The sequence below is a fragment of the Mustela nivalis genome, assembly GCF_964662115.1.
Source record: "Mustela nivalis genome assembly, chromosome: 19".
Classification (NCBI taxonomy): Eukaryota; Metazoa; Chordata; class Mammalia; order Carnivora; family Mustelidae; genus Mustela; species Mustela nivalis.
Window position 1 is genome coordinate 10,687,214 of NC_139038.1, and position 279,052 is coordinate 10,966,265.

At 52.0% G+C, this 279,052-nt stretch overlaps 5 protein-coding genes and 8 long non-coding RNA genes across 25 annotated transcripts in view; 5 read left to right on the forward strand and 8 right to left on the reverse strand.

Annotated features, from left to right (window-relative positions):
• Nucleotides 1–5,554: 5,554 nt before the first annotated feature.
• On the forward strand, nucleotides 5,555–17,630 carry LOC309854006. The gene is made up of 3 exons (XR_014306047.1): nucleotides 5,555–5,662; nucleotides 16,809–16,958; nucleotides 17,057–17,630. It is a non-coding gene; the product is annotated as an uncharacterized lncRNA (long non-coding RNA).
• LOC309854009 lies at nucleotides 15,979–20,529 on the reverse strand. 2 transcript variants are annotated; one of them, XR_014306051.1, is made up of 3 exons: nucleotides 19,875–20,529; nucleotides 17,642–17,859; nucleotides 15,979–16,215 (listed from the first exon to the last, which is right to left on the reverse strand). It is a non-coding gene; the product is annotated as an uncharacterized lncRNA (long non-coding RNA). The 2 variants fall into 2 exon arrangements; XR_014306052.1 differs by lacking the exon at nucleotides 15,979–16,215 and adding an exon at nucleotides 16,992–17,081.
• Nucleotides 20,530–22,655: 2,126 nt separating this feature from the next.
• LOC309854004 lies at nucleotides 22,656–31,707 on the reverse strand. The gene is made up of 4 exons (XR_014306044.1): nucleotides 31,594–31,707; nucleotides 30,322–31,380; nucleotides 29,750–29,855; nucleotides 22,656–23,052 (listed from the first exon to the last, which is right to left on the reverse strand). It is a non-coding gene; the product is annotated as an uncharacterized lncRNA (long non-coding RNA).
• A 5,752-nt stretch (nucleotides 31,708–37,459) lies between these two features.
• On the forward strand, nucleotides 37,460–141,507 carry GTF2I (general transcription factor IIi; the record flags this gene model as incomplete). 7 transcript variants are annotated; one of them, XM_082712625.1, is made up of 35 exons in its annotated part: nucleotides 37,624–38,034; nucleotides 59,921–60,024; nucleotides 64,524–64,662; nucleotides 67,126–67,260; nucleotides 68,536–68,719; nucleotides 68,888–68,916; nucleotides 72,603–72,657; nucleotides 73,111–73,154; nucleotides 82,843–82,920; nucleotides 91,307–91,366; nucleotides 93,397–93,453; nucleotides 95,297–95,359; nucleotides 102,719–102,829; nucleotides 104,035–104,100; nucleotides 107,264–107,447; nucleotides 111,146–111,204; nucleotides 112,179–112,250; nucleotides 118,755–118,938; nucleotides 120,862–120,920; nucleotides 123,921–123,992; nucleotides 125,138–125,321; nucleotides 125,941–125,999; nucleotides 126,378–126,452; nucleotides 131,545–131,646; nucleotides 132,167–132,232; nucleotides 132,551–132,734; nucleotides 133,799–133,857; nucleotides 134,621–134,701; nucleotides 135,138–135,221; nucleotides 135,558–135,741; nucleotides 136,946–136,974; nucleotides 138,300–138,341; nucleotides 139,086–139,127; nucleotides 139,584–139,660; nucleotides 140,372–141,507. In XM_082712625.1, exons 2-34 carry the CDS (start codon nucleotides 59,926–59,928, stop codon nucleotides 139,640–139,642), a joined length of 3,000 nt encoding a protein of 999 aa, XP_082568751.1. In that variant the 5' UTR covers nucleotides 37,624–38,034; nucleotides 59,921–59,925. The 7 variants fall into 7 exon arrangements, with proteins under 7 accessions (XP_082568753.1, XP_082568751.1, XP_082568752.1 ...); XM_082712626.1 differs by having other exon boundaries at nucleotides 37,645–38,034; nucleotides 91,310–91,366; XM_082712627.1 differs by lacking the exon at nucleotides 91,307–91,366 and having other exon boundaries at nucleotides 37,460–38,034.
• On the reverse strand, nucleotides 134,710–148,567 carry LOC309854007. Of its 2 annotated transcripts, XR_014306048.1 has the most exons (3): nucleotides 148,344–148,567; nucleotides 141,995–146,534; nucleotides 134,710–134,943 (listed from the first exon to the last, which is right to left on the reverse strand). It is a non-coding gene; the product is annotated as an uncharacterized lncRNA (long non-coding RNA). The 2 variants fall into 2 exon arrangements; XR_014306049.1 differs by lacking the exon at nucleotides 134,710–134,943 and having other exon boundaries at nucleotides 141,351–146,534.
• Nucleotides 146,780–161,284, forward strand: NCF1 (neutrophil cytosolic factor 1). Of its 3 annotated transcripts, none has more exons than XM_082712643.1 (12): nucleotides 146,780–148,537; nucleotides 149,011–149,129; nucleotides 152,138–152,218; nucleotides 154,294–154,369; nucleotides 154,506–154,671; nucleotides 155,638–155,690; nucleotides 156,883–157,005; nucleotides 157,330–157,437; nucleotides 158,223–158,340; nucleotides 159,242–159,349; nucleotides 159,818–159,963; nucleotides 160,186–161,284. In XM_082712643.1, exons 2-12 carry the CDS (start codon nucleotides 149,058–149,060, stop codon nucleotides 160,305–160,307), a joined length of 1,173 nt encoding a protein of 390 aa, XP_082568769.1. In that variant the 5' UTR covers nucleotides 146,780–148,537; nucleotides 149,011–149,057; the 3' UTR covers nucleotides 160,308–161,284. The 3 variants fall into 3 exon arrangements, with proteins under 3 accessions (XP_082568769.1, XP_082568767.1, XP_082568768.1); XM_082712641.1 differs by having other exon boundaries at nucleotides 146,967–147,066; XM_082712642.1 differs by having other exon boundaries at nucleotides 146,996–147,276.
• LOC309854011 lies at nucleotides 154,509–155,636 on the reverse strand. The gene is made up of 2 exons (XR_014306054.1): nucleotides 155,426–155,636; nucleotides 154,509–155,242 (listed from the first exon to the last, which is right to left on the reverse strand). It is a non-coding gene; the product is annotated as an uncharacterized lncRNA (long non-coding RNA).
• Nucleotides 161,285–162,761: 1,477 nt separating the features above from the next.
• On the reverse strand, nucleotides 162,762–198,118 carry LOC309853996 (general transcription factor II-I repeat domain-containing protein 2). Its single transcript, XM_082712632.1, has 16 exons — nucleotides 197,957–198,118; nucleotides 195,574–195,677; nucleotides 187,663–187,801; nucleotides 184,291–184,410; nucleotides 182,845–183,028; nucleotides 182,643–182,671; nucleotides 181,131–181,185; nucleotides 180,790–180,833; nucleotides 179,104–179,181; nucleotides 174,809–174,865; nucleotides 172,180–172,242; nucleotides 168,910–168,987; nucleotides 167,720–167,803; nucleotides 166,675–166,858; nucleotides 166,451–166,479; nucleotides 162,762–164,579 (listed from the first exon to the last, which is right to left on the reverse strand). The coding sequence occupies exons 2-16, from the start codon at nucleotides 195,670–195,672 to the stop codon at nucleotides 162,970–162,972; spliced, it is 2,853 nt and encodes a 950-aa protein (XP_082568758.1). The 5' UTR covers nucleotides 195,673–195,677; nucleotides 197,957–198,118; the 3' UTR covers nucleotides 162,762–162,969.
• Nucleotides 189,420–193,701, forward strand: LOC309854008. The gene is made up of 2 exons (XR_014306050.1): nucleotides 189,420–189,580; nucleotides 192,828–193,701. It is a non-coding gene; the product is annotated as an uncharacterized lncRNA (long non-coding RNA).
• A 7,753-nt stretch (nucleotides 198,119–205,871) lies between the features above and the next one.
• On the reverse strand, nucleotides 205,872–207,779 carry LOC309854678. The gene is made up of 2 exons (XR_014306352.1): nucleotides 207,630–207,779; nucleotides 205,872–206,970 (listed from the first exon to the last, which is right to left on the reverse strand). It is a non-coding gene; the product is annotated as an uncharacterized lncRNA (long non-coding RNA).
• Nucleotides 207,780–207,939: 160 nt separating this feature from the next.
• Nucleotides 207,940–228,528, forward strand: RCC1L (RCC1 like). 2 transcript variants are annotated; one of them, XM_082714081.1, is made up of 12 exons: nucleotides 207,940–208,318; nucleotides 210,443–210,572; nucleotides 213,429–213,557; nucleotides 214,383–214,449; nucleotides 215,514–215,565; nucleotides 215,904–216,011; nucleotides 216,344–216,428; nucleotides 218,687–218,868; nucleotides 220,826–220,913; nucleotides 221,983–222,156; nucleotides 224,098–224,183; nucleotides 227,806–228,528. In XM_082714081.1, the coding sequence occupies exons 1-12, from the start codon at nucleotides 207,998–208,000 to the stop codon at nucleotides 227,881–227,883; spliced, it is 1,500 nt and encodes a 499-aa protein (XP_082570207.1). In that variant the 5' UTR covers nucleotides 207,940–207,997; the 3' UTR covers nucleotides 227,884–228,528. The 2 variants fall into 2 exon arrangements, with proteins under 2 accessions (XP_082570207.1, XP_082570208.1); XM_082714082.1 differs by lacking the exon at nucleotides 215,904–216,011 and having other exon boundaries at nucleotides 207,941–208,318.
• A 4,709-nt stretch (nucleotides 228,529–233,237) lies between these two features.
• CASTOR2 (cytosolic arginine sensor for mTORC1 subunit 2) overlaps nucleotides 233,238–279,052 on the reverse strand; it is a 47,952-nt gene continuing 2,137 nt past the window's right edge. The window contains exons 2-9 of the mRNA XM_082712645.1: nucleotides 249,538–249,608; nucleotides 243,412–243,605; nucleotides 242,977–243,109; nucleotides 242,367–242,490; nucleotides 241,577–241,687; nucleotides 241,226–241,308; nucleotides 238,709–238,803; nucleotides 233,238–238,558 (exon numbers count right to left, since the gene is read on the reverse strand). Coding sequence (XP_082568771.1) covers nucleotides 238,493–238,558; nucleotides 238,709–238,803; nucleotides 241,226–241,308; nucleotides 241,577–241,687; nucleotides 242,367–242,490; nucleotides 242,977–243,109; nucleotides 243,412–243,605; nucleotides 249,538–249,608 — 877 coding nt within the window. The 3' untranslated portion in view covers nucleotides 233,238–238,492. The remainder of the gene's footprint in view (nucleotides 238,559–238,708; nucleotides 238,804–241,225; nucleotides 241,309–241,576; nucleotides 241,688–242,366; nucleotides 242,491–242,976; nucleotides 243,110–243,411; nucleotides 243,606–249,537; nucleotides 249,609–279,052) is intronic.
• LOC309854012 lies at nucleotides 257,714–262,064 on the reverse strand. Of its 2 annotated transcripts, XR_014306056.1 has the most exons (3): nucleotides 259,995–262,064; nucleotides 258,853–258,983; nucleotides 257,714–257,950 (listed from the first exon to the last, which is right to left on the reverse strand). It is a non-coding gene; the product is annotated as an uncharacterized lncRNA (long non-coding RNA). The 2 variants fall into 2 exon arrangements; XR_014306055.1 differs by lacking the exon at nucleotides 258,853–258,983.

A 279,052-nucleotide genomic window follows, 5' to 3' on the forward strand; every position in this document is an offset into this window, starting at 1 on the left:
GGTTAAGCCGCTGCTCGGTCATGATCTCAGGGTCCTGGGATGGAGCCCCGCATCGGGCTCTCTGCTCAGCGGGGAGCCTGCTTCCTCCCCTCTCTCTCTGCCTGCCTCTCTGCCTACTTGTGATCTCTCTCTCTGTCAAATAAATAAATAAATAATCTTTAAAAAAGCGGGGGGGGGGGGCCTGACAGTGGGCAGCGCCCCCATTCACTCAGGGTGGGGAAGGCAGGGTGTGTCCTGGGAAGACAGGGCAGTGCCCAACCTAGAACCGTCTCTGAAGCAGAAACTCTGAGACCAGCTGGGGTTGGCAGGGCAAAGCGGGCGGGGGAGGACAGGACCGTGATCTAGGAGAGCCGCGTGTGCCGAGGCTGGGAGGCTGCCCGAGACCTTGGGCGTTCAAGGAACAGGGAGTGGCTGCCGGTGGGATGAGGGCTGTGCCGGCACAGGGAGCCCCGCTTGCTGGGTGAGTGAGGCAGAAATGTCGCCTGGGTCCTTCAGGCTGAGCTGGACACCCTGGGGACAGCCTGCGTCGCTTTTTCCCCCCCGGCATGTGGAAGTGTGGAAGGCCTTGTGGGCCTGCCAGGGGCGGCCTGGAGGGAGGGGGGAGTGCCCACCCAATTATAGAAGGACCCGGCCTCCTGCGGGGCGGGAAGGAGAAGCTGGGAGACCCCGGGGGGGGGGGGGGGCTCCTCTGCGTATTCCGGGAAGAGCTGGCCCGGCGTCCAGCCAGGTGGAGAATAACCAGGAGGTCAGCCAACAGGACTTGGAAGTCAATTGGACAGGAGCGCAGGGGCACGCAGGGGTCACGGTGACCACAGGGTCTAGCCAAGGGCCAGAAGCCGGCCTAGGATTCCAACGAGCCTGAGTCCTGATTCAGCTAATTACACGATCCAAACCGGCCGGGAGCTTCTGCCAACCCGTGGGGTCAGCCAGGTGCCCAGACCTGGGAGGGACCAGCCTTCCGGACTCGGTTTCCTCCTGGAAAGATGCAAGAAGCCAGAAGCCGCAGGCTTGGCACGCCGAGCCCACACTGTTCCTCTCCCTGCTGCGGCCACCACCTCCCTGTCCCATCCCGGTGGCCCCGGGGATCACCAGGGCCGGCCACCCCACCCGCAGAGCCCTGCCCCTTTCTCTCCAGATCAGGGCTGGGGCGCCCCCCCCTCCCCGCGCCCTGGAGGCAGAAACTCTGAAACCCAAGACAATCGGGCAGCTGCCACCTGGCCCTCAGCCCCCGCTCCTGGAGGCCGGGCGCCCCCGTCTAATCCCGCCTCCCCGGATTAGACGCCTCGGACGTTCTTCCTGCCCCCGCCCTGCCCGGGCACGGCGTGCAGACGCCCACCCGGCGGCCCTTCCCCTCCGTCCCCTCCCCTGCCTCGCCTCCACCCCCCCCGCCCGCCCGCCCGCCCCCTTCCTTGCTCCACCGCCGCCACCACCGAGCGGGAGCGGGGGCCGCCGGGGCGCACCCACCCCCCGGCCTCCCCGGGCGCCCCCGCTGCCCACCGCGGGCCGGCTGGCGCCTGTCGGTCGCCTAGAGACCAGCCTCCGCCCCCGCCCAGCCCCGCGGCCGCGGCCGGAAGTGGCTCCTGCCCGGCGGGCGGCTGCGCGGGAGGCGGGGCGCCCGGGGAGGGCCCGGGGACGCGCGCGCCGCGGCCTGCGGAGCCTCCGCCATCGGTCTGCCTGCGCTCGCGCCCCCGCGGGCGGCTCAGCGGGCGGTGCGGCGGGGCCCCGCACCCTGGGGCCCGTCCCCACGGCACGACAGCGGAAGGGGGGACCCCCACACCCCTCCAAGGCAGAGCCCTTGACCCAGGAGGTGGCCTGTGTCCGTTCCAGCCCCTTTGGGGAGCTTTACGCGCCGGACGGTGCGTCCGGACCGAGGGCACGTTTGGGGGCCGCCCCCCCCCCCCGCGTGCCCCGCTTTGCCCGCGGTGCCCGCCCAGCCCGATCCGACGGACGAGGCCGCCTCCCGGCTCCCGCAGGCAGCCCGCGTCCTGCCGCGGAGCCCAGATGCTGTTTATGCGGCCTCTCCAGTCTCCGCGCACTGTACTTTTTCAAGTGATTTGATTCAAAGCACTCATTCTTTAATTAAAGTTCATTTAGCTGCCATCTGTCTGGGTTCAAAACGGCTTCGTGTTTTGCAACTCTAAATGAGGATTGTTATTGGATTTGTAAACACATCCACCGAGGAAAAAAAAAATTAGAAAAAAAAAATCAACAAAAACATTTTCAAAAAGTAATAAATGAGGAATGTGCCGAAGGAGTGTTAGGAGCTGCATCTTAAACACTGTAATTGCCGGGGAATGTATTCTGGTGGGTACATAATCATTTTATATACAAATCTTTGTGCAAAAATCTGGTATCAGTGAAAAGATCAAGATTATAGAAAATGCCGGAATTATATCTGACTGAAAACAGTAATAAAGCAATCATCAGCGCAGGGACAAAGCTAGGGTGAGGCGGGAGGGGAGGGGAGGGAGGGGTGGCTCTCAGGCACCTGCTCCCCGCCGCCATCCTTACTCACTGCCCAGGTGCACCCCTTCCGCTGAAAAAAAAAAAAAAAAAAAAAAACCAGGGTGAGCCTGAGCTCTGGGGACAGGGTCTTCTTTTAAGGAGTCCATACTTCATAGGGCGCCTGGCTGGCTGGGTCCCTAGAGCGTCTGACTCTCAACCTTAGGGTTGTGAGTTTAAGTCCCATGCTGGGCATAGCGATTACATAAAAGTAGATTTCTGTGGGTTTTCAAGATTTATTTATTTTAGAGAGACAGAGAGAGCAGGCGTGGGAGGGTAGCAGGAGAGGGAGGAAGCATCTCGCCCTGAGATCAGGACTGGAACCGAAACCAAGAATCAGGCGCTTAACCCGCTGCACCACCCAGGCGTCCCCCCCGCCCACCACCAAAATAAATGTTAAAAAATGATTGAGGGTTCTTCCCTGAACCCCATGATGCAGAGTCTTCTCCTGCCACCTAGCCCAGCCAGAGAAGAGGAGAAAACATAGAGAGGAAAGTAGACAATTGTTTTTTGTTTTTTCTTTATGGTAATGCTTCATGCAGTGGCCCAGTGGAAGGGGAATGGTCTTTGGGGAAATAGTCATGATTTTTCAGTGGGGAAACTGAGGCCCAAGTTTGGTGGGGGAGCAGGGCTAGAGGCGGGTGCGTCTCCGGACGCACCGCTCTGGTCCGCAATGTCCTGGGTGATGTCTGAGGATACCGAGCGGGGATGTGGGAAGCAGCTGAGGTGGGGATTAAAACAGGACCCAATGACCCTAAGACTTTCTGCATGATTTGGCCTCTGCCCCATGCTCCTCAGAGGTCATCCTCAGGGCCGTCTGCATATGGGGTTGGGGGTCCTTCTTCCATTTCTTCAAAAGGGCTTCCCGTCCTTCCCAACTCACAGTGGTGCCTCTTTCCTGTTTTACAGCTCTCTCTCTCTCTCTCTCTTTTTAAGATTTTATTTATTTATTTGAGAGAGATCGCAAGTAGGCAGAGAGGCAGACGGGGGAGCTGGGCGGGGAGCACCATATGAGACTCGATCCCCAGACCCTGAGATCATGACCCAAGGCAAAGGCAGAGGCTTAACCCACTGAGCCATGCAGGCACCCCCTTGTTTTAACTTTCAATGAAACGTCTCCTCCTGCAAACTACCAAAGCCTAGGCCCCGATAGATCATGATTTTTTTTTTTTTTTTTTTTTAAAGATTTTATTTATTTATTTGACAGAGAGAAATCACAAGTAGATGGAGAGGCAGGCAGAGAGAGAGAGGGAAGCAGGCTCCCTGCTGAGCAGAGAGCCCGATGCGGGACTCGATCCCAGGACCCTGAGATCATGACCTGAGCCGAAGGCAGCGGCTTAACCCACTGAGCCACCCAGGCGCCCCTAGATCATGATTTTTAACGGAACAGAAGAATATAAAAACAAAGCCACTGTCACGCCAGGAGATAGTCTTATCATATCGGGGACAATAAATCCGTGGTAAAGCTCGCAGTGCTGACTCGAAAGTAAAGAATGACCTGACACACATTCTCGACTCCTCTCAAACGGAGGAAAGTCAAATGGAGGCATGGAACGGGCGATGCCAGCTCTCGCTGGCCCTCCTGCCTTCCCCCGGGACAGACAGACCACCTTACGATGACTTTTGCCCTAATTCCATGCTGAACCCCCTACGGAGCAAGCCCCTGTGTGAATCTGTATGAGTCCTTTGCTTAAAACTTCCCAGTTCTTCTGTGGCTCGAGGAGGAGATGCCACTCTGGGAAATGGCCCCAGGATCCTCTACTAGCTGCAGGCAAAATCCTTCCTTTCCCTATTCTTTGGCTCAGTTGTGTCTTTTGGGTTCGACACCCACCAAGAGGCAAACCTAGTTATGGGTCAACACCAGGATGGCTGTTATTAAAAAAAAAAAAAAAACAGAATAAAATAAAATAAAACAAAACAAAACAGGATAACATGGGCTGGCGAGCATGTGGGGGAAGCTTCATCCGTTGCTGGTGGAAATGTAAAATGATGGCGCAGCTCTTATGGGAAAGAGGCAGAATTGTCATATGACCCCATGTGATTCTGTCATCTAATAAAAAATGTGTATTTCACCTGCATGCCTGATACCAGCACCTAAAACCCTTGGAATCTTCTGATAAGCACAACTGTCTTTTGTTATTCATAATAATCTTCATAACAATCTTCAACCACACCCAACTTTATGTTACTGAAGAGGCCTTTGGAAAGCCCCTAACAAGGGCCCCATCCTGACTCCCAGAGAGGCGAGGGGGCTAGAGATTGAATTAATTACTGACGTCTGTGGTTTAATCATTCATGCCTCGGCCTGGTTTTGGAAAAACCCCACCTATCTGGTGACCGAAGTGTAGACCGGAAGTATAGTTGTAGTGGAGAAGAGCAGAGTGGACCCTTGTCACCCAGCAATTCGGGTCTAGGTGTGGACGCTACGGACCTGGAAGCAGGGACTCAAACAGCCGATCCCTGTACCCCCACGATCATTTGCAGTATCATGTACGGTAGCCAGACGGCAGAACCAACCCAAGTGTCCACCCGCGGACGATGGGTAAGATAAACGCGGTCTAGGGGTGCCTGAATGGCTCAGTGGGTTGGGCCACTGCCTTTGGCTCAGGTCGTGATCTCGGGGTCCTGGGATCGAGTCCCGCATCGGGCTCTCTGCTCAGCAGGGAGCCTGCTTCCCTCTCTCTCTCTCTGCCTGCCTCTCTGTCTACTTGTGATCTCTGTCTGTCAAATAAATAAATAAAATCTTTAATTTAAAAAAAAAAAAAAAGATAAACGCGGTCTAGCCACACAGTGGGATATGGTTCAGCCATTCACTCTGAATATGGTTCAGAGTGTCCCAAGGAAGGACACTCTGACACCTACGACAGCACGGGAGCTCTCCGAAAACAGGCTACATGCAAGCAGGCAGACACAAAAGGACCCACGGGGTATGGTTCTACATGACCATGACATGCTGAGAACAGGCAAATTCACGGAGACAGGAAGTAGACTGCAGGTTACCAGGGGCTGGGAAGAGGAGGAGGAAAAGTGGAGAATGACTGTTCACTGGGTACAGAGTTTCTGCTTGGGATGATGAAAAAGGTCTAGAAATACTGGTGATAGTTACACAACATCGGGAACGTACGGAATGCCACGGAGCTGTACGCTGAAATGGTAAACGGTATGTTATGTGTTTTTTAAAGATGTTATTTATCCATCTATTTATTTAGAGATTTTATTTATTTATTTGAGAGAGAGCAAGAGAAGGGAGAGGGTCAGAGGGAGAAGCAGACACCCCGCTGAGCAGGGAGCCCGATGCAGGACTCGATCCCGGGACTCTGGGGTCATGACTTGAGCTGAAGGCAGTTGCTTAATCAAATTCCTTCTTCCATTTTTCCCCACCACGCACACATGCTGGAAAAAAGCGGACTGCCACCCTGTGTCATCCTGAAGCCACCAGGTGATGTGAAGCCCCTGAGCACGCAGGTGGGCATCTGCGAGACCCAGGCTAGCCTGGATCCAACCCAACCCACTGGTCCAGAGGAAGCAAGTCCCCCAGAACACTGCACAACCCATAGCTCTGCCCCCTCCCCCACACACCACTCTGGGGGCTGCGAGAGGAAGCATGGCCTTGTGGAGGGCTTCCTGTTGAGGACAGCTGGGTCTATAAGAAGTGTCATGACAGCCGAGGCCACCGGTAGGCAGCTCCCGCAGATCCCAGAGCGGCCCCTGGCACCAGGGTGAGGAAGAAGGCAGAGGCGCCAGGGTGGCTCAGTGGTTAAGCATCTGCCTCTGGCTCGGGTCATGATCCTGGGGTCCTGGGATCGAGCCCTGCGTCAGGCTCTCTGCTGGGTGGAAAGCCTCCTCCTTCCTCTCCCACTCCCCCTGCTTGTGTTCCCTCTGGCTGTGTCTCTCTCTGCCAAATCAATTAACCCATCTTTAAAAAAAAAAAAAAAAAAAAGGAAAAAAAATATGCTTTGGACAAATAGGGCTGGTCCCTGCTTGGCAGGAAGCCTGCTTTTCCCTCTCCCTGTCCCCTGGTTCGTGTTCCCTCTCTCTTGGTTTCTGTCAAATGAATGAATAAAATTTTCAAAAAAAAAAGGGGGGGAAGGAGGAGAAGGCAGGTGCAGAGCCCAGTGGGGACGGAGTACCCCTCCCTTTGAAGTGAAGATTCTATCCACTTCTATTCCCAAGAGGGAAGTGGAGATTCTCTCTTCCGGATCATGGGGCTCTATTTTCCTGTCTCTATCCTCCACGAGCCACCTGCCAGCCAGCTGCTCACGGGCCCAGGAGTCCGGCTCCCCCCCCCCCCGAGATCTGGGTCTGGCCCACGGAGGGGGCGCTGGGGACAACCGTGATGGACCAGTGAGCGCTGGAGGCCACAGACTCCAGCCTGGGAGCCCAGAGAGGTCCAGCCCTGGCCCCGGGGGACCCACAGGAAGTTGGTAGCTGAGCCAGGACTGGCACGAGTGCCCCTTCCAGCTCTGCCCTCTCTCCCCGGGGCCCCGTGTCCGGCCCGCAGTGGGGGAGGAGCCGCTGGTGAGTCACACCCAGGCTCTTTCCATGGGGAATTTCTTATTTTCTCTCCTCCCTCTCTCTCTCCCTTCCCTTTCTGGAAAAATACGATTAGAACTTTGAAGGCTGAGCCGCTTCGGGTCGGGCAGCCAAGATTTAGCAAATAAAAATACAGGATGTTCCGTGAAGTGGAAATTGTCGATAAGCAACAGAGAGTTCTCAAGCCTCAACATGCTCCGCGTGTTATCTGGGTCGTAACCCAGAAATGGCAGCTTCTCTCCTCCGCCTCCTCCAGAACCTGGCCGGGCCTGGCCTGGCTGAGCGACTGTCCCTTTCCGTGGCACACGTTGGTGTGAGCCCAGAGGCTCATCGGCTCGGTCCCTGGTGGCCGGAGTTTCCGAGAGCGGGAGCCATCCAGACACCTGCTGCACCATGTCGGTGTCGCAAGGGGAAATGAGGAAGCTGCCCAGACAGCCAGAGAGAACAGGAAACCCCTGGCGGCCGCAAGAGAGGAAATTGTGCAGGGAGGCAGTTGGGAGTGGGTGGGCAGGCGGATCCCAGACAGCAGCCCTGCTGCCCCAACCCCCAGCCCCTGGGCAGCTCAGGGGCCCAGCACAGAGCGGCACTAGGAAGCAAAGAGCCACCGAGTAGGAAGACGTATGTCATGTTCCCCAGCCAGCTGCAGGACACGGTGATTTGTTCCAACCCGGGGCTCCCATGTGCCGCAGCCCTGCTCAGCGCCTGTAGGGTGGGATCTGGCCACAACCCCAGGTGCCCCAGAGCAGGGACTGGAGCAGACACCTGCTCTTCAAAGCAAGGGGGAGCCCGGGACCTGCGCTGCGGGGGCCGCAGCCGTGCCCCCACCCCACCCCGTCTCGCATCCCCCGGCCCCGGATGCCCGAGCCCTGCTTCCTCTGGCTGCTTCCCTTCTCAGCCAGGCTGCATCTGCCCTTCTGGGCCTCCCGGGTCCCGGTGGGGTCCCAATGACCTCCAGGATAGCTGGGCCTCCACACCAAGGCCTGTGGAACAAATCTGGAGCTGGTAGTGCTCGATCCCGCAGCAGAGCCCGATCGTCCCATCTCCTCAGCCTGTCCACTCCCGAACCCCCGCACGAGGCTCAGCACCCGCCCGGTCACTGAGGACCCGCTTGCCTTGAGCCGGAGCGATGACCGGTAATTCTGGAACGCTCTGCCTTTGTGCTCTTGGCCTTTCTTCCTCTCCTATATGGATATTAGCATATTTGATTCTTTCTCTCTTTTTATAAGGTTGTGGACCCTATTATAATGCGTCAGAAGATTAACAAATGTTTGCCATCACACATAAACGGGGCAAAAATAAAAGCTTCGTAACCTCTGCAGTGTTGACAGTCGGATACGCATCCTTCAACGTTATGCTGACACAAGTAACCACACACACACACACACACACACGCACACACACACCGTGACTTTCCTCCCTTTCTTCTTTTATATAAAAACGGATCGGGGCACCTGGAGGGCTCGGTTGGTTAAGCGTCTGCCTTCAGCTCAGGTCATGATCTCCGGGTCCTGGGATCAAGCCCCGCATCGGGATCCACACTCAGCGCGGCATCTGCTTGGGACTCTCTCCCTTTGCTCCTCCCCCGCTCACATGCCCCCTCTCTCTCTCTCTCAAATAAATTTAAAAAAATGTATACATGTGAGACGCCTGGGTGGTTCAGTTGGTTAAGCGGCTGCCTTCAGCTCAGGTCATGATCCCAGCGTCCTGGGATGGAGTCCCACATCGGGCTCCTTGCTCGGCAGGGAGCCTGCTTCTCCCTCTGCCTCTGCCTGCTGCTCTGCCTGCCTGTGCTTGCTCGCTCTCTCTCTCTCTCTCTGATGAATAAATAAAAATCTTAAAAAAAAAAAATGTATACATGTTACTAAAAACTGGTAACTTTCCTTCCTGGGGATTCCGCTTCTATCTCATTAGCCAGAAAGATGCTCCCGTGGTTGTGCCAGGGGCTGCAAGGGAAGCTGAGAAGTTGCGGTTTGGTTTTGACGCTGGGACCGCGGCCTGCGGATGAGGAGGAAGGGGAGGAGAGGTGCTGGGGAGCCACCTCCAGCAGCGCCTCCCACACACGCCGTACGTGGGACCCTGCAACCGTTCTGCTCCCCACTCGGTGGGCCATGAACCTTTCCAGATTCACACATACAGGTCGACCTTAGGGACGTACCCAGAATGGCACAATAGTCCCACAGAATGGCATCACCCTCCTTCCTAATTGTACCCAGTATTTTTCTAAAGCAAGGGCAGAAGCAATAAGGCCCCTTGCAGATACATCGACTCATGCTGGGGTTTCTGGTCCTCAAGCCCAGATTTTCGCAGAGTGGCTCACTGAGCGAAAAGAGCGGCATCTCTGTGACTCTCGATCGCCATGGAACCATGACCCTGAAAATTAATAGCTTAGAATAATAAACTCACGGGGGCCCGGGCTCCTGGCTGGCTCAGTTGGTAGGACATACTGCTCTGTTTTTTTTAAGATTTTATTTATTTATTTGACAGACAGAGATCACAAGTAGGCAGAGAGAGAGAGAGGAGGAAGCAGGCTCCCCGCTAAGCAAAGAGCCTGATGTGGGGCTCGATGCAGGACCCTGGGATCATGACCTGAGCCGAAGGCAGAGGCTTCACCCACTGAGCCACCCAGGCGCCCCAGGACATACTGCTCTTGATCTCAGGGTCACGAGTGCAAGCCTGACACTGGCATAGAGATTCTTTTTCTTTTTTTAAAAGATTGTATTTATTTGACGGAGAGAGACACAGTGAGAGAGGGAACACAAGCAGGGGAAGTGGGAGAGGGAGAAGCAGGCTTCCTGCCGAGCGGGGAGCTCGATGCGGGGCTCCATCCCAGGACCCCGGGATCATGACCTGAGCCGAAGGCAGACGCTGAACGACTGAGATTATTTTTCAAAAAATAAAATAAATAGGGCGTCTGGGTGGCTCAGTGGGTTAAGCTGCTGCCTTCGGCTCAGGTCATGATCTCAGGGTCCTGGGATCGAGTCCCGCATCGGGCTCTCTGCTCAGCGGGGAGCCTGCTTCCCTCTCTCTCTCTCTGCCTGCCTCTCTGCCTGCTTGTGATCTCTGTTTGTCAAATAAATAAATAAAATCTTTAAAAAAAATTAAAAAAAAAATAAAATAAATATATAAATCAATGAACTTACTGTCTAATATTGATTCTGAGGGTCAAGAATCAGGGAGCCGCTGGATGGATACTTCTGGATCGGAGCGCCCCAGGAGGCTGTCCTCAGGCTGTGGTTGGGCAGCCTTCATCGGCTGGGTGGGGCGGGAGAATCAGCTTCCAAGCTCACTCGTGCAGCCAGCGGCTACAGGCTTCACTTTCCCGGCACCGGGGCCTCACCAAGGAGCCACTGACAACATGGCAGCAAGCTTCCCCCCGCAAAAGCGTGATTTAAGAAACAAAATGAGGGGGGAGGCCCTGGGCGGCTCAATTTGTTAAGCATCTGACTCTTGATTTCAGCTCAAGTCATGATCTCGGGGTTCTGAGATGGAGACCCACATCGGCCTCCCCTGCTTTTCTCCCTCTCCTGCTACACTTCCGCCGTGCTCTCTCTCTCTCTCTCACATAAAACAAAGCTTAGAGAGAGAGAGAGTAAGCACCCAAGACAGAAGACAGTCTTTTTGTTTACATTTTTACTTTTTTATTTTGTATTGAAAGATTTTATTCATTTATTTATTTCTTTGGGAGACAGAGACAGAGAGAGAGAGTGCAAGCAGGGGTTAGGGGTAGAGGGAGTTGCTCTACCTGCTCAAGGTGGGGCTCTATCCTGGGACCCCTGGGATCACGATCTGAGCCGAAGGTAGACGCTTAGCCAACTGAGCCACCCGGGTGCCCCTGCCTTTTCCTTTTATTTTTTTAAAGATTTTATTTATTTATTTGACAGAGAGAGAGATCACAAGTAGGCAGAGAGAGAGGGGGAAGCAGGCTCCCCACCAACCAGAGAGCCCGACGCGGGGCTCAGTTCCAGGACCCCAAGATCATGACCTGAGCCGAAGGTAGACGCTTAGCCAACTGAGCCACCCGGGTGCCCCTGCCGTTTCCTTTTTAAAGATGTAATGGGCGGGGCGCCTGGGTGGCTCAGTGGGTTAAGCCTCTACCTTCGGCTCAGGTCATGATCCCAGGGTCCTGGGATCGAGTCCCGCATAGGGCTCTCTGCTCAGCAGGGAGCCTGCTTCTCCTCATCTCTCTCTCTGTCTGTCTCTCTGCCTATTTGTGATCTCTCTCTCTGTCAAATAAATAAATAAAATATTAAAAAAAAAAAAAGATGTAATGGGCTTATCTGATTGAAAGTGTAATACAAAAAAAAAAAAAAAGAAGAAGAAGAAGAAAAAAGAAAAAGGGTAATCCATACTAATTTTAGAAAAACTTGAAAACACAGAAGAATATACAAAAGAAATCTCAAGGCCTCCTAACCCCACCAGCAAAAGCTAACGGCGGCCTCCGTTTTTATACATTTCCTTCCATCCTTTCTTCTACGCACATTGTGTTAGGATGCTTTTCTCAGATAACAGAAACCACCCTGGCTCAAACAAGCTAAAATAGAAGGAAAGCTATTCGGGACCCCAGGGAACAGGAAACCTTGAGGCGGCCAGATGTTAGGGTTGGTGGAGAACAATGAGTTTCTGTAAAGGACCCAGATGACGTCTCCAGGGCCACCCAAACCCTGACTTCATCCTAGGGGTCCTTCTCTGGCAAGGGGAGCATCTCATTGACCCAAGGAGATGACTGGGGGGGGGGGGCTGAAAGTCTTCCTTGTAGTCTGATTGGGCCAACTTGCTTCGACCCCCGCTCCCGAACCAGACGCCATTGCTGGGAATGGAATGCCATAGGTTAATGGACCCGGACCCGCATAGACCTGGTTAAGAGGTGGGATTCATGCCATTGACTTAGAGCAATCACTCACAGAGCTGGGACAGTGTCCCCTGAGGAAAAGGAGGGTAGGCAGGTACCAACAGTGTCTCCTTTACAAATATACTCAGTTGAGCTTTGCGCAGTGGCAGTATCATAGCCAATGAGGTTTATCCGAGGCGCGATTATTGCTAATTGAAACAAATATACTCAGTTGACATGATATAATTTCTTATTCTTATTATTTCCAGAATGTCATATTATGAATATATTCTTCTTTTAAAGATTCTATTTTTTTTTTTTTAAGACTCTATTTTTAAGTAATCTCCATACCCAGCACGGGGCTCAAACTTACAACCTCAATATCAAGAGTCACATGCTCTACTCACTGAGCCAGCCAGGTGCCCCTGGCATATTCTTTACGGTTTAAATTTTTATAGATAAATGGCCACATGATCGTCTAACAAGTTACATACTATAATTTACTTTTTTTTTTTTTTAAGATTCCATTTATTTATTGGACACAGAAAGACAGCGAGAGAGGGAACACAAGCAGGGGGAGTGGGAGAGGGAGAATCAGGCTTCCCGCTCAGCAGGGAGCCCGATTCGGGGCTCGAGCCCAGGACCCTGGGATCATGACCCGAGCTGAAGGCAGACGTTGAATGATTGAGCCACCCAGGTGCCCCCATAATTTAGTTTTTACAACAGCTTATTGAGATACAATTCACCCATTTAAAACATACGATTCAATGGTTTTTAGTATATTCCCAGAGTTGTGCCACGATCAGTTTTTCAACATTGTCATCACCTCAGAAAGAAACCTGGGACCCACCAGCAGCCATAGCACAGTTCGGCCCCCAGAGTCCCAGACAACCACTAGTGAACTTCCTGTCTTTACCGATTTGCTCATTGTGCATGTTTTGCCTAAACGTTCTCATATAATACGTGGTCCTTTGTGACTGGCTTCTTTCAGTTAGCATAATGTTCTCAAGGTTCACGCCTGTTCTAGCATGTTCCAGTATTTTATTTATTTATTTATTTATTTATTTATTTATTTATTTATTGCATAATAGTCCATAGAATCCTATGGATAGACTACATTGAAAAAAAAAGAAATCTCTGGGCGCCTGGGTGGCTCAGTCAGTTAGGTGTCTGCAATGGGCTCAGGTCATGATCTCAGGGTCCTGGGATGGAGCCCCGTGTCAGGCTCCTTGCTCAGTGGAGAATCTGTTTGTCCTTCTCCCTCTGTCCCTCCTCCCTGCTCGTGCTCTGTCTCTCAAATCAATCAATCAATCAATCAATAAAACCTTTTTAAAAACATCTATTTATCAGATGGGCATTGGGGGTGTTTCCACTTTGGGGTTACTATAAATACTGTCTTAGTTCATTTAGGCTGCTATTTAGAAAAACAAAAACAAAAACATAAACGAGGTAGAACATAAACAACTGAAATCGATTTTTCACGGTCTGGAGGCTGAGAAGCCCCAAAATCAAGGCTCTGGCAGGTTCAGGATTGGTGAGAGCCTGCTTCCTCATTGAGGCCAGCTTCTTGCTGTTAGTCTCATGCAGCGGAGGCCGGGAGGGAGCTCTCTGGGATCTCTTGTAAAAGGGCATTTGTGGAAAAGATCATTTGTTTCCCACTGAATGGTCCCTCACCCTTGTTGAAAAATCAGCTGATCATAAAAGTGAGAGTTTGGATCTGGCCTCTCGGTTCTTAATTAATTAATTTTATTTTTTAAGATTTTATTTATTTATTGGACAGACAGAGATCACAAGTAGGCAGAGAGGCAGGCAGAGAGAGAAGAGGAAGCAGACTCCCTGCAGAGCCCAGAGCCTGATGTGGGACTCGATCCCAGGATGCCGTGATCATGACCTGAGCTGAAGGCAAAGGTCTTAACCCACTGAGCCACCCAGGTGCCCCTAATTAATTAATTTTAAATAGTAAGCACACCCAACGTGGAGTTTGAACTCACAACCCTGAGAGCAGGAGTCACATCCTCTGCTGACTGAGCTGGCCAGGGGCCCCACGGTGCTCAGTTCTCTTCCACTGATCTGTAGCTCTGCCCTCATGCCTGCACTGCACTCTACTGATTACTACATCATTATAGTAATTTTGCAGTCAGGAAGGAGTGAGTCCTCCCACTTTGCGCTCTTCTTTCAAGATTGTTTTAGCTATCCTGGATCCCTTATATTTCCATATGAATCCTAGGATTGGCTTTTCAATTTCTGAGGATTAAAAAAAAAAAAAACCACAACTAATTAGGATTTTGACAGAGAACACTTTGAATCTAGAAATCAGTTTGGGAGGACTGCCATCTTAACAATATGAAATCTCCCAATCCATGAACATGGGATGTCTTTATTGACATCTTCCTTAATTTCTTTAATGATGTTTTATAGTTTTCAGTGTACAAACCTTAACTTAAAAAAAATGTATTCTTAAATATTTTGTCTTTTCGTTGCTACTAGAAGTAAAATTGCTTTCTTCGTTTCATTTTTTGGAATGAAATTTATTTATTTATTTAAAGATTATTTGTTTGTTTGAGAGCAAGACAGCACAAGCAGGGGGAGGGGCAGAGGTAGAGAGAGAAGCAGACTCCCTGCTGAGCAGGGAGCCCCAAAGCAGGGCTCCGTCCCAGGTCTCTGAGATCACAACCTGAGCCCGAGGCGGATGCCCAACCTCCTGGACCACAGGGGCGCCCTGTTGAGATCTTTACTGTGACGATACTAGTGTGTCTCCCTTATGTATGCCTGCATTCACCAACCACGACTGAGCAATGCTTGACACCCTTTGTAAGGACAGGGGATTTCAGAGATGAATTGGACCATCCTTCTCTGCAGAAGCCAGTCTGGTGGGACAGACAGACCTATGTGAGGGCAATTACTTGAGGAGCAGAGCACTGGGAGGTCACACTTCAATTGTGCTCCCTCCTCAGCGCCCAGCCCAGCCCTAAGCTTACCCTGAAGAAGATGAACTCATTTAAAGCTCATTAGTAACATCCCTTAAAGGTGATACTTTTTTCTCCCTTTTGCGGCAGAGAAAACTCACGCAAGGTGACAGAGCCAGTCAGGAGCCGAGGCAGGATCTCAACCTGGAGCTGAAGCTCTGAGCTCTCCTGCTGTTCGCTCCCTCTTCAAAAGCGTCACAACAGAAGAAGCAAAGTGCTACGGTAACAAGAAATACGGTAATGATAAGTAGGACCCTGGAGGTGGCCATGGAGTCCTGCAGACCCGAGAGGGCAACAGTCCACTCTACCTGGAGGCGTAGAAGGACGTTTCCACGGAGCCTTGAGAAAAGAATTCACCAGAACCCACCAGTGGGGAGGTTGTTTGAAGTCTGTGGGAAGTTGGCATCCGACTGCTTGTTACAGAAGTGCTCTCCTTAAAAGAACAAGGAGAAGAACTACAGAGAACAATTTTCTTAATCACGATGTCCTCCCTCTCTGCTCGTTTCAATTACAACCAAAATAACATTTTTTATTGAAAACAGAAATATTGGGGCGCCTGGGTGGCTCAGTGGGTTAAGCCTCTTCCTTCGGCTCAGGTCATGATCCCGGGGTCCTGGGATCGAGCCCCACATCGGGCTCTCTGCTCAGCGGAAAGCCTGTTTCCCACCCCCCTGCCTACTTGTGATCTCTGTCAAATAAATAAATAAAATCTTCAGAAAAGAAAACAGAAATATTTTAAAAATTTAAGTTTAAATTCTTTTTTTTTTTGAAGATTTTATTTATTTACTTGACAAACAGGAAGATCACAAGTAGGCAGAGAGGCAGGCAGAGAGAGAAGAGGAAGCAGGCTCCCCGCTGAGCAGAGAGCCCGATGCGGGGCTCGATCCCAGGACCCTGGGATCATGACCTTAGCTGAAGGCAGAAGCTTAATCCACTGAGCCACCCAGGCACCCCCCCCCAAAAAACTGGTTTTTTTAAAAGATTTTATTTATTTATTTGACAGAGAGAGATCACAAGTAGGCAGAGGGGCAGGCAGAGAGAGAGAGGGGGAAGCAGGTTCTCTGCTGAGCAGAGCCTGATGTGGGGCTCGATCCCAGGATTCTGAGATCATGACCTGAGCGGAAGGCAGAGGCTTAACCCACTGAGCCACCCAGGCACCCCCCAAAATATTTTTAAGTTTAAATGTAAAAAACATCACACTTAACATATATTTTTTTAAAAATTTATTTAAGTGGGGTGCCTGGGTGGCTCAGTCAGTTAAAGCGTCTGCCTTCGGCTCAGGGCATGATCCCAGGGTCCCGAGTTCAAGCCCGGCATCCAGTGCCTTGCTCAGCAGGAAGCCTGCTTCTCCCTGTCCCACTCCCTTTGCTCGTGTTCCCTTTCTCACTGTCAAATAAATAAATAAAATATTTTTAAAAAGTTTATTGAAGAAATCTATACACCCAACTCCGGGCTCAAACTCCCGATCCTTCTCCCCCACCGCAGATCAAGAATCCCTAAAATACTTTTAAGAGAAGTATTATTTACTGATTTCTAATCACATGTGTCTATGATATTCTAACCACTTTGAAATGGACCCAGAACGGTGTAAAAATTGCAGTTTGCAGGCCAAAGGCCAGGGGTGTTTTGGTGTGAGAGCAAATCACACCGCGGCCGGCAGCAGAAGGTCCCCTAAGACAGCAAACATGGATTCCTGCCTCAGCTGGGAGTTTATAAAAATTTTCCATGAGGTGGCAGTAGCTCTTCAAGGAGTCATGGAAAACGATCTCAGCTGAAAATTCAAGTTTTTTGGTGTTGGTGGGTTTGTTTTTGGTTTTGGGGTTTTTTTTTTGGCCATTAAAGTGATATCTCTTTCATGCACGTGAACTTTGCCTCCCTTAGACTAAAAGCCATGATTTAATAATTCCCCGATTTACAGAGCAAAACTGGTTTCAGGTGTTGCTCTTTTCTGGATTTTTCTCCATCCTATTCTCTACCAGCTCAAGCGGGAGGCGACGGAGGCTTCCTTCTACCTCTCAAGGTCATTTCTGAGCCAGCAGTCTTAATGCATGATGCAAAAGGCAACTCCCACCACAGTGACCAGAAAGTCGTGTTCAAGGTCAGCCCTGCCAAGCAATGGGAAGCGAGAGGTAAGTGATTCTGGCGTCTGGCGGGTTTTCGTGCGTGAGTGTGTCTCTTATGTTCTCTGCTCTCGAGCTGACTGCCCTGTTCATTTCTATTTTCTCAGAAATCCGCACCGATCCCAATTTACGCTGTGAGTAGGAGACAAGAGTAAGAGAGGAGCCCAGTTAGCTCAAGTGCAGCAGAGAACAAAAACTAGAAAGGATGGGCCGTCACAGAAGAGAATTGTTTCTGTCCTGGAACAAAGGGGCAGATGGATAAGGCCAGGCGGAGCCCGGGCTCTGCCTCTTAGCAGCTGGACCCTCACCTGATCTCTGAGCCCGTGTTTTTCAACCTTAGAAAGAAGGACAATACCTATTCGCGGGATCCGAGAGTGCAAAGGTGACAATGTCCAAATTCGTGGGAGTTAGCCAAGTATTTCACCAGGCCATCCAAATATGTTTCCCTGCTGGCTTTTTTTTTTTTTCCCCCCGTTTGCCTGTTTCCCACCCCAGAAAGACGGCGGAATAAAAATCAAAGTCCTCATCCTCTTGTCAATCCCTTTTTGGCTGGCTGCCCTCCCGGGTGGCACAGCAGAATCACTCGGGAGCCCTCCCTCTAGCCCGCGCCAACGGCCCCAGTCCCTGTAGGTGGGGTGTGAAGCTGCCACTTCGTAAACCCTCTGAATGCCCTTGAAGGGCTTCTGCCTTACCCGGCACCGTCACGTGGTTTCCTTGCAAAGGCCGCTGCCGGCCAAGAAACCCAAGATTTCTCTTAAGTGGATCTGGGAAGCCGCTGCTTCAAGTTCAACCTCGCAGATTCCGTGGGATCTCACTGAGATCAGTGGACGTACTTGCCTTCTGGTCGTAGAGCAGCATTTCACGAGCGTCTTTACACACTAATTCAACAGGGAAAGTGGAGATCCGTGACCTGTAATTTGCAAGATCTTTAATTTACTCTAATTATAAGGACACTTCTGAAATTAATGTCCAGATAACCAAAGGCACTAGATGACTATGCAGTGCCTCCCCGCAGGGCCTTCCTCCTTCCCTCTTCTCTGTCCTTCCCAAAACAGTGCTTCAGTTCAGGTGGGTTTGGGTTTTAGGGGTTTTCTTGTTTTTTTTTATTTTTATTTTTATTTTTTTACTACTTTAAGTACTTTATTTGCTGTGACCTAGTTCTAAATCCCCTCATGAAAGTATCAGCAGATTTTGGTTAAATCAGTTTGTTTTGTTTTTTATATTTTGCAGATCTCTTGAGGATTTTTTTTTTCCTTCAAAAAAATTAAAAAAAAAAATATTTCGGGGGGCACTGGGGTAGCTTAGTCGGTTAAGTGCCTGACTCTCGGTTTCGACTCATGTGGTGTCTCAGGATCATGAGAGCAAGCCCCAGAGTCTGTTTCAGAATCTCTCTCTCCCTTTCCCGCTCCTTCTCACGCCTCCCCAAAATAACTAAATAAATCTTTTTTTTTTAAGATTTTATTTATTTATTTGACAGACAGAGATCACAAGCAGGCAGAGAGGCAGGCAGAGAGAGAGGGGAAAGCAGGCTCCCTGCTGAGCAGAGAGCCCGATGTGGGGCTCAATCCCAGGACCCTGAGATCATGACCTGAGCCGAAGGCAGAGGCTTAACCCTCTGCCTGCCTCTCTGCCTACCTGTGATCTCTATCAAATAAATAAATAAAATCTAAAAAAAAAAAAAAAAGAGTCTCTTAGGATTTGTTTCTCTCTCTCTCTTCTTTGCCTCTTGGTTAAATCAGTTTTGAGTCAAAGCCATTCATTAAATAGGAATCTTCAAATGCAACTATTCCAAAAATTTTCTCCGTGCTGCCTGATCAAGACTAATTTACTGTAATATTACCTTTTTCTGGAAGGTATCTGTATATATTTAAACTGAACTCAACATTTTTTTAAATATGTCCTAAATCTAAAAAAAAAAAAAAAAAAAAAATTATTCTGTATTAAAACCAAAACAATTTTCATGCCACTTCCCTTTCCAGGCTTTTTTGTAAAGTGTGGTCCTGATATGTCTTGGTAAAAAACAATAAATGTGCGCCAAACTTCCCCTCTTCGAAACAGATTCTCTCTTCCTACAGCCTTGGAAACCAGAGAGCAGCAGCCCACAGTAACAGCTTCTGGCCAAGAGCAAAACTCAGGCTGCTGGGGACCGGGTGTTCCTCTACTGGGGGCCACACATCTCCTGGGATGACTACACTGCATGCCTGGAACTCCTCTGTACACCGTCCTAACCACATTGATAGCCCATTCTGTTTTATAAAAAAGATTTTATTTATTCATGTGTCAGAGCAGAAGCAGGCGGAGCAGCACACAGAGAGGGAGAAGCAGGCTCCCCGCCGGACAAGGAGCCTGACTTGATCCTAGGACCCTTTTTTCTGGGTCCTGACCTGACCCAGAAGCAGGTGCTTAACCGACAGAGCCACCCAGGTGCCTGTGAATCTCCATATTTATTAAATAACTCCTCATTCCACCTCCCTCAGCTCCTGGCAACGGCCATTCTGCCTTCTGTCTGCAGGAACAGGACTGCTCTAAGGATTGCAAAAAAGTGGAATCATACAGCATTTGTCTTTTTGCGGAAGCAAAACATTTTCTTTTCTTTTCTTTTTTTTTAAGATTTTATTTATTTATTTGACAGAGAGAGATTACAAGTAGGCAGAGAGGCAGGCAGAGAGAGAGAGAGGGAAGCAGGCTCCCTGCTGAGCAGAGAGCCCGATGCGGGGCTCCATCCCAGGACCTTGAGATCATGACCTGAGCCGAAGGCAGCGGCTTCACCCACTGAGCCACCCAGGCGCCCTTCAAGTTTATTTCTTGACATCATCTCTACACCCTACGTGGGGCTCGAACTCCTGACCCCGGAGATCAAGCGTCACATGCTCCCATGACAGAGCCGGCCCCGTGCCCCTGGGAGCACGGTGTTTTCAACCACACCTTCGTCCCACCGGAGGCACAGCCAGTGAACGCAAGATCTTAAAGTTTGAACTTCACCATGACGTATGCAAAACACACTGACACACACACACACACACACACACACACGCACATGCTGTATAGAGCTGGGCTGCGTGGAACAAAGTCCATCTGTGGGGGCCAGTTCCGCGGAACTGCCGCCGCCCCACGTTTTTCACCTGGATGAGCAGAAGAGAAAAGTGTGCTTTTGGCAACTGACGAGGGTCAAGGTCTTTCGAGTTATACAAGACCAGGCCTGCCGGGAGGCTTCTCAGGACGGATCCTGGAACTGAAACCCGACAGGAAAACCAGTTGCAGAGGGAAGAAGGGGCCCCTCTGGGATCAAGCCCAGGCCAGGTGTGGGCAGAGGGGCCTTGTGGGGTCGGAGCTCAGGCCTGGGAATTTCACAAAAGGCTGGTCTGGTTCTGCAGGTTTGGCTTTGAGGATCTGATCCTGGGCCTCCCCGTGTTATCTGCGCTTCCCATGCCAACCTGGCCCAGGGTCAAGGTAGGCTAGGTCCTGGAGGAGCCGGGGAGCAGGTGCCCTGAGGACTTCGGCAGGAAGCCCGTCAGCAACCGCTCCCTACTGTCTCCGTGCGGAAAAACAGTGTTATTACTTGACGAAATGTTCTGGAAACGGCTCTACCCTTTCTTTTGAGACCATACGGGCTTACAAGGGACCGGCCTCCAGTGCCTCCAGGTGTGACCGTGGGCCACTTCTGGGGCCTGGCGGGCGGGCTCATGGGCCAGGGGCTCCTGGGGCCATCAGATCTCCTATAACTCACTGCTTGTCCACACAGCCCCTTGGGCTCATTGCAGCAGCCCAGACCGTCTCCCCCGCCAACCTGCAGGGGCGTCAGCCTTCCGGGGCCTCGTGGCACCCATCCCATGTTCACCGAGGGTCCGAGGGTCTGATGTGATATCCCGCACACCGGGTAAGACTTTCTCAGGGTGCCAGGGAGGCCATGGTGGCCCAGAGATATGGGTGCGGGGCTGAGCGATACCTGCCATGTCCCCCTTTTCCCCCATAAGCCCCCACCAGCCCAGGGCAGCGGGCTGTCGGCTGAGAGCCTCTCTCTCTCCGTCTCTCTCTCCCTCTTTCTTTCTCCCCTCCCTTTCCTCCTCTTCTTTCACAGTCTGTGGTTTCCTAAAAGTGAAACAAGCATCCACCCTAAGAACCCACAATCCCATTCTTTAAAAAATACTTTATTTATTTATTTGATAGAGAAATCACAAGGAGGCAGAGAAGCAGGCAGAGAGAGAGAGGGGGAAGCAGGCTCCCTGCTGAGCAGAGAGCCCAATGCGGGACTCGATCCCAGGACCCTGGGATCATGACCTGAGCTGAAGGCAGAGGCTTTAACGCACTGAGCCACCCAGGCACCCCTACACAATCCCATTTCTAACGATTTACCCCAGAGAAGTGAAAACACGTCCACACACAGACTGGTATTACGACCAGAGCCACTTTATCCATGATAACCCCACTGGGGAGACAATCCCGAAGTTCATCGAGGCTGGAGAAATCGTGCCGCGTCCATGCAATGGAATGCGACTCAGCAGTAGGAAGGAATGAGATACGAACTCACAATTCTGTGACTCCAACCCCAAAGCGTTAGAGGGGACCAGGGAAATAAGCCCTACTACATAGAAAGTAGGGACTGGACGAGTCTGGGACAGGCAAAGGAGTGACGGCAAACAGATCAAAGATCACAGGGGCCGGGCGGGGGTAGGGGGAGGCTTAACCAAAGCTAGGGGGCACAAGGGCACTTTGTCGGTGGTGGAAATGTTCTGGATCTTGGTTATGGGGGGGGGTTCCGTGGGTAAACACATTGGTCAAAAACGCATTGAACGAAACCCGGAAAAAGGAATCATTTTCTTCTGTGTAAATAAAGTACTTGAATAATGGGGTTTTTTTGTGTGTGTGTTTGTGTATTTTTTTTATTTTTTTTAAAGCAGCTTAGCCCAGCTTGCCCGAGTGGGTGGCTCCGTTTGGCCTGGAAAGGGAAGCTGGAATGACAGGCATCCTGACCAACGCCTCCAGCACCAACGACTTAGGTGGCACAGAAGACCCATTGTGAGCGGACCCGAGTCTCTCTCTCCAGCCTGTTCCGCGCCTGGTCCTCAGCCCGGCCAGCACAAACTGGTTCCCGTTTCCTCTGTGAGCCCTGTACCTTGACACCTCCCTGTCTTTGACCTGCTCCTCTCCGTGCTTTCAATACCCCCCACGTTTTTGGTGGGGAGTTTCCACGCATCCTCGAGAGCGCCACTCGGTGTCTCCTCCCCCGTGGCCTCGGGGCTAGCCTCACTGTATTATAACCTGTTACTCTCCAGGCCCCCCACACACAGTCTGTACCGCCTTGAGGTCAGGCATGGTGCCCGATTTCCCTCTGCACCCCCCAAGGCAGCTAGCACCTTCCCTGAATGTCCATTATGCAACACGCCCCGCCTACGTAAGTCTGCCCAATACATTCCAACAACCTAGTACCGCGGATGTGATTCCCCCCAACTTGCAAATGAGGAAATTGCGGCTCCAAGACTTCAGGTGATGATGCTGGAGACCTCAAAGGCAGGAGGCGGCACCAGTAGGACAGAGAGCGGAGCACAGTCCCTGCCTTCCGTGAGCTCATAGAGGGGAGCAGCTCACAGAGTGGGAAGCGTCCACCGAATGGAAACATGAGTGAATGAATGAAGGGGTTCGGGCGGCCATTCCCCCACTTTGCTGTCTGCAGCAGCACAAGCCCACAAGTAAAGCAGCAGCTCCTAGTTGTTGTTTTCAACGATTTTCTTTATTTGAGGGGGGGGGTAGAGGGAGAAGCAGGCTCCCCACTGAGCAGGGAGCCCCAAGTGGGGCTCGATCCCAGGACCCTGAGATCACGATCTAAGCTAAAGGCAGATGCTTAACCCACTGAGCCACCTGGACGGCCCAGATTCGCAGCTTTCTCGTTGGGCTTATAGCCACAGCTATGTTTTGTATTCTGCTATAAAAATCTTTTGATTTTATTAACAAAGTTTATGCCGTCGCGGCTTGCCTTTTGCCTTGTAACGGCTCTGGAAGATGTGCCTAGAACGAGGCCCGGAATGCAGTCAATGTTCCTCCAGTATTTGTTGGAAGTTCTGTCCGTGCACTTTTATGAAGCTTGATTTTGAGAAACTCAGCTTTCCTAGTCAGATTAAAAAAAAAAAAATCTTTAATTTCCTATGTCTGTCTGCAACATGTGAGGAAATTGCTTGCAGATAATTTCACTTGACTTGAAAACAAAGCATAACCTTTGATTCGGGGCCAAGTATGCCTCGTTTTCTCCTCCTTTCCAGTTTATTGGTAAGACAGATAGAACTGCGCTTACTCCGTGGTACCACCCCGAGCAGGGCAGTTGGGAAACCAGTACCTATGCTCTGCTTTATGCTTTTATAAGAATTAAACCTATCATCAAAGCATGATGCAACCAAATTATTGCTACTTATAACAACATGGGGGAAATCTCATAAACAGAATACGAAGGGAAGAGAAAGGACACAGAAGAGTGTATACCCATCATAATTCCGTGTACGTAAACTTCAAAAAGAGCGGGGGTGCCTGGCTGGACTGCGTGACTTGATCTCGGGGTTGTGAGTTCGAGCCCAAGGTCGGGTGCAGAGATTACTTAAAAATAAAATATTTTTTAAAAAGATTTTTTTTATTTATTTGACAGACAGAGAGACCACAAGGAGGCAGAGAGGCAGGCAGAGAGGACGAAGCAGGCTCCCTGCGGAGCAGAAAGGCTGATACGAGGCTTGATCCACGGACTCTGAGATCATGACCTGAACCAAAGGCAGAGGCTTAACCCACTGAGCCACCTCGGCGCCCCAAAAATAGAATCTTAAAAAAAAAAGTTCAGAAAGAGACACAAGGTATCTGTGGTCATGGAAATCAGGGCAGTGGTTATTATGGTGGGGGTTGTGGGGGGACTTCTGGGACACTGTCACTGTCCTATGTCTTGGTCTGAGTTCTGAGCACACGGGGTGCCCCCTGTTAAAAGTTCATAAAGCTATTGACTAGTCTGTGCTCTTGTCTGCTTGCCTGGGATATACGAATAAAGAAGTTAATGGGACAAAGCCAAATTTCAGCCCCTTTTCTAGCATAAAGGAGGGTCTTTTCATCATTTGCCCTTTAACTTCTGTAAGCCCGCAAAGACTTACAATGAGATAAAATGTGGTTTGGGAGGGAGATGGGGGGAGGATGGGCCAACCGGGTGAAAGGGAGTGGGAGGTACAAGATTCCAGTTATAAAATAACCAAGTCCGCGGGGACGAAAGGCACAGCATAGGCAATATAATCAATGGTATTGTAATCGTGTCGTACGGGGACAGATGGGAGCCACGCTTGTGGGGGGCCCAGCATGACACACAGAGTCCCAGAGTCCCCGTGCTGTGCTCTTTGAACTCTTAACACTGATGTAACAGTGTTTCATTTCAGTTAGTCAACATCTGGGACCTGTTTGTTCTTCTGCAGTAATCTATAAGATTACCTGTATCTATTTTTTTTTAAAGATTTTATTTATTTATTTGACAGAGAGAGATCACAAGTAAGCAGAGAGGCAGGCAGAGAGAGGGGAGGAAGCAGGCTCCCCGCTGAGCAGAGAGCCCGATGCGGGGCTTGATCCCAGCACCCTGGGATCATGACCCGAGCCGAAGGCAGAGGCTTTAACCCACTGAGCCACCCAGGCGCCCCTACCTGTATCTATTTTATGTTGTTATGACTTTTTCATTTCATTGAGCATTAGTTTCAGGAGTAGAACACTGTGATTCTAGGGGCGCCTGGGTGGCTCCGTGAGTTAAAGCCTCTGCCTTCGGCTCAGGTCATGATCCCAGCGTCCTGGGATCGAGCCCTGCATCGGGCTCTCTGCTCCGCAGGGAGCCTGCTTCCTCCTCTCTCTGCCTGCCTCTCTGCCTACTTGTGATCTCTGTCTGTCAAATAAATAAATAAAATCTTAAAAAAAAAAAAAAGAACACAGTGATTCTACAACTCTGCACCCTGGTCTAGGTTCAACGGCAAGTCCAGTTCCCGCCTGTCTTCCAACAACACGATTACGGCACTGTCACCATATTCTCTATGCTGTACCTTTCAACCCTGGGACCTATCCCTTCCACCCCTGGAAGCCCGGACCTCACACCCCTCAGTCCCTTTTGTCCATCTCTCCACGCCCTCTGCCCACCACCAGTTTGTTCTCTCTTTGTAACGGTCTGTTTCTGCCTTGATTTGTTTGTTCATCCATTTTCTTTTCTCAATTCCGCATATAAATCAAATCATAGGGTGTCTGTCTTTCTCTGACTTCTTTCACTTAGCTTAATGCCCTCTGGGCTCACAGATATGGTCACAAACAGCGAGATTTCATTCTTTCTTATGGCTGAGTGCTATTAATCGGAACTATTTTTATTGATGGACTTCTTAGGATTTTGCCCAATGTGACTGTTTCAATTTGTTCTTATAAATTTGTTTAGAAAGCAAATACCTTTTAAAAATGAGGGGCTCCTGGGGTGGCTCAGTGGGTTAAAGCCTCTGCCATCAGCTCGGGTCCTGGGATCAAACCCCATGTCGGGCTCTCTGCTCGCCAGGGAGCCTGCTTCCTCCTCTCTCTCTGCCTGCCTCTCTGCCTACTTGTGATCTCCGTCTGTCAAATAAATAAATAAAATCTTAAAAAAAAAATGAACACCTCCATGGTATGTGGAAACAAAAATGTTCCTACAGTTCATTTCTAAGTTAGCTGGTTACTGTTTTGTTTGCTCAGTAAATGATGTTTAGCTGTTAAATGTGAGTACGCGAACACACCCAAGAATGCCACTTTGGTAAATAAGGCCATCTTCAGGGTCATTGTCAGATCCCAGAAAATCCCAGATCCCAGGAAACCAGCCCATTCTGTACGCTAAAGGACTAGCCTCGTTCTGGTATCAGTAATGCTTATTGGTAAATGTCCTTCTCTTTTCTTTCTTTTTCCTTTCACTTTGAACTCTATTTTGTGATTGAAAATCAGGAGGGTTCTACCAAAATCCAAATTTTTGACTTCTCTTAATCCAGAAAATCTGGTGACAAGGGACCTGTGTTTCTGATTGGGAACAAATGGCTGACTCATATTTTATCAGGCCTTGTCATGTGACAGGCACTTACCCTGGGCCAGGACTTCGGGTCAAGTAACGAAAAGAGATGAGATCTCTGCTCTCAAGAAATTAGAATCATGGGGCGCCTGGCTGGCTCAGTGGGTTAACTGTCTGCCTTTGGCTCAGGTCATGATCCCAGGGTCCTGGGATTGAGCCCCCACATCGGGCTCCCTGTTCAGCCAGGAACCTGCTTCTCCCTCTCCCTCTGCCTGCTGCTCCCCCTTCTTGTGCTCTCTTTTAGATAAATATATAAAACTTTTTTAAAAATTCCAGAATCCTGGAACGCCTGGGTGGCTCAGTTGGTTAAGCAGCTTCCTTCGGCTCAGGTCATGATCCCAGGTTCCTGGGATCGGGCTCTGCATCGGGCTCTCTGCTCAGCGGGGAACCTGTTTCCTCCTCTCTCTGCCTCCCTCTCTGCCTACTTGTGCTCTCTCTCTGTCAAATAAATAAATAAAATCTTTTTAAAAAATGGGTGTATTTACGTTAATTTTACAAATCCATTTTGTTCTCATTACGCATACACACACAAAGGTAACCACCTGAAGTGGTCGATGTGTTAATGGATTTATTACAATAACCATTTCACCTTATCATGATAATTTGATGATTTCATAAAAACCATCAGGTTGTATGCCTTAACCTTACACAATGGTACATCCATTATATTTCAATAAAAATGGAAAGAAATAAAAAAATAAATTCCTATGATGAAAAAAAGAATCCATTCTGGTGTCACACAAAATGGTTGAGCGGGCAGCTCTGGGGGTCAGTCCCTCCTCCCCTGAAGCAAACACTGAGTTGAAAAGAATGACTGTAATCAACGATTTCAGAACTCTGGGGCCTGATCAAGCCCTTGTAACAACCAGAAGAGTGCTTGACGAGGGAGAGGCTGCTGTTTCATAACCAGCGTGCGCAAAGCAGCCGCTATTGCCCGGTCCTCGGTCCCCACCATGACTGTGGGTAGAGCAGCCTGTGTTTCTGGAGAGGCTGGATGGGTGCCAGGATGGGCGCCAGGATGGGCAGTGGGGAATATCGTCCTTCAAAACTTTGGCGTTGGGGACGCCTGGGTGGCTCAGTGGGTTAAGTGTCTGAGTCTTGATTTCAGCTGGGATCATGGCCTCGGGGTCATGAGACTGAGTGACAACAGTTTCTGTGCTGGGTGTGGAATCTGCTTAAGATTCTCTCTCCCTCTCCCTCTGCACCAGCGCCCCCCTGAGCTCACTCGTGCTCTCTCTCTAAAAAAAGGAAAGAAAGACAGAAGGAAGAGAGGGAGGAGAGAAGGAGAAAACTAGGTCAACATCCTTTATGAATACAGATGCAAAAATCTTCAACAAAATACTAGCAAACTGAATTCGGCAGCACATTAAGGTTAAGCACATTATGTGCTATAACCAAGTGGCGTTTCACTCTGAAATACGAAAATCAATCAATGTAATACATTTCATTAACAGGAGGAAGGAGAAACAGCTACAGGATCATCTCAATTGAGCAGAAAAATAATCTAACAAAATCTTTTTTTTTAAGATTTTGTTTATTTGACAGAGAAACAGACAGCGAGAGAGGGAACACAAGCAGGGGGAGTGGGAGAGGGAGAAGCAGACTCCCTGCTGAGCAGGGAGCCCGACGCGGGACTCGATCCCAGGATACTGGGATCTCGACCTGAGCAGAAGGCAGAGGCTTAATGACTGAGCCACCCAGGTGCCCCAATCTCACAAAATCTAACACTGCTTCATGGTAATGTCATAGTGAGCAGTGACAGACTGAAAGCATTTCCCCTAAGACTGGGAACAAAACAAGGATGTTGGGGCACCTGCCTGGCTCAGTCAGTGGATCGTGTGACTCTTGATCTTGGGCTTGTGAGCTTGAGCCCATGTTGGGTGTAGAGAATACTTAAAGATTTAAAAAAAAAAAAAAAAACCTTAAAAAATAAACAAAAGAAGGATGTCTGCTTTCCCCATTTAATTCCCCATGTATTTTCCACATAGAAGCCCTAGTCTGAGTATTTAGGCAAGGAAAAAAAAAAGGCATCAAAATTGAATAGAAAGAAATAAAATTATTCCCGTTCACAGACAGTATGATGTTATATGTAGGATGTCCTAAAGAACCAGGCAGAGGGAGAAGCAGGTTTCCTGCTGAGCAAGGAGCCCGATGGGGGAGTGGATCCCAGGACTCTGGGATCCTGACCTGGGCTGAAGGCAGATGCTTAACTGACTGAGCCACCCAGGTATTCCTAATCACTCATGTTTCTATAAACTAAGTGATGAACAAGTTGAAAAAGAAATGAAGAAAACAGGGGTGCCTGGGTAACTCAGTGGGTTGAGCATCTGCCCTGGGCTCAGGTTGTGATCTCAGGGTCCTGGGATCGAGTGGGGTGTCAGGCTCCCTGCTCTGCGGGGAGTCTGCTGGCCTCTCTCCCTCTGCCCCTCCCCCTGCTTGTGTGCACTCTCTTTCTCTAATATGAATAAATAAAATATTTTCAAAAAAGGAAATTAAGAAAACAACTCCATTTCCAAGAGCATGAAAAAGAATATAATACTTAGGAATACTTAGGAATAAATCAACTTAACTAAGGAGACCAAAGTTTTACATACTGAAAGCTTCAAAACACTGCTGAAAGAAACCAAAGACCTAAAGGAGTGGCAGGATAATTTACAATCACGGAGTACAACAGTCACTATTGTCACAATGACGACACTACCTGAAGTGAAAAACTACTATTCTGTGCAAGGCACTCTAACAGCTGTAGATTGGAAGTGAATACAGATTCAACAGAATCCCTATCAAAATCCAAATGGCGGGGCGCCTGGGTGGCTCAGTCGTTAAACGTCTGCCTTCAGCTCAGGTCATGATCCCAGGGACCTGGGATCGAGCCCTGCATCGGGCTCCCTGCTTCTTCCTCTTCCAGTCCCCCTGCTTGTGTTCACTCTCTCACTGTGTCTTCCTCTGACAAATAAATAAATAAAATCTTAAAAAAAAAAAAAAAGTTTGGTGGCGCCTCCAAAAGTTCAACATGAATTTACTGTATGACCCAGCAATTTCCCTTCTAGAACTATATCCCAAAGGAAAACGGGGGTGCCTGGCTGGCTCAGACAGGGGAGCCTGCTGCTCTCAGTCTCTGGGCTGCGTGAGTTCAAGCCCCACATGGGGCGTAGAGATGACTAAAAATCTTAAAAAAAAAAAAAAAAAAAAAAGCCAAGAAAAAGCAGTCAAAACAGAAACTCAAACAGATACTCAAAAAGACAGTTCGTGGGCGCCTGGGTGGCTCAGTGGGTTAAGCCGCTGCCTTCGGCTCAGGTCATGATCTCAGGGTCTTGGGATCGAGTCCCGCATCTGGCTCTCTGCTCAGCAGGGAGCCTGCTTCCTCCTCTCTCTCTGCCTACTGGTGATCTCTGTCTGTCAAAGAAATAAATAAAATCTTAAAAAAAAAAAAAAAAGACAGTTCGTGAATGTTCCTAGTAGGATTATCCACAACAGACAAAAGGTGGACATGCCTCCCGTGGGATGAATGGACATGCAAAATAAATACATATAGAAAGGAAAAGTGGCCATAAAAAGAAATTTCTGTTGCATATGCTTCAGCAAATAGCACTGAAAACTTGCTGGAGGAAAGCAGCCAGTTACAAAAGGGCAAATACTGTGCCATCCTCTTTTTAAGAGGTATCGAGAAAAGGCAGAAAGTACAATAGAAGTTATGGGGCCCCAGACGGAGAAGAAAATGGGGAGTTACCGCCTGATGGTAGAATTGGGGTTTGGGTCCTGCCGAAGTCCTGGAATCCACTCACTGTGACGGCTGCAGCACACTGTGGAGGTCCTTGATGTCACCGACGGTCCCCCTAGAAATTGTTCCAACAGGGAGTTTTATGTTATATATATTTTATTGACAACCGAACCAAAATGCATACCAAGGTGAGCCTTTCTCCCGAACTAGCTGGATGGTCAAGACCGTGGGAAAGGGGAACCTTTCCAACGTTGTGGGTCGATGACGCTGTCTGGGGCGCAGGACCGGGGCGAGGACCGGGGACGCGAACTTGCGGCGTGCTGAGCAAGAGCGGGGGCCTGCGCTAGGACACCAGAGCAGGGGGCTCCTGGGCACAGTTTCTAAGGACGGACGGGCGTGTCCCGAGCTGTCCCTGTCCTCCTGCAAACTGTCCTCCTGCAAACTGTATGGCCACGGAAAGCCCTAACCCGCCCTGGGACTGCTCTGCTTTGGCTGGCGGCGCCCCCCGAGGATGCAGCTGCATTGCGGGGGCGGGGTGGGGGGGACAACTCCCACCTCCCACCCCCACGCAGGTGCCCTACCAGCTCTCCTGCGGCCACGTGCTGCTGGCATTTCCAAGAACGCCCAGGACAGGCCTACTCCCGGGCTCGGAGGGGGCCCCTTGGCCCGCGATGGGAGCCTGCCGGGAGGGCAGAGTCCAGGTGCCCGCGGGCCAGGACTTCCGCCCCGCCTGGACGACCTTGCCCCCACCCCCACCTCCCCGGGGGGCTGCAGGGGAAGTGACGAGCCCGCAGGTCCTGCGGGAGGGAGGTCCCGTGACCCACCCAGCGGGCAGGCGGGCAGAGCCGGGAAATGGGACTGGGACCCGCACCCGGAGGGCGGGACTGCCTTGCAGGCTGGGTGCCATGGAGAGCCCGGACCGCTGAAGCTCAGGTGGAAATGCAGAAACCTTGCTTGGGGAGAACGTGTGAAGGTGCCTGTGTACATATGCACGCCCGTGTCTGCACGTCCACGTGCATTTATCTGTGTCTGTATACATCGTGCTGTGAGGGAGGCTCTTCTCACCACTGATTTTTTTTTAACAGGGAACACATAAGGCAGAAAATGGATACATTCCACTGTATCAACCATAAAACTTAAGCACAACAACGCATCATTAAAAAAAAAAAAAAAAAAAAGTCAGGGTCTAATGACAAGCTGAGAAACTATTGTAACCCACCTAAAGAGAGAAAGGCCAATTTCTTTCACTGTAGATAGCACTGGCACAGGAGAGTAAGATGGGGGGCGGGGGAAGCAAAGGACTTAACGCAGAAAATGCAAGCAGGAATGTCCTTTGCAGAAACATGCAGGAGAACGGCAAATAAAAAGATGAAAAGACACCCAACTTGGATCAAAATCAAGGTGCACAGCAGCACTGGGGGGAGGGGTGGGAAGGAATGCTCCTTTTCCCTGGAATTGGGCAGGTGTGGAGGAAGCGGACGTTTGCACACCGTCCCCGCCCAGTGGCCCAATCTCTCTGAAGCGCGAACTGGCAGTGTGTATTGACCTTTTAGGTCACAGGTCCTTCGATGGGATCATTTTGCTGTTAGGCATTAGAAGGCTAATCCTCGGGTTATTTTATTTTTAAGAATTCTATCCACCTAGGGGCGCCTGGGTGGCTCAGTGGTTAAGCCGCTGCCTTCGGCTCAGGTCATGATCTCAGGGTCCTGGGATGGAGCCCCGCATCAGGCTCTCTGCTCAGCAGGGAGCCTGCTTCCTCCTCTCTCTCTCTGCCTGCCTCTCTGCCTACTTACGATCTCTGTCTGTCAAATAAATAAATAAAATCTTTAAAAAAAAAAAAGAATTCCATCCACCTTTATTATTCATTGCAAATGCGACCTCCTCCGTGTAAAATTTCCTGTCTCCGTCTCTAACCTTCTCGTATGATCTCCTGGGGGCATCAACCTGACTATACCTTGTATTTGATTCACTTATCCGATCTGCCTGGATGAGCTCCAGGAGCCTACAGATAGGAAACAGTAAAGAAGTCAGGCTTGGATACAGTCCGATTTAGATCTGAGTCTGGATTTTGCCATCTGTGTATCCTTGGCTAAGTACCTTAACCTTTCTGAGCCTTTTTAGCAAATGGGGAGTTTTTTTTTTTTTTTTAATGTTTTTAAATTCTGTGGGTTGGTTTGTTTGTTTGTTTTTAAGATTTATATATTTGAAAGAGAATGAGAGAGAGAGAAAATGAGAGTGGGGAGGGTCAGAGGGAGAAGCAGGCTCCTGGCTGGGAGCTCAAGGCCGGACTGGATCTCAGGACAAAGGCTCCCACCCAGGAGCTCCACCCACGGAGCCACCCAGGCTTCCTAAATGGGGAGGTTTTAAGCACCTACCACAGTGGGGGTTTTGTCAGCACGCCTTGAGATAATTAAGAGCGGAGCACCGGGTAGGGCTTCAAAGAAAGGAAGTCTGGGTCTTAGCTAGACCGCGGGGACAGGCTCACAAGCTTTCCCGGATTTCATACATTCTCAGATTCTTTCCAGTTCTTTACGTGTCCCTCACTCAGGGCCAATCTGAATTCATTTGGGATGGGAACACACAGTTTAGAGGAGTAAATCATGTTCGTCTAAGACCCCAGGTACAACCCAGGGCCTGGCCAGGCTGCTCCCCTGGTGCAGGGGGAAGTAAGAGGATGACTGAACACCTTCCCACAGTTGGGAAGACAAAAAGTACTTGATACACCCGTGCCATGGTGGCAAATTTCATCTTTGAGCCGTTTCCTTATCACTGGCTTTTTTTCCCCCTCTCTGATCTGTTGTTCAAAAATTCACTTTATTCTTGGTTGAAAATTTCTCCAAGAGCATCTCTACTTTAATTATCATTATAAACATGAGGTCATGAAAGGGAGATTAAAAAAGGGTGGTTAGAGAGTCACCAGAGAACGAGAGAAGGCTTGTGAAAGGCACAGATTAAAAACTCAAGAATCTGGACCACTGACGTTAAACTGACACTGGAAACATACAGAGAAAAAGGAAGGGATGGGGAGATTTGTTTTCAGCATGTAAGCGAGACTTTCCTTCTCTTGGTGTTATGAAAGTCAGGCTTCCGTTATGCATTTTGTTTGGAAATAGCTTTCCTTGAGACAACTGTACGCTCAGGTTTCTGAGTCCTCTATAATATTTTTGACAGAGATATATATTCTGGAAGGACATGCTACTTATATTACTCATTTTTTAATTATTTCTATCATCTGATCAGTCAGGCCCACATTAATCCCGTGGTAAGAGTCAGTCTTGTAAGTGTAGTTTCTCAGATATTAGAATATAAAGCATTTTTTAAAAAGATTTTATTTATTGGGGCACCTGGGTGGCTCACTGGGTTAAAGCCTCTGCCTTCAGCTCAGGTCATGATCCCGGGGTCCTGGGATCGGAGCTCTGAATCCAGCTCTCTGCTCAGCAGGGAGCCCACTTGTGATCTCTGCCTGTCAAATAAATAAAATCTTAAAAAAAAAAAAAAGATTTTATTTATTTATTTGACAGACAGAGATCACAAGTAGGCAGAGAGGCAGGCAGAGAGAGAGGGGGAAGCAGGCTCCCCGCTGAACAGAGAGCCCGATGTGGGGCTCTATCCCAAGACCCCTCAATCATGACCTGAGCTGAAGGCAGAGGCTTAACCCACTGAGCCACCCAGGTGCCCCTAAATTGATAAAATCTTTTTTAAAAAATGAGCAATAGATTTCTTCAGTCAGAAAAGAAACATGCACATGTTGTTCACATTTAAAAATAATGTTTGGAAGACTAAATTATACCATGTAATATTTATAGAACACTTAACTTAGAATTTCTAAAGTATTTTCGTTTACATATCATCTGATTCCCCCAAATCCCAGAGGGAGGCAGAGAAAATATTATAGAGATTTTACTTGTTAAAAATTTAAGTTACATGATTACATCCATCTGAACATAATGCTAAACAGAAAACCATATTCCTCTAAATCCTGTTAACCAGCCCCCTCCAAGAAACCCTGTTTGTTTCAACGCGTTTTTCGTGAACATTAGGTGTACTGCATAGGGCAGATGCTAGCCTGAAAGGCACAGCAAGAGCTGGCAGGTCGGTTTATATCACATCTACATTATTAATTATTATGAATAAATTATAACTGGGATTTAGGCCCTCCCCCCCACTTTTGGAAGGTTCTGGAAAAGGTCACTGATCCAACCTTCTAAATGTTCAAATTATCCAAATGGAAAACTGTGCAAAAATAGTGTTTTATAATCGGTTAAAAAGGCATCCTTGTAATAACAAAGGATTTATCCGCTAGAGCGCAGATACCCATCCACAAGCCTACAATGTCACTGTGGCCCAACCCCCGTGATCTGGACTCACTTGGACAGATCCTAACAGTGAGCGCTGCCGTGAGAGCACAAACTGCTGCCTTACAAATGATACGTATTTTATGGCTCATTTTCTCGAAAGACAGAAAACCAAGACTGGACCCACAAGATACTGGGCTTCTATCAAGTGCCATTATGGGGGAAGAGAAAAAAAAAAAAAGCAAAGACCTCTGTTTAGTTTCCATCAAAAGCCTGGATGTGCTCCTGAAACTAATGTAAATTGTGTGTCAGGCATGGTTCAGTAGAGCGGGGGGCTTCTGATCTCACAACTGGAAGTTCAGTCCCCACATTGGGTGTAGAGAGTACTTAAAAATGAAGATCAAAAAAAAGGAAGACCGGATGTGTCGTGAAAATCAGTATGTCAAGGGCATCTCAACTTTTGCTCAGAATCATGGTTTGGGGCAATTTTAATATACATGACAGAGTCACAGACAGATTAAATTATTCAGTGCGGATTCAAAAGAGCATCTTTAAAAAAGAGCACTAAATGAACTCTCAACAACAGTAACCTTGACCAAGTGATGGGAGCAGGATTTTGTCGGCATGGGGACTCAGGGTTTCCTGACCAGGGTGGGTCCATGCTAAATGGTCCTATGATAGGGGAGAAGGCAGACTCCTGATAGCAAATATTAAAAATCTCAGGAGAACCTGATTAACTTTCAAGACTGTTGAAGACATTCTAATATTACCACCTCACTTGGTATTTAAAGCAATCTACAGGGGTGCCTGGGTGGCTCAGTGGGTTAAAGCCTCTGCCTTTGGCTCAGGTCATGATCTCAGGGTCCTGGGATCAAGCCCCATGTTGGGCTCCCTGCTGTGTGGGGAGTCTGCTTCCCCCCCTCTCTCTCTGCCTGCCTGCCCGCCTACCTGTGATCTCTGTCTGTCAAATAAATAAATAAAATCTTGACAAACAAAACATTATAAAGAGAAATATTTGGGGACGCCTGGATGGCACAGTTGGTTCAGCATCTGACTCTTGGTTTTGGCTCAAGTCACGATTTCAGGGTACTGGGATCAAGCCCCCATTGGGCTCTGTGCTCAGCTCGAATCTGCTTGATACTTCTTCTCCCTCTCCTTCTGCCCCTCCTGCTTGTGCTCTCTCTCTCTTTCTCTCAAACAAATAAATAAAAAGAAATATTTGAGATAATTCAAAATAAATTAACATGCAAGATTCTGCCACCTGTTGGCCTCCGTGCACTTGGGTCTTAAGTGAGCAGGATCCAAGATCTGCAAATCAGTCTTCCCATAGGCCTCTTGTTAGAACATGATTCTGATCACGGCTAGCTGTGCGCGATGTAACAAAGGATTCCACCCCTAAACACCAATCATTTGTCGCCTACCCCCCCCAAACAGCAATTTGATCCTACGCTGGAAAAACAACTCTGCCCTGCTGAGACCGTATCTGTACAGTCACAATGAACACAGCACCTATCAGTGAGGTGAGGCACCCCTCCCTTGGCCAAAAACAGTATGTAAGTTACCACCAGTAACTGACAAGGCGGTGAGCCAGGGCTTAAGAGACATAAAAGCGTATTTGTGACTCTAAGACACGAATGTGAGGGGTACAGTCCCCAACGGCAGTAGGCAGAAGAAATGAGTGGGAACCACACACCATTGCATACACCGGTCATTGTCTCGAAAGGGCCAATTCAAAGCCAGCTGAGGCTTGAGGAACTGCTTTAGGACTCCATGGTTTTAGGAATTGCTTCCACCCCAAAGAACTTGGGAGTGTTTCATGAAGCAGCAACAACGTGAAACTCATAGACGCCGGGGGGCAAACACGCTTTCAATGATGACAAGTGTAATCTGGACTACATGAACTTCTGCCTCTCGGGCTCACTTTCTGACACTCTCCGGATGCGACTCCATGACACCAGGACACCCAGTGCGTCCTTCCTCCGCTGTCCTGGACCTTCCGGGGCAAAACACCCTCACCGATGCCCAGAGCAGCTGAGTGTCCTCCCCGGCAAGGCCGGCTGCCCCTCTCGGCTCCACGGCGGACGTCCCCAAAGCTACCTGGGTTCCTTCGACATCCGTCGGTTGTACGTGCTCCTGGGAACACGCACTTTAAATTCAATATTCCAAGACGTTAATGAAATGCGACTGCATTTCCCAAGAAAACTGTTGTTGGGAAAACGCAGGGAACGCCTCGGAGGAGCCCGGACGATCGCAGGAGGCGGGGACGAACATGCCTGGGAAAAGGTTGTAGGGGAAACCGTGGACGTGTGGGGACCGTCTGCCATCAGACTGCTCCCGCAGGGATCGGTATAAAGTCTCTATCTAATTAAAAAAAAAAAAAAACCCAAAAAAACCAAAAACCCGGCCTGGAAACTCGAGAGGCGGCTGTCTGGGTGCGGTCCATGCGGGAAAGATGGGGCGCGCTGCTCGGTGAACGAGGACTCCGAGGGCAGCTCTTGGACCTACATCAAAAAAGACCGGCTGCCCGGAAAGTTTTCTTTCCAGCGACAAAGGCTGGAAAAAGCGCCGTGGTCGCCACCTACCGAGGAGGAGGGGGTGGGGGTGGGGGCGGGGGTGGAGATGGGGGCGGGGGGGCGGCCGGCGTGGGGGTTCCCCCCCCACCGCCCCCGTCCCCGCTGGGGACAGGAATCGCGACCTCGTTCGGTCTCGTGCTTTTGCAGAACCCCCTAACGACCTCCGGGCTCGAGTGTTGTAAAAACTTCTGAGTTCCACGGAGGGGGCGAGAGCCGGGTCTCGTCCTTCTCGACATTCTCGAAGGCTCCCCAAGTTGAAAGGATCATTGGGGGGTGGAGGGCGGGATGTTCGGTCGCCTGTCGGCGCGGTTGACCGAGCAAAACGAGCGGCTGCGGGGCAGGTTTTCCGCGCCCGCTCCGTGGCTTCCCCGCCACTTCGCTTCCCCGCGTCCAGCGGGGGCGCGGGAGGAGAGCCTGGGGCGGGGGCGGGTCAAGAAAGGCAGGCGCGTCCCCTCCCGTCGCCCCGTCCCAAGTTGGGGCAACGGTCTCCTCCGGCCGCTTTGGGGGGCAAAAGCTTTCAAAACTAACAGAGGAGTTCTTTGTGTCCCGGAGGGGGGTGCGGGGCGGAGGAGGTCCCTTGGCGGAGCACCGAGAGGGGCCGGCCGGCCTGGGGGCGCCCCGGCCCTCGCCGCGTTCCGGCCTCGCCATCGGCGGGGAATCTCGGGTGCAACAGTGAGTGCGAGCCCTGGACGGTGGCTCAGGCCGGCGGCAGCGCCGCGCTGAGCAAGCGGGGGCCGCCTGCCCCGGCCTAGAGAGGCGCCCCGCGCCCCGGCTCCCCTCCCCCACCCGGGCGGCCGCGCAGGCCCCAGGTGCAGCCATGTTCTCGCTCCCACCACCCGCGCCTCCATTGACAGTCCTTGCCGGAGAGGGCCGGGCGCCGCGCTCGCCGCGTCCCCGGGTTCGGGGCTCGCCCGCGCGAGGCTTCCTGGGAGTCGTAGTCCGCCGCCCCCGCCGCCGCGTTGGTGGGGACGGACCCGAAACTACAACTCCCGCTGGGCGGCGCTGCGGGTGCGCAGGCGCAGCGCGCCTTCGAGGAACAAAAAAAAAAAAAAAAAAAAAAGAGGAGGAGGAGGAGGAGGGTGAGAGAGAAGCTCGGAGAGCAGAGAAAAGGGGCCACCGATCGCCCCCCCGCTTCCCCGCACGCGCTCTCCGGCTGAGGCCGCCCGCCTGCCGCGGTTACCCCGGCCTCTCCCCCGGTCCCCTGTGCGCGGATCTCGGCGCTGAGCGAGGCCCTGCCGGGGCGGCCATGCGGCGGTGACAGGAGCTCGGCCGAGACGCCCGGGCCCCTCGCCCTCTCACCTCCTGCCCGCTCGCCCGCTCGCCTCAGCCGAAGCTGCCCCGCCGCGGCCGCAGCTCGCGCGCGGCCCACACTCGCTTCCCTTCGGCTCCCCCGGCCCCGGCGCTGCCTGGAGGCGGCTGCACTCGGGTGAGTCCCTGTCGCCTCGGCCCCCGGCCCCCGCCCCGGTGGCCATCACGAGCGGGGCCTTTATTCGAGACGCGCCCGCTCCGGGGCCTGCCCCCGACGGGGGTGGGGGGTCGGCGGCGGCCGCGGCGGGGGGGCCGGGACCCCCCCTCCCCCCGCTCCCCCCCGCACACCCCGGACCGCCGGCGTGGGGGGTGGGGCAGGAGCCGCCGCGGTCGCGGGGGACGGCGGTTGCACGCGCGCGCCTGGGTGCGCGGGGGGGAGGGGCGCGCGCGCCGGCGCCGCGCGGGGGGGGCTCACGCGTGAGGCCCGCGCGCGAGCGAGCCCGCGGGCTGCGCATGCCCGGCCGCTGATTGGCCGGCTCGGGCGGTGCGGGGGCGCGCGCGGTGCCAGGCCCGAGCCGTGGGGTCGCGCTCGGCCTGGTGTCTCCGGGGCTCGTGCGCCCGGGCGGCAGACGCGCGCGATTGGCCGGCGGGCGGCCGGGGCGGCGCCGCGGCGCTGCCTGGTTACTGCGGCCGGCGGGCAGGCGGGCCGGGCCGCGACGCCCCTCCCCGCGCCCGCTCCTCCCCGCGCCCGCTCCTCCCCGCCCCTGCCCGCGCCCAGGTGGAGCCCGGAGTGGGGCTTTGTCCCGGGCCCGGCCGGCGCGCCGTCCCCGCGGGGCCTGTGCTTCGGGGGGAAATGGACACAATGACCGGAAGGAAAGCCTCGGCCTTCGGGCCCTGGCCAGAAGCCGCGCGGACCGCGCCGGCCCCGCGGCGGGCTGCGGGTGGGACGAACCTGTCCCCTCCTTCGTGCAAGTGGCGCCCTTCAGGGAAGCGAGCTGTGTGTTCTTTGTCGTGCGGCTCGGGACGCTCCGCGGTCCCGTGCGGCCGCAGCCGTCGCCCGCCGCCGCGGATGCGGGGCTCCGAGCGGACGCCTCCCTGCGCCGCCTTCGGCCGCGCCGCAGACAATGGCTGGACCGGCCCGAGGGCGGAAGAGCCGCGTTGGGGCGCTCGGGAATCCGCAGGGGAAGTTGGTTTGCAAACGAGGGTGCCTCGGGGGACCCTGCGGAGGCCGAGCCTTCCCGCGAGGCTGAGGCCTAGGACGGGGAATGACATTTTATGTGCTACTACGTCTGCACATTTGTTTTGTCAGTTCTTTTCCTTTTTTTTTTTTTTTTTTAAAGATTTTATTTATTTGACATAGAGATCATAGGCAGGCAGAGAGAGAAAGGGGAGAAGCAGGCTCTGCGCTGGGCAGAGAGCCCGGAGCAGGGCTCGATCCCAGGACCCTGAGACCATGATCTGAGCCGAAGGCAGAGGCTCAACCCATTGAGCCACCAAGGCGCCCCCAAATCTTTTTTTTTTTTTTTTTTTTTTTTAGTATTTTGCTTATTTACTTGACACAGATCACAAGTGGGCAGAGAGGCAGGCAGAGGGAGAGGGGGGAAGCAGGCTCCCTGCTCAGCGGTGGAGAGGCTGATGTCAGACTTGATCCCAGGACCCTGAGATCACGACCTAAGCCACCCAGGCGCCCCCGTTTTGTCCATTCTTCAGCTCCAGAGTGGTACCGCCTGGCGCGGAATCCCCTTTTGCCTCCTTTGGACTTTGGTCGTCCGGAAGGACTTTTTCTGCAGACTTTGGGACTCTGTTCTTGCTCGCAGGCAGTTACTGAAAGCTGTCCCTTGCATTGTTGGGTCAGAATTGGTTTCTTCGTGAGGTGTCCCGGTCAGCTTGTGTGCCCCTTCTAGGAGGGTATCTTCCTTTGCCCTGTGAGTGTGTTTGGTTCTGCGCCCTTGCACTCGTGTCTGCCTAGGTGGTCAGTGGGTAGGAGGGTAGGGATTAAGCCTTTTCTACCTTTGTCTCTCCTCTCAGTGTACAGACGGTCACAGGGCCTTGCATAGGGGAGTAACAGCAACAGGTGCCCGGCATCCCTCCTGAGCGCTTAACATTTATTTTCTTATTTAATCTTCAAAACAACCCCGTGATTCCCTTGTGTCGATGAGGAACAAGTCTAGAGAAGCTGAGTAATTTACTCCTGATTATTCAGCAAGTCAGCCTTACCCCAGGATTTGATCCTAGCTGGTCTGACTCTCAACCCCTAAGCCTGTGAGCACCAGCAACCCCTGGAGGGCTTGTTAAAACACAAGTGCGGAGCCCCACCCGAGACATTGGGATTCTGCAGGTCTGGGGTGGCGCCCTGTCATTTGCATTTCTAACTAGTTCACAGGCAGTGCTGCCTGGTTCAATGCACTGGTGGCGCTTTGAGAGCTGTTCCCTACGGTGCAAAATTCAGTTATGAGTGTAGGAAATTTACTCTAAGAGATTTTTTTCTTTTCTTTTTTTTTTTTTTTAAAGATATTTATTTATTTGACAGAGATCACAAATAGGCTGGGGGGTGGGGGAGCACGCTCCCCACTGAGCAGAGAGCCTGATGCGGGGCTCGATCCCAGGACCCTGGGATCATGACCTGAGCTGAAGTTAGAGGCTTAACCCACTGAGCCACCCGGGCGCCCCTACTCTAGATTTTCATCTCAGGTTTTAAAAGGAGGCGTGGATTTAAAAGTACAGGACAAAATTAGAAACCTAAATTATCTTGGCTTTTTTTTCCTACTCTCAATCATTTTGTCATGTATTTACAGCACTGGCATTTATTACCTCCTCCCAGAGGTGGCTGAAGCATCCCTTCACACCCCTGAGTGTAATCGGGAAATCTGAAAGGCCTGATAGGGCCTGATCTTGATACTGAGATTTGGGAGGCCCAGATCTCCTGCAGCCCTGACTCTCCCCACCCACTCCTCCTCACAAGCCCCAGGCGCTTCCAGTGGTTTGGTTTATTTACTTATTTATTTTAATGTAGGTTGTATGCCCTACGGGGGCTTGAACCCTGGGCCCTGAGATCAGGAGTGGCGCTCTGCACACTGACTGAGCAGCCAGGCACCCCCATTTGGTTTACTTTTAAGAATGACTACAAAGATGGTCATTAAATTTGTAGGTTCTGAGGTTCTTTTTCTTAGGGCACAAGTCTTGAGAAAGTTTTGAGTTCATTGTAGTGGACTTCCTTCGGGAGAAAGTGACTCAAGTTAGGTAGGAGGAATGTTCTGTCATTTTTGACGACGCATAGATGGCTTGTGTGTTCCAACCCAAAGCCTGGAGGACAAGCACCCTTTCTCCAGGTTGTTATTAAAGGAGCCGTAGATAAGACACTGAGAAATTACTAAACACTTAACCTTTTCCCTTTATTAGTGTTGGCTGGCTTCTGCATTGCGTTCTACCTGACTCGGTTCTGCCGTGGTTTCTTCATTGAAAACATGCATTTTAAAATATTGCAGTTCTCTTGGTAACTGTTGTGGTATAATTCCCATGAAATTGTTTTGACCGATGGCTTAAACAGATGCTGATCAAGTGATTTTTATGTATGTCTAAGCGAAAAAAAATTTCTGAAGAGTTGCGAATACTCTGAGGACAGTATTTCTGCTAGAAATACTGTTTTAGAAATACATTAGAGGCAATTTACCTCAAGAGTAATTCCCAGAAGTTTTATCAGTAGCAATCTACTGATGATCATTGGATCATTTTTTTCAAAAGTTGTATACATTCATTGGGTGAAGCTTATTCATTGTTACTAACTGAAAGTTGGAAATGAAATCAGTTGGTTGGTTATAATTGTGAAGTTGAGATTTCTTGTAATCAAGGTGGTTTTTTTTAAGATTTTTTTTTAAAGATTTTATTTATTTATTTGACAGACAGAGATCACAAGTAGGCAGAGAGGCAGGCAGAGAGAGAGGAGGAAGCAGGCTCCCCGCTGAGCAGAGAGCCCTATGTGGGGCTTGATCCCAGGACCCTGAGATCATGACCTGAGCCGAAGGCCGCGGCTTAACCCACTGAGCCACCCAGGCGCCCCTTTTTTTAAAGATTTTATTATGACAGCGAGAGGGGGAACACAAGCAGGGGGAGCTGGAGAAGGAGAAGCAGGGACCCCGATGCGGGGCTGCATCCCAGGACCCTGGGATCATGACCTGAGCTGAAGGCAGAGGCTTTAACCCACGGAGCCACCCAGGCGCCCTTCAAGGCGGTCTAAGTGGCAACATCGCAGCCTGCACAATACTCGGTTGGCCAGAGTGTAGCCTGAGGTGACTTGTCTAGGGAATAAAATTGAGAATTAGTATTTAAAGGCTGTAAGTACAGTGGGAAAATGATGTGGATAAAATCATTGCAAGTACTGATGGTAGCGTCTTGACATTCATTTTCCTTTTTTTTTTTTTTTTGTCCTTTACCGTTCTCCTCTCTCTTATCTGTGCTTTGCTGGAACTCTCCACGGCAGTTTTCCTGTGTTTGTTTTCTTTCTTTCTCTTTGTTTCTGCAGTCCTTGTCTTTCTACCCTGGCTTGTTTGTGTTTTCTTTCTGGCACTTAACTCTTCTGCTCTTTTCACTTTGGCGGAGTGGGAACACAGAGAAAGTTCGAAAGAGCCAGGGATTTTTAGTTGATGGGAGAATTGACTCATTGTTCCTTGGTTGTAGCTTGACTGAAAACCGTAGAGGGCTTTTGGGGCGCCGGGTGGCTCAGTTCATTGAGGGTCTGACTCTTGGTTTCTGCTCAGGTAGTGATCTCAGGGCTCAGGGTTATGAGATCGAGCCCCGCGTGGGGCTCAGGATGGAGTCTGCGGAAGGTTTCTCTCTGCTTCTTCCTCTCTCTCTCAGGAGAGAGAGGTCTTGCTCTCTCTCTAATAAATAAAATCTTAAAAAAAAAATAACAAACCAAAAACCAAGAACTATAGAGGATTTTTAAAGAATTAGTTTATTTAAAATGTAACTTAAGAGGCAAAATGTGTTTATGATCGTGGGAGAAGACTGTGACCTAGACACGGGTTCTGATCCTGCCTGGTGCACCTCCTGGTCGTTAACCTTGAGCAATTCTCTACACTGTTTTGTGCCTCATTTTCCCTGTTTAAAAAAAACAGGGATGGTGATGAGAGAACCCTGTTTCTCTTACAGGTTGTTGTGAGGATTGAGTGAAAGACAGTGCTTGGGATGGTATGTGGCCGACAGAAAGTATTCAGTAAAATTAGCCATAAAAGCACTGTGTTGAATACTTCTGAGAAACTGAGTTTTCTAAGGAAATAAACATTGTCCCAGTAATCCTGACTACAGGGTTCATCTCCCCACACTGAAGAATATAAGCTCTGGAAAGGCAGGGACTTCTTGGGATTCTTTTCCTTGTAACTGTTGAATTGTTTTGTATTTGTAGAAGGGCTAAAGGAAATAACGTGTTTCTTTTTTCCCCTAAAAGTTCGTGTATGTGGTTATTTTATTTATAGTATAATTCTACAGAGTGTGAAGAGTTTGGTTTTATTTGGGGTATCTGCTTCAGACGAGCTGAGAACTTATAAATTTGTGTCATGGAGATGGAACATGTCTACCTTGTAAATAGTGAATTTATCATTGAAAAATAGCCTTCTGGACCTGTTTACTCAGTGCATAAATTCTCTGCGCCTACTTTGTCTTCAGCCCTCACCAGTTTTAGAGGTAGCGACCTCTTTCCCTACTGGTGATGTTGGCATATTTGAGTTAGAACGTAGTAAAGGAGTTGAAAGTAGTCGTCATTTTCCAGGGTAATTAAAGAAGGAAAGGAAGGCGTAGCTATCTTACTTGTGGCCCGGCAGCAAACACTTCAGTTACATTATGTCATCGGTCATGTGACAGAGAAGGATGACAGCGTGTGTTATACCCACTTTATTAAATAGAGACTGAGCCTCGTTCTGGAATGAGTTTGAAAACTGGCTGAACAGTTACTGGGAAACCCGTTCGCTTCACTTCTTCCTCCTGTTCCTTCTCTTCCTTTGTGCCACTTGAAGTATATTTAAGCTTTTCTTTTTTTTTTAAGCATTTTTTTGCTCAGTGACATTAATTACATTCAGAATGTTGTACAGTTCATCACCACTGTTTCTAAACTCTTTTTGTTTTTTCCCACCCCAAATAGACACTCTGTACCCATTAAGCAATAACTCACCATTTCTCTTCTCCCCCAGCCTCTGGTAACCTCTCATACACTTTTTGTCTCTATGAATTTGCCTATTTTATTCTTTATTACTTACTTACTTGATTTATTCATTTATTTTATTTTTTTAAGATCTTTTTATTTATTTGACAGACAGAGATCACAAGTAGGCAGAGAGGCAGGCAGAGAGGGGAAAGCAGGCTCCCCGCTGAGCAGAGAGCCCGATGTGGGGCTTCATTCATCCTAGGACCCTGGGATTATGACCTGAGCCGAATGCAGAGGCCCAACCCACTGAGCCACCCAGGCGCCCCTATTCATTTAGTTTTAAGTAGACTGTGTGTCTAACATGGGCTTGAACTCACAACCCTGAGTTAAGAGTAACAAGTTCCTTCTTTTTTCCCCCAAGATTTTATTTATTTATTTGACAGAGCGCACAAGTAGGCAGAGAGGCAGGCGGGGTGGGTGGGGGGGAAAGCAGGCTCCCAGCCGAGCAGAGAGCCCAATGCAGGACTCGATTCCAGGACCCTGAGATCATGATCTGAGCAGAAGGCAGAGGCTCAACCCACTGAGCCACACAGGTGCCCCCAAAGTAACAAGTTGTATTGACTGAGACAGCCAGGGGCCCCTTGCCTCTCTGTCTTAAAGTGGAATCATGCCATGTTGGTTATTTTGTGTCTGGTTTATTTCACTAAGCGCATTGTTTCCAGGCTCACTGTGTTGTGGCCTTTGTCTGAACTCCACTCAGCTCTCTATGGCTGAGGAGTGTTGGACCACCACGCAGTGTCCAGCGTTTTATTGGTGCTTTCATCCATTGGTGGACACTTAGATTGCTTCTGCTTTTGGGCTGCTGTGGACATTGGTTCACCAGTGTGTTCTGGAGCCTGTTCTCAGATCTTTTGTGTATTTACTCAGGAGTGGAATTGCTGGATCATTGTTTTTCTTTTTAATGCTTTTTTTTTGGAGCAGAAGAATTTGGATAGATCTGAACAAAAGTCCCCAAAGTATAGAAAACCCATGTAAATAGCACTTGTCCCCTTTGTAAAGAATAAATTTGTGTCTGCTATCTCCACCATGAACACTTCTTTCTTTCAAGTGGTTCCTCATAGTGATTAAAAAAAAAAAAAGTCACAAAATATACATACCACAGAACTGGACCATTTTTCATTTATAGTTTATATTTAGCGTATTGTTAACTATTATGATAACTACATAATACTTGCAATGAAGATACTACAGAGAAATCATATAAGTAATGATTTTAACCATTTTTTTTTTTTAAGTAGGTTCCATGCCCAACATGGGGCTCAAACTCATGACCATGAGATCAGGAGTTGTGTGCGCTACTGACTGAGGGGACCAGGTGCCCATTTTAACCATTTCTAAGTGCATAGTTCAGAGATCATGGCCTGAGCCAAAACCAAGAGTCTGCGCCACGCAGGTATCCCTGGGACTTTTTCATCTTCCTAACCTGAAACTGCCTGTTAAACACAGTCTAGGTCTCCCCTTACCCCAGCCCCTTGCACCCACTGTTATACTTTCGGCCTGTGATTTGATGATTTCAGGGACTGCACAAGTATAGAATTGGTCCTTCCCTGACAGGTTTGCTTTGCTTAGCATAATGTCTCCAAGGTTCATCTGTGTTACAGGATGTGTCAGAATGTCCTTCCTTTTTAATTTACTTTTTAAAGATCTTATTTATTTATTTGGTAGAGTGTGAACGAGAGAGTTGGGGAGAGGGGCAGAGGGAGAGGGAGCTGAGCAGGGAGCCCGATGCGGGGCTCGATCCCAGAACCCTGGAATTATGACCTGAGCCGAAGGCAGATGCTTAACTGACGGAGCCACCCAGGAGCCTCTGTACTGCCTTTTTATTTTTTACTTTTATTTTTATTTATTTATTTATTTAAGATTTTATTTATTTATTTGACAGACAGAGATCACAAGTAGGCAGAGAGGCAGGCAGAGAGAGAGAGAGAGAGAGGGAAGCAGGCTCCCCGCTGAGCAGACAGCCCGATGTGGGGCTTCATTCATCCTAGGACCCTGGGATTATGACCTGAGCCGAAGGCAGAGGCCCAACCCACTGAGCCACCCAAGTGCCCTGTCCTTCCTTTTTAAATCCTTAAAGTGGCTTTTGGATTCTTGAAGTTTTTTTATAGTGTGGCCAAAGAAATAATTTTTTGAAACTGCTGTATTGATTATATTATAGTGTAATTGTAGAAGCAGAGAGGAGTGAAGAGTTCAATCCAGTTTAGGTGTTTGGTTAAAGGGAGCCCTGGTTAGGCAGAGCGTGTGGAGATTGTTGATCCTGTGGGTCCTACCCCTTTGAGGATAGCTGTTGAGTTTGAATTCCATTTGCATATGTAGTCTGTAGCTTAGTATTTGTTACAGTAAGTTAAAATTTATTTTTCTGGGGCCTGCGTGGCTCAGTCGGTCAGGTGTCTGTCTCTAGATCTCCGCTCAAGTCTTGAACCTCAGGCTCCTGAGTGCACGCTCTGCTTTGGGCTCCACACTGGGTATGGAGCCTACTTTAAAAAATTATTATCATGCTGATTGCTTCTGCAAAGCTTTTAGCATACTTTTTTCTGGGGTATGTTGTGAAATAGTGGGGTAGTCCCTTGACTAGATACTCACTTTTTGAGTCTCCTTATTTCATAGTTTTTCCTTTATTTATAGCCTTATCTGTTGGAAGAACTTTTTTTTTAACAATGGTCTTTAAGAACTCACCTTTTAAAATAGTTTTTTTAAGATTTTTTTTAGAGATGTATTTATTTGAGAGAGAGCGAGCCTGAACATGAGCAAGCAGGGGGGAGGGGCAGGGGGACAGGGAGCCTGACTTAGGGCTCCATCCCAGCCCTGAGATCATGACCTGAGTCCAAGGCAGATGCTCAACCGACTAAGCCCCCCAAGTGCCCCGGAACAGTTTTCTTACACCTGCAGAATGAGTGGCTGAGCTGTTCACTGTTCATCGGCTATGTTTAAGCTTTGGGGAAAAAGGAGTCCCTTATGCTTTTGGAGCAGTCCTTACTCACCCAGCATGTTGAGGGCTGTCTGGGTGTGTTCTGCGAAGCCTCAGGACACAACCTATTTCTTTTTTTTATTTTTTTTATTTTATTTTCTTTTTATTTATTTATTTATTTATTTAAAAGATTTTATTTATTTATCAGAGAGAGAGGGGGAGAGAGCGAGCACAGGCAGACAGAATGGCAGGCAGAGGCAGAGGGAGAAGCAGGCTCCCCGCCGAGCAAGGAGCCCGATGTGGGACTCGATCCCAGGATGCTGGGATCATGACCTGAGCCGAAGGCAGCCGCTTAACCAACTGAGCCGCCCAGGCGTCCCAATTTTTAAATTTCTAATAAGGTCAAAAGGATACATTCTTAGTATATTGGTAGAGCCAGATCTGGACTGTCAATTTAAAAGGATAATCTGTGCATTTGCAAACATTTTCTCTTAAACTCTAGTGCCAAGAAAAGTTGATAAGGTGCTTTTTTGGTTGTTTTTCAAGGACATTGCTTTGGCTACTTGTGGGGTTCAGGACTGAACTTGGGATCATCAGCTGGACAGATTCTCTTTCCCTGGCTTCATTTTATTTTGTAATTCTTCCTTTCACCTGTCTTTAAAAAAAAAAAAAAAAAGAAAATGTAGCTATTTTTGTTAGGTATTTCAACATGTTTTTTAAAATGTGGTGGTGAAGGGTGTAAAGTTTTAGGCATTAATATAACCGTTACAGGTCATTTCAAATCTTAACCTTCCAAATGTATTTTGTTTCTTCTTGAGAGTGCTTTTACTGACATGATTACCAGCTTTATTGCAGCAGGTAGAAATGAAGAATTAAACATCTTAAAACATAAGCAGAGCCAGTCATCAAAACTTAAAAAACGTCGACTTAAAAATCCATCTTGAGCAGTGGTTCATCTTAGGGATTTCTAATTTTATTTCTACAAGAAAAGAGAGAGGGAGCAGAAGCAGGGGGAGTGGGAGAGGGAGAAGCAGGTTTCCCGGTGAGCAGGGAGCCCGATATGGGGCTCGATCCCATGACCCTCATGACTTGAGCCAAAGGCAGATGCTTATCGACTGAGTGACCCAGACAGTTCCTTGGGATCAAATTATCGATTACACTTTCTGACTTAGACATTTTAGCCAGCGAGCTATTATCTGATAGCCTCCATGTGGCTAAGTTCTAATATTGGGGGGAAAACATCCACCAGAAGTTTAGGATTCATTGTTGAATTAGCACATGTGTCAAGAATGCTTACTATGTGCCAGGCACTGTGTTAGTGCTGGAGTGGCAGGATTCCTCCTCCCACCCCAGTCTAGAGCAGAGACACATGGTCAGTAACAAATACTGTCCAAATTAAAAGGCCCAGGTTTGGGGTGCCTGAGTGGCTCAGTGGGTTAAGCCTCTGCCTTCAGCTCAAGTCATGATCTCAGGGTCCTGGGATCGAGCCCCACATCAGGCTCTCTGCTCTGCGGGGAGCCTGCTTCCTCCTCTCTCTCTGCCTGCCTCTCTGCCTACTTGTGATCTCTCTGTGTCGAATGAATAAATAAAATCTTTAAAAAAAAAAAAAGGCAGCAAGACTTCAACACCTGAGATATACTTCAACATACTGAGATAAGGCAAAAGTAGAAAAATTTGATTAGCTTATATGTACTTAGTGCTTTAAACATTATGTGGGACACTGAAACTGACAGCAAACAAATTTCCCATATATCCTTCAACCAAAAACCCCATTCAGGATTTGCCAGATGTCGCTTTTTTTTTTTCTTTCAAGATTTTATTTATTTATTTGAGAGGGAGAGAGCCTGAGAAGGGAGGCAGACGGAGAGAGGAGAGGGAGAAGCTGACGCCCCACTGAGCAGGGAGTCCGGTGCGGGGCTCCATCCCAGGACCCAGGCTCACAACCTGATCCAGGGCAGCCCTGCCAGATGTCTCTTCAGAACAAAAGGCTCTGTCTAATCCAGTTTTCACTCAGTTGTCTTGTTCCTCTAATACACCTCACGTTAGAACAGCTCCTTGGCCTTTGAAATTGGTGCCCTTGACCTTTTTGAAGATGTTGTTTTACAGAATGTCCCTCAGCTTGGGTTTGCCCGATGTATTTAGGCAGGAATATCACAGTGTTCTCAGTACAGTCTGTTGGGTGGGACGTGAGGTCTGTTTGTCCTTGACTAGGTTAACTTTGATCACTTGGTGTGTGCCATGCTTTACTTTGTTAATAAGTATTTTCTGTGGTAATACTTTGGAGATAATGAAACTCTCTTTTTAAATTTTTAGTTAATTAATTACTTTTATTAACATATAATGTATTTCTTGTTTTGGGGGTGCGGGTCTGTGAATCATCAGTCTTACACAATTCATAGCACTCACCATGGCACCTGCCCTCCCCAGTGTCCATCACCCGCCACCCCATCCCTCCCATCCCCAAAACTCTCTTTTTTAGAATTAAGGGTTTTTTTTCCTCTTGAGGCTGGTGATTTTTATTTTTTAGAATGCAGGTTAGTGCATGGACCTAAAAATCCCATTATCATTTTTGTCTAAATCTCAGAAAATGAAATGTTTTTCTGGAATTTAAATATTGTGAATAGTGGAAAATGGGAAACATTAACACTCTGATCAAATTTGGGTGCCTGGGTGGCTCAGGTCACGATCAGGGTCGGGATTGATTCCCACATCAGGCTCCTTGCTTGGGGGTGAGGAGGGCCTGCTTCTCTCTCTGCCGATGCTCCCCCACTTGTGCTCCCTTTCTCAAATAAATAAATAGAGTCTTTAAAAAAAATTTTTTTTACAGTAGATGGTACGGTTTAAAAGAACATGGAGTATTAAGATCAGTCAGATCTCTGTTATATTCTACTTAATAATCCTGTAATCCCAAGCAGTTTACCTTGTTTTTCCCAGGTAGAAGCTTCTCATGTTTAAAAAAAAAAAAAAGGTTCTGCTCTGTAAAATGTGTCAGGCAAATGCCTCACTTGGGTAATAAACAAATCAAGTTAATGTCTTTGCTATCCTTCAGAAGCCAAATTAATAGGTCAGTGAATCAACCTGAAACAGGTCTTCTGTAGCAGCTACCAAGCAGACGTTCTTGGAACGGACGGCAGCACGTTGACGGAGATGGAAGACACGAGCTCTGGGTTTGCGGTCCGAACTGACTGTAGTATCTGTACCTGAAATTTAGGGATGGAACGTTCCCTGGAAAACCGATTCTTCAGCTTTTACCACTTAGTGATTATAGGTACAACGTGGAGGTGTTCAGTGCCATCAGCTTCAGAGGTAGAAGGATTTCGGCGGCCTAGAAGATTGTGGGGATACAGTATCATATGATGACCCAGATTGATTTTAATGCAGCCGAAACTTGTTTAGGATAAAGTCAGCTGATTGAACCATTAGATCCTTCCCAGTTATCTTAGGCACCCTGTTACGGCAAAATGTGTGACATCTTAGATGAGGAATTTTAACTTTTCTGTTTGTGCTCATCATTTTGAGGAAATTTCTTTTCCTTTTTTTTTTTTTTTTTTTAAAGATTTTATTTGTTTATTTGACAGACAGAGATCACAAGTAGGCAGAGAGGCAGGCAGAGAGAGAGGAGGAAGCAGGCCTCCGGCTGAGCAGGGAGTCCGATGCGGGGCTCGATCCCAGGATTCTGAGACCAGGGCCTGAGCTGAAGGCAGAGGCTTTAACCCATTGAGCCACCCAGGCACCCCGAGGAAATTTCTTTTTTAGGATACAATTTATTTTGAAAAGTCTGAGGTGCCATTTTACATTTTCCTTAGAATTAAGTGATACTTGAAATTATTTTTACTTCTCACTGAAGATGTTTCTGTTGGTTTATGTACTTTAGACTAGGATGGTGCCTTCATTACTAATTTAATCAAAACTTGACTAGGGGGATGCCTGGGTGGCTCAGTGGTTAAGCCGCTGCCTTCGGCTCAGGTCATGTTCCCAGGTCCTGGGATCGAGCCCCGCATCGGGCTTCTTGCTCAGCGGGGAACCTGCTTCTCTCTCCGCCTCTGCCTGCCTCTCTGCCTGCGTGTGTGCTGTCTCTCTCTCTTCCTCTCTGACAGATAAATAAATTAAAAAAAAAAAAAAAACTTGACTAGGATTTCTTAATGAAATGAGTTGGTAAATTTGAGTTTTACCTCACGTCAATAATAACCCGAGACTAGGTCTCATAGGACGCAGAGCGACTGGGAACTGACTCCAGAAAAGCCAAGGACGAGATCTTCAGTAGCGGCCTAGATAAAGACTGTCCCTGATACAGGAAAACCACACTGCATTTTTAAATGTATTTTATATTTAATTTATTTGTTTTTAAAGATTTTATTTATTTGACAGACCCAGTGAGAGAGGAGCACAAGCAGGGGGAGCAGGCTTCAGGCTGAGCAGGGCTCCCCATGCGGGGCAGGATCCCGGTGTCCTGGGATCATCACCTGAGTAAAAGGCAGATGCTTAAGGACTGAGCCACCCAGGCTCCCCTTTTTAAAAAATTTTAAGTAGAGGGGCGCCTGGGTGGTTCAGTGGCGAAAGCCTCTCTGCCTTCGGCTCAGGTCATGATTCTAGCTAGGGTCCTGGGATCGAGCCCCTAATCGGGCTCTCTGCTCAGTGGGGAGCCTGCTTCCCTTCCTCTCTCTCTGCCTACCTCTCTGCCTACTTGTGATCTGTCTGTCAAATAAATAAAATCTTCAAAAAATAAAAATAAAAATTTTAAGTAGATTGTACCTGCAACATGGGGCTTGAACTCATGACCCTAAGATTAAGAGTTACATGTTCTGGGGTACCTGGGTGGCTCAGTGGGTTAAAGCCTCTGCCTTCGGCTCAGGTCATGATCCCAGGGTCCTGAGATCGAGCCCCACGTTGGGCTCTCTGCTCAGCAGGGGGCCTGCTCCCCCGCCCCCCTGCCTGCTTCTGCCTACTTGTGATCTGTCAAATAAATAAATAAAATCTTAAAAAAAAAAAAAAAAAAAAGAGTTACATGTTCTACCTAGTGAACCAGCCAGATGCCTCCTGCTTCATTTTTGGGGTAGAGGTCAGAAGCTGAAGAAGTTTGGATGAAAGATTGTCTTGGTAGAAATATTACTTTGTTTTTACCTCTGAAACCTGGTGAATAATTACATAATTGAATACAGAATTGAATACCATTACCTGTCCTAAGTGCTGTCTGTAGTTTTCCATGGGCGGTACCCTTGTGGTTGGTATTTTAGGTGCTGTTGAGTATTTTCTCAGTGTTCATCCATCCAGGTGTCTGGCTAGGATTTAGGGGTTATGGCTCTTGTACAAAACATTGAGTCAGGAAGGTTAATGATTTTTGCAGTCTCGAAGTTTATTTCACCGTATATAAGTAGCTCTGTGGGTAGATCTTAATTGTTCACTGTAAGTAACAATAACAGAGAGAACCTTAGCAGTTTATAGAAAATTGTGAAAATAAAGTAAAAAAAAAAAAGATTTTATTTATTTATTTGACAGAGAGATTACAAGTAGGCAGGGAGGCAGGCAGAGAGAGAGAGAGGAGGAAGCAGGCTCCCCGCTGAGCAGAGAGCCTGATGTGGGACTCGATCCCGACCTGAGCCAAAGGCAGAGGCTTTAACCCACTGAGCCACCCAGGCGCCCACCGAAAATCAAAGTTTTTGAGAATAGAATAGAATAGTGGGCCTGTTGCCTCTATCAGTTTAAATCCATTTTCTCCTGGTTGAGGACTGAGTCCTAGGTCTTGGATTTTGCTAAAATTTTATTAAGTTACACTTGTTTAAACTCAGCTCTGAGGGCTGTTATTTGCTGTGGAGAGGAAAGGTGACCCCTGGCGGCACCCGTCAGCAGAGTTCTGTGACACAAATTACGTGTTCACAGAAACACTTGGCCTGTAATTCCATATTTCTTCTTTGAACCAAATCCTTTGTTTTTTTTCATAGAATGTGACTGATGCTGATATGTGAAGTATTCCTCAGTGTCCCTGCAGTCTGTGCTGCTTGCACAGAAAGGAGACTGTCCTTTGGCTTCAGTTTGTTTGTAGTGGGTGGCCGTTACTCTAGTGCCTCGTCAAGATTGCCTAGTATTACAGTTTTAATCACTGTATAATTATTTATCTTGGGTTCCTCTATTTAACCTTTTCTTTGGTTATTATTGTGCATGGAAAAGGTAATTGGGAATTTGGAGGTACGGATTCCAGCTCCTGTTATAAAAGTTAACTGTCCATGCGGCCACAGCAAGACAGCTAATCTTTCCACGTTGGGCTTCTCATTTATAACATAATGGAGCAAGGAGGTTGCACTAGATTTTTTTCCCCCCTTGATCTAAGATCACATGTTGTAAGATTGAAATGGAAAGATGCTTGTTGAAATTAACAAAATAGAAATACAAAGAAGAAATAGGATAAAAATGTAATTAAAAAAAAAAAAAAACAGGATCAGCGTAATACAGTACCTTCCCCTTAAAAAAAAAAACAAAACAAAAAACCAAGAATCAGCGTAATATAGTACTTTCCCACTTACCCCTCTGATCCAAAGCTTAAATTTGAAACACAAGTACTGAAAATTTAGTAGCATTTCATTTCTTTATTTAAAAAAATTTTATTTTTATTTATTTATTTGACAGAGATCACAAGTAGGCAGAGATGCAGGCAGAGAGAGAGGGGGGAAGCAGGCTCCCCGCTGAGCAGAGAGCCCTGTGTGCTGGGGCTTTATCTCACGACCCTGAGATCATGACCTAAGCTGAAGGCAGAGGCTTAACCGACCTGGGCACCCAGGTGCCCCTGTATTTTATTATTTTTTAAAATATTTTATTTATTTGAGAGGGGGGAGAGAGAGAAAGATGGAGAGAATGAGTAGGGGGAGGGGCAGAGGGAGAAGCAGATGCTCTGCAGAGCAGGGAGCCCAACAAGGAACTCGATCCCAGGACTCTGGGATCATACCTGAGCTGAAGGCAGAGGCTTAACTGACTGAACCACCCAGGCACCCAGTTTAGTAATATTTTAGAGATCACCATAATAAAAAATACTAAAGACCTCAGTGGGTTTTTTGTTCTGTGTTTTGCTGTTGTTAGACTGATAATGGCATATGTGAAAATCTTCATGAAGTCTCCGACTCACTGTAAAATATTCTTTTTGTTATTTTGCTGTTCAGCATGAACAGCAAGGATCAGTAAATTTTTTTAAAAGATTTTATTTATTCATTTGATAGAGATCACAAGTAGGCAGAGAGGGAGGCAGAGAGAGAGGAAGGGAAGCAGGCTCCCTGCTGAGCAGAGAGCCCTATGCAGGGCTCGATCCCAAGACCTAAGCTGAAGGCAGAGGCTTAATTAACCCACTGAGCCACCCAGGTGCCCCACGGATCAGTAAATTAAAAGCAGTATGGTAAAATGAAAATTTATATGGAATTGGTTGTTGGCTTATTTTGAGGTAGAACAGATCAAAACAGTAAGGACCAGGTAACCCTAATCCTTGAAATGGATCTCCAACACGAAATCCAAGAAGATTGGCAAGACTGGCTGGAGTCCGGTTTCGGACACATCAGAAAGGATCATATCCATTAACCAGTGGCTGCCTGGGATGGGAGATGTAGGAAACAGTAGCAGTCCAGTGACGGTCATCTCCGAAAGTTCTAAGGGAGACTTGAAATCCAATCAGGGAAACAAAAGATGAGGTCAGAAGACATTGAGAACGCATGAATTAAGCAAACTGAAAAAAACAGGAAAGAAGGTCCGGCAGACTAAAGTTGCCGCTATTTTTTGCGTGCGAGGCTCGCTTAGGCGCCCTCTTGCTTCTCCCCTGGTACCAGTGTCCTGCTCTGCTTTCTTTTCAGTAGCCTCCACGCCCAACGTGGGGCTTGGACTCCTAGCCCTGGGATCAAGAGTCGCAGGCTGTACGGACTGACCAGCCAAGCGTCCCTGCTTTGCCTTCTCAGTAACTGCCTGCCTTCCTGTTCCACGTGGTCCTAGCTAGAATGCCAGGTGCAGGGAACCCCGGATCCTTTGGTTCCGCGTAGCCCCTGCAGTTACACCAGGTGCGTGACACAAGCCCCCAGAACTCTTGTGCACGTCGTAGTGGGAAGACAATGGTGGTCTGTTGCCTCTAGGGTCACAGTATGGGTGTGCGGTGAGCCTAAAGATGCGTGTGACTGTCCCTTCTGTCTTAGGAGAGAAACCTATTCGCTCCAGAAGTGAAGACTCTGTGGGATAGAGAAAACTTGATGTTGTCTTGTGTTTCCAGGTCTAGTTGTGGATCCTTTCAGCTGAATAATTAACTTAGACATTAAAAATTCCTTTTGTGGGGTGGTTGGAAATAGGAACTCGTAACCTTACAGTCTAAGATAGTTCTGGCAAATTCATAAATTAGTCTTCAGAATAAAGATAAGATGTGGTTCCCAGGGCGGGTGGAACTAATCAGAAGGTTCTAAAATGACAAAATAAAGCTGGTATAAATAACAAAAAGTTGATGAGATGGGAACTTGGAAGGGCTAATACCGAAAGGCTAATAGGAGAGAGAAAGTGGGAACTCAGATAGTAGAAGTGAAAATCACTTTTGTCCTGAAGGTACCTACTAATTAATTACACTGCTTTATGAGGTGAGAGGCTCAGCAATGGAAGCCCCGAGCTTGCGCAAAACTAGGGGTCAAATAGACATTTTTCCCCACAGTGAGATGACATCCCAAATTGGATGAGGGATGAGTAAGATAGTCTCCATCCCTGTTTGTGGTCCGGGTTCCCATCTGGGTGGCCCAAGCAGCCTTATCCCTTGAACTTGGATTATGGTGATCCCAGGGAGCTGGTGTTCCCAAACAGCGGAAAGAATGTGCCTTCGTCATAGGTCTCACATTTAAAATGATTTTTCTTTTCTTTCGTGTGTGTTTACTGTCTTATGGAGTGCATAATCATTCTGTTCTTTTTTCCTTTTTGTTCCAAAGAATATCCCAAATGAGGTTTAGAGATAGAAATTTGCCTATTAGCCTTCCTTGAGTACAGAGCTAACTGTCCCATTTTAGTTGCTTTCAGTGGTGATTTCCTTGTTCATTTCTGGTCTCTCTTTCTCTCTCTCTCTCTCTCTCTCTCACACACACACACACACACACACCCTGTTTAAAATAAACCAGAAAAAGAATACAGGGGTTCTGCGCAAGTGGGTTTTGTTTTGTTTTAAAGATTTTATTTATTTATTTGTCAGAGCGAGAGTGAGCACATGCAGACAGAGAGGCAGACAAGAGAGACAGAGAGAAACAGGCCCCCCGCTGAGCAGAGAGCCCAGTGTGGGGCTCAATCCCAGGACACTGAGATCATGACCTGAGCCGAAGGCAGCCGCCTAACCAGCGGAGCCACGCAGGCGTCCCCGGCCCAAGTGTTTTATGAGAACACTGGCTCCTGTGAAGTTCTTTTTTCTGGGCTCTGCGAATATACTTCTGTTTTGCTTCTGTGCTCTTACCTTTTTCTCCCTTACAGGGTTGTTGTGCGTCCCATGATGGCTGTGATGAATAGCTCCTCCTCCTCTTCCTCCTCCTCCTCCTTCTTCCTCTTCTTCTTTTTGGTCTAACTGCGGCTTAAAACGAGGGGGCTTAGTAAACGGTCAGAGATGAAGGGGGACTTGGAAGCAAGTGGTTGCTTTAGTGCTTCAGAGTCTGGGGACCCACAGCCTAGAGCCAGTGCCTGTCATGCCTCATGCTCCATAAGCTGTGTCAGCAGCGGCCTGGGGTGTGGCCTTGGTGTGCATCGTCAGTGCCACCGCGCGATGGCGGTTCCTTTCTGGGAAAGAGAAGAGGAGGGCCGTGGCTACCGGGGGGTGCGGGGTGCGGGGAGAGAGTTCGTTGAAGAGCCTGCCCAGGGACATGACCTCTTGGGACGGGCAAGGAACAGTTTGGAGAGTTTCTGTTGGAATGCGCATGCACACGCTCCTGAGGGCAGAAGCCCAGACAGAATGCGTCTCCTTCCCCAGCAAGCCCTGCTGGACTGACTCATCCCTCCGAGGTTCTTGAGGTTCTTCCCGTTGATAAGGGCTACGGTGCCTCCTGAGAAGTTCTGGTAATGAACCGGGACCTCTCCTGGCCTGCCGCACCCCTGCAGGGCTGTCTGTGGGGGGGTCTGTCTCCCCATTTCTTAATACGGAGCGGGAGTGACCTCGTGGCCGACTTCCGGCCATTTAAGGTGAGAAGCAGAAATCGCAGTAGGCGGGGAATTGTCCCAAAGTTGTGTTCTGACACTAAGAACAGCTGCGCCCTTTGACACGAAATTGAATTTGTAACATGAGAACACGTCCTTTTTTCACGACTCCTTTTGCCCTTCCTGGAGAACTGAGAGAAAGTGAGATGAGTAGGACATCTATGAGCTTTCAGAAACCGTGACTGCACGTTCTAAGTGAATGTTATGATTATGGCAAAATAACATGCTTTTGTAGTTCATTTTGACTGAGCCACATTTTAATACAAATTTACTGAAACGCTTTTCCAGGATAAAGAATAGGACCTAGGCTGTTAGGGAAAGTAATTTCTATGTTTTAAGCGTTCTCTTGCTGAATGCTATTGTTCCTGAGTCTGTCTCTATTCAGGATAGAGATCTTGTTTTGGAAAACAAAATTGCTTTTGTGTGTTCGCAGATTCAGGGATAAGTTACATTGTTACCGATGTTCCTTTTTTTTTTTTTTTTTTAGATACTGTTTATTTGACAGAGAGATAGAGTCAGAGAGGGAACATAGGCAGGGGGAGTGGGAGAGGGGGAAGCAGAATTCCTGCTGAGCAGGGAGCCTGATGCGGGGCTCCATCCCAAGACCTGGGGACCCCAGCCAAAGGTAGACACTTAATGACTGAGCCACCCAGGTGCCCCTTGTTACTGTGTTTCATTGTAAAGTGTTATTTCCTAAGTATGTACAATTTGTTACTTATTGATGCCCAAATATAGCTTAGTAGTCACCAAAACAAATGGTGGGAGCTAGGTCACTTTTACTTATTCTTTTTTGAAAGTAAGGTCCGTGCCCAACGTGGGGCTTGAACTCACTACCCCAAGATCCAGAATCGCATGTCCTACCGATTGAAGCAGCCAGGAGCCCCTAGAAAATAGTTTTTTTAGTATTAGCAGTGTTTTGTTTTTGAGAGAGAGCCCAGGAACTGGGGTGAGGCGGGGGTGGGGGGAGCACAGAGGGAGAGGAGAGAGAAATCTTAAGTAGAAATGAAGCCCTCCAAGGGCTTGATCAGATCACTACCCTTAGATCATGATCTGAGCCGAAATCAAGAGTCAGCTAAACCAGTCGGCACCCCGGTATTAGTAACTTTAAAATAATGCTTTTGATTTTGACTTCTTAAGAGTCTTTATGTGATATATTTTTGCTTTTTTTCAATTTTCAATTTCTATAAGATAAGCATAACGAAATTACCATTTTAACCATTTTAAAATGTACAGTTCCCTGGCATTAAGTGCATTCATATTGTTCTGCAGCTCTCAGCATCCTTTAGTTCCAGAACATCATCATCCAAATAAAATTCTGTGCACATTAACAGTAAATCTCCACTACTCACTCCTCCTCGTCCCTGGCGGCAACCATTCTACTCTCTGGCTCTGTGAGTTTGCCTGTTATGTAGGTATCTCATGGGAGTGGAGTCACAATACTAGTTTTGTTGTGTCTGGCACATTTCACTTAGAATACTCTTTTTGAGGTTTGTTTATATCATAGCATGTTTCGGAACTTTTTTCTTCTTTTATTTTTTACGATTTTGTTTACTTTTTTGACAGAGATCAGAAGTAGGCAGAGAGGCAGGCAGAGAGAGAGGGGGAAGCAGGCTCCCTGCTGAGCAGAGAGCCCCATGTGGGGCTTGATCCCAGGACCCTGAGATCACGACCCAAGCTGAAGGCAGAGGCTTAACCCACTGAGCCACCCAAGCGCCCCAGAACTTTTTTCTTCTTTAAGGAGGAATTCTATGCCATCGGATGTACATGTCCCATTTTGTGCATTGTTCAGCTGACGGTGGACACCTGGGTTGTTTCCACCTCTTAGCTGTTGTGAATAATGCTTTTGTGAACATATTGTAGATATATCTGAGTTTCTGCTTTCGGTTTGGGGTATATACCCAGAAGTGGTATCTCTGTGTCGTCGTAATTCTGTTTAATTTTTTTTAGGAACAGCCAAGTTGATTTCCACCCTGGATGCACGATTTTACATGCCCGAGTGTGGTGCACCATGGCTCCAGTTTCTCCATATCCTTGCCAGCACTTACTGTGTAGTGTTATGTGTTGCATTTTTATGGTGTCGGAGGGTTAGCTGAGGCTCTTTTCTGACACCCAGGTAGCGGAAAATCTTTTCTAAAGAGGATAATAATGCTGTATTGTAAAGCATTCTTAGATGTTATTTGTCCTTCTTGGTAAGAACAGAGAAATTCTCTTCCCCTAGCCTCTGTCTGCCTTACCCACTGCGCATGTGCCTGGGAGGAAGGGAACTTGGTGGCTGTGTCCCATGATGCACTGTGATAAGTGATCACTGGATGCTGCAGTGCTTCACTTCTCATTCTCACATGGAAGATTTTTTTTTTTTTTTCCCTGAGAGCACAGGAGCTGGGGGAGAGGGAGAAGCGGGCTCCCCACTGAGCAGAGAGCCCCACATGGGGCTCGATCCCAGGACCCTGGGGTTTTGACCTGAGCCAAAGGCCGATGCTTTAACCAACTGAGCCACCCAGTTGTCCCTCACTTGGGAGACATTTTAACTGGTTGTGGGTGGCATCTGAATTTATTTGGGGGATTATGCTGACCTAATTTTATGGAAATTAGTTGGAAATTTAGGGGATAGATTTTATATCTCAGAGGATGGGAGTTTTTGACAAATTGAATACTCAGCTTCTGAGCCTTTTTTCCTCTTATGCAAGAAAACTGTGAATTAGGCATCTGTGGAGGACAGTCGCAGCTCTGAACATCTGTGTAGAAGGACGTTGTAAATTTCTGCCACTCACTGTCGTATTTCTTTCCTAGGGATCATGGCCCAAGTAGCAATGTCTACCCTGCCCGTTGAAGACGAGGAGTCCTCAGAGAGCAGGATGGTGGTGACATTCCTTATGTCTGCTCTGGAGTCCATGGTGAGATGGCTTTATAGTTAGAAAATGTTTGTAGTTGGGTAGGGGTTGGGCTTGTGGGTGAGATTGAGTTTTTTTGGAAACATACATGTTTTCTGGTTTTATAAGAAGAGTTTTTTGCTTGAATAGTAGTTCTGGATTTAAGCCTTTCAAATCATTTTACTACCATGTTTCCAAACAATCTGAACTTAACCTAAATGTTTAATTTTTTACATTTAATTTCAGTTGGTTATCTATCAATATCTTAGGCAATTTCTTGTTTCGCAAGCAGTAGCTTTGAATTTATGTGGAACGCTGAAGACGTCCGGATGAGCTGGTATATGAAGCTGGTGTGTGCTGGTGTTCAGTTGTCTGTGAAGAGCACTGGCGGAATTCTGAGCCCTAAGAGCACACTTACTCTTTACATTCCGTATTGTGCTTGTGCTCACAGTTGTCCTTACCCCACTAACTCTTACTAAATATGTAGTGTTGCTCTTCATTTTTAAGAAACCTGTATTGTAAACATAGTTATAGTGAACTGTTAAGTATCCTTTTGCTGTATTTTTGTATACTCTGGTGGTAGTAATAATAGTTTACTTAATCATGTTTTTATAGATCTATAGCTGGAAACCTGAAACCTGAAATCAGCTCATAGACTTATAAGTGTCAGACTTAGGTATTTTCTGACACATTGAAATTAGACATGTCCCAGCTAGGAGAGGGCTATGTATTTCCGGTCCTAAGTGTGACTCGTATTAGATAGCACTGAACCTCACAGGTGTCCGTATGACAGAGTTGGCAGGTTGCTTACCTTTCCCCCTTCAGTTGTTTTTTCCTTTGTACTACTTGAGAATTTTGAAAAATTCTTTACTTAAAGAAAGTTAGTGGCTATATATTGTTAACCTGTTTTTTTTAAAGATTTTATTTATTTATTTGAAAGAGAGCACACGCAGGGGGAGGGTCAGAAGGAGAAAGACACTCTTAAGCAGACTCCCTGCTGAACAGGGGGCTCGATCCCAGGACCCCAGGATCATGATCTGAACTGAAGGTAGACATTTAACCGACTGAGCCATCCAGCCTCCTCTGAATAATAGTTTAAAGGTTAAATCCTACAGTTTTTGGGTTTTTTTTAAGATTTTTATTTTATTTGTCAGAGAGAGAGCTTGTGCCCATGTGCACAAACATGGGGAGTGTCAGGCAGAGGGAGAAGCTGGCTGCCACTGAGCGAGCTGATTTGGGACTCCATGCCACGACCCTCGGATCATGACCTGAGTTGAAGGCAGACGCCAAACCACCTGAGCCACCCAGGAGTCCCTACTCTGTTTTTTTTTTTTTTTAAATTGTTTTTGTTGTTGTTGTTTTTAAGATTTTACTCATTAATTTCAGACAGAGAGAGAGCACAAGCAGGGGGTAGGGTCACAGGGAGAGGGAGAAACAGACTCTCCACTGAGCAGGGAACTTGACACAGGGCTCAATCCCAGGAGCCTGGGATCATGACCTAAGCCGAATGCTTAACTGACTGAGCCCCCAGGTGGTCCCCTACTGTTTATTAAAATGGTTTTCCTTAATACTATTCTATACATAGAATAACTCGGTCAGATGGAACCATTCTCATCCTTAGACTGTCTTTTAAATTTTCTTACCTTTGGCAAAGTCACTTCTTTATTCTTAGATTTTATGTCTTCACCAGCATAAAGAGTATCTCTCCTCATGTTCCTCGTTGTAAATTATGAAGTGTAATTATAAGTGTATAGGTCAGTTTTATCTTTTCCCTTGGTCCATAGATTTCTTTGATCAAATCTTTGGGCAGTACATGAATCTGGCCCTGCTGTTTCATTAATGCTGCCTTTGGTGACAGGGGTGTCCAGCTGAGTGTGGATAGTGATGCGTAGGCATGTCCCCTCACACCCTCACACCCTGGCCTACAACAGAGAGGAAATAACACTTCCTTCCAGGTGAGCAGCCACAGTGTATCTCATATAAATGTTGTGTTACGGAATGATAGGGCAGCATTAGTCCTGCAGGCACAATTGTTGGCTCCACCTGTAGGTCAGAAGTTTTGTATTAGGGTTTTGCTATATTTAAAAAGATTTTCAATCATATCAGTGGGCGTAAACTTACTTATTCAAGATAGCATTTTAGAGCAATATTATGCAGCTAATTTCTATTTAAGGTGGTTATTGTGTAAATAAAAACCGATTAGAGGAAAGCTGTAGTTTGCAACAGAGGATACTGAGCACATGGGGTATTTGCCCCCCTCCCAAAAGTCAACAACAAAAAGCAAAAGAAAACCGCCCAAACTTCCAAGCCTTTATAATGTGTTAAGTTAAAATTCTAGATGAGTAGAAAAAGTAATAGCACAAACTTAGAAAAAAGAAGGAAAAATACATAATTATATATTTAATTCCATAAATAGCTTTTCAGTGGCAAAAGTAAGTGAGGTGCTTTTATGTATCAATAGGGAAACATATCACTAAGATAGTAGAAAAATAAGTAAACAGTATGTTACTTTACAGAAATAGTATTATACTAAGGTACAATACTCTTTATTTTTAATATCAACCAGTCAGTGGATTATTACTATTACTATTTTTAAGGATTTTATTATTATTATTATTAAACATTTATTTATTTGAGAGACAGACAGTGAGAGAGAGTGTGAATGAGGAGAAGGTCAGAGGGAGAAGCGGACTCCCCGTGGAGCTGGGAGCCCGATGTGGGATTCGATCCTGGGACTCCGGGATCATGACCTGAGCTGAAGGCAGTCGCTTAACCAACTGAGACACCCAGGCGCCCAAGGATTTTATTATTTTAAGTAATCTCGACACCCAAAGTGGGCTCAAACTCAGCAACCCCAAGATCAAGGGTCGCCATGCTCTACCAGCTGAGCCAGCCAGGTGTCCCGGAGTGGATTATTGATTAAACTAATATGCCCTTTTAGAATGTTCCTGGAAAAGTTACACGGTATCATTTGTTAAGAATATTTTGATTTCGCTCCACTAGAAGGTCGGATGGGAGTGTGAACTGATAGACTCTTTTTTTTTTTTTAAAGGTTTTATTTATTTATTTGACAGAGATCACAAGTAGGCAGAGAGGCAGGCAGAGAGAGAGGGGGAAGCAGGCTCCCTGCTGAGCACAGAGCCCGACTCGGGGCTCGATCCCAAGACTCTGGGATCATGATCCGAGCCAAAGGTAGAGGCTTAACCCACTGAACCACCCAGGTGCCCCATAGACTCTTCTTAAAGCAATTTGCAATAGGTTCTGAGAATGTTGGAGGTATTTACTTTCAGAGTCAAAAGTTTTTTGGCTCGTTTCCTATCTCTGACACTGCCCACAAATATTTTGTCACCAGATTATTTCGGTGTTATTTTAAGGAGTGATCATTAGAATCACCAACACTGCCAGTAACATTAGTACCAAATAAAAGAAAATGAAATGTTATATAAGAGTTAAGATTTTTAAGAACTTTTTTTTTTTTTTAAAGATTTTATTTATTTATTTGAGGGAGAGTGAGAGAGAATGAGAGGGGAGGTCAGAGGGGGAAGCAGACTCCCCATGGAGTGGGAGCCTGATGTAGGTCTGGATCCTGGGACTCCGGGACCGTGATCTGAGCCGAAGGCAGTTGCTTAACCAACTGAGCCTCCCAGGCGCCCAAGATTTTTAAGAACTTTTTAATTTCATAAGAATATACTTAGTAGAAGCCGTACTTACTTAAAAAACAAAACAAATCACCCCAGCGTGATTCCCGTGGTGCGTTCAGACAGAGACTCTGGAGGTGAGATGATGTAGCGGATGCTGTGAGGTGGCTTCAGACTTCCCTTTAGCCCTGATGGCCCTGATCCTTCCTACTGCTGTGAGTGTTCGAGGCTCCTGGCCCAAGGTCTCCCCTTTCTTTGGGAGGGCCCTCCCTGCTCCAGAGCTCTCCAGACGCACCCACACCAGCCATCAGCTCTCTGTCTGCCGAATCCTGCACCCCTCACGTCTCTTGGGTGTTGCTGTAGAGCGTGCTCTCCGAGTAAGCCTTGGATGGAAGTCTGAGGCTGTTTCATGGGGATTTGACCTGTAACGGATTAGAAGGGATTTCTGCCCTTTTTTCTTACAAATTCTGTTTTTCCCTGTTTAACATTGGGATTGAAAACTATATAAAAAGAGCGGTACCTTTAAAAAATGGTGACTCTTTTTCTATGATAATCTAAGGCCAGAAACTAGGAACTTCATCTAATTCCAGATACTGTAAGACCATTGAAATGATAAGATTTTTTTTTCTTTTTTTTGACAGAGATCACAAGTAGGCAGAGAGGCAGGCAGAGAGAGAGAGGGGGAAGCAGGCTCCCTGCTGAGCAGAGAGCCCGATGCAGGGTTCGATCCCAGGACCCTGAGATCATGACCTGAGCCAAAGGCAGCAGCTTTAACCCACTGAGCCACCCAGGCGCCCCCGAAGTGATAAGATTCTTTTTTCATCCATTGTACATAGTACTTCAAGACATCTGTACATAGTGCCACACTTGCTTTTTGTGTTTCAGTGTAAAGAACTGGCCAAGTCCAAGGCGGAAGTGGCCTGCATCGCGGTGTATGAGACGGACGTGTTTGTGGTTGGAACCGAGAGAGGACGCGCTTTTGTTAACACTAGAAAGGATTTTCAGAAAGATTTTGTAAAATATTGTAAGTATTTTATTGTATCTTTGTCTTTTGTAAATACTGGACCTAAATAGTTAGGGATAACAAATGTCTTATTTTCTAAAACAGAATGGGATTTATACTAAAGGGATTTTCTAAAATGTCTAGAGACACATTGCAGAACACTCAAGATGTCCCTGACATTGTAATATATAATGGTCAAAGCTGAAGAGTTTAAGAAAAACGGTAAATGTTTATCCTGTGTTCCTTGTTTGGTGTTACTTTGGATTAGTGGCACACCTGGGAGAGGAGGTAGAGGAATCTTGAATTGATTAAAGGTTCTTTTTTTTTTTTTTAAGATTTTATTTATTTATTTGACAGAGAGAGCGAGAGAGGGAAACAAGCGGGGGGAGAGGGAGAGGAAGAAGCGGGCTTGCTGCGGAGCAGGAGCCTGAAGTGGGGCCCGATCCCAGGACCCTGGGATCATGCCGAGCCGAAGGCAGCGGCTTAACCCACTGAGCCACCCAGGCGCCCCTGTAGGGATATTTGTGTGTGTGTGTGTGTGTGTGTGTGTGTGTGTGTGTCTTTAAGTGCCAAATTTAAATTTCCATTATCAACTTAGATCCATTTAAATTTCCATTATCAAGTTAGATCCAACTCATGATAAATTGAGCAGATCGTGGGTAAATAAAATATTTTTCTTAATTCATTAATTTAAATTCTCAATCATATTTTTAGCCCTTTTTATAAAAGCATATCTTCTCTACACTGCAGGCCCCCCCTCCGTGCCCCACTATAATCTTTAAAGCTTTATGATAGTATAATCTATTTAAATATTTTCATTATTTCTGATCATTTTGAGAATTTTTAAGGCTTTGATCATGTTTGTGTATTTAAGTTTATAGTAATAATGTTGTTTTGATTATGTGTATATCAGCTGCCATCTGTCCCATGAATACTATAATCCCACTGGCAGCTGTGTTTATATTCCCGTTCCCTATACTGTCTTGCCTGTGTGGTTCTCCAGTGGTTAGCACTAAGCATTAGGGGAATTGTCCTCAGTTGCAAATTGTAGTCCCTGCTTATTAGTATTCGTACTTTCTTTTTTTACCAGTAATTTAATGCCCTAGAGAATAAATCTTTGGATGTAGTTCTCAAACATAATATTTGTTTATATAATAAAGTATTTTGCAGATGAGGATCAATAGTGGTCTTCTGAAACCTGATCAGTAGGTATATGAGTCAGTTTTACAATTTTTTTTTCTTTTAAGATTTTGTTTATTTGAGAGGGAGAGCGAGAGCGAGAGAGAGAGAATGAGAAGAGAGGGGAGAAGCGGACTCCCCGCTGAGCAGGGAGCCTGATGTGGGACTCAATCCTGGGACTCCGGGATCGTGACCCGAGCCAAAGGCAGTCACTTAACCAACTGAGCCACCCAGGCGCCCCAGTTTTACAGTTTCTTGGGAAGAATTTTCTTTCCCACAGTTTGGAGCAATGAGATGATAATCACTCATAATTTGAAATGTTTGTGTTATGACAATAAGAGAAACAAGGGAAATTTATTTCAGTGATTATAGTTTAACCCAATATATTTTTTTAATTTTTTAATTTTTAAAGATTTTATTTATTTATTTGACAGATGGAGATCACATGTAGGCAGAGAGAGAGGGGTAGGAAGTTCCCTGCAGAGCAGAGAGCCCGATGCGGGGCTCTATCCCAGGGACCCTGAGATCATGACCTGAGCCGAAGGCAGAGGCTTAACCCACTGAGCCACCCAGGCTCCTCTAACCCAGTATATTTAAAACAGCATGTGGTCAACATAAAAATGACCGGTGGGGTATTTTGAATGCTCTTTTGGACTAAGTTTTCAAAATCAGTATGTATGGCAGATGTACCGCACGTCATCATTTGGACTGGGACATCAGGTGCTCAGCAGCGACAGGTGTCTAGTGGCTGTGTGTTGGACATTTTGAACCGGGAATGTTTTCTGTGACATTGCTAATCTCATATTTAAGTTTGTAGGTGACAAATTACTGTAATGGTACCTTTTCTTAAAAAAGAAAACAAAACTACAAGTAGCTAATTTTTACTTTATAGGTTTTTTTGTTCAAGCTGCAGTTATTTCAGAGGCGATGACCGTTTATGGTTTTTATTCAAGTCATTTATTGTAGATTTTTATTTTTAAATGCCCCCTGCTCCCATCCCCCTTTTTAAAAGATTTTATTTATTAGAGAGAGAGTCCACGTGTGGGTGTGGTGAGGTGGGGGAGGGGCAGAGGAGAGGGCAAGGTTGAAGACAGGAAGCCTGACGCCCAGCTCAGTCCCTGGACCCTACCTGAGATCATGACCTGAGCTGAAAGCCGCCGCTTCCTCAGCTGAGCCACTCAGGTGCCCCTCTGTCTTTTTATAACAAATGATAAATGTCATAATATTAGAAGTAAATTATTCTTATGGAAAGGCAAATATTAAGATAATGGATCTGGGCATCTTATATCATTACTTACTTTGCAGGTGTTGAAGAAGAGGAAAAGGCTGCAGAGATGCACAAGATGAAATCTACGGGCCCGGCGAATCGCATGAGTGTGGACGCTGTGGAGATTGAGACGCTCAGAAAAACGGTTGAGGACTATTTCTGCTTTTGCTATGGTAAGGTCATACACTTGAGTTTTTTTTAAGATTTTATTTATTTATTTGACTCAGAGAGATCACAAGTAGGCAGAGAGGGAGGGGGAAGCAGGCTCCCCGCCAAGTAGAGAACCCAATGTGGGGCTGGATCCCAGGACCCTGAGATCATGACCTGAGCCCAAGGCAGAGGCTTAACCCACTGAGCCACCCAGGCGCCCCTACACTTGCATTTTCTAAAAGAGACATTATATAATTGAGTTTACTAAAGGGTAAATTGTGTAAATGGTTTCAAGGTCTCATTTTTGACAAACTGAATGGATCGATTTCCAAATACGGGGTTAACATCAGGAGTGACCATACTTTCCTTTTCTTGTTCGAAGAAACAAACCCAGAAACAAACAAATGTACCTAGTAGAGCTGTGGGGCGGGGTTTTTTTCCCCCCTTTTCTATTTACAAGCCGTTTTAGGTTTGTAAGAAGAGAGAAGTAGATTTCCCAAGTACTCCCTGGCTCACTACCTGCATAGATCCCTCCCACTATCAACTACCCCTTTCCCTGGAGAATCTGCATTAATACATAATATTCACCCAAAGAGAACTGTTTATTTTTGCCCTGTGTGCTGATCCCACCAGTTTCCTGAAAAAATCATCTTTTGTTAGTCTAAACACCTGGCAAACAAAGCGCTTTAAAAAAACCCCAAAACTGTGGGAAGGAGAAGTTCCTGGTTACACTGTGAGATTGTAGGTAAAATTAGTCTCATGGGGGCGGGGCACAGAGAATAGGGTTTCTAGCCGGTGTGGGCTCCTGCCTCTGATACACTCAGACGGGGTGGTAGAACACATTCAGTTACGCATGCTCGTTGTATTTATCTAGTAACGCTTCAGTGAGAATATTGGCCAAAAATTGCGGGATACTTATGGTAACAGTAGGACCTGTTAGGTTTCCATGTTCTAAGGCTGAACGGTATATGAGAAGATTGTATTATACCACAGTGAGGCCATCGTAAAAAAAGATGATGGTGGAAGATGGCAGGCATTGTTTCTTTTGTTTTGTGTAGATTTTATACAATATTTTATATACTTTGCATTTTGGCGTTTTGGATCTGTTTCAGGCTTAGAACTTCTAAAATGGGAATAGGGCCCTCTGGTATTTTGAATTTGTTTGGAAATCGGATATTACAAACAGCATGAATGCTATTTGTTAAGCCATCATAAACTAATGATGATTTTGTTTTTTTAATCTCCACATTTAATGATGTTTATCCTCTTCCTACCTCAACTCTGTCCCTCGCCCCCAGGGAAAGCTTTAGGCAAATCGACAGTGGTACCTGTTCCGTATGAGAAGATGCTACGTGATCAGTCTGCTGTGGTCGTGCAGGGCCTTCCAGAAGGAGTTGCCTTTAAACACCCTGAGAACTATGATCTTGCCACCCTGAAATGGATTTTAGAGAACAAAGCAGGGATTTCATTTATCATTAAGAGGTGAAGTACTTTATCCCTTTTCTTTCAACAGTTTGGTATATAAAATTGAACATTCAGTTTATTATATTTTAAAAATTCTTGTTTACTTTAGAAGTCAATTAAATTTATGCTTTACGGTAGTTTTGTTTTGTATATTCATGTGTAGTTTTTCATTTTGTTTTAATGCAGACCTTTCCTAGAGCCAAAGAAGCACCTAGGTAAGTGATTACTTTGTTTCCAGATAATTCCTAAGCCTGTTGGACCAAATTAAACATATTTTACTGATTTCTTTTATTTTGAGAATGTGATGTAAGACATCTTAGGAGTAGGGTGTTATATATAAACCAGTGAGAAGTCACTGAACTGAAAAAGTAGAGACTTGTTTTTTGGTCTTAGTTCTGGTACTTTCCTTACGAGGTAGTCAAGGTTTACCCTGGCGACGGGGTCGATCATACACTGGCTCTGCCCTCCTTTCCCAGAATTAAGAGGGTGACTTCACTGAGCAGGTGCAGAATTTTTGGGCACAAGATTGGGTGGGGAGGGGGGATGCACAGCTTTGCCTCAAGCATTCAAGCTTTGGAGTGCTGGTAGTTCAATGGAAGAGACAAAAACTCATCAAGTCCCCACAGCGGGAGCATAGCCTGCACACTGTACAAATGGTTGGTTGGAGGAAGCATTTGTTTGTGACCCAGGAAGGCTTCTACGTTGAAGAGGGCATTAAGTTGGGCTCTTGAAGACTGAGCTGGGTTTCAACAGGACTTCCTATTGGGAAGTTCGAGCCATTGCATTTGAAGGGAAAAGTGATTTTTAGAAGATTGGTGCCCTTTGGAGGCAAAATAAATGACCATTATCATTAGCAGTCTCCTAACCAGTGTAAGGGAGAAAGGAAAACTAATACATACACACACCCATATTTTATTTTTTTGTTTAATAATCTTTGTTTTCTTCTCATCATGATGAAAAGATCAATATTTTAGGTGCTTTATTGAGGTGTACTTGGCATGACATAAAATTCGCCTGTATTAAGTATAGAATTCAGTGGGCTTTAGTAAATTTACAGTGACAGTTTACAAAGTTTTACAGTCCTTGCCACCTAAATTCAGAATATTTTCATCATCATCTCTGTTGTTTTCATGAATGTTACATAACTTAGATACATAGTGTGAATGCTTTTGAGACGGTCTTTCACTCTGCCTAATTCAGTTGAAGCTCATCTAGTGTTTTTTTTTTAAGATTTTATTTATTTATTTGACAGAGGGATCACAAGTAGGCAGAACAGCAGGAAGAGAGAGGGGAAAGCAGGCTCCCCACGAAGCAGAGAGCCTGATCTGGGGCTCGATCCCAGGACCCGAGACCATAACCCGAGCCAAAGGCAGAGGCTTCACCCACTGAGCCACCCAAATGCCCCAAGGCTCATCTAGATTGTTGGGTGTATATGTAGTTATTTCCTGGGGTGCCTGGGTGGCTCAGTCTTTAAGCATCTACCTTCAGCTCAGGTCATGATGCAGGGGTCTTAGGATCAAGCCCTGCATCAAGCTCCCTGTTCGGTGGGGAGCCTGCTTCTCCCTCTCCCACTCTCCCTGCTTGCATTCCCTCTCTTGTTGTGTTTCACTCTGTCAGATAAAATTTTAAAATCTTTTTTTTTTTTTTAAAGATTTTATTTATTTATCTGACAGACAGAGATCAGAGGTAAGCAGAGAGGCAGGCAGAGAGCATGGAGGAAGCAGGCCCCCTGCGGAGCAGAGAGCCCGATGTGGGGCTCGATCCCAGGACTCTGGGATCATGACCTGAGCCGAAGGCAGAGGCTTTAACCCACTGAGCCACCTAGGTGCCCCCAAATTTTAAAATCTTTAAAAAATATTAGTTATTTCATTTTTCTTGCTGAATGGTAAGTATTCCTACATTTGAATATACCTCTCATGTCCATTCATGGGTTGATAGGCCTTTAGTTTGTTTCCAGTGGGCGGTTACAAATAATACTACCATAGACCTACTTGGATAAGTTTTTGTCTGGACATAGGCTTTAATTTCGCTTTGGTATACATGTCTAGTAGTAGACTTGCTGAGTCATAGACTAATTTTACGTTTAGCTTTAGAAACACTGCCAAGCCACCCTCTAGGTGCCTGTACCATTTTATGTCCCTACTGGTATTGTCTGAGGGTTCCGGTTTCTCCACAGCCCCATCAGCACTTGCTACTGTCTTTTTGGTTTTAACCATCCCAATGGATGTGAAGTGGTGCGTCTCTGTGGTTTGGACAGTTGAGTATCTTTTCATGTTTTAGCGACTGTGTATATCCTTTGGAGTAAGGTCTGTTCAGGTCCTTTCCATGTGTTTTTATTGGGTTATTTGTAGTGTTGTTCCTGAGTTGTAAGAGTTCTTTTTATATTTTTGATGTAGATTTAATACATTTTCTCTAGTTTTACAATTTGTCTTTTGATCATGTTCTGTACGGAACAGAAATTTTTAATTTCTACAGAGTTTGGTCTATTCTTTTATCACTTGTGCTTCTGATCTTGTATCCAAGATTGTTGCCTAACACAAGGTCATGAGGGTGTATTGTGTTTTCTTCAGTAAGTTTTATAGCCCGAGTTGTTACATTTGGATCTGTGGTCAGTTTTGAGTTAATTTTTGTATATGGCAAATGGTAAGCTTGTAAATTGCATTCCAGCACAGTTTGTTTAAAAGACTCCTTTCTTGCTTTGGCATTTTTGTTGACAGTCAGTGGGCCCTGCTTGTTTGTTTCTGGACTTTCTACGCAGTGCATCACGAAGTATGTGAACTGGGACAGTTTACCTCTTTGCAATTTGGATACTTTTTATTTCTTAATCTTGTTTTTCTAGCCAGAATGTCCAATACAATACCGAATGTAAGTGGTGATAGCAGACCTCACCTTCTCAATATTAGGAGGAAGACATTTGAGCTCTTGTCATTATGTTAGCTATTGCTTTTTTGTAGATGTTCTCTATAAGATTGAGAAAGTAAAGGTTTATTGTCTTGTTTTATTAAAATTCCAAATTTTCTATTTATTTAAAATATTTTAGTTATTTATTTGACAGAGATCACAAGCAGGCAGAGAGGCAGGCAGAGAGAGGGGGGAAGCAGGCTCCCTGCTGAGCAGAGAGTCTGATGCAGCCTTGATCCCAGGACCCTGGGACCATGATCTGAGCAGAAGGCAGAGGCTTTAACCCACTGAGATACCCAGGGTGCCCCAATTTTAGAACATATTCATCACGCTCAAATAGAAGTCCTATTCTTTTTTTTTTTTTTTAAACACACTTTATTTATTTATTTTTTAAAGACTTTACTCATTTACTTGACAGACAGAGATCACAAGTAGGCAGAGAGGCAGACAGAGAAAGAGGAGGAAGCAGGCTCCCCGCTGAGCAGAGAGTCCAATGTGCGGCTTGATCCCAGGAATCTGGGATCATGACCTGAGCCGAAGGCAGAGGCTTTAACCCACTGAGCCACCCAGGCGCCCCTAGAAGTCCTGTTCTTGTCAGGCAGTCACTGTGCCAGTTCCGAGCCAGACATACCTCTGCTGGCGATCTTTGTCCGCGCTCCAGTGCCACTAGGGCGTTCCTGGATTGCTGGAATCATAGTGCATTGCTCTGTTTGTTTCACCGATAAAAATTTGAGCTTTTTCCTTAAGGGGAGAGGATGCTGGTGACTGAGGGGATGGAAGCTGCTTGTTGGCCGATCCGCACTCTCACTTCCCTTCCCTACGGGGAGAGAGTGAAGGCCGCTGTTGCGCCGATTCACACGGCACTCACTCCGGTGTGACCCAGAGCTGCAAGCGCTCCTGCCCTCGCTCATTCTCCGTTTAAGAACGTTGGAAATAGGAGTCCTGTTGAAAGTGTTGGCGAAACCTAAATCTTACTGGTTTGTTTTTTTTTTGTACATAGGTGGTCGTGTGATGGTGACAGACGCCGAAAGGTCCATGCTGTCTCCCGGTGGAAGGTAATGTGCAGTTGCGCGGTACGAGTGAACCTCCACACCCCAGCAGCGCCTTTAGTTTTTAGAATCTTGAGGTATTAGAATATTAAAAAGGCCCATATCATATATCTTGAAGGTTAATACTCGGCTGATTCATTTGGGGTCCTGCGAGAATGCGGTTTTTCATTACATAGTTCCTGGGGGCAGCTGTCGGGATGAGTTGCTAGCCTCACTGGGCTCCACTGGGAGGAGGGAGGAGTAAAGTGGAGTTTGCACGTCGTTACACTTGCTTCCAATAGAGACTGATCGGAATCTGAAGTACTAAATTTAGTGGACAAGTCAATTTAACGTAGAGTCAGGTTTGCGTTAAGCTGGGTCAGGTGAGTGATGTTGTGTGACGGCGCGTGGCCGGCGCGTGGACGGCGCGTGGACGGCCGCACCGGCGCGCACCTTCATCCCGCCTTCTCTTCCTTTCAGCTGTGGCCCCGTCAAAGTGAAAACTGAGCCCACAGAAGATTCTGGTATGTACTAGCGCCTTTAGACTCTACTATGAAGTTAAGAGAGCCTTTTCCTTAATTTAGAAGGTTGGATTTTGACTCATTATTTACTGTGATTTTTTTTTTCTTTCTACTGTCATGTTTTGACGAGAAGCAGACAGAATAAATTTATTCCAGCAGTGACTTTTCTTTTAAATTAAAAAAAAATTTTTCTCAAAGATTTTATTTACTTATTTATTTGACAGAGAGAGAGAGAGCGCGCAGGAGCAGGGAGCAGGGAGCCCGATGCGGGGCTTGACTCCACGATCCTGGGCTCAGGACCTTCGCTAAAGACAGAGGCTTAATCAACTGAGCCACCTGGGCGCCCAGACATTATTTCTTAATGTTACCAAATAATATACTAAAACCTGGATAGTTTTTTTACTGAATTTTAGCCAGAAGTTTTTAGCTAATTAATGACCTGTTGGTTAACAAAATTTCCTTGCTAGGTTTCTCCCCAGTTGTATAGGATTAATAGTGTAAAACGTCAGCTCTTTCTATACAAGCTGAGCAAATGTCACCTTACCCTCCCCACCCCCTTTGCCCGTTTCTGCTCTCCAGGGAGATTGCTTTGAACTCTACGGTGTTTCTGGTGTTGTTTCTTTTTTCTTTTCTTTTCTTTTTTTTTTTTTTTTTAAGATTTTATTTATTTATTTATTTATTTGACAGAGAGAAATCACAAGTAGGCAGAGAGGCAGGCAGACAGAGAGCAGGAAGCAGGCTTCCCGCTGAGCAGAGAGCCCGATGCGGGGCTCGATCCCAGGGCCCTGAGATCATGACCTGAGCCGAAGGCAGCGGCTTAACCCACTGAGCCACCCACGTGCCCCCAGTTTCTTATTTTTAAATGTCATGTTTGTTACTCTTATTTCATACAGAGTTTTTGGATAGCTTTTTTCAGGTACAGTCTTGTGTGCCGCCGAATTGACCTGCCCCAAGTATAAATTCAGTGATGTTGGAGACCTGCTGAGTTTTGCAGAGATAATGTATTGTTGGCACATGTCTGTCATCCCAAATGGAAACCTGGTGCCCAAGTAGAAAGCTTTTTCCCACCGTTAGTCTAATTTTGGGTTTCGTAGGTGACTTGGACATTGCCAGAGAGTGTGCAGTCCTACACTAGGGAGTTGCATATGTTGGGAGGCTCATCTTCGAGATCGTCATAGTGTACAGAAGTAATTCATACCTGAAGATTATTCTGTTGTGCAGATACACTACCTTTTCTTTGTCCAGTACATTTATCGTTTGGTGGACACTAGAGTTGTTTCCACTTTTTGGCTGTTCTGAATAACATGGCTGTGAACATTCACATCTTTTTTTTTCTTTAAGATTTTATTTCTCTGGCAGAGAGTGATCACAAGTACGCAGAGAGGCAAGCAGAGAGAGAGAGGGGCAAGCAGGCTCCCTGCTGAGCAGAGAGCCCGATGTGGGGCTTGATCCCAGGACCCTGAGATCATGACCTGAGCTGAAGGAAGAGGCTCAACCCACTGACCCACCCAGGCGTCCCTACAGCTTTGTTTTTTATGTGGAAATATGTCTGTCTTCATTTCTTTTGGGTAGATAGACACCCAGGAGTGAATTGCTGGTTCTTGGTAACTCTGTGCTCAACTTACAAGCAGTTGACAAATTGTTTTATACAGTAGCTGTAGGTTCTTAGCAGCCCTGTACGGGGGCTTCAGTTCTCCATATCTTGGCCAACACGTGGTATTGTCTTTTTTGTTGTTGTTGTTGTTACAACAACTCTATTGAGTATGCCATGGTATCTCATTGTGTGGGTTTTTTTTTTTTATGCTTTTAAATAGATGTTTTATTTTTAGAGCGGTTTTAGGTTCACAACAAAATTGAACAAAAAATATGGAGGGTGTTTTCATGTATCTTGTACCCTACACATGAAAACCCTCCCTCCCAAAATTGGCATCCCACATTAGGGTATTAAATATGATGAAACATTATCACCCAAAGCCATAGCTTACATTAGGGATCAGTCTTGTGCATCCTGTGGGTTTTGGTAAGTGTATAGTGACGTGCATCTATTATTGTAGCAGCACACAGGATAGTTCCTCTGCCTTCTCCCTTGTCCTCTGCCTCTCCTCTAACACCCGGTTGTCCCTTGCTGATCTTTTTACGGCCGCCTTCGTTTTGCCTTTTTTTAGAAAGTCCTAGAATTGTGATTTTAATTGCATTTTCTTAACGATGTTGAACATCATTTTTCATGTACTTACTAGCTACTCCTGTATTAGTTTGATGAAACGTCTTTTTAAATCTGTTGCTCATTCTTTAATTAATGTTGTTTTCTTTCTTTTTTTGTTATTTATTATTGAAGTGGAGTTGACATACAATGTTACGTTAGTTTCAGGTGTACAATGTAACGATTCAACAATTCTCTCTGTGGCTCGGTGCTCAACCATACTAAGAGTGGCCACCCCCTGTCACCGTGCAGCATTATTACAGCACGGACTATATTCCCTGTGCTGCACTTTTTATCACTATGACTTAGATTTTTTTATAACTGGAAGTTTGTACCTTTTCATCTTTTTTCCCTGTTTTGCCTGTCCCCCCACACACCTCCCCTCTGGCAACCACCCGTTCTCTGTATTTAAGAGTCTGTTTGTTCCTTTGTTTTGTCTGTTACATTCCACGTATAAGTGAAATCATACGGTCTTCGTCTTGTCTGACTGGTTACTTATTTCACTCAGCATGACGCCCTGTAGGTCTGTCTGTGTTGTTACAGATGCTAAGATTTCCTTCTTTGTTTCTCCCCTTCCCCCCCATTTTCTTTTTATTGAAATTTTTTAAATTATAAAAGTTATTTCCATATTCTGGATATAGGTGTTTTTTTTTTAAATCAGAAACCATCTTTTGCGAATGTAGTTTTCTACTCTGTGGCTCGTGTTTTCATTTTCTTAATGGTGTTCCTTTAAACCTAAAAGTATTTTCATTTTGTTGCAATTCAGTTTTACAAATTTTCCTTTTATCACCAGGGGCTTTGGTGTTACATCTGAGAAAACCCAGACTCTTCGCCTCACCTGAGGTTATGAGGAATTTTACCCTGCTGTGTTTTTTTTTTTTTTGAATTATACAGTTTTAACTCTTATGTCTAAACCTCAGGCCTGTTTGAGTTCATTGTTCCGTGGGTTGCCAGGGAACGGTCTGATTTCATCCTTCTGTGTGTGGATGCCCCACTGCCCCAGTGCCCTTTGGGTGTCCTTTATTGAAAAGTTGTCCAGTCCCCATCAGATCGCCTAAGCACCTCTTTCAAACAGCAGGTAACCAGGTATATTTCTGTTCCCTTAAACTTGAATCCCAGTCTTAGACCAGCAGCACACCGTACATAGCTCATGTTATTTCAAGGTTTGGTTTTGTTATCTGTTAACATACGGAACAATAAGGATATGATTATTTCACTGTCTCTCAGTACTTCCCCTTTCCCACTTCGACTGTCTAGTTAAACTGATTTTTACCGTTCAGGTTCTTTGAGAACTGATCATGATCTTGGATGTTGTACTTTAATGTTTCCTTTCTTGTCATGTCCATTTCTAGGGCGCAGGTGGTTTTGCTTATTTATAAAATATACAGCTCTTCCTGACTGGATTACAATTTCTTTGTTAAGATTTTTTTCTTTCTTTAGAAGATTTTATTTATTTGGCACAGAAAGAGAGAGAAAGCACAGACGAGGGGAGAAGCAGGCTTCTTACTGAGCAGGGAGCCCAGCGTGGGACTTGATCCTGTACACCGGGATCATGACCTGAGCCAAAGTAATAATCATTGTATTATTACTGGGAATATCAGTTATAATGAGCTTTGGTGATTGGCAGTGAGAAATGGGACATTTACTGCATTTTCTTATTGAAGGCATATATGCCCTGTAAAACCTGAGCAGAGGCTCTAGCTGGGGTACAGAAATTTTAATTGGGTCAAATGCAGTTTTATTTCACTAAAATAGTGACGTTCCTGTTTGACCTCTTGCAGGACGGAAGCCAACTGTAATTTCGTTATATCCGAGTTTGCGCTGTTGCAGAGCTGGTCATCATGTAGCTTTTACTCTGCTCTCACTTTGTTTATTTGTTTCATTAAAGGTTTTATTATTTGACAGAGAGAGACACAGCAGGAGACGGAATACAAGCAGGGGGAGTGGGAGAGGGAGAAGCAGGCTTTTCGCTGAGCAGGGAGCCTGAAGTGGGGCTCCATCCCAAGATCCTGAGATCATGACTTGAGCTGAAGGCAGATGCTTAACGACTGAACCACCCAGGCGCCCTGCTCTGCTCTCACTTTAGTTAAAACGTTAACTTGGGCTGCCTGACTCACTCTGTTGGCAGAGCATGGCACTGCTCTGCATCTCAGGGCAGTTAAGTTTGAGCCCCATGTTGGGTGTAGAGATTACCTAAATAATAAAATTTTTAAAAGAAATCACCTTATACAGTGAACTTCAGACTTAAGGTTCATCTAGGAACACAAGGATATTATTAGGAAATCTCTACGCTCACGTTCTCATGTTACTAAAAATTAGAAATACTATATCCTTTGAGTAGATGATAAGAAGACTGCAGAAGTCCTTAACCTGATTGCCCGGGCTACCGTACAGAACTGCAAGTGCCAGCCCTTCGTTGTGATGAATAGCGAACCACGGGAGCACCCTTTGTAGGACAAAGAGGCACATTTTCACCAGTTTCTTACCAGTTTCTAGGACAAACCAGCACAGATGAGGGGTAAGTAGTTAGGAAGTGGAGGTACCATTAACTTGTAGACGGTTGGATTGTGTGTGCAGAACACCAGAGAATCAGCTAGAGAACTGCGAACAAGATACCGAGAGTCTGACTTGACCTTGTGACATGTGAAAGAGTCCAGATACCGTAAGAGTTTAGATTAAAAGCATTATGGGGGAAAAAAGGTAGTAATCCTTTGAATAATTGCTAAGTACTACATTTGGCTAAGAAAGAATTAAAACTGAAGGGTGGCAGCGTCGGCCAAAGTGAGCCGGAGGACATGTGAGACACAAAGAATTGCTGTTCGCAAGACAGACGATGAAGGGTTGTTGTACTGGACTTAAATTAATGATCAGAGATTCAAGAAGCAAGAGAAAATGCTTAGTCTGTTTAAGAAAGGGAGATAAAAAATCCAACAAAGATGAAGTTGTGTCGGCAGACTGGCGACACTGCTCAGACCCAGTGAAGAGGAGCTAGAGGCAGCGGCTTCAGGGATTCTTCATGGGTGCCGAATTGTTGCTTTCTTACAGGTGATGCTTTGGTAATTCTTACCATTTTATTTTATTTATTTTTAAAAAAGATTTTATTTATTTACTTGACAGAGATCACAAGTAGGCAGAGCAGCAGGCAGAGAGAGAGGAGGAAGCACAGAGAGCCCGATGCGGGCTCGATCCCAGGACCCTGGGACCATGACCTGAGCTGAAGGCAGAGGCTTTAACCTTCTGAGCCACCTAGGCGCCCCTTTATTTGTTTATTTTTAAGCATTCTGTTTTTAAGGAATCTCTATACTCCACATGGGGCTTCAACTCATAACTCCCGAGATTCAGAGTCGGGAGTTCCAACCAACTGAGCCAGCCAGGCGCCCCTTTCTTAAATTTTGAGGTGCACGTGCTCTTTGACCCTTTGCTGCTTTAATAAAACGGCAGTGAACGGGCAGTTCCCGTCGGTGGAGTCCTGGTTGCTGTTCCCCTGGGAGTGCGAGGGCCGTGACTCTGCTGCTGTCTGTAAGGCAGTGCTCGTTCGCTGCAGAAATCCTACCATGGGAAACAATACGTTTTTTATTATTCTTTAAAGTTTTTATTTTAGTGTCACTTTTTTTTTTTAAGTTTTTTTTTTTTTAATTTATTTGACAGAGCAAGAATGGGAGAAGCAGTCTCCCCATTGAGCAGGGCGCGCAGTGCGGGGCTCTATCTCAGCACCCCAGGACCATGACCTGAGCCGAGAGGCACACACTTAACCAACCGAACCACCCAGGAGCCCCAAGAACTTTTTACTTTGTTGCAATAGGAGGTGGTCAAGGTTTATCTCGCTCTCTCTGTAGTCCGGCTCTAGTGTCTGCCGTCCCGAGAAGCCCCGGTTCCGTTTTGAATGGTGTTAGGACAACAGGGTCTCCGTGCTGGGCGTGCTTATTGCATTTGGGATGTTGCAGCTTCCGCAGCGACGATGTGTGGGAACCGGTGTGTGTGCCTGGGGTGTTTCCATGCACGTACACACACATGCATTCATTTACGTTTTACAGATCTTCGACATCCCAGGGGTTTCCCCTGCTCCTTTTCTTGTATAATTCCCTTCTGTTAGAGTGAGAATCCTGCCAGCCACACCTTCTTAGTATGACTTCATGTGACCCCCGTCCTGTTGTCTAACCCATGGCTCCTCACCACCTTCCTTACCTCACGGCCGCTCTGACCCTCCCTACTGGGCTGTCCCCACTCTGCTCGCCCCCTCATCCAGCTCCGTCTCCTAATGCCCCCCCTTGGTGCCCCCTGGTGCCCCCTGCCCCTCCTGAGAGTCCCCTCCTCGTCCTGCCAGCCTCCTCTGCTTCCCGGGGCCTCCCTGACGCAGCTGCCGACCTTGCTCGGTGGCAGCTATTGGCATTGGGGGTAGGTAGTTGGGGAAAGGGAAGCTGTATTTATTTATTTTTTTAAGGATTTAATTTATTTGAGAGCAAGAGAGGATAGGGACAAGCAGATTACGTGCTGAGCATGGAGCCCGACTGGGGGCCCAATCCCATGACCCCGAGATCCTGACCTGAGCCGACCAAGCCACCCGGGCGCCCCAGGGCGAGGCTGTATTAATTGTGCTTGTGTGAGAGAGGGGTGTTGAGGAGAGAGAACGGGAACTTCTGTGGATGTGACGTATAGGCCAAGTCCTGGTTTTTCGGAAGATGTGCAGGAAGGGTGGCATTGAATATCTTCATTGGGAGGAAATATTTGAATCGATTACACTGTTTTACAGAAGGTTTTTCCCTTTCTTTTTCATGCCACAGGAGATCTCAGTTTTCTGTTTAGCTTTTGGTTGATTGCAACTCAGTCACCATTTTATACATCGTTTTTTCTTTTATTCACATAGTCATTTCCTGAATAGTTTTTATCTAAATATGAGCATGCTGAATTGAGAAAAGTCCTGTTTTATTAAATTCTTTAACCATCTTTATGTATGGATGTAATAGCAGCGCTCTCACAGAGGTTTCTTTTTTCTTTTTCTTAAGGATTTTATTTATTGATGCGACAGAGAGAGGGAGGGAAACAGACAGCGAGAGACAGAACACAAGCAGGGGGAGTGGGAGAGGGAGAAGCAGGCTCCTGTGAGCAGGGAGCCTGATGCGGGGCTCAATCCCAGGACCCTGAGATGATGACCTGAGCCAAAGGCAGAGGCTTAATGACTGGGCCACCCATGCGCCCCAAGGTTTCTTTGTTCTCCCTGATGTTGTATTTCTTCATATTCTCAATTTATTCTGCAATTTCTTTTGATATTTCCATTTTACTTTTTTTTTTTCCTGGTATATATGTCTTGGGTATAACAGTCATGGTCTGGTCAGGAGAGAGAAGCCGTAGAGAAAACCCACCATAAAGATGAGCCAGTTTTCATCACTAGCTTGGCAACGAGGAGTATGATCAAGTATCAGCTGCGGAGCAACCCCGGGAATGGGCTGCCGCCCCTAGAACTTGGCTTCTGACTGCTGCTGAGGGGGCAGACTGTTGGGTGGTGCTGGTGTCTCAAGGGACGGGGACGTGTTAAAACTGGTTCTGGTGGTGGTGGGAAAATTGCCACTGGGTCTTGCTGTTTGCTATGGGAAGGGTCTGCTTTCTCCAGGTTGACGGAGGGTCTGTGACCCTGACCGGAATAGGATGCGGACAAGAAGCCAAAAGGACGTTGCCGGTTCACGGTCTCTGTTCTGGCCTTGTAGCTTCCCCCCTCTTGTGCTCCCTTGGGAGTTTTGCAAGGAGCCAGACTGGTTTGCAGTCCAGGCTCCAGCAGGGTCTGGGGGTGTGTCTGGAGCTGGGACAACAGCGTCGTGACCGCACTGGCTGCTCCCTCCGGCCGCTCCGGCCGCACCCGCCTCCACACACTTGGCTTACCGAGAGCAGAACAGCCGTTGGGCGGGCAGGATGCGGCTCTCTTTCGCACGCAGTCCGTCGTTTCTGGCCTCTCCCCAGAATGAGGGCTTCCAGGGTCCTGACAGGCCTCGTGCCTGTCTCTGGGAGACCTAGCAGTGTCCAGTCGTGTCCATTCGGGAGCTGTGTTACTTGTGTCTCAGATTCACTCTCAACCGATTTGAATATTCGTTTTCCAAGAGGCTGCATGGTAACGGAAGCCGAACAAAACTTGTAAAATAATCATGCACAGTAGAAGGAAGAACAGTTTATATCCCAAATACGTTGCATTTGCAGAAAGACATTCCTAACATGGGAGAAAATAGGCACATGTTCACATTTCTACAGTTTGTCACAAAAATTAATACCTTCTCGAATTCATTGCCCATTACGTTGCACTTCCTTTGCCTTCAGTCAGGATGGTAGCTGGTGAGGCCGTTCACCTCTTTGGGGCCGCGCGAACCTTCATTCCCGAAGCGTCTAAATCCCCGGTGGATTTGCCTTTTTTGTTTGCTTTCATTTTTCTCTTTACTGATGAGCACTATTGTGGTCAAGGGATGGCCCGCAGAATCTCAGGGTTCCAGACTGTTCTCTGCTGCCGTCATGGGCAGCACACCCGTCTCCTGCTGGCAATTGCTTGTTGCGTTAGGGATAAGTGTCCCTTGGCATGGAAAGCTAGCTCTTCCTGGCTGTTTCCAGTTGGTGATCCTCCCTCCGAGCTGCTCGCGTCACGTAGCGCCAGCTCAGGGTCAGACCGCTGGAGAGCCGCACACAGTGAGCCTTCATGCGTGTGCGGGTGGGCGGTGTGTGCTTTTGTTATAGCCACAGAGGCCCACGTCCAATTATCTGTCGTAACCATAGGCACAGCGTTAGGCAGAAAGGTACATTTTGTCCCCTTGTTCATAAAGGGATTTATTAGGAGGGAAGAAAAATCATTGTATCTTCTGAAAATGGTTTACAGTTATGCCATCTTGACTGCGGACTGTTGAGTCATTACAACGGAGGTTTACAAGTCCTGCCTTCCACCTTTCAGCAGGGGGCAGAGGGACAGGAAGAGAGACAATTGAAGCAGGTTCTCTGCCCAGGATGGAGCCTGATGCGGGGCTTCAAGTCTGATTCTGAGACCATGACCTGAGCCAAGACAGATGCATACCTGACTGAGTCAGGTGCCGCTACACGGGATTTTCAGTAGTTTGTCAACGTCTTTCTAATTCCTTTAGTAATTTTGGCACACAGTGTGGGACTTGCACTCAGGACATGAGATTAGGAGTCGTGTGCTCTGCCAACTGAGCCAGCCAGGTGACCCTGTAAAAGCATTTTAATGTTGTGTGAAAAGTGAAGTATGACTGATGTTCTTCAAATCCAGAGAGAAGAAATCCGAGAAAAAAATTAGCAGCAAATAATCTCAGAAAATTAGTAACAGAACTTTGTTTTGTTGGGATTTTAGATGATTTTTGCCCCTTTGCTATACCTACCAAACTTTTGTCTTTTCACAGTCTTTATGTATGTGTTGCTCTGCATTATTAGGGCAGGAGAGATTTTCCTGCATCGTCTACCTGCATGCCCTAAAGTGTAATTAGGTACGTTCACTTCCTTTTACAGGTATTTCCCTGGAGATGGCAGCTGTGACAGTAAAAGAAGAATCAGAGGACCCTGATTACTATCAATATAACATTCAAGGTAATGCTGTGTATACCGTTTTTCTTTTCAAAAGTTGTTCAAATTTACCAATTGCCTAAATTCATTTAATATTGCTTTATGGATTGTTTCTTGATTGGCATGCATGCTTATAATTTATCACTGGAATAAGCTAGATTTCCAAAATGTGGCAGTGAAATAAGTCATCTGTCTACAGGGGAGATGTAAAATAGCCATTAATGTTCTTGAAAGGCAAGCAAAAGTTGTGGCACAATTTAGAATTCAGTTCTAGTTTCTAGTGTTATTTGCAAGACACAAGAGGTCTTCTGAGCCTCGAATATTCTGTTTGTGCAATAAAAAATACCTGTGTGACCATTATCATTATCTTAATAATCTACAAAAGGTAAGAGTTTCATAAAGTTTTGGCTATAATTTCTCACCTCGTTCCACATCTTTCTGCTCGCTTGTTAAAGGTTGTGGCGTAATAATGCAGTTTGCTCTTACCCATCATTGACTTTTAGTTGAGAAGAATGTTTTCTGTATTTATAGTCCATTTTATTTTTAGAGGTGCATAAAATACTTGAAAATATTTAAAGTGTAAAAGCTGATGAGTGTCGTTGTCTGTATATACCCATAAATCTGTTTGTACTATAGTCAGGATAATGACATTTCCGTAACCCTCAAGTTCCTTTGTGTTTTGTTGCAATTCACTGCCCTCCCAAGCCAACCACTGATCTGTTTCCTGTCATTGGACTTGAGTTTCCATTTTTTAAGAAATTTCTGTAGGTGGAATCATTATAAAGTATGTACTGTTTTCTTGTGTGACTTCTTTCATTCCACATAATTGTTTTGAAATTCATCCACAGTGTTACATATATCCGTAACTAATGCCATTTTGTTGCTGAGGATTATTCCATTGCATGTCTGTCTGCCACAGTTTGTTTATCTCTTTGTATATTGATATTTTGGTTGTGTCTGCTTTGGGGGGCTCTTAAAAACAAAGTTGCTTTGAATTTTTGTGCAAATTGTTGTATGGAAATATGCCTTCATTTCTCTTGAGTAGATTCCTAGAAATGGCATAGCTGGGACATATGGTAGGTATTTAATTTTGTAAGAAACCACCAAAGTGTTTTGCACAGTGCTTGTACTATTTTACATTTCCACCGGCAATGTATGAGTACTTCCGAGTTGTTCCACATCCTTGCCCACACTTGTCCTGTCAGTCGTCTTCTTTTTAGCCATTTTAGTGAGTGTCTTAGAGACCTCGTTTACTTGTGATTTGTGATTTGCCTGCTACTTGTAGCTCATTTAAAAAGATAAACTCTTATGAATTCTGGAGCATTGTGAAAGTTTTATGAATGAATTTATTCTGATTTGCAGTCATGTGAATACCTATGTACATATATTAAACTTTAATAGTGAATTTCATTTTTTTTTGGTCAGTTTTGCACATTTTATTCTTGTGATGTTAGTAATCACATGGCTAACAGGTTGAGACAGTTCTGTGAAGTTTTAATTAAACAGTTAAAATTTTGGAAAAAATTTAGCCTTTATAAAAGTAGCCGTTGGTACCTTCCTAATACATGGACATAAATTTGATAAATACTGTTGAATGAAATAGTCTTTTTTTCAACACAGATTATTTTTACAATAAAAAGGTCTGCTTTTATCTTTGGTTACTGCCTGTTCAGAGTTGGGTTATTTTCAGCCACGAGTATAGAAGCTTTCCTGTCCCCTTTTGAGACTGTAGGCTGAGTGATTCAAGGTGAAGACTGGAAAATGAGGGTTGGAAATCGGATGTTTGTAGAGGGAGAGATGGCCTGAAATGTAGTACTTTAGGTGCAGTTGAAGGTAAGAGCTAGATAATACGTGTCTTCTGTGTTTTATAAAAATTGTGTACTTTTACGTTTAGGTCTTCGATCAGTTTAGGCCTAACTTGTGTGTGGTGTGGAGGATGTTTGGTTCCAACCTGAGTGTATGGCTATCCAGATTTTCCAGTAGCGTTTGTTGAAAGACTGTTCTTTTCCTTTGCATTAGCTTTATGGCTCTGTTCCATTGATCGCTGTGTCTCCTTTGACCAACTTCTACATGTGTCGAGTACTGTAGCATCCAGTAAGTCTTGAAATCAGAGTGTGGGAGTCCTACAGAATTGTTGTTCTTTCCCAAAATTATTTGGTCTATTTTAGCTCCTTTATCTTTTCATACGAGTTGTAAAAATCAACTTGGTGATTTGTTCGGAAAACTGCAGGGATACTGGTAGAGATTGTGGTCAGTCCATGCAGCTGATTCTGGCTAATTCCCTTCATACCCCTTCTTCTGGTTCATGACCATGCTTCTATAGCTTTTCCTAGATTTCTTTTTTCAGAGGTTTGTTTTTGGCAGAGAGATCCTGTAATGTACATTTTGTAAGATATACATCTAAATATTTAATGTTTTTTGTTGTTACTGAAAATAGAACTGTTTTGTACATTTCACTTCCAACTATGGCCAGTCCAGAGAGACTCCAGTTTTTAGGTACTGACCTTGTATCTTGTGACTCAGTTAAAATTCACTTACTAGTTCTAGCAACTTGTGGGTAAAGTCTTTGGGACTTTCTAAGTAGACAATGTCATTCCTTCCTTTTCCTTGTGTTAATTGCGCTCTCTGGGACCCTCTGGTGTTGTGTCGGACAGGAATAGTGAGAGTAGACGTCCAGATCTTTCAGTAGAATAGCCGTGGGGATTTCATAGATACCTTTCATCTGTTTGAAGAAGTTCTCGTTTGTCTGTGCTTGTAGTGATTGGATGTCAAATTTGTAGAAGGTCTTTGCTAGGGGCACCTGGGTGGCTAAGTTGGTTAAGTGTCTGCCTTCAGCTCAGGTCATGATCCCAGGGTCCTGGAATCTTGTCCTGCACTGTCCTCGCTTGGCAGGGAGCCTGCTTCTCCCTCTGCCTGCTCTGCCTGCTGTTCCCCCTGCTTGTGTGCGCTCTCTCTCTGATAAATAAATAAATAAATAAAATCTTTTTAAAGAAAAAGGTCTTCTTGGGTGCCTGGGTGGCTCAGTGCGTTAAACCTCTGTCTTCAGCTCAGGTCGTGATCTCAGGGTCTTGGGATCAAGCCCCGCATCGGGCTCTCTGCTCAGTGGGGAGCCTGCTCCCCCGCCACCGCCTGCCTCTCTGCCCACTTGTGATCTCTGTCTGTCAAATAAATAAATAAAATCTTTAAAAAGAAAAAAAAGGTCTTCTACATCTCTAGAGATGATTATATGGGTTTTTCTTGTTTACTCTTGTTAAAATGGTGATTGATGCTAATTTTCAAATGTTAAACCAGCCATGCGTTACTGGGATAGTAAACCCTATTTGGCTATAATGTATTCTTCCTATATATTATTGATTTTAAGCTATATGAGTCAGAAGGCTTCTTTCCTTGTAAATGTCTTTGTATCTGGTTTTGGTTAATACTGGCCTCAGTAGAATGGATTGGGAAGTGATGTAATGGAGCAGTGTTTTTGTAGATTTGCTACTATTCTGTTCTTTAGTGTTTGGCGAAATTTGCCAGTGAAGCCACCTAGACCTTTTGGTTTCCATAATGGAAACTTTTTAAACTCAGTCTATTTTTTGATTTTTAAATTTCTTATAATAGTTGTGGGCTGTTCAGGTTATGTATTTCTTCTTCCCTTTTTATTTTTTTTTAAAGATTTTATTTATTTATTTGACAGAGATCACAAGCAGGCAGAGAGGCAGGCAGAGAGAGAGGAGGAAGCAGGCTCCCTGCTGAGCAGAGAGCCCCATGTGGGGCTCGATCCCAGGACCCTGAGACTGTGACCTGAGCCAAAGGCAGAGGCTTTAACCCACTGAGCCACACAATCGCCCCTGCGTAGTCTTGATTGAGCTTAAGCCGTTTGTTTTTTTTTTTTTTTTAAGGGAATCTGACTACGTTGCCTTAAGCATTTTTGTTGTTGTTGTTTTAATTTCAATATTTCAGGGTCTATAGTGATGCCCCTCTCATTTTCAGTCTTTTTAAATTTGTGTCTGTTTTTCTTGGTTGCTCTGGCTCAGGGTTTCTCAAGCTTGTCAATACTGACTTTTTCTTTTTCTTTTTTTTTAAAGATTTTATTTATTTATTTGACAGACAGAGATCACAAATAGGCAGAGAGACAGGTAGAGAGAGGAGGAAGCAGGCTCCCCGCCGAGCAGAGAGCCCGACGCGGGGCTCTATCCCAGGACCCCGGGACCGTGACCTGAGCCGAGACCCCAACCCACTGAGCCACCCAGGCACCCCAATATTGACATTTTGATCAAGCAGTTCACTGCTGTGGGTATCTCTGTTATGCTGTGAGTTGCAGAAGGTGTAGTAGCTTTCCTGGCCTTTACCCACTAGATACCAGTAGTATCTCCCTAACTGTGACCATCAAAACTGCCCTAATTCTAGGGCAGTCTGTTTCTCCCTTTGTCTTTCTGTTATTTTTTCCCCTTTACTCGTTTGTTTTGTTTCTGAAGTTCCACATATGAGTGAAATCATAGGGTATTTGTCTCTCTCTGACTGACTGACTTTGCTTAGCACAATATTCTAGCTCTGCCCATGTCATTGCAAGTGGCGAGATTTCATTCTTTTTATGGCTGAGTAGTATTCCATTCTCTCTGGATTCCACATTTTCTTTGTCCATTCATCCATCTATAGACACTTGGGAGCTTCCGTAATTTGGCCAATGTAAGTGATGCTGCAGTAAACATAGGGGTGCATAGATCCCTTTGAATTAGTGCTTTTGTATGTTTTGGGGAGAGACCCAGTATTGTGATTCGTGGGTCATAGCACAAGTGTGTAGTTGGCTTTGTTTGTTTGTTTGTTTTTTGTTTTTAAGAAGTGTGTAGTTCTAATCTCCACATACTAGTGGACTCCTCGGTGTCTTTTCTGTTACTGATTCTCATTTTCTTTCTCTTGTGGTTGGAGAATACTATTTTCATAATTTCAGTTATTTTAACTCTGTTAAGGTTGGTTGATAGTCCTTTAAGTCTGCTGTCTCTGCTGCTACTTCTGTCTCCTTGTTCGAGCCATTCTAAACAGCACTGACATCTCCGGCTGACCCTGGGTCCGTGTTTCCTCGTGCTTTTGGAAGGGCTGTCATTAGGTGCCGATGTCTCTAGAAGCTCCTTCCCTCGGGCGCTTTTCTAGGCAGCCACTTCCAGTGGTGACCCTTCTCCTGACCTGTAGCGACCTACCGTAGTTTTGTCTGGTTTTGTGTTTCATGTAAGTGGAATCCTTTTGCATGTACTGTTTTAGGCTTCGGTTTTTCAAAAAATATTTTTATTTATTTGGGTTTTTTGTTTGTTTGTTTGTTTTAAGTAATCTTTACACCTAGTTTGGGGCTTGAACTCACAACCCCAGAATCAACTTATTCCATCGAATGTGCAGCTGGACACCCCTAGGCTTTCAGCAAAGGTTCTGAGACCTATTGTTAGGTGTGCTTGCAGATCATTTATTTGCATTGCTGTATGTATTTCTAAAATACTTTATTTTAAAGTGAAATATTGAAACCTAAAGACGTAACGTACATCTGCCCAGGTTTGGGGCATCTTCGTCTTTTGACCCCCCGCCCGCCCCCCTCCCGCCCCGGAATTGACCCTCTTCTTTGGGCTCTCCCAAATCTCTACTTTTCTGTTCTGTTCCTCCAAGTTAACCATTTTCTTGAAATTGAGGGTCATCCTTATCAGTAAAGGTTTGTTTGGGTTTCTCTGGGGGAGCTGCAAGGGCAAAGGGAGGAAGAGAGAGGATTGATACTAAGCAGGTTCCATGTGCGGTCTAGTCTGGACCCTGCGATCCTGACCGAGCTGAAACAAAGCCAGCAGGCTGCCCCTTAGCCAGAAGGATCTTACGCCTTTCCTACGTATCTGTTCCCACAGACGTGTCTCTCTGAGTATTTCCATGCACATGCGTTTTATAGTTAGTATTTTGCTAGTTTTTAAGCTTGACACAAATGGTATCACGGTATATATGTTAGTATGTACATACCAACTTGTATGTCCCTCATTTGGTTTGAGTTTTTGAGATGAACTCGTTTTATCACTTGTATATTTAATAGTATTGTTGTACAGTATACGTAATTCATTTGTTCATTCTTCTGCATTGGACATTTATGTTTTCTTCCAAAACTTTCAGCATTTTAAAATAGCCTCCTAAATATCTGTGCCCTTGCCAGTGCTTTCTCGGGTGGTGGTCCTCACATGGGGGCGTTAGGACTGTTTGATTTCATGACTGTGTAGCTAACACTTGCATTTTGAGTGTCCTTAGAATGAATAAAATGTATGTGTGTGTGTTAAAGCATACATAGCTAAAATTAAACATAGGTAGTTTGAGAGGATAGTGATCTGTGAAGGTCTCCTGGGCACATATAACTACTAGAAGTCAAGCTTAACAATATTAATTTGAGGCCAAAGAAGGAAAAAGTAATAGGTATAGAAAGTTAAACTACATGGGTTGTTATAGTGGTTGATACAGTGGTTGTTAATGTGTACTGTATAGTATATACACAGACACACAAACATACACCTTTGTATATACCTTACAGTATAGTCTCAAGATTAAAATGAAAATAAAGACTTGACACAGTTGTTAAAATTTGTAGATCTCAGTCATGGGAGATTTTTTTTTTAAGGTTTTTAAGCATTATTTAAAAGGTTTTAAGATTTACTTATTTGACAGAGAGTGCAAGCAGAAGCTGGGGAAGTGGCAGGCAGAGGGAGAAACAGGCTCCCTGGTGAGCCAGGGGCCCGGTGCAGGTCTCAATCCCAGGACCCTGGGATCATGACCTGAGCAGATAACTGCTGAGCCGCCCAGGCACCCCAGTCATGTGGGAGATTCTAACGAGTGACAGTCAGTTACTAAACCATCACGCTGATGAACACCTGCAGATTGTAAGTAGGAAATGCGCATTCTCCGGTTTAGAAATGGAAGCTAAGTGATGGCGCATGTAGACCTGAGCACCAAGCACATCAATTTACAGAGCAAGACTCTTTTACAAAAATGGACTTTATCCTTGTTCACAGATAATCTTAAGTTCTCTGAATGTAATATAATTAGTGTAATTAGAATTCAGAAGTAAACGGGCTATTTAAAACAGAAATCCTATACATTGAACATTGTACAAGAATGTACTTGATGTTAAGGAGGACCTTCTTTTTAAAAGATGAGACCAGAACCATGCTGAGAATACTGTGGAGCCAGACTTCAGAAAAAGCAGCTAAAGCCGAACTTAGAGGTCAAGTAACACCCTTGGCTGTCATTTAATTGTTTTCTGTGTTTTGTTTACCCAGGAGCAGAGGACTAGGAAGCAGTGAATTTGGCATTTAATTCAAGTCTCTTTCATACCGTGTCTTGCTCTTAATTGAAATTTCAAATGCAGTTTGTGCATTTTCTCTGAACTTTTCTTCTACAACATATTCTTTACTTATAAGGTGTAGTTTGGGTCTTTGTGGTATTTCTCATGAGTTGGTACTTTTCAAAAGTCTTAAAATACGGTCGTGGCTGGATTCAGAGTTAGTGAAGTGTCTTGTATTCATTTTAGTACAAGAACATTGGTTTGGTTTTTTTTTTTTTCTTCCCTGTAGTCATCACAGGACTTGAGGTCACAGCCTTGGGAACATTGTTTCTTTTAAGTAGCCATTAGATTTGTCTGTTTCAGATTGATCACTCTCATCACTAACAAGCTTGATATTGCATGTAATGTGTTGTCAAAATCTTTATAGCCTTCTATGAAGGTTTAGTTGACTCAAAATGCTTTATGTATTAGTAACTAGGAAGGAGAGTGTGAAGTTATTAAGGAGTCCTATGGATCTGCAGGAAAGAGGGAATTATGAATTAATAACTGTTAGTTTGTCTTGTTTTCTGTTTCAGTGGATATTCAGGCTTACTGATAGTTTAATTACATGAATTTAGAGATTCCGAGGAAGGTATAACAATTGATTCAGCAGTTTTCTTCAGCATGACAAAAAAAAATTTAAATATTTGTAAAGTATATGTGCTGCCGGAGCGAGCACTAAATATTTGCAAAGGAAGGAAGAAATACACCTCGTGTGATAGATCTGCAGTTACAATCTGTGTGAAGTGGAAAGTTATAGTTTTGCTGTTAGAAACCAGCCATCTACTGGGTAGAAAGACCCATGTCCACCGTTTTAGACATGTCATTCCCATTCAATTCATATATGTCTGGTCATTTTCAAAATTTCAAAATAGACTGTCTATAAATGAATTTATCTGAGTACACCTTTTCCATTCACTAAGACCATGCATCGACACCATTCATTTTGTCATACATTTTTTTTTCATTTTGCCTTTTTTTTTGGTTCATGAAAAGGCTGTATTACTCCATCTCTCTCACCCAAATCTGTTTACTGAAGTGACCCAAAATATATTTTGGGGATTACTTTTGAAGTATTATCTTTGTATTCCAAAGCAGGCCCTTCCGAAACTGATGATGTTGATGACAAACTTCCCCTTTCGAAGTCTTTGCAAGGTATAACCTTTTTGCTTCCGTTTTCGCACATAACTGTTCTGATGTGATGTTCTTTATATCGCACAGACTGTGTTTTAGTATTAATATCTGTATTGTTACTTTTCTAAATGGAAAAGGAAAAAGAAAATGTATTGGCCTTTTTTTTAAACATAAATGAACTTCACAAGCAACAATTTTTCAAAACCAATTTTCCCTTTTGTGAATCTAGTAATGAATCTCGAAATGGGTACATGACACACTTTCATATTTAAGGTAAAGTACACATTTATACCTTATATCAGAATAGCCAGAAATACGGTGTTTATTGTATAGCTAGTACTGTAAATTTGATAAGGTCATGTTGATATTTAGTTTTTAGAAAGATCTGTGAAATGACCACTTTGTAAATAAATCCCTGCATTTATTAATTGAATCCTTTTCTGGGAATTTTTGGATGGTGTGCCCTAACTTGAGGATGGTAGGCTGTTTGTGATGGCTTTTACTTTTACGTCTATTCTGGCTGTGGTCGAGTAGAATTTTTTTTTTTTTTTTTTTTTTTTTAAGTTTACTTTGACTGTAGATGCAATTGCTTATTTCAGATTTAAAAAGAGAACAGAAAGGACACAATCCTTGCTGACACGCACTCTGTGATATCAGGGTGGAAGAGTCTCGTAACTTGACCCCCCCTTTCCTGTGAAGCCCTGTTCTCTGCCTCATGATCTCCTTTGACCTCACATCTTTTGTTTTCTTTGACTTTACAGTCAAAAGTCAAGAGGCTCCATGAATTCAGATCTTAACGTTAAAGGTGTTGGGGGAGGGTGGTCACTGTGTGTTGAGAAAGCATAGTTTAAAAGTTACTTAAAGAATAAACCGTGGCTCTAGATTTATAGATTTACCTAGCATTTGAGCTCAGGTGAGTTTTTATAATATGGAGTAAGTGGAAGAGAACCCCAAGATTATTATGGCTTCATAAAGCTAGACATTCAGAAACCCAAAGTATTTGACTTTAGCGTGGCTTTTTAAGTTAAAAGGTACTAGGTATTGAATGGGAGTTTTTGAAACCATAACTGATGCTCTTTAAAAAATTAAAATAAAATATACTTAAAACCTATGTCCGAGGGGGTCACACCTTTAGTACATTTGGAGTTCACGTACCCAGGGGATGGCCAGGCAGATTGGATTTTGCTTCCCCTGTGTGACTTACTCTTACTCCTAGGACGTATATTCATTGATCCACGAAGGCAGTGATTTCCAGCTTTTTCCATGTTTGCAGCTCAGACATTAAGGACAGAGGATGAATATTCTGGGGCAGTTTGGGCAATTAATCCTAAGTGGCTCTCTGTTGTAGGTTCCTTCTTTCCTATTTATGAGTAAGCTTCTGCTCTGGTAGGGTGAGCCTGTTTACCTTGTGACTGCCTAACCTGATACATTGCTTTATGTTCCAGTTTTTAGAAGCAGGCAGATTATATTACCTGAATTAAAATGCTTTTGAGACTAAAGGTAGTATCTTAAATTTTAACTTACGAGTTTCCTTTTAGTACAACTTTGATTAAATAATGGGGATTGAGTTTCCATAGCTTCCGCCATTGTAAAAATGGAAAGCAGGAAACATTTCACAGCAAAACCTGAATTTGTTTATGTAGACTTTAATAGAGTCTGTGAGCAAAGATAGCATTCACTCTGATTGTGTTTCTGTGTGTGCGTCATTGACAGATGAGCATGGTACCTTGAACCATAATTGTTCTGTATCTCACATTCCAACATCTATCAGTAATTTTATTGTATAGTTATAGTAAATACTATTAAATCCCCAAACCTACTTAGGTTTACTTTATCTATTTACATTTTAAAATAATTCTTTGTACTTTCAAATAGAAGTGTTACATGTCTTTTCTGAATTAGATCACATTGTTGGAATTAACTGCGAAAGAATTAATCAGTTTGTATGTGTCGTATGGTTAAGTGTTAAATGATTTGCGCTGTTGCCTAGTTTCTCTTCTTTCAGTGTAAGTTTTTACTGGTTTAGTACATGTGGTTTATTTTCTCTTTAGGAAGCCACCGTTCTTCAGAAGGCAACGAAGGAACAGAAATGGAAGCACCCGCAGAAGGTTAGATACAAGGGTTTTTAATTTGCAGTATCTGTATTACGTTTGTTCTCTATGAAATATTACCCTTAAAACACCTTATTTGGAACCCAAAAGGTGATTGTTACAGTATGCCTTTTTAGCCAACAGGTTTATTTTTTTAGTCCTAAGGTGTTACATACACATTTTACTCTACTGAGTGATAAAACATGTGGGCACGGAAACGGAAGTGGTCGGTAAAACTTCACGGCGCAGAGTGCTGCCCTCTCATCCTGAGCGTCTTGTGCCATGTTAGGGGTCCCTTGAGAAAGGGATGGCTCCAGTATCGCAGACCGACAAGTATGATGGGCTCTGCTCATACTTCATCCTCAGACATTTTATTTAATGGTGCCGTTTTTTAGAAGAGAGTAGTATTTCCGTATAAGATAAATAAAGGAGGGGTTTTCTTTCTGCTTATTTTCACCCCCACGACTGCCCTGTGTGGAACTCACTGTCTGTTTCCCAGCCAGTCCTCCTCTGGTTGTGGCACTGAGGAAATACTGAATTGTGGTGCGGCTCTTGAAATTCTCTCAATCTTAAGTGAAACTGTTACCTTGCCGAATGGCTTCCTTTTTCTCAGCAGTTTCTGTAGCTCCAGCATGACTGGCATAAGGTACCTGACTCTCGTTTTAGAATTACGATTTCTCTCATAAACTGGTCATGTTGTGCCTTTTCCCCCCCGGAATAAAACAGGAATCTATACGATAAATTTTTATTTCTTTTATGTGCTTTTTATTTAACTTTTTTAAATAAATAATTTGATTTCTACCCTCTTTTGAGGAGAGAGAGGTCTTAAGGACCCTGGAATGTTGACTAAGCTTTCCAAATTCAGTTACGTTTCTTTTTGAGATCTTTTTACAGAAAATTCTATGATGAATTTTTTTTTTTGATGTCTTACTCTGTACAGGTAATTAGATGTTTCCTCCATAACATCTGTAACATCTCCGTTTTAGCTGGGCGGTCCGCGTGCCACAGGGGGCTACCTGTGTGCAGGCCACGCCCGGCCCAGGCAGTCCTCAGGCAGTCTGCGTTGCTCCGCAGTCCCCAGTGCTGTCACCAGATAACTAGGCTTTGACATACTTGATGTTTGAGATTTTTTTGGTCACAGTGCATTATGAACAGAGTTGAGTCGAACCTGGGTTCTGGTCTTTTTTCCCTTTACTAACAAGTGAACATGATCTTTGGCAGATCAACGACTCTCTCAACCTTTGCAAAATGAGAAGAGAGTCGATGGGAATACTCTCTAGCTGAGCTTTCCAGCACTAACGTTCTGATGTACATCGGTTTTGTGTAGTAACACAGATAGAAATAAAATCTCTAAGTCCCACATCAAGTTCGGGGATAGAATCCTGTGTGCCTCCGTCCCGGTCATTGTCTTGATATGAAGGTCCCCGAAGTGAAGTGTGGATTGTGGTTTTATTTAATGATGTAAACCACTCCTAGGGTTTCTGAAAAAAAAGAGGGGAAATAGTAAGCAAGAGAGAAAAGCCTTTGTGCCTGTCCTAGCATTTTTTAGTTCTAGCAGGAAAAGAATAGTGACAGCATTATAATCGCCTTCTTCTAAAATCCGAGGGTTTTGAGTTCATTAATGCTTCGTGCCAGTAATTTGGTATTATCCCGGGTGCCCAGCGTTTGTCCTTTTGTTTTCTCTCATCCCTGTTTGCCGTGAAAAGGGTCAGATATTGTAACCTGACAACTGTGAGCTGAATTCAGATGCCAGTAAAAATGTTCTTGTAGGCTGCTTTTGGAGTAACAAATCAGTGCAATGTTGGAACATACAGAAAGTGCTTTATAATGAATGTCATTTTAGAATTTTATTTTTTTCAAGATTCTACTCAGCATGTCCCTTCAGAAACAAGTGAGGACCCCGAAGTTGAGGTGACTATTGAAGGTTAGTTACCTAAAAGCCTTGATTCCACAAGTGTACTTCCGGTCCAAAAAGTCCTTGTCACACTCACGTCGCTAAGTCTGTATCTCGTTCATTCTCAGCGGGAACCTGGGGAAAGAACCGAAGCTTGTATGTGTCTGTGACCGACGCGGCGCAGGTCCGGGCCGCGCAGCCCGGCCGTGGGGGTTCGAGAAGGCTGCGCGGGCCGTGAGCACGAGCCGCGGCCGGCGGGTGGACGGAGCTGTCCCTCCCCGTCACCGGGAACCGAAAATAAGTGCGAGCGTAGGAGCAGTGGAGACGCACGCGAGACCAGATGTTAGAAGCTGTGGTTGGGTCGTGGCGGAGGACCAGCCCGCGCGGCCTCAGTGACGGGAAGGGCAGGAGGCGGGTTAGTTCGCGGTCCCTCGGCCCTAGGAAACGGCGGGAGGCTCGTGCGGACTCTGGCTTCCCAAACCGCTCCCGAAGCAGTCGTGACCAGTAGAGTGTGAAGTAGTATCTTCAGCTAAAGTGGCTTCGAACGCAGTGTCCTCTTCCAGGGTGCTGCGGGAATGCAGAGGAGCCAGGAGCCCGTAGAACGCCAGCGGGTACAGGGTCATCAGCAGGATCGCCCCCCACGGTTAGGGAGCGCTGAGTGCCCGCAGCTGCCTTTCATTTCGGTCACTGCCCCACGCCGCCCCGTACTTCTCTCCTGAGGTAAAACACAGGCACTGCAGTGACCGCGCTGCGTGAGGTTTCATTTACCGCCCTGTTGTAAGGCCCCTAAACTCAGCGCTGGAGGTCTGTTCATTGTCTGTTCATGTCAAAGTAATTTTATATATAATAAATACACACGTGTATATATGTGTATATGTAGTCGTGCAAAATTAGACGTTTTCAGCATCCAGCATTATGACAGGCATTTAAAATGCACAAACCATTTCCAGAGGTTCCCCCCATCCTGCCCCAGATAACCACACACCTGGGTACTTGAGTTTTGGGGGGAGGGTTGTGGTTTTGTTTTGTTTGGTTGTTTTTTGTTTTTTGTTTTTTTTCCTGCAGCCTCACATTTCTTAATTGTATCTCTCTCTCCTTTAATAACCTGTCTCCTTTGTCATTTAGTTATTTATCATGTTTGGCTATTTCATACTACTTGAAATGTTTGTCTTCATTGCTTCTGAAATAGAAGTTGATGATTCTCATGAAAATTTATTTCATACTTCATGTGTTCGTATCTCAGTATTACTTACATAGTTCTTGTATCGTTAATATAGTTTTACTAACCGAAAAGCAATTTTGAATTGTTTGTAGGCAGCATTAAGTTCTCAAATTTAATTGCTTTTTAGTTACAAACCTCAGGTATCAAAGAAGGAAGTCTGAAGAGCATGTAAATACTATACACACAGAACCTTGTCTTTTCTGTAGAGATAGGAAAAATAGATGATTATTTAAATAATTAGAATAGAACTTTTTTAAAAAGGTCTTTTATTTATTTATTTGGCAGCAATAGAGATCACAAATAGGCAGAGAGGCCAGCAGAGAGAAGGGGGGAAGCAGGTTTCCAGCCAAGCAGAGAGCCCGACGCAGGGCTTGATCCCAGGATCCGGAGATCATGACCTGAGCCAAAGGCAAAGGCTTAGCCCAGTGAGCCACCCAGGCGCCCAAATAGAACTTTTTTATGAGAGAGCAGGAGGGCAGGAGTCAGGGAGGGACCAGAGGGAGAGGGAGAGAGAGTCTTAAGCAGGCTCCCCGCGCAGCACGAGCCTGATGTGGGACTCAGTCTCACGACCTGAGGCAGATCCAAGAGGGGCGCTAAACCCACTCTGCCACCCAGGCGCCCCTAGAAGAAAACTTTTCAATAAGACTGGTAACCTGGTGGATTTATGAATGCTTAAAGCAGATGCAAGCCGTTAAAATTGCTTTGAAAATCAATACTTGCTTTTATAGCACAGCACCTTTAAAGATAATCATGAAAGAAGTGGATCATGAGCCTAAAGCGTGTCAGTCTTCTCGGTTTTGACACTGCGGAGGAGAGCCGTGAGTGCTGTGTCTTTGAATCTGAAGACCGCGCTGGCAGTTTACTCGGCTCAGCTGAATTCATCCACAAGCGGGAGAATGTCTTCTGCTCAGAAGAGCGGCGAAATGCCAGGCTCGGGGGAAGGGGGTCAGCTGTGAGCATCACAAGGAAGGTCCGATGAGAACCAACATGCACGTCTGTGGGACAAGTGTATGTTGTATATTTTCTCTGGAAAGATGATTGCAAAATGGTGGGAACTAGTTAAATATCGATAGTGAGAAAAATAAAATGTGGTATTTCCTCATAATAGAAAGAAGTACACAGGCATTGAAACGGGGGTGGTTTTTTGTTCACTTTGGTTTTAAGTAAGTGGCCTGAAAAAAAGAAATCTTGAGATTTCTAGATTGAAAAATCCCTGCCTTTCGTGAACAAAGCAGGTTTAAAAGGAGCAGTGTATCTAGATAATAATGTTAGATTTGTTTAGGAAAACGCTGTGCTTAATAGAAGATAGGGACGCCTGGGTGCTCCGTTGGATGAGTCCTCTGCCTGTGGCTCGGGTCACAGTCCCAGGGTCCTGGGTCCTGGGATCGAGTCCCATGTAGGGCTCCCCAGCGGGGAGCCTGCTTCTCTCTCCCTCTGCTGCTCCCCTTGCTTGTGCTCTCTCTCTTACACACACACAAATAAATAAAATCTTCAAAGAAAAAAGATAAATGAAGATAATCTTACTTGCTTGGGATGGCTTTTAATTTCTCCCTGTCTTTTTGGGTCTCCCAAATAGTTTATAGGAAAGAAGAAAAAAAAAACTTGTCATCAAATAAGTTTGTTAGTGTTTCGCATAGCACTTTTTCATCGCTCTCTGTGTTTGGAATCGTGGAGATGCAAAGAGGCTCATTTGGCATCGATGCAGACGCATCATCTAGGATCCTAGTCCGTAAGGCAGCTGGTGGCGTGCTTGGAGTTGTGCTGTCCCATTCGTGGGGATTCACTTGTCCTTGGAGTCAGTGGTACACATTCCCCCCCCTTGTGTGACTTAGGTTTGGGATATTGCCTCTGGAATAAGGGGACCACGCCTGCCTGAATTTGGTAAACACCGTGCCCGCATTTGGGGGTAAAATCAGATAGCCGCCTGGTGTCCGATGCATGCAGAAAGAACCTTCCTACAGAATTGTTGGCGCTGTCACAGGCTGGTAATCTGGCGATCTGCTCTGCTTCAGAAGAAGTTCCCTGATCATGACTTTTTTAGGGCCTCACCCCGGTTTTTCTTTACGTTGATAGTGAAGAGATTAATCATTTAGAACTCAATACGTCATCTTTTTAAGTAAAACTATGTTTGAAGTAGATGTTCTCTCCCATGTCCGTGGAAACATGTAAATACTTCAACACAGGCGTGCGGTTCCGCACACAGTTGGCAGGTGGACGGGCAGTGGAGGACGCCGTCATCCTCTGTTGGAATCCTTTTCCGTGACTTTCGTGCATAGGAGCCTCGTAAATGTCTGGCTGCCGATTGTCCTCGAGGACTGTGGTTTGCAGGTGCCCACTGTGGGTCCCCAGCTGTGTGTGTGCGCCTTGGGCCTGTGCGCGAACAAGATAGGCAGGTCTCCTGGAGGGTTTTGATCAAGGGGAGCACCATGTTCTGTCCTTCCCTTTGAGGAAACGGGGCTCTTTTCTGAAAGACCGAGAGCAGACCAGGAGCGGAGCGAGACCACCAGAGCAGAAGGCTGCTGCTGCGTCGGGCTCCCCGGGGTGCAAAGCTGGGGGTTCTAGAACCAGGTGGAGGCCGTGGCGATAAAAGTGGTGAAGTTTGGGTGTGTTCTGAAAGGAGAGTCAGTCAGTAGGCTTTGCTGTTTGTCATTGTTTAGTCATTTTGCTTGGCTTAGAAATGTTACTGGCCTGTTCACAGGCTCTGGATGATGGAGTACGTTCGTATTTGAGATTTTTGTGTTTTGAATATTAGAGCTGCTGAAGAGTCACGTAATGAACTTCCAACTGTTCGTGTAGAAATTAGAGTTTTAGAGGAATTGGGACCTGGATCCGTGGATGAAAATTTACTGTCCATTAATTTGACATGTGGAGGGTAATTCTGTGTACTTTTCAAAAGGGATAGTATCTCGCTTATGTTGATTTTTAAATGATCTGTGTCAGATTGTATGATGAAAATATTACTGTTGGATTGTGTTGCAAATAAAAGTACCAGAAAATTTGTTGCATATTTTGCTAATGTATTCAGCATTCAGGATGCCATAATACATTTTAGCTCTGAAGCCTGTGGTGTCCTGTGGGTATATTTGTAAGTATGTTGCAAAAAGGAGAACAGGCTTGTTAAAGTGCGGATTTGAAGTAGGGACAGTAGCTGCCTTTTTTCAAGGTGGGATAGGAGCTTTGGTTAGTCCTGGTAGCATGATACTTATTGTTCCCACATAACAGCTTCCCCACGTTAAAATATTTTGAAATTTATCTTAAAAGCGTTTACCCTTGATGATGTAAACATTTTTAGTTTGGGCTTGAATTTGAAGCTTCCTGAAATGTGTGTCTTTTAACACAAAAGTGGTTGCTTCTAGAAGTGTGGAAATGCCCTGATCATTAGGACGACTGGTCGGTCTGCCAGACCTGACTGTCAGAGGAGGCAAATGCTTAGAGCTTTGTTTGATAGTCTTGCAACAGAGCAGTAGTAATTTTGGCCCCTTGGGTCAAGGTTTTCGAGGTCAAGAATAACATTTTCTCTTACTTTCACGAAAGAAATTGGAGTTTTTTGCAGCAGAGAGTGGAAGAGACTGTGGAAGTTCATAGCTGTGGCTGGGGTTTCATTCCATGTGTCACAGGATTTAAAGCACCCAAAGGTCGATGAGTAAATATATGAAGTGGGTTAGTCTTTTACTTGAATGTGTGGTGTGCTCTCTTATTATCACCAATAATGAAATTCATCTCTTGGTTCACATGTACAGATTAGACTTGTCGCTGGAGAGAAACGGGAACCACTTTTTAATAATACCCAGTCTGCTCCATAGCTTGTCTTGTTTGCACACACTCTCCTAGGTTTGTTTTTGTCCTTTTCTTTCTGTTTATGATTAGTGAGGTTGCTTTTGTAAAATATGTTTATCCCACTAAATCCTTTACGTTGTGAAACAAGGCCGGACTGATCGAAGCCGACTTGACACCGGAGACAAGCCCTCGTGCCCTTTCCCTTGGGCTTGGGTTTTCGAGTGTATAGTTGAGGTCAGCCTAATAGAATTGCTGGGATTCTTCATTACTACCCTCCAGCTCTCTTGTCTTCTTAATTTTATGCTCTTTTGGTTTTCGTTTTATGTAATTTCAGTTAACAGCTTAAACGGTGACCTATAGAAATAGGCTACATTAGCCCACAGGGAAAGTACTTCTGTTTTCAACGTCATTGCTTAATGTTTGTAAAGAAGTTTTAACATTAAGCATTTTAAAAGGCTTTGACGCAGGGCCCAGGCTGGCTCGGCCACCACAGTGTGCTCCTCTTGATCTCAGGGTCGTGAGTTCCAGCCGGTTCCAGTTGGGGGTAGAGATTAGTTGAAATAGAACAAAATGGTTTGACAGTGTTCATAGGTGAAGCGAGTGTCTTTCATTTCATTATGCAAACTAGCATAAACATGCTTGTAGGCTTCTAAAAATCTGGAATTGGAGAAAGACATTTTGGGTTTTTTTTCCAGTACATTTTCAGAATGGAAGGGCAAGTGTATTAATGATAGTGCGTATGTTTTTGCAACTGTGCCAAATTTTTAGGTTGAATTTAATTACTTAATAATCTTTTATAGTGTTTGGACCATTTTTGTAACCATTTGGCCACTAATGCTTGTTGTAATTTAATAAGCCCAGAGGACATGGTTAACTTTTATTTTACTAGTAGTTTCTAGTTTTAAGATCTTTTATGATAGATTCCTTTTTTTCTGGGTTTGAGGAAGTCCACACGTGAAAGCCGGAGTGTTGTTAAGTCGGTCGTATGATCCCATCTCCCAGGATCCCCTAAATGTGGCGTCGTGGTCTTCCCAGCTCATAAGTGGATCCTGATGCGACTTAATCCGGTATTGGTTGCATCGGTGACTTTCTCTCACTAGAGAGTAGAATAACGAGCAGATGATTCAGGCCGCTCGGGCATCTGCTGGCATTAGGGGAAGCCTCGTGGGCAGCGTCTCGTTGTGAGCTCTGATGCCTCGAGAGAATGGCGGGCGCTTCAGGCTCTGGTCTGATTTTCCCGCGATTGACATACGAAGAGCTCAGAAGTCCTGTGTGGTTGTTCCAGGCTACGTCACGTGTTTGGGTGGATTTGAATATCTTGTTAGCTCTTGGAGAGTACCGTGCTAGTTCAGCCCTAGGAGCTGCACTGAGTCTGATCTCAGCTGCACTGTCGAGCGGGGTGACAAGGTCAAGCCACACAGCGTTCGTGGAGCCGGTTTCTTGAGCTGTTGAGAGGACAGTGAAGGTTGTCTCAAGGAGTAACCTGTAGTATTTGAATGGCATTTTTTGGTGATTCTTTAACACAGTGATTATTTTTTTTTCTATCCCCACATTGAGTTTCAAGTAGAGATTTCTTAAAGTGATATTTTTAGTAAATTATGGGTGATGTTTGAGCAGCAAAGTTACGATTGTGCCATGGGACATTATCAGGGTTCTAGAAAAAGATGCTCTTGATTGCTTTTCTTATCCAGATGTCCTTAATTCTGGCCTTAGATGAAGTTTCCTAGCAGGGTTGAGCTGCAGGACATATCTGTGAAGACGTAGCATGAACTCACACTAGAGTCGTCTGAAATCTGTGTTCTACTTCAGTATCTGCTTGCTCATTTCTCCTGGGTTTTGTGTTGACTCTAGCATTATCTGTGTCACAAACAACGTAGCCCTGTTCCATTAATTCTGTAAGTTCTGTGTTTGTTAAAAAAGTGGTCGACACCCAGTTACCCCCTCCCGTGTTTATGCATGCTTGGATTTGGTATGAGCTGACAAGTTCCTCTGTTCGAGCTGTATTTCCTTCCCCTTTTTGTATATATTTGTATGATTTTAGGTATCTGTCTCTCTTCAAACCTTTTTCTTGAAAGAAACTGTAGTCTTAGGATCCGAGAGGGGTTTGGGGAGAAGGGAAATTTAGGAGGCTGTAACTCAAATCAAACAAACTAAAGAAGAGGATGCCAGGCAGAGGAAAATGAGGGCCATTCAGCTGAGCACGTCCCCGAGAGCAGGAGAGCTGCAGGGGTCACCGGGAAGGAGTGGGCCAGAAATGACCGCACAGAAGTGCCGCCTGCGGCCGCCAGCGGGCAGAAAGGCTCCCCACCTTTGAACGTTGAGAATCGAACAGACAGTAGCCGGAGCTCACGCAGACTGTTCCTCCAGTGATGACAATTCTCTTTTTCAAGATGATGATTATTCTCCACCTACCAAGAGACCAAAGAGCAGCGAGCCCCCCCAGCCGCCCGTCGCGGAGCCTGCCAATGCCGGGAAGCGGAAGGTGCGGGAGTTCAACTTCGGTAGGTTCCGCCGCAGACACACACCCCTTTCCTTTCTTGCCTTCCAGACATTGTCTGTTTCCCCTAGGACTCAGAGCCGCTCACCTGTGAGTGTGTCTGGGGGCGGGGCAGGGCAGATGCTTTAAAATTTGTTACTGCTGTAGATTCATTCTAATGTGAGGAGGACCAGGGCAGGTTGAGGGGCGCCCACGGACGCTCTCGAAGCGGAGGGTGCGCTGTCCGAAGCACCAGCCAGCCCGTCTTCCGATGTTAAGTACAGTGAATAGACTCCGAATCAGTTTTGATGACTCTGTAATTAAGTCGTTTTTCTTAGCTTTAAAACCTTCCTAATTTAAGATCTATTTTACGCTTTGATTTTTCTTATTCTGTGTAACTGCCAGCAATTACTCTAACCCAAGCCCCAGTAGATGGTGTATCTTTTTGAACGGACTAAATAGAACGTCAGTGGGGCAGATTATGTGCAATCCATATTTTGAATAGGTAGAACATGTAACGGCTACACTTTCTAAATAGCTTTTTGGTATTTTAATTTGTCATAGTCATAAATACTGGTTATAAGTTGGATTTTTTAGTACGTTTACATGTATTTCTATTCCTCAGCACTCAACGATACGTAAATACTGATTTCCACAACTTAGGTTTTAGAGGGGTTCCTGAATGACCTTGGACGACACCCCATTTTATACTGTTCAGTTAGACTAGTCTTTTCTGACCTTCTTAGACATTCTCAGGCTAAAAAGAAGGTACTCAGTGTTCTGAAAATAAACTTTATTTTTCTCAAAATTTTTTACTTTTTGAGGTAATCCGTACCTCCGTGTGGGGCTTGAACTCACAACCCCAAGATCAAGAGTTGGACATTCTTCTGACTGAGCCACCAGTTGTACCTCGAAAATAAACTTTAAAAATGCCTCTTATAATCTCTCATTGGACCAATTCTGAGCAGCACAATTCTTAAGAAATGCTTAAGAAAGCAGTGAAATTACATAGGTGGATTTGGATTATTAAAAATTAAGATGTGCGACTTTTGCTCTTGGTTGGGGTCATGAGTTCAAGACTCATCTTGGGCGTAGAGATGACTTCACATAAGAACAATTAGGATGTATTATGTAGAAAATAAGCCACTAGACGTTGGGTCACTGTAATAGAATAGTGCCCCCAGACCGGGGTTTAGTGATCAGATGTAACCGGAACTCTCAATTTTTCAGAGAAGTGGAATGCTCGAATTACTGATCTACGGAAGCAAGTGGAAGAGTTGTTTGAGAGAAAATACGGTAGGTCTAAACTCAGACATTCTTGCAGTCGCTGGTTGATAAGCCTCTCGACAGTGGGGTTACTGTTCATGCAGTGTGAGAAAGTTCACTTCTCTCACTGAAGTTAGCGCTCCCTCAGAAGCCCGTGGAGAGCGCCTGTTCGGGTGTTAGAAACCTTGTCGCCTGGATGACTGTGAAGCTTCGGGAAAGTTTTCTTCTCGGATTACCAGTTAGCATTTCTTTTAACCCTTCACCGAGCTCCTCTGGGAGTTTATTTACAAGTGTTTTGCAGAGTCCCAGATCTTGGCCATCGAATTGAAGATGAGCTTTTTCATGAGTCATTTTGTCATCTGCTCGGTTGAGTCCATCATTCATCTTGTGTCCTTATTTTCTGGACTACTGATCGAAGTTAATTCTTGTCTCCTTTTATTATTCTGTCCTAAATCTGCCTTTAAATAGTGATCAAAAAACAAGCACCATGTTAGTACCAGTTGGTATGTATTACCTAAAGTAGGTAATGCCTAAAAATAGCAACCTTCTTTGAACTGTGTTTTTATTTGGAGGATTCTTTTTTTTTTTTTTTTAAGATTTATTTAGGGCACCTGGATGGCTCAGGGGGTTAAAGCCTCTGCCTTCAGCTTGGGTCATGGTCTCAGGGTCCTGGGATCAAGTCCCATGTAGGGCTCTCTGCTCAGCGGGAAGCCTGCTTCCTCCTCTCTCTCTGCCTGCCTCTCTGCTTCCTTGTGATCTTTCTCTGTGTGTCAAATAAATAAAATCTTTAAAAAAAAAAAAAAAAGATTTTATTTATCTATTTGACAGACCCAGCCAGAGAGGGAACACAAGCAGAGGGAGTGAGAGAGGGAGCCAGACGCAGGGCTCAGTCCCAGGACCCTGGGACCATGCCCTGAGCTGAAGGCAGACACCTAATGACTGAGCCACCCAGGCACCCCATTATTTGGAGGATTCTTAACTTTGCGGTGGACTAACAGTCTAGAAAATGGGCTGATTATACTGAATTTTCACTTGAAAGTCGTTTTTTTGTAGTGCTCTCCCACTCATGGAGTTTCTGTAGGTGAAGTTCTTAAGTGACAGCACCACTGGCATTATTTCCTTAGCTGGAAGCGGTAGTTCCTGTAGCATTTTCCGTGGATGACAGCCGACCCCTCTGTGAAGATTCGGAAGGAGAGTAAACTCAGTAACAGATTCAGTAACTTCTCCTTAAGGCTCTCCTAGTGGCCTTGCCTCGCCAGTAGCCCTGGCATTTTCCTGTGATCTTACTTGGTCCATTTTAAAGCAGAAAATTCCAGAACTTGTTCTGTGTTCGGCGCTGCTGCTCCGCGCTGGTACAGCTGCAGGCCGGGGGACAGAATGTGGGGCTTTGTCTTCATCCTCCCTGAGGCTGTGTTAGGGAGATTGGATAAGAGAGACGGTGTAGTTAGTGTCTGTATTAGGTGGCCCGTAAGTGCATGGTGCTTGTTGTTCATACTTTATTATATAGTTCCTGTAGTAGTGTTTAGAGTAAAAGTAATTTACTGTTAGAACAATTTTACAAATTTCAGTGCTTCTCAAAAAGGAAAACAAAAATCATGTTTTTGCTGTTGTTGTGATGGTTGTTTATCGCATTATTTTGCATATAAGAAAACTGTTTTCTGACTATTGTGAGTATAAGAACAATACTCACATTTCACAAATGGAAACAATTTTTTTTTTAAGATTTTATTTATTTATTGACAGGCAGAGAGGCAGGCAGAGAGAGAGAGGGGGGAAGCGGGCTCCCCACCGAGCAGAGGCTTAACTCACTGAGCCACCCAGGCGCCCCAATGGAAACAATTTTAATGGTGATAGCCTTAGGGGAAGATGTTTTCTTTGTTACGTGACTAGGATTTTCACGGGCAGGGTGTCTAACAGAGGATGTTAAGGTAGCCGGTATTAATGAGTACCGTGGTCCCCTGAAACGTCAGCACCCGCACTCCTGTTTAGCAAACAGACGTTAACATCAAGTACTAGTGAGAAGGGCGGCTGTTCTGATGGAGGGCGATCCTGTGGGAGAAGGAGGGAGCCAGGGGAGGCCTTCGGAGTCCGTCCTGCTTTGGGGCTAAAGGGGCCATGGCCGGGTCAGTAGCTCATCTACTGTCCTTGCGGCGCACTCGCTGGAAGGCTGCTTCCTCGGCGGGGCTGTGCTCGTGAAGGAGAAGTCTGGAAGGATGTGGTAGGTACCTGCCCTGCGGTGCTAGGACATCTGCGGTCATGGACTCCGCTCAGAAGGTTTAACTGCGGGATTTTGATGGTGTCTGCCAAGGTGCCTCTGTTGGGGACGAACTTAGCCGATGCTTTTTTTCTTGAAACCTTTAAAACTGCAGTGTCCCAGCCGTCCTGTCACTTCAGCTCTAAGAAGTCCACATTTCAGAAGGGGGAGCTGAAGGGGCCTGGCCGGCTCAGGCAGGACGGCCGGCGACTCTTGCTCTCGGAGTCGTGGGTTCAGGCCCCACGTCGGCTTTAAGGCGTACTTGAAAACAATGCGACATCGGGAGTTGGGTGACGGGAGAGAATCGTCTTGACATCAGTTCCACCATCACCCCTGAAAACACGGCCTAGAGTGCCCAGTGGTTCTCATGGTGCCCTGTTGTTTAGAGAATCTGACCCTTTGGAAGTTGTTTGATCAGATTGCTGAGGTCTTCTCATTATTTTGGAATCTGGAGACTCCCCAGGCTTTTGACCTTTTGCAGCTACTGCATTATTTTACCTTTGGACAAACTATAGCAGAGTCTTTACAGTTCAGGAAAATCTTCTGCTTCTGTTAATTTCATTTTAAAAAATCCCTTTTTATACCAGTGTTTATCATTGAAAAATACGACTTGTCTTCCTCTTTAGCTGATGTGAACCGGTATGTTTTTCTGGATCGTATATGTTCTTTAAATTTCAGCAGAACGTCCGGCTGCATCTGGCATTACCCCCAAATAACGCATTATTTGATTGCAGATTCGGTTGGAGCACCTGCATCGTTGGCGTTCTTTTTCTTTTAGTTCCCTTCTATTGCTTTTGTTCTGATTCAGTTAAAACAGAAGCAAAAGTAGAGTCATAAAAGTTACAGAGCAGTACGTATTGAATTACTCTGTTGTACAGACTGTGCTGCTAATCCCTGTCTCAATTAATGATTTTTTCCTTTCTCTTTTTATCCTTAAAGCTCAAGCTATAAAAGCCAAAGGTCCTGTGACGATCCCATACCCTCTTTTCCAGTCGCACGTTGAAGATCTTTATGTAGAAGGACTTCCGGAAGGAATTCCTTTTAGAAGGCCATCGACTTACGGAATTCCTCGCCTTGAGAGGATATTACTGGCCAAGGAAAGGATTCGTTTTGTGATAAAGAAGTAAGACTCTCTTTGGACTCTTGTCTTTGTTCTCATTTAGTGCATTTTTTTATACTGTTGTCAAATGTTCATTAACCTCCAGGGCTGTATTTTAATTAAATTTGAGTTATATATATATATATATTTTTTTTTTTTTTTAAAGATTTTATTTATTTATTTGACAGAGAGAGATCAACAAGTAGGCAGAGAGGCAGGCAGAGAGAGAGAGAGGAGGAAGCAGACTCCCTGCCGAGCAGAGAGCCCGATGCGGGACTCGATCCCAGGACCCTGAGATCATGACCTGAGCCGAAGGCAGCGGCTTAACCACTGAGCCACCCAGGCGCCCGAGTTATATATTATTTTATTTTCCACCTTTTAATGTGTCTCTGTGGACAGGATTTTCTTAGTCATGTCCAGACTTGGCTTCTGGAACATGAATATTTGCCCATGTGTGATTGACGTAGAACTGTCAGTTTTGTTCTCCAGTTCTCTGCTGAGTCTCCTGAAGAAAGGAATAGAGGATCAATGTATCAGTAAAGTATTTTTAAAAAGCAGTACAGTACCAGTCGGTACCCATAAACAGTGTCTTGTTTTTAGGTCTGCTTTTTTTCTTTTTTTAAAGATGTATTTACTTATTTGAGAGAGAGAGAGGATCTCAGGCAGACTCTGCACTGAGCGGGGAGCCCGACCTGGGGCTCAGGTCTCACGACCCTGAGGTCATGACCTGAGCCAAAACCAAGAGTCAGACCCTCAACAGCCTGAGCCCCCGCAGCACCCCAGATGGAGACTTTCTGACATGGAAAGGGTTGGGGAGCAGTTAGGATCTGTGGCCAGCCGAAAGGGACAGAAGCCCTCGAGAGTGGACTTCACGCAGTAGAATGCTTCCCTCTCGAGGAGGTCAGAGGTGGGACGCTTAAAACTGGTGTTGGGGGGTTCTGAGTGGCTCAGTGGGTTAAGCCTCTGCCTTCGGCTCAGGTCATGATCCCAGGGTGCTGGGATTGAGCCCCACGCCTGGCTCTGTGCTGAGCAGGGAGCCTGCCTCCCTCCAACCCCTTTCTGCCTGCCTCTCTGCCTACTTGTGTTCTCTCTCTCTCTCTCTCTCTGTCAAATAAATAAATAAAATTAAAAACAAACAAACAAACAAACAAACCGGTGTGTGGGGCTCTCCTTCTCTCCTCCAGATTCTTCCTTGTGCTCCTGGTTTCCTTAGACCAGCAGCGTGCTGGATGCCGTCAACACGGGCTCCGCAGCCAGGCGGGGTGTACAGGAGGGACCGCAGCTGCCTTTGTTTCTGTTGGGAGGTGGCCTTACCCTTCTCTGGTCAGAATTCTGTTGAGTGCTCGTTCCTCAGCCGGGTACAGGCTTGAGAAAGAGAAGCCAGTAGGGTCTACACCAAGCAGTTCTCAGGCCCCCCGGGAACGGCGATGGGTTTGCTTCTGCTGAAAAACAGGGCTTTTTTTTTTTTTTTTTTTTTTTTTTTTTAAGACTTTATTTATTTATTTGACAGAGCAAGACACAGTGATAGAGGGAGAAGCCTGCTCCCTGCTGACCAGAGAGCCTGATGTGGGGCTCCATCCCAGGACCCTGGGATCATGACCTGAGCCGAAGGCAGAGGCTTAACCAATTGAGCCACCCAGGCGCCCCACGGCTTTCATTTTAAGTCCTTGTGTTGGAAATGAATCTTTCTGAACTGTGTGTATATTACAACTGATTTTTAAACTTTTTTCCTGAGATCTCTTGAACTATAAACAGTAAAGGAAATGAATGTCATCGAATTAGGGACTCCTGGGTGGTGGAGTCGGTTACGTTTCTGACTCTCCGTTTCTGCTCAGTCCTGCCTTGGGCTCTGCACAGAGTCTGCTTAAGAGTCTCTTTCTCCCCCTCTCTGCCTCCTGCCCCTGCGCACGCTCACTTGCTTGCTGTCAAATAAAATAAACCTTAAATAAAAATATCAGGGACGCCTGGGTGGCTCAATTGGTTAAGCGGCTGCCTTCAGCTCAGGTCATGATCCCAGCGGCCTGGGATCGAGTCCCACATCGGGCTCCTTGCTCGGCAGGGAGCCTGCTTCTCCCTCTGCCTCTGCCTGCCGCTCTGCCTGCCTGTGCTCGCTCTCTCTCCTGACCAAAAAATAAATAAATCTATCTCTTAAAAAAAAAAAAAAAGTAGTTGAATAACAGTATTTATCATTTGCAGAAGTATTCAGCTTCCTTACTTTGGGAACACTGTGGAACTGCTAAAAAAAAAAAAAAAAAGGGGGAATTTAACAACCACTTCTGTCAAAGATTACAGCCAAGCATGCTTCTCTCTGTGTTGGTATTCAGTAAGGGAATGACAGCTTTTAAGATTTAACTAAGCATGAAAGAGACCCAGGAGGCATCTCAAGATAATGAGTGAGCTGTCCTCCCCAAAGAGGACCTTGTTGCAAATAAATTTTTAATTGTGAGATCTAATGGACTCTTGAAATTGAATTGTCAGCTAAATGGGCTTGTTCTACAACTGTCACTCGCCAAGGACTATCAGTAAGGATCCCCCTCCCCCTACACATTACTACATGAATAAGTTTAAGAAAACTCTCTTACACTGTCATTTTATTCAGTTGTACTTTTAATATTAGAGGTTTTAAATTCATTTTTTAAATAGCAAAGTAAAATATAGAATTTATAGTTTTGTTATATTTATATAGAACTTTTATATAGAGAATTATATTTATATAGAATTTATTATATATATTTTTTAACGTACATATCACTGCCAGTATTTGCTAACCTTAAAGTAGAGACTTTTTTTTTTTTTTTTTTTCAAAGATTATTTATTGGAGAGGGCAGGGTGACAGCAGAGGGAGAGGGAGAAGGGTGGCTCTATCCCAGACTCTATGCCAGGACCCTGGGCTCATGACCTGAGCCGAGGACAGACTCTTAACTGACTAGCGCACCCAGGCGCCCCTTGAGAGTGACTTGTAAGCCCTTCTCTAACGGTGAAGGTGCTTCATCTTGATGGATATATTTTGTTTTAGAAGGATGATTCTACAGAGTTGAACAAATGTTTTATTTATAGCTCACTAATACTATTTAAGCACTCTCTGTAACCATTGATTTGTTCCTGTGCTGGTTTCTGGCATTTCTGAGATGGCTCTTACCAGGGTCATTCTTGTTTCTGACCCAGTCTCCACCCCTGCCAGCACCTGACTTCAGGTCACTACACCCAGAAAGGAGTGATGGGCTGTACAAGTTAAATGGTGAAAATGCTGTGATCTAGAAATTAGGTCTTCTGGGCAGTTTTTAAATAAAAAAACATGTAATCTGTCTCACAAATGTGATATTATTGAAATATAGTTAGGATTTTTTAACCAATTTATAGATGTGTTGAAGTGAGGTAGTCTTGAGTATAAAGTAAAATGAAAGGATGTCATCATAGAGTTCTGTGGTCCCTTCATTGGTGTTCCGCTGTGATCGGGCATCTTTTGGTTAGTTGCAAAGGGAACTCTTTCCGTGAGGGATGCATGTTCCAAGATGCACCTTATGAAACTATTTGCAATTACCGTTTGGTTTGATTACTCTCTAGAAATCTCCGGAGATGAGAGTTTAATTGTGCGCAGCAGTTCAGATGGTCTGGTCTTTTTAAAGCCTGCCCTCACTACTGAGTGTCACATAAGTACTAGTAGTTGCTACTTTCGCTGAATCTTACCTGGTAAACACTTGGTACTTTTTCTCACCTTGCAGACATGAACTTCTGAATTCCACACGGGAGGACTTACAGCTCGATAAACCAGCCTCCGGAGGTAGGTCTCCAGTCTTGTTTCAGACTGTGTGTCATAGTGGAGTCCCTGACCGGCTCAGTTGGTAGAGCGCGCAGCCCTTGATCTCGGGGTCGCCAGTTCGAGCCCCTCGTTGGCCATAGAAGTTACTTTAAAAAAAAAACAACAAAACATCAAATCACAACATCATATACAAGAAATACACAGTATTGAAATAGTATTTTCTGTTCTCTAGAAGGATAAACTCAGGTTCTTCCTAATAATCCATTTTGAGTAAGTGCAGACATCACACCGCTGAGCCGTCTGAGAGAGCTAAGCTCATCCACTTCTGAGACACAGAGTCTGTTACTTGGCACGGTGAATCAGTGTCACCCACGTCTGCGTGAGTCCCCTGAATCCTCCCTCGTCCTTGTCCACAGGACATAAGAGGGCTAACTTAGAACACAGAGCCGTGGGGATCATCACTTGTCTGTGAGACGCGTTTTGGAGAAACACACTTGGGACTTGTTCTCTTACTTCTGTCGGCTCTGGAGGCCGGGGGGTGCAGGCGGCGCACGGGAAGCCTGTCGCTTAGGTCGGCGTGATGGAGAGCTGCCGGCGCCCTCCCGTCCCTCCGCGCACCGTCGTGGAGCTCACCCGCCGCTGCTGCTCAGGGGCCAGAGCTCTGCTCTCTCTGAGCTGTGGTCCTGCCACTCGAGCTGTGAAATCGCGCCTCGTTACTAATTTTCCATTTTGTCATCGTTTCATCCGCCGTTCTTTCTAGTCGGTGTCAGCACTGATTTTAAGAAACACCTTCTGAAATCTTAAAAAGAACAGGAGAGCCTGGCTGGCTCAGGCAGTGGAGGGGCGACTCCTGTTCACTCAGGGTCGTGAGTTCAGGTCCCACGTTGGGTGTAGAGATTGCTTAAATAAACTTGGAAAAAAATCGTACTACTTATTTGACCTGGTTTAGTGACGTGACCAGTTTGAGGACGTTTGTGTGTTTGTTCTTCTTACAGTGAAGGAAGAGTGGTATGCCAGAATCACTAAATTGCGAAAAATGGTAGATCAGCTCTTCTGCAAAAAATTTGGTGAGTCTGATTTTCCCCACGACTAAAGTATATTACAGAGTAAGTTTTCCAAATTTTGCTTTTAAGAAAGTAAATACAGTGAAATGATACACCTCATTTCCTTTTCCCCTTTATGACATAAAATGTATTTATTAGTTTCAGAAGAAGAGGTCAGTGATTCATTGGTCTTACATAATACCCAGGGCTCTTTCCATCACATGCCTGCCTTCCTGCTCGGCACAGTGACCCCATCCCCCACCCCATGTGCTCCAGCCGCCCTCAGTGTGTTTCCTGTGATTAAGACTCTTCTATGGTTTGTCTGACTCTGATTCCACCCTCCCTTCCCCTGTGATCCGATTTTGTTTCTTAAATCCCACATACGCGTGAGATGCTACAAAAATTGTGTCTGATTGATTGATTTCACTTAGCGTAATACCCTCTAGTTCATCCACGTCGTCGCAAATGGCAAGATTTCAGTTTTTTGATGGCTTGAGTAGTATCCCATTTTGTGTGTGTGTGTGTGTTTGTGTGTGTGTGTACACACCACATTTTCTTTATCCACTCCTCTGTCGATGGACACCTGGGTTCTTTCCACAGTTTGGCTGTTGTGATGTTGCTGCTATAAACATTGGGGTGCACGTGCCCCTTTGGATTCCTACATTTGTATTTTTGGGGTAAATCCCTAGTAGTGAAATTACTGGGTCGTAGGGTAGCTCTTAAGGAGCCTCCATACTGTTGTCTGCAGCGGCTGTACCTGTGTCCGCTCCCAGCAGTCCATACTGTTGTCTGCAGCGGCTGTACCTGTGTCCGCTCCCAGCAGTCCATACTGTTGTCTGCAGCAGCTGTACCTGTGTCCGCTCCCAGCAGCAGCGCGGGAGGCTCCCCTTTCCCCGCAGCCTTGCTAGCATCTGTCTTTCTGGACTGTTTCTTTGCAGCCATTCTGACTTTTCTTTCATCGGTGAATGTACATGTGTTAATCATGCAGAATTGTGGACCTGTGCCGAGGGGAGGGGGCCGTACGGCAGAAGCATGAACTCCTTTCCCGAGTGACTCTGACCCAGTGTTGCTGGTACAGCGCCAGGCCCCTTGCGGCCCAGGAGTCCCTTGTCTTTGGCCCCTTCTGTAGCACTTGGTGTGGCTTTCTGTAGCAGCAGGCCTGGGTCACAGCCTGTCCCTGAGGGCTGGTTATCCAAAAACGGGGTGTGCCCCCGTTCTTCTCTTGTCCCTGGCCTTGCTGGCTCACGTCCCCATACATGTCACTGTACTTGGGTTTGGTTTGTCGCCGTGGGATCTCTTGTCACCCTGGGCCACTCCACCCTGCTATGTCGTGCTTCTCAGCAGTCTGTGCAGTCCGGGCTGTGCTGCTGCTGCTGCTTGTTTTCACGGTTAAAACCATTTATACGGGCAGTTTCGAACCTGGCTGACTCTGGGTTTCTTCCCAGGTCACTGGTTGTCTTTTTCGTTCTTGATGGCACCTCCCTCTAGTCAGTCTGCGCTTGGAGTGCGGCCTGGCGGCTCCGTCCTGAGTCGGTTGCCGCCTTCCCTGCCGCGCTCGCTCGGCAGCTGTTCCCTCCCGTCTCTTGGCGCGAACTTAGTACCGTGATTCTCTATTTCCTGATGGCTTTTGCATTTAAGCTGCTAGCCCTGGACACTCATTTGACTTCAGAACTTTATTTTTTCCCTGCCTGTTTGGTACCTCTGCCAACTTCATGTGTCTGAATTAGGATCTTTTTTTAAGATTTTATTATTTGACAGACAGAGATCACAAGTAGACAGAGAGGCAGGCAGAGAGAGAGAGGGAAGCAGGCTCCCCGCTGAGCAGAGAGCCCAATGCGGGGCTCGATCCCAGGACACTGAGATCATGACCTGAGCCGAAGGCAGAGGCTTTAACCCCCTGAGCCACCCAGGTGTCCCTGAATGAGGATCTTTATCTCCCTCTGTAACCATGTTCCTGTCCCCGACCATCCGGGGACACCACCCTCTCCCCTGTTGTCCTGGCCAGAGCCCTGGGAGTCACCCTGGATATCTTGATTCTCACAAAGCCTCCTGCTGACCGGACTTCGAGCTCAGCCCAGAGCCCTACCCTTTTCTTCTTTGCTGCCGACTCTTACACGTCCGAGCTGGTGCTACAGAGCCGATAGGTTTTAATATCATTAGAACCGTAAGTCCCTTTTCTGTTTTCTACTCCACGGCCTCCATTTGTTCTTGGAACAAACCCCACAGTCCCTGCTCGTGGCCACCCTGTCTTCTAATGTCACCTCGTGGACTGTCCCCCAGCTCACTCCGGACTGGCTCTATGACTCTCTCCTTGTCCTTTAATTTTTTTTTTTTTTAAAGATTTTATTTATTTATTTGACAGAGATCACAAACAGGCAGAGAGGCAGGCAGAGAGAGAGGAGGAAGCAGGCCCCCCGCTGAGCAGAGAGCCGGATGCGGGGCTCGATCCCAGGACCTTGAGATCATGACCTGAGCCGAAGGCAGCGGCTCAACCCACTGAGCCACCGAGGCTCCCCTTTGTCCTTTAGTTTTTGGAGGTCGTGCCGTCCTGCTGGGACCTCGTGTTTTTGTGCCTCTCCTTGTTGTTTCTATCTCCGTTCCGGTGTGGCCACAGGGGCCCGGTCTTCCCTGGGCGGCCCGTCAGCCGCACGCCTCGGAGCACATCCTGTGTCAGCCCGTTTTCGCTCTTCGGAGCACAGATGGGGGTCTTCTGCCTCCCCCTACAGCGCCGGCCAAGATCTTGCCCGTCTTGCCACTGCTAGAATTGCGCTTCATGCTAGAGCAGGTGCTGCCCGGATACTTGGGGAACAGGCCTGTGTCACGGACGCGTGGGCATGTGGCCTCGGACCGTTATGTCGCGGAGAAGACCAGAGGCCGTCCTGAGCGCCCCAGCTGCCCCGCGCGGGGGAGGCTGCGTGGAGGGCACTGTGGCAGCCGGCGCGGACTGTCCCGAGGACCGCAGCGGTTCTTCCTGCTCTGCGGGAGAAGCCATTTGAGTTTTACCGCCCAAAAAGCCAAGTCTCCTGGCTGATGATTCTTACTTGGCCTGTGGTTTCCAAGAGGGGTGCATGGCACTGGGTGTTAGACGTAATAAACCAGCTCTGGGGTACCTCTCGGATGGCAGCTGCGAGCTTAGGTCATGGCTGGTGTGTTGTTTGCAGAATCCGTGCACTTGATGTTTGCTGTGCTCTGGACCTGGCAGTGGAAGGCAGTGGGGAGAAGTCTGGATTTTAAGTATTTTCTCCTCATCCCTGGCCTTGACTACCCAGTGTGAGTGCAGGGCCTTAGTGACAAGTTCCGTCCTCCTAGTTTGTCTGGTCAGAGATCAGCTAATGAGCGAGAAACCAAAGTGTCTTCCCTACTTGAAAGGGCATTGTACTTCCGAGGCGTTTAGTGAAACGAGTCTGTTGGAGGCCGCCGCCATAGTGCCATCAGAGCCCACCGGGATCTTCATGAACAGGTTTAAACTTTGCCCTTCCGTGCGGTTCCGGAAGTTGAACTTGGGAAAAGAGTCGGCCCAACCTGTCGGCACCTCTGATGCTTGCCATGCGAGCTGACGTTGGCCTTGTGGAAAGGAGAGGCTGTGGACAAGCCCATGTACTCATTCCCATAAGAGGGAGCCAATGGAAAATGTTCTGGCCTCGTGTCAGAGCTAAGAAAATAAATAAGTAAGAGCTTACCTGTCGCTACATTATAAACAGTAAAAGTCTGGTTCTTTGTTTCTGCTCTTGGCCTTGGGTGAGATTAGGATTGTAAGTACCGTAGAGAGGGTTGCTGCTTCCTCTAAGGTTCCTAAAAGGAAAGGGGGGAAAGCTTACATTTCTGTAAGTGTCAAACATCATAAGTCTAGAAGGTTCCTTCCACTGCTTCGTCAAAATAGTCCATTGTAGGCCTTCTGCACCTGCGGACACCTGGTTGCCAGGTGCTGAGAACATGGTAGAGCAGAAGGCAGTGGGGCGCCCCCAGACACCAGGGGAGAGGTACAGGGCAGAGCTGCGGTAAGTACGAAGTGTCCGAGGGTGGCGTGGGGTCTGTGGACAGGAGGGCACGGGGGAGCGAGGGGGCTTGTTTTCTCTAGAGGAAGCCTCCCCGGCGACCAGCTTGCGCAGCTGACCTTCCCTTGCCTCGCGACTTCTTTCTTCGTATCTCCACTCCAGCGCTTGATTCCTTTTTATTTCATAGGAATCCCATTCGAATCATGACTGTGTTCTTTCTGGCCGTATTTCCCCTGTAATTGTTACTCTGTTACGCATCCAGTTGTGTTGTGGGTTTCTCCCGGGTGTGAAAGGCTCTGCTGTATTTCTTGAGCGAGTGTTCCTTTCAACAGTCGTGGTCTTCACCACACTGTGTGCGGTTCCAGATAAACAGTCTTCACTAGGAGTGGAGAGGACCTGGGCGTCCCGGTGGCTCAGCCGTTCAGCATCTGCCTTCGGCTCGGGTCACAATCCCAGGGTCCTGAACTGAGCCTGTGCGTCGGGCTCTCTGCTCAGTGGGGGGCCTGCTTCCCCCTCTGCCTGCTGCTCCCCTGCTTGTGCGCTCTTTCTCTCTCTGACAAGTAAATAAATAAAGTCTTTTTTAGAAAGCAGACGAGCAAGAGAGGGATCTTGTACTTGGGCCCTTCGGATTCAGAGCTCATGACACAAGGAGGAAGCTAACTGGAAGGCCTTGACCTTCCTTCCTAGAGCTCTGTCCCGGAGCGGCTTCAGAGCACGGATTACAGATGCCAGATTTACATTTCAAAATTCTAATTCTCCACCTGCTCAAAACTGGAAAGGCAGTGCAATGCGTTCCCATGTACCCATTTTTTTTTTTTTTTTTTACGATTTTATTTATTTATTTGACAGAGAGAGATCACAAGTAGGCAGAGAGGCAGGCAGAGAGAGAGGGAGAAGCAGGCTCCCCGCTGAGCAGAGAGCCCGATGCGGGGCTCGATCCCAGGACCCTGAGATCATGACCTGAGCCGAAGGCAGAGGCTTAACACACTGAGCCACCCAGGCGTCCCATCCCATGTACCCATTTTTCAGAATCAGTGATCATGAGGATTGTCCACACTGTTCATCTTTTTTTTTTTTTTTTTTTTTTTAAAGATTTTATTTATTTATTTGACAGACAGAGCTCACAAGTAGGCAGAGAGGCAGGCAGAGAGAGAGGGGGAAGCAGGCTCCCTGCTGAGCAGAGAGCCCGATGCGGGGCTCGATCCCAGGACCCTGGGATCATGACCTGAGCTGAAGGCAGAGGCTTTAACCAACTGAGCCACCCAGGCACCCCACACACTGTTCATCTTTTCCTGTTTTTTTTCCCCTCGGGAGGAACACGAAGCACATCACAGGCACTGCATCGTTTATGCTGTGTTCGCGTGCCTCTGAATAGAGCTTTCATTTCTTACACGAGCACCGCGTCGTCATCACACTTGACACAATTAACCGTTCTTTGTACCCACTCTTGGACACTCCGTCTGCGAGTTTCCTCGTTCATCTGAAAAGTCCCTTTAAAATAGGTTTTGCTTTGAGGGGCGTCTGGGTGGCTCAGTGGATTGAGCCTCTGCCTTCAGCTCAGATCATGATCTTGGTCCTGGGATTCAGCCCCGCAGTGGGCTCTCTGCTCAGTGGGGAGCCTGCTTCTCTCCCCCTCCCCGGCCCACCACCTGCTTGTGATCTCTGCCTGTAAAATAAATTTTAAAAAAACAAATCCTAAAAAAAATATATATATAAAGGTTTTGCTTTGAATCTGGGTCTAAACAAAACTCAAGCAGGAGCTTTGGTTGATAGCTCCTTTTAACCTAAGCCAGTCTTGGCCTGCGGTTTTTATTTCCATTCCATGCATTCTTTGCAGAAGCTACTTTTAAAATACCGCATTCATAGGGGCGCCTGGGTGGCTCAGTGGTTTAATGTCTCTGCCTTCAGCTCAGGTCATGATCCCGGGGTCCTGGGATCGAGCCCCGCATCGGGCTCTCTGCTCGGCGGCTAGCCTGCTTCCTCCTCTCTCTCTGCCTGCCTCTCTGCCTACTTGTGATCTCTGTCTGTCAAATAAATAAATAAAATCTTTAAAAAAAAAAAAAAAAACACCACATTCATGTAGTTGGGATAAAGAACATTCATCTTACCGTTGCAGTATAAGTAAAAAGTAGTAACTGTGTAGGAGCCACTAACAGAATTCTCACACTCAGAGCACAGGTAGCAGCCAAAGTCAGTCTCCAGATGATTTGACAAAGTAGTATTTAATTTATTTATCTTTATTCTCTATGGTAGTTCTCTTATCCTGTTTATTTCTTCTCAAAGATACTGAAAAAGCTCTTACAGGATCGTAGAGCTGTTAAGATGGTCTTCGAATCTAGAAGCTTCCCTCCACCAGAAGTTACCTCTTGAACACGGGCCATTCATACTTGCCTTTGCTGTTTCCGTAGTTAGTGTGTATGTTTCCAGAATTTACTTTGCTTTTCAAAAAGTTGACCACTATTTTGCTTTTGATTCTACTAAACTGTGATTTCAGCAGGAGCTTAATCTCCTGAATTGTGTTTCCTTTGTGAAGCTGAAGCCTTGGGGAGCACGGAGGCCAAGGCTGTTCCTTACCAGAAGTTTGAGGCACATCCCAATGACCTCTACGTGGAAGGACTGCCCGAAAACATTCCTTTTAGAAGTCCCTCATGGTACGGCATCCCACGGCTGGAGAAGATCATACAAGTGGGCAATCGAATTAAATTTGTTATTAAAAGGTAAGATGATGATCTCCGGAAGCAAATGTAATGCTGTCCTTAAGAAAAGATTAATATCGGGACGCCTGGGTGGCTCAGTCGGTGAAGCACCTGCTTTCAGCTCAGGTCATGATCCCAGGGATCGAGCCTCGCATCAGGCTCCGTGCCTGGTGGGGGAGCCTGCTTCTCCCTCTCCCTCTGTCTCTCTGTGTGCTCTGTCTCTCTAGCTCTCACTCTCTCGCAATTAAATAAATCTTTAAAAAAAAAAAGAAGATTAATTTCATGCAGGTGGGGTCTTTTATTCCCCCTCCTGTTGGACTTACTGTCCATATTTAAAATAAAGTTGTATTATAGTTAGATTTGTTTATCAAGGGAATGTTTGTTTAGTATCAGGCACCAGATGGACAAAGCTGGGTCCAACAGGAACCCTGTCTTGGGAGGCTTGTTACAGAGATAAATGCAAAAAGGTGTTTATTTTTTTGCTTTGGGGGAGAAGGTGAGGGTGGCCAGTAGATGGGTGCATCGAGTAGTGGAAAAGAGCTTCGAGTACAGGCACTAGTAGAAGTAGAGGAGAGAGGGCGGGTCCCGGAACCGCAGCGTTCTCTGCGGGTGTGGGAAGCCAGGCAGAGGCGGGCTCGCGGAGGAAGCCTTTGGTCCTGTACTGTCAGTGGGGTAATGAAAAGGTTTTAAAGCCAGTTCTTTTTTTTTTTTTTTTTTTTTAATATTTTATTTATTTATTTATTAGAGAGAGAGACAGAAAGAGCATGAAGGGGGGAAGACGCAGAGGGAGGAGGAGAAGCCGACACCCGGCTGAGCAGGGAGCCCGACATGGGGCTCGATCCCAGGACCCTGAGATCATGACCTGAGCCGAAGGCAGTCACTTAACTGACGGAGCCACCCAGGCGCCCCTAAAGCCAGTTCTTTTTAAAAGAAGTTGGTGGGGGACGTCTGGGTGGCTCCGTCAGTTAAGCAGGTCATGATCCCAGGGTCACGGGATCGAGTTCCCCTTCAGGCTCCTTGCTCAGTGGGGAGCCTGCTTCTCTCTCTGCCTCTGCTGCCTCACTGCCTGCTTGTGTGCTCGCTCGTACTCGCTCTCTCTGACAAACAAGTAAGTAAGAGCAGTTGGTGAGACCCCTGACTGGCTCAGTTGGTGTGGTGTGCGACTCTTGATTTGGGGTTTGCGAGTTCAAGTCCCACATTGGGCTAAGAACTTACTTTAAAAATAAAAATAATAATAATTTGGATTTGCATTTTATTTGATGGAGAGAAAGATCACAAGTAGGCAGAGAGAGAGAAGCAGGCTCCCTGCTGAGCAGAGAGCCCAATGCGGGGCTCCATCCCAGGGCCCTGAGATCATGACCTGAGCAGAAGGCAGAGGCTTTAACTCACTGAGCCAGCCAGGTGCATTTTTAAATCCAGCCAGCCTGGATTTGCATTTTAAAAGGATTCTTCTGGCTTGAGTTTGAAGGGTGGTGGAATGGGTGATTTGTGGGGAGGGAGAGGGTGCCGAAGGCCTGTCTTGACTACAGAAGGCTGCTGTGGCGGTAGCATGCATAGCTCTGGCTTATTCGTTGGACCTTGTGCATGTGTATGGTCACTGGGTCTCCCCGTGTAAGGGAGAGGACTCTCCAGTTCGGCACAGCTAGATATTTTTGGCCGTATTATGGTGGAGCTCGTGCGGTTTCAGAAGCACTTGAACGGTTTTGGGGAGACAGCGACTGCTTTCGCACTGTTGAGCTTCACGTGCCTTTGAGGACATTCGGTCGGAACCTGAATCTGTGAAAATTGCTATTTTCAAAATAATCGAGTCCTCCAGCTGACTTCCCCCCCACTGGAAGTGAAGTGTGACTGAAGCGTAATGAAGTCACGGACAGCGCCCGGCTGTGTGGGGTGGCCTGTCGGGCGTTCCGCGCGCGGTTACTCACCCCGCCCGTGTTTTTGCAGACCAGAACTTCTGACCCACAGCACTACCGAAGTCACTCAGCCGAGAACCAACACACCAGGTAAGATAGCTATGGGTTCCTTTTTAAAGCTCAGATCGGTGTTCTTCAGTCTTATAAAGTGATAGAACTCCTCTTTCTCCCTTTCCCCCAGAAACCGTATGTGGACGCTTAGTACAGGCTCCCTCGGGTAGCAGCGCACACCCAGGTAGTTCTGGGAAAGCTCAGCCTTCAAGTTTAGGTCCGTGGTGTTCAGTAAGCATCACTACTATTCAGCATGTGTCATTTTTAATATTCCGGCAGCCCGATCTGTGTTCCGTGCTCTAGTCAACATCAGCAAACACAATAGCTACGACTGCGGTGTGAGTTTTTACACTCAGAGCACATCTCACGCCGGGGAAGCACATTCTGAGTCTTGGGTCGCAGCCTGTGGCTCATGTGGCGGAGCCTGCAGACGCGGACCTTAACCTGTGGTCACTCGGCCCCCGTCTTCTCAGTGACAAACAGTGCAGTTCCAGCAGCTGCACTGACCTCATAGCCCCGTGGAACTGGGAGGTCTCAGTCTCCGTTGTGTGAATGAATGGTTTTATTTTCTCCATCTGAACTATAAGTGTGCCTTTATTCCTTTGCCATCTTTTTGTTCAGCGGGCATAGTGTCAGAAAAAGTGACCGCAGCTCGTGTGTCTTCTATAGACTCACGGACTTCTGTTGCCAAGAGCTAGGGGGCGATTTGGGATTCACGCAGTTAATTGTTCACACACAACGGCAGACAAGAGGGACGCCTTCGTGGCTCAGTCGCTGCGTGTCTGCCTTCCGCTCAGGTCGTGATCCCAGGATCCTGGGAGCAGAGCCCTGCGTCGGGCTCCCTGCTCGGCGAGAGGCCTGCTTCTCCTTCTCCCTCTCCCACTCCCCCTGCTTGTGTTCCCTCTCTCGCTGTCTCTCTTTCTCTCTGTCAATTAAAAAAAAAAAAACGATACCCACGAGGTCTGTACTAGGCCCTGGGGGTCCCTGCAGGCAGCCAGCAAAGGCGAACCAGGATCCCGGAGAGACAGCAGAGTCATTTGTGTTTCTGGTGGCATGCGAAATGGTTGAGATGTACCGTGTGCAGGGGAAGCCGAATTCCCCTGTGCCAGGAACCCTGCTGGGGAGACGGTGTGATCAGTGAGCGGCAGAATCCGCCCAGCGGCCTCCTCGGCCTGCTTTTGATTTAGACAAAGGAAGTATTGGCGACACAGGGAAGGTCGGGGAGGAGCCAGGCTTTGCTGAGGGAAGTGATAGAAGGAGCAGTATTTTTGAAGGTATGACTGGGGTCACCTGGATTAGTGTGACCTTGACGAGAGGCTCTGTCCAAGTCTTTCTCAAGAGAAGCACCAAATTCAAGGTTGTGCTTACGGAATCGCTGGTTGATCATTCTGGTAGCGACGCAAACGTGACAGTATATTGAGGGAGCCCGGGGTCGGGTGTACTTACCTGTCGTCCTCTGGCCGAGATCCTTGGGATCTGTCGTCCGAGAAGAGTCTCGATGCTCTGAATCGTTAATGGTACTTGGCTCCCACCTTTCTCCGGAGACCGTGGCGGGAGGTAACGTTGTCGTTCTTCGTTCCCGCAGGACCGGTCATCTGGTCTGCCGGTAAGCCAGGCATCTGTTTCTCGCTGGGCTAGTTCGGGTCCGACTGCGTAACACAAGTTAGTTACCCCATTAGGAAGGTCTGCGTAAGCGTTGGCATGACATGAGATGTCATAAAACTTGTGTGCTTCAACGCATGGGGGCACTTTGCCCTCAGTTTTAGAACAGACACACACAGGTCCCGTGGGAGAGAGTCCTGGAGTTGTAACAACCAGGTGGTTGAGCTTTGAAGGGGCAGAACAGGAAGGGGCACCCGCTTCCTGGGAGGAGTAGTACAGAGACCTTCACCAGCAGAGGAGGTGTTGGGTGAGGCAGAAAATGGACGAGGGAACAGAAGCTCTTGACCTTGGAGAAGTGGAGTCTCGATGTTTCTTAATACCAGTTTTTGGTTTGTACCTGACTTCCTTCCTCTGGCTGAAAGGTTGAGCCACACCACACGAAACACTTGAGATGGTAGGTTTTCTTTTAAAAGTAAGAGCTTTTAAGGTACTTCCCCAAAGTAAAAGTGTATTATGAGATTTTCCCAAGCCACTGACCTTTAGCAGTATTTCCAGAACTTTCCCAGCATTTCTAGACTGCCTCTGTCCACAGACACAGATGACTTCCGCCCTGAACGTGATCCTCGTGCTCTGCGCTCCTTTCCCTCTTACTCTTTCTCTCGCTCGCTCGCTCCTCTCTCTGTCAACTCCCCCCCATCCGAAGCGCCACCAAACAAGCCTCGAGTGTCTTTTAAGTAAGTGATGTCCTCCATGTCTTCTGCGGTGGCTCATTTTCCCTTTATTTACGAGGGGTTTGTTGTCTTGTGCATAAGAGGAAGGAAAGAAGCCCGGCTGTAGACGTGGGCAGCGGCAGGTCAGATCTCTGAGTCCCTTTACCGTGCATCTCTCCGTGTATTTCTGTGATTTTCTGTGATTAGTGAAGTTTCCCTTTCTGTGGATTTCTAGCCACGCGCCAGCTTGATAACGCAATGAACAGCTGACAGAAAGTAGATACAGTCGGAGCTGTTCTGTGAACCTGACGCGGCCGCTGCTCCCTGCCCCAACACGGTCCTGTGGCGCTCCTCCAAGGAGGAACCTTCGAAAAACACTGTTTAGAGCCTTCTTACAAACTCGTTCTTTATTTACAGTGTGGACCGAAATTTGATTTCTGTCCTCCTGAAGCTCCGGTGTTGGCCAGGTGCAGGGGGTCTCCTCGACACCCAGAGGTTTGGGGGCACCTGGGTGGCTCAGTGGGTTAAAGACCCAGAGGTTTTGTTTCTAAACAAAATCAAGTTCAGAGCGTCGCTGGATTCAACACCGAAAGCTGACAGAGTGTTGTATGTTAGGTAGAGCGGAATGTTCTGAAAAGGACCGTCACCGGGAGGAGCCACACCCAGCCTCCTCCTGTGTCCACACCGAGAAGGAACGTTGTTAACCACATTTACTTGTGCTTTCTAGTCAAAGAAGACTGGAATGTCAGAATTACCAAGCTACGGAAGCAAGTGGAAGAGATTTTTAATTTGAAATTCGGTAAGTGAAACCCAGTGATCGTGTCTTAGTTTAGAAATCTGAACGGAAGGCGGTGTTCCGCGCGTCCCACAGCCGCGGGGCGGAAGGAAGGAAGCCCCAGAAACGGGGTTTTCGTTGCTCTCTGCTGCTGAGTCCGCGGCTGAACCCGAGCGCGGGACCGTGCTTCTCCCAGACGCCGTGTTCTGGTGCGTCCCAGCCGGAGAGCAAGGGAGGCGGCGGGGGAAGGCTCGGCTCGGCCGCGCGCGCTTCCAACCGGGCTGACACCGCAGGTGCAGCGGATACGTGTCCCGCTTGTCCCGGCGCCGCCTGTTGGCTGCGGTTTCCGGGAGCGCGGTCTTGAGGGGGCTTCTGAGGGGACCCGGTGGGCGTGTGTCTGTGGATGGCACGTGTCGCTCATGGAGAAGGAGGGCAGGAGTGGGAGTGATAGCAGTCCTGCCAGGGCCTTCCCGTCCGCCCTTACTGCGTCCTGTTCTGTGTCCCGGATCCCGAACCTTCCACCTCTGCCTCTGCTCTGTCCGCATGAGCTGCGCGCGGGGGCACCAGGTGCAGCCCGTATCTGTCACCGGCAAACAGGCTTTCGGGGCCGTGGCCCATAGTTCCCGATTGATTCTGCCCAGAGCACAGAGATCGTTCTGACTAATGATGGAACTTCCCTTGTGGTTCGCTGAAGTGCTAAATGTTCTTTTTCAAGATACTATTTTTTAGGCCCCTTCTTGCGTTTTGCACGCTATCCTATGCAAAATGCTTCCAATAATCGAGTGGGGGCCCCCCTTAAGAAAAGAAAACTACTGAGTGGAGATCGCTAGCCGGTGGGGGTCTGCGTAACACGCTTGAGAGCGCCCGGGTGATCGCTAGCCGGTGGGGGTCTGCGTAACACGCTTGAGAGCACCCGGGTGATCGCTAGCCGGTGGGGGTCTGCGTAACACGCTTGAGAGCGCCCGGGTGTTAGCTCGGCTAACGTCGTGATCACTTTGCAATCTGGACAAATACCAAATCGTGGTATTTGGCATGCCTGAAACGAGTGTAATGTTACATGTCAACTGTACCTTGATAAAAGGAAACATTTTTTAAAAGAATACAGACAAACAATAAAAGAATGCCCGTAACATTTTACCTTCTGTGTGTTACGTTCTCTTATCTTGCAGCTCAAGCTCTTGGACTCACAGAGGCCGTCAAAGTTCCATACCCTGTGTTTGAATCCAACCCCGAGTTCCTTTACGTAGAAGGCTTGCCAGAAGGAATCCCCTTCCGAAGCCCTACCTGGTTTGGGATCCCGCGACTTGAAAGGATTGTCCGTGGGAGTAATAAAATCAAGTTTGTTGTTAAAAAGTAAGTTCAGTTTGCCCATCTAGTCATTTCTGGCGTCAGAACAGTGAAGTTCTGTTTCCATCTGAAGTGTTTTCTGGCTGTGGGTGGCCTCGTGGCGATGGGAGAGCTCAGCTCTGAGCTGCCGCCTTGGCACAGGCCCTTGCCTTGGCTCGTCCTTGAACCCGCATAGATTCTCTTCTTCATACAAGGAGGGTGGCACCTGCTTCGCCGGGGTGGTGTTCGGCGGGGTCAAAGACACGGTGCTGACGCTTTGCCTTCCTCGTACATGAATGGAGGTTGAGGACGGGTTTGTAGCTGCCCCAGTGCTCCGGGGCAGCCTGGGTTTCCGTGCTTGTGTCTCTACGCACCTTTCTGCAGGGTTTCTGTACTTGCCCAGACTAAACTAGTGTCCGGTAATTTCCACTTCACGGAAGAAGTCATTTACTCTTCACGAAATCATGTAGCAGGTCATGGTGGGAGGGAAAAGTGAGGGTGGTTCTTGTCCATAGCGACAGAATGTGTTGTCCCTTGACAGCACGAGGGTCCTCAGAAGAGAAAATCGCTGGTCCTGGTAACGTTCACTAGCTGTGAAGACCAGTGGTATGCTGGGAGTTCTAATATTTCTTGGTTTTCTCTCTAGACCTGAACTAGTGATCTCCTACCTGCCTCCTGGAATGGCTAGTAAAATAAACACTAAAGGTAAGAGGTCACATGCTCTGTGTTTCACGTCTGTGCAGTGAAACACTCCTTACTGACGTTACCTGAATTCCGCCGAGTCGCGCGCCTAGTGTCTTTCCGGGGCTTTTGGTTTGTTTCTCTGCTTTTAAAGGTACTTTATATAGTGGGCGCCACCCCCCCCAAAAAAAAAACCATTCCATTGACAATTCCTGGTCGCCATCCTCTGTCATTCACGCTTCCACCGTGTCGTTGGGACTCTGGTGGAGGATCACCACTTGGATTCTTCAGTTTTCGTAGAAGCGATCCGAGCTGTGTGAATATTCTGCCGTGATAAAGCATCCCCTTCTGGGTGGTGTTTCCCTTCCAATATGCAAAAGTGATCGTGTGCTTATTTTGTAGCCTTGCAGTCGCCGAAAAGACCACGGAGCCCTGGGAGCAATTCAAAAGTTCCTGAAATTGAGGTCACTGTGGAAGGTAAGGCCACTCGGGGGCAGGTTTCTGGTGATTCTCCAGTTCACTAATTCTATCCATTAAAGTTTACTGTCTGCTTTTATGCAGATGAATTTTTACAAAACTGGGCTTACACATGGAGCGTAAAAAACAAAAGAACACAAATTATGAGGCTGGCTTCTGGGTTCCTCTTGTCCTTTGTTCATGGATACAAGAAGACTGAGCTCGCGGTTCAGGTGTTCATCCGTAGAGGGCAGGACGTACAGGAGATGGTGTTCCAGGCCGGCCTGGCCCCACTGTGCAGACACAGTGTATGTGTCACTCTCTCGGTCGGGCAGGGAGGATCTGAGACAGAATGATGCACAGGCTCGAGTGCTAAGAGGTTTGGGGTTTTCAAGTCTGGACTCCGTCATTTGGGCAAAGTACTTAAAATCTCTGCTTCAGTTAATACATCTGTAAAATGGTCATAAGAATGGTACTTAGCTCATATGCTGTTTTTTAAATTTTTAAATCTTTTTTTAAGATTTTATTTATTTGTTCTACACAGAGAGACACAGCAAGAAAGGGAACGGAAGCAGGGTTACTGGGAGCGGGAGAAGCAGGCTTCCTGCCAAGCAGGGAGAGCCCGATGCGGGGCTCCATCCCAGGACCCTGGGGTCATGACTGGAGCCAAAGGCAGACACTTAATGACCAAGCCACCCAGGCGCCGCTCATGTGCTGTTTTTAAAATTGAGATAAAATTCGCATATAAAATTTGCCATTTTATTTTTCTTAATTCACTCCTTAAAATACACAATTCAGCATATTCATACGGTGGTGCAGCCATCAGACCAAACTCCAGAACGTTCTCATCACCCGGAAGAGGACCCCATCCTTACCTAACAGCAGTTGTGCTGCGTCTCCCCATCCCTGCAGCCCCTGGGAGCCACCTACTTTTTCGTCTCTGGCTAAGCCTATTCTCGACGTCTCACGGAAGCGGAATGACAATGGGTGACCCTTGGGAATGGTTTCTGTCATTTGGCGGAATGTTTTCCAGGTTCACCTCTGTTGTACCTTGACCCAGTACTACAGTCCTTCCCCTCCGTCTGCTTTTGAAGATTTGTGCTTAAATACACGTGACAAGGATGAGAGAGATTGACCCTTCCTCTTCCCGTCAAAATGCAGTCAGCGCTGGGTCCTCTCATTCCAGTAACCGCCCTGCCGTTCCCCACAGCTGCACGACATTCCGTCAGCAGCACCCACGTGTTGGCCACCACTGTTTCTTTTCTGATTTTTATTGTTTTAAAGATAAGAGAGCGACTGCGCATGAGCAGGCGGAAGGGGGGCAGAGAAAGAGGGACAAGCAGACTCCCCGCTGGTGCTGGGACTTGACCTCAGACCCCCAAGATCGTGACCTGAGCCGAAGTCAGACGCTTAGTCGACTGAGCCACCCAGGCGCCCCTTCTGTTTCTGATTTTTTGTATGCTATCCTTCCTAATAGGTGTGCATTTCTTTTTCTTGGTAACTAGTATCACATCAGGTGGATACGCCACATTTTGTTTATCCATCCGTCAGGTGGACATTGGGAACGCTTCTGGCTTGGGGTATTAGGAATTACATTACTAGGAGCATTGGTATGGAAGTTCTTGTATGGACATAAGTTTTTTTGTTTTTTTTTAAAGATTTTATTTATTTTATTTGGCAGACAAATCATAAGTAGGCAGAGAGAGAGAGAGAAAGAGGCTTCCTGCTGAGCAGAGAGCCCGATGCGGGGCTCGATCCCAGGACCCTGGGATCATGACCTAAGCTGAAGGCAGAGGCTTTAACCCTCTGAGCCACCCAGGCGCCCCTGGACATAAGTTTTTAATGTCGATTTATATTTAGAAGGTCTGATTATTAAATACAAATACATGTATTAACTAAAATGATCTCGTGTAAAAGGTGGTAACTTTTCTTGCTTTGCAGTAGAATTAGCCAGGGAGACGAGATAGGAATGGGATGCTGTTTAGGTTGGTGATAAACCCGTTTATCCTACGTACCAGCGGAGAAACCCATTTTGGGGGTGTTTACCTGGGTGGCTCAGTTAGTTAAGCATCTGCCTTCAGCTCAGGTTATGATCTCGGGGTCCTGGGATCAAGTTGCGTATCAGGCTCCCTGCTCAGCGGCGATCCGCCCTCTCCCTCTGCCTGCTGCTTCCCCTGCTTGTGTGTGTGTCTGTCTCTCTGACAAATAAATAAGTAATACCTTTTTTAAAAAAAAAAACCCACCACCAAACCATTGTTTCTGAAATGAAAGAAATACCATTTAAGTGTTAGACCCTCAATTCGCACACTTTATATTTTTGGTTTCTAATTGAAAAGGAGTGGACTAAGGTCAGTGATGAGTTGGTGAAAACTGGTTTTGAGCTGCCTTCAGATTAACAGAGAATGGGTTTATGTTACGTTCCCCCTGCCGTAGATTTCCTGTGCCACGGTAGCTTTCTGTTCCTTCACCAGGTCTGTAAATGGACTCTGAATTTAAGTAGTAATTGTTAAAATACCATAAAGTCATTGCTAGTATTTTCCCTTGATGTATGTCGTAAAAGCTGTGTCCCGGTCCGGGAGTTTTTTGGCAGTTTAGCGGTGAGGGGAGAGGTATTTTGCCTGCACCGTACTAATACTGTTTTGTACATCAGGCTTGTTGGGAATTGTTTTACTTTAAAAGATAAATGTATCACATATAATTTATACACGGTCAAATGTACCCGTTGCAGTCCTGCGGTGTGATTTTTGAAAACGTTGGTGCTAGCGTTTGATTCGCTTTTTGGATCGTCACCAGCTCCCTGCCCCGCCCCCCGGGCACCTCAGCAGTCAGTTCTCCCGGCTGGGCCCAGGCGCAGCCTCGCCCCGTCTGCTTTCGGCCCACGGAATGCTTTGGCCTGTTCGGAATTCCGTGTGAATGCAGTCCTGTCAGCTCTGCTCTTTGCGACTGGCTGCTTTTTCACAGCATAAGGCTTTTCGGTTCTACACTCGTGGCATAGCGCCGTGCCCCCTTGTCACGGCGAGCACCCTCCATGGTGTGGCTTCCCCGTGTTTGTTACGTGGTCGTCAGCGGACTTCGGGTCTGTTTCCAGCCTTGGCTGAGAACGAGACTGCGGACGCTGGAGAGCAAAGCGCGGCCTGTGTCCTCTCGGGGAGCAGAGTCGTGGAGCTGGTCAGGGGCCTCGGGGCCGTCCGGCAGCTCTTGGGGGCGCTTTTGTCACTTCACACTTCCGCCAGGAGCTGCCGCGTGCCACTTGCCACCGGTCCTCCGGGTCCTCGGCACTGTCATCGTTTTAAATTTAGCTTTCCCGGTGGGGGGCGTGGTGCTTTTTCACTTCACTGTAAACCTGAATCCTGCCTTACTAATGTAGACTGAGATCTAGATACTTCAGGCAGTCCGTTCCACCTGCTGCTCCCAAGTGCCTTCCCGTGTCACCCCGTTGTCACTCCAGGCTCGCTTCACCAGTGCGGAGCCCAAGCAGAGGGGTGAGCCGGCTGGCCTTAGTAGCCCTTTGCAGGGCTGCGGGCACGGGCGGACTGATGGCCTCGTCGTGGTTGTCCCTCCTGGCGAGTCCAGGCTGCGAGAGACAGCTCGCCTTTGCGCACTTGGCTCTCGTATTTGTTGTAGAGAGAGCGCGCACTTGTGAGTGGGGAGGTGCGGAGGTGCGGAGGAGCCCAGTGAGGGCCCGATCTCAGAACGCTGGCATCGCGACCTGAGCTGAAGTCAAGAGTCTGGTGCTTAACCGACGGAGCCGCCCAGGCGCCCCCCGACGTGTTCTAGAGCATGACAGATGCAGTCGCCTTGAGTCCCCCGCTGCCATCCTCCCCTCCCACACGCCCGAGGATGCCGAGGCCGTGTCTACGCCGAGTTCACAAGATGGAAAGTGGCGGCCGCGCGCACGTCAGGGGCTTGTGTTGCTTGAGTCAGGTTCTGGCCCGCAGGCGCATCAGAGACTAGTGGTGAGGACCGAGGAGCCAGACCCCGCAGTGGGGACCCCAGCCCCACCGCGTGCTGTGTGCTTGGCTGCAGGCTGCGTAGCCCCCAGGGCTCAGGGTGCCCACACGTACGGCGGGCACGTGTGTCCTGTGAAAGCAGGGTGCGCTCGGGGCAGCGACCAAGCCGTAGCTGTTGGTCGTGTCGCTGCAGATGTTGTTCTCCACGGGGGACAGCATAGGAAGTAGGTAGCTCAGTAGCAAGGCGGTTCAGGTGAAAGCCCAGAGGGTGTTTTTTATTTTTTTAAAGATTTTATTTCATTTGAGAGAGCATGCTGTGCTGGGGGCAGGGGGCTGGGAGTCTCCGGCAGTCCCCGCTGGACTCAGGGCCCGGTGCACCGCTCCGTCCTAGGACCCTGAGATCGTGACCTGAGCCGAAGTCAAGACTCAGAGGCCCCCTGAAAGCCCAGAGTCTATACAGATATTCTGCAAAGTGGGAAATTTGGAGTTGAAAGACCTATCTTTAGGATGTTGGTTATTTTCTTAACAGATTTGAAGAAACTTAATTTCTTCTTATTTTCCCATTACTTTGGCTATTATGTTTTTAAAAATTCTTCAGATTAAAATAAACTTACTATTTAAGCATTAGGTGACCTCTACATAAAGAGGAGTCAGGGCTTGGGATTTATAAGAATAACTTAAACTAATAGTTCTTTTCATTCAGTGGAAGAGCAACCGGTTTCTCACGACATTGTTTCTGATTCGTACTGAGAATGCGGGGTGGGGGTGCAGAGTCGCTGCAGAATCCAAAGGAAGCCTTCTCATGGAGAGAGCACAACCATACCCGAAGCTGTCGTTGTTCAAGGGTTGAGAGGAAAACACACAAGCAAACGTAGCTATCCCCAAATTAGATGGCTCCAGAAGGGCTTGTCGGAGCATTAAGCGAATTGAAAATTTGTCAGATCTTCCAGAAAGCTGATTCTGTTTAAGGCGAAAGTGGCTGAATGCAGGGGCGGAAGTGGAAAAGTGGACGGAGGCTGTGGTGGGGGCCTCGGCGCCCACTGCACTGCAGAGTTTGTGTACGGTCTGAACCTAACACGGTTGTTCAGGGAGACACGAGCGATACTGACACGTGATGGGGTACGTGTATTGATTATGATTTTTTCTTTCTAATTCTTCTTTAGGCCCTAATAACAACAACCCTCAAACCTCCGCGGTTCGAACCCCTACCCAGACTAATGGTTCTAATGTTCCCTTCAAGCCTCGAGGGAGAGAGTTTTCCTTTGGTAAATAAGAATTTTATTTTTCTTAATTTCATCATTTTACATAAAAGGAACCAATACAAACGCTGTATTTTTCTAGGGGAACAGTTCTTTCTTTGGTTAGTTAGAGTATATGCGCTAGGAAAGGTACTATAATAGCTCCTCAGCCCCTCTGTGCCTCAGTTTCTGGATTGGTGAAATGGGGTTACTATTCCTTCCTGCCTCCTGGGGTTATTATGAGGAGTAGGAGTACTAAGTTAGTTCAAGGGTAGGACCGTACCTGGCACACTGAGCAGGCTGTCACTGTTTTTTGGGAGGTTTCTTGGTTTTCATTTGTTTTTTATTTTAGTTTATGTCATTTATTTGTTGCCAGTGTTTTAGTAATACAGTGAAACGGTTTAATGTAGAATTAGAGTAGTTGCCAAGACACGACTGTGCTAAAAACCTATGTCTTTTTTCTTAAAGATGCACAGTGAAATAAATTGTTGAGCAGAGATGTATTTTGCCAAGTAATGCTAGTAACTGTCTTGTTTTTCACTTGCAGAGGCCTGGAATGCCAAAATCACGGACCTAAAACAGAAAGTTGAAAATCTCTTTAATGAAAAATGCGGTAAGTTTATTTTTAAATGTTAGGACTAAAATATATGGTAGCCTTTTCCCAGTAGAATGTGTGCAGAATACAATGTGGAGCGTTACTGTCATGGAAGATACCTGTGTTCTGTGGGTGTGGATTCCGCCTTTTCTCCCACTTTTCTGAGCACTGCAACATTGAACACATTTTTCTAAAATTGAAAATAATACCATTTAAAATATATATATATATATATAATTTTAGTGCTTGCAAAATGTAATTTTAAAAGGACTTTTTTAAAAAGGCTGAGTTTGAGATGGGACTGTGAGAGAGAAAGGGAGCGTGTGTGTCTTACAGGCGAGGCTCTGGGCCTCAAGCAAGCCGTGAAGGTGCCCTTTGCGCTATTCGAGTCTTTCCCGGAGGACTTCTACGTGGAGGGCCTGCCTGAGGGGGTGCCCTTCCGGCGGCCGTCGACCTTCGGCATTCCGAGGCTGGAGAAGATACTCAGAAACAAGGCCAAGATTAAGTTCATCATCAAAAAGTAAGCGCAGTGAGCTGGAAGGAGCCTGGCCGTGAGGTAGTGGCGCCCAGACGCAGGCACATGGGGACTGGGCTTCCCCTTTGTGCCGAGACCTGGTTAGCTCTAAGAGTCAAAGGGGAAAGCTCTTGGAGCTGTGCTTCTGTGGGTCTTTTAAGTTTTTCGTGACTGGTTATAAGAGGGCAGGGGGTGCTGGAGCTTGTCAGAGGGATAACCCCTTGACCTTGCTGATAGACCCCTGTCTTACCGTTAATGGTGCTGCTGGGTCTAAGCAGTCGTTCGGTTTTGTGAAGCCCCGTGATTTCTCCAGCTTACAGAATATTTTCTCTTTCTGTCTTTAAGTTTATTTATTTGTTTTAGTAATCTCTACACCCAAGCTGGGACGTGAACTCACGACCACGAGATCAAGAGTCGGAAGTTCTTCCAACTGAGCCCAGCAGGCGCCCCCAGAATATTTTAAATTTCAGTTGGCTTTGGAGGTCTATAAGTTAGGCCAATACAGTTGGAATGGATGGGAATAATCAGAAATTAAAAATATGTGTTGATGCCCAAGAATTATAGGAAATTAACGGAAGTGAATTTTAGGCTATTAACGTTCGCTTCTGAGTCCCACAGCAGAATTGTCAAATGCTCAAAGCCAACACCGTCAACCAGGGTGGCCACCTCTTGTACTTCTGACCAGGTCTGGAGAGGTCTGGCAGTAGCTAAGCCCTCTGCTTCTGTGTCTTCCTAGAGAAAGACTCGTGCTCCAGTTTCCACCAGTTTGTTTTCTGTTTCCATGCTGTCCCCATGTTCCCTGTTTCCATTCTCAGGTCTAGCGCTCGATTCTTCCAGGATACGGCGGAAACCACGGGCAAGGGAAGCTCGTTGAAGCTGTGACCATGATCAGAGCGGGGTTTCCCCTGGGTGTTTCTTTAGACAAGGGACATGTTCTTTCTGTTCTTACGTTACTACGAATTGAATGTATATATACAGAAAATAAATGGTTTTGTAAAATCTTTGTTTAACTTTTAATGTTTTACTCTGGGATTATTAGCACATGTTTTTTTCTCCTTCCTGTTTTTCAGGCCTGAGATGTTTGAGACCGCAATTAAGGAGAGCACGTCCTCCTCGAAGAGCCCTCCGAGTGAGTGTCCTCGCTGCAGAGTGTGTGGTGGGAAATGATGTTGCAGCAATGATTTTTTTTTTTTTTAATCATTGAAAGAACAGCTACTGAGTTAAAACCAGGAAAGTTCATTAAAAGTTGTGTTTTGACTGCTTTACAATTTTGAGTTTGTTTATGAGAATGTTTACGTGTCTGCCACTGTACTGAGCACAGAGACAAAGAGAAAAAAAGAGTAGGAGGGGGCAGTCTTTCAGGAAACTTAATCCCTCAGAGTGACAAAATACACCATCAAAAGGAGCAGCACTGGGGCGCCTGGGGGGCTCAGGTCATGATCCCGGCGTCCTGGGATCGAGCCCCACGTTGGGCTCCCTGCTCAGCAGGAAGCTGGCTTCTCCCTCTCCCACCCCCCCTGCTTATGTTCCCTCTTTTGCTGTGTCTCTCTCTGCCAAATAAATAAAATCTTCAAAAATAAAAAAAAAGGATCAACTTCTCACAAAATTGGGTTAAATACTATCTTGTGTCATCGGATTTTTTTTTTTGATATTTCATTTATTTATTTGACAGAGAGAGATATCACAGGTAGGCAGAGAGGCAGGCAGAGAGAGAGGGGAGGAAGCAGGCTCCCTACTGAGCAGAGAGCCTGATGCGGGGCTTAGTCCCAGGATCCTGGGATCATGACCTGAGCCAAAGGCAGAGGCTTATCCCACTGAGTCATCCAGGCGCCCCAGTAGAGCTGGTTTAATTACAGTTTATGTGTGTTCTAATCCAAACTTTCTCTTTTAAGGAAAAATAAATTCATCCCCGAACGTTAATACTACTGCATCAGGTGTGGAAGATCTTAACATCATTCAGGTGACGATTCCAGGTATGGTTTCTCTGCCTTTCTCTTGTTGGTGGAGTTTTCCGAGTTTGGGTTTTCACTTAACTGACTCGGGTTCCTGGGGCTCGCTCCGTGCCGTGTTGTGCCCCTGCCCACCCTGCCGGGAGCGCTCACCAAACACATCCCCTGACGCGTTCTTTCCAGAAAGCTCTACGCAGTTACCAGACACAGCATGAGCCAGTACCTGGTATCTTGTTTAGGAAATCTGGACAGGAGGGCTGGCAAAGCTCCTTGTAACAGGAACAAAGGCATAGCATTTTCAGTTTGTTAGAGTCAAATCAGATACGTCATTTCAATCTTAATTAGTGTAAGATACTTAAATTGTCCCAAAACATGAAACGAGTTCACTCGGAGCACCAAAAAATGGACTTGGAATTAAAATTGCATTATTGAGCTACGGCCGTCTGCTTGCCTTTTCCAGATGATGACAACGAAAGGCTGTCAAAAGTGGAGAAAGCGAGACAGCTCAGAGAGCAAGTGAACGACCTCTTCAGTCGGAAGTTCGGTGAGTAGTTTGGCCTTTGCAGTGAGCTCGGACATTTCCTCCCAGCGAGCACTGGGCGGCAGATTGCACTGTCGTCTTCCTGTGTAAAAGGAAGAGAAGTTGAAATGCAAGTGTTCCTGCAAGGGGTTTTCTAAAGTTTCTTCCTAAGGAGACCTTAGCTGTGTTACTCTCAATGATGGTCGCCGTCCAAGTGAGTAGAGTGAGGTTCGGAGGTAGGGTTTGACGAATACCGTGACTGTCACCAGCTGCGGGACTGTCCTTAATGCTGCCCGCGCGTTCTCCTCACTCCAGAGGTGACAGGCTGATCTGTGCTTTTATGCTGTTTGTCTGTCCTAGGTGAAGCTATCGGTATGGGTTTCCCTGTGAAGGTTCCCTACAGGAAAATCACCATTAACCCCGGCTGCGTGGTGGTGGACGGCATGCCGCCCGGAGTGTCATTCAAAGCCCCCAGTTACCTGGAAATCAGCTCCATGAGAAGGATCTTAGATTCGGCCGAGTTCATTAAGTTCACAGTCATTAGGTAAGCGAGTCTTCCCTGCTTGATCGTAAGAACGAATCTGTGGATGGTGAGGCTAAGTCCTCCACAGAGTGTCGTCCTGGGCATTAATAGAACCAGGTTTTCCACGTAGTGAAGGAAACGCAGAACACCCTTGAGTTCTTCTACTGTGAGATTCTCTTTTCCCTAGGCTGACTCCTAGTTGTCCGGTTTTGAAGGCAAGGGGTTAGCGAACCTTTGCCCGTGGACCAGAGCCAGGCTGCTGCCTGTTTTTATAAAGCCTTTCGAAAACACGGCCGTGCAGTTGGCGGCACACTGCGTCTGCCGCTGCTTTCAGCTTCCAGGGCCGCAGCGGAGCGGCTGGGGCAGAGACAGGATGGTCCGTAAAGCCGGACGTGCTTACCGGCTCACCCAGGACAGAACTCGGTGGCTAGCCCGTGCCCTCGGAGCGTCAGCCCAGCCTCAGGTCAGATAGGGCTCGGATCCCAAGTCAGCCAGGTCATTCTGTCCCCTTGCCCGTACCGTAGAGCTGTGCTCGTCACCTTTGAGGATGGGCTCCTGATCACGGAACGGGAATGATGATTGTTCCCGTGCTCTCGCCAGCATCGCGAGGTTACGTTCGTGGATACCGTGCGTCCCAGGAGGTGTCCAGCAGGTGTCCTCTTTTCCATCCGCCCGAGCAAGAGTCCTTGTAGTGTTCACCCTTACAGCTCCCCACACAGTCCCTGTCGCTCCGTCTTCCCAGTCCGTCCACTGTTGTGTTCCGCTGCTTCTAGTACCGGTCACTTCGGACTGGCTCTCGGAACAGCTCCTGCGGTAACCTCCCGCGGCTTTCCGTCCTGCGCTTACCTTCTCCCAATGCCCTTTCCCTAAAAACCCCGTTTTTGTCCCACTTAACCCGTGCCCAGGGTCCGTGCTCTTCTCCAGGGGTCGGGGTAAAAGCGCGCTTCCAGTAGACCATGTCACTGAAATTCCTGAATTCTTTTTTCTTGGCTCCTGTCGTGTTCACCATTTTTAGCGTGGCCTTTTCTGATGACGGTCGGTAGTAGTTATTCGTATGTCTGTCTGTTCATAGATTAAAAAGTGTAAGATTGAAACGTAGTTGGATAACATTGCTCATTCTAACACGTAAGTGACGTGAGTTAAATATTAGTTCAATAAACCGAATATACGTGTAAATTCTTGTAGAGCAAAAATTAACTGTTGCATAATTTGTTTCTCTTTTTAGACCATTTCCAGGACTTGTGATTAATAACCGTGAGTAGATTTCATGAAATCTTTTCCTTTCTTCTTTTCTGGGGTGTGAGAGACGGTGTGCACGGGCTCTTTGCCCACAGAGTGTGGTGTTTTACCGTCACATGACATTCTGGTGTTTCCGCCCCAGTGCCAGCGCACCAGGCGCTTTTCTACACGTAAAATGGGGTTAGGTGCTTGGCCGTTACATCCCAGGTTGTTCGTCATAAGATGCTGACACGAGTCCCCCCTTGAGAGTCTCCAAGCAGCTAAATGACTCATGTGGCGTCAGACACCTTACACGGGGATCCGCCAGCACCTGCTTGTTTGTAAATAAAGTTTTATTAGAACATTCCTGGCTTCCTGGCTTCGGGCGGGGCTGGCTGGCCGCGAGAGACCGCCGGGACCTGCAGGGCCTGAGTCCCACGCTGACTAGCGCTTGGGGAGAAAGCGTGCTGAGCCCAACCTGGAGCCTGCTCGGCGCGCTCCGGAGGGACAGTGTGGACTCGGGGTGACTGCCGCATGACTGCCGCTCGCTGCTCTCGGTCTGAGCCAGTGTCTGGCGCAGGTTGGGCCCCATGTGCTGTTGCCCGACAGTGCACGCGGTTTTCCAGTTCCCTGATGTTCGTCACATTTAGCACCGTATTTTCAGCAAGTACTGTGTTAAAGTTTTTCAGAAGTGAGAATTCTCGTTCCCACAGAACCATCAGAGCGTCAGGCTCTTTTCCAGTTGGTATCACGACTCTGACACCCGTCTGCGCCGAGGACTCGGTTCTGGGTGTGCACTGGGAGAGCATGTTCTGGAGTTTTCGGGGCCCCTGGAGCAGCAGAGGGCCCCCCTGGGCAGTCCGGCTGTCACCGTAGGTGCCCCCGCCCCCGTTGGCTCTGTTTGGGGCCTTCGTGCTTCAGAGCCATAGGTTTCGTTATCTTCTGCTTCTGGGGTTTCACTTTGTCATAAAGCGTACTCATTTGGTTGTACCCCTAAACGGTGCACTCTCTTTTTAAAGGTTCTGTTTTTATTATCGTCTCTGTCCTGGCCAGTATGTTGGTCCCCGGCAGTGTCGGTAATGAAAGAGAACCTAGACCTTGCTTCGCAGATTTTCACTGCGCTTCGTGACAGTCCGCTTTCGCCACGCCAGAGAGCCGCGTGGTAGTGTGTGATAGAACTTCGGGAGTTAGTGACTGACGGGACCAGAGCTCTTCATCCGTGTTCCCTTCTTGTCATAAGGAAAATCTTGCCTTTGTGGCAAGGTCGAAGCATCCGCATAGAGAACGTCTATAAACGTGCTTTTCCGTTGTGACCGCATGTCGTCGTGTTAATGTTAAAATGAATCTGCTTTTGTTTTCAGAGTTGGTTGATCAGAATGAGTCAGAAGGCCCAGTGATACAAGGTAAATCAAGCAGGATAAAACAGAAATATTCCTACTTTCACGATGCAGTGGGTTGCATGAAATGAGGGGTCCTCACTTGCTCCCATGTGCTGACTTCGGGGAAAGTCATTACACACTCAGACTGCGTGCGTTTGAGTCCTGCGTCCAGAGGCCTGTATGTGCTGACTGAGAGCTGTGGGCCACACGTCTTCGGGCCCCATTCTCCCACTCAGGCAAAGGAGGTCCGCAGCCCTAGGAGGCCAGTGTTGTGGAGTGTAATGTTTTTTAGCCACGATGTGTCTTTCTGACTTTACCCCTTTACGCCATTCATGTCTGAGGCCTGGTTACCAGCCTAGTTGGGTGGGGTGGAAATTGTGACTTGAAACATTCCTTAGAAACCAGCCTGGAGGCCGGCCACTGTGATCCAGTTGAAAGCAATGAAAGGCTTTTATTTTATCAAAAGGGAACCCACAGGACGGTGGGGGAGATCTAACAAGGAGCGTCTCTCTTGTCAGAGCTGTGTTAATGACGGCTGTGATTTACCACTCGGGGTGCGCGAGGTAACTTAACTGTGTCCGTAAGGAGATCCGGGGAGTCTGGTGGGTCATCACGCTTAAGCACAAGACGCTGTGGCTGCTGTTGGATCTGGGACTTGTTTGTGTACATTGTCTGGAGAACTTTGTCCTTGCTTCCTCTAGGCCCTTCAAGTAAGTGAGAGCGACTTTAGAACAGTGTTAGATTAAATCTTCCTGTGTTTTTCTTCAGAATCCGCTGAGCCCAGCCAGTTGGAGGTTCCTGCGACAGAAGGTAAAAAGGGTTAGTCCAGCTGCCAGGCACTGAAGTCCCTTAACAGTGTCCTCAGGACGAAAGCTCGAGTGTGATTTCCACACCGTCTCCCTAAGTCCCTGTGGTTGCGTTTTCTTTTGTCTCTGTCGTTTACATCCGGAAACGGTCGTGCTAGCAGGGACTTGTGGTTCTTCCGCTCGGTTTTCCCCACGTGACTCTTAATGAATCCTGAACCAGTGCAATAACTGCTTTCTGACTCAGATTTTTAAACAGATAAGTAGTAAGGTTTTGAGATTTTTCAGTAACACAATTTAGAACTGATAGCTGGAGGACCGTTGTCTCTGAAAATGTTATCTTCAGTGTCTTACGGTTCCTATTGAATCATTTCAGTGCAGAGCTTGGTAGGAGTAGGTTTATAATTCTACAGATTCGCATTCATAGTGCAATTTACCAGTTCCCCTTTGTTTTTCTTGATAGAAATAAAGGAGACTGATGGAAACTCTCAGATCAAGCAAGAACCAGACCCTACGTGGTAGACCTCTTCCCCTCCTAGGGTAAATCAGCTTCTGTGTCCGGGATGCCATCTCGTGTTCGTCTGAACCCGCCTGTGCATTCAGAAGCTAGTGTGTTTTCCCTGCTTCAGCCATAAATGGTGTCCCCCACCTTCAGGTTATAGGAGGTCACGTGTAAGCCCTACTGGGTGCTTTGATTAGAGGATCAAGCAGAGAGATGTTCCTTAGATCAGTATTTGTGAGTCAAAAATGTAAAAGCTCTTTGTCCTAAAAGGAAAATGCTTTGTTTCTAATCTATAGGGTAAATCTCGTCCCCTCCATTGGAATACACTCCGAGTCTGTATCACTACACTGACAATAATAGCATTGCAGAGGCTGGCTGAGATGCACAGTCCACTGAGCATCTTGCATAATGAACGTGCAACCTTGAACTTGGCCAGGTTGTTAAAAAGAGAGGCAGCTCTACACCAGGAGTTTGCTCGCTTGGTTCTTTGATCCCGTCGAACCTCGCTAAGGCCGAGCTGTTGAATAGTGACGTTGGCTCTAGGGTCAGGGTCGTACTTCACACCAGGTGCTCCGATGTGCACCTGCTGGCGCACCTTTTTACACAGAGACCTTTTCTTGTCTGGGAATTTGCCGTTTACCGTCCGTTCATGGGCTTAGTGCCGATTGAGTTTTGCTGTTTGCCATTGTTGACGTCCTGGGTCCGGAATAACCTGGTTTCTCGCTTGTCTGTTTTGTCTCCTATTGTAGCCTAAAGTGTCAATGGGTGAGAAGAGCTTTTCGGACCTGTTACTGCCCCAAGCCGTGTAATATACTTGTATAACAGAAATACCTTCTATACAAACCTTTTTTTCTACTTTTAGATAGAAATGTCTACTTTTTCAGCAGTTCTGTGAATTGAATTAAAGAGCAGAGTGACTGTAGATTTGGAACGGCTGGTTTACTCCGGAATGTATTATAAGGATTTTACAGCAATGCTGGAAAGCGACAGGGAAAATGTCAGGGATGAATCTCATCAGATTTTTTACGTATCAGCAGAGCCTTCAGCTAACGGTGTTTATTTTCCAATCAAGCGAAGATCTCTCCTACTGGAACATCTCAGCTCCTGCAGTGAAGAAACACCTGTGATCATTCAGTCCTTTCAGTTTTTCTATTTGGAAAATCATTTAAGTGACCCTTTTGTTCACGGCTCTCCTTGACCACGGAGTGAACAGTTAGTATCTGTATATTTGACTAAACCTTTTCTTAAGCGATCTATCATGGTTCCTATGTTTTTTGTTTTTTGGGTTTTGTTTTTTTTTTTTTTAATCATAATTACAAAACCACCATCTGGATCCCTAACAAGCCGGTGAGAGGTTAGTGTGTCAGCGTGTGGCCTACAGACGCGGTACCGGGAGTCTCTTCCACGCGACGTCGCATCCAAGTGACCCGCGGGGCGGCCCAGCGGCGTCGGGTCAGGTGCGACGGTTGGGCCCAGCCCGGGGACAGACGCTCACGCCTCGCTGTCCCGGACCCCGTCGCGCTGTGCGTTTCTGGATCGCCGCCAGCTCGGATCCGCCTGCAGGGGTTTTCCTCGTCTCGGTGCGGGGAGCAGGGCCATGAGCCCGGGACGCGCCCCGGTGCCCCGCGCCCGGTGCCCGGCGCCCGCAGTGGGAGGTCTTCCGCGGTTGGACTTGCAGACAGAGAGTTGTACAATACCAGCGACGAGAAGCTAGAGTACGTGACGGCATAGAGTGTCCATTAGCTTTATCACAATATTCACGACGGAGAATTATATCACATGGTAGCAGAAATAGGCATTTTTATGTGTTGCTTATATTTTACCTCAAATTAAATTGTAGATATAGGGTAATAAATAAAATCCATCCATGCCTTTCACACACTAACTCATTTCTTGCGAAGGTGTTTTCGTGGTCGCGCGTGGGGACGGCGGGGGCTCGGGGTCGCAGAGTGTGCGGGGCGGGCCGCGGGCGCTGTCCGTGCGCTCCGAGGCCTGCGCGCGTCGGTCCGAGTGGGCCCGAGCACACCCCTGCGCCGGCTCCCTCCCCGGCGAGCTTGTGCCTCAGCTTCCCCCCTGCATGAGCACCTCACGCGCACACCCCGTGGAGACCACACGTGTTTTTCTGCCCCCCCCAGTGTGGCCTCTGCCTCTCCCCGACCCGCGTGCGCGCAGGGAAGGCGGGGCCCCCCACCCGCTAGCCGACGGGGTCCACAGCCGCTCCGCCAGGTCTCCTGCTTCCTTCAAGGCCTTCCTGAGCTGGGCACGGCCCGAGCTCGGCCTCCCTGCCCTTGTCCCCAGCTGCCCAGCCCCGCCGCTTCCAAAAGCTGCGTCCAGCGGCCGCGCTCGAAAGGAATTGAGCAGCTGCGCCTCACACTTACCGGACCCCGGGAGTGCGGACCCCGGGTGTGCAGACGCAGCAGGGAGCCGAGCTGCCCTGTCCGGCCTGAGCGCGCCCCGCGGGATGCTGCCGCGGGCACACGCGGTTCCCGGTCCCTTGTGTCGTCAGCCTCTGCTTCTCCGTGTGGGTGTCGCACCTGCCGAGCGCGTCGCCCGTGTTCCCTGGACGGACAGCCCAGAGTCCGCGCGACGGCCCCGTCGTCACTTCGGAAAGGTCCAGGGAACGCTCTCCTGGCCGGTCCCGCCTTCCCCTCAACAAGCCTTATTTCCAGAAATGCTGCCTCTCCCGCTGGGGGTCCGCCGGCCCGGCCCCTCCTGCAGGAGCCGCCGGTGAAACGCGTGGTTCTTACCGACTCCCCGCGGGTCTCCAGAACCTTCCCGCCTGGCAGCTCCAGGCCCCTGCGAGGGTTCTGCCTTTCCAGATGGCCTCCCTGCCCTGAGGGCCGCCCTGGCTTTGTTGAGGGAAGGGGATGGGGGGATCCCAGCCCCGGTGGCCCAAAGGCTGAAGCCCTCGGCTCCTCCCGGGGGTCCGCGAGCGGGCAGCGGGCGCATCAACAGGACCACAGACAGATGGCGGGACCCTCGCAGGCAGTGCGGGGGACCCCGCTTCCCCGCCGAGATCTTTGTCAGGTCACTGAGGACTGAGCAGGACGCAACGGTGCAAATAGGTCTGGTCAGTAATTCCCACAGGCTTCGTGTTTCTGAAACGGCCTCCTTATTCTGCAAGTTTCTGTTAAACGGATCTTATCAGGGACCGTGGTGATGAGGAACAACAGTTTGTTGACCACGTCCAGGCTCTGCTTCGGGGCAGCTGTTCACCTTGAGGAAATTTCCATCAGGAAAACAGTACAAGCAAGTGGACACCCGGGACTGGGACTCGGGACGCCCACGCAGAGTCCGGCCAAGTGCCGGCCTCCCCCCGGCCGCCACCTTGCCGTTCCTGGAGTCTTTGGCAGGGAGGACCTCGGGAAGGGCGGGTGCTGGGGCGGAGAGGGGGGGTCTGTCCTGAGAGACCTTGGCGTGGGCCTGCCCTGCCCACATGTGCCCTCCGAGCGCACGGCCGCCTGCCCTTCCTGGCGGGGAGCACATCCGACCGGAGCTCCCGCGGGATCCCGCCCTCCGGTGTGTGAGGCGAGGGGCGTTCGGTGCAGCTCGTCCCGGCCGGCGTCCCTTCGAGGCTCCACAGATGAGGAAGTCCAGGCTCGAGTGGTGGTCACACCCCCTGCCCGGTCTGCCGGAGACTGGCCGGGGCGGCGGTCTGAAGCCCTCAGTGTCACTCGCCGCTGCTCTCCGCGGCCGGCGGCTGGTACTCTCGGTTACCCTGAGCCTCCGTACGGCCTCCTTTCTGCCCCACTGTCCCCGCCACTGGGGACCGAAAAGATGTGTCAGGAAGAAAAATAGTGTTAGAAAGACCAGAGGACACGGAGCTTCGCAAGCCCCGGTCTGAGTAAGTTCAGGATTGTTGGCTGGCCTGACCCGTCGTGGGTAGACAGTTGTCACACACTGAACGGTCCCTTCCAAGCGGAAGCCCCAGTTTCTGGACATGGATGTATTTGGAAGGTAACGTTCTCCCAGGGATGACTCGGTTTCCCTGGGGTGGGGACCAAGAGGAGAACAGGGTTCCAGAAATCGAGAGGGCCTGGGGGCTGCTGTCTGGGCCTCTCCGAGCTGGGGCCCAGTGGGGTGAGCACAAACAGGGCTGTCCGTCCTTCCGCTTAGGCGCCCCAGGCTCCGCAGCTGGACCCCTGCTCCCACGTGGGATCGGTGCGCGGCTTCCCGGGCCTCCCCGCGCAGCCGCCAGCCGCCTTGGCTCAAGGATCAGATTTGAAAGCTCGCAGCTGGTTGTAGAAAATCCAGGTCCCTAGGGGTCTGGTGGCCTGGAGACAAGTATGGTGGGTGGGCCTAGCTTGGCCCCTCCAGTAGCGGGGCTCCTCACTCCAGGTCCTGGGTTAAATAACAAAGCAAGGGAGGTTGGATTGGCCGGTGGTTCTGCCCAGCCTCATTAACTCCGATCAGATCAGCCCAGCGGTGACCTCCCCCCTTCAGCCCCACCCCACCCCCAAGGCACACACACCTTGTGGTTTTATTTTAAGGAACTGTCAAGTTGAGGCCAGTTATGATACAACACCGGTTAGTAAAGGTGCTTCCTGCCGGATTTCCTTCTCAGAAGCAAGGTCAGGGGTCTGCGAAGCGTTTTGCAGCAGCACGAGCCTCACGCAGGGCCTCTGCTCATCTAAGATCTCAAGTTCCCTAAGGCAGTAACGACTCCTGGGAGTCGGGGCGGGACCCGCGGGGGACATCCCCCCTCATTTCCATAGAAGCTTTCGGCTAGATCCAGCCAGACGCGGAGAAAGCAGGACCACACGCCGGAAGCATAGCTGCTTCCTGGAAGGATCTGTCGAGTTCAGACCCAAATTGGCCTCTCCCTTGTGGTGACCGGTCTAGGACCTTTTTGGGAAAATCCTTCACAAAACACAGGAGGCAAGGGTTTCCAAAAATGGGGGGTCAGAGTGAGGAGCCTAGGGGGTGCGGTCACAGAAGCCAGAGCAAGTGTTGGCCTGTCGGCCCTGCGAAGGGACCAGCGGGCCCGGAGCTTGTTGCAAGGGGCACAGGAGCCGTGTCACACCTGCGTACGTCACCGGTCTGCGGGTGACCTGTCCCCTCGCTGTGCCCCGCCTGCGTGCTGTATCCCCTTGGTAGCGCCCAAGGAACCGAGTCCTTGAGTCGCCGACTCCACCACCCCTCTGGCCGTCCCGGGGCTGGGCAGATCCGTGGGTGGCCGCCCAGCCCCGGCGGCGACTCCCATCTGGGGCACGATTTCCTTCATTACTGAAATTAGCATCAAGTTCAAAGATCACCACAAAATCCCCTGCGGTGGGAACCCCTGGGTTCATCCTCCGTGGTTAGCCCATGAGCTTCAAATAGCTGTCGCTGTGTGACACATCTGGGCTTCAAATAGCTGTGGCTGTGTGACACATCTGGGCCCTGCCAGCAAGGGAGTGTCCGCCCGGCCGTGGGTGTGGAGTGGGGGGCAGGGGCCAGGCTCGAGCGGGGGAGGAGGTGGGCTTGCGAAATTCCACCCCTCAGCCGGGCATCGGCCAGACCCGCTGGTGCAGCGCCTTGAGGCTGCGCCCGTGACCTTGGTTTCTGTCCTCTGCCCTGACCTGGTCAGGAAAGCCTCCCTCCCAGCCGCAGGTGACTGATCCTGGGAGCCCCGAGGGCCTGCTGTCATTCATGGGACATTTCCTTCGCTCGAGGCCCAGGTTCAACAGCAAGAAAGCGCCCAGACTCGGGCTGGCGGTGTGGACCCCGTGTCCCCTCCGTTCTGCTGACCTCGGGCTGTCCTGTGCACAGTCTGCAGCTGGTCAGGCCCCCCGCCCGGCTCACAGCAGCCCGCGAACGGAGCTGTCCCCTGTCCTTGCAGGGAAAGCACTAAGGCTCCGAGTCAACTTGCCAAGGGGGCTCCCAGCTAGAAACGGAGCAGTCCCATGTCCAGAGCAGGGGCGGGTGTGTGTGTGTGTGTGTGTCCAGTGGACGGTGTGGACGTGTCCTCCCCCAGGGCGCTGCCTCCTGCAGCCCAAAGGCAGGTCGGAGCCCACACTCCCCAGGCCCCGGGTCCAGGGGAGAAGAAATTCCCAAGGGTGGGACTCAGGTGTGTCCCGAGCCCTCTCCGAGTTCAGGCACCCGGTTCCCTTCTGATGAAGCTCCAGGGGTCATTCCCGACCGGCCCAGAGCCCATTTCGGGTCCAGTTTCCTGAGAAATAAGACTCGTGGTCCCTTGGGACGCAGATCTCGGGCACCCCGCGTTTCTGCGTGCAGAGCCCCGCGCGCAGTCAAGAGCCTTGACCCTTCCCGGCCAGTGTCCCCTCCACGGGGTTCCGCTGCCTGCCAGTCAGTGGCAACTCGGGGCCCCCGATCCTGCCAGTGTGGGCACCAGGAGAGAAGTGGTGCTAAGGGCTCGCCCAGGGCGTCCCCCGGCGGCTGACCCCACCCCAGGAGGAACAGCAGTTGGGAAAGGACCCAGAACAGCCTCAGAACAATGGCTGATTTGTCCCATCCTGGAAAAGCCCTAGACTTGCTCTCTTGACACAAGCTCCCAGGGGGCCGTGCCCGGGCCTCAGGCTCCGCTGTCAGACCCGTCTCCACTCGGCCTGTCTGCGTGGCCCAGCCCTGGGGATTTCCTGGTTGAGGAACTGGCCAGCCCGGCCCCAGTGGGGAAGGCCTGGCTGGAGACGGTGGCATCTGGAAAGTCGCGAAGCACCACAGGGCCCGGAGGGACAGCCCTGCCTCCTTCCCAGCAGGCCCGGTTTGAGAAGCTCCTTCTCTGGGGTGTTGGCGCCGGCGGACTCCTCCCTCGCGAATCCCCAGTCGTGCTCATTGTCCATTCTCATGACCAAGGCCAGAGCAGGGGAGCCCAGTGGCTGAGAGCCTGGGCCTGGGGTCCGGACTTCCTGGGTTCAAATCCCAGCTCTTCCCGTACAGGCTGTTTCCCGCTCTGTGCCTCAGTTTCCGCATCTGTAAAGTGGGAGGAATAGGGGCCCGTCCCTGAGAGCATCCTTGTGAGGACGAGTTGTTCATAAATACAAAGCTCTCCTGACCCCGGGCCAGTCCCTCCATCGGGCCGTCAAGGGGCAGTGGGGGGGACCCTGGGCGGCTGTTCCGGTGCACAGCTGACCGGGCCCCAGACAGCAACTTCCTCATCGCTGTGATCTGATCATCACCAAACCGTACGTTTTTCTGCAGTTTTCTGTATGCTTCACAATAAAGTCTTAAAACTTTTTTAAAAGTTTAAGTCGCTCCCCCCCCAAAGAACCTGCTATCTGTTCGTTATCTCATTCCTTCACCTAGCTCGTCCCCCCCCCCCCGCCCCCGGCCTTTTTTTTAAACCTTTGATCACTTGCTTGTCTCACGCATGCATTCAAGTCGGTCCGTCCCAGCCTCACAGAGGCTTTGCACCTGCACGGCGACAGAGGTCACTGCCCACCACAACGGGACGTCGCTTTGTCTCGCGCCACGGATGCCCCGGCTGCCGGTGCCACGGGACGAGGTACGGGAAGGCCACGGGAGGGAAGTGGCAAGGTGGCAGCTGACCGCTGGAGTCTGCTGGGGACCCTGGCTGCCCCGGCCCAGGGCCTGTTACACAAGAGTGGAAAGACCACGGGAGGAAGGGAAGGAAGTGCCGAGACCCGGCGCCTAGGAGGTCCCACTGGCCGCCAGCCCCGCCGACTTCCCCTGCCCACCCCCTCGCTGCGCCCAGGTGAGCCAGGCCCGGGGCCGGGCGGGGACCTCAGGGCAGCACCGTGTGGGACCAGGGGACAACCAGAGAGCAGCCATCGAAGCACAAACATAACCCAGACCCTGCGTGCCGGGGCTGGGCAGATTTCCCAAGAGCCCACTTGCAGAAGTGGCAGCCTCAAGAGGAAAGGACACCCCAGCTGCCACCCACCTGCTCCCTTCCGGTCACCGCTGTCCCCACCCCGGAGGTCACCCTGCCTGCCAACAGTGTAGACGGGCGATGGGGGTTTCTCAGCTTGGTCTACATGGCGTCCTGCCGAAGGTGTGCTCTCTTGTCTGCCTTCTGTCCCTCCACCTTGTTTCTAGAAGTTTCCCTATGTTGTGTGATGCTGAGCATTGTATGCTCCTGCGTGGGAAGATTTTATTTTATTTTTTGAGGATTGTATTATTTGAGAGAGAGCACCAGTGGGAGGAGGGACCGAGGGAGAAGCTGATGCCCCGCTGAGCAGGGAGCGGGACTCGATCCCAGGAGCCTGGGATCCTGACCTGAGCTAAAGGCAGATGCTTAACTGAGCCAGCCAGGCTCCCTGCAGGAAGATTCTAGAGGCGTCACGGAGATGACCAGAGAAGGGCCTTGCAAGGCTGGCCACACCCAGGGCTGGTGACCTCCCAGTGACCACAAGCGATGGGCCAAGCAAATCTCTCAACATAGCGGACGTGCCCCCTGCCCTTAGAACCAGGAACAACCACCCACGTTACCAGTCATGGTAACGGTCACAAATCGGCATGCTTTGGCCACCTCACCCGCAGGAGTCCAGGGGGACTCGTGGCTCTCAGAGTGCTGGTGGCCTTTGCCATGGCCTCTGGGTCTTGGAATCTGTGCATCTGGGCCACCAACTGGCCCTGCCAACCAGAGCCTGCAGCCTGGGTTGGAGGCCACCTGCCCTGTGACCTTGGACCCGCTCTGTAACCTCTGAGCCTCCCGGCCCGACATCCCCTCTTAGTAGAGCCTGTGGTCCCATCTCACTCAGGAGGAAACTGAGTCAGGACCGAGGGTCCACTTGCTCAGGATTTGAACGCAGTTCTCACCCAAAGCCTGTCCTCCCCGCTCCTGGCTCTCAGTCACGCACCCCTGCAGATATGCACCTGGCGTTCACTGGCTCGCACACGCTCCCATGGCAGGGACTGGAGGGCCCTCTGCAAGCCAGGTGCCAGGCTAGGGCTTGGGGCCAGAGCCCTGTCCCAACAGGCCAAGCCCTTGCTCTCATGGGGCTCATATTCTGGTAGGGAGACACGTTGTTTAAAAAAAAAAATGGAAACCGGCAGTGTGTCAGTGTAGTAAGTGCTCTGAATCGAAACAGGAAAGGTAGGGGGGACGGGGCGGGGGAAGCATGAAGTTTTGCTCCTTTGCACGAAGTTACCCAGAAAGGCTTCTCGGAGGAGGTGGCATCTGAGCAGAAACCTGAAGGCCAGGAGGGAGGGAGTCAGGGACCAGGTCCAGGCGGCCCGCAAGGGAGGGTTGGGCGTCCCCAGGCCGCGGGGCTCGGGGCGCGCAGACGGCGGGGAGCGCCCCGCAAGCGCTCGCACCCACCGGGCCGCCTGAGGCCGCGCACGACCGCGCCGTCGGCGTCCGAGGAATCCCAGAAACCGAAAGAAGAAGCGGCGCCCTCCCTGCCCCCTCCCTGCCCCCTCCCGCCCCCTCCCGCCCCCAGCCCTGGCGAGGCCAGAGCGACTTCCTCTTTCTCCCGCATTTAAGGCCCAGCCGGGGAGCGCCCCGCCGAGGGGAGGCCCCGCAGCCCAGCCATGGGGGACACCTTCATCCGCCACATCGCCCTTCTGGGCTTCGAGAAGCGCTTCGTCCCCAGCCAGCACTACGTGAGTAGCCCGCGGCGCCCTGCGGGGGGCCCTGCGGGGGGCCCTGCGGGGGTCCGGGGGGCCTGGCGGGGGGGGGGGGGGGCGTCGCGGAAGCGCAGGTGCCACACGGCGCTGTCCCCGCGCGCTCCCGGGGCCCCGGCCCGTCGTTGTGCGCCTGCATGTGCGCCCCTGAAACGCGCGCGCCCGGCACCCCGGGGCCCTCGAGGACGCGCGGCCTTGCGCCCCCGCCCCCGCCCCCGCCAGCCGACCTCCCTCGGTGCTGCCGCGCCCCAGCCGGGAGGCCCCGAAGGCTCCCCGTTGGCGTCGGGGCAGCGCAGCGCGCCACTGCGGGGCGCGCTCCTCCGGGCAGCCCTCCCTGACCATCCGCGGTGTCAGGGAGCGGTCCTCCGGGAGGGGCGACTGCCGGCAGCCCTCTGTCTCCCCCCGCTGGCCCTGGGGTCAGTTACACTGCCGTGGGATCCCCTCCAGGAGGTGACACCACCAAAGGGCCCGAAGTGTCGCCTCCCCTCATCCGCGGTCCTGGGAGACTGGGATGCATCTGCCCAGACATGTCCACCCCACCCCACCCCACCCCACCCCACCCCGGGGCCCCAAGCCCGGAGGAAGGCCAGGGAGGAACTTGGCTTTGTAGGGCACCTGTAGTATCCTGCCTAAGACCTTTCTTCTCTTTCTTCACTTTAAATTTTGAAATATATTTTTTAAAGATTTTATCTATTTATTTGACAGAGAGACACAGCGAGAGAGGGAACACACGCAGGGGGAGTGGGAGAGGGAGAAGCAGGCTTCCCGCAGAGCAGAGAGCCTGATGCAGGGCTGGATCCCAGGGGGATCCGGACCTGAGCCAAAGGCAGACGCTCAACCCACTGAGCCACCCAGGCGCCCCGAAATAACTTCAAACTTGCAGAGAGTTTGCCCCTGAAGTGCAGATAGCTCCAGTGTCCCCCCACCTCCCCAACCTGTGCTCCCTCTCCCTCTCTTCCCCCCCCCACCCCTTTCTTTCCACCAATCATTCCGGAGTAAACCTAAATAAAGGCGTACTTTTTAAAAAATCGATTTATTTGAGGGAGAGAGAACCCCAGCCGACTCCCCGTTGAACGCGGGGTTCAGCCTCGCCACCCCCAAGATCATGACCTGAGCGGACACCGAGAGTCCATGCTTGCTCAACTGCACCCGCCTTCCACCCATTCCCCTGCTTCTCCTGTAGTAAGAGTGTGCCAGGGTCTGGGATCCAGCCCAGGACCACCTGCTGCATTTCAGTCCTCGTCCCCACTCTCCAGACGCCCTTCATCTGCGTCACTCCTTGTTTGTTTGTTTTAACTTTTATTTCTCGACGTCACCTCTACACCCCACACGGGGCTCCACCTCATGACCCTGAGATCAGGACTGGCATCCTTCACTCACTCCGCCAGCCAGGCCCCCCCACCACCCCGAGTCTGTTTTTTGTTTGTTTTTGTTATTTTTTTTCTCTTTTGATGTAAAATGTATGTAAAATGAAATCCACCCATCGTAGGGATACTTTTGCAAGATGTCCCGCCGTAACCCAGACCCTCGTCAAGGTAGAGATTGCCCCCATCAGCCTCCGGTTTCTCTCACTCCCCACCTACTCCTCCACCAGCCCCCGGACGCCACCACCGTTCTGATCGCTGTCCGCCTTGCGTGCGTGGCGCTTGTTCCAGAATGTCGCGGAAGGGGAACCCTACCTGCCACGTGGGTGGTCTTTTGTGTCCCTTTCACTTAGCGGGATGCTTCCGAGACCTACCGTGTGGGTGCACCTGTCAGTGATTTGTTCCTTTTTGTGGCTCAGTAGAACTCTCCCAGTTCTATTTTGGTTTCTCCTCACCAAGTTTCCTTTCCTTTTTTTCTAATAATGTCTTCATTGAGCTAAAATTCACCTAGATAACTTGTACAACTCAGTGGTTTTTAATAGTCACAAAGTTGTGCCATTATTCAATTTATATATATATATATATTTTTTTAAATATATATATTTTTAAAGATTTTATTTATTCTTTTGGCAGAGATCACAAGTAGGCAGAGACAGGCAGAGAGAGAGGGGGAGGAAGCAGACTCCCTGCTGAGCAGAGAGCCCGATGCGGGGCTCGAACCCAGGACCCTGAGATCATGACCTGAGCTGAAGGCAGAGGCTTTAACCCACTGAGCCACCCAGGTGTCCCTTAAATATATTTATTAATTTGATGTATTTATTTGATAGAGAGCATGAGCAGGAGGGGCAGAGGGACAGGAAGAGAGAATCCCAAGCAGACTTGGAGCTGAGCAGGGAGCCCAACGTGGGGTTCGATCGCACAACCCCGAGATCACGACCTGAGCCCCACCCAAGAGTCGGAAGCTTCACCGATTGTGCCACCCAGGTGCCCCTCACGGAGTCAATATTAGATTTTCGTCACACCCCAAAGAAACCCCAGCCCCGTTAGGAACCTCCATTCCCAGCCCAGCCCCCACAACCACTCATCTACCTTCTGTCTGGGTAGATTGTCTCTTCTGGGACCATACATGGGGCGCCTGGGTGGCTCAGTGGGTTAAAGCCTCTGCCTTCGGCTCGGGTCATGATCCCGGGGTCCTGGGTTCGAGCCCCGCATCGGGCTCTCTGCTCAGCGGGGAGCCTGCTTCCCCCGCCCCCCGCCTGCCTCTCTGCCTGCTTGTGATCTCCGTCTGTCAAATAAATAAATAAAATCTTTAAAAAACAAAAACGGGACCATACAGTCTCTCCCCGAGTTCTTGAACGGTCTGAGCCCAGGCTCTTCTGTCTCACCGCCCGTAACTTTCCCGCTAACCCCAGGAGCCCCTGTGTCTCCAACTTACAGATGAGGAATTTGAGTTCATTTGGGAGGAGCTGAGCATCTCGCCCCGGGTCCTAAAGCTGGAGAGCAGGAGCTCTGGGGTCCCTAAAGTCAGTGCCCTCTCAGTCACCCGGGTCACCCGAGGGTCACCCTGCTCTCCACCCCACCCCTGCCCCCAAGTCCCAAGCTGAACGGGTCCCCCCCGCCCAGGTGTACATGTTCCTGGTGAAGTGGCAGGACCTGTCTGAGAAGGTGGTCTACCGGAAGTTCACGGAGATTTACGAGTTACACGTGAGTGCCCTGCGCGCACATGTGTGTGCGTGTGCGTGCGCGTGTGTACGTCGGGGAGGGGACGTCGCACCCAGTCCCAGCTCTGCCCTTCCAGGGGGAGGGTGGTCCCAGTGCTGGCCAGGAAGGGAGGAACGCAGAGCACCCCCGGCCCACAGCGAGGGGCATTATTCCTTAACTTCGAGCATTTCCCTGAGAGCACGTTTTCGTTTTTATTTTTTTTTAACGTAAATTCAATTAGTTGACATATACCGTATAATTAGTTTCAGAGGTAGAGGCCGGCGGTTCAGCCGTCGGGAATAACACTCCGTGCTGGTCGCATCCCGTGCTCTCCTCAGGGTCGCTCGTCGGCTGCCCCGGCCCCCCGACCCCTGCTCCAGCCACCCTCAGTGTGTCCTAGAGTTGAGAGTCTCTTACGGTGTGTCCCCTCCCTGATTTCCGTTCTATCTTTCCCTCCCTTCCCCTATGAGTCCTACGTCCTGTTTCTTAAATTCCACAGACGAGTGAAATCCTAGGATAATTGACTTTCTCTGATGGGCTTGTTTTGCTTCATCAGCATAACACCCTCCGGTTCCATCCACGTGGTCCCAAGTGGCAAGATTTCCTTAAAGTATGTTTTAATGGGATAAAATACACAGAACATAAACTTAGCATTTTTTAAAAAAGATTTCATTTATGTATTTGGCAGAGAGAGAGGGAGAAAGAGAGAGGGAGCGAGTGAGCACAAGCAGGGGGAGTGACAGGCAGAGGGGGAAGCAGGCTCCCCGCTGAGCAGGGAGCCCGATGCGGGGCTCGATCCCAGGACCCGGGGATCACGACCTGAGCCGAAGGCAGAGGCTTTAACCCAGTGAGCCACCCAGGTGCCCCGACCCACAAGCCTTTTTTAAGATCAAGAAAATGAAACATTACAAAAGAAGTGGAAAGCACCCTATATCCCCTGCCCTTGTCCCCGCTCCAGCCCTGGATGGACCACACACAGACACACACAGACACACACAGACACACACAAGTCCAAGAACAAGACAGAGTCGTGTTAAGCGTGCGTTTTCCGCAGGCTTTCTAGAAGCCGTCAGCGCCGTGGCTGTTTCCTTCTCTGCCTTTGTCCTATTACTAGGTCGTGTTTTTGAGACCCGGTCTGTACTGATGTGTATGTGACGCCGTCTCTCCTCTTTAAACTGTTCTGGGTTGTTCCAGTGTAGGATTAGCCCCTTTTTACTGACTGGTGGACGCGTCCGTTCATTCAACAACTATTTACCGAGCACCCAGAGTGCCCGCGCGTCCTGCTTGGTGAGCAGGAGATGTTCTGAAGGTGACAAAGGCATAAAAAAGATACAAGTCCTTGCCCTCCCTTGTGGACCTTCAGTCCTAGTGGAGGAGTCAGGTCAACAGACAGAACGCAAGGAATTCACACAGTATGTTAGACAGTCGTCCGGACTTAGTGGGGGATGGGAGGACTGAGCTAGGAGGGGAAACCGCCAGGGAGAAGGTTTCACGGAGGGGGTGACATCTGAGCAAAGACTTGAAGAAGGACAAGAGAAGGAGAAAGCGCTACGGACAAGTGGGGGCTGGGGGAAGAATGGGAAGAGCAAGTGCAAAGGCCCTGGGGCAGCAGTGGGCCTGCAATATTCAGAGATGCCTGGAGCAGAGGGAACCAGGGAAGGGTGGGTAGTGGCCGGGGAGGTAGTGAGGCGGGCGGGGACAGGTTTGCGGGGGCCTTGGAGAGGAAGGTGAAGCCTCTGGCTTCCAGTCTGAGTGAGCTGAGAGTCGGGGAAGGCTCTGAGCAGAGGGGAGACGGGATCCAGTTTAAGTGTGACGAGGGAGCTGGACTGAAGACAAAGACGGAAGGGGGCATCGGTCCGGGCTCGGTGGAAGCTCAGATCGAGGTGGCGGCTGTGTGGGTAGCGACGAGGGTCAGATTCTGGACAGATCTCAGGAGTAGAACCAGAAGGATGTGCTGGTGGCGCGAGCGGACGGTAGGCCAGAAAGAGCGGACCCAGGGCGGCAGCCGGAGCGCCCGGCCCCAGCCAGGTGGAGAGTCGCTTCCGAGTCGGCGCCTTCCCCTCTTCTGTCGTGTCCAGAAACTGTTAAAGGAAATGTTTCCTATCGAGGCGGGGGACATCAACCCACAGAACAGGATCCTCCCCCACCTGCCAGGTGAGGAGCAGGGTCCCCCGGCCCGGCCGCCCCGGCCTGCCGCACCCCGGCCGCGCCCCCCTCCTCCCGCCCCCTCGGGGACTCGACCTGGGCGTGTGCTCACGGGGCCTCTGCTGTCCCTCCTGGGCCCCTCCAGCCCCACGGTGGTTCGACGGGCAGCGGGCCGCCGAGAGCCGCCAGGGCACCCTCACCGAGTACTGCGACGCCCTCATGAGCCTGCCGGTCAAGATCTCCCGCTGTCCCCAACTCCTCGACTTCTTCAAGGTGCGCCCCGATGACCTCAAGCTCCCCACGGACAGCCAGTGAGTGGCCCCTCGGTCCGGCCCTGACATGGACGAGGGAGGGGCGGTGGGGAGCTCTGCCTGGGGAGGGGTGCGGGACCTCTGCTAGGACAGCTAAGTCAAGTTCAGAGAGGGCAGGCGACTCGCCCAAAGTCACACAGCCCAAAAGAGAAGGAGGAAGGGTTTCCACTCTGGCCTGTGTGACCTGGAAACCGTACACCCCCCCCCCCCGGGCCCCCGCCCCCAGCATTCCTGCCGAGTCTCCCCCTGGAGCCCGCGGAGCCTCCCGGTGCTGGGTCCGGGGTCGGGGAGCTCTCTGGGCTGGGGGTCCGCCATCCTAGGTCCGCAGCCTCAGCTTGCCTTCTGAAAGCAGTTTCCCCATCAGTAGGGGGGTGGGAAGGGCCAGAGGGAGGAATGGGGGTCGGAGAGAGCATTTACAAGGGGTGAAGCGCTCCTAGGGAGGGGGGCGCAGGGAGGGCTGCGGCCACTGTTGGTGGAAAGCACCGGAGAAGCGGAGGGAGGTCCCAGGTGCCGTCCTGCTGGGGAAGGTCCCTCTCTCGGTCCCTCTCGGCTCGCTGAGTACGGGGGAGGCCTGGGGAACACACAGCTCCACTGAACAAACCCCCCGACCCAGGGCAGGGCAGCGCAGCGCCCAGGGCCCCGGGTGGCGGAGATGCCCGTCGCCCGTTGGCCGCTGCCCTGAGCCCCGGAAGAAGGGAGCTGCCCCCGCCATCCCCAAGGTGACAAGAGACTTTCCCGGACCAGGGTGCCTCACCTGCGTTCAGCTGTCGCCGCCTCCTTTGGGTCTGCAGAAGGCGGGGGTGGGGGGGCCTCTCCTTGCCCATCCCGTGGCTTCCTTCCCTCCACAGCAGCCCCCAGAGCCCCTACATGCCTTTTCCGCTTGGGCAGTTCTTCTGTGGGTCCGCCTGGAGCGTCTGCTCCGCTGTGGGAAGCCGCACACCTCACCCAGACTCTTCTTTCCTGCAGGACGAAAAAGCCAGAGACCTACCTGGTGCCGAAAGACAACAACAGCGTTTCGGGTGAGTGGCGGGGACGGCCACCTGTAGGTCACCCCACGGGGGGGGGGGGGACTGGGATATGATATAGGATCCTGAGCACAGGCTCTGCAGGGAAATGGGCTGGGGTGGTGGGGGTGTGTGTGGGTCTCGGTGGCTTGCGCTAAAGGCTGGGGGTCTTTGGGGGTCGCTGGTCATCAAGTGAAGCTTTCGGAGCTCCTGTCTGTGGCTGCAGAGCCCAGCCCGACCCTGGCTCCCAACAGCCCGCGATGTCGTGGCTGAATGAATGACCAGGTCTGGGGGTGCAGGCGGCTGTCAGGGCTCATGGTGTCCGATCTGTATGGCCGATACTTGTTACTAATACAACCTGACGTTGATTAAGGACTCACTCTGCCCCAGGCCCTATTTTAAATGTCTCGCATGTATTAACACATTGTAATCATTTCTGTAACAATAGGAAGTGGGGGTCAAAGTGCTATTAGCCCCATTTCACAGCTAGACACGTGGAGGCTTGATTTAACTGGGGACTCAGGATTCCGACCAGTCAGTGGGGCCATTCAGGGTTTGCTTGGGGGCCCAGCAGGGTCTTAGTCTACACGGGGTGAAGCGCCACAGACGTGGGGGAGGAGGGCGGGAAGGTCTTCAACGACAGAAATGAATTTTCTCACCGTTCTGGAGGCTGGGAGTCTGAGATCGGGGTGTAGGACACCAGTCCTACGGGGTCAGGGCCCCATCCCTATCTCTTCCTTAAAGGCTCTAACTCCAGATACAGATTCCAAGGTCCTGGGGCTTGGGGCTTCAACATGTGAATTTTAGGGAGGGAGGAAGAGACGTATTTCAGTCCATGACATAGCTCAGGAGCAAGACCCGGGGGGCAGGTTAGAAATGCAGACTCTCAGGTCCTGCCACAGACCTATGGCATCAGAACCCGCGTTCCAGCAAGACCCCGGGGCGATCGGCGTGCACATTAGGGCCCCGGGGGGCTGCTCACTAACTCGAGTGAGAAAGAGCGTGTGTCGGGTGTGTGACTAGCGTCAGGAACACAGCAGGCGCTCGGTCAATGCGGGGCTGCCAAGACCAGCTGGTGTCGGCCGCTTTCCACTTGGCAGGGGGGGTCCAATTCCTGCGTGCCTGGTTCTGGTGGCCCGTGCAGGGGACTGCCTGGAGGAGGCAGCCCATCGCCCCTGTCTGCTCACCCCGCTCTCCTTCTGTCCAGACATCACGGGCCCCATCATCCTGCAGACGTACCGGGCCATCGCTGACTTCGAGAAGACTTCGGGCTCCCAGATGGCTCTGGCCACGGGGGACGTGGTGGATGTCGTGGAGAAGAGTGAGAGTGGTCCGTCTCCCCGCCCTGCTGGGACCTTCCCCACTGACGGGCTCATGGCTCCTTCGGGGGGGCCCCGACGGTCCTCCCCACGCCAAGGGCGCCTCCTCAGCCTCCCGGGGGAGGATTTGGGCATCTGTGCATCGCCGGGGGGGGAGGCGGTTAGGTCCAAGTGGCCAGACCAGCTTCCGGGCGTGCTGGGTGGGAAGCAGACTCTGGTCTGAATCTGAGTGTTGCATGTCTGTGTGTGTCTGTCCTACTGTCCTTACCACCCTGGGGGATGAGGGAGGTGCCACGCGCCCCCCCCCCCGACTTCTGGCCTCCCCCCTCCCGCAGGCTGGTGGTTCTGCCAAATGAAGACAAAGCGAGGTTGGGTCCCGGCGTCCTATTTGGAACCCCTGGACAGTCCTGACGAGTCAGAGGACCCAGAGCCCAACTACGAAGGTGCGGCCTGCCCTCCACGGCCGTAAGGATGTGAGGGGCAGGGGACCAGAGGGGCTCCGGGCTCTTCAGAAACCGGAAACAATCACATCCACTTTGGGGTTGGCTAGGATTGTGGGGTGGACAGTAGGTCACGGTGGAGACCCCAGAGTCTGGCTCGAGAGGCCCAGGTAGGAGGGGGTGCCCTTGGTCAGGACAGAGAGCCAGGAGGTAGAGGAGGGGTGGGTCCGGCTCTGGCCGGGTGCAGCGGGAAGCTGGCGGATGAGCAGCGCTGCGGTTCAGGAAGGAGTACTGCCTGGAGGCGGGGGCACCCTCGCTGACAGCAAGGGGAGAACCCACAGCGCCCCCAGCTGGATGGGGCCTATGGGGAGGTGGAGGTAAGTTAGATGACCCGTATTTTAAAATGGAGAGATTTCACAACCGAATGCGGATTTATGGCACCTGTGGAAAACCCGGTAAAGGCACGGATGCCGGGTCAAGGGGCTCAGGTCCCCCGTGGACGGGCGCTCCACCCCTGCCCTGCCTGCCCGGCCACGCGGCCTGTTGAGGTGCCTGGTCCTTGATGTGGATGTGTGGATGGTGGGGGCTGTCGCGGGCAGAGGGCAGAACTGCAGGTGACCCACGAGTGAGGGGCAGGAGCCTGCAGAGGGAGACCAGCCAGGACCAGGGGAGAGGGCGGTCCTGGGCTCTTGCTGGAGGAAGCCTCGGGACCCAGAGAGCAGAGGAGGGGAGGCAGGCAGGTGCTGGGCCGACCCTCACACCGTGCCTCTGCCCCCGCGGCCAACCAGGTGAGCCCTATGTCACCATCAAAGCTTATACCGCCGAGATGGAGGACGAAGTGTCTCTGCAGGAGGGAGAAACCATCGAGGTCATTCATAAGCTCCTGGACGGTTGGTGGGTCGTCAGGTAGGAGAGCGTCCCTACCCACCCCCTCCCCGCTGTGCCCACCCCGAGGGTCAGCCCTGGCCCAGGGGCTGGTCTGTTTGGGCTCCATGCTTACTGGCGAGTGGGACTCCGGGTAAGCCACCGCCTCTCTCTGGACTCAGTTTCCATTTTGGTAGCAGATCAGTGATTATCCCGCCCAACCCGGCTCTCAGGGTTCGGTGTCCTTGTCCTTTGTGACTTGGGGTCACCTCGCCATCTGTTGTTCTTTCTACAACACGACTCATTGTTGCGTTCATTATTTTACTTGAGAAGCTTTTTGCTTTGAAATCTTTGGTTGTCACTGATTCTTGTCTGGTCATTCCTCCTGGGGGCTCTTCTCAGACCCACCGGGCCTCCCCAGGTCCTTGGACACCCTTTCAGAGCCTGGAGTCCTAGGGCCTGTCCGCGGCTCGGCTCGGAGCTTGTGGCCACAGCACCCACCATCAGCCTGACCCCGGCCTGGGGGCTCGGAGGCAGGCGGATATCTCTTGACGACCAAGCACAAAACCCCAAATTAAAAAGCTTTGGGAAGAAAGCATAGGGGAACTTGGTGGCCTGGGGACAGACAAAAGTTCTTAGACACAGGAAGCCGTGGCTTTGAAAGAAAAAACTAACAAATACAGGGTGGCAGATGTTTGACTGCAAACACATGTCCCTGGGGGTCAAGTTGGACCTGCTAACTTCCTCGCACTACCAACATCATGGCTGAGGGGCCTGTCTGGCACAGATAAAGAAACTGAGGCCGGGCGGGACAGGGTCTGCTGTTGGCCAGGCTTCAGGGTGTCTGCAACCTCCAGCTGCCTAAACCCCAGTTGTTCCGAGGGACCCCTGAGCCCCTGCTCCCCCGTGACTGCGGGGGCTTCCAGGGCTGCCTCTGTTGCAGGAAAGACGACATCACAGGCTACTTCCCATCCATGTACCTACAGAAGTCCGGGCAGGACGTAGCCCAGGCCCAGCGGCAGATCAAGAGCCGAGGGGCACCTCCCCGGCGGTGAGCGCGGGTCCCGGGACTGGATGGGGGTGAGGAGGGGGTGCCACGCGTCCCCTCTGTGGGTGCAGGCCCTGGATTGGCCTTGCGGCGGAGCAAGCCGGGGAGACAGCGCCCTCGCAGGATCGAGGGTGGACGTGCCCTCCCCCACCGTGGGGCCGGCACGGGGGCGGTGGGAACGCAGGGGTGTGGGGGTGCAGGGGAAGACCTCGATGCCCCCGTGCCTGCGGCTGGCCCCCCAGGGCGGCGGCAGTCCAGAGGGCTTCCTGGGAGGGGCCGGGCTGAAGGCGGGCGAGGGGCGTGGGAAATGGACCTCCAGCTCCGCCGCGTCGTGTGGGGTCCCCGCCCCGCTCCCCACAGCCCGGGGCCAGGCGTTGGACCCCAGGGCGGGTCATGCGAGTCCCTGCAGGCTGGGACGCGGGCGCAGCGAGGGTGGCCCGGCCTGCAACGCCCCCGTCCCGCTGCCCCCAGGTCGTCCATCCGCAACGCGCACAGCATCCACCAGCGGTCGCGGAAGCGCCTCAGCCAGGACACCTACCGGCGCAACAGTGTCCGCTACCTGCAGCAGCGTCGCCGCCCGGGGCGGCCGGGACCGCGGAGCGCAGCCAGCCCGCACCGTGAGCGCGGCCGGCCCCCTGGGGCGGGGGCGGGGCTGCTGGGGGCGGGGCCTGGGGCGGGGCGGGGCCTAGAGGGTGGGGCGGGGCCACGGGCGGGGCCACGGCGCAGCGTGAGAGTCCTGAGCTGTCTGGAGGTGGGGCTGCCCGGGGAGGCGGGGTCAGGGGTGGGGCCTGGAGGGTGGGGCGGGGCCTCTCATCAGGCCCCCGCGCTTTCCGCTGCAGGGGAGCAGCAGGAGAGCGAGCGCGCAAAGCCACAGCCCGCTGTGCCCCCGCGTCCCAGCGCAGACCTCATCCTGCACCGCTGCAGCGAGAGCACCAAGCGGAAGCTGGCGTCGCCGGTCTGAGGCCGGGCGGCTTCCCCGAGGTGGTGTCCTGGCTTCTCCGCCCTGCCCCGCCCCCTCCCTGTATACACCTGTACAGACCCAGAAGTCTGGATGCCTCGGGCAGCCCGGCCCCGCCCGGCTAACTGTTCCGCGCTCTCAGTTAATGCTGCAGGGAGTGGGCAGAGGTCCTGCAGAGCAGCCGGGTGGACCGGGCTGGGGCGTGCCCTTGGGGTTATTTATAGAATCGGGACTGTGGACTGTGTGCTCTGCTGCGGCGGGAGGTTGGGGGAAGTTGCAGGAGCTGAGGTCCAGGTCCGTTGGCACACTGCCCTGGCCTTGGCCCAGACTAAGTTTGCACGGGGCCAAGTGCAATAGGAACCCCAGGTCCCCCCGCACGCCCCCGCGCTGCCTGTTTGGACAGAAGCTGCCTGCTAAAACTCTGGTCCCACTGCAGAAGAGTTCTGAGGAAGGGTGCCGCAGCGCACCCTGTGTGCTCCTTAGTTCGGTGACAAAGAAGAATTATCATCTAGGTATAGGGAAATGGTTATTCACTGCCCAGTTAGGAGGCTGTACCAGAAAGCAGTCACTCACTGATGCACCATCCCTCGCCGGCCCCACCAGCCCTGCTGCCAGCCCATGGCCTCAAAGTCTTTGCTGGTGGATCTTCTGCAAAATGCGAAGACACCAGGGTGCAACCTGGGCTGCAAATCTTGCAAAAGCAGCAGCTTAAGAGGAAGGCAGTGGGGAGGGGCGCCCCTCCCATAGGGGAGGTGGCTCAGGACAATGGGCAAGGCTGGTCCCTTTGAGATAAGGGGACCCAGGCCTTGAGAACCTCCCGGGACCCTTCCTCTGCTTTTTGCACACTCGGTGTGCTGGAAAAGTGCAGCCCCTCCCGCGCTAGCATGCGAAGCTGTGGGAGAATGAACCACCGACCGTCCCAACCCCTTTGCTTGTTCAGTCCCAAGTATGATTAAAAAACAAACTGTGTGAGATAAAAATACTGATTTTCCTAATTTGTATTTTGATTTTTTCCAAGCTAAGTTCCTGATCAAATGTTTTTCTCATGGTTTCCTGCATTCCTGGTCCCCTGGAGGTGGCCTTGTGCTGGCCCCACTGTTGCCTGCTGAGGAGGGGGGCTCCGGGGGGTGCAGGGGCCTGAGGGCAGGGGGGCCTCTGCCGTCCCCCAGCGGAACCTAGGGAGAGCGCCGGACAGGCACGCCTGCAGGGGCCTGAGTTGCACAGCAGCTGGTGTGTGTGTGCGGAGAATTTTCCAGGGGCCAGGCACAACGCGGGGCTCGCTCTTTTTCTTGTTTCTGGTTCTGAGAACAACCCTGTCAGGGTTATGGTGGTGGAAACCAAGCCTCAGAAAATGTAAGCGCGTTTTCAGGGTAATATGGCACGTGGGTGGCAAAGCCCGGAGACGGAAGGAGGCTTTTCTTTCTGCTTCCAAAGCCCTACAGGACCCATTAGGCTCTCCTGACCCCGCAGAGCTCCTGGTCTGTGGCTCAGCCCTAGCGGCGGGTGCTGTGGCCGATGGGCGCTCAGAGGAGGGAGGTGACAGGGTCCCGGCTTCCAGAGCTCCAGCCCCCCACCCCCACCCCAGGCCAGTGTTGGAGGAGGGACCAGTGTCCTCTGGCCGCCCTGGGATGGGAAGACAGGGCCTTGGGGGGATGCCGTGCACTCTCTGCCCCTAGGAACTGATGGGGACCACCAAATCCAGCCCCCGGCTCCTGGGCTGGGCCCGAGCACCCGACGCCCCATCAATCCACGACCCCAGAAAACCACCTGCTCATTCAGTCAGTTCTCCCAGGCGTGGCTCAGTCGCTGAAGTGACGGTCCTGGGCCACTGCGGTGCCAACCATATGAGAATCTGGCAAGAGAACATGTAAGAGTTCTTCATACCTTTCTCATTTCTGCAACCTCTCTGTAAATTGGGAATTACTTCAAAACACAGTTTATTAATTTTTTAAGGCATCCCCGCACCCAACCTGGGGCTCGAACTCACTGCCCAGAGATCAAGAGTCAGCTGCTTTACTGCCCGAGCCAGCCAGGAGTCCCTCAAAATAAAGTTTACCAAAAACAAAAGAAAACAAAACAAAAACAGAAAAAAACCAAAAATCAAAAACCAAAACAACCTCCAAACCTCCGCTCCCTTGCCCTTTGAAAGCCTGTGTTACTTGTTAAGTGGGATTTTCCATTTTTAACTCCCACCTTTGTGGGTCGGCGTGGCAGAGGAGACATCACACGGGACTACTGCGGTTGGCGAATGTGTCTCCAAGGGACCGTCCCCCAGCGTGCGAACGTGTTAGATCACAGGGGATACCGTGCAAAGCGTGGGGGACTGGATGTGTGCGCGCTTACCCTCCACGCATACACGTCTCTCTCTCTGTTTCTCTGCTGAGCGGCCTAAAATTTCCGTGCGCCGGAAGGGGTGAGCGGAACCCACCCGCCGCAAGGAAAGGCAACCACCAGGGATACAGTAAAACGCTCGTGATCTTTACTGGACTGTGTGGAGGCATAAAATGTCATACAAACGGGTCGGATGCCGCAAGTTGCGTTTCCGAGTCGAGGTGGAAAGAACTGGAAAGCGGAGACCGCGTGCACGTCGCCTTCTCATCTCGCCGTCCGTGGGGCGCAGAGGGTCGCAGTCGTCCGCGGGGTGCGGCCGGGGACGCCTTCCACGTCATGTGGCGATGTGGAGCACGGAATCCCACTGCGAGTCCTTGAGCCGCGAGCAGAATTTCGTCCTGCTCAGTTTCATGATGGAGAACAGCTGCTCGCAAATGTACGTGCTCCCGAACATGGACAGGATCTTGGCGCAGTGGACCCTGTACCTCGGGTAGCTGCCCCACAGGTACTTGCAGAACTCGGGGACCCCGACCTTGTCGTATTTCGTCTTCAGCACCGTGTTGCACTGCAGGTCAATGACCTCCATCTGGAGCGCCTCGTGCACGCTCTCGACCGTCACGGAGAACGGGGAGCTGAACAGGGTCAGTTCGCTTTCGTGGACCTTGAAGTCAGACAGCCTCTTCTGGAACTCGGTCTTCAGCTCCGCGATTTTGGGAATGTAGTTGAGGCTGTCGCTTTCGTTTCTGGAGACCGACTTCAGCGTGGGAAAGTGGGCCAGGTTGTTCCGGGCCAGGTGCGTCTCCCAAAGGCACAGCTTGGCCAGGAAGGCCCGGATGAGGTCGTACATCTGCGTGACGACCTGCGAGTGCCCCTGGAGGGAGATGTTCAGCGTGTTCAGGTGCATGGTCAGGTCGACCAAGAAGGCCAAGTCTCTGATCCAGTCTGGAGAGCTCAGCTGAGGCAGGGGCTTGCCTCGGGACGACATGAACGAGTCGATTTCTTCCAGCGATTCAAAGAACCGCTTGAGCACCAGCCCGCGACTGAGCCACTTGATCTCGGTGTAGTAGAGCAGGCTGCCGTACTGGCTGTCCAGCTCGTACAGCAGGGTCGTGAACTCGCTGTGGTTCAGCCCGCGGGAGCATATCCAGTTCACCGAGTTCACCACGACGCTCATGACGTGGTCCATCTTCAGCTTCTGCGCACAGAGCGACTCGGGGTGGATGATGCAGCAGACCGACTTGAGGTCCGAGTCCTTGCAGACCGTGGCCACCTTGGACTTGAGTTTCGTGACCAGGCCGTCGTTCCCGTCCACCATCGCGGGCGTGCCCGTGGAGGCCACGCTGACCAGTTTGGACCAGTCGATGTTGAACCTCCTCAGGCTCTTCTCGACGCGCAGAAACATCTCGTTGCCGGATCTCGTCCCCGTCACGGGCACCGTGTCCAGGAGCTCCTCCGACGCGTCGAAGTTCTCGTCCACGCCCCGGATGAAGATGGCCAGCTGCGGGGTGTTATTGATGTCCGTGATCTCATCGATCGCAATCGAGTAGGCCACGAACGACTTGATTTTTTCGCGCAACTTCTCCCATAAGTTCCCGGCCACGTCTTCTACGGGCTGCGCGGCGGCGGCGGCGGTTTCCTTCGGGCTCACATTGGTCGGCGCCTGCTTCTGCTCGGGACCCGCGATTTCGGGTGACCCCAGGAGGTACTTCTGGAGCCCTTTCTTCAGCTCGTGGAGCTTCTCGTCGCGCGCCTTCTCCGTGTACTGGTCGTAGTGCTTACTGTGGTTCGTCTGGTAGTGGCGGCGCAGGTTGTACTCCTTGGACACAGACATGCTCTGTTTGCATATCAAACACGTGGGGATATTCTGCAGTTCCACGAAGAAATACGCTCTCTCCCACTTCTCTTGAAACACACGGCCCTCCTGGTCGATCTTCCTTTTCCCCACTTTGGATAGAGACATGGAGACAAGACACATTTCACGTTTTCTCTTAATGCCGCTATACGAAAACCGACGGCAGAGACGTGATGATAAATGACAGGGGTGAGGCGGCAGGGGGCGGCGGGGTGAACCCGGCCCTGCAGAGAGGGACGGCTGACTCTGAGCCCTAGCCGGCTGCTGCTGGACGGAAGGTGGGATCTGTGGCCAGATCTTCGGATTCCAAGAGAATTTAGAAATCGACTTTTTTTTTTTTTTAAGGAAAACACTATGCCAGACACCAGGCTCAAACTCACAACCCCGAGATTAAGAGTGGCATCCCCTACCCACTAAGCTGGGCGCCCTGGATCGCCAACATCGACTTTCATAAAACGTCCCCAGCTTTTCTTTCTTAGCCTCAAAAACGTCCCTGGGTTCTTAGCATCGGCCGCTCATTCCCATTTTTAAGAGGTACGTGAGCCCCGTGAAAGGCGTCTTCTGTGATCTCAGGAAGTACCTGTTTGCCACGTCTGCTTTACGCGACACTGATCTGACAGTACGTTCGCATTTGAATGTCTATTTTTGTTCATTTGGGTCTCAAGAGAACTTCGAAGTCACAGAGACGGGGATGGCCACGGCATGTGGTTGACCTGCTGTGGGCCGCAAAGGACCTTGCTCATCGGCCCGGAACCGCACACAACTTACGTGTTTTAAATTTAAAGGAATCTGGCCATGAAGCAGGTGCACTCTGCTTGGAGAGAACACGGGTCTAAACATTCACTTCAAGGAAGTGTGGGCAGAGACAAGAAAGAAAGTCAATTTGGTGGCTGCCTGGGGCTGGGGTCAGGAACAGGAGATGACAGAAAAGTGGGTAGGAGGGACCTTTAGGGGGTGGTGGGAATGTCCTAGTGTTTGATGGTGGGGACAGTTTGCCTAACTCTGTAAATTTATCCAAAATCGCTGACAGGTGTATACCTCACCCAAGTGAATGTTATGGCATGTAAATTATGCCTCCATAAAGCTACCAAGAAAGGTTAAAAAAAACAACTCATTAGGCAGCAAGATGAGTTTGGGAAGAACTATCGGGAATTTTCAAAGAGTATTTTAGCTTTCCCAGCTTGAACCACGGAGGTTCCTTCGTGACTCGGACTCCCGGGGACTTCCCTATGCCTACTTTCCTTTTCTTTTTCTTTTTTTTTTAAAGATTTTATTTATTTTGACAGAGACAGAGAGAGAAGGAACACAAGCAGAGGGAGTGGGAGAGGGAGAAGCAGGCTTCCTGCTGAGCAGAGAGCCCGATGTGGGGCTCAATCCCAGGACCCTGGGATCATGACCTGAGCCGGAGGCAGAGGCTTAATGGCTGAGCCACCCAGGCACCCCACGCCTGCTTTTCTCACCACATGGGATGCTGTTGACTTTCAGGGACCCGGGGGCCAAGCTCAGAATACGGGGCATCACTCAGAAGAGATGCTGACCTCAGCCCCGGAGGGGGTCCTGGGAGCCCTCCCGTGCCCAGTGGCACCCTTTTGGCTCTGAACTGGGGGGACATCTGGGCGGAGGGCAGGGGTGTCCTGGGGGACGGAGCTGGGGTTCCAGGCAGGCGCTATGTACCCACGGGTCTGGGCTAGTTCAGTAAATGCTGCCCAGCCCCCGCCACCGCTCGCCGGCCAGGAAGGGTTCCTACATGCGAGAGCCAACGAGCGCCTTCAAACTGTGGGATGAGAATTCTGGTGAAGCCCCAGAAGGAAAGGACCTGATGACCAGCAGGTCACATAAACTGCGTCCAATGAACACCAGGCTTTGTTCTAGGGCTCAAGAAGCAAGGACCCCAGGGTGAGGGCCCGGCGACACGTCTGGCGGTGCTGGGACGCCCTTCTCGTCCCCTACCCGGGCTACTCACCGTTGCTAAGCTCCAGGCCTGGAAGGGGTCTGAAGGGAGAGAGACACAGTGAAAGCAACAGAGTTCATCTGTCCTCGGACACGCAGCTCCCGGAAGCGGCCACCTCCTGGGGTTAAAAAAAAAAAAATCCCACTGCCCCCTTCCCCATCGCCCACCCCCCACGGGTCAGGTGGTGGGCGACCCTCAGATTCATTCTCATCACCAAGCAGGGGGCGCTCACCTACCTGATGACCGTGAACTTGATGAATTCTGCGGCATCCAAGATCCTTCGCATGGAGCTGATCTCCAGGTAGCCAGGGGCCTTGAAGACCACGCCCGGGGGCATGCCGTCGATGACCACACAGCCAGGGTTGAACGTGATCTTCCTGTAGGGGACCTTCACTGGGAAGTCCGCCCCGATGGCTTCACCTGGGAGGAGAGAAGCAACAGACGCGCCTCAGTGTGCCACTTGCCTTTCCCGGACCACGCTTTGTCTTCACGGCCGAGGCGTTAAGATCCTTCCCGTCCAGGGACAGTGGGGGCGGTCGGCCACTGTTGCTTCAGGGACAGCCTTACTGACTTGGACGTTGGCAACGGGCAAGGTAACAGGCACAATTTCTCTCTCCATGAAAGAGAAACGATTCTGGCATGTACCTGAAAGAGGGTTTTATGAAGATTAAATAATGAGTCACACGGGAGTACTGAAAGCCATGCTCGGCTATTACGTAAGAACCCAGTAAATCGAAGAGAGAGAGTGTTGCGATCACGGTGTCCATGTAAAAGATCGTCGGGGAAAATACACACTGATTTTGATCGTAGCTCGTTCCCAGGGAGATTATTTCTTTTAAAAAAAAAAAATATTTGGGAGGCGCCTGGGTGGCTCAGTGGGTTAAGCCTCTGCCTTCGGCTCAGGTCATGATCTCAGGGTCCTGGGATCGAGCCCTGCATTGGGCTCTCTGCTCACCAGAGAGCCTGCTTCTCCCTCTCTTTCTCTGCCTGCCTCTCTGCCTACTTGTGATCTCTCTCTCTCTCTGTCAAATAAATAAAAATAAAATCTTAAAAAAAAAACTTAAAAAAAAGATTTAAAAAATATATATACATTTTATTAACAATTTTTTTAGTAACCTCTACACCCAACATGAGGCTTGAATTCACAACCCCTAGATCAAGAGTCGCACATTCTTCTGACTGAGCCAGCCAGGTACCCCCAGAAAGATCAATAAAGTATTCCATTAAAAGGAAATACCTCAAATATATACTTTTTGGATATATAACAATATAAAAACTTACCAAACTTTCGGCTAAAGAGATCATTGACTTGTTCTCTTAGTTGTTTTATCTTTTCAATGCTGGATAATCTTTCCTTCTCATTATCTAAAAATAATCAGACAATCAAACAAACTAGGGTTATTGATATATTTGCCCCCTAAAAAGCTGTTGGAGAAAGAACCTGACAGCATAGGAAGAAAGCACTTTACCTGGCTTATCGTTCAGTTTAGTTTTTTGGAAATGTGTAAATGGAAGCCATCGTAGATGACAGAGAATGTCCCAAATCATAAACCCATGTAAACACACTCCATACTGCTTTAGGGAACATTTTCAACATTATGTAGGACCAGAATATCCATGTTGACCTCTACTCTTCAACACTGAATTAGCAATCTTAGCCAACGCAATATGACAAGTAAAAGGAATAAGACGTAGTAGGACTAGAACGGAATATTTTTCAATACTTCACATTTTTATTGTATTTAATTTTGAATAACTAAAGCAATTATGTGGTTCAAAACTCACAAGACAGAACACCGCACAGTGAACCATCTCTCTCCATCCCTCTCTCAGCTCTGTTTCCTTCTTGGAGGGACTATGTTATTGGATTCTTTTCTATCTCTCCAGATAGATTTTATATACACATATTCAGAAAGGACTGCTCGATGGGCAGCAGATAAACTCCCCTCTGTGGCCAATTCCTATTCCGTGGTAGCTGGTGCTTGGAGTTGCCCACCCTGAGGTGTATTTTCCAGTAATGCCAAGGCGTGGCTGTGAGAAGCAATATATCTGATTAACGATGTCTGATATAAGGAAGGTATTCAGTGGGGCGACTGGGTGGCTCAGTGGGTTAAAGCCTCTGCCTTCGGCTCAGGTCATGATCCCAGGGTCCTGGGATCGAGTCCCGCATCGGACTCTCTGCTCAGCAGGGGGCCTGCTTCCTCCTCTCTCTCTGCCTGCCTCTCTGCCTGCTTGTGATCTCTGTCAAATAAATAAATAAAATCTTTAAAAAAAAAAAAAGGAAGGTATTCAGTGTTTGACACTCTGTACTGTATTTGATATTTCTGAATTGCTGAAAGGATGAACTAAGCAAAAAAATAATAATAATAACAAAGTTCCAAGGCTTTATGACCCGTGCCATAAAATGGTTAAAATATGATAAAAAGAAAAATATAACATCGATTACGATAATACCAGATGGACGTCCATACCTGGAACTGTCACCTGAACAATGTTCAGATCTTCAACGCCCGCCGCAGAATTTGTGACGCTGGATGAATTTGTGCTTCCTGAAAAGAGAAACTGAAATGTAGGACTTGAAGAAAATTAGGTTGACTCTCCTCTAAAAACGTCCACGTGCCGCTCTGATCAGAAGCGCAGGCTCAGCTTCTAAAGCTTCAGAGAACATGGGCTGTAGGCAGTCGGGCTCCATGCTCTGTGTCTAAGACGCTCTCCATCTTCCCAGCCCCTCTGCCCTGCGTGCACTTTCTCTCTCTAAAATAAATAAATAAAATCTTTTAAAAAATAAAATACGAAAGTGCTCCTCTGGCTCCACATTCTGTAAGTCATCGTAATAACCGCTGTCTGACGCAGGACAAGCGCATACCTACACACGGGCTTCCCCATGCCAAGGTCCTTTGCTAGGTGGTCATTATCTACCGAATAACTTATAGCTGATCCTTTAGAAAACTGCTCTCCAGACCAAAAAGGTGATTGGACTTGTAGTCCCTGCACGAGCGTCATGTCCCACAAGAGAGTAGCACAGCAGGGAGGCCCTCTTGGAGAACGTTTCCATCGACGTGTGTTCAAATCACCGCCGGACTTGGATTCTAACATGGGATTTTTTATACTGTTTCCTCGTTTAATTCAAGTAGAGTTCACACACAACGTTGCGTTGGTTTCAGGTGTACAACACAGCGATTCGACAACTCCGTATGTTACATTCCATTATATTCATAAAAGTACTTTGAGGTAACAACCTAAGCGTTAATCTATGGAAGAACGGATAACCCGTGATTTATGCACACGGTGGAATATGATCCAACCTTGAAAGGAAGTTTTGTCATTTTCTGCCATGTGGATGAACTTTGGAGAATCTATTTTATTTGATTAAGTTATTATTGCTAACTTTTTTGAGAGACAGCGTGAGTGCACATGAGTGGGGCGGGGGGGGGAGAGAGTGCGAAGCAGGTTCCACGCCCAGCGCAGAGCCCGGCACAGGCCTCCATCTGACGACCCTGAGATCATGACTGGAGCCAAAATCAAGAGTTGGGCGCTTAACCGACTGAGCCACCCAGGCGCCCCTGGAGATTTATTTATTTATTTATTTATTATTTTTTTAAAATATTTTATTTATTTACTTGACAGAGAGATCACAAGTAGACAGAGAGGCAGGCAGAGAGAGAGAGAGGCGGGGGAGGCAGGCTCCCTGCTGAGCAGAGAGCCCGATGCGGGACTCGATCCCAGGACCCTGAGATCATGACCCAGGCTGAAGGCAGAGGCTTTAACCCACTGAGCCACCCCGGCGCCCCTAAACATCACGTTTTATCTGGAAACCCACCAGGCCCCACTGGCTTCAGGTACGGCGGACTTAGCACAAACCCATCCCCACGGAGGGAAAATCCATCCGTGCCTCCCTCCTGGCTACGGGTCAGGGACGTCACCTCTGGACAGGGGGCGTCTCCTCTGCGTCTGGTTACCCAGACGGCATCACCGCATGACTTCCAGTAAAACCGTCAGAGCTAACACCCCGCGGAGAAGCGGCCCCTTCACACAGAACCCGTCAGTGTCTGAATTTCCCCCTCATCCGTAATTAACCTACGCCTCCTGGGGACAGTGAGGGAAACGGTGAAAGGCAAAATGAAGAAAAGTAAAATCACACACAATTCCCACACGGGTCACTATGGTTTTTTTGGTTTTTGGTATTATCTTCTATTTTTTTCTTTCTACATAAAATTTCTTCTTTTGAAATAAAACTGAGATCGCAGTATAAATTATTACTATTTTTAAAGATTTGATTGATTGATTGATTGATCAGCAGGGAGCAGGGCGGAGGGAGGGAGGGAGAGGAAGAGACAGAGTCCCAAGCGGACCCCATGCTGAGTGTGTCGCCTGACGCGGGCCTGATTCCAGGACCCTGAGATCACGACCGGAACTGGAATCCAGAGTCGGACGGTTAACCGACTGAGCCACGCAGGCGCCCTGATCCTATGAGAAATTATGGCTTGGGTGTCCCTCCGTTTTGTTTGTGACTTGTCTCGAGCCACACGGCGTTGTTTCCCTCTGAATGCACGTGGGCAGTTTCCCCAGCGGACGGCCACAGCCCTCTCGTAACCGCGGGGCACCCGGGCTGCTCGCTCTTGTTCTCTCTCATCAACAGCGATGGGACGGATCTTCCCTCTGAAACGGGGTCAGCCTGCTGAGAGCAGTTTCAGAATTCAGAGAAGTAAAGGAAAAATGGAAGAATCAAATCCGGATGGGAACAACCACTCCGTTTCCAAATCCCCCTAAAATGGCAAAATCGATTCAGACTCTGTGGTGAGTCACGGGAAATGATATTATCTCTAAATAAAAGGGCTCCCGGGGCGCCTGGGTGCCTCAGCCAGTTCGGCACCTGCCTTTTGGCTCGGGTCCTGATCTCAGGCTCCTGGGATCGAGTCCCAGGTCGGGCTCCCTGCTCAGCGGCGAGCCTGCTTCTCCCTCTCCCTCTGCCTCTCCCACCCCCCACGCATGCCCTCTTGCTCTCTCAAATAGATAAAATCTTAAAAAAAAAAAATAAACAAAAAGACTCCCACAGCAATTAAGCAACACAGAGAAATGAAAGTCCTCCAACCGGTAGGGAGAAGTAAAGCCCTCACGATTTGCAGACTACAGGATTCTACGTATCAAAACCCCTAAAGGCTCCACCAAGAACTACTAGAACTGACCAATGAATCCAGTAAGGCCGCAGGACACAACATCAAGGCACAGAAATCCGCCGCGTTCCCACACAGCCAGAGTGAAACTAAGACAACGATCCCATTGACAACTGCACCCCAAACAGTCAAATCGCGAGAAATAAACCACCAAAGCGGGGAACGACCTGGACTCTGAAAACGAACACTGACGGGAGAAATTCAAGACGATGCGAAGAAATGGGGACACATTCCATGCACACGCAGGGGAGCGGCGGGCCGAGGGGGGAGAGGGACAAGCAGGCTCCCCGCCGAGCAGGGAGCCCGACGCGGGACTCGATCCCGGGACTCTGGGATCATGACCTGAGCTGAAGGCAGACACTTAACCCACTGAGCCACCCAGGTGCCTCCCCGCCAGCCCCTTCTTTCTTTCTCACTTGGGATGGAGCATAGTCTGGTCCCGGCCAGTGTGAGCTGCACGGACGCACACACACGTGGGCGCGCACACACACACACACACACACACACATACACACACCCCACGCCGCACTGAGCCGCGTCCCTCTGACGAGGCTTCCAGAAACTCACCTTCAATTTTCACCTCGGCTTTGGGGTCCTCGCTCGTTTCTGAAGGGGCACGCGGAGTGGAATCTTGGGAAAAGAAAAACATGTCTACATTGACCTCGGTTGCTGTGTGCCCTCATGTTGCAGCCTTCCACGGCTCCTGTGCCGAGACAGCAGCCTGGCCTGGCACGTTCAACCCAGTCCGTACTTAACACACGTAAAAGTGTAAATGTGAAAGTGATTTTATTTTTTTTTAACTTTTATTTATTTTTACTTCTTTTTTTTTAAAAATTTTAATTCAGTTAGCCAGCATGTAGTACATCCTGGGTTTCAGAGGTAGAGGTCAGCGGTTCATCGGCTGCGTCGAACAGCCAGGCTCGCCACGTCCGCGCTCTCCTCCGTGCTCACCCCCCAGGCACCCCGTCCCCGACCCCGGAGCCCTCCGGGAACCCTCAGTTTGCTTCTTGGAGTTAGGAGTCTCTCACGGTTTGTCTCCCTCTCTGGTTTCTCCTCATTTAGTCCTCCTCCCTCCCCCTGTGGTCCTCTGCACTCTTTCTCATATGCCTCCTCTGCGTGAAACCACATGATAATTGTCTTAATCTGATTGATGTATTTTGTTCAGCATCACACCCTCCAGGGGAATATCGAAAAAGAGAACCGAAGTTGACGGCATCAACTATTCCAGACTTCAAGCTCCATTACAGAGCTGTCAGCGTCAAGACAGTCTGGTACCGGCACAGAAACAGACACATAGATCAATGGACCAGAACAGAGAGCCCAGAAATGGACCCTCAACTCTGTGGTCAACTCATCTTCGACAAAGCAGGAAAGAATGTCCAGTGGAAAACAGACAGTCTCTTCAACACAGGGTGTTGGGAACACGGGACAGCCACATGCAGAAGAACGAAACTGGGCCATTCCCTTACACCATCCACTAAGATAACTCAAAATGGATGAAAGACTTAAATATTTATTTTCACTTATTATTACTATTTTATCATAATGTCTACACCCAGGGTCGAACTCGTGATCCCGGGATCAAGGGCCTCACGCCCTTTTGACCGACGCAGCTGGGCGTCCCTAAATGTGAAGGTAATTTTAACTTTATGAGGGATCATACGGTAAGAAAGGGTAACCTTCTAAGGGATAAGGGGAGGCAAGCAACTCTCACATATTAAGGAACAGTACCCATTAGGGGACACGGAATGTCCTTTTCTTTGAGGTGATGAAATTCCTCCGGTCGGAAGCACCTTCTTGCTGTCATCAGACATCCCTCGGACAAAAGCAAGCTGGGTGCCCTGCGGGGCGGATCCCCAGCCCCCAGCCCCCCGGGGTCCAGCCTGTTATGACCCCGGAGACACAATCGATTTTTCTGGTTTCCCAGAATTATGACCCACGGACACAGGCCTCGCTGGACGATCTCATCTAACTCTGGCTCATTTTAGAAAGCTGCTGTTCATTGTTCGTAGAGGAAGAAAGACTCTAAAGGAATCAGTTGTTGGGTATTGGACTGTCGTAACATAAGATACACCGTCTGGGGGGGAAATGGTGAAGACACACCACACATCTCTGCTCTTGAAGCTGCTGCTTCTTCTTCTTCTTCTTCTTTTTTTTTTTTTTTAAGATTTTATTTATTTATTTGACAGAGAGACACAGCGGGAGAGGGAACACAGGCAGGGGGAGAGGGAGAGGGAGAAGCCAGCTTCCTGCGAGCAGAGAGCCTGATGCCGAGGCTCGATCCCAGGACCCTGAGATCATGACCTGACTTAGAGAAGATCGAAATCATTTTGGAACCAAAAGAGGCATCATCCTACCTCTAAAAGCGACATCTTCTAGCCTGTAAACCAATAAAGATGTCCCATGCCTCTAGGTGTGGGGACAAAATCTCCTTTATTAATGTTACCTTGGACATGTATGAACCATTTTAAGAGTTCAGGCCTTACACACGTTACTCAAGATTCATACACACAGGGAGGGAAGTACCATCAGATTTTACTTCTAGGGGCACCTGGGTGGCTCAGTGGGTTAAGCATCTGCCTCTGGCTCAGGCCATGATCCCAGGGTCCTGGGATCAAGTCCCACATTGGGCTCTCTGCTCAGCAGGGAGTCTGCTTCTCCCTCTGCCTCTGCCCCTGCTGTCCTGACTCCTGCTCTCTCTCTCTGTCAAATAATAAATAAAATCTTAAGAAAAAAAAGAACTTCCTAAAATAATTCTCAACTCTGTTCAAAAGAATTTGGAGGGGGTGGCACCTGGCTGGGGGTTGCTGGACCATGCAGCTTTTAATGTCGTAAGTTCGAGTCCCATGTGTGGTGCAGAGTTTACTTAAAATTAAAAAAAAAAAAAAAGAATTTTGGAATGCCCATCAAGAAGACAAAGTGGATAAAGCACAGGTGTAAATCTTTCTTACCGCACAACTTCTAATCTGGGTGCTTTAAGAAGAACCACTCACGGGTCAGAAAAGCAAGGGTGACAGAGCTCCTGAGACCACATTTTAGCGCCAAGACTCGGGTGTTTTTCTGAGGAGGCATGCCGGGAAGCTGCCTCACTGTCAAACATGCGTCGCGGGTCTTTAAAAAGACCGCGCTCTCTGCAAAACACTGCAAACCAGAACACCAAAACCGAAAAGAGGCTAAAATGCCTGGTTTCTCTGACCTTCCATGGGTAACTCCATTTCTGTTACTTCGCCGCTGGCACAAGGATGCTGGCTTTCTGAAAGGGAAGCAAATGACACATTAAAAAAAAAAAAAAAAAAGGCCAAAACAAAATGTGAACAAGAATTCATTTAAAACCACGCCGACTGCCACCAACGCCGCCCCCTGCTCTCCTGCGCGCCCCCGCCCCGTCCTTCAAGTAAATCCCAGGTCTGGCCGCGCGGGGGCGCGCAGACCGTGCGTGTGCAAGCAAGACAGAGGGACTGGTCCTTCCCCTTCCCCACACCATGGCCCCCCCCAGATTAACACTCTTCTGTACCCTCAGTTCATACCGGGTCACTGTGCAAACTTCCCCAACTGCCTCGTACACATCTTTTTAAAAAAGTCATATTTGGGCATAGTTTCAAAGTTACAGAAAAGTCACAAAAACAAGAGTACAAAGAGGAACCACATACCGTCTCCTTCAACGACATGGAGATAAGGGTTTATGGTTTCCCTTGATCATGTGCAATCCTGGCCCCCTACCCCACCCCAGCTTCCTAAGTAGCTGGATCATGCATGTAGAGGGGACGTCCTTTTCTCCTCTGACGCACCCGAGGACAAGTTAGGGACACTGTGGCGCTTCACCTCTGCACTTTCTTCCAGCCTTCCCTCCTCTAGGGCAGGATCTGGTCTAGGGCCCGGCACTGCATCTTGTTCCCACTGCGCTTCACCTTCATTTAACCTGGAGCGGTTCTATAGTCTGCCTGATTTTTATGGCATTTCTGTTTTAGAAGAAGGGAGACTCCTGGGGCACCTGGCTGGCTCGGTGAGTGGAGCGAGTGAACCTTGATCTCAGGGTTGTGAGTTCGAGTCCCTTGTTGGGTGTAGAGATTACTTAAGATTTTTAAAAAATTGGGTGGCTCGTGGGTTAAAGCCTCTGCCTTCGGCTCAGGTCATGATCCCAGGGTTCTGGGATCAAGCCCCACATTGGGCGCTCTGCTCAGCAGGGAGCCTGCTTCCTCCTCTCTCTCTGCCTACTTGGATCTCTGTCAAATACATACATAAAATCTTTTTTAAAAATTTTTTAAAAAATTTAAAAAGGGAGGGAGACAACCCTCCCTCCACTGAAAGTTTCTTATTTCGAGTTGGTCTTTTCTAGACTTCTCTCTAGATGCCACAACCACTGGTGACTCCTGCTTGACCCAGACTTTTATTATAACGGTTACGAAAGGATGGCTTCCCAATTCCAGCGCTAACCAGCACTTGGCGTTCCACAGAATCCATAAATGTTCTTCTTTAGCTCGTTTGTTCAAATCAGGATCCTGACGGAGCCCCACACGCGGCATTTGGCTGAAATGTCTTAAATATCTTTTCTTATAAACCAGGTTTCTTCTCCATTTCTTCTCTAAGTTGCCATCATTCGATGAAGAAAACCACCTTGTCTCACGTTCCTCCCGCTCTGGAGCTTCCTGCCTGCGTCCTCATGGTGTCTTTGTGTTGTTCCTCTATCCCCCGCGTTTCCTGCAAACTGGTGGGTAGATCTAGAGGCTGGATCAGATTTAGGTTTGATTTTGGGGAGTACGTGTTCCCAAGGGGCACCTCCTACTGGATCCCATCAGGAGGCACGTGAAGTCTGCTCACCTCCGCCTTCGTGATGTGAACACTGGACCACTGAGTTCAGGAAGTGTCTCCCTAATCCATTTGTGATAATTTTCCCATCAATGTTCTATGAATGGCTTCACTGGCCATTTGATGATTATTGCCAAGATGTATGGCTTCAATAGGGCTGTGTAATGGGGACATTTTATAGTTTTTTAAAAGCCTTACTCCCTCCTCCATTTTTTTTTTTTTTTAAGTAAGCTCTATGCCCATTGTGAGGCTTAAACTCATGACCTTGGGAAGAAACCTGAATGGTGTTGATCCTCTTACGCCACCAATGTCCAAGGAACCTGGGCGTGGTGTATTTCAGCAAAGCTTGTCCTGTGCATTCTCCATTCCCAGGGGCCCCGGAGATGGGGTACCTGCACGTATGAAAGACCTTACGGAAATTCCCAAGTCACCGATGTGTGTATGTGAGTCAGGGGTCTTCTGAGAAGTCTGTGCTCAGATGGAGGGTGAGGTCCAGGTGGGGTTGGGAATCAGACTTTTGTAGAAATCTCGCACAAGCCCCTGGGCCCCGGTGGGGCCACAGCTGACGTCACAGGCTGGGGAGGGGGGCTCTGCAAAGGCCAGTCGACATTCTGAGCAAGGGGCCTTGGTTGCCCTTGTGGATCTAAACATCTCTCCCTCCCTTCAAGGGTATATAACGATGTCAGTACTTCAGCACGTGAGGACGTCGCCTGAGTCGTGGCAAAAACTATCCGTCCCATGGAAAGCCGCCCACGATGTCAGGCAATGTTCACCCTTGGGGCATCAAGAAGGAAGGGGCCCCGCTTAAGGAGTTTTTGTGCCAAGAAGGTATCTTGAATAGTTCCGTCCTTTTCCAAACAAGCAGGAGAAAGATTAGAAAGCGCACATTTAACCGAAATGTGGCTCTTCAAACAACGTGCTTCTTTCCGAAAAACTGAACCAGAAGGATGGTACGTACGTCTGTCTAGTCCTCTGCTCATTTCACGGCTGCCTTGGGAGCCGACTCTGTAAATACCCCAGATTCCCCCAACTGTATGCGTTTTGATAGAGCTCAAGGTCATCTGAGCTGAAAAGGATGTTCCTGGGAGTCAAGATGAAATCATGTGTACTTTTTTTCCAAAACGCGAGCGATTGAGACGCAGGCTACATGGATTCTTTGCGAGGGACACGCTCAGCTCAGCAAGCACACGTGAGCACCTGCTGTGTGCACAGCCCTGGGCTCGGGGCCCTGGGGCTCAGAGCTGGGGGAAGACACTGTGTGCCCCCCACCCCCACCCCAGGAGCCCACCACTGGCTAGGGCCGTCTGCAGCGAAAGCATAAATACCACACAAGCAGGCAGGACTAAAGGTGCGTGCACTTTGGGGACGGAAGCTCCCTGCTCTTCTTGAGATTCCGACCGTCCAGAAAGTGGCGGAACTTGCTGGAAGCCTGCAGAGCCAGGAGGGAACCAGAGGGATCAGCTTGTATAAAAGCCGGGGGGAGGAGGATTCGGGGTCTGTTCAGGGACAGGAATCAGCCTGAGCAGGACGTCTGAAGAACGGAGCGGGGGGGCTGGTTGTGGGGGGATGGGGGGGGGGTACAGACAGAACAGGAAGGGAGCCGGGAACCGCGACCGAAGACACGGCGGAGGAGAAGCCACAGACGATGTGTGAGCAGGGGAGGGAGGCGACAGACCCCGTTCTCCAGGAATAAATGCTTGGGGGACAGGACATAGGACGGATTGAAAAGGGATCCAGCTGTGTGTGGGGGTGGGGCGAGCATCCCAGAACCAGAGTGATACGACGGACACTCTCACTGGTCTTCAGTTTTTGGAAAAAAAAAATTTTTTTTTTTTAACCGTATGTTAGAGACCTCAGAATGGCGCAGGAGTATTTCAAGGTAAGATTTCTATGGGAAATACTTCAAACCTGGTCACGTTTGAGCAATTAACGGCGAAATGTCCCGCAGTCTGCCTGCCTTCCCAGCAGAGTCAAAGACGAGACGGGACCCGGGGGCTTACAACGCTCTTATGGACGCGACATCGTCCTGTCGTTCAGTGGCACCATGCTGGGAGGGGTCCATCCGGATTCTGACCTCGCCAGACAACTACAGACCACCTACCCGTGCCCTGTGCGAAACGTGCACGTCTCTGGTAAGCCGGGTCTTCTGTTCCCCATTTAACTTGTCAATGAAACAAGTATTATTAAGAACAGGACCTGAATTTCTTTTGATACTTTCCCAGTAATTTAGGGGACAGACCAGACAGGAGAGGATCAGAGAGAAGTTGTTGTTGTTTTTAAAATAGTTTCCACGCGCAGCCCGGAGCCCAACGCGGGGCTCGAACTCACGACCCTGAGATCAGGACCTGAGCTGAGATCAAGTCACACACTTAACCGACAGAGCCACCCAGGCCAGGATTTCTGAACGCACAAAATAAGACTTCCTAACAGATAAACTCAGGTCCTGTGCGCCCTGGAACCTTCACCCTCATGTTTTTGCCCTGAAGCCTGTGGACTCAGGCTACACGGGGTCTGTGCTATGACTGGGAAATGCTTTATGTCAAATGGCCCTACGCTAGATCCCCGGCACGTGGGTCTTCTTTTTATTTTTTTTTTAATTACTCTCTGTTTTTCAAAAGGGGGCTAATGACAATTTTCTATCACTGATAACGTTTAGGGAAGAATATGAGGCTAAAATGGTATTACCTTGCGTGTTGTAGCAATAGTAATTAGGATCTTCCGATTCCTCCTTGACGGACACAGTCGCTGGCTTCACTGCGGAGCCTTAGGAGGCAACGAAGACGATAAAACCATGCGTGAGTCCGCAGCCCGCCCCCTACGCACACCCAGAGAGGCAGGAGCTGCTGCTGAAACTTCCAGGCTCTGGGTTAACACGACGGCACAAGAGTGAGCGAAACCACGCGGTGCTCACGCTCTCCGCGCAAACCGTAGACCCGTATAAAGGCAGAAGCCAGGGGCGCCTGGGTGGCTCAGTGGGTTAAGCCTCTGCCTTCAGCTCGGGTCATGATCTCAGGGTCCTGGGATCGAGTCCCGCATCGGGCTCTCTGCTCAGCGGGGAGCCTGCTTCCTCCTGTCTCTCTCTGCCTGCCTGTGATCTCTCTCTGTCAAATAAATAAATAAAATCTTTAAAAAAAAAAAAAAAGGCAGAAGCCATAGCGACATCATCAAACAAACAAATGACAAACTTCACGAAACAAACAAACAACAAGAGAAAAGCAACACAGAAGCCGGGAAGAAAGGAGGAGGATGAGAGGAAGAAGTAGGTCGAGTTCCCAGCCGGAGAAAAACGCTCCCTGTCCGGACAGCAGCGTCTACACGTGCGTTTGTGGAAAATCCGGTAAATGTGTTTTCCTTTTTAAAAAAATTTTATGTATTTATTTTTAATATTTATTTTTAAATAAATATTTATTTTTAATAAATACATTGAATAAAAATTTATTTATTTTTTAAAATTTATTTATTTGACACAGAGAGAGAACACAAGTAGGCAGAGAGAGGGGGGAAGCAGGCTCCCCGCTGAGCAGAGAGCCCGATGTGGGGCTTGATCCCAGAACCCTGAGATCATGACCTGAGCTGAAGGCAGAGGCTCAACCCACTGAGCCACTCAGGTGCCCCAAATAAATAAAATCTTAAAAAAAGAAAAACAAGGGGACGCCTGGGTAGCTCAGTGGGTTAAAGCCTCTGCCTTCAGCTCAGGTCATGATCTCAGGGTCCTGGGATCAAGTCCCGCATCGGGCTCTCTGCTCAGCGGGGAGCCTGCTTCCCCCCTCTCTCTGCCAGTTTTTCTGCCTACTTGTGCTCTCTGCTGTCAAATAAATAAATAAAAGCTTAAAAAAAAGATTTCATTTATTTATTGGGGCTCCCAGGTGGCTCAGTCAGTTAAGTGTGTGCCTTCGGCTCAGGTCATGATCCTGGAGTCCTGGGATCGAGCCCCGCATCGGGCTCTCTGCTCAGCGGGGAGCCTGCTTCCCCCTCTCCCCCCGTGCTCCTCCCCCGACTCGTGCTCTCTCTCAAATAAATAATAAAATCTTTGAAAAAAAATTTCTTTATTGAGAGAGAGGGTGTGTGAGGCGGGGGGGAGAGGCAGAGGGGGAGAGAGAATCTCTCGGGCAGACTCCACACTTAGCACGGAGGCTGACGCAAGCTCCACAGCCCGACCCTGAGGCCCCCAGACGCCGCTGAAAGGATCTCACAAGTGTGATGTTAGCTGTTGGCTTTTTGTTGTTTTTTTGTTTTTTTTTGAAAGTCGCATTGAGAGAGTGCCCCCCCCTTTCTACTTTACTGAAAGTCTCACATTTTAGAAGTAAAACCAAAGAAAGGAGTCATGATAACCCGCCAAAGACTTGGTTTTAAAGGCATCGGTGTACATACCGGAATCTTCCATGGGCTCCGTTTTCACACTGACGGGGCCGCAGCTGAAAGGAGAAGGCAGCCCCCGTCAGGACAAGCCGGTGGCGTGAGGCGAGCCCACAGGCGTCGGGACACGCTGTACAACAATCCGCCGACATCCACACCATCCTCGCTCACCCCCCCACCCAGCTAACCAGCCGAACACAAAGCTAATTCTTGTAATCTGTCATACAAATAAAGGCGTCCACAGAACATAGTCTTAACATCCCCAAATCCCTTTGAATAAAGAACGTCGAACTTCCCCCGGTCTAAAAACGAACACGTTAGGGTTATGTGTGCATTTGATTCGCTGTACCCCCTACCTTTCGCTTGGCGATGTCGCCGACCTCTCAGCGTCTGTGGCCACCACAGGCCCACCTGTGTGGGAGGAGAAAGACACTTGCTAGCCCCTTTCTGCACCTTGAAAATGCCAACGTTCAGAGGCACGTAAGGTGAAAGCAAAGGTAGAGAGAACACAAGCCCAGCCCCAGCCCTTACGCCATCGTCCTGGGCAGAGATAAACTCAGAGCAGCCCTCGAGCCCTGGGGCCACGTGTGGGGGCAGACTGGGGGCCGAGGAGTGGACTGGGGCTGGAGCGACCTCACGCGGGTCACCAAACCTCCTGGGGCCTCAGTTTCCTCGTCTGAAAATGGTGGTAGGGTGACGATCAATTAATACGTACAGAGTGCTTAGAATCGCGCCAGGTACAGCACATGTGCAGAGAAAGCCTGGGCAGCTAAGACACTCCTAGAGTGAAAATACAAGCCATGGGACATCGGCCACCAGGTCTCTGGCCACCCCTGACCCTCAGGTCCCTGCTTTAACAGTACCTGGGTAAGTCTGGGAACTTAGAAGTGCTCTGCAAGGGGCTTTGCTTGGAGAGTAGTTCAGGGTCGGCACAATGTCAGGTCGCCCAAGAACCCCGCCTGCGCCTTGTGAAGCCTGCCCCACCCCTCCCCTGGGCCTTTTGTTTCTGGAACTAGTCCATCCGGCCAAACACCCTCTTCGGCCTGGTCCCCCAAGGCCAGCTACGGCCACTGTGTTTCTCACTGCTTCCAGAATAATCTGAAGGAGTAAGAAGTGGGCAGAGGTAGGTCTCCAAATGCTTCTGGCAAAATTATAATTTCTTGGTCCCTTGGCCATCATCAAAAGTTAAGGAGATGATGAAGGGTTGTGCGTTCTCAAACGTGGTCTCCAACACCCACACGTGCTCCTTTCTGCCGGAGCACGTGGGATGGGCTTCCCGCAGAACCAACACATAGTGACCCTGCTTTAGCTTGAGAACCTGGTCCTCCAGGAAGCTGTTCTGGTCACACAATTCTAACCCCTTCCAGGCCTCCGGGGAGGACCACCAGCCATCCTGAGAACATCACAGGTCATCGCTGGTTGTCTGTTGGACAGTCTCCTTCATTCTAGATCGTGAGTCTCTGAAGCACGGGAACGGTCACATCTCCTACACCCACTCTGGAACCCAACAATGCCCGGCCCGTGGCTGTGACTCAAAGACCATGGGGTGACCTGGCATCCTTGAGGACAAGGTTGGCCTTACTGCCCTCCCTGCCCCAGCCGTGGAAGCTTGCCGGCTTGAGACCGGGCAGCAGAAACCTATCTCAGTTCTCGCTGTGGTGGGTCCTTCCCTGACCTGCTCACCCTCCAAAAGCACGATCCCCACCCCAGCCCGGCCACCCTGGAGGGTCAGAAGATTGCTCCCTCCGCGGGGAGAAGGCAAGGAATACACAAGCTTCCGAAAGTACCAAACTTGCATTTTAATTAAGAAAAGCAGAACTGGCTTAGCAGCCAGGAGCAGTCCCCAAGTATGAGAGGCTGTCACTTACCTAGCTGACTCACTGGACCTAGGAAAGGTCTGCAAGAAAACCGATACTATTACCTGACGTGAACACACAAGGAAGACAGATCAAACATCCGCATAATCAGCTTCTACGTGTAACAGAACTTAATGAACAAACGAACTTGAAACGAAGCCGCCCATTTATCCTCAAAAGGACCAGCTGTTATGAGGGGGATAGAGCCTGCCACCTGTTTATGATGAATGAAATCCCCGCTTTGTTCTCCAAGATCCATTTCAGGGTGGCGAGACCATAGTTCTCAGGGGGTTGAAAGGCGACTCCTTCTGGAAGGCCCTGCACGGCCACGGCCCCAGGGTCTCGCAGCATCTTCTCGTACGGAACAGGGACCATTGCTGTTGTCCCCAAGGCTTTCCCTAGAGGAAGAGTCCAGATGCCTTTAGATGGAATGAGCCCAGACGCTACCGGTCGGTTTCATTCGAGGTAGGAAGAAAACCTGGGTGGCGATACTCTGCTTTGAAGGTCAAGTAAAAGCTCATGTACCCCATTCCTTACAACCCAAGTTCATAAAATTCCCAAAGGGCCCAAGGAAGAACTTATCAGACATTTTACTTTACATCTTCACTTTAGAAAGAGGATATAATAGGTCTTTTTTCTCCAGTCTGTTGGAGACGATGCACCCAGGTTGGCAGGGAGGACCCGTGGTTCTTCAGGCTGCTGTCAACAAGGGATGGGAGCCCCCACCCACAGCTTAGCCATCCCTATGTCCCTATGTCCCTCCAACGAGTCAGGCCAACTTCCCGTGGAAAAGTTACAGAGTCAACATGGCCTCACGTTGCTGCCATCTTGGGGCCATGTCAGCCTTTCTGCACTGGCTGACCAGCCCCCAGGGAAGGAGCCCCATTTATCTCAGGGAAGGGTAGCCTGAGACCCCCAGATCCCCTATGCTCGGGGTCCCCCACAGTCAAGTGCTCACAGGGACCTGAAAGTTCCATAAATATATGAAGCTCTTTAAAAATGACAAAGACCGTGAGATGCTAAGGAAGGAGCTTATGTCGCAAGTAAGTACAACACCCCTGTAGCTATTTGGGTACTGAGCCCTTTCTTTCTTTTTAAAGATTTTATAAATTTATGGCAGAGAGACACAGTGGGAGAGGGAACACAAGCAGGGGCAGTGGGTGAAGGAGAAGCAGGCTTTCCCCTGAGCAGGGAGCCCAACATGGGGCTCGATCCTGGGACCCTCATGACCTGAGCCAAAGGCAGACGTGCAGTGACTGTGCCACCCAGGTGCCCCAGCCTTTTTTTTTTTTCAAGATTTTATTTGTAGGGGCGCCTGGGTGGCTCAGTTTGTTAAGCAACTGCCTTCGGCTCAGGTCATGATCCCTGGATCCCGGGATCGAGTCCCATGGCAGGCTCCCTGCTTGGCAGGAAGCCTGTTTCTCCCCCTCTCTCTGCCGCTCCCCCGGTTTGTGCTTTCGCGAATAAATAAAATAAAATTAAAAAAAAAAAAAAGAAGAAGAAGAAGAAGAAGAAGAACTGGCTTTTCACTTAAGGAGAATGTGGAGTTTTAAGTGTCAGAGGCATCTAAGTGGTCCCATGAATAAGGTGATCTGAAACGGGGTCCAGTTACCCCTTGGTGAACTATTCAGAGAATTAATGCTTGGCCTGTGAACTTTACCGTAACAAAAGCAGAAATAGTCCTCAACCGCTTTTCTGAGTATTTCCGTTTCTCCTGAATCCATCGGCATCCCGTTTGCAGGGCCCGGGGGCTTGGCCTCCTGCGTTTCTTGGGCAATGCCTGTAAGTGAGTGACAGGCACAGAGTCATTGTCCCAGCACTTGTCTTGTGCGTTCCCTTCATATCTCTGCTTCTGGTATTGTGAAGCAAGAAAGGGGAAGAATGAAGAAACACAAAACCCTTTTTTTTCCCCCTGAGTAAATTCTACCCCCAAAATGGGGATTGAACACACGACCCTGAGGTGGTGACACACGGCTCTGACTGAGCACCCAGGTGCCCCTAAAACAAGATCTTTTATTAAGAAAACCCACAGAGATGGGGTGCCTGGCTGGCTCAGTTGGTAGAGCATGCAACTCTAGATCTTAGTGTTGTAAGTTCAAGTCCCATGTTGGGTGTAGAGATAACTTAAAAAATAAAATCTTGAGGGCGCCTGGGTGGCTCGGTGGGTTAGGCCTCTGCCTTTGGCTCGGGCTGTGATCTCAGGGTTCTGGGATCAAGTCCCGTGTCGGGCTCTCTGCTCAGCAGGGAGCCCACTTCCCCTCTCTCTCTGCCTGTCTCTCTGCCTACTTGTGATCTCTCTCTGTCAAATAAATAAATTGAATCTTTGAAAAAAATAATAAAATCTTGAAAAAAATTGGGGGTTCCTGGGTGGCTCAGTCAGTTAAACATCCAACTCTCGATTTCAGCTCAGGTCATGATCTTAGGGGCATAAGATCGAGCTCTGCCTCGGGCTCTGTAGTCAGCTCCACTGAGCATGGGGCCTGTTTAAGATTCTCTCTCCCTTGCTTGCTGCCATTCCCTGCCTGTGCTCACGTGCACACTCTCTCTAAAATAGATAAGTAAGTAAATATTAAAAAAATTTTTAAAAACTCACAAAGACCAGGGCATTTTTGATGAATAGGATAATGTAACAGTGATCATCACCTCTGAAATGAATCTACGAGAAAGAACTATAAATAATTCCACAGACAGAGAACAGTAGTAGCTCCAAGGAAATGATAACAGAAATGCTATTTGCTGTATAGTCTGAAGGTAACAGTCATGGTATGGGGAGACCTTTACCATGGAATGAAAGTAGAGGCATCACGACAGACATTAAAATTATAAGGCAAGTGTTATAAACCATTGTTCTGGTCACCAAATTTGACAACTTACATGAAAGGAACTAGTTAAAAATGAGGTTGAAAGTAATATTAGAAGTGCCTGAGTAGTTCAGTCGTTAAGCATCTGCCTTCAGCTCAGGTCATGATCCCAGCGTCCTAGGATCGAGTCCCACATCGGGCTCCCTGCTTGGCAGGAAGCCTGCTTCTCCCTCTCCCACTCCCCCTGCTTCGGTTCCCTCTCTCACTGTGTCTCTCTCTGTCAAATAAATAAATAAAATCTTAAAAAAAAAAAAAAAGAAAAGAAAAAGTAAGATTTACTGAAATGCGTACCAGAAGAAATAGAAAGCATGAACAGTCCTGTATCTGGAAAGCCAGCCTGTATCTGGAAAACCAACTGTGAAACTTGGAAAAAATCTGTAATTAAATATCAACTATTGGGGCACTTGGGTGGCTCAGTGGGTTAAGCCACTGCCTTCAGCCTGGGTCATAATCTCAGGGTCCTGGGATCGAGCCCCGCATCAGGCTTTCTGCTCAGCAGAGAGCCTGTTTTCCTCCTCTCTCTCTGCCTGCCTCTCTGCTTACTTGTGATCTCTCTCTCTGTCAGATAAATAAATAAAATCTTAAAAAAATATATCATCTATTAGAAATCCAACCAGCAAGGAGCTTGGGGGGCTCAGTTGGTTAAGCGTCTGCCTCTTGGTTTTAATTCAGGTCATTATCTCAGGGGCATGACACTGAGCCCCGTGTTAGGCTCCACGGTCAGCGGGGAGTCTGCTTCTCTCTCCCTCTGCACCGCCCCCACCCCCTTACCCATCGCTTGTGTATTTTCTCTCAAATAAATAAATACACCTTTAAAAAAAAAGAAACTCAGCCGGCGCCTGACATGAGTGGAATGAGAACCAGCATCATGTTCATCAATTACACACTCACTGTATTATTTAAAGATTGCTTCATGTCTGAATCTATCTTCCTGAGCTTGCAGACCCTAATTTTGGTCTTGAAAACCAGTCTGAACTAATCAATCCCTCTCTCCTTCCCATATTTGTATGATCTTGACATGTAAACATATATTTATGTCCGCATGTCCTCTGACAACCCTTGGGAACATCTACATCTCTATCTCCCCTCTCTCTCCACACTCACATTCACATTATATCCTCTGAGAAAACTTTTGTGGGTCCTTTCCTCCCCTTTCTTGGTTCTAGAAAATACTAAGGTGCCTAGTCAGTATTTGGTAGATGACCTACCATGGTAGAGATCATCGCTAGGCAAGGTGTAGGTTTTAACTAACACCCTAGACTAGTTTCCGTCACATATGACCCACAGGCTCACTGGCGATCCTCACCACCTATAACACATTGAAGGCTCTGATGGTCCCATAGTGAAAAAGGGAAAATGGTTATTAACTCAGAGGACTACCTAACAAGCCCTGAGTTTTTTCCCTTTCCTTTGGGAATAAGTAAAATAAGAATTTTTATTTATTTTTTATTTTTACTTTTAAAGATTTTATTTATTTATTTGACAGAGGGAGAGGGAGCCAGAGAGGAAACACAAGCCAGGGGAGTGTGAGAGGGAGAAGCAGGCTTCCCGCCGAGCAGGGAGCCCGATGCCAGGCTTGATCCCAGGATCCTGGGATCATGTCCTGAGCCGAAGGCAGACGCTTAACAAGTAAGCCACCTATGTGCCTCCCCACATTTTTTAAAAATAAGAATTTTTTAAAAGATTGTATTTATTTTTTTTCAGAGAGAGAGAGACATGGGGAGGGACAGGGGAGAAGGAGAAAGAGAATCTTAAGTAGACCCCATGCCCAGCGTGGACACTGAAGCAGGACTTGAACTCGTGTCCCTGAGATCATGACCGCAGCCGGAACCAAGAGCTGGATGCTCAACCCACTGAGCCACCCAGGCGCCCCAGAATTTTTTAAAAATGTGGGTTTATAAAAGGAGTCGAAGATCGTTTACTCTATGTTCCTCACATTTCTTTTACAAAACCAGGGTGCTCCTGAGGACACAGGACAAAAGCCACTGGCCCTGTTTCTTGGACTCCTCACTGTGAGGCAGCTGACTCATGGGGATGCCAAGTCACAAGACAGGTATCAGGACCACTTTTAGGATAATGCTTAGGGCGCCTTCAAAGAAAACGTCACGTAAGTCCTCCTATCAACTATTTTAAGAGTTACGAATACAAAGGACAAAACTGTTAACACCTACAGTATTTTGCAAAATCCTTCTGTAAATCGGTCCTGGCGTTGACAAAAGCGCGTCCTCTCTCGGTTCCGACGACAAACACGTCCGTCTCATACATGGCGATGCAGGCCACTTCTGCCTTGGACTTGGCCAGTTCTTTACACTGAAACAGACATGAGGAAGAGGGTTACACACCAGTGTTATACACACCCAAGTCTAGTGGAGCCCCAGAGATCTGTTTTGAGAAGAGAGCACGGGGGCGCCTGGCTGGCTCAGTCCACAGAGTGTGTGACTCTTTTTTTTTTTTAAGTTCTTTTTTTTTTTTTAAGATTTTATTTATTTATTTGACAGACAGAGACAGAGATCACAAGTAGGCAGAGAGGCAGGCAGAGAAAGAGAGGGAGAAGCAGGCTCTGCTGAGCAGAGAGCCCGATGCGGGGCTCGATCCCAGGACCCTGAGATCATGACCTGAGTCGAAGGCAGAGGCTTGACCCACTGAGCCACCCAGGCGCCCCAGAGTGTGTGACTCTTGATGTCCTGATTGTGGGCACATGGTGGGCACAGAGATTACGTCATTAAGAAAACTATAAAATTAGGTACAAAAATGAGTATTCATTTAGAATGAGAAAAATCCCCCAAAGAAACAAAGCAAATCCACCAAGCAAATACCACAAACATCATAAAACCTAGAGAACATATTTTTATTAAGATAATTGTGATTAAAAAAAAAAAAAGATAATTGTGATTTTTTATTTTTTAAATAAATTTTTTAAAATTTTTATTAACATATAATGTATTATTAGCCCCGGGGGTACAGGTCTGTGAATCATTAGGCTTACACATTTCACAGCACTCACCATAGCACATACCTTCCCCAGTGTGCATAACGCAGCCAGCCTCTCCAAACTACACCCCGCCCCCGCATCAACCCTCAGTTTGTTTTGTGAGATTAAGAGTCTCTTATGATTTGTCTCCCTCCCAATCCCATCTTGTTTCATTGATTCCTTTCCTACCCACCAAACCCCCATGTTGCTTCTCCACTCCCTCATATCAGAGAGATAATATGATAATTGTCTTTCTCTGATTGACTTATTTCGCTAAGATTTATTTATTTTTTAAAAAATATTTTATTTACTTATTCGACAGAGACAGAGGGATCACAAGTAGGCAGAGAGGCAGGCAGAGAGAGAGGAGGAAGCAGGCTCCCTGCTGAGCAGAGAGCCCTACGCGGGACTCGATCCCAGGACCCTGAGCTGAAGGCAGAGGCTTTAACCCACTGAGCCACCCAGGCGCCCTGATCACTGTGATTATTTGTTCTTCATCCACTGTTCCTGGCCCAGAGCTCCTAAAACCCTTGGAATTTCTTAAGAGAGCAATAAAGAGGTCTTTTGTCAAGATTAATGTCGGGACGCCTGGATGGCTCAGTGGGTTAAAGCCTCTGCCTTTGGCTCAGGTCAGTCCTGGGATCGAGCCCCCACATCAAGACCTGCATCAGGTTCTCTGCTCAGCAGGGAGCCAGCTTCCCTTCCTCTCTTTCTGTCTGTCTCTTTGCCTACTTGTGATCTCTGTCAAATTAAAAAAAATAAAAAATAAAAAAGATTAATGTCAAGGTTCATGGGGCTGGTTGCCAGGGGAACCAACCACGTGAGTGGAGGAGTGGCACTTTCGGTCCTGCCCCCTGGCCTCCAGGCAATGGAAAAAAGGCTAGAAGCTGAGTTCAGTCCCTAGTGGCCAGTGATCTAATCAGTCGTGCCTATGTAAGGAAGCCTCCCTAAAACCCCAAAAGGACAGGGTTGGGAGCTTCCAGGCTGGTGAGCACGAGCGCTTTAGGGAGACTGGCTCACCGGAAGCGGACACGGAGGCTGCACACCCCTTCCCCAACCCTGCCCTGTGCCTCTCTCCCATCGGGCTGTTCCTGAGTCACATTCTTTGGTAGTAAACGGTGAGTAAGATGTTTCTCCGAGCTCCGTGAGCTGCTCTAGCAAATCAGTCTAACCCAAGGATGGGGAGGGGGCCTCTGGAACCTTGATCTACAGGTGACAACCTTGACTTGATGTTAGCCTCTGAAGTGAGGGGCGGCCTTGGAGGGTAGTGGGGTCCTTACCCGGTGGGCTCTCACGCTCTCTACACGGTCAGCACTGAGTCAGACTGTAGGACCCCCGGGCGCCTGGGTGGCTCAGTTGGTTAAGCGTCTGCCTTCGGCTCAGGTCATGATCCTGGGGTCGGAAGATCGAGCCCCACATCAGGCTCCCTTCTCGACAGGGAGCCTGCTTCTCCCTCTGATCCTCCCCTGTTTCGTGCTTTCTCTCTTTCTCTCTCTCAAATAAATAAAAAATTCTAAATTAAAACAACAACAACAACAACTGTAGGACACCCAGTAGCCGTCAGAGAATTCCTGCTGCTTGTCAGAATCGGGGGCAGGGTCTTCACAGCTGACACCCCGCCCCTACAACAGGACTTTTTCACCTGAGAGTTTTGCCAAAGGACTCTGATTGCCTCTTCCTAGGACAATTTTGTAAACTTTTCTATAGACAGAATAGAGAGAGAACTTGGTATTTCTTCCAACCTGGTTGATTACGTTTTTATTATTGACGGTAGAGATGCATAGAAGGGGAAAATTCGTACCTAAGACACACTCTCTGTTCATCACGTGTATGCCCTACAGACCAGAAATCTGTCACATCTACCTTGTGTAAATCCTTCCAAAGATTGGAAAGAACGTGCGGTGCGTTTATAACTATGTTGGTGGGTATATGCCCAACCAGAGAGACCTTCTGCCCGACCAGAGAGACCTTCTGTTTTGACAAACAAATCCTTTATTTACAGTTGAGAAACAGGGGCGCCTGGGGGGCTCAGTCTGTGAAGCTTCTGCCTTCCGCTCAGGACCAGGGTCCTGGGATCGAGCCCCGCATGGGGCTCTCTGCTCAGCGGGGAGTCTGCTTCCTCCTCTCTCTCTCTGTCTGCCTCTCTGCCTACCTCTGATCTCTGTCTGTCAAACAAACAAATAAAATCTTAAAAAAAAAAAAATAAGTTTCCCTGTTTAACAACTGAATCTTCCACAGACTAGTTTCGGGCTCTGTACATTGAAAACCTGCCTCTCGGCTTTCTGCCTGTGTCCGGAGAGGAGCCCCTGTTCCCACCAGGGTGAACTCGCGTCCTACCGACCCCCGATGTTCCGTTACTGGGTGGGCCGGCACAGCGGACTGGGAGAATGTTCCTGGAAACCATCCCCCACGGGGGCGTCCAGCAGGAGCTCAGCCTCACTCGGAAGCCACTGCAAGCCACACGAAGACGCTGCACTAAATGTATCCCCAACGGAGCTTTCCCCTTTGGAACCCCAAAGATGCCTCGGTCCCCGCATGTCACCGGACCCACGGCATCATGGGAGGCAGAATCCTGCCCCCCCATCCCCACAATGTCCACGGCCTAATCCCCAGAGCCTGGGAATGAATATGTCACCTTAGGTGCAAATGGGTTTGCTAGCTGTGGTTAAGCTTTAGGATCTTGACAGCGGGGGATTTTCTTGGACAATTCAGGTGGGGCCAGTGTAACAATCACGGCGGGTTTTGATAGGGAACGAGGGAGGCAGAGGAGGAGGGGCGACTACGGAAGCCGAGGGCAGAGGAGTGCCCTTGCTGGAAGGGGCCACAAGTCCAGAAACGCAGGTGGCCTCTGGAAGCCGGAAAAGGCCAGCCGCAGTTTCTCCCCGCGGTCCTGAGCGGAAGGCAGAAGCTTCACAGACTGAGACCCCCAGGCGCCCCTGTTTCTCAACTGTAAATAGAGGATTTGTTTGTCAAAACAGAAGGTCTCTCTGGTCGGGCAGAAGGTCTCTCTGGTTGGGCATATACCCACCAACATAGTTATAAACGCACCGCACGTTCTTTCCAATCTTTGGAAGGATTTACACAAGGTAGATGTAACAGATTTCTGGTCTGTAGGGCATACACGTGATGAACAGAGAGTGTGTCTTAGGTACGAATTTTCCCCTTCTATGCATCTCTACCATCAATAATAAAAACGTAATCAACCAGGTTGGAAGAAATACCAAGTTCTCTCTCTATTCTGTCTATAGAAAAGTTTACAAAATTGTCCTAGGAAGAGGCAATCAGAGTCCTTTGGCAAAACTATCAGGGATAGTCCCCTTGATACCTTGATATCAGTCCCATAGGACTTCCCCCTTTTTTTGAGATTTTATGTATCTATTTGTCAGAGAGAGAGAGAGAGAGCACAAGCAGGGGGAGCAGCAGAGGGAGATGGAGAAGCAGGCTCCCCGCTGAACAAGGAGCCCAACATGGGGCTCCATCCCCGGCCCCTGTGATCATGACCTGAGCCAAAGGCAGATGCGTAACCAACAGAGCCCCCCAGGCGTCCCTCACAGAGCCTGTTTCCCACCTCCTGGCCTCTAGAACCGTCTCCCAGTGTGGGCTGCTTTGAGGCACTATCTGGGGAACACAGGGGTGGCAGTGGGGGGACAGTCCGAGCAGGTCACAGCGACCCTGCCGATGCGGGGAAGAGCTCTGACTCAGAGAAGCGCACAGACTCGCGCGCACTGCTGCGACTGCCCCACGGCCCCGGGAGGGGACACAGATGCGCCCGCTCCGTTCGCGTCACGGCAAATCTCCCTGCATCTCGGTTGCGTGAACCAGAAATTCAGCACTTCATCTCCTGGAATTAGAGAACCCAGTATCAGGAGAAATCACTCATTTTTATTTTTAATTTTCAAAGATTTATTGATTTATTTGAAAGAGAGAGGTGCTGCTCAAGTACACAGTGGGGAGGGGCAGAGGGGGAAGCAGGCTCCCCACTGAGCAGGAAGCCCGACGCGGGGCTCGATCCCAGGACCCTGAGATCATGATCTGAGCCAAAGGCAGAGGCTTGACCCACGGAGCCACCCAGGCGCCCCTCTTCTTAGCTTCTTAAAGCATATTAGAAGCAGCATTTCAGAGGGGCTCACACCCCCACTGGGACTGTGGGAGAGGCCATGTCACCCTCTCATGACGGATGAGGATCATTATTTGGGGGCTGGACTTTGAGACCTGCTTCCCGAGAACAGGGCATGGAGGGGGACGTAGTAACTAGACAGTGAAAAAACATGGCAGACACTACTTGTTTCAGGGTTCTCCAGAGAAACAGAATGAAAAGGAGACTCTCTCTCTCTCTCTTTCTGTCTCTGACATGAGCTTCCGTAGAAGGAACTGGCTCCTGTGGTTATGGAGCCTGAGGAGTCCCATGGTGGGCCTGCCTTCAGCAGCAGACGCAGAGGAGCCGGCGGTGTAGCTCAGAGGCCTGAGAGCAGAGGACGGAAGCTGTAGATCCTACGCGGAGTCCGAAGCCCGAGAACCAGGAGATGGATGTACCCGCTCAGGCGCTCGGCCAGACAGGGGAGCCCACCCGTCTTCTGACTTTTCGTTCTACTCCGCCCTCCATGGACACCCGCCCCCCGCGGGGAGGACGGTCTGCTCCGCTCTGTCCTGTCCCGCCACTCAAGTGCTCGTCTCTTCCCGAAACACCTTCACAGACCACCCCAGAGGTCGTGTTTAACCGGATGTGTGGGCACCTGCGGCCCGGCTGAGTTGACAGACAGAACTAACCATCACACCCGCCTCCCCAGGTGACCGAGGTGAGCCTCGCCAGGGACCAGGTCATGCTGGCGTCATGGGACCCTCACGCAACGGGACGAAGTTGGGGGGATCTCACCTCTGTGGTCTTCTTTCCGAAACCCCAGTCCAAGCAGAGGAGAAACCCGGTGAAACCCAAACTGACCGATTCGAGAACATCCCTACTGGGACTCTGCGAGACCGTCGAGGTCGTGAAAATCAAGGGGCGACTGGGAAGCTGTCCCAGACCAGCGGTGCCGAAGGAGACCTCATGACTGAAAGCAACGTGATGCCCCAGGTGCCCCGGGACAGAGAGAGGACATCAGTCAACATGCGCATGAAATCTGGGGCGTCTGGCTGGCTCAGCCGGTGGAGTGAGGGACTCTTGATCTCAGGGTTGTGAGTCTGAACCCCATGCTGGGTGTAGAGAGGACTTAAAAATAATAAAAACAAAAACAAAAAAAAACCAACTTTTTTTTTTTTAAGGATGTATTTATTAATCTGAGAGAGAAAGAGGGAGAGAATGAGGAGGGGCAGAGGGAGAGAAAGAATCCCAAGCAGACTCCCCACGGAGCGTCCACCCCGACGCGGGGCTCCGTTGTACAGCCCGAGATCATGACCTGAGCCGGAATCAAGAGTCGGACACTTAACTGACGGCGCCATCCAGGTGCCCCCCAAAACCCAGCTTAGTTTCCACAGGGTCGAGGGAGTAATTTTGTTCAGTGAGTGAAGAGTTTCCATTGAGGAAGATGAGAAAGCTCTGGAGACAGATGGGGGTGAGAGCCACCTGACAGGGTGGATGGCTTTAATGCCCTTAAACTGGTTAAAGGGGTTAAAATGGTACATTCTGTGATCTGAATCTATGTATCTTACCACAGTTAAAAAAGAAAAAACAACAAGTCTTGATGTTCCCCCCTATGAAAACTTTACGACTCACATCCAATCTGTCGCTAAGTCCCGTGAACTCTACAGACCCTTCCGGAAGCATCGCCGCGTCCCACCAGCACCACTTCCGGCCTCATGCATGCCACGGAAGTCTCCGCCTGGACCACAGCCTCAGCCCGCCGGCCGGCGTCCCAGCCGCCTTCTCCTGTTCTACGGTCACCGACCGTCCACACAAGCACATGCCCCCCGCGTGACCCCTTCGTTCGGAACCTTCCGAACCCTTCCCACCACACTGCAGAGAAAGCCCCAGAGCTCTGCGTGATCTGGCTACCTGGGGCCTCTTGTCTCATCGATATTGGACTTCTTGATGTGCCTTGAAAATACCACACTTGGGCGCCCGGGTGGCTCAGTGGGTTAAGCCTCTGCCTTCGGCTCAAGTCATGATCTCAGGGTCCTGGGATCAAGGGACGCATCGGGCTCTCTGCTCAGTGGGGAGCCTACATCTCACCCCCACTCTCTGCCTGCCTCTCTGCCTACTTGTGATCTCTCTCTCTCTCTGTCAAATAAATAAACAAAATCTTAAAAAAAAAAAAAAAAAAAAAGTACGGCACCTGAGCACCTGGGTGACTCAATAGGTTGAGCGTCCAGTTCTTGGTTTTGGCTCCGGGGCGTGAGATCGAGCCCCACGTCAGGCTCCACGCTCAGCACAGAATCTGCTTGAGATTCTCTCTCTCCCTCTTCCTCTGCCCCTCCCCGGCACTCGCCCTCCCTCCCTCTCTCTCTCTCAAATAAAGAAAGAAAATCTTAAAAAAGAAAAAAAAAAAAAAAGGGCCAGCTCCGTCATTTTATAGAATGTCCCTTAATTGGCTTTGTCTGGTGTTCCCCCATTAGATTCAGGTCATGCAGGAACCACAGAATCAGTGACGTCCCTTCTTGGCATGTCACATCGGGAGGCATGTGACGCTAATCTGTCCCATTATCCTGATGTCTGCTCTGACTGCTTGATGAAGGGCCCATCTCTCAGGCTTGTCCGCCTTTATAAAGGTGCAGATTTCCCATTTCTAACCAGTAAGTATCTTGTGATCGGATCCCTTGAAGGGATGTGCATTTCTCACCAAGTTTTGCCCCCAAGGTCCATTTTACACACTGCAGCTAACGAGGGGGTATCAGTGGACTATTAGCTTACCTCTGAATTCAGAACAAAAGCATTCTCAACCAGGGGAACAGAGGCGCCCTCGTTAAATGTTCAGCTCTGGAAAGCTCACACTGATTTAATTACATCCATAATGTAAGGAGCGTCTTTAAACATGACCCGATGAACCCGGGACCTCCATGGAGAAGGCTACGGCCACACAGACAGCGACATCTATCTGTGGTGGGGTAGTGACCCGGTGCTGGTATTTCAGCAGTGGTCCCACGAGGGGACATTTTATAGAACTGAAGACTGTCTCACCATGGACTCCAGAGCAGACACGAGGAACGTCACCACCATCCTGCTCTCCGAGGACTCCTCGTTTTCCATGGGCAGAGCAGACACTTCCACTTGGGCCATGATCCCTGTCCAAGAGAAGTCACAAGACAGTGAGCGGTGGAAATCCTATGTCCCCCGAGCACGTGTGCAGAGCTGCGAGGGTCCTCGCCGATGACCTAGTTCCAACCTCCCTTTACCGGTGAAGAAACTAACCAGAGACCCAAAGTAGTTTGGGGCGCCTGGGTGGCTCAGTCAGTTAAGCATCTGCCTTCATCTCAGGTCATGATCCCAGGGTCCTGGGATCGAGCCCCGCATCGGGCTCTCTGCTCAGTGGGGAGCCTGCTTCCCCCTTTCTCTTTGCCTACTTGTGATCTCTATCAAATAAATGAAGAAAATCTTTAAAAACAAACAAAAAAATTAAAGATTTTTTAATTTTAGAAAGAGTCAGAGCATGTATGGGCAAGCTGGGTTCAGAAGAGAAGGAAAGGGAGAAAGAGAATCCTTAAGCAGTCTCCCGGCTGAGCACAGAACCCTATGTGGGGCTTGATCCCAGGACCCTGAGATCATGACCTCAGCCAAAATCAAGAGTCTCCCACTTAACTGAGCCACCAGACACCCCAAAACCAGATAAAAAATTTAAAAAAAAAAGAACAACAATGGGGCGCCTGGATGGCTCAGTGGGTTAAAGCCTCTGCCTTTGGCTCAGGTCATGATCTCAGGGTCCTGGGATCCAGCCCCGCATCCTGCCTGCTTGTGATCTCTCTTTGTCAAATAAATAAAATCAATCTTAAAAAAAAAAAAAAAAAAGGCAAAATGAGAGTCAGAACACCCTTGACATGGCCCAAGGCTTGTGGAAACAGACTCAGTAACCACGAGGGACAAGACAAGGTGAGCATTATTTCCAAGCGGGGCAGCCTGAGAATGAGGATGGGAAATGTCCAGGCTGAAGGCCCAGGCAAAGACCCGGAGCTCAGGGCAGCAGACTGCGGGGCTGACCAGCAGGCAGGCAGATGGGAGAGCCGGCCCTAGTCACCGCTGCTCCGTAACGCCTGCAGCAGCCCGTGCCCATGTCTGGGGGTACTGACGCCCCAGGAGCCGGTCACACTAACCATCTCCAGCCCCGGTCGCTAAAACCTGAAAAACATTCCCCTTGAGAGGCAAAGTTGGGCCCAGCAGGTGCACTCCCTGGTATGCACCCACGCCCGTGGAAAGCAGGGCCCCCCAGAAAAGTGCGTGTGTGGGGGTGCTTGGGTGGCTCTGCCGGTTAAGCTTGGGGCTTCTGACGTCAGCTCAGGGGTGACCTCGGGGTTGTGTGACCGGGCACCATGTGGGCAGGTGCTGGGTGCTGGGGCCGGAGCCTGCTTGGGATTCTCTCTCCCCTCCCCCTCTACACAAAAACAAAAACAAAAACACCCCAAAACAACCACAAAAATGTACATGAATGTTCACGGTAGCATTATTCATTATAGCCAAACCGTGGAAACCGCCCCCAAATCCATCAGTCGGTGCGGGGGAAGCATGGGGTCTGGCCCTACAAGGGCTCGCTCTTGAGCCATAAAAGGGACCATAAAAGGGAGGGAAAGACGCGGACACCCAGGCCCCCTAGGATGACCCCAGGTGTGTGGGGAACGTCGGAGCCGGCAGGGAGGGCGGCTGCAGGCGGCTGCGGGGGGCCGTGTTCTGCGGCTGGACAGCGGGGCCACTTCGCCGCAGCCCGAGGGCTGACCCCACAGCCCACCCGACAGAGCCGCGGCCGGCGCGGCGGAGCGTGGGTCCCCCGGGGGAGGACGCCCTCCCAGGCACACCCAGCAGGCACCGCCGCCCCCCGAGAGCCCCGCGGCTCTCCTTCGGGCCTCCGGGTCGCTCTGCGGCTGACCGGCACGACGCCGGACGCCGCCCCGCGGCCCCGGCCCCCTCCAGAAGCCCCGCCCGGCGCCCCGCGGCCCCGCGCGACGAGGGGGCGGAGCCCGACCGAGCAGTCCCGGGCCACAGCGCGGCCCCGCCCCCTCACACGCCGTCGGGCACGTCCGCGCGCCGCGGGAGCGCCCACGTCCGCCGGGCGGGGCGTGACGTCACGCGCCCGGAGCCCGCAGACGCCCGCCCCCGGCGCCCCCGCGCAACCAATCAGAGGGGACGGAGCTGCGCGGCCGTGCGCGCGCCCGTGCTCCCCCGTCGGGGCTTCCCCGCCCCACCCCCACTCCCGGGCCCGGCCCGCGGGGACCGGCGTTCGGGGGCCGCAGGGCGGCGGCGGGCGCGTCCCCCCTCGGTGCCCCGGGCCGGCCGGCCTCCCGCCCCAGGCCTCCCCGTCGCCGGGTCGCGGGCGCAGACCGTTCCCGGGGCGGCCGCGGCGGGGCGGGCTACGCACCTGAGTGCCCGCCGGAGGCAGCGCCGGGCGGCCGCGGGGTCCCGGGCTGGGCCGCGGGGGAGCGGCGGGGCGGGCGGCGCGGAGGCGGGGGCGCGGCGTGCGGGCGGCGGCCCGGCCCGGCTCTCCGCCGCTCTCCCTCCTCTCTCCCTCCCTCCCCCTCGTTTTTTCTTTCTTTCCTCCTGTTTTTTTCTTTTTTTTTTTTTTGGCTTCCTGGAAGGCGGCCTCGGCTCGCGCGGCCGCAGCGCCCCCAGCGGGAGCCGCCGCTTCCGGTGCGCTCGGGCCGTGGGGGGCGGGGCGGGGCGGGGCGGGGCGGGTCGCCCCCCCCGCCGCCCCCTCCGCCGCCCCCTCCGCCGCCCCCTCCGCCGCCCCCTCCGCCGCCCCCTCCGCCGCCCCCTCCGCCCCGGACTCCGCGGCGAGCGGCCGGCCCCTGTGTCCCCGCGCCCCGACCCCGCCGCCCGCCTCCTTTCGTGCAGCGGCTCGCGGCGGTTTCCGCCCTCCTGCGCCGGGGGCACCGCAGACTCGGCTTTAGTCCTTTTTAAATTTTATTTACTTTTTAAGATTTTATTTATTTATTTGGCAGAGAGAGATCACAAGCAGGTAGAGAGGAGCAGAGAGCCCGATGCGGGGCTCGATCCCAGGACCCTGCGATCATGACCCGAGCCGAAGGCAGAGGCTCGACCCACGGAGCCACCCGGGCGCCCCCCCCCCCCCCAAAGACTCTCCTGAAGTTTGTATGTTCTGATGCACAGTTTCTTTTGCAAAAAAAAAAAAAGACCAGGGTCTCCTCTGCTGAGCCCTTTTTCTGGAAGCGACTGTCAGCGCGAGGCTTCCTAGCGGATGCTGTTGACACACACACAAACTGGCACTGCAAGGGAAAGCTGACAATCTCAACAGTTAATTGAGAATGTATCGCAGAACAAGAATCAGACTCTTCCCTACAGAGAACACACGGAGGGTCGCCCGAGGGGACGTGGGGGAGGGGGAGGGGTGAGACAGGAGGAGGGATTGACCGGTGCATTTAACCGGGAAGAGCCCTGGGTAGTGTGTGGACTTCCTGAATCACTGCCCTACGCCTGAAATGGATAAAACACTGTATGTTGACTATACTGGGATTTAAATGCTTAAAAAAAAAAAAAAATACCAGGGCACCTGGGTGGCTCAGTCGTTAAGTATTTGCCTTTGGCTCAGGTCATGGTCCCAGGGTCCTGGGATGGAGCCCCACATGGGGCTCTCTGCTCAGCGGGAAGCCTGCTTCTCCCTCTCCCACTTCCCTCTGCTTGTGTTCCCTCTCTCGCTGTCTTTCCGAAAAATAAATAAAATATATTTTTTTAAAGTGCCTGTTTTTTTGGACAATTTTAAAAGAGATGTTTGAAAATATTCCCATTATGTTATAGCTGCTGCTGCTGATTCCAGAGAGTTCCGTTCTACAGAGTTTTGTCAAACAGCAAGCCTGAGCTACAACTCCGAGTGTTAATACAAGGTTAGGTTTCTGCCAGAGTCATGATGTTTTCGGGAACCGCAAAAGCCACAAGAAGCACAAAATATCAAAACAAAAACTAAAACTAAAAGCAAAACAAAACAAACAAAAAAAAACCGTAGCATTAAAAAGACTGGCAAAAGGACACTTTACAGCGTGAGAGCTGGAACAGGACTGGGACCTTGCTCTACCTCAGCTGGGTAATGTGCATCAGGCCACGTAAGCTTTTTGCCAGTCCGCGCCTGTCCAAGAACCAGGGAGCGCGCTGTAGTGGTTTTGGGTTTACCCATCAATGTCAGCGAGCAGGTAAACTCACAAACACGAAATTGATGCATAATGCGGTCGCCTCTGCTTTGTTGCCATAAACGATCAGTGCGTAAGACCCGAACTTGACAACTTAACTTGGAAACCATTTTCTAATGTGTTTGGAACGGTTTACAGGGTCAAAATACGCATGACTGGTTTGAAAGAACTGACCTCAGGATGTGTTGTGTGCACCCCCCCGCTTTGATTTCCCTCCTTTCATTCTCCTGCGAGCTTTCACTCCTCCACAGAAGCTTTTCTCTCCGAGGTCATTGCCAGGCATTTTTCAGTTTGTGAATGGCTTGATCTGTCAGCAGTGGACGTTACCGTGCACTGTGTCCAATTTGCAACACTTCTGCAGCCCGGCCTGCCCTTCCGGCCCTCAGCGGTCTCCTGCAGGTCCTTCTTTGCCCGCGACCTTTTGAGTAGTGCTGTAGCTTGGGGCTGGCTTACATCTCTTTGCTCACTCCTTAACATGACCTTGTCCAATCCTGAAAGACCTTCAGTCTGCTTAGGACTCTCAAGTTTGTATCTCTAGCCCAGCCCCCTCAGCCCCACCCCCGTCTGTATGACCAGCTGTCTACTTTGGCATTTTCTCGTGGAGGAGGAAGGGGCATCTCAAGCAAGACAGTGTGCATCCTCTCCCCAGATTTTCCTAGAGCCCCTTCCCACCTCGAGGAATGAAACACCGTTCTTCAGTTACTCAGGCCAAAGCCTTGCAAGTATCCTTGACTCCTCCCTCCTCTGACGCAGTGACACTGATCCTTCAGTGTTCCTGATCCTGACAACCTTGTCAGCTCTATTTCCCAAGATTCTACCCCTCTCGGACCCCTGCGACTGCCGCCGCACTGGTCCAGGCCAGCATCATTTCCTGCACTAGATTCCTGATTTGTCTACCTTACCTGTCTGTCCTTAACTTGTCTTCAGATGATTCTTTTATTTTAAGGGAGAGAGAGAGAGAATCTTTTTTTTTTTTTTTTTAAGATTTTATTTGTGTATCTGACAGAAAGATCACAAGGAGGCAGAGAGGCAGGCAGAGAGGAGGGGGAAGCAGGCTCCCTGCTGAGCAGAGAGCCTGATGTGGGCTCCATCCCAGGACCAGTTGGCAGAGCACGTGACTCTTGATTTTAAGGTCATGACTTCCTGCCCTATTTTAGGCATAGACATTACTTTAAAAAATAAATAAATTTAAAAAAAAAAGGAGGGGTTCCTGGGGGGGGGTGCAGTTGGTTAAGAGTCTGACTCTTGATTTTCACTTAGATCACAATCTCAGGGTCATGAGATGGAGCCTACTTAAGTTTCTCTCTCTCTGGATGCCTAGGTGGCTCAGTAGGTTAAAGGTCTGCCTTCAGCTCAGGTCATGATCCCAGGGTTATGGGATCAAGCCCTACATCGGGCTCCCTGCTCAGGCCTGCTTCTCCCTCTCCCACTCCCCCTGCTTGTATTCCCCCTCTTGCTGTGTCTCCCTCTGTCAAATAAATAAACATCTTTAAAAAAAGAAGAGTTCAAAAAATAATGTGGAGATTATTGCTCTAAAAATTTGGAAGATCCTGGTGTCAGAAAACCAACAGAAGACTTCATCTGCAAGCAGAGGGCTGAATTCATTCAAGCAGATGAGTGAAACCAATAATATTGGAGTACGCCACATTTATGTGATACAGAAAGACTCGAGATTGTAAAATGTCATTTATTAATTCATCTCAACTAGGTCATCCATTTAATACAGTTCTAATAAAAATCCCAGTGGGATCTTTCTTTCAATTGACAAGATGACTTTAAAATTTATATGGAAGTAAATGTTATGAGTAGCAAAGGCAAAAGAACAAAGAAGACTTGACTGTATAATAATCAGAGTATAATATAAAACTGTAGCAGTCAGATAAAGAATAGATCAGAAGGAACAGACTCCAGAAACTGGCCTGTCTACAGAAAAGCATCATGTTATAAATGACATTTTAAAATCTTCAAAGTATGTTATAGCCAGTTAATTATTTGGGGACAATCATGTATCTGATAAGATATTAATAAGTGTACAATCATACCACTCATAAAAATCAACTCCGTAGGGATGTCTGGGTGGCTCAATTGGTTAAGTGTCTGATTCTTGATTTCGGCTCAGGTCGTGGTCAGGGTTGTGAGATCGAGCCCCATGTCAGCACGGAGTCTGCTTAGGATTCTCTCTCTCCCTCTGTCTCTGCCTCTGCCCCTCCTCCCCCCTCACATGCTCTCTCTTAAAAAAAAAAAAAAAGATTAATGCTGACCTCACTAAAATAAAATTTTGTAGAAGAAAGGACACCATAAATTAAGTAAAAAGAAAAGAGAAAATATTTCAACATGTAACAGAAGGTTTCCACGCAATTATATCAAGTTCTCCTATAAATTAAGAATAGTCAATTCAGCAGAAACATGGCCAAGGATATGAAGAGCCAAACAATTCTTGGTAGAGGAAACATGAAATGCCAGTAACCATAAGGTGTTCTACCTTCCCAAGACATTACGGAAACGGAAGAAAAATCAACAAGAGATGTGCTTTAGGTATCGGGATTGACAAACATTTCAAAAGTTAAAGCAGCTGCCTTCAGCTCCGGTTATGATCTCAAGGTCCTGGGATGGAGTCCCTCATCAGGCTCCCTGCTCAGTGGGGAGCCTGCTTCTCCCCTCGCCCCTGCAGCTCCTCCTGGTTGCACGCTCTCTCTCTCTCAAGTGAATATATAAAGTATAAAAAATAAAATTAAGAAAAAATATTAAAAATAATAAAATGAGCATTTTCTATGACCACAGTTCTGTTTATCCCTATCTGCTATCTACCCAAAGATACCATTATACAGATACCAAAGGAAACATCTACAAGAACTGTTACTCACTGTAACATTGTAATAGAAAAAAAGAAAGGTAACAACCTAACTGTTCACCAGAAGAATAAACAAACTTATTCATACTAATACGCAAGGATGGAAAGGAATGGGCCACGTGCAAGCAAATTACTATGAAAGTGTCTCCAATAAAGTTTTGAGTGAAAAGAGGTGGTAAAATAAGATACATATGATACTGTTTTCTTTAAACACACACACAACAAAAATTTAAGAATATTTTTTCTATTTATTTTTTTATTTTATTTTTTCTATTTATTCTATATATTTCTATATATGTGGGGCTGTGGTTAAAGGAGGCTTTCCTTTTATCCATATAGAACACCTAAGTAATTATTATTATTATTTTTTTACAAAGGCACTTCATCATATATTAATTATATAACTAAAAGTTTAATAATAATAGTTAGAATACATAAGTGAAGTTCATTCTTCCCCAGACCAGAGAATTTTAACTATCCCAGTGTAACAAACAAATTAGAGGAGTGCCTGGGTGGCTCAGTGGGTTAAGCCTCTGCCATCGGCTCAGGTCATGATCTCAGGGTCCTGGGATCGAGCCCTGCATCAGGCTCTCTGCTCAGAAGGTGCCTGCTTCCCTTCTTCTCTCTCTGCCTGCCTCCCTGCCTACTTGTGATCTCTGTCTGTCAAATAAATAAATAAAATCTTAAAAAAAAAAAAAGAAATTAGAATGTCCGCAGGAAAATGTCAGTTTAGGGAAATGGAGCTTGGTTACCGACAGCAGACTTAACACTCCGGGAGGGCTGGTATTTTGCTGTGGGACCATCTTTTCCAAGCAACAATATGGACTAGTATTAGCCAGCATACAACCAGTATACAAAACAACCAGGTTTTAACAGTAAAATATAAAAGCCCGGTTGTCCCTACAAAACCAGCTCTTTCCATTGGCCCAAACTGGCTTTCCTTGGTTGAGTAATACACAAAATTGATGGGCAAGCATCGCCACCCAGTGGCTGAGGCTCACATTGCAGATTTTATCACGGCACCCTTTGTCCCCTAAAATCTCCAACCGATGGTACGTCTTTTGGGTATTTGTTAGAAGACAAATGTTTGATAAATTCAAGACATCAGGGCCATGGGCTGGCTCAGATGATGGAGCATGTGACTCTTGATCTTGGGATTGTGGGTTCGAACCCCGCACTGGGTGTGGAAATAAAAACATAAAATCTTTACTTATTATTTAAAAAAATTTTGTTTAAAAGATTTCAGAGAGAAACAGTGAGAGAGGGAATACAAGCTGGGGGAGTGGGAGAGTGAGAAGCAGGCTCCCCGCAGAGCGGGGAGCCCAATGCGGGGCTTGATCCCAGGACCCTGAGATCATGACCTGAGCCGAAGGCAGATGCTTAAGGACTGAGCCGAGGTGCCCCAAAATATAAAATCTTTTTTTAAAAAAATATTTTATTAATTTATTTGACTGAGAGAGAGAAATCACAAGCAGGCAGAGAGGCAGGCAGAGAGGGGAAAGCAGGCTCCCCGCTGAGCAGAGAGCCCGACGTGGGGCTCGATCCCAGGATCCCGAGATCACGACCGGAGCCGAAGGCAGAGGTGCAGCCCGCAGAGCCACCCAGGCGCCCCAACATAAAATCTTTTTTAAAAAATAAGTAAATAAATTCAAGAGACCTACATAGGGTTATCGATTTTTTCTTTCTTAAGTTTTTAAATTTAAGTAATGGCTACACTCCATGCAGGATTCGAACTCAGAACACTGAGATCGAGTTGCATTCTTCTGACTGAGCCAGCCAGGACCCTCTCAATCTTAAAAATATTTTCATTAATAAGAAAAGATTCTTTTCCCTTCCCCCTTCCCTTTCTTTCTTTTTCTATAAGATTTATTTTATTTATTTGAGAGCGACAGCAAGTGAGAGAGAGGGAATGAGCAGGGGGACGTGGAGGAGACTCCCTGCTGAGCAGGGAGCCTGAGGCAGGGCTGGATCCCAGGATCCTAAGATCATAACCTGAGCCCAAGTCAGACACTTACCGACTGAGCCACGCAGGCGCCCCTCAGGTTTTTAATTCTGACAAACATTCTGACAAGGAAAAAAAATTTTTTTAATTTTATTTATTTATTTGACAGACAGAGATCACAAATAGGCAGAAAGGCAGACAGAGAGAGAGGAGGAAGCAGGCTCCCTGCTGAGCAGAGAGCCCGATGTGGGGCTCGATCCCAGGACCCTGAGATCATGACCTGAGCTGAAGGCAGGGGCTTTAACCCACTGAGCCACCCAGGCACCCCAAGGAAAGATTTTTAAAAAACTTATCTACCATCATCGCCAGTTTGTAAAAGATCCTTAAAACCAAAAAACCAGAGAGGCCATGAATTCAGATAAAAGGAAAGTCCCACGGAAGAACAGTTAAAAACTGGATACACACCTCGTGAACAGACACACATCTCATAACTACGTTAATAACTAGTTATTAGTTACCAGTTAGTTATGCTAGTAAATGTGCCGACTCGACTGGGCTAGGGAATGCCCAAAGACGTGGTTCAACATTATTTTTGAGTGTGTCTGTGAAGGCATTGCTGGAAGGAGCCAGATTTGGAACTGGCATGCTGGATAAAGATGGCCTTCCCCAATGTGTGTGGGACATGTACAACCCCCGAGGGCCAGGATAGAACAAAAAAGGTGGAGGAAGGTTGAATTCTTTCCACCTGGCTGTTCGAGCTGGGACATCAGCTCGTTCCTGGTTCTCAGACGTCTGCACTGATTGGAACTCTACCTCTGTCTTTCCTGAGTGTCTGGCTTGCAGACGGATCATGGGACCCCTATTTCTCCTACCTCTGGAGAATCCTCACTAATGGATGGTACTTACGTAATTCTTCTTCACCAATATAAGTCTCAGATTTTTAAAAAAAGATTTTATTTATTTATTTGACAGGGAGAAATCACAAGCAGGCAGAGAGAGAGGGAAGCAGGCTCCCCGCCAAGCAGAGAGCCCAATGTGGGGCTCGATCAAGGACCCTGGGATCAGGACCTGAGCCAAAGGTAGAGGCTTTAACCCACCCACCCAAGCACCCCCAAGTCTCAGATTTTTTTTTTTTTCTTTAAGAGAGAGACCATGAGCAGGGACGAGCAGTGGGAGAAGAGAGAATCCCAAGCAGCCTCCGGCCCTGCATGGAGCTTGGATCGGGGTTCGATCTCAGGACCCTGAGATCATGACCTGAGCCAAAACCAAAACTCGGATGCTTAACAGACCGAGGAACCCGGGAGCCCCTGATTTGTAAATAAAAGCAGAGCGGGAGACAAGATCTTGTACACGGATACTTAATTTGGGAGGTAGCAGGAGCCAAAAGTCAGGGAGAATTAATGAATAATAATGTCCTTTCTCTTAGAGCTGAACTGCCTTTGAGGCTCTTTACCACTGGAATCGAGAAGAACCCATCCACCAGATCAGTATCCCACAGCAAGGTCCTCAGCTGTGTTGGTCTGTTCTAGAAAAACTCTCCCCCAACACAGCAGCTAGGATTGGGCTATGCCCTTGGTTAAGTTTACATAGTTTATCACATTATTGGTCATAACCTGCCTGGGTTGTGTAGGAGCCAAGCATATGAGCCGAATGGATAATGGCGGGAACCAGGAACCTCTGCATTTCCTTCTTCTTCTTCTTTTCATCCTCTGCGTTTCTGAAGATGCCTCTCAGGTGCGATTCTACCCGCAATGCAGTATGTCTTCTGATTTAATACTGGCTGGGTCAGGGCAGGATGAGGAAACCAGTATGAGTTGCTAAGGATGTCTGTCTGTCCCAGTTGTGGACTCAGGAACCTGAGGCATTTCAAGGGGCCGGTGCAGGGACACACTGACCCACGCACAGCCGTGCCTATACGGGCTCCTTAAGCTCCCGGTCTAACTGCGGTCCTTGCCAGTGTTTCGGGTCTCCTGGGGTCACTGTCATCTCAGACCCTCTATGAAGCTCTGGGGAGATCTGCTTATTCTCATTTCTCTAGTGTATAGGAACCCTGGTAAATACCCACAAATTCCTCTGGGAAGTGATTAGCTATTGCCTCTACTCGTGCTGGCTCCACAGGGTCCTTTAAGTGCATTCTGCTTCCCCTACAGTTGCTGGATTCTGGTCTGAGAACAGAGTCAGATCTTTTTCTGGTTATACACCGTCAAGGAGGAACTTACACCTCATTCCTCGGAATACCGTGGTCAGGTAGCCAAGCCACAGACCAATGGTGCCAGGGACTAGGGCGGCCACCCTGCCCTGGCTGCCTCTTCTGTCAAGTCCAGCCACCTGGCTCTGCCGTTCTGGAACCCCACCATCCTGTAGGATGCCTAGTTTCAGAGTCGTCTGTCCTTAGCTTTTGGGACTAGTCCATCATCGGTCAGCATGGGCCGCAGAAAATCCTACAGGTCATAAAGCGCAAACATCTCAGATCTCATTTATTTAAAAAAATTCATTTCACTCCACCCCCCCCCCCCTTACCCTCCTCACTTTAGAGGTGCTCTCCAGAGAAGGGAGACACCTTGCTAAAGCCTCGTGTCAAGGGAGTAGCACAGCCAGGACTAGACCCAGGTCCCCGGACCCCCCACCCCGCCGCCCCGTCCGTTCCCGCCTCCTGGGAACTTGGGAGCAGGTGCCTGATCTCAGAAGACGGCTGGCAGTCGGCTGGACACCTGCAGGGAGGAGCGCGGCCGGAAGGACATGCGGGGCCCCCGGGGCTAAGCAGGCAGCCCTGAGCCGGCCCCGGGATTCGGAAATGACGAGGAAAGCCCCCTTACCCCGGGGCAGCGCGCGGCTGAGCGGCGAGGTGGGCTGGGGAGGAGGACCACGCGCTGCGGCAGGCGGTGCGGCTTCCCTGCGCGGCCGGGGGCGGCAGGTGCACTTGCAGGGCTGCCCTCCCGCGCGCTGGGGCTGGAGCCCGGCTGAGCGGCCTGGAAGCGGACGGGGGAGTCTGCGACGGCGCCCGCTGGGGACGACGAGGGGCCGCGGCGAGGAGGGTAAACCGGGGCGCGGGAGAGCGCCCCGTGGGAGCCGCGCAGAGCGGGCCACCACTACGCTTTACCTCTGCGGACAGACAGGCCGCAACGGGTCTTCGGAACGGAAGCGCCCGCCGCCCCCCGAGGGCCGGGAAGACCCTCCGCAAGGAGCGCGGGATGCGGAGGGCAGGCGCCCCGCGGGACAGGTGCGCGCTGCAGCACAGCGCCCCGCCCACTAAGCTTGCGGTTCCCAGGCCCCGCCCCTAGCCCCGCCCCCCGAGTCCGAGGCTCCCAGGCCCCGCCCCGTCCCCCGCCTTTCCCAGCCACTGGCGGCCCTCGGCGCCTTTGCCTTCAGCCAATAGCCGACGAGCCCTGGGGCTCTTCCGCCAGAGCGTGGGTTCAGGGGTCACTCAAGATGGCGGCGCCCAGGAGGCGCTGAGGCGTGCAGCGGGGAATGGCGCTGGCGGCGCTGGCGGCCGGGCCTCGGCTGGGGCGGCTGCTGAGCGGACCGGGACCGGGGCTGCGGGCGGGGCGGGGGCACCGGACGGCGGCCGGGCGCTCGCCGAGCTCGCGCGAGGCGGACGCGCCGGTGTTCCAGTACGTGGGCGAGCGGGCAGCCCGTGCCGACCGCATCTTCGTGTGGGGCTTCAGCTTCTCGGGGGCGCTGGGCGTGCCCACCTTCGTGCTGCCCAGCGCGGGGCCCAAGCCTCGCGCCGGCTCGCGGCCGCCCCGCAGGATCCAGCCCGTGCCCTACCGCCTGGAGCTGGACCAGAAGGTGCGGGCCGCGCGGCTCTGTCCCTTCGGAGCGCCCTCTGGCCTCCGCCGCTGCTCCCCGAGGCCCTCGGCGGGGAGCTGGGACGCTGGGTGGTCCCGCGGCGGGGAGGACGACCCTCAGCGGGCTGCAGGCCCAGGTGGGTGGGGGGACGGCGTTAGGGTCTCACGTTTAACGAGTGGCCGACATGCGCCCCTGCTGTGCCGGACTGGCGTCATCCGCACGTCACCCCCGGAGCAGGGGGTTGTCACCGGAGTCCCAGTTACGTTCCTAGGGGTCGCAGAATATACTTTCTCTAATTTCAGCCCTTTTAAGTGCATTGAGACTCCGTTTTACAGGCTGGCCTGCGGCCTGCGCTGGACAGTGTTCCACGTGTGCAGGAAAGGGATGAGCGTTCTGCCATGGTCCGGGGCACGGGGGGGGGGGGGGGGGGGCTTGATGTCAGGTCAAGTGGGTTAGTGACTCCTTGGTTGACCTGTTATTTGCTCCAGCTGTTCTCCACCACCTCAGGCAGCCGCAGTGGTCAAACATTAGCTGCTGATTGTTTTCAGCAAATAGCCCTGGGGAGGAGGCTGTTTGCCCTGGGTGATCCGTGGGTCAGGTCACGGGAGGAGAGCCGGGCGCATGGGGTCTTCCAGGGAGCCACGGGACGGATGAGAGGAGAACGCTCTGGGAATGGGGCTTTGAAGTTCCTCCAAACCCTTTTCTTCCTCTTGCAGTGGCGGCTGGACTGTCCGCCTGTGCGGTCACTGTGACCTGTTCCTTTTCAGAGCTACCGCAGAGCTTCGCGGAGGGGAATGGGAGTAGGTCGAGTTGAAATGCTGCAAAGCATTTTGCCGAGGTTAAAGAAATGCATATTCTCTAACCACAAAGCTTGCTGTGTTCTTACGGAGACTCAGCTGCTTTTCTGGAGTCAACAGTCCCCAGATCACTTGAAGTCTTTGATTGATTTCCAGAGTTCTGGGCGGTGGGGGGGGGGGGATTCTGGCATTTTGCCAGTGTTCTTGTCGATCTGCTGTTTTCGCTGATGTCACTCAATCCATGTCCTTTTAATGTCATTACTGATAGGGTTGGATCGCATCTGCCGTCTTGCTGTTTGTTTCTGTAGGTCTTTTGTTTCTCTCTTCATCCTTTGCTGCCTTCTTTTGTGTTAAATAGAGTAGCTTTTATTTTTATTTTTTATAGATTTTATTTATTTGTCAGAGAGAGAGAGAGAGTGAGCACAGGCAGACAGAGTGGCAGAGGGAGAAGCAGGCTCCCTGCGGGGCAAGGAGCCCGATGTGGGACTCGATCCCAGGATGCTGGGATCATGACCTGAGATGAAGGCAGCCGCTTAACCAACTGAGCCACCCAGGCATCCCATAAATTGAATACCTTTTAAAATTCCTTTGTTGGGGGATCGCCTGGGTGGCTCAGTGGGTTAAGTTCCTTTGTTGGGTGTTTTGCTGTATATTTGAGGTTTTTCTTGGGATCAGTATTACAACATTACAATACAGTATTATCACAGTCTGTGTTAGGTTGATAGTGACCTCATTCTGAAACAAACAAGCAAACAAACAAAAAACGATAGCAACTTTGTTCCAACAAAGCTCTGTTTCCTCCTCTCTCCCTTGTAGGGTTATTGTGATATGTATTTACATTTTCTCTCCCTTGTAGGGTTATTGTGATATGTATTTACATTTTAAGCCCAGTAATACGGTTTTAGAGTTATTATTTAATTTATTTTTTTGAGTAATCTCTACCCCCAAGTGGGGGTTGAACTCATGACCCTGAGATCAAGAGTTGCATGCGCTACAGATGGACTGAGTCAGCCAGGCTTTCAGTTCTTTAAACATGGTTTTCATTTTTTATTTATTTTATTTTATTTATATTTTAAAACTTTATTTATTTATTTGTTAGAGAGCACAGGCATGGGGAGTGGCAGACAGAGGGAGGATCAAGGAGTCCAAACTGTGACTCGGTCCCAGGACCCTGGGATCATGACTCGAGCTGGAGGCAGATGCTTAACCGACTGAGCCACCCAGGCGCCCCAGTGCTATATGTTCTTTGGGCAAACAGCCTGTCATTTATTGCAGAGAAAACTCAATGTCACAAATCAGCTCATGCTTTATGGGAACTCTTTTGCAGATTTCCTCTGCCGCCTGTGGCTATGGATTCACCCTGTTGTCCTCTAAAACCAAGGATGTGACGAAAGTTTGGGGTATGGGGCTCAACAAAGATTCCCAGCTTGGATTTCACCAGAGCCACAAAGATAAAGGTGAGTGTGCTCCCTCCCCTTGGCTGCTCTGTGCCGCGACTGGTCTGAGGGAGCTCTCCCTTTGGTTTTCAAGAATGTGATGACACGGGGCGCCTGGGTGGCTCAGTGGGTTAAAGCCTCTGCCTTCCGCTCAGGTCATGATCCCAGGGTCCTGGGATCGAGCCCCGCATCGGGCTCTCTGCTCAGTGGGGAGCCTGCTTCCCTTCCTCTCTCTCTGCCTACTTGTGATCTCTGTCAAATAAATAAATAAAATCTTTTTAAAAAAAAAAAAAGAATGTGATGACACAAACCAGACTGGCAGAACGGAATAGAGGGAGTCTTACACGAATGTTATTTGGAACCGTCTGGACTAGATTGCTTGTGAGCCCCTTTGGTAATAACACTGGACCTGGAGGCAAAAGAGGCTTTGATGATAAGTAAAGATATTCCTCTTATTGTGCCTGATATATAAAAATTTTTTTAAGATTTTATTTATTTATTTGACAGACAGATCGCAAGTAGGCAGAGCAGCAGGCAGAGAGAGAGGAGGAAGCAGGTTCCCTGCTGAGCAGAGAGCCCAATGCGGGACTCGATCCCAGGACCCTGGGATCATGACCTGAGCTGAAGGCAGAGGCTTAACCCACGGAGCCACCCAGGCGTCCCTATGAATTTTTTTAAAAGATATTATTTATTTATTAGAGAGAGAGAGAGAGAGAGTGTGTATGTGTGTGCACATGTGTACAGGGGGAGAGGGAGAGAGAGAATCCCAGAGCAGACTCCGCACTGAGCATGGAGCCTGCTGTGGGGCTCCATACCGGGATCATGAGATCATGACCCAAACTGAAATCGAGAGTCGACTGCTTCACTGTCCAAATCACCCAGACACCCAGCTTGATTTATAAGTTATTTCTAAATTTAAATATAAATATTAATTAAATATAAATATATATAAATTTATAAATTAAACTTTATCATAGATAGGTATGCCAAAGAAAAAGTAGAGTGTATATGGGGTTTAGTCCTGTCTGTAGTTTCAGGCATCCAAGGGGTCCTGGAATGTATCCCCCGTGGATAAGGGGGGTCGGCTGTACTGGACCGTACCTTTACTGTCTGGATAAACCTTTTCATTTTTTTCTTGTTTTCTCATTCATGGGCAAATACATTTTTGCACGGTTTTGGTCAGTGGGTATCTTCTGCCTTTCACTTAATTCTGTATCAGAATTCTTTTAGAGTCAGCACTGAAGGCTGTATTAGCTGTAAGACACCACATTGAATGTGTAATACCTTTTCCTGGGATCACGTTTCGGCACACACACAAATGGACAGAGGGAGGCATGCCAGCTTTACTTACCAACTCAGCCCGTTTGGTTTTGTTCATTTCCCGCGCTTTCCCCTCAATAATTTTTTTAAAGATTTTAGAGAGAGGGAACATAAGCAGGGGCAGAGGGAGAGGGAGAAGCCGAGCAGGGAGCCTGATTTGGGGCTTGATCCCAGGCCTGGGATCATGACCTGAGCCAAAGGCAGGTGCTTAATAATTGAGCCACCCAGGTTCCCCTCCTCTCACTAATTTGAAGCAAATCCCAACATTATTAATTTTGTTAGTAAATATTTTAGTATGCATCTAAAAAAATAAGGCCCTTGGGGTGCCTGGGTGGCTCAGGTCAGGTCCTGGGATCGAGTCCCGCGTTAGGCTCTCTGCTCAGCGGGGAGCCTGCTTCTTCCTCTCCCCCGTCTGCCTCTCTGCCTACTTGTGATCTCTGCCTGTCAAATAAATATATAAAATCTTAAAAAAAAAAAAAACAAAAGCAAACAAACAAAAGTATAAGTTTCTTCTATAGAGTGACTTCTAAAGAACTTTCTCCTTACTCGCTTGTTTATTTATTTATTTATTTTTAAGATTTTATTTATTTATTTGACAGACAGAGATCACAAGTAGGCAGAGAGGCAGGCAGAGAGAGAGGAGGAAGCAGGCTCCCCGCTGAGCAGAGAGCCCGATGCGGGGCTCGATCCCAGGACCCCGAGATCATGACCTGAGCCGAAGGCAGCGGCTCAACCACTGAGCCACCCAGGCGCCCCTTACTCTCTTATTTAAAAGTTAAAATGTTCAGGGGCCTCTGGGTGGCTCCGTTGGTAGAGTGTGCAACTCCAGATCTCAGGGTCATGAGTTCGAGCCCCACGTTGGGTGTAGAACTCACTGTAATTAATTAATCAATTAAGAAAAATTTAATTTTAGGGATCTTATTTTATTGTTGAAATAATCTCTGTGCTCAGTGTGGGGCTCGAACTCACGACCCTGAGATCAAGAGTCTTCTGCTCTACCAGGCATAGGGCCAGGCGCCCCTACAATTTTCTTCTTTGACTAGAGAGCATATTTGTGTACTTGAGAACCTCCAGGTACACTAGAATATTTTGGAGAAAAGGCTGCTTTTTGCTTCTGTCCTCTTAGCCACCTATTTTTTTTCTCCCTGAAGACAACCTGTGTTAACAGTTTCCAGTCTCTCCTGGAGAGATGCAGTGCGTACACAAGCAAAGGCCCCCGCGTATCCTTTTTCCCACTTTTTGATATGAGCGGTATCGTGACGTACATGCTGCGCTTCGCCTTACTGGGAAATGGTAGCGGGTCTTCGCCTTTGCTCTCCTCGGATGCAGATGGCGTGACTCACCCAGGAAGGCTCACCGGAGGCAGCGGGGTGCCGCGGGTCCCGGCCCGGGGCCTGGGGTTCCAGTCTTAGCTCTGCCACTCGCTCAGGTGGCTTGACGAGTCCCTCTGATCTCCGTGGGGCGCTGTGGGGGTCGGACAGCGTGAGGTCCGATGTCGGGAATGCTGTCCCTCTGGGTCAGTGTGGCCGGCCGTGAACCTGCCCGTTCTTCTTCCAGCCAGGGGGTATGAGTACGTACTGGAGCCCTCGCCTGTCCCACTGCCTCTGGACAGACCTCAGGAGACGCGGGTGCTGCAGGTGTCCTGCGGCCGGGCTCACTCTCTCATCCTGACAGACCGCGAAGGAGGTGAGCTGGCCTCTCGGGTTCATGGAGGAGCCGGGAGCCACTTTGTGCCCTTGGGTCGAAACCGGGTGGTTTGATGGAAACACGTGTCACTAGGGAGGCCGCTGGCATTTCCCGAGCAGACCGGTAGGGTGGCTCAAGGTCACCATTGGGGGCTCCTGCCAGCTCTTCCGTGTTCTCTGCTCTCTGTGATTCTTAGAGAACCTCACGTATTCGTAAACGTGACGGCGCCCACCAGGCCGCCTTCGCAAGGCCTCCTGCTCGCTTTGCCATGAAGTCACTAGGTTGCCCGTAGACGGCGTTTTCTGTTGTACTGAAAGGAGCCCGTTGGCCGGCGCTTCCTTCAGTTGGGGGGCTGCTTCCAGAATCCAGAGAGCACAGACTCTTTCCCGAAGAGCGAGTGTTTCTAGGGAAAGGCTGTCTTGCCTAAATGCTTCCAGTTTCATTTTCCAGCTAAGCGTGCTTCGTGGGAAAAGGCAGACATGGTGATCAGGAACTCTTTCCAGAGCAGCTGTGGCGTGCGGGGCAGCCTCTAGGGACACGTCCCAGGGTGGGGGTTGTGGGGCCTTCCCTGGGAGGTGCTCGCCTCAGAAGGGCCTGCAGGGGAAGGCAGAGGGGCCTGGCAAGGTGGCCCAGGCTGCTGCTGGAGGGCCGGGCTCCAGCTGGCCTACGGGTGCACCTGCAAAGGCTGGGGGTGTCCGAGAAGGCAAGTGGGCGCTTAGCCTGCGTGGTTGGAGCGAGACCCCTTCCGAGACCCCCTTGCAAGTCCTGACATTCCGGGATCCCACGAGCCCGCAGAGTGGGTTTCACTGGTGGTCTTTTCTGCAGTTTTCAGCATGGGAAACAACTCTTACGGGCAATGTGGAAGAAACGTGGTCGAAAATGAAATTTATAGGTGAGTTCCCCAAAGGACTTCCCCGGATCGTGTTAAGCATTTAACATTTCCCGTGTGGTTAGTAAGTGATGGACCCACAGAGCAGGAAGTGGCAGGCTTCCCCCTGCTTGAGAGGGGAGGTGAGAGTCCCCGGAAGGCTGTGGAGGGGTCGTGGAGGGGCCGTGGAGGGGCCGTGGAGGGGCCGTGGAGGGGCCGCTCTGCGGAGGGCTGAGCTGTGGAGTGCCTGGGTGGAAGGGAGGGTGGTCGAGCGTTGACTGTGGTGCGTCGGACTTGTTCCGAATTAGTTTTTTACTTTTACCGAATTGATAAACTTTAAAAATTCCTCTCTATCCCATTTAATTCAATCTTTGTTTTTTTCAAGACTTTTTTTTTTTAAGTGATCTCTACACCCAACGTGGGGCTCAAACTCACAGATCGAGAGTCATATGTCAACCCAGTGAGCTAGACCCTTACTGATTTTGGTCTTTAAAAAGATTTCCTTCTCTTTCCTCACACTCTGCTGTTGGGTCTGAGTACGAGTCTCATTTCGGGCAGTATATTAAGATCACCGAAGTGGGGGGCACCTGGGTGGCTCAGTCGGTCAAGCGTCCGCCTTTGGCTCAGGTCATGGTCCCAGGGCTGGGCTCGAGCCCCGCATGGGGCTTCTCGCTCAGCAGGGGCCCTGCTTCTCCCTCTCCCACTCCCTCTGCTTGTGTTCTCTCTCTGTCTTCCTCTGTCTCTGACAAATAAATAAAATCTTAAAAAAAAAAAAAAATCACCAACGTGGGGGCAGCTGGTTGGCTCAGTCTGTAGAGCACGTGACTCTTCATCTTGGGGTTGTGAGTTTGAGCCCCACGTTGGGCACGGAGCCTATTTAAAAATAAAAAATCACCAAAGGGTTGTTGTTCTGTTTTACTCTCCTGCCTCGGCCTGCCTCTCCCCTGTATTTGACCTTGAGAGTTGCCCTAACAGTTAACTGTGTGCACGTGGGGGCTGTCAGTTAGGGGCGACGGGCGGGGGCGGAACCACACGGCGCTTATGACGACTGTACCTCTTGCTTCTCCCTAAATGGCGTGTGGCTGCAGCGAAAGTCACAAAGTCAACCGAATGCAGGACTTCGACGGACAGGTGGTTCAGGTAGGGCACGCCCCAGAGAGGTGCTGAGAGCCTGTCCTCCAGGCCCCTGGAGGTGTTTTTGCAGGGGTGAAAGGTGTGGGGGGGGTGGTGACGGCAGATGGGTCGGGGCAATTATCCGAGTTAATCAATTATTTTAGTAAAAATGATTGCCCGCCTCCTGTAGGTCAGGAGGGTATTGGTTTCCACCAGGTTACGGGGGTACAGAGTTTAGTACGGTTTGGGGGGGAGGCCCAGGCTCCGTCAGTTGTGTGTGCGTCCCGGGCTGGCCGTGTCGTGCTCACCGTTTTATTCCCGTCCCCGGTGCCGCGCCTGGCACACGGTCCGTGCTCACCATACAGGCTTCAGCACGTAAGCGGACGCTTACAGGAAGGGCCCTGAGAGTGCAGGAGGAGGATTGCTCAGGCTCGCGGGGGTGGAAGGGGAGGACAGAAGGCACCACGGAGAAGGTGACAGAGGCGTGGGTCAGACAGGCCGGGGCTGGCTGGTCGGAAAGGGGTTACGGCAGAAGGAGGGGGCGCCCCGAGGGCTTACAAGGGTGGATGGGGAGCTAGTGACCAAGACCGGAGGCCGGTGGGGAGGTCGAGGAGGGGCCGGGGAAGAGAAAGGCCTATGGAGGAGGGGACTGAGCAAGAGTCCGGTGCGGAGGCCGCGCGGGGCAGCCTGCCTGGGCCCGGCCGGCTCACTGGTCGGGAGGGTATGTGGCGAGCTTCGGGTCCGTCCACCGGGATGCTGAGCTCCCAAGGATTTCTCATCAGCCTCCCCTCTGTTCGTCTGACAGGTGGTTTGTGGCCAGGACCATAGCCTGTTCCTGACGGACAAAGGAGAAGTCTACTCGTGCGGCTGGGGCGCCGACGGGCAAACGGGTAGGGGTCCTCCCCCACTGGGGTTGGCGCACTAGGGAGCGGGGGCTCTGGGACTCTTGTGGGCGGGCACCTGCCTTCCTGAGGCTCCCCCCTCTCTCACCGCCCCGGCCAGCCTGTCCTGTCTCATTCCCCTCGCCCCCAGCGCCCATCGCAACCATCCCGGAAAGGGTTGGGTGGAAGAGGCCAGATACCGCTGGAGACGAAAGGTTCACAAAGGCCAGCTAAAGAGAGCGCGGCTCTAACCCTTCCGAGGAGAATGGGCTGGGAATCGGGAGGAATGAGGGATAAGCTTTATTAACCTTGCTCATTTAATCCTCCTGTGTTTTGAAATTTGTCTGGAGGGAGGGCCTTGAAGTGTAAGATTCCAGTCTTGCACACGTCCTCCGTGAGACCCCCACCGCATGAGGTCACCTTTGTGCTTGGGCTCGTGTTTCCTTCTCATTCTTGTTCATGCGTGCACATCTTTTGTATTGTGACAATAGCACAGGTGTGACTTTTACACGCGTGTTTTCTCTTGTCGGTACAGTGTTCACAGTTGCGTTTTGAATAATTTGTGTGCTACAGCATCAAGCTCATTTACCGTGAGATACATGACTCGTTACTTACCAAATCGTTAGTTAATCATTACCCTGTTGTCAGGAGGTACATTTTTGGGGGGGGGCGGGGGTAGCCCCATGTTGGTCATTGAAGATATTATGACATTTATCGTGTATACACACACTTTTTCTTTTGGGGGATTGTTGCCGTAGGATTGATTCCCAGGAGTGGATCAGAAGAGGAGAATATTTTTGCGTTTTCAGAATGTATCATTAGGTTGTTTTCTAAACATCGCACCGGCCCGTACTGTCCTTCGCCACGTACAGAAGTGGCTATAAGCTCTCCAGCGACAAATACTGTCTAAGTGTGCTGATTTCATCCCTGTGCCAGTCTGTTCACATGCGTTTTTTCGGTAGCTATAAAGTCGAAGGTTCTCTTTGTTTTTAAAAATTGTGCTGTGGGTCATTTTTGAAAAATCAGCTTTTTTTTTTTTTTTTTTTTTAAAGATTTTATTTATTTATTTGACAGGCAGAGATCACAAGTAGGCAGAGAGGCAGGCAGACAGAGAGAGAGAGAGAGAGGGAAGCAGGCTCCCTGCTGAGCAGAGAGCCGGATGCGGGACTCGATCCCAGGACCCTGAGATCATGACCTGAGCTGAAGACAGAGGCTTAGCCAACTGAGCTACCCAGATGCCCCGAAAAATCAGCTTTTCACAAAAATAAGAAGCTTGTTGACAGATGCATCGCAACAGCCCAAAGAGGAATAAGGGGAGATGCGAAAGCCCCGCTCGCTGGAGACAGCCGTGCTTAACAGCTTCCCGGTGCCGTTCCAGAAGCGAGCCGTCGTAGGTGACAGCTGGCCTCCCTGCCCTTGCTTGCTGGGCCTGGTGTCCAGCTCTGCAGACCCCTGCAGTCGGTTCCTGGAGCCGGCCTCTTACAGCCCCACGGCCTTGGCACAAGCCTACCCTTCCTTATGGGTTGAGTAACTTTTGACCGTGGGCTCCTGTTTCATTGAATTGACCTTGTGGAAACTGGAGGGGCCTAAACGGAGATGCTCTCCTTCAGAGAGGATGCAGGTTCGCGATTGTCTGTCGCTAAGGGGTGCTGCGAGTCTGATGCTGCCCTGGGTCCCGTTGCGAAGCCTGATTTACAGTGGGAGTCTGAGGTGTGCGTTCTGCCTTGGTCCTGCTGCCAGGGCTCCCTTTCCGTCACGGCGTGGACGGTACCATTTGTTCCACTGGCCTCTGGCCACCTGCCTTTTCTCCTGTTTGCTGTCTGCCGCGCCGGTGGGCCAGTTCCGGCTTACTGTTATTTTGGTGAGGGGACATGGGGAGCTGGGGTGGACTGGGCTCTGGGAGAGTTCCTTCATTTTCTGGTAAGCCCAGCAGTGCACTGGAGATCGCTGGCTGCACAGGTCCGTGTGTGTGTTCCCACAGGGTCCCCTGGCCTCATTGTGTCGTGCGGTTGTGTCTCGTAAACGTTTCTAACTTGAGTCAGACTTAGAAAGTCTCCGGGGTTTTAAAAATAAACGCTCACTCTTCTGTTTCTTCCTCCTCTGAGAGAGCGTGGAGCAGGAAGCTGTAGAGTACGGAGAGGAACAGATTAGCCTTGCCGAGCCGATGCTCGTAAAGCATTTAAAACTGTGCTCGGCACGTAGGAAGCCCCTGGAAGCGTCTGTGCCAAGAGTCCGTGACTGGGAGTAACGCTTCGCCGTTGCGGCAGGTCTGGGTCACTACAACATCACCAGCGTGCCCACCAAGCTGGGCGGGGACCTGGCCGGAGTGAACGTCGTGCAGGTGGCCACCTACGGTGACTGCTGCCTGGCCGTGTCTGCCGAGGGCGGCCTCTTCGGATGGGGGAACTCGGAGTACCTGCAGCTGGCCGCCGTCACCGACGCCACACAGGTACGGGGCCGCGCGCAGCCGGGCCTGGGAGCTTGGTAGACATGGAGGGTCACGGGCGTTTGTAAGACGTTCTTCTGGGGCGCCCGGGCGGCTCGGTTGGTTGGGTGTCCGACTCTTGGGCATGTCATGGTCTCGGGGTGGTGGGATGGACCCCCAGGTTGGACTCTGCGGCCTGCCGGGAGTCTGCTGCAGCTCTGCCCCTCCCCTGCCGGTGTGCGTGGGCACGTGCTCTCTCTTTCTCAAATAAATAAGCACATCTTGATAGAAAAGAGCTTCTTCAGCAAAGTGCGACGTGGGAAGTGCTGTTTAGGTCCGACCACCTGTAAGGCTGCTGGGGTTCAAAGCCATTGTTATCAAGACTTCGATGCGATACTGGTTCAGAGCGGGCTGACAGGTGCACCTGTGCGCCCTGTCCTGGTCTGAGGGGGGTGTGAGTTCCTGTGGTGTCGCCATGTGCTTCCTGTCGGCAGGGTGACGCACGTGCCACGTACGGCACATAGATCTCTGGTGCGCACCTGCTCCCCCCCGCCCTCCCCCGCAGTAGGACACGCACAGGACGCCAGAAGCCACTGCCTGTGGCCTCCCTGTCACTGCCCCCGCCTTCTCACCGGACGGAGCCACCATCAGTACAATACAGTAGGATTTTAGACATGAAGGGGAATTGGATATAAAAATAAAAAACTCCACTGCATGAAGAACCTCCCTCTAACCCACATTCAGCAGTTCTCAGCTAATGGCCCCAAACCAAAAATAGCCGCGAAAAACCCAAGACGTAATTCACCTTTTTCAAGTGTAGAATTTAAGTGGTTTTTAGTGTAGTCACAAGTCGTGCAGCCGTCTCATTCCAGAAGTTTTACTTTACCTTCCTCCCCCCAACAAAAAAATAATCCTGTATCCCCAGTGGCCAGTTTTGTTGCCATCTGCTTGTCTGCCCTGGATTTGTTTGGTTTTGTTTTACTTTGAGAGGGAGAGAGCGTGTGCATGGGGCGGGGAGGGGCAGAGGGGGAGAGAGAGAGGAATGTCAAGCAGACTCCCGGCTGATTATGGAGCCTGACACAGGCCTCAGTCTCATGACCCTGAGCTCATGGCCTGACCTGAAACTGGCACTCAGATGTGCAGCTGGTGGAGCCACCGGGCACCCCTGCCCTGGATTATTTTGCAGTAAATCCCAGACATCATATTTTATCCATAAAAGTTTCCGCATCTATCTCTAAAAGGGAAAGACTATTTAAAAAATATACTTTATTCCTTAATACCATCAAACTTCTGACAACATGCAGAAGGTTTAAAATATGTATTTTTTTTAAAGAGCTACGTATTCATTGTAGAGCAGAAGTGGGAGGGGTAGGGGGAGAGGGAGAGAGAGAATCTCAAGCAGATTCCCAGCCGGACACGGAGCCTGACATGGGGCTCGATCCTGCCACCCTGAGATCACGGCCCAAGCTGAAATCGAGAGTCGGCCGTTTAACTGACTCCGCCTCCAGGTTCCCCTTAAATGTGTATTAGTAAAGAGATCAGCCCAGAGGAAAACTAAAGCCGAGAACAGGATGAGGAGAAGCCTTCCCTGTGGTCCGGCCCAGTGGCTAGAAGTCATAGCTGATAGGGTTCTGAGCTTCCTAGTAGCCAAAGTGGAGAAGAAAACACGCCCATTCAAATGATTCATTGTTTCTAGAAGAGAAACAAATAACACGTTCAGGAAAATTGTTGCTCTTCCTGCTCCCAAATTCTGAGAACCGCATCTCCCAAGGGCTTCCCACGGGGGACAGGGACCAAGTCGCTTCCTTCCTGTCGAATCCCCGGCCCCTGGTTAGGTCTTCAGTGTATCTGGGACGTTCAGGCATGCCTTGGAGATCTCGGAGTCAACGACCGGGGACTTCTCTGCTTTGCACACGAGACGGAGCACTGCGCATTCTCACCGGCGTGTCTTCCTAACACTGTGGCTCTGGTTTTGACTCAGGTGAACGTCCCCCGGTGCCTACCCTTCTCGGGAGTGGGGAAGGTGAAGCAGGCGGCCTGCGGCGGCACGGGCTGTGCCGTGTTAAATGGTGAGGCCCTCCTGCGCGCGGTTTGTTGGGAAGCTGGAGGCGGGTGGATTGGGGGATGGCTCAGGGCCCACTGGAGTCGCGGCTGCGGCCCTCACCCCGCGGGAGGGAGAGGAGCGTGGCCGTGGGGGGTCTGGTTAGCCTGCGCTCAGTTTCTTTTTTTTTAAATATTTTTAAAAAAGATTTTTATTTATTTATTTGACAGATCACAAGTAGGCAGAGAGGCAGGCCGGGGATGGGGGGGAAGCAGGCTCCCTGCCGAGCAGAGAGCCCGATGCGGGGCTCGATCCCAGGACGCTGAGATCATGACCTGAGCCCAAGGCAGAGGCTTAACCCAATGAGCCACCCAGGCGCCCCATGGGCTCAGTTTCATAGGCGGTGAGGGAGACCTTTGTGACAGGGTGAGAGCCAGGATTCAGATACAGTCAAACAGCAGCAGGACGGAGTCCTTCCAACCTCCGTAATGATAGCCGACCTCTGGGGTCTCCTCCTCCCTGTCCCTCCCCCTGGGCCAGAGACTCAGCCCCGCCTTCCCCAGGGAGGCTGTGCCCAAAGACACTAGGCAGAGAGGAGAGCCATGGGGTGTGGGTCCCAAGGCCTGTGCCCAATTAAACGGCAGGCACCGCTGAGAAGCAGTAAACCTTCTATGACCAAGATACTCGTTTCTGAGACTTTTAGGAATGTGGCCACAGGTTGGTTGTGTCCTCGGCTTGCTCCTGCCGTCGGTGTGCAATGCAGAACATCTGGGTGGGGAGAACCGTCCCGAGCCCCCCCCTGTGCTCAGCGGGCAGCGGGGCGGCTGGCGCCCCGGGCCCGTCCCGGTGAGCTCCAGGTGTGCGAAGCTCGCGTCCTGAGTGAGGTTCGCGGGCCGGACGTCTGCCACAAGCAGGACTTGGACAGAGGGAGAGAAGAAACGCGGTTGTAGATCTCTGTCTGTGCGTTCTTGACAAGCAAGGAGGGGGGAAGAAACCCACCCGCGTGGACACGGGATTTGGGCGGCTTGATCTGAATTTCCAGGGAGGGCGGGCCGCGCCCGTTCGCCCGACTGACCGTGGTGTTTGCTCTAATGCAGGGGAAGGACATGTTTTCGTCTGGGGCTACGGAATTCTTGGGAAAGGACCGAACCTTGTGGAAAGTGCCCTTCCCGAGGTGATCCCGCCCAGTCTCTTCGGCCTGACGGAGTTCAACCCGGGAGTCCACGTTTCCCTAATCCGATGTGGCCTCAGCCACTTTGCTGCCCTGACCAGTGAGTGGCCCGGCCCGGGCGGCCCTGGGGGTGGCTGAGCTTCCGGACCTTCAGGAGGGCGGCTAAGCCACGAGGTGCTTGGCCTTGAGGGCGTATGATGTGCGTCTCCTCGTCATCCCAGAGTTCCTTGGCTCTGTGGTCAGGCCACGGTAAAGCGAGTGTCCTCGTGAGGACACCTGTTGGCAGTGGGAGAGGGTCGAGTGTGTCGGGGTGCCGGCGGAAGCCAGCCGCGGGCTGGTGAATCCACAGTGGGTGACCAGGAGGCGACAGGGGCGGCCGGAGGTGGGTCTGGGAGCCCGTCCTGTGGTCTCGCGGGGGCCAGGCCGCCCGAGTCCTCCAGCGGGATCAAAGGCAGGGCCCAGACGCAGGTTTTCGCCGAGTGTTGCCAGACTACAGAGCCGTAAAGGACCCGTGGCTCGGCGGCCCTCTGGCTGGTGTGTCGCTGCGTCGGTCACGCCGCCTCCACGAGCGCGGCCGGATCGGTTTGCCTCTGTCGCCGACCTGAACGGTCAGGCTGAGCGACGCTCATTTCCCATTGTGGTTCTCAAGTAGATTGGTGGTTTCCTTGCGATTGGAAAATCACATTTCATGGGAAGTAATTGTTTTCTTTGGGAACATCTGGGCTGGGACGGTGAGTTTGGGTCACCCTGAGTCACGGCAGGTGTTTGAAGCCGTTTTGCCTGAGCCCATAAGAAGCCACACGGCCGAATTCGGGGGGTGACAAAGGTGTATTTTCCAGGGTGTTTCTGGCTTACGCTGCGCGCAGAGTCGCATGCTTGGAAGCCCGTACGACGTGTTCAACTGCGGGGGACTGTTTCCCGCTTGCTGTCAGGCCGTGCGGCCGCTGTGGGTCCCGTAGATTTTCCCCAGCGCCTGGTGGCCGCCTCCACGTGCCGGTTGCTGCCCCGCAGTCAGGGCAGCGTCAGAGCTGGAGCCCGGCCCCGTCTGTGGGCCCCGCATTTGCATCCGGCCAGCTGGGGGTTGGCTGGTGGTGGTGGTTTACCCCCAGGTCTGCTCTCGTTCCGGAGCGGGGGCCAGACTGATTTGTTCCGTCGAAAGGCTCGGATCCGGGCGGGGGTGACCAGGTGACCAAGGAGGACAGTGAGATCAGAGGGCTCCGACAGCTCGGAGCAAAGGGGTTTCCTTTTTAATCAGCCTGGATTATTGTAGTCCTGGCTTTTCCGTGACTTTTCTTCTATTCCCTGTGACCGCAGCCTTTTGTCAGGAATGGGGTCGCTGGGCCGAGGAGCGCCCCCAGCTGGCGTGGACGGAAATCTGTGGCCAAGGCGGGGGTGCGGGCGGTGCCCTGCCGGGGCTGGGGTCCGTCCTGCAGGTTGGCACTTCCAGGGCCCCCTCTGCCTTCAGTCTGCTGGGCCGTCTCTTTCACGGCGCTTTATACAATTGGTGAACATCCGTTTTTACGGTGAGCTCTGCTCCCTTGTCTAGGTCTTGCTCTTTGAGTCGCCACAGCCCCGTGCGGGCAGGGACCGTGCGTGTTCAGTCGCGGCCCTGTCGCAGCTCCTGACACATGGACGTAGACCCGGCCCAGAGAGGCGCTGGTCACTGCGTATCTCTGGACCACATGGTCCCGAGGTACAGAAACCAGATAAGGAATCACGGATCGTCCTGCTTCTCACTCTGTTGGGGTGTGACTCGGGCCCGAGGGGGTCGGCTGCCAGGCTTTGAGGAGGGGCGAGCAGAGCGGGCTGTGCGGAGCTGCTGGCCTCAGAGCTCCGCATGTGCGCTCGTCCCCCATGTGACGGGCGCAGCACACGTCCATTCAAAGGAGAGCGTTACGGCCCGGTGGAGATCGGAATGTGACTTCGGGCCCTCCTGGTCCCTCCTGGTCCCTGGTTCTAGAAAGCCTGTTCTCATGATCCTCCTCCTGGAGACTTGCTCTTGGTGTAGCCCCAACCACACACCGTTTTCCTTTCTTTGCAGACAGAGGAGAGCTGTTTGTGTGGGGCAAGAACATCCGCGGCTGCCTGGGCATCGGCCGTCTGGAAGACCAGTATTTCCCGTGGAGGGTAAGGCTGTGCCGGGTGGGCTTGCGGGCGCGTCCCCGGCGCGGGGCTCCCCCAGCGTGCGGCTGGCCACGGCGCCCCCTCTCAGGTCCCGGCTGTCCCCTCCTGCCCCGCGGCTCCAGGGGGGCCCTGCCGTGTGAGGAGTCAGGGAGGGCGCCTAGCTCGCTGGGCTCACCGCCCTCAGCTCTGTCCCCCGGCCTGCTGGGTGAGCGGCCTGCTGGAGAGGGGAGCAGGCGGGCCGAGGGTTCCAGTCCCTCGTCGGAGGCTGTCTGTGGGCAGGTGGGATGGGGAAACAGAGGCACGCCAGCGCCTCTACAAGGAGAAGGCCACATGCAGGCCGGGTGCCCGGGGGTCCCTGAGAGGGAGAGGTTGGAAACGTCGAAGTTGCTGCGCCGGGAGCCGTTTACAGCCTGTGCGGAGGAAAGTTTTACAGCGAATTGGGAAGAAAGGATGTTTAATATTCATAGGGCCTTACACAGCCACCAAAGTTAAAAAATAAAAGCTTTCCTTAGGGGGAGGATACAATTATATAAAAAAGGCTCATTGCTGGGCGCCTGGGTGGCTCAGTGGGTTTAGCCTCTGCCTTCGGCTCAGGTCATGATCTCAGGGTCCTGGGATCGAGCCCCACATCGGGCTCTCTGCTCAGCAGGGAGCCTGCTTCCCCCTCTCTCTCTGCCTGCCTCTCTGCCTACTTGTGATCTCTCTCTGTCAAATAAATGAATAAAATCTTAAAAAAAAAAAAAAGAAAAGAAAGGCTCATTGCAAAATTAAAGGGGAAAAAAGTTCTTTTCTAAATTGTAGCTTATCTCAGTGATGTTCACGAAGCTCTCCTAGGGAAAAAAAGCGGTTCGTATTTTTGCATACAGACCGTATGTACCCACGTGGTAGCAGAGGTATTATAAAAAATGAGTCTCCCATCTCTTGTTCCAGAGGCCACTGGCACTGGTTTCTTCCAGACAGTGTCTGTGTTGAGATGTGCGTGCACGCGTGCGTGTGTGTACGTGCTCAAGGCTCTTTGAAGGCTGGTTTTAATGACGTGTTTTGAAATAGTGCAGAGCATTTTTTAAAACCTCAGGTGAAAAGGTGGAAGCAGTGTATAACTTAAATAAAATCAGGATTTGTCCAAAACCCTCTGCAAGACGTTTCGAGGCACCTCAGTCTCTCGGGGGGGCTGTTTCCCTTGGCTGAGGCTGTCCTGGTTCCCGGTGACCTCGGCAGGCCCTGCCCCCTTTATAAAGACTAGAGGTGCCGCCTCTAGGAAACCAGGTCAGAACGGGGGCTTTCTGTTCGCTAGAGAGAATGGTGGTGCGCCGGAGTGGGGTTCGGGCTGGCCGGGGCCTTCTCGCTCGTCCCAAGCCTGGGATCCCTGAGTTCCAGGCTGTGCGAGGGCCTCGGAGCTGGCGGGGTGCGGGGGGAGGCAGGGACATGCCCCCAAGTCTCTGTGGGGCCCCCTCCAGCCTCCCTGCGGCACTGTGGGATCAGGCCACCAGGGCAAGAGCTGGAGGGGCCTCCCCCTGCCCTGTCACCACCCAGAAGTGCCCAGACATCTCTGCCTGTCTGAGGGCCTCTTGCTTTCGTTCCCTGCCCAGGACAGCCTGTGAGGGCCCCATCCCCACCCCCGGCCGGCCCCTGTGGTCGCTGACGTCAGGAATCCAAGGGGCTGCCCCGTGGCGGGAACCGGGGGCTCTGCATGCAGACCTGCCGCCCCTCGCCGCGCGCCCGTGGGTCGGACCGGGTGGGCTTGGGGCGCGTGCAGGCTGGCCACCCCTCCGGCTGCCAGGCCTCTTCCCGCGTGGCCCCGGACCCTGGGCGGGAGGCCTCTGGGGGGTGGGCGTGTGGGGGCCGCGATGGAGTGCAGCCAGGTCGGGGAGCAGCCAGCGCCGCTGTTCAGGGCTCCTTCTCAGCCCCCCACCCCCGCCTTTCTCCGGGGGCGGCCGAGAACTCGCGGTGAAGAGGGACGGTCCTGCTCCGACCGCGCTCACACCTGCGAGAGCCGCTAAGAGCCCTGCAGGCCCGGTGTGGAGCGGGTTTCGGAACTGGGTTTCCCTTTGCGAGAATGCAGCGAGTGCAGGTGGGTTTAGAAGACACTGCGGTTCCCGGAGGAGGACCCAGCGCTCGTGTGGCCGAGGGCAGTGTCGTCTGGGACTCCGTTCAGAGATCCTCAGAGACCGAGAGCCCTCACGCCCGGGGGAGTGGGGACCGCGGGGGTCAAGGGGCCGCAGACGCCAGCCAGTCGGGGCCAGGGGAAGGTGCACCGAGGGCAGTGGTCCCCCCGGTGATGCCCGGGGATGTAGCTAGGAGGTCACCTGGGCCGGTCATCACGTAGGTGGCGCATTTCCCCCTCCCACGGCCAGACTGGGACGTGATTGGCGCCCCCACGCCTCGGTGAGGAACCCGCGGACTGGGGCGCTGCTGCTGATTTGCTTACTGACTTCTATTGTGGGTGTCGCGAAACACCTTCCTTTGAGGCAGGGGAGCAGGCGGTGCCTGCCTGGTGGCCCCGAGCCCTTTAATGGAGTTGTGTCCTCGCACGCAGGCGGCTTGGGTCCCTGCGGCTGCCCCCGGGAGCTCAGGCCAGGCCCTCTGGCTGAGGCCGCTCCCTGGTCTTGTGCTCAGTCAACTCCGCAGGCTGCGACAGATCCCCGTCCCGGCTGTCAGGCCGCCCGGTAGAGCACGGCCACCAGGGCGGGTGGCCGAATTCGGATCTGCGTGGACACCACAGCAGCCTCAGCGTCCTGCGAGGGAGGGTCGGAGCACTCAGCAGGGCGGGAGCACGGACCTGCAAGCCGTTCCTGAAAATCGGCATTTCGCACACGTGCTGTGCTTGTGTCAGGAACCTCTGCAGGGGCGGCGGGAGCCAGCGGGAAGGGTTCCGGTCCAGAGGGAAGGGGCCAGTAAAGGGACAGATGGGATTAAAAGGTACCTAATACCGGGGCGCCCGGTCTGCTCAGTGGGTGGAACGTGTGACTCTTGATCTCAGGGCTGAGAGTTCGAGCCCCACAGCGGGTGTAGAGACTACTTAAAAATAAAATTAGAAAAAAAAAGGGGATTTCATATCTTTTTCATTCTTTTTCACTGAATGTCCTTTTATAATGTGCCCAGGAGAGGGTCTTCCGTATTGAGAAGAACAATAATGCTAGACGGCGATGCCGTCCACGTGGGTGGGTGCCTGCGGGGCCCGTAGCCCCCTCTGGGACACGGGAGACCTTCCTCGTCGGGGACGCACGTCGTGCAGGAAGCAGCCGGCCCGGGGCTGAGGCTGACGGCGCGCACAGCCAGGGGTTTCCTTCCCGGAGTGGACCCCGCGTCGGGAGCTGGGGCTTCTTGAGCTCCAGGGAGCCATGGGGGCGACCCCCAGGAAAGGTCACCAAGCCCCTGGCTTGGGAACAGGTGTTGACCGCAGGGCTGAGTAGCCTCTGTGGGAGCTGCGGGTTCTGGTAGCCTCTGCGACGGGCAGGTAGGAAGAGTCACGTCTGCCGTCGGCTGGGTGGGACCCCGGGGTCATCAGAACTGCTCTGCTGGGCTCAGGTGGGTCAAGTCACCAAGAGGCAGAGCCGGGGTCAGGCGCAGGCTGGGCAGCTTCCGAACCATGTCCCCTGACGCTGTGCTGGGTCTTGTTCTGCAGGTGACCATGCCTGGGGAGCCCGTGGATGTGGCGTGTGGTGTGGACCACATGGTGACTCTGGCCAAGTCCTTCATCTGAAGCTCCACCCTGGAACCTGGCCTCAGAACCCCTTGGACTGCTTGGCAGAGACCCCAGCGGGGCTGTTGCCGGGGGTCAGAGAGGACCCAGACCCCTTGTGACGCGTGATGCTCTCTGCCAGTGCTCTTAGCAAGAACGTACTGGAAGTCCTGGGACTCAGGCCCCTCTCTGGCCGGGGGTGGGACCCGCTGCATCACCACGGGGGGCTGTCCTCATCCAGCCAAGCACCAGCGAGAGGGGCCCCGGGCTGTGTGTCTCATCTGACCCGAGCAGCTGATCTGGGGGGAAGCTTAGCTCTACGCCGTGCCGTTGTGTTTGTGCTTGAAGGTTGCCGGACGGCTCTCGTGGCCAGGAGGGGTTCCGCAAGCCTCAGCCCCCAGCAGAGCTCATGGTGAGCGTGTGGGCGTCAGGGCCAGTCCCCGCCCGACTGCGGGAGCCGGGCTGAGAAGCTTGGAGAAGTTAGAGCGAGGCCAGGTTCTTGTGCACCGAACACCCCCTGCTTTCAGGAGCTTGGCTGGAGGGCGAGCCCCCGAGAAGAGATCCAGAAATCGTGGAAAAGAGTTGAGGTAGTAACATCGACTTGGCCTTTCGTTTAAAAACATCTTTGGAAAATCTCTTTTGGAATAAAGTCTATTTTCTGCCTTTTTATTTTTGAGCACTGAAGAGGTTTTTTTTTTTTTTAAACTTACTTGATCATTTAGAGATTCGCTCACAAAAACAAGGCTTTTGTTAAAGAGATGACTAGAAGCCAGCGACAAATACTTCCGAAGACGGTCCTGCCTGAAAACGGTGTGTCTGCACAGTCGCCTCCCCACGGCTTCGCTGGGAGAAAATGACAACCGGGTCACCCCCCTCTGACTCATTCCCTCAACAGATACTCTGTTCCCACCGGGGCAGCTACTGTCGGTCACACTGGACCACTCGGGGACGACGCCCCCGGAAGCAGGTCTTAAAAAAAAAATGAGTGAAACAGTCACTGAGTAGTCCTTGCTGTGAGCTGAGGCCGGAGGACCTAGCCAGGTCCCATGGACCCTGTGTCTGGGGCAGCAGCCCCGGGACCACCTCCTGGGCTCGCGTCCCCTCCATTTGTCCGTGGAGAACCGGCTCCTTCACTTGCCACGAAAGATCTTCCGTAAACTTGAGAGTAAGTGACTTGTCGGTTTCCTTCCCGAAACTCCTGGCTGGGCCGTGTACTGTCCCCCCCGCCGGCAGTGGAGAACAGAGATCCGTCCCCGTGCAGTCTTAGAGCACCTGCCGATTCAGGGAGGGCGCGTGCCCCGGAAGGTCAAGGTCATGCCTCCTGCGTCCCACCAGCCTGGTGTTCGGGGCCAGGACGTGACGGTGCCGGGCAGGGTTTCTGTTGAAGGTCGGAGTGGTTTCAAGCCCCCCACCCAAGGTTCAGGCCCCGCCACGACCTCCGTCTTGGACACAGGAACCAGGGCACTGAAAGGGACGACCTTGGACGTGTCATGACCCAGGTTCTCGCAGGCGGGCTCCATCTGCCTGGCTGGCTGGAGTGCGTCCTGCACACGCAAGACCCTCTCCACAGTTGTCGTCTCCCCTGGTGTCTCCGCTTCTGTCCCCTCACCCCTGACCCTCCCGGCGGCGGCCACCTGAGTCCCCACGGATGTCCTAGCTCCCGGGTGTGACAGGGAGAGGGCCTCTGATGGCCTGAGAGGGCGCTCGGTCCGCAGACCCCAGAGGGAAAAGCCCTCATAGCAGCAGATCTTCCTGGGGCTCAGGGTGGCAGGGCTGAGGTGGGGGGGGTGCCTAAATGGGGACACGGGGTCTTCAGCCCTGCCCTGCTCACACCTGCCTGCCTTCCGTGGAACATACCAGAGAGGTCCAGGGCCTCTTTCTTGCTGGGGCAGCCGTAACGCCCACCTGCCAAGAGGGCAAGGAGCCAGATGCCAAGTCTTGTGGGAGGGACGCCGGGCGGGTGCCTTCCCTCCTGCCTCCAGGGTGTCCTGTGTGGAGGTATCCGCGCCTGGGCTTCCGGAACCGGCGTGCGTGTGTGTGTGTGTGTGTTCCTGACCCCCAGGCCCTGTGTGTGTCGGTGTGTTTTTTTTTTTGTGTGTGTGTGTGTGTCCCTGACGCCCAGGACCGACCCTTCCAGAACCAGGCAGTGTTGGGGGCGCGGGGGTGGGGTGTGTGTGTGTGTGTGTGTCCCCGACCCCCAGGCCCTGTGTGTGTCGGTGTGTTTTTTGTGTGTGTGTGTGTGTGTGTCCCTGACGCCCAGGACCGACCCTTCCAGAACCAGGCAGTGTTGGGGGCGCGGGGGTGGGGTGTGTGTGTGTGTGTGTGTGTGTGTCCCCGACCCCCAGGCCCTGTGTGTGTCGGTGTGTTTTTTTTTGTGTGTGTGTGTGTGTGTCCCTGACGCCCAGGACCGACCCTTCCAGAACCAGGCAGTGTTGGGGGCGCGGGGGTGGGGTGTGTGTGTGTGTGTGTGTGTGTGTCCCCGACCCCCAGGCCCTGTGTGTGTCGGTGTGTTTTTTTTTGTGTGTGTGTGTGTGTGTCCCTGACGCCCAGGACCGACCCTTCCAGAACCAGGCAGTGTTGGGGGCGCGGGGGTGGGGTGTGTGTGTGTGTGTGTGTGTGTCCCCGACCCCCAGGACCGACCCTTCCAGAACCAGGCAGTGTTGGGGGCGCGGGGGTGGGGTGTGTGTGTGTGTGTGTGTGTGTCCCTGACGCCCAGGACCGACCCTTCCAGAACCAGGCAGTGTTGGGGGCGCGGGGGTGGGGTGTGTGTGTGTGTGTGTGTGTGTCCCTGACGCCCAGGACCGACCCTTCCAGAACCAGGCAGTGTTGGGGGCGCGGGGGTGGGGTGTGTGTGTGTGTGTGTGTGTGTGTCCCCGACCCCCAGGCCCTGTGTGTGTCGGTGTGTTTTTTTTTGTGTGTGTGTGTGTGTGTCCCTGACGCCCAGGACCGACCCTTCCAGAACCAGGCAGTGTTGGGGGCGCGGGGGTGGGGTGTGTGTGTGTGTGTGTGTGTGTGTCCCCGACCCCCAGGCCCTGTGTGTGTCGGTGTGTTTTTTTTTGTGTGTGTGTGTGTGTGTCCCTGACGCCCAGGACCGACCCTTCCAGAACCAGGCAGTGTTGGGGGCGCGGGGGTGGGGTGTGTGTGTGTGTGTGTGTGTGTGTCCCCGACCCCCAGGCCCTGTGTGTGTCGGTGTGTTTTTTTTTGTGTGTGTGTGTGTGTGTCCCTGACGCCCAGGACCGACCCTTCCAGAACCAGGCAGTGTTGGGGGCGCGGGGGTGGGGTGTGTGTGTGTGTGTGTGTGTGTCCCCGACCCCCAGGACCGACCCTTCCAGAACCAGGCAGTGTTGGGGGCGCGGGGGTGGGGTGTGTGTGTGTGTGTGTGTGTGTCCCTGACGCCCAGGACCGACCCTTCCAGAACCAGGCAGTGTTGGGGGCGCGGGGGTGGGGTGTGTGTGTGTGTGTGTGTGTGTCCCTGACGCCCAGGACCGACCCTTCCAGAACCAGGCAGTGTTGGGGGCGCGGGGGTGGGGTGTGTGTGTGTGTGTGTGTGTGTGTCCCCGACCCCCAGGCCCTGTGTGTGTCGGTGTGTTTTTTTTTGTGTGTGTGTGTGTGTGTCCCTGACGCCCAGGACCGACCCTTCCAGAACCAGGCAGTGTTGGGGGCGCGGGGGTGGGGTGTGTGTGTGTGTGTGTGTGTGTGTCCCCGACCCCCAGGCCCTGTGTGTGTCGGTGTGTTTTTTTTTGTGTGTGTGTGTGTGTGTCCCTGACGCCCAGGACCGACCCTTCCAGAACCAGGCAGTGTTGGGGGCGCGGGGGTGGGGTGTGTGTGTGTGTGTGTGTGTGTGTCCCTGACGCCCAGGACCGACCCTTCCAGAACCAGGCAGTGTTGGGGGCGCGGGGGTGGGGTGTGTGTGTGTGTGTGTGTGTGTCCCCGACCCCCAGGACCGACCCTTCCAGAACCAGGCAGTGTTGGGGGCGCGGGGGTGGGGTGTGTGTGTGTGTGTGTGTGTGTCCCTGACGCCCAGGACCGACCCTTCCAGAACCAGGCAGTGTTGGGGGCGCGGGGGTGGGGTGTGTGTGTGTGTGTGTGTGTGTCCCTGACGCCCAGGACCGACCCTTCCAGAACCAGGCAGTGTTGGGGGCGCGGGGGTGGGGTGTGTGTGTGTGTGTGTGTGTGTGTCCCTGACGCCCAGGACCGACCCTTCCAGAACCAGGCAGTGTTGGGGGCGCGGGGGTGGGGTGTGTGTGTGTGTGTGTGTGTGTGTCCCTGACGCCCAGGACCGACCCTTCCAGAACCAGGCAGTGTTGGGGGCGCGGGGGTGGGGTGTGTGTGTGTGTGTGTGTGTGTCCCTGACGCCCAGGACCGACCCTTCCAGAACCAGGCAGTGTTGGGGGCGCGGGGGTGGGGTGTGTGTGTGTGTGTGTGTGTGTGTCCCTGACGCCCAGGACCGACCCTTCCAGAACCAGGCAGTGTTGGGGGCGCGGGGGTGGGGTGTGTGTGTGTGTGTGTGTGTGTGTCCCCGACCCCCAGGACCGACCCTTCCAGAACCAGGCAGTGTTGGGGGCGCGGGGGTGGGGTGTGTGTGTGTGTGTGTGTGTGTGTGTGTCCCCGACCCCCAGGCCCTGTGTCTGTGTGTTTTGTCCACAGCAGGGCTCCGGGCTTGGGGAAGGAGCTCCGTCCTGCCCCACAGGCCCCCCGGCCCCCAGGCCCACCTCTGCCAGAGGCCTGGGGAGGAGTGTGGGCGGAGTCGCCCGTCTCCGGGACGGCCCCCGAGACCCTGACCTTGAGGGTCTCTCCTGGGTCAAACCAGAGCCGGGCTTTACGGCCACGGAGTGGGGTGGTGGGTGGTCTGTGGGAATCCCGAGACCATGTGGGCTTCTACCCTGGCCCCCGTGTCCCCGGCTCTGGGGGAAGCCAGGCTCCCTACTGCGAGCGAACGCCACCCCGCGGGGAGCCCCCAGCCCGCCAGCTGGGACTAAACCGCCTCTGGGAGCAGACCCTCCGGTCTCGGCCAAGACTTCAGGTGACTGAGCGGCCCTGAGCCAGAACGGCCGCAGCTGCTCCCCCGCCCGAGCCCACGCACACCGCAACACACGCCAAGTGTGCACAGACACGCACCGGGTCCTTGGTGCAGCCCTGAGGTCCGGGGGCTGCTTGTCACACGGCGCCGGGCAGCGGTGACGGTCCCCCTCGCCCTGGACGGTGTCTCTCCTCTCCGACTCTGGCTGTGGGGCTGGGAGACCGGCTCTCCCTCCTCCCGGCGCCCCCCTCCGGCCCCGGCGGTGCTCCCCGCCACCCGCCCGCCCGGCCGCGGCTCAGAGAAAGGGAAGACCATCAGCACACGCAGACCCGCACCAGACACTGGTCAGCCAACATCCATTTTTGTCTCCATTTTAATGAACACTTTACAAAGTACAAAATATACTGTCTTTTTTTGGGGGGGGACATTAGGTACTTTTTTTTCTCTCTCTCCGTCATACAGTACATGAATCTCGAGGGGTTAGTGTGTCTTCGACAAAGAGGGTAAAAGCGTGAGGCCCTGGGCCGTCGGGTGGCCCCGCGCTCCCCCTCGCCCCAGAACTTGGGACGGATCTACGCGCCCCGCTACGGCTGCTGGTGACCCGGGACATGCCAGGTGAGGGCCAGATCCCCGAGGCGAGGCCCCCCTGCGCGGGGTGGAGGCCCCTCAGGGCCCCGTCTCGCACCCACCGTCCGCTCGCCCCCAACTCAGGATAACGGAAATGATTTTGGCATAGAGCAAGAGGACTTGGGACTCTGTGGTCAGTCACCCCACGCCCCCGGCCCCCGCTGGGGAGCCGACCCTGCTCAGTTCTTCCTGGACGGTTTTCTGGGAAGGTAAACTGAGGCAGAGGACTGGAAAATGCACTGGGCTTGACCTCTCTCTGGGGACCCGAGTTTGGCCTGTTTCTCCGCCTCCACCAACTGCGCTCCCTGCCCTGGGACCCCAGGGGCCCCCCCAGGTGAGGGGCGCCGGCACCCGAAGCCTCTCCTGGCGAGTGCGGTCTGCGGGGGACGCGCCCCGCCCCCTCCGAACAGCTTAATGAAGTCGGGGCAGCCCCGCGGGCAAGGCCTGCCACCCACACACTGCCAACCTCACTCCGTGCAGCCCACGTCGCCAGGACCTGGGTGGGCCCCGGGGGTGCTCACACACTCGCAGGCGGGACACCGCGCACGCGGGGCCCAGCACACGACACCGTCCGGGCTCCGGGCCTTGTCCCACCTTGAACCGAGAGCCTCAGACTGCCTCCCTGTCCCCGGAGGCCACAGGGCCAGGCCGCAGGCCTCCCCCGCTGTCCCGGGGCCACTCCTGGTAACTCGGCCCCGCCTGGCCTTGGCCTTTTCCTCAGAGCCCAGGGCTTAAGGAAAGAGCAGGAGAGACAAAAAAGCTTGCCCTTGCGGGGCCTCTAATTTGAAAATGAAAGGAAAAAAACAAAAAAAACCGAGCCTGGGGAGCTCTGGGACCAGGGACAGGTATCTGGAGTGGGGAGTGGGGCTCAGCCGCCCTCAGAGCCCCAGGCCTCTCGCCCCAGGACCCCCCTCCCCGGGGCCATCTTGGTTGGCTGAGGGCCTTGCAGCCTCTTTCAAGGGAGGCTACTGCCCCTCCGGGCCGAGCCCTCTCCCAGCACAGCATCTGGGAAAACCTGAAAAGCCGAAGCTTCCTTCTTTGGGGGTGTGAAGTGGGGGGAGACTCCATTATCCTCCCCCATCAAGCTCTGCTCACCAAGCCAACCGCCGCTCCATTCCCCAGCGGCTGTGACCACCACGACCGGCGGGTCCCCTCTCCCCGCTTACAGGGGACACATCTACCGGGGGGTTTCTTCCTACCCCCACCTCCCCCCGGGGTTCACTCGGGAAGTGGCATCAGAAACTCGGCCACAGAGCACAGGAGCGCTCTGCTGTCTCCTGGGAGGTCCTCAAGGTCCCTCTTAGTCCCATCTGGGAAGGGCCCAAGTTGTCCCCACGTCCAGATCCAGAGGCCCCGAAAGGTGGTCCAGGGACCCCCCCCCTAATGGTCAGCCTGAGAAACGCAGCCAGGAGGGGCTGGTGGGGGCAGGGGTGGGTTCATCTTTGACCACCAGGCTCCTTGGCTTGGGACAGGGGCCTCACCCTACCCATCAAACCAGAACCTTCTCTCCTGACCTCCAGGCCCTCATCCTCCATCATCTCACGGGGGGGACAAGCCTCGCCAGACCACGCATCTTCTTCCGGACCCGGCACTGGTCACCAAGGCCATGCTGCCCCATGGGGGAGGCCACGGCTGGCGGCTGTGGGTCCCACCAGGGGCCCGTGGCCTGCAGTTGGTGGAGCAGGGAGAATGCTGGTGGTTGGGAGACTCGGGACCCCCCGGATCCCGGGGTGGGGAAGTCCGCACACCTCTCTAGCTTGGATGTGTGCCTCTGGGCGTTGGAGACCCTCCCCCACCCCAAAGGCGGCGCAGGGCTGGCCCCGCCCACCTCTGACCTGTGGAGCCCCCAGCGGGGGCAGAGGGAGGAAGGGGTTTCTGGGGAACCGGACGAGCCCATGCTGAGGGCTGGACCTCAGAGGCAGATTTTTGTAACTGGGGTTGAGAGAGAGAAGGGGGTGGTCACGCCTCCCCCTCTCCCCACCTCCTCTCTGTAGTGTGCAGGGATGGAGCACGCGATGGGCAGGGGTGGCCTTGGGCTGGCAAGGGACACAGAGACCAAGCCACACACGCCCAGAGCCCACCCCACCTGTCGGCAGCCTTGCTCAGGAGCCCATCTCCCTGCCCCTGCCACGTGCCCTCCACCCAGAGCCAGGACAGCTTTGGCCCTGCGGGTCTGGAGACCCCCCCACAATGCAAACTGGGGGGCATTCTCCCCCCCGAACTCTGGAGACCAAGTCCCTGTGACTGTGCTCCTCACGGTCACGCAGACAGCGGGGGGACACTGGGGAAGGGGAAGGTCCGGGCGGCTGCTCCTGCCCAGGCCTCCCCAGCCCCTCCTGGGCACAAGGTCACCGACATCGGTCCTTTTCCTGGCTAGACGGGGCTCGTCTGCAGGAGGAGGCCTGAGAGAAGAGCCTGAGGTATCTGAGCTTGCGGGTGAAACGTCACAGGAATAGCCACGTTGAAGGGTGGGGGACCCCGGGTGGAGGGGTGGGTCGGAACGCCCTGGGACCCCCCCCACCGCCCAGGTCTTCAGGCTCAGGGCGATGGGAAGACGGCCTTTCTCCTCCCTCCGTACCAGGGTCCCCCAGACCAAACGGGGGTATCCGGGGCCCCGGCCATGGAAATGGGGGTGCAGGATGGCACGGAATCCAGCTTTCGGGGGGGACTGGGGGGGCGGGCCCCGGGGGCTCCGCTCTTGGGCTGCTGGTTTGGTTTTGCTCTCAAGCCCCGGCTTCTCCGCTGACGTATTGCCTGCGTAACTGGATTGAAAAACACACGGTGGCTCGAAACGTGCCCGTGTGCGGCGGGGACACGGCGGGCGGAGGCCCCGGCGCCCGCACACGCGCGCACACAGCGGGGTCGGCGTCTGCGCACTGTGCGCACACGCGTGTGCGTGCCCACAGCATATATTAACATATATTGCTCAAGTATATGTGCTATTTACAGTATATATCTATATCGACATAAAACACAAGTATTTATAGGTGTGTACAATCGATACGTTCTCGGGGGGGTCTGGGCAGCACACGCTTCTGGGGTCACGGCGCCGACACACTTGCTGGGCAGGGAGGGCCGGCGGAGAGCGGACACCGTCAGGAGACCCGACGGGAGTCTGGAAGGACGGGCCACGGAACACTGAGGCCTTCCAAGGAGAGAGAGGGGGCCCCGAGGGTCTCTCCCTGCCCACGCGACCACCCCCCGGTTTGGAGCCAGCAAACAGTGGACACGTTTTGGTTGTTTTCGAGTTTTGTGCAAAATGAATTAACTTAAAAAAAGAAAAAAGAAGAAGAGGGTTCCTAATCAGTGCTTGGGCCCTGAGCGCGTCCACGGCTCTTCCGTGGTGGGCTGCCGGGGCTCAGAGGTCGTCTTCACGCTGGGAGTGGAGGGGACTGGGGCTTGCACAAGCCCTTCGCCTAAGGGACTGTCCTTTCTCCTCTGAGCTTCTCGGGAACGGCGGTTCGGCCGTGCTGTCTGAGAACACCAGGAAGGACACGGGCCTCAAGGGACCCTCTGGTCCAGCTCGCTTGGGAAGCACCCCCGGCTGGAGGGGAGGCGCGGGGGCTCACCCGATGTTCCCAGGTCAGCCTCGCAGGGGTACTAGACCGCCTCAGCTGGCCTGCCACCTGGCTGCCACCGCTCCGTGGCCTCTGGGTCCCCTCTGATGTTCACACAGACCACGGCGCCCTGGGTGCCGTCAGTGGGGCTGCCCTGGGGGGGACTCCTGCCTTGCAACAGACTCTGTGGCCCACTTCCTGCTCCAAAGAGAGGCCCACACTCCTGGGACACCCCCCGATTCTCCTGCTTGGGCGCCAGCTGAGTGATGCCGAGCCCCTGGGCCCCCTGACGGAACTGAGCAGGCCCCATCCCCCGAAAACTGCCGCCAACCGCAGCCTGGGCGCAAATATATTAAATAAGAAACTAAAACGTACGGTACAGTTTTCTCTGTTAAGGCTCAGATAAGCTGCCCCCCCAGGTCAAGTACTCATTAATGCCACAGTCCCCAGCGGAGGGGCGGGCAGACAGGCGAGTCGGGGGCAGGGGCCTTCCGTAGCCCCCAGAAGTGGGGCGGGGGAGGGGACAGGATCTCAGGGGAGGCCTGTGCTGGTCTAGTCAACTGCTGGGGAGTGGGGGTGACCCAAGAAACCCCAGGTCCAGAATGCTGGGGATGCCCCCACTTGGGGGAAACCGAGGCTCTGCCTGCCCAGGTAGGGTCCAGGGAAAAGCAAGAGGGGTCGGGCGCCCACGGCCCAGGCTGGTGGGTCTCCCGGGAACCGCCCCCCAGAGCGAGCGCTTACAGTGGGGAGGGTCTGTTCAGGGCCCCCTTGGCAGTCTTGCTGGGAGTTGGGGCACAGACCCTGTGCATGGCAGGCAAGATTCTGGGCGGCGCGGGTCCTCCCCAGCTCGGGGCCCACCCAGGCTTGTCCCAGCTGCCCCAGCACGCGCCCCAGGGGCCGCCCACTGGCCTCCACTCTGCGGGAACCAGCCCGGAGCTGATGGAACCAGAGACCAGCGACCACAACATCCAGCCCAGGTCCTCACGGGGGCCTCCCTGGGCTCCATGAATTCAGCCCTGCTCGGCCAGCTCCCCTAGATGACACGAGAACCGGAACCCCCTCGCCTCGTAGGAGGGCCCTGCTTCCTTCAGCACCCGCCCCCCGCTGCGGGCGAGGCCAGGGGGGAAGGTGGGCGGGCTCGCGAGCTCCCTGGGCCTCGGACCTCATTTTCTGGAGGAGGAGTCGGGGGGAGGAGGAGACTAGGGGCTCTCTGGAGGGTCTGGGGGCTCCAGGAAGGGCACGGGGAGGCCTTGGCTTGGGCGCCCCAGGCCTGGCAGGGGAAGCGATCGGGGGTGTCTCCCAGAGGCCCCTTCTTGGGGGTCCCTGGGGCCGATTTTCCAGTCTGAGAAATACTGCGAGAAGAATCTTCAGGGTGAGGGCCGGGCCCAGGCCTGGGGGGCAGACAGGGAGGAGGGAGGAGGCCCCCCTAGTGCTTCTCTGCTTGGCTGACTTTCAGGGCGCTGATGACGGCGCTGATGTTCTCCTCCGGCACCTGCGAGGGGGCAGGGGAGGCAAGAGCCGTGAGCCCCGCACGGGCGCCCCCTGCGGTGACTCTGGGCTCCTGCTTTCCGCTCCGTCTACGGGGGCTCCCGGCTGGACACGCAGGCCCTTGGCGGCCCGGGGGCCGGCGCGGGACACTCACCAGCGCGTGGTCGAACTTGAAGGTACTGATGTAGTAGGCGGGGATGTCTGCGGCGGCCAGGGGCTCGGAGATCTGCGCCACGATGCCACACTCATCTGGGGACAGAGGCGGGGACGACGCTCAGCTAGGCCTGGCCGCCCACCACGCCCACCACGCGGGTTCCCGGATGCCACGCCAGGATTCCCTGGTGCTGACCCCCCCCCCCAGGAGCCTTCTCTGACCCCCCACCCCGCCCCCCACAACGGACTCTCATCCATCTGCAAGGCTCCACAGAGCTGAACTCTCTGTCTGCTCCCCTGCTCCCCGTCCCTACCACCTCTCGAGTTTTCCGCAACAGAGCCGGAGCCCGTGTGGCCGAAGGGAGGACGTGGGTTCCCTGTCACCCTCTGACCCTTTTTCTAGCCAGAAGACCGTGGTCAAGTCACTTCCTCCCTGCGAACACCAGGAATGGGGCTTCTACCTCCCTCTAGACCTCCAAAGCGGGGGTGTATCCTCTCCTCACCCCCCGCTCCCTGCCTGATTTGAAGGCACCACGCAAAGCTTCCTCCTCCAGGAAGACCTCCAGGGTCTGAAGACCACTCTGCCACCAACACAGCCCCTTCCAAACTTTCAGGTGGTTTCCCCCAAATCCATTATTCCAATTTTGACGACGATGCCTTTTCCCAACTGGGAAAACTGTCTTACAGGCAGCCCTGCGAAGGACTCGGGCTCCTGGTCGCCCCCCGGCGGCTCCCCCGCCTGCCAGAGCTGGGCTGCTCCCCACCGCCTACAGGAAGACATGGTGGCAGACCCCTCGGTCTGGCCTCAGGACTCCGTCCCTCTGCCTGTGCTGACCTGGCTGGGTTTTTCAACCCTGCTTACCTCTGGAGCTTGCACCTCGGGCACAGCCATCTGGAGCCACGCGGGTGCCGCAGACAGGGGCTGCCACAGACAGGGGCTGCCGCGTCCTACCTCCCCCTCCCCGAGAGCAGGGGAGTACCCACTGGTCACCTTCTCTAGGGAGCCTTCTCCTGGGCCACTTGGGCTTTACCTGTGACGCTGACAGCAGAGCACCCGGTACAACAGACACACACGGGTGCTCCCCACCCGGGGGAGGGACCCACCATCCTCCTTATTAGGATGCCTGCCTGCGGCCATGCTTGTTTCTAACAACCTCCTTGGTGAGGAGTTGTTCCAGCGCTCGATCCCCACGACCCGGCACCGGGCAGCCAGTGTGGGCGGGAGAAACGTTAGGGTCTGTGGCAAAGGAGCCCCCCACCCCCGCGCCGAGAGGCAAACTGGTCGCCAGGGTTGGACCAGGAGCCTTCAGTGTACACTTCCTAGCACTCCACAGAGAAGCCTGCTGTTCTTCCCCCAGGACGGCTCTGGCTTTGGCCTCGATGCGAGTGGAGTTGGGGGGAGCCATCCTGTCCTGCTAGTGACCATGACCTGCAAGTGCGTCCACGGGCAGGTGAGGCCGGAGGCAGAACCTGGGTCCCTCACTGCCCCTCTGCCATATGCTGCCACCTCCGTCTCCTGTCCTAGGAACGCGCGTCCGAGGGCTGACGTGATCGCCCCTGGAGCAGTCTGGGCTTTGTCGGGAATGTCCTTCACTCCGTCTGTGGGGACTCAGGGTTCACCGATCCCACCCGGGTCTGTGGACGCCGTTTCCCGGAGACGACCGAGAGCCTGTCCCGGGTTCCAGCTCTGGGGTCTAACGGGTCTAGCTGCAGGAAATCATTTCTGATCGGCGCATCCCTGACAGTGGGGCCGGCGGCCTCCACCCGGCCCCAGGCGAATCAGTGCCCCGCAGGCCTGCTAACCCCCGAGGACCCTGAGCCCCACGGCCCCCTGAACACGCCCGTGGACAGAACTTGCCGCCAGCGGCGCTGTTTGGGCAGTTGTGGAAGCTGCGGCTCGAGACTCTTAGGGAACCTCCACAGAGGTCCTCTACAGGGTCAGGTCAGTGTTACGGAGAAGCGGCTCCTTCCCAGGACAGGAACGGTGAGGTATTTCGGGGTGAATGCTGGGGTGTCCGAGTCTGACGGCGATGGCATTTATTTACGTGAAGGACCCTCATCAGAACCACGGCCGCGGCCTGGGAGCAGCTGGGACTCACAGGTGACTTTTTCCCTTCTCTGCTGCAGACTCCACGCCCAGCACAGAGCCCAGCAGCAGGGCCCGAACTCATGACCCTGAGACCAGGACCTGAGCTGAGATCAAGAGTCGCCGCTTAGCTGCCTGAGCCGCCCAGGCCTCCCTTCCCTTTCTGTTTGACTCTGGCCCGCGGCGTGCTAACGAGCAGCAGGAACGCGCTCTCCCAGGCGGGGAGAGGTATGGCTGCTTTGGCTGAAGGCGTTCTTCCCGCCCTCTTGTCTGGAGCCCCCTGCCTCCTGTCACTCGCCGGTTGAGGGCCACGGAGGCCGGCCCCCCCCAGCCTCCGTTCCCCAGCTGCATGGCAGGGTGAGTGAGCCCGGATGGAATGCCGGCGGAGATGCCAGGCCCCCGCCCGCTGGCGCGGCACCCCCCGGGACTCACCGAATCCCAGCGGCTGTCCTCCGATCCGCACCATCTTCCAGAGCTCTCCAGACGCGCTCGTGAACAACAGGTTACTAGGGAACCTTAACAAGGAGAGAAAGAGAGAAACCCCAGAGGCCGACATTGGTCGCGGTCCCTGGGTCGGAGCGGTGGCTGCCCTCGGGACGATCAGGGGACTCGAGGCCCTGCCTGAGCGCCCCCTGCATCTGGGGGAACGGGAAAGCAGGGCTGGGAGTGCGTTTGGGAACACTGCCCACCCCCCAACCGCCAGCCCCAGAGGGGAGGCCGAGGGACCCCGGGCCACCAGCTCTCTGAGCTGCCTGTCGTCGGTAAGTAAGAAGGGCCACTCACCTCTGCTGGGTCTGCACGTCCATCACCAGGGAGATGTAGCCCTCAATGAGGGAGAAGGAGAAGAAACGGATGTGGCCACAGTCCTCCCCGGCAGCCATGGGGTCCTTCACTCTGGGGGCGGGGGGTGGCGTGGTGAGGCGGACAGTGGACCCTGACCACACCCAGATCCCCACCCGGTCCGCTCGCCTGCCCCCCGGCCTGGGAGAGCTGCGGCCAAGTCCTGGCCCCAATCCTGACCCTGAACCTCCGGCCCCAGGCTCGGTCTCCCCACCTGAGGCGGACGAGTCCGCGGCGTTCACAGAGGCGAGCACCATACTTCCCGGAGCCCAACACCCAGCCGGCCCTGGCTGCAGACCACCCCCGCCCCTTCCTGGACAGGGTTTCTCTGCCCCTGCGCTGACCCACATCTTGGGGTCCCTGGTCCCACCCCCAATAAAATCCGAGAAAAAAAGGCAGCAAAGCCTACTGTCTGCAAGCAGAAAAGCCCTGGGCTCCTGGCGCCCCTACAGACCGGGCTTGCCGCTGGAGCTCCGGGGATGGAGCGTGGGGGTGGAATCCACAGACGTGTGGCTCTGGGGCTTCGCCATGCTTTGGGGTTCCCGCGGAAGGATGTCTCCCCAATCAGAGCATGGCTTTGGGGTACAGTCATGACCCCTGCCCCAGACCAGCTTCCAGGACAGGGGGTAGCTCGGTGTCTCCCCACTCAGACCGGGGCTCCCAGGCACAGCCGTGTCCCCTTGGCCTCCCTGGCCTGCCCTACAGCCTCTCCCGTCCAAGGGGGCGGCCGTACCCATTGGAGTAGAACATGACGTCCATGAGAAGTGTGGCGACCGCAGGCAGCGTGTCAGGGTCCAGGCTGGTGACACAGAACCTGTTGCTCGGGCTGGACAGAGGGTGGATGACAGGCCTCTGGACTGTGAGAGCAAAGACAGCGGGTGCTGAGGCCAGGGGGAGTGGCACGGGGTCGGGGAGGGCCCGGGACAAGAGGCGGGGTGAGCCGGCAGCTGCTCTGGGGGACCTGGCCCCTGTGCCTTCTCCAGCCTCCAATACATTCACTCACGGCTCTCCTGATTCTCCGGCTCACTGCCAGACCCCTGGGCCTTTGCACATGCCTTGCTGGCTGCCTGGAATGAATGCCCGTGCTAACCTCTACCACTTGGCTGAGCTCCTATTTGGGCTCTAAGCTTCAGTTCGAGAGTCGCTACCTCTGGGAAGCCCATCTTGATACCCTGGATGGGTGAGGAGTGGCCTCTGGACATTGCCAGCTGTGTCCCCTTCCCGGGTCCTTGCTAGACCTGGAGAGCAGGGTCTGACCCTGTGTTACACTTGGTGCTCTGTGGGTGCTCTAGGGTGCCCTGGGGACTTCTTGAGGTCTCTCCGGAAGAGCCTCCTGAACTCACCCATCTTGGGCTTCACGAAGCCATTGGTGATGCCAAGGTTCTCGGCAGCTACCGTCTCGCCGTTGACGACCCGCAGGATGGTGAACTCCGATGACAAGGTGTGGGTGACGAAGGGCAGGTCCCGCTCACGCACCTACGGACGGGGAGTCGAGGATGTTGGCATCCCGTGGTCCCTGGGGGGCACCTCCCTGAACCAGCTTCCCCCATCCCTCCTGCCGTGCTCATGGGGGATGGGAGTCTGGAACGGCTGCGGCCTGGGAGCAGACACTCTTGCCCCCCCAACCCTCGTGTGCCCTCACAGCCGAGGCTCGGGGTCCAAGCCGGCACGGTCTGAGGTACCCTTGACCTCTCTCTGAGCTGACCATGCAGCGAGGGGGCCACAGAACCCTGCAGATGATGCCCCCCAAGGCCCCAGGGTGCGGGGCCCCGGCTCACCAGGATGAAGTCCGTCTGGTAGGTGGAGAGCATGAACACGGAGATGTTCTGGTCCGCCAGCGGGGCGATGACCGACTTGGCGATCTTGGTGACGCCGATGGGCTGCGAGCTGGAGAAGCTGCCCCCGCCCGACACCACGTTCAAGGCCAGCCAGGTGGCGTCCGCCACGCTCAGGTGCTCCGAGGAGGGCAGCTCTGCAGGGGGGGAAGCGGACGACACATGGAAGGCGTGCCTGTGACTGCGACTGCGACTGCGACTGTGCCTGTGCCTGTGACTGCGCCTGCGCCTGCGACTGTGACTGTGATGCGATGGGTCTTCCGGGCCGGGGACAGGGCCGGCTGCCTGCCAGGGCCCCCCATTGGGCCCCGGTTCCCTCGTCTGTCGGAGCAGAGTGGAATCAGAGGTCCCAGCCTGGGGGGACCGAGCAGGGAAGGCCCTCAGAGGCCCTCAGACGCGCCGACCACTCGCGCAGTAACCACAGCCTGGTGCGCCAACCGGTCCCGCTGGCTGAGAGGGGACCGTCCTGGCCAGGCCTGCTGGAGAGGCAGGCGGCTTCCCAGAAAAAGGGGAAAGCTTTGGGAGGAAGAGCGGGAGGAAAGGCGTTCAAGGGGGCCTGGGCTTCCGGCTTCAGCATCCGGTCTAACTGTTACGTGGGTGTTGGAAGAGAAATAGTCTGACGGCTGCAGGAAAACTCCCCAGAAACAGCAGCTCAGTTCTGAAATTCTAAGAGGCCTGGACCTAGGGAGAACGCCGCGAGTCCCCCAATCTGGCCATCTAGTTCAGAGACAGCCCCAAGAGCCGCTGAGGGCCGGGTATCCTGATGGTCCAGCCTTGCTCAACGCTCAGCCCAGGGCTTCCTGGGGCCTGTGTGCTGGGTGTGAGCCACGCAGCCCCGACAGCGGCCATCGTTTTAATGTATTTAACGCTGGACACTTGAAAACGCCCCTGTCCATTCGGCCCTCTTGGGAAAGCCCTGGAAGGGTCAGTTACGTCTTAAGTCGCTGCGTATTTACAAGAGGCCACACCGGCATTTGCGAACGGGCCCTCTGCCCGCCGCTGCCAGGTTCCTTGCGACCCCAGACCACCCAGCGGTTTCCCGCATCCTTCGGAGAAGAGCCCAAGTCCTTCTCCCCAGAGAGCTCTGTGCGGAGAAAGGGAGGGGTCCGTCTACACCCGCACTGCCCCAGACCGCAGCCGCTCACTGTGGCTTCAGAGCGACAGAAGAACGGGGCTAATGCAACAGAAAAGAGCGTATGTTTTATTTCACTTGGATTCATTTTGCTTCTGCGAAGGGCACGTGATGCGCCGCTACCGTGCGGGGCAGTGGCCTTGTCTATGCTCAGCACGTGGCGCGCAGGGGTGCGAGATGAGGACGGGGCGGGGGCAGCCGGCCCTGCCTCTGCTCTGTCCGGGCCCCACGTTCCGACCCACCTGCCCTCCCGCTCCTCTGTCGGGGCTCGGTCACCCTGCCGGGCCCGAGGTTGGGGGGTGGCCTCACCATCACCCCTTGCTCCTGTACCCAACCTCCCAGGATCGGGCCCTGGGGCCCCGGGGGGGAGCGAGCGCCATTCCCAGCCCCGGCCCACCAGTGGGGACAGGGCATTCGCTGTCCATCAGCTTATGGACGCACACGGGCTGTGCGAAGTCCGCCCCGTCCCCGCCGGGCAGAGTAGGCTGTGGGAGGCGGACGGCGACATACGCCAGCTTCAGGCTGGGACAGGTCGACTCCAGGCCGGGCTCCAGCCGCCCTGGCGGAGGCTGCCAGGAAGCTGCGGCCAGTCCAGGGGGGAAGGCGTGTGCCCCCCAGTCAGTGAAGCGCTGGGGTGTGTGCATTTTTAAGGGGCACTGGTGCAGACACGGCTCTGCTCTGGGGAGTTTCTTGGCGGGTTTGGATGCGTCCCAGGGAGAAGCCCAGGCCTGAGGCCAGCTGAGAGTGGGGTGTGGGACCCTGCGGGGGCTGAAGGGGGCGGGGGACAGAGGACTTCAGGGCCGTCCAACTGCTGGCCAGTCTGGGCAGCGAGCGGGTCGGCCGGGATGGGTCTGCCTGCCCTGCTCCAGGCCTCGGGGCCAGCCACTGCTGGCTCTCGGCCCTGGGTAGAACCCACAGACAGTGGTCAGCTCAGACCAGCGGTCGGAAACCACAGTGTTCGCTGCTTCTGGCCCCTGGGACCTGTGACACCGGGGTGGGCGGCGGGGAGGGAAGGCCTGTCCGAGCCCATCCTCACCCCGGGCCAAGCCTCGGGGGGGACGAGGTGCCATTGTTGGGGCTGTGGGGATGAGCTCCAGGAGGCTGACCAGGAGACCGCGAGCCTGCCCGTCCCTAGAGGAAAAGTGGACCCACTCCCAGACCAAGATGGGTTGTTGGTCTCTGTCACCGCACGCAGCAGAGGCTCTACAAACAGCCTCTGGGAGCCGTGGTGATGGAGGTTAACGGTGTCTTGTCACTCCCCAGCCACAGACTGGGGTGGCTCTGCGGCTGGATAGAGCCCTCCCCCTGCCCTCCGTGGTACCCGCCCCCCCTGCCCCAGGCCTCCTCTGCCCCGGGCTGCAGGTCCCTGCGTGCCAAGGCTGTTGTGTGCCCCACCCAGCCTGTGTTTCTGGGCTTCTCCTGCCCCGCCCGCAGCAGGGTCAAGGGTCCTGGGGTCAGGAGGAGGGGGAGGTGTTTAACCCGCCTTCACTCTGGGCAACGCCAACGACCAGCACCAGAAGCCGTGCAGGCGGCAGAAATGGATCTGAACCCGGGTCTTCCCGTCCGCACTCACCGGGAGGCCAGGAGTCGCTTCTGGACGACATTCTCCCCCTGCCTCGGGACCAGCGCGCGTGCGAGAGACACCGGGCTCCCGTAACCGTACCCGGTTCAGCCTGAGTGCCGACCAGGAATGGCGGCCTGGAAGCGAGACCCCTACGCAGCCGCCGCAGGGTAGCGGACCCTCCTCTCAGCCCCACTGGGTGAATCACTTACACCGGTTTCTCTCCCCCTCCCGGAGCCCCCTTCCCCACACTGAAGACACTGACTGCTCCGGCCACCGGAAGAGGTCTGGGGAGAGGCCAAGGGATTATTAACGGCTCCAGGGGAAGTCGGCGTTTCAAGATTGTGGGTAGTTCCCTCCCTGGGTCAGTCGGGGTCTCAGCCTGGGCCTGAAGATCTCACTTCGGACAAAGCCTGCTTATTCTCCCCCAGGAGACCCCCACGTCACCCTCTCGCCTCCCGCGTACTCACCCCAGGTGCCTCTTGCTGAGTCCAGCCTCAGTGACGACTCTCTCCCACTCAACAACCTTCAATGGCTCCCTACTGCCTGCAGAACAAGGTCCAAATGGACCCTGCTCACCCCTTTTTAAATTTGAACCTGTCTTTCCATCGACTTTTTGAACCTGGTCTCTGCTTCCGCGTCTAGACTTACTCATACACCCCCACCTGACATGCGCTCTCCCTCCTTAGCTCTTCAAGGGCAGCAAAAACGGCCTCCTCCAGGAAGCCTTCCCTGACTACCTAAGCTCCCCCAAAGTCTCCTCTTCCGAGCTCCCAGAAGGGGACATGCTGAAAGCTCCCCGGTTCTCCCAGACTTAAATACAGCGTGAGGCTCCCCGCTGGTTAGCAGTGCAGCTCAGGAAAAAGTCCCCGGTAAATTCAGATTTCGAATCTTTCTTGATTCCTGCTCTGTCCTCACCGCGCCAGCCTCCTCACTCTGCTCTCCTCCCGGCAAGCCCTTCACGGTCAGATAAGCCCCTTCACTGGCTCCCCCCTGCCTCTGTCTTCTCCCCTGCATGCCCAGCGACCCCCCATTCTAGAAGGCTCCCCACTCCCAGTGTCACGGGTTTCATTAGTCATGTAGTTGGGTTTGCCTCAAGCATTGCCCCCTCTGGGGAGTCCTCCTGGACTGCACTTCTGCCAGCCAGGCTGGGTACCACTCTCTATTGATACCGCAATTCTGGTTCCTGTGTTTCTGTCCTCCCAGAGCCGTAAGCCCCCGAGGGGCAAAGGCCGCATTCCTGCACTTTTGCTCTCCCCGGGGCCCGGCCCCTGGAGGCATCCGGAGAGGCCGGCGCCTTTTCTGCACTTCAGGTTCCTTGTCTATAAAACGCAGTTAGCAAGAGCCCTTCCCAGGGCTTCTACAGCACAGTGTCCGCAGCCAGAAGCCCCGCGGGGGCAGGGAGGGAAGTCGGAAGAGGTTGATTCAGGCTCCTAACCGATCCAGTCTGCCGGCTTGCATACTACTGCAAGGGTCCCTCCTACGGGGTCTCCGCACAGCACCCACCGCAACCACGAATGACCGCGTCGCGGGCTGGCAGACCCCGTGGCTCATGGGGTCAGCGGGGCTCTGTCAGTGCCGCCTCCTGCAACCCCGGGGACAGGTGGTGCCGGCTGGGGACAGGCACCATTCACCTGCGCGATGCCTCCCAGGAGACTGAGGATTCCTACAAACGTGGGTTTCCAGGGCCTGCAAACCCTAACCTAACCCTGCAAAACCGGCCCCCTGGGTCCTGCGGCCACAGCCTTCCTCTGTCCCTGGTCGCCGCACTGGCTCGCCTGTGGCCCCGAGATGGAGCGAGCTTGTCTCGTCTGGGGAGACGGGGCCGTGAGGGTACCTGCTCCTGGAGCAGAGACATCCCGGGGCGCTCCTTCCGCATCCGAAGTGCCGTGCTTCTCAGCAGGACCCACACAGAGATGGAGATGGGTCTGGGGTCCCCAAGTGTACGTTCTTCGTGGGACCGTGCTTTGTGGTTAGGGCAGAAGTTCCTGTCTGTGGCTCCTAAGCTCCCAAAGGGTCTGTGCATGGATGAATGACGGACCGGACAGACATCTTCGATGATGGGGTAGGGGTGCGTAAGCACGACGGAGAGCAGGGGTGAAGTCAATTCTTCCAAGCTCCCCTCGTTCACCGGCGTGGATGGTCTAAAAAGGCCCCCCCCACTTGCCCTAAGAACCACACAAACAGCTTCTGACCCCGGAACACCAGGTCTCAGACCCCATTTTAGGAATCAGCCGGAGTGAAACGAAGGTCATAAATGTATCCCTGGAGAACCAGGAATGCCCGCTTGGATTCTAAGCGCAGGGGGACCGGGCAGGGAGGCAGGCGCATCCACCACGGCGTGGACCGCGAGAGGCCGCGACATCGCAGGAAACGTCGCGTCACGGTGTCAGGGGCAAGCACTTCTCTCCGGGACAGGACAGCACGCGGACTGACGAGAGACAACTCGTGCCCCATACCATTGGAAAGGGAAACGCGAAAGAGTGACCAGGAGTTGCCTTTGGGGGGTGGAATGGGGGTTTTTGTAAACATGCGGACCCAGGGGCGCTCTCTGTAGGCTCTCCTGAACGGAACTGGGGGCCTCGGCGCGAACGCCGGCCCTGGGGGGAGCCCCGCTCCGTGGCCGCGGGCCTGGTCCCCTGACCTCCCCCGCCCCCCGCTCGCAGCTCCACGCCGGCGGGACGCGAACACGCCCCGTTCTCACAAATGAGTGGGCAGCGGGCCGTGCAAACGGACGCTCGCTGGCGCTTTAGACCAGGACCAACATCATAAGCCGACGGCATAAAACGGAGGGGACACGGTGGAGACGGGGACGGGGAGTGATGCCAACAGGGATGAGGCTGTTTTGGGGGGAGAGGAGAGGTTGGTGGGCGTGGCCACACAACCCCGTGCGGGCCACAGACCGCCGAGCCGGACACCGTAGAAGGGCGCGTGTTTGCTACGCGAATTGTGTTTCAGCCTTGAAGACGGACACACGCGAAGGAAGGGACAGCAGCAGGGCTTACGGGAGCCCTGCCCGGGAGCCAGGGACGGAGGACCGGCGGCCTCTCGCTCGGCGGTGGGAGCTCAGCGAAAGGAGCCCAGGGCTGTAGCTACTTCCTCCGTAGCCTGGAGTTCCCAGCTGGGTAAGCAGGCCGCCGTCTGACCGACCCTTCCAGCTCTGGGGCCGTTCCTGGGGCAGTTTCCTCAGCGGAAAGGAAGGGGAGCAGCCACGGCACAGGGAGAGAAGGAAACAGACTCTGTGCTGACCTTCTAACCCACTCGCCAGGAGACGAAGGTAAAAATAAGGTGGCGGGTGGGTGGGGGAGAAATAAGGCGGCGGGCGGGAGCAGAAATAAGGCGGGGGCAGAAATGTCTGGGGTGACAGAGCACTCACCCAGGAACCCCTCCTCGTCCACAATGATGGTGTAGTCCTCCGGCGTCTCAGTCAGACTGAAGAACTTGCACCTGGACGGTGGACGGACAGACAGAGAACATCACCGTTAGTGCCACTTCGGACCGGGCAGGACCCTGGGACCCTGTGGGAGATGACTCGGTTTGCCCAGAGCTCTGACCCGAGGCTGCCGCGTGACCTGCCGTGCGCTGCGGATCTTCCCCTCCGCTGCCCCCCAGTTCTGACTCCGGGGTCTCAGAGACGCTGGTCGTCCCCTCTGCACCGCCCCCCACCAACCTTGGGGGACCCCTGAGCTGGCCAGCCTCTAGGTCCCCATGCAGCTCAGGGGTCCTCGATCCCACCTTTCCCGGGGGAAGCAGCAGCTGAAGGAGGACTGGCAGGGAGCAGGGAGAACTGCCTTCTCTGCAGGCGCCCCACGCTCTGACTCCTGGGCCTCTGCTGCTGCCCCCACCCCCCGGCCCTCCACACCTGTGGGTCCCAGCCCCTCTCCTCACCCACTCGACCTAAATCAAGTCACCCGACCAACAGCCCAGCCTTTAGGGTACTTCTCCTCCGTGCCCAAGAACGAGGTGGGGCCACCTGTGCGGCAGGGGTGGGGGGTGGCGTCTTGGCCCTGAGGTCATTCTTACTGCCTCGCAGACACGCGGGGCTCCGTGGCTTTCTGCAGCAGATCGGGGGGGTCACCGCCCCTCACCGCCTGTCTCCCTGTCCCTGCTCCAGCTAGAATGGCCCCCAGGACACTTGCAGGGAGAGACAGCGCGCGGCACGAACAGCGGCAAGCAGGAAACAGCCTGTGGTCATTTCTCTGGCATCACTCGGGCTCTCGAGCGCGAGGCCCGGCGCGGTCTCCGTGCCCAACGTGTGAAACGCATCCATCACGGGAAGCCCTACCAGAAAGAGGACCAACCAGGAACCCCCGCAGGGGCCCAAACGGCACTTCTACAAAGATTCAAGGGGAAGACAATCCTGACGGGGCCGCACGGCTGTAGGGCAGGGGGCGGAGGGAGGTGGGGCCGGCCCACCCCCCGGTCCGGGCCCTGCGGCACCAGAGCCCAGCCACACAACCTCCCCGGTGCCCCGTGTGCTTTGTCCTTGGAATTTTTCACAAGGAACGGGAACATCTGGAACCGACAGGAGAGCAAAAGGGCACAGCACAGCCCTTGGGAGGAGGCGGCAGTTTCTCCTGAAGGGAAACATACACAGACCGCGTGACGCGGCGACCCCGCGCTTGGACCACGGCCGAACCGAACACCCGGGACCACGCCGAGACCCGCGTGCAGGTGTTTACGGCCTTGCTTTGTGCTCGCCCCAAACTGGGAACACGTCCAGCGTCGGCCCCTCCCCTGGAGACCCGGAGACGCGGTGGCCCATCGGCCCCACGGACACCGGTCAGCAGCCCAAGGGGTCAGTTACCGGTTCGCACAGTAACACGGAGGGATCGCGAGTGTGTTTTGCCGAAGTTAAAGCCAGACTCCAATCAGACACGTCCCCGGATTCCATTTCGAGGACATTCTGGGAGAGGTGCAAGGCTAGGGACAGAGAAGGGAGTCACGGGTGCTGGGGGCTGGGTTGGGGTTCACTTTAGAAGGACATTGGGGAACTTTCTAGGGTGACAGTAATGTTTGGTATCTTGGTTACGGTGCTGGTTGTAAGAGCACATACGTGTGTCCAAACTCCAAGAATCACACCCTAAGAGGGGTGATTTTTACTGTATGTAAATCATCCCCCAATGTGCCTTACTTAATTTTTTAAATATAGTTTTTAAAAGATGTATTTTTCAACAGAGGGAGAGGAAGGGACGCAGGCTGGCCGCTGAGCAGGGAGCCCAATGCGGGGCTCGATCCCAGGCCCTGGGGATCACGACCTGAGCGGAAGGCAGACGCTCAACCCGCCGAGCCGCCGGGCGCCCCATCCGTGCACCTGACCTCAAAGAAACCGCCAGAGCAGAGTCGTCAGCGAGGTGGCGAGCTTCTCCCCAGACGCTCTGCTCAGCCAGACCCACACACGCCTCAATCTCCCTCCGGCTCTTCCGTTATCAGATCCCGTCTCTGTCTCTGTCCATCCCACACCCAATTTGCAAACTGCCCGCACACAAGGGATGTGCAATTGCTCGGGGCGACAGCAAATTATCGTCACCTCAGAAAGTGGCAATCGCTGGTCTGGCCTGGCTCCTTCTTGGGGACCCCTGTACACTGACAGCCTCGGAAGCGTGTCCCCCCACCCCCCACCGGTCACCGGATTGCCGCGAACGGGTACTTGCTGGGAATGGGGAGGGGCCATCCGGCTGTCTGTGACAGCGAGCAGAGATGGCACTTGCCCCCACCCCCCTCCATGTCCTCTTGGCTGTGAGGATGTTCCAGAAATAGACCCTATAAACTATCCCAGAAGGCAGAACCCCCAGCAGAAGGCAGCCCCGGCCTCCGTGTAAACGAGGCCCTGCTGTTGGATATCCATCTCCAAACATGTGCCTGCTGGGGTGGGCAGGCCCTCGGGAGGGCGGGTCAGCCCAAAGGACCAGCCACGGTGGCTGTGGTCAAACTCGGGGAGTCAGGCGCCCGGCTGCATGTCGCTACCCCACCAGCCTTCTCCCCAAACCCCGAGTTGCTCTCAGGTTTCCCCTCTGCCTACCACTCCCCTCCACGTGAAGCTCTGCCTTGGAGACCGTACAGGCCTCCTACGTCCCCCGTTCCCCTCCGCTTGGCCTGCCTCTCCGCCTCACACCTCCAAAGGCTGACAAATGGTCTCTCCACGGCCCGGCACACCCTTCCCTCTTTCTCGGCTGGAGACTTGCCGCTCATTCTCTAAGACCCAGCAAGCATCTTCGTTGGGGTAAAGCCTTTTCAGATTGGCACCGGCCGCCCCATCTCCCTCACCTCCCACTGCAGGGCTGTGGTCCTCCCTTGACAGTCTACAGCCTTATACGATGTCTACAGAAGGACATTAGAGCCCCCGCGGACAGCTGGGCTGCTGGTGTGTTACAACTCGCTCATCTCACGGTTTATGTGAAGTCTGCCCTTAGAGTTGAGCAGTGCACCGTCTGAACAACTGTGCATGATGAGGGTCCTAGGTCATTTCCACAACCTATGACAAATAATACTCATTTTCCCCAGCAGACCGAGAGCTCTCTCTGGCGAGGACTGTGGATTCTCTGTACATACAGCTAGTCCCTGGCATAGGCTGGGAAGAGAATCAACACTCATTGTTCAATGAGCAAAAAAGTGCACTAGGGCCACAAACTTATCCCCAAGCCAGAGAAGCCCTGATTGGACAAACCCTGCTGGCCCTTTGAGGGGCACTGCCTTGACCTGCCCTCCTCTGGGATACACTGAAGGCTCCAGTCCTGACCTTCTAATGAGTCATGGCTAGAGCCACACTCCAGATGCTCGGGGCCCCCGCGTTCGCGGCCTCCCTCTACTTTGTCTATGAGAAAGGACAAAACCCAGCGATTAGCCGGCCTCTGCTCAGTGCTGTCAGGAAGTCCGAGGAGGAGGAGGAGAGCGGGGTGCCCTCTGGATGCCCTCATGGTACTCAGGAACGGGACGGAACAAGGAAAGTAAAGTGGACTGGGAAAGTGTGAAGGCCTGCGTACTCGTCCCAGCTTGGCACCTGCGGGCGGTGAGCCCTGGGCTGCTTCATTCTGCTGTACAGTTAGGGCCCGGTTCAAGGTGGACTGGTTCCCATCCAGCTCCAGCGTGGGCCACATGGAACCCCGCCAGGTCCACAGCAGGGCACCCTTGAGGGACCTGGCCAGGAAGGCACAGAAAGATGACCCTAGAACCATGGAGTCTGTCTGGAAAACGCCGTTCAAGGGCAGGCAAAATCCGAACCAGCTCCGATCAGAACCCAAGACGGATCTGTTATCCGGGTAGCGGGGCAGGTGGTGCATCACAGCTCTGGGGGCAGGGCTCATTCACTGCATGGTCTCTGTGAAGAGTGCTCTCAGTTGAGCAGTGCACAACCCATGCAACAGTGCATGACCATCACCTGGCAGGTTCTGCTGGAGCCATCATCAGGTAAACAGGACATAAAACTCTACAGCTCTGAGCAATGAAGGCAGGGAGACTGGGGAGCGGCAACTTGTGGTTCAGGACACACCCCGAGAATCATGCAAGTCCCCCATCCAGGGGGTGACAATGCACTGCTGTGCTGTGTTGAACACAACAGGGGTACTAGATGTAGGCAGGCCATGCCAGGAAGCCTGTGTCTGTTCAGAGCCTCATGGCCAACACAGAGAATGCCCAGGGACTGCAGACTGTGCCCCCTTTGGCCTGGAGGAAGAGTCCAGCCGCCACCTTTATTCCTCTGTGGCTGTTGTGCTCCATAGGACGGAAGGAGTGCTGCTGTTCCTGGCTGTGTGACCTCAGGTAAGTTGCTTACCCTCTCTGTGCTTCAGTCTCCTCCTGTATACAACGCGGACAATAACCCTACTTCCCAGGGTTGTTGCTGAAGGACACCAACGAGCGAAGACCCAGTGTACGTGTAGTTAGCACGCAGCACCACAGGTGGGCTATTTACTCTCGGACGGCAGAGGGAGCTGACGGGGAGGCCGACCTGTATTCCCAGGGAAGAGAAGCTCTAAAGCCAGCTAGCTCGAGAGAGCAGTGGGCTGGCTGGAGGGGCGGTGGGCCGGCGGTTCTCTGAGGGGCTGTAGGCGGGATGGGGTCTCCGTGGGGAAATCCCCCCCGACGTGGTGCTGGCTCTTACACACTTGATCCTCCACGCCACAAGCTCTGGCTGAAAAGCCTCCATCCACCCAGCCTGTGGCCCAGCCCCCACCAGGGAGCCAGCATGATGGGTGATGACGTTAGAGGCTCAGCCCGAGATCCCAGGGGCTCTGCGGCCCCAGGCCTGACCCCAGCACCCCTGCCCCATGCTCCTTGACATGCCACATAGAGGCCGAGGGACCTTCACAGACGTTTGGCGTGTCTGAGCAAGCGTGTCCGTATCAGGGCAGCCAGGGATGAGGACCCCTATGGGCACGCACCCCGCCTTTTCCGCCCACCTGCTGGCTGGTGGAGGGTCCGGCGGGCTGTGCCCCGCTTCCTACTCCTCGTTTCCAGACACCACAAAGACCCCCTTATGCATCAGGGATCCGCAAAGGTGGTCTGGACACGGAGTCCCGAGCTGAGGACCTCAACCTAGGGCAGGCGGGAGCCAGACCAGTCTGGGACCAGAGCCCGCTTCCTGCAGGGTCAGGATGCCCCGTGTCGGCCAGACCTTGCTGAGGTCACCTGCCAGCTCATCACAGAACAGGTGCAGACGCTTCGGGAAGACAGCCCGGGCCGCCGGGAGTCACTGCCTTCATGCACTGGGACGGGCCCCGCGCACAGCACTGAGACCAGGCGTCCCACATGTTCCAGGCCTGTGGACACACTGTCTTTTGTTCCACTGGGCGGGGGGTGTCTCTGAATGTGCATGGGGCTGTTTCGAATTTCAGCCTGGGAAGCCAGAAGTGTTTCTCACCAAGGCTAGCCCCCTGGGCCTGGAGCCAGGGTCCACCCTGCTTCTGGCTGCCTCCTGCACCGGCCCCCTGGCCGTGGCCGACAGCGCAGGAGCCTTCCACAGTACACAGCGAGCGACACTGAGCCGGCCTCATGCTGGTCCAGGCTTTTGATCCCTCGACCGGCCGTGGCCTTTTTCTCTCTTCCTCTTGGGTCTTCGCTAGGTCTCGTGTGTTACTGACATTTCATTTCTATGGTCTTTGGCAACCGGAGGCTGCTGTTCCAAGTTTTAGGTAGAGAGAAAGCCCTGCGTCGTGTCCGTGACTTGAAGGGTCATCCTGAAAAGGGGAAGTTTTTTCTTCTGTTAAGATGGGAAAGAAAAAAATCTGCTCAGGTCACGGGCGGCCAGGACAATCACCGTGTGAGCTGTGGCACTCGCAAGTTCTAGGGTGACAAGGATGGCAGAAAGAGGATGGGCAGGGCGCAAGGGGGAAGCCCCTAGATCCAGGCAGGAGCTGAAATCAGTGGCGAGGTCATTCAGTCATTCGACAAACAGGTCACTAAGCGCTTGCATGTGTCAAGCTGTGCGGCAAGTGCTCGGGAACACACCTCCAAGAATCGGACAATCAGGGTTCACATGCTGGGGTGGAAACAAAAAACAGTGCATCAGACAGCGGCGTATGCCACAGAGCAAATCGAAGTGGAGGAAGGGGCTGCGGGGGATGGGGCTGGCGATCTCCGACCGGGCAGGGCACGGCTGCCCGGAGCTGCGGGGACGGGAGGCGGGCAGCGGTCACTGAATGGATGGAGAGCTGTGGTCGGCAATGGTGGGAAAGTTCCGGAGACGGACGGCGGGAAGGAAACTCAGTGCCACTGCGCTCCATGCCAGGGACACACGCACTTCAGGACGACAGTGGTCAATTCGGTGAGGTCCGTGTGGCCACAGTAAAAAGGGAAATTGAGCAGGTACCAGCAAGGTACCTGGGGGAGGAGGGGCTGGCGCGCCATGGTCCCAGGAGTGGCCACACGCCAGGGGTGACAGAGGCCAGGGCGGCTGAGTGGTGGGGGAGTAGTGACCGGCAGCGCTGGGACAGGTCACGGGGCAGGGAGGACGCCTGGTAGCCACTGTAGGGAGTGGGTGGGCCCTAAGACCAGCCGGCCACTAGCTAGAGCCGACAGTGGCCTGGATCAGGCTGGAGGTGGTGGGCGTGGTTCCGGGGGTGGCCAGGAAGCAAGACTCAGCACCTCGGGAAGATGAGGTCAGCGGGCAGGTTGTTGTCACCTCTGAACCTGATCTCCCCTGACACCTCCAGTCTTTCCTCCATGGAGACCTGGGGAACGTGAGGCAACAGGCTGGCCTAGTCCTGCACTGAGGGCCAAAGCCACAGGCCTCCTTATGCATGTCCCAATGGCCTGGGGCAGCCGGGTGGGTGGGGTGAGGAGGAAGGGCCCTGCCAGGATAGGGCCACCGTCTGGGGAAGTTCAGCCTCTTGCTTCACAAACCCAGAGCCAAGGGCAGGCTCTGAGCTGACTGGTAGTTGGTTCTCTTTCTTCCCTGGGGGCGTCGGAGACGGAAAAGGCCCCTGTGTGGATCTTGGCTTTACCACCTGCCCCAGACAAGACCAGAACAGCTCTCTTATCTCCGAAAGAGGTTTGGCAGGGTACTGTGGGATTGAAGGAGGAACTGAACACTCAGGGCAGTGCTCAGATCTTGCCTGGGCTCGTGTGGTCATGCAAAGTGGCGAGTCCAGGAGCTGGCCTGCAGACCCGTGCGGAACCGGACCTCCCAGCAACATTCCTGTCCAGGCGGTGCTCAGGCCTCGCAGGCAGGGGAAGGTTCTTGGCTTCTCTGGTGTAAAAGGACGCCTGTCTGACTCCGGATCTACCCATTCCCGCGGCCCCCACCCCAGCACCTCCAGGCAGGTCCAAGCCCCGGCCCATCCTCCCCGGTGACTATACCATGAAAGATTATTCACTTCCAGATCTGACTGGGCTCAGTGACACACCTGCTCCTGGGAGATGGGCCGAGACTTCCCCGCAGCCGCCCCCCGCCCCCGCATGGCTGGGACAGGAGGTGATGCGGTCTGTGCGTCATCGGCACTAACCAAACAGACGTGTAGCCCAACTAATTATTCCCACTTCGCGGGCAGGAAGCCCGAGGCTCAGTTAGAGTAGGAAGTTACAGCCTTGGGCCCAGTAGGCTGGGCCGTGTCTACAGCGGGGAGGCCGGTGTGGCCCCCACACGTGTCCTGGGAGGCATCCGCCCTCTCCCATAGGTGTCATGGGAGCCGCGGACACGAGAATTGATAACCACTTGTTCTCGGGGACAGAAAGCGGGCTGTGAACCCAGACGGCCCTCGCCGGGCAAGCAGGCGGGCGAGCCGTCGGGATGAACGGTCTAGTGTGACTTGCAAAAATACGAGTGAGTGCCCACAATCCGGTAGACGGCAAAGTCAGTCCGCAGACAGCACGGACGGCGGCATCTGTTCCGGGAGAGAGAGAAGGAACCGCTCTTAAAAATGATAAAATAGGGGCACCTGGGTGGCCAGTGGGTTAAGCCGCTGCCTTCGGCTCAGGTCATGATCTCAGGGTCCTGGGATCGAGTCCCGCATCGGGCTCTCTGCTTGGCGGGGAGCCTGCTTCCCTTCCTCTCTCTCTGCATGCCTCTCTGTCTACTTGTGATCTCTCTCTGTCAAATAAATAAATAAATCTTAAAAAAAAATGATAAAATAAACCTTTCGGACCACATGAAGTCTCAAGACACACACAAAAAAAGCAAAGGGGGTGCCTGCGTGGCTCAGTCGCTAAGCATCAGTCTTTGTCTCAGGTCACGATCCCGGGGTCCCAGGATGGAGCCTTCATCGGGCTCCCTGCTCAGCGGGAAGCCTGCTTCCTTCTCTCCCACTCCCCCTGCTGGTGTTCCTTCTCTCGCTGTGTCCAATAAATCAATAAATCTGTCAAATAAATTAAATAAAATCTTAAAAAAAAAAAAAAAAAGGAAGCAAGAGAATGAAGAACACAGAGTTACCCGGGGTGGGGGTTAGTAGGGGACGGGTGCGACCCTTGGTCAAACCCAGGGGACCGTCCGGCCCCAGCCACAGAACCACCGCCGCAGCAAGGAGACACTGGAGGGGACAGAATCAGGCAGGGGCGGCAGGACGAGTGGACAGGACCCGGCCTAGGGCTGCGACCTCCCCCGAGCCAGGTCATTCCAGACGGCCCTGGCTGGTCAGTGATCTGGGGGTTCCCTTCAGCTCCATGGATTGATCCCGACATGGTCCCGACAGTCCAGCCGCAATCTGACCCTTTGACGGTGCAGGGGCTTCCACATGCTTGTGTTCCCCAAAGAACACTGCTCTGCGGGGACAGAGGCCTGGGTGTGAGTCCCCGTTATGGTGACAGCCCTGTGGCCTAAAGACATTTATGCGACCCCTGAGCCTGTCTTCCCACTCATCGAGAGGGGCAAACCCCCCCGATCGCGGGGGCCAGGGTGAGAGGTCCGCACCCCCTTGGGGTAGAAGCCCCAGGTCTACAACACACCAGTTTTTCTCCCTCCCTTTGCGTCTGGGCTCTGGGCTGATGTTCTCCTGGTTTCCTCCTGACACAGCCAGAAGCTTATTTGAGGCCCCCTGGTCCTCAACACGGCCACTGAGGACACACAGAGACACACAACCTCCTACCCACCCTTCCGGCCTACGGTCGGGATACCGGACACCAGCATCAACATACTGGACCCCAAAGCCATCTGTAGTGGTCCTCTGCGCCGCCCCCCCCCCCCCCCCGCGCCAAGTCCAGCCCCTCGAGGGTTTGGCTGTTACAAGGCTGCAGAACCGAGCTGGGGGGGTTGCCCTGTTACCTGGCAACCCTGAGGGCCCCGGGCTCCCTGGTCACTCGAGTGCCTCTCCTCTCTAGCAGCCACTTGGATTCTGTGCCATCCGCTGCTCATCCAGGGCGGCCCCCTGGGCCGACCCCATCCTCAGATGACCTCTGTCCAGCACCAACGTTCTCAGCCATGACCTCCAGCCAGAAATCCCCCCAGGGCCCGGCTCCCGCCCCCCGTCTGTAGGATTGGCTCAGCCCCCACCCCCAGCTCTGCACCCTGACCCCACACCCCGGGCGTCCTATGATTTCGGCCAGCTGGGGAGGGGCCCCTCTCAAAACATCTGTTTTCTCACCCATCTTATCTCTCGTCTCTGGCCCGGGAAAACCAGCTCCCGGGAGCGTCTCTCGCCGTTCCCACAAGCGCCTCCCTCCCCCTCGGGACTCCAGCTCCGTCTTGGCTGCCTGGTCTTAACTACAAACAGGCTTCAGTTTCCAACATCCTAAAAAAAAGTCTCCCTCCTCCCCACCTCCTCCCCGGGACACCACCTTCCTCCTTCCCTCCCGCAGCGGGTCACCCCAGCCCTCCGGCTATCGCCACTGGCCAGCCTCTGCCTGAGGAAGGATCCGGTTCAGTACAGCAACGGCCCCTCCCCCTTCTCTGCCGCCGTCCTGTCCTGTCCTTGTCCTTGATGGGCTAGACCCCACCCGGGCGGCCAAGGCCTTCCCCTGGACGTGGAATCTACCCCACGGCCTCCAACTCCTGATGGTGACGCCCCTCTTTCGTTTTCTGTGGTTCTTCTGTAATTCTTCTCTTCCCCTCCCCGATGAAGGTGGCTCTGGGGCGGCGGGGGAGCAATTCTGTCCCTCCCAGAGTTCCCGCTGCTGTGGTCCAAGCTCTCTTCCCAAGCTTCCAACGTGCACCTCTCCGCCCGCACTGCCTTGGTCTCCTGTCACACCCCCTCCCCCCACACCCTGGGAGAGGAACTGCTGATCCCATTTTGCAGATGGGGAAACTGAGGACCCGCCAGGCGGCCAAGGCGGCTGCACGTGCCCTCATCCTGACAGAGAGCCCCGTGAAGTGCACACCGTCCTCGAGCCTGGAAACCCGCAGCCACCCCCTGGGGCTCGGACGACAGCTGGTCACCAGGGCCGAGCTGAGGCCGGGGGCTGCCCTACCTGGGGGCCGGCCGGCTGAGTCATCTCAGAGAACATTCTCATTTTCCACGGCTGTGGCGCCTGTTATGGAAAAGCCCAGCTGACACTGGAAACTCGATCTGTTTACTCTCGGATTCCTAACCCAGCAGAGCGGGGCCCTCACACCGGCCTCCCCTCGGCCATCCTGGCAAGCCCCGGCCAGTCGGAGCCCCGTGGCGGCGACGGACCTCAAGCAGGAGGCAAGGGGCAGGGCGGGGACGGGGGGGGGGGGCGTTGCCCCCGGGAAGGGCCATTTCCAGATTTGCAGGCAAACTTGTCTAGCAGACCTGCTCCGAGAGCGCCGATCTGTGAGGTCAGGTCCGTGAGCAGAGGGAGGGAGCTGGAGGGTTTAATTTGTGGGACAGTTTACAACAGGTTCCCCCCTGAAGCCACAGAACACGGACGCCCCTGAAATCCCCAGACAGGGAGGGGAACACAGCGGGGGCACAAAATCAAGCCGGGGCGGGGGTGGGGGGAGCGACCGTGCGTCACCTCTTGCTGTGACGGACTCTGGAGAGATGGAGACCCCGCTCCCATTTGCATCCCCCGAGGCAGGGGACGCTCACTCCTTTTTGAGGCAATTCCTTTCATCCTGGGGTAGCTTATTTCTGGAAGGTTCTATCAATGTGGTCTCCACTTAACTGATACCCAGCTAGCCTTGATTCTGTCCTTCAGGGACCCACAGGCATTTGTTCCGGCTGTAAAAATGGCAGGGAAGGGGTCCAGTAGGATTGCCATCTCTTCCCATAGTGGGAACAGGGTTTCTGGGCAAAGCTCTTCACTGCTGAAGGCACCGGAACTCAGCTGTAAGGCTCTAGAAGGTACAACCGAAGTTGAAGGAAACCAGAGAGTCTGGGGGTGGTGGTACCAGTCTCCCTTGCTGGATGCTTACTTAGGCTCTCCTGGTCAGGAAGGGCCCCCGGTCAGCTGCCCAGCCAGGGGCTTTGACAGAGCGAACCCACTGCCACATGCTGCTGGCCCAGCCTGGGCGAGAGCCTGCCTGCAGGGCACTGTCCGCCTAAGAAGGCTCTGCTCTCTCCTCGCAGGGCTGCGCGTTTGTGCTGGGCACGCGCAGTGCCTGTGGACCGTTGTGGACCGTGTCACCAACAGGGAGGTGACTAGGGAAACCAGCCGTCTTGGTTGGCCTGGGACCGTCCCAGCCCGGGCACTCAGAGTAGGCAGAATCACAGAGGCAAGCGAGGTTGGGACAGGGAGTGGGCAAGAGAGGGTCGTGCGCGAGTGGGGACACTTTGCAAGGGGTGAAGTGGGGGCACTTTGGGAGCGCCGGGTCTTTCGTGGGTGTTGGCTTTCCCAGGGGCAGCTGAGCTACAGGATTGCGCAGAGCCATGGATGTCTGACCCGTGATGCCTCACGCGGCTGCCACGTCCCCACCAAAGAGGAGCGGTCTGGGGGGGCCGTGCTGGGTGGAGGCCAAAGGCACAAGCTGCCTTTCTTGCTTGGGTCCCCCTTGGGTCTCCTTCATGCCACGACTGAGCGGCCGGGCCGTGTGGCTCACGCCCCTGGGTGGGCCTCCAGGGTCTCCCTGAATGCAGGTTTGAGGGAAGGCAGAGAGGCAGTGAGGAGGTGATGCGCTGACGAGAAGGAAACATTCTACAAAGCCCCCTGGTGACGTCCCTGTCACGGAGCCCGAGCCAAGCAGCAGCTCCCAAATGGCCCTCATCGTTTTGGGCGAGACACGCTTTTCACGAGATCAAAGCAGGGCTTGGATCATCATTTCCAACACCTTTTTTTTTTTTTTCCTTACCCCAAACTCTTCCAAAACCGTGGCACAATTTACTGTAACGAAACGTACGGATTTCAGGGGTGGTGTCGGATGAGCTGTGACAAGCGGACACCCCCACATGCACGCTGGCTGGGTCGACATACGAACGTTCCCGTCACTGTAGGGTCGCTTGTCCCTCCCGTCAGCCCCTCCGGCCCATGAGAGGAAGGCCCGGCTCCCACCCGCACGGGTCAGACTGCTTCGTGAGCCCCGTCGCCGTGACCTCGTGCTGTGGGGACCGTTCTGGGTCTGGCTCCTTTGGTCCAACGTATTTTGAGACCAATCCGTTTCGCTTTATACAGCCGGTGGCTCTTTCTGCCGCCAAGATAGGTATGTTTATGCGGTGGTGTGGCTGAACCGTCTACACCGGTCTACGCTTTGGAACAAGACGCTGGGTGAGGACTAGGACGCCCCAGGAGGCGAGGCGCAGCCAGAGTGGCTTTTTCAGACAGATGCCGGGGAGCGCGCTGTTTGCAGAAGTCAAGGGAAAGATAAGCGTGGGTAGACGGCAGCCGCCATCCGCGTCCTGGTCGCCGTGGGGGGTGCCGTTCTTCAAACAAACAAAGGTAAAGTAAAAGCAGGACCAATAGGGCTGTCACGGACGGAGGATGATGAGTCATCGAATTCTGTGCACCCAAGTCCATTAAAAAAAAAAAAAAACGCTTTGAAATGTACAAGGCAGGGTTGAAGGGGCGGGGGTGGCAGCCGATCCGGTTTGCTTGTTTTTTTTTTTTTCCTGCATCTCCCCAGCAATCTCCCCGTTCAATCTCTGCACACCCCTCTCTGCTCCTGCTTGGGTCCCGTCTTCCCTCGGGGCGGGCGGGGGGGCAGCTCAGGCTCCATCCGCCACAGTCCAAAGCGGGGACCCTGGGGGATTCTGGGATGCGGGTGCTGGACACGGAAACCTGCGAGTTTGGCCACGTTGGACAGGCACCGAGGCAGACCCCTGCTCCCGTGCCCCTCCAGCGGGGAGCCCCGAAGGACGGTCCGGAGCGCCAGTCCCCACTGCCTGGACAGAGTCCGCGGGTTTTGCCCGAGCCCCCCAAGGTCGGGAGCTGGACACAGGTGCACCTGCAGGGCTGCCAGGGACAGGAGACCAAACAGGGTGGGGAGGAGGACGGAGGAGGCCCTCGATCAAGGAAGAGCTTGGAAAGGTCTAGAACGGAGGTTACACTCGGAGGCCGGCTGGGCAGGCAGCTGAGCTCCTCAGGGGAGGAGAACCGGGGCTGGGTAAGCCACGCTTTGCCGGGGACACCCAGGGACGGTTCTCACCTGCACCAAGACACAGGGGGCTTCTCACTCTGCTTTTGGGCGAGAAGAACAGACACAATTTTTCTGTACCCACGGAACTCGCTGGGCATGACCCAACGACAAATGGGCCCAGCACCTGGTCTCATGTGAAGGGGCCACGGGGGAGGCTGCCTTGGGGTGAGGGGGGGCCCTTCCTGCTGGGGAAACTGTTACCCCGTGGGCCCTGGGTCACAAGATCCTCCCAGTGTTTCCAGCGAAGGTGGAAATCCAGAGTTTTGTGAGCTCTCTCAGTGTTTAAACATCCATCGCTGGTGTAACTTTTTTAAAAACACACTGGGTGGGCCAAAAAAACCACGTCTGGCCTCCAAAGACCTTGTTTTCCCTTCCCAAACCCCAAACCGTTCTCCAGTGTCTGGGGGTTAGGGTTTGGGGGGAGTCCATTTCCCGGATGGCAGTGGGTGTCTGTGGGAGTGGCTGCCGCAGGCCTGCACCTGGAGCTCTGATGGGGGGGTCCTCAGAGCTCCCCGGCGCTGCCTCCGAGGAGGGGCCGGGAGTCGGCTATGCAAAATGTAAACCAGAGAAAACAGAATGCCCTGTGCCAACCAGCCAGCTCTGGACCCTGAGTGGGACTTTTAGCGGTTTGCTGCCCCAGCGGGCCTGCCTCCCTCTGGAGCTCCACAGTGCCCAAGCCCTGAGTCCGGGCAGTCACACCTCAGGGCGCCCGTCACCGTCCTGGGAGGGCCTGTGGTTGGCAGTCAGGAAGGAGTGTGAGCTCTGATTCCCTAGCGCTACTCCCTGCAAGCTGGGTCGCCCTGGGCTTGTCCTGGGCCCCCTTGTGCTTTGGTCTGGTATCCTGTGGCTCCCTGAGTCAGAACATGTGGCCTGTCCACCACGGTTCCACAGCCCAGGGCTGTCTGCGGGGGAGGCAGAGGGGAGGATGTATTTATAGGAGGGGGCGCATGACGCAGGGAGGAAGCAGGGATGAACCAGTGGTGGGTACTGGGAGGGAGGGTTCTGGGGCTCAGGGAAGGCTTCCTGGAGGTGGTGTTGGGCGCAAAGCTGAAAAGCTAAGTCCGTGTGTGGCTGATGGTTTCCCAATGGAACCGACTCCCACCAGCCTGGCCAGGCAAGGCCCAACCACAGCAATGGACACCACGCACGACTGCTCTGTCGAGAGGCCCACGGTGCAGACCTGCCCTCAGGGATGGCGAACACGACCAGGTCTGACCCGCTGAGACCATGCCTGAACCAGGCCAGCCGCTGCCGCGACGGACCCGGCCTTCTCTCTCGCTGCCCAAACCAATCTTCTAAACCCCAAGCCAGGGCTGTCCGGGAGCGCTTCCGGGATCGTGCAAATGTCCTGCGCCTGCACCGTCCCGCTCGACAGCCACTGGCCACACGTGGCTACAGAGCCCTTCGGGAATGCGACTAGTGCGGCGAAGAAGTTTTGGTTCGATCTGATGTTAATTCATCTGAATTTGGACAGCCACGTGTGCCTGCGGGCTCCGGAACTCTGCGGTCCGTCACTTGCTCAAAGGCTTCCCCCTGGAGCCGGGCCCACGTGCTCCCCCAGGGCCGCTGACTGCCGTGCTGTGGTCAACCCCCACGCCACCGGCACCACGACGTTTCCCAGGACAGTCCTCGGGGACAGCACTGCACTGAGCGCTTTTTAAGGAGCTCAGCCTTAAGCCGGGAAGAAAGGGCAGGAACACCGTTCACTGTGCCTGAGCGCTGGGCTCCTCCTCTCTCTTCGCCCTCCCGTTACCAAGGTTGGGCACTGAGGCCAGGACCCAGTCCCGTCAGCGGGGGAGGAAGGTCTGAACAAACCTCGAGTCTGGGCTCCTTCCACTAGTCCTCCCTGCGTGGGCCCGGGAAGTCGGGGAGCTGTGTGGGGGACACAGGGGACACAGAGCTCCCGAATAAAGCACCCGCCACCGGGTGGCTTGAAACAGAGAGGCCTCGCTCCCAGTCCCGGAGGCTGGAGGCAGGCGGAGGTGCTGGTGGGGTTTCTGGACAGAATGCTTTCCTGGTCCGCTGTGGCCACCTTCCCGCTGTGAGCGAGCTCCCCGGTGTCACTTCTCACCAGGACGCTCATCCTATGGGGTCGGGTCCCCCCCTCCTGACCTCATTTGACCGAAATTCCCTCCAAATACAGTCCCCATCTGGGGTGAGGGCTTCAGCCTATGAGTTTTGGGTGGACATAAGCCTTCGGCCCACGGCATCCACGAAGGCCACTGAGAAGACACGTTGGTGAAGGAAGCAGACAGAAGCCCCACAAAGAAGAGTAAAGAGCTGAAATGTAGAAAAGACTCTGAAAAATGGTGTGGGACGCTCCCCGGGGGGACCGGAGGGACCACCGCGCACCACGGCCAGTCAGTCCTGTCTTTCTAGGACTCCGTCCCAAATCCATGAAATGAAATGTGAACCGAGGGTGGTCCAAGAATGAGGGAGTCTCTGCGCTACCCATCCTCCTCCACTGGGAAGGCGGCACTCACCCCAGCGATGGGGGGGCCTCCGGAGGGGACAGGAGAGCGGTGGACATGACCGCTCTGTCCCCAGACCACAGCCTGCCCCTCCTTGCTCCGCTGCACACAGCCTGCTGGGCTGATCTCTCCGGCGGCCCCGGCCACGTGGGCCCAGATCCCCGAACTTTCTGGAACGTTCAGGCACCTGGCGGGGGGCCAGGCGTCAGTCGAAGCACGCCTACAGAACTCCCACTGGGGTCCTGTGAGCCAGCCGGAGAGGAAGATGGACAGTGACGAAGAACCAGACAAGAGGGCGGTCAGGCACCTCGGGACCCACACGCATGAGCAAACACACCCGGGCGCCCCCAGAACAGAAGGTGACATCGGGGGGGCCTTCCACTCCCGGGCCGTGGGGTGACAAGGTGGGTGGTCAGACTACGAGAAGCAGGCCCGGAATACCGGCCGGCAGTGTAGACTCAGAACCCGTCTCCGCAGGGACTGCGTGAGGACCTCGCCGACACAGAGCCTCGGGCCGGGGGTTTGGTGTCCGGACCTCTGCAGGCACACACAGCCCCAAGCATGCAGAGGGAGGTGTTGCCCCGAGTGGTATGTTACAGCATTAACGGTCGTCAACAACAACAACAACAACAAAAAAGGACCGGGAAAAAGTCCGCGGCGCGTGACAAGTCAGGGATACGCGTGTCACCTGTTCCGTGGCTCATGGCGCAACAGTTCAAATGAGGGACAGGCGTCTCTGCGAAGACGGATGTCGGCTGAAAAAGCCAGAGTGGGACGGGCAGCAGGGAGCGTGGTTTAATACCAATTTACGCTTAAAACAAAACAAAACACAGGGGAAAGAACAGATATGCAAGTTTATATACACCTGTCTCCCCCAGAATCCCATTCTTGCGAACCTCGCCGTCTGTGGGGGCAGGAACAGGGCTGGTAGAGAGCTTTTGCCGGGCACCTTGGTGTATCTTTGACTCCTAATAAACTGTGAATTTATTATCCACCCCAAAATTGACAGTGAGAAAAGACAACAGAACAGTGAAGTCAGGAGGCCTTCCTGGAAGAGGAGGAGGTGGGACGAGGGTGAACTGCAAAGGCAGGGAGCAAGAGGGGTGTGCTGAGAAGGTGCAGGAAGGAGGGAGCGTGGCCCGAGGCACGGCGTCAGGAGCCAGCCATCCACCCGCACGGCGACGCCGACAGTCACTCCCTGCCCGCGGTCCAGGGCCATCCTGGCCATGAGTGACGTCAGGAGCATAGAGGGGCTCCCCCCCTCTCCCAGGCTGGGGTGCGGCACTTCTCTGCCGTCCGCCACCCCCCGATCAGGGGACTCTGACCCATCCCACAGGCCAGGTGACCGCCCCTGGTGCTTTTTGCTTTCTCCCGCTTCAGGGGTCCCAGGAGAAGCTGCCGGGTCACTCCCGGGGAAGCCTGGGCCCGACAGGGGTGGGGGAAACCGTAAATCGGAGACCCGCAGGCTTCACGGGAAGACAGACGCCCACATAAGCCTTCCTGGGGCCCAGCGGTCGCTCAGCCCCCTACGTGGAGACCAGAGCCCCAGGCCCAGCAAGAGAATCCCCAAACACAGCCCGTCGGGGGGGAAAGAGCAGCTCCCAGAGCCCCAGGCCTTCCGGAGGGCACCCGAGGATTACGGCCCTGCATCGGTGGGTGCCTTGACCTTGGCCTTCCAGAGCCCAGCTCCGCCCGCGAGACCAGTCTCTTCCATGGGCCGCCCGGCCTGGGGCTCTTTGTTACTGCTGCCCGGCAGACAGATACAGCTGATTCAGCAGGGATTCAAACTCACATCCGTCCACACCCCAGGACAGGCCTGTCCCCACCTAGCCACACCCCACCCCCCAACCTTCTCTTTCTCCCTAGGCCAGACGGGTTGCTCCTGTTATTCCGTCTGCATTTCTGTATTAACGTTTCGTACGTGTTACTGTGTTAAAAGGCACACACCACAAAATGTGCCGTACGGGAATAAACACACTCGCATTATTACGTGGCCGCCACCGCGGTCCACCCCCATGACGCTTTCCGTTTTGTGAGACTCAGACTCTGTACCCTTTAAACAGGAACTCCCCGCCCCAGCCCCTAGGACCCACCCCGTGGCTTTCTGTCTCCACGAATCCGACGGCTGCCGGGCCCCTCGTGTGGGGGGACCCCACGGTGCCCGCCCTCCTCTGGCTGACGGGTTCCCCTGGGCGCCACGTCAAGGCTCACGGGCCGCAGCAGGTGACAGAGTGCCCTTCCCTTCGGAGGCCGTACAGCATTCTACTGCAGGCACAGACCAGTTTGCTTACCCGTTCGGGGAGCCGCGGCCCGTGCGGCGTACCCACGTTCCAGTGACCGTGAACTGCACTGCCGAGAGCGCGTGTGCCCACAGCTCCTCAAGGTCTGTGCTCTCTGTTCTGCGCAGAGCCAGAAGTGGGGCTGGCTGGCCTACACTTGCCGCACCGGACTCCTCCTCACTTCCTTTTCCACCAGACCCTTCCCCGAGCTGCCCTCGTCCTGGTCTGACCTCCCCCCGCCCTCCCCGGGAGCCTTCTCCGGCCCTGGCATTAGGCCAATGACTGGATCCCAACCAAGGAGCCTGGACACAGCCCTTCAGCCCCTCCCCCATACCCTCACGCGGGGCCACTCTCTCCAGCCCCCAGGCTGTCCAGCCCCCAGGCTGTCCCACACGGCCCAGGCCACTGCGCTGTCCGCACATGCTGTTCCACCTTCTTGGAAGTCCCTTCCCCACTTAATGCTTCCAGCCTGGCTCAGGGCCAACTCTCCTGAAGCCCTCCCCGGCCCCCCAGCCTCAGCACCTCCTCCTACCCTGAGCCTTGGGGACTTCCCTCTTTCCAGACGACGGGTGATCAGGGGTTGCAGAGCTGTTTCCCCCACCTGGCTTGTCCACCCGTCCAGGGATGGGGTCCGAGTCCCCGTGGCACCAGCACTCACCACGGGCTTGGCATCAAGACTCACTTGTGAACTGGGGGAGGAGGAGGGGGCCTCGGAAGCCTCAGGGCCAAGGGCCCACGCCAGGTGTAAGGAAATCACAGACAGGAAGAACGAACCTTCTCCACGGGGCAGCCTCTTCCTTCCCCAGCCACCGTCCAAAGGGCCTGATGCCCCCTTGGGGTGACAGATGAGCCCTTGGGGGGCTGGAAAACAGCACTTTCCTACTGCACGCTCACCCAGACTTCTCCCACGGGGCCTCCCTCTCCTTGCCCTTCGAGGGACAAGGGACGAGACTGTGGAGGAGACCCGCCCTCTTGGGACACACAGCAAGAACCACGGGTGACGCGAGAGAACTTCCTTCTACAGGAGGAGGCAGGGGTCCTGGCTTTCGGGGACAAGCAGTCCTTGGGGCCTTAACACAGGGCATTTTTCCAGTGACTTGACTTTTCCGGGACATTCAAGTGACACGACTGGGGTGCGAAGCAGGCCCGCAGCAGGGGTGGATGCCGTGGGAGCCGAGAGGGGCCTCATTCCTGGGCCCCACGACCACGGCTGCCCCAGACTGGGACCACGCGTGGCCCCGGGACGCGGGTGCCGGCGCCTTCTGTATTGTTCGGCAGAAACAGACGGTTAAACCAGGCTGGTTTGGACTGAAGAGCTGGGGAAAGAAGCGGCCGGAGGGAAGCTGAGGGGGTCACTGTGAAGGGCTCCTCTGGAGAGAATTTGGAAAAAAGCAGATAAAAAAAGACCGTGGTCTCCCTGCCTTCCAGCGCGGGGTACTCCCGACTTCTGGGCCACCCAGCGGGGGCTCTCGGCGCTGATGTGACACCCGGTCATTTACAGGTGACCCTGTAAGCGCTCTGGCCCCCTTGCTCCCAACGGCGACACTCTGCATGGGCAAACCGTCCCTAAAGGATCACTTAGCTCTGGGGGGTCCTGTCTGGGGGGTGCCAGTTCTCCCAGCAGTGCACCAGGGAGGCCTCCTCCCCTCCCCAGGGCTGCACCTGCCTGGGACCAAGCGGTGGGAAGGGGAGACAAGAATCAGAGACGGGTCCCAGCTCCTGGTTCGGAGGGCGGGGGTTGGGGGGGCGGAGGTGGGCATCTCCGGTCCCTGAGTGACCTGCCCCAGCCTCACCCCAAAAGTCTCCTGACTTCCAAAAAGTCTCCTGACTTCCCCCACCCCCATCCCCACTTGGGCCAGACCTTTTAGGCTGCCTAGAACACAACTGTCTTCCACACGAGGGCCCCAGGGCCCGGTGGGGGGCAGGGGACCGGGCAGGGGAGCACGCAGGCAGACGAGAGGTTGTCCCTGTTGGGGAACAGGGCACTGCAGGGGATGGGCAGCAAGAAACAAGTAGGGGGGAGGCTTCGGGAGGCTGAGTGCAGAGGCCGGGACCCCGAGGGCCACACTTAGCCCCAGAGTGGGTGACACACTGGCAGGCCTTGGGATCAGATATCTGGGCAGCCGCCCCCTTGCTGAGGCCGGCAGTCCAGCCCCGGGCACTTCGGGGCTCCACGAACATCCACCGGTTCCAGCAGCGTGCCTCGGGTTGGGCGCCGAGTCCTCGGCATGAAATTTCCCCGCCGTCCTCACCGCAACCCAGTGACTGATGCCATGCCGTCCATTTTAAAGATGGGGACACTGAGTCCCACGTGAGGTAGCTGACAACTTGCCGGTGTTCACACAGCAAGTAAGCGGTGGCCTTGGACTGACCGTGGCAGGCACGTCCCCGAGAAAGGTGTCAGGAGCTAATGGGGAGGGGGGAGGCGTGGAGTGGGGCCTGGCAGCGGACGGCCGCGAGCAGGGGAGCCGGTGTGAACCCCACCCTGCTCCGTGTCTGCTGTGTCACCTGGCACGTGGCACGGAGTCCTGGGCAGTGGGGTGGGCCCCCCTTCCTTCCCACGGAGCCGCAGCGCACAGTAGGCTCTTTAGAAAGATCTCTGGGGTTCGGCTTTGTCGTGAAGCTCCCTGCACCAGTCACTGCCTCGGGGACTTCTGGGCCCCGACGGAAAAAAGACTGAGCTCTGAGAACGGATTTCCACCTCGTCCTTCCGGCTCGAGAAAGGCAGTCGGCGATGGGGCAGGTCGGACGTCCAAAGGAAGGCGGGCCTGGCGGAGCAAGGCAGAGGCCCAGAGGGCGGAGGGGAAAGTCCAGGGCAGCGTCCAGGAGGCCCCGGGCTGGTGTCAGGGGAGACCCAGCCTGGGAGGGAAAATGAACCATACCTCGAGCATGAGCCCCGCGTCGGAGCCCCAGACACGGCCGGCCCGCGCGGAGAGGCCGGCTGACCCGTCTGCGGCCTCAGCAGAGCCTCCGGGTGTGGCCGCCTCCTGGAGCCCACCAGTCCGGCACCCGCTGCTCAACACTGCCGCCGAGCAGCAGGCACGTGGGAGCCGCCTCCGAGGGCCCCAGGAGCCACCGGGACCACACAGGAGCTTCCTCACCTCCACTCACGGGTGTGCCTGTGTCGGTGACACCGAGTCTGTATAAGCTCGGGACCCAGGGGACCAGGAGGGCTCCTGGAAGGGCCTGCTCTGGGCTGGGTGCTTGTGTGGGCCACCACTTCCCCGTAACCCTCTTTGCCCTCAAACCAACAGGAGGTCCCTGAGAGTGGGGTCGCCCAGAAAGGGTCTCCGGGCACCTCCCCGCACTAAGGTAACGTGGTTGTGTGGGACTCTGGGGGGGGGGGGGCGCCGTCCGCGGTGCTGGGTTCAAGTCCCTCCACCTCAGGTATGTGAAACGCTCTGTTACGTGGCACGCCGGGGGTGGAGGGCGGCCCGGGGCTTCCGCAGAATGCTACACACAGAGCCACCCCGGGACCCCGTGTGGCCACTCCTCCTCGGCGTACGCGCACCCAGGGGGCACGACCACACACGTCCACACCAACACTGGCGCACACATGTCCCCGGCAGCGTGAGTCACGCGAGCTCAAACGTGGACGCGATCCAAGTGACCATCTGGGGACCAATGAACAAAAGGTAGCAGAGCCAGAAAGGGAGTATTACTCAGTCGTAAAAAGGAACGGCGTCCCGCCAATGCCACGACTAGAAGGAAGCTCGGAAACATGACGGGAAGTGACAGAGGCCAGTCACACGAAGAACCACACGGTCGGCCCGCATTTAAACGAAATGTCCAGAAGAGGCAAATCCACAGAGACAGACGGCAGCCTGGTGCCGGCACGGGCCGGGGGTGACGGCTTAGTGGGTATGGATTTTTGCGTGTGATGAGAACGTTCTGGAATGAGACTGCACAACGCTGGGAACGGACCGGACACACGTGAAGGGAAACGTCGAAGCGAGCCGACGGTACGGTACGCGAACTCTATCTCCACAAACCAGATCTCCACAAAGCTGTTACGAAAAAGACCCGACTCTTCCCTTACTGGTTTTTGGGATCTTGGAAAGCAAGTGAACTGGGTGGTGCCTCAGTGTCCCCAGAGACATGGGGCCGGTCGCTGTACACACGTGGACGGTGCTGAGGACCAAGTGGGCTGCCCCCCGGCTCACTGCCCTCCGGCCGCCGCACTGCCCTTTGGTTTTCACATGCTAAGTTCCTAGGGCCTTTTTTTTTTGTAAAACATACATAATATAAAACCATCTTAACCATTTAAAAATAAAAAAGATTTTGGGGCGCCTGGGTGGCTCAGTGGGTTAAGCCGCTGCCTTTGGCTCAGGTCACGATCTCAAGGTCCTGGGATCGAGTCCCACATCGGGCTCTCTGCTCAGCGGGGAGCGTGCTTCCTCCTCTCTCTCTCGCTCTCTCTCTCTGCCTGCCTCCCTGCCTACTTGTGATCTCTCTGTCAAATAAATAAATAAAATCTTTAAAAAAAAAATAAAAAAATAAAAAAGATTTTATTTTTGTTTGAGAGAGAGAGAGAGTGCGTGAAAGCACAAATGGGAAGGGGCAGAGGGAGAGGGAGAAGCAGACTCCCTGCTGAACAGGGAGCCCGACCCAGAGCTCCGGCCCAGGATTCTGAGCTATCGTGACCTGAGCCGAAAGCAGACACTTCACCGACTGGGCCACCCAGGAGCCGCCATCTTGACCATTTCTAAGGGTAGAGTTCAGCAGAGCTACGTGTATCACACACGGTCGTGCAGCCGATCCCAGGGACTCTTCCCATGCTGCAGGACAGACTTAAGTAGCCACAAACAACAACGTCCCCACTCCGTCCCCCCGGGGTCCCCCGGCCCCTGGCATCCTACTCTATGTGTCTACTCAAAGTATCCCATGTAAGTGGAACCGTGAAGTCTTTGTCATTTTGTGACTGGTTTCCTGCACGAGCATAAGGTCCTCAGGGTTCATCTGAGCCGTCGCAGGGGTCAGAATCGACTTCCTTCTGCAGACCGAGCAATACTGCACTGTATGTACGTACCACACTTGGCCCGTGAACGGACACCAGAGGTGTCACCTTCGGGCTACTGTGAATTCCACGGGCAGACACGTGAGTGGACAAGACAGACCCCAGGCTTTAAGCACAGATCTCAGAGGTTGGAGCACATCTAAGAGAGTCTATTTAAGGGGCATAAGGCATCTAAAGGTAAGTTTCCCCTTAAACGTTTAACTGAACACGCTCCCAGCAAACACCCCCCCCAAAATTAGTGTACTGTCAGCTGCTGGACATTTCCCCGGGCCTGTCTGCTTGCCGGACAACCAGAATCCGACTGCTCCAGGCCCCGGTGGGGCTGGTTCCTTGTAGCAGAGGTCATAATAAGGAAAAAAACCTGTTAGCCATATGCAGGCTCCGGAAAGACCAATTCTGTCCAGGCCCCGGTGGGGCTGGTTCCTTGTAGCAGAGGTCATAATAAGGAAAAAAACCTGTTAGCCATATGCAGGCTCCGGAAAGACCAATTCTGTCCTTTATGACTACTCTGGTCCCACGGGAGACACATCAGTACCACAGTGCCTTGGTCCCAGTGGAGTGAGGAGAGGGGACCGGTCCTCCTAGCCTATACCCCGCTGCCCAAGTGATCCAAGGAAACCACACACCCAGCCCAGGGGGGCTTCCTGGAGGAGGTGATGCTTGAACCAACTCCAAGAGTCATCTGAGCACCCGTGAGGGCTGTCAGGTCGGACTGCTGATCACATGTTCTGGTTTGCCCTCTTGTCCAGGGTAATTATTTTTAGGGCTCCCTGTTATTCTCAAGAGTGTCCCGTGGGGATGATACATTATATGGTCCCTGTATTACCTATTGCCTAACAAGTCACCCCAAAACTCAATGGCTCAGAAGAACAACAAACTTCTCTCTCTCACAGTTCCTACGGTTGAGGAATTTGGGCGCGGCTCCACTGGGCACTTGTGGCTGAAGATCTCTTACGAGGTCATGGTCAAGGTGCTGGCTAAGGCTGAGGTCACTGGAAGGCTTGCCCGGGGCAGCAGCCTGTTTTCCAGGTGGCTCGGGCACAGGCTGGCTGTCAGTGGGAGGCCTCGATCCCTCTCCACACGGCTACTTCTGTGTCCCCACGATATAGCAGCTGCCCCCACGGAGCCAGAGATCCGAGAGAGACAGGGAGACAGAGACAGGGAGATACGGGCAGGCAGACGCCATCTGCTTACGCCCAGAGGCCTACACCATCACCTCTGCCACCTTCCGCTCGTTGGAGGAAAGTCACTAATCCAAACCCCACTTAAAGGTAGGGGCGCCCTAGCTCTAGGAGAGAAGGGTGCCAAAGGGTTGGGGACAGTTAACCAAATCAGGTATGCGCGGTGTGGACACGGGACAGAGCCAGGGAGGAGAGAAGAAATCAGATTACGGGATGTTCACAACGCCCGCTGAGAAGCAGGGGCAGTCAGAGAAGGGCTCTGAGCAAAACAGAGCGAACCGTGTCATTCGCCCCAGCACCAAACTCTAGTGGGGCGAGCGGCAGCCGTGCCCAGCTGTCCCTTTCCTCCGGGTCTTTGGGGCCTTCACCCCCCGTCTCTGGTGGGGAACACACCTTTCCTTCCCACTGGATGGAGGCTCCGTGTGTGTTCCCCGCTGGGCCCGGCCTAGAGCAGGTGCATTGTGCAGGGTTTCTGCGTGGACAGCCAAGCCCCAAGCTGGGCTCACACCGGGGCTCCGCACCCACCCCAGCCCCAACTGTGCGTGCCCGCCGGACCAGTCTTCCTTCATCCCCAGCACCGCCGCCTCCTGACGTCTTCCCATTCCGTCTAGACTCGGCTCACACGCTGCCACCTCCTCTGGGAAGCCTTTATGGGCTTGCAGGCGCTTGCAGAGGCCCAAGCGACCTGTGTCCCCAGGTAGGTTCCTGGAGGGCCGCGAAAGAACCTCCCCTTGCTAGAATCAGTGTATGAGGGTGCAGAGCCGTAAAGCCTCCTAACCCTGGGCTTCTCCGACTCGGCCCTGGCCTCGGCCAGCTTAACCAGGGCCCCTGCTCTCGGCAAGCGCCAGGTGGGGCTAAGAGTGGACCAGGCTCTGTGGAAGTGCTTGTCCGTCTCACAAAGTCCTCGCAAGAGGCCAGGCAGCAGGCGCGAAGGTTATCTCTGTTTCAGAGGTAAGGAAGTGACAGCCCAGCTAAATCAAGCAGCTGGCCTGAGGTCGCACCGGGCAGCGCCGGGATTCTGCCCCAGGGCCCAGGTGCTGGGGCCTCTCACCGTGGCCACTGGCCCGCGTCTTTCCCTAAGCCGCGGTCAAGCCAGGTGCGAGCTGGGTGGGGGGTGGGGCTCAGCCCCGCGCACTCAGGAAACCGATGGACTTTGGATGGACTGTTGGCGATTCTGAGCTTTTCCCCCCATAAACGGGTCTGAAGTCTTGAGCGCTCGCCGAGGCTTGCTGGCAAGATTTCCCGCAGGCGACAACATGCCCGCCTGCCCGACCTCGGGCCACGAGGCACCAGGGACCAGGCAGGCTGCGGGTCTGGCCCAGGCAGGCAGTGTGGGTCTCTGTGGACGTGGGCGTCCTCACACTCACCGAGGTGCTTTCTTGGCCAACCAAATGAGAGGGACTTTCTTTCTAGAGTGGACTTTAAAGACAATCGCATTTTACTGGCGCAAAAAAAAAAAAAGTGTGTTGCAGGTTCCTGCAACCTGAATGGACTCCGGGATAATGACCTTGCCCCGCCCCCTTCATGGTGACACGAGCTCTCAGCAATTCCTCTGCTATGTGGCCCCTGGGGCAACCAAGCTGGTGGGCTCCTAGGCCTGGCTGAGTGGTCCCTGGGACAGTTTTTTGTTTGTTTGTTTTAAGATGATCTTTATTCATGTGGGAAAGAAAGAGACAGAGCACAAGCGGAGGGAGAGGCAGACGGGGAAGCAGGCTCCCCGCTCAGCAAGGAGGCAGATGCGGGGCTCCTTCCCAGAACCCTGAGATCATGACCTGAACGGAAGGCAGACGCTTAACCGTCTGTGCTGCCCAGGTGCCCACCAGGACAGGTCTTACCGCCTTAATTCCTGGGTTCAAATCCCAGCTCTGCCACTTCTGTGTGCTCCGGGGCACTCAAGTTCCTCGCTGTCCTTATCTGTAAAATGGGAACATCCCAACTCCAGCTTGGCGTTGGCCTCGTTGTTACTATACACTCACTGTCGGTGGCCAGCGTGCTCCAGTTTCGCCTTGGACGGCTGCAGGGAGTGACTCTGAGTCCCACAAGAGTAGCAGGAGCTTCTGTCTGCCCCTGGCCTCCTCCCCCCCCCCGCAAGCCCCCAGGCAGCAGCTCCCCCTCCTCACCCCCTGCAGCAGTGGGTCCTGATTGGTCTGTGATGGTCTCATTCCCTGAGCCAGGGATTGGTGCAGGCCTGTCCATGTGACCCGGTTCTGCTCAATGAGACGAAGTCGTGCAGGAGTAGGGTGTGCTCCTGGAGAGGTTTCTGAGACACTCTGAAGGCAAGGAGCCTTTCCCAACACTGGGTTTCCGACCAACGGACAATAAAGCTTACAGCGGCCCGGGGCCATTCCAGAGGGAGCCGCACTGCCAGGCCAAGGATGGCCAAACACAGACCGGAAGCCCTGGGTCCTTAAGGACATCACCAAGCCATTAGGTTACCACACTTAGAGCACCTGACTCACAGCCTCTTATCACACAAACCTATCAAACTTAGCCAGCAAAGTATTTGCAACCCAAAGCATCCTGCTGATATCCCGGGGTTGGTCTCATCTCCTCTGCTTGAGATTAAGCCCATCAGGCGGGAGAAGGGTCTGAGCTCAGCCTGTGCACTCAGGGAAGACTTCCTGGAGGAGGTGAAATGGAATCCAAAAGAATGAGCAGGCCGATAAAGGGAGCAGGGCAAAGGGCAACATTCCAGGCAGCCAGAACAAAGGCCTGAGGTTGCGGACACCATAGCGTGTGTGTATATGTGTGTGTCTGTGTGTCCACGTGTATGCACGCAGGTGAGACAATCTGTGTGGCTGGGAGCAGGGAGAGGTGAGGCTGGAGAGCCAGAGGTGGGGTGGGCTGTGGGGGGGCCTTCAGCCAGGTTACAGAACCTCAGGCTATCACCAGGGCAGAGGACAGGTTCTGTGGGCAGCCTTGATTTTGTTCGCCCACGGTCTCGCCCTCCGGCTTTGTGCCTAGAATAAGTGGCCTCCGTGGGTCCAGCCATACCCAAATGCTGTGCTGAACCTGGCGCAGGGGCAGGGGCACCGGGCCCAGCTTCTCCAGGTGCGCTGCTGCCCACCGTGCCTCTTCCAGCCCCCAGGGCGCTCACAGGAGGCCCTGGCTGAAATCTGGGTCACTCCACGCACGAGTCGGACATCTATCAAACGGGCGGTTACTAAGTACCGACAAAGCAGTGTGCTGAGCGCGGCAGAGAAAGGACCTGGTTCAAATCCCAATTCTGTCTCTTCCCAGCTGGGTGACCTTGAGCCAAGCCACATTCCTTCTCCAAACCCGGCACCTTTGCCTCTTTGTGGGAGATGTGAAATCAACGGGTGGCTTGCTTCTCTCCGGGGCTGGCCGGGCATGGGCGTAAGCAGTGGGTAAAACAAGGCTCAGAAAGCTTCCTGGGGGGGGAGGCTTCCCACCTGGGTGGGACCACGAGAGGCCGACAATATGCTGTGACAGACAGCTGAGCAGCGATGAAAGGTTCTGGGGAGGGAGCATCTGAGCGGGGCGGCGAGCCGGTAGGTGAGATGGGCCGAGCGTTCCTGGAGAGAAAAGGTCCACAGAGGCAGGACGGAAAGGACACAGAAAGCCTAGAGCCTCCGGTCTGTGTCCCCGAAGCCTTTAGAACTGTGTGCTGCCCACAGAAGAGCTGGACGGACTGTTGAATACGGGCATCGTTTGAACCTATAATAGCAAATCTCTGAGCTGAAGCCAGAAGATGCGGATTCAAAACCCCCGCCTCTCCCGCTCACCGTGTGACCTTGAGCAAGTCATTTCACCTTTGAGCCCCAACCTCCTTCTTTGCAAATGGGTCTTAAACCCACTTCACAGAGCTGTGCGGCGGTGTGTGTGGGATCTAGGAGCAGGATCCCCTTCCCCACCTAGCTAATTCCTATTTTAAAGCCCGAAAATCCAGTGCCGCCGCCTCCAGGAAGCTTCCCAGGCTCCCTCAAGCAATGGCAATCCCCCAGACCTGTCTGCAACCCCAGCTGAGGGGCATCTTAGCATGGCTCAGTCTCGGCCGCACTCTCACACAGACGGAGCACCTTCCCATGCCTCGTCCTTCCCCAAGGCTCCACCCAGATGGACACAAGAAGGAAAGAGTGATTCAGTCCGCTGGGGGTGAAGCAAAGGGCAGGGGGTTCCGGCAAGGTTCAGGGGTGATATCAGTAGATCTTGAAGGGTGAAGAGAAACTGACTGGGAAAGGGACCTGCTTCCAGGCAAGATCAGAAGTCCAAAAGCACAGGGGTGTGAAGGGAAAGTTAAGTAAACTGTGGCTCACCAGAGTCTCTGCCTTGAGTGGCTGACGAGGATTCCCGGTCGAGATTCCACCGGGCCTCAGACACCACGCCGAGGATGCGACCCTACAGGATGCAGCTGAAAACGTGTGACCCAGCAGCACGGGGACACTGAGGGGTGTGTGTGTGTGTGTGTGTGTGTGTGTTATGCACTGGCCCCTGGGCTAGCCTGAGCTAAACTTAGGTCAGGGGAAGGGTGGGGAAAGTGACAGGGCTATGGGCCACCACTGGTGGGGGAACCAAACAGGAGCAAAAGTTCGCCCTGGAGGACTGACTGTTCAAAATGCTCCAGGAGTACATCCCCACTCGACTACCCCTCGCTAAAAAGCCAGCGTCCACAAGCACCGCATGCTACACACGGCAGCCCTGTGAGATCGGGTGGGGGAGGGGTCTTCATGGCAAGGGGACAGAGTGGGGGCCCGCAGGAAAGGGACGCTGCCACAGTCACGCAGGCAGTGCGGGGCTGGCCACAACCTGAGGCCAGCGGCCCGGCCCGGGGTGCGGGGTGCGGGGGAGGCCTTCCGCTGTGGGCCGAATGTGCTCAGCGCCTTCCAGAGCCAGACCCTGGAGACAAGGAGGTGACCTTTGACCTCTGAGGCATCTTGAGCTTGGACTGGACACCTGGGCCACAGACCCGTGGCCTCCAGCAGGGGAGAGAGAAAGGGGAACTCAATGAGGGGTAGGTTTCCCACGGTCAGGAAGGTCAGCAGGGGCTCACCACTGCCCCCCCCCGCCGGCCGGCCCCTGACACCC

Excerpts from the sequence above, each read along its gene's own strand:
- NCF1 (XM_082712643.1), top strand. The coding sequence starts at position 149,058 with ATGGGGGACACCTTCATCCGCCACATCGCCCTTCTGGGCTTCGAGAAG. Across the intron at positions 149,130-152,137 it reads TCGTCCCCAGCCAGCACTAC|GTGTACATGTTCCTGGTGAA; the intron begins GTGAGTAGCCCG and ends CCCCCCGCCCAG. Across the intron at positions 159,964-160,185 it reads GAGCGCAGCCAGCCCGCACC|GGGAGCAGCAGGAGAGCGAG; the intron begins GTGAGCGCGGCC and ends TTTCCGCTGCAG.
- RCC1L (XM_082714081.1), top strand. The coding sequence starts at position 207,998 with ATGGCGCTGGCGGCGCTGGCGGCCGGGCCTCGGCTGGGGCGGCTGCTG. Across the intron at positions 208,319-210,442 it reads GCCTGGAGCTGGACCAGAAG|ATTTCCTCTGCCGCCTGTGG; the intron begins GTGCGGGCCGCG and ends ACTCTTTTGCAG. Across the intron at positions 220,914-221,982 it reads GGGCTGTGCCGTGTTAAATG|GGGAAGGACATGTTTTCGTC; the intron begins GTGAGGCCCTCC and ends GCTCTAATGCAG.
- LOC309853996 (XM_082712632.1), bottom strand. The coding sequence starts at position 195,672 with ATGGCCCAAGTGGAAGTGTCTGCTCTGCCCATGGAAAACGAGGAGTCC. Across the intron at positions 172,243-174,808 it reads AATGGAGTTACCCATGGAAG|ATTCCACTCCGCGTGCCCCT; the intron begins GTCAGAGAAACC and ends TCTTTTCCCAAG. Across the intron at positions 168,988-172,179 it reads AGCCGAGGTGAAAATTGAAG|GAAGCACAAATTCATCCAGC; the intron begins GTGAGTTTCTGG and ends TTCTCTTTTCAG.